This window comes from Pocillopora verrucosa, chromosome 1 (assembly GCF_036669915.1).
Source record: "Pocillopora verrucosa isolate sample1 chromosome 1, ASM3666991v2, whole genome shotgun sequence".
Lineage (NCBI taxonomy): Eukaryota > Metazoa > Cnidaria > Anthozoa > Scleractinia > Pocilloporidae > Pocillopora > Pocillopora verrucosa.
Genome location: NC_089312.1, coordinates 34,935,602 through 35,222,218, shown reverse-complemented (window position 1 = coordinate 35,222,218; position 286,617 = coordinate 34,935,602). Strand labels below are relative to the sequence as shown.

Here is a 286,617-nt window from a genome sequence, read left to right as displayed (position 1 = left end):
TGAAAAAAAAATGTTTATTTTATATTTTGTTAACTTGTTTATGAAAATGCTAGAAATATTTTCTGTGTAAACTTTGCTTAACATCAGGTATATTATTTGCTCAAAATAATTGGATTGATTGAAGGCAGCTGGTAAACTTTGAATCTCCTTTTATAAGTATTATTCAATCATTGCATCATATGTTGCATATTAGCAAATTCATGTATGTGAAGTTACGGCCTGTTTTTTTGCCTGGCCCAAGATGAAACAGTGAAAGCCAAAGGAAGTTTTGGAGTTCAATAAATATCTCAAAAAAAAAAAAAAAAAAAAAAATATGTTGTGGTTAAAATGTAATGCTGATCTTGTCACATAGTTAACTAAAATAGAGCTTTTGAGAGCTACACTGTCATGGCAGGTCTTACAAAATGACTCAAAGATTCGCTGAGATGAAAATATATTCATTTCCTTTGAAGAAAGATCACCAAAGGTTCGTTCCTCGAAAATCTGACCGAAGCATGCATTAGAATCCCTTGCCAAAAACGAGGGGCAATGTTGCTGTAAATATACCCAAATTGGTTTCCTTATTTCTCTCAACATTCTATCATTTCCTTGTGACTCAATGTATCTTTTACACGTGTTGAAAAGGAGTTCTGTGAATTCATTTCGCACAGTCAGTGTAGACAAATAGGGTAAAAATAGATGGGATGAGACTTCTAAAAAAGTGTCCACTGCACAGGAATACATATTAGGGACACTTAGAATAGAATTCATAAAATGTCCCCTCTTTGAGATTAATGGGTTTATTTCACAATCACCCAACTGAACTTCCTCTGTCATGTTGTTACTACTCATTGAACTACTGTATGCCATAGGATCTGCTTCTATGTTAAACATGCTCATGCTTTCATAAATTACAAAGAACCACTCTTTAGCAAAGTTTTTTTTCAGGGTAGCTAAACTACAAAATTCTTTAACACCTGCACAAAGATCATCAATATGGGTCCAGTTCTAAACTTGTTCCAACTGAGGAAACATGTGACACTCACCCACGTAATGATCAAACAGCGTTTTCGTACCTCTTGAACACGTCGATTGTAGTAAGTATCACTCTGAAAATAATCAAAATTCAAATCCCTAGTTACAACCAGTAATTTCCTTTCTTTGACTACTGTTTACTTTCAGTTGTGCTGCGAGTCCTTCGCGCCCAATAACAGACTTGCCGCTGACAAATCCAGAAATTGCCGAGTCTTTTGGCTTTGTGCAATAAGCTTGATTTGCGGCTGACAAATCGGAGTTAACCAAGTCTTTCGGTCAAAATGCTAAACTTACACCGTCTTCTGAGCATCGGTGAAATTATTTCTGTATTAACTTCGGTATAACACAAATGAGTCTGGACAGCTTTTAAGCACAAAACAGCACTCTCCGCGCTTTTCACCCGCTTTTCATACTTTGATGGTCGCGTGGACTCCGACCAAAGAAACACTAAAACTCTGAGAATGATCCAACATCAAAGCAAACGAGTTAGAAGCTCAACTTTTTCATGTATTTGATATCTGGTTATACTTAAATTATGCTGCAAGGTTTTTGCTTTTAGTTCTCACGTTAGCTGACTGAGCTGTGGACCCTCCGCCGCCTTCGATCGAGACTTCACAAAAATGTGTCTCTTTTGACGGATTTTGATCACCTTTGAAACTCAAAACTACCTTTAATTGTTAGAGATGCTATAAACACTTACCGTTGGACTTGGAAACGCTTCTCGACGCTTTTCAGGGACGCTTAACTAGAAATCTCAACAAGTACAAAACTCGTGTCAAAGACGCCGATCCCAAAAGTCCTCGCGCGCGTGTCTTTTTGCTGGCCGCCCATGACAATTTGCGGGAAAAACGTTGATACCTTACGGCCGTGCAAGCGATCAAATCGAGATTTTTTCTGGTCATGATCTACCGGAAATACCTACATTCTCTCTTCTCCAGTCTTCCTCTATACTAGTTATAGTTCTCACTAGAGCTGCCCCCACCCTACAGTACCATTTCCTTTTGTTCTTTTTTTTTGAGTTTTCCTTTTGTTCTTTTTTTTTTTGAGTTTTCCTTTTGTTCTTTTTTTTTGAGTTGGGCTTGTTGTTTACAGTTGTGTAATTTTTTTGTTATGCTGTTACGGAATTGCGGCTCAGTACTTTGGTTTTAGTAATTGTGGATCTCAAAATACTACAAGTGTACAAGATTTAGTTTTGGGAAGTGCTTGGGGTTTTTTTTTTGGCTCTGTGGTTTAACTTAGGATTTGTTTGTTCTTCACGATCAAGAAGAAGCAGAATGTAGGGACTTGGGTGAGTTTCAACATTGGAATGTTATAGGTGGCATTGGAGAACAATTTATAGACAGCATTGAAGAACAATTTATTATTATGTAGTTATTAGACACAAAATTATACCTTAAGAGGACAATTTTAAATAGAATTTGTTTGAAAGGCATTGAAAAATTGGTCTGTTGAATAGAACGTTCTATTATAATAAACTGTAAAAACGATAAGTGGATGAATTGTAACTGGAACCAACAATATATTTTTATGATAATTGATCTTTTTTGATTGATTAGAGCTTTTTGTCAATATAACTATTGTGATGTGGTATCAAAATGGAAAAAAATTAATAGAACTACATGTATGTACAATATATTTGGCTTATAAAAAGTGGAAAAAAGAGAAAAGCATGAAATTTGAACAAAACTATATATACAATATATTTTTCAAATATATTTTTCGAAAATGTCCTCGTTTAGGTAGACGCTGAGTGCGGCATGGTTTGCCACAACGTTGAATTGTTTCTCTTCCTTTTCCAGTTGAAAGGTTGTGCTCATGTCAACGTAACAGTTTTTAACGAGCATTGCTCTGTTGCAGGCTGTGCAATGAACCATAACTTTAGATTCTGCGTTTCCTGTGATTTTGCTCTTACATCCTTTGGTGTTGCACATTGCATTAGTGTCAATGATGACATTTTTTATTTCTGAGCAGCAGCTTTGAGGCTTGATAGCAGTTGCATCTGTATTTACATTGGTAATATTTTGCTTCTTGGCTGGCTTTATGAGGGTTTCTGTAGTGGTACTGATTTTCAACCCATAGTAGTACTTTACAGTGCAGTTGGAGATCTCAAAGAAATCCCCTTCCTTGATCAGAGAAATGTGGTCTGACCAAATCGAAATATCTATAGTTCCTGTTGAGTCTACTAATTTACCATCTCTTACTGGTCGTTTAGAGTTTTGTGATGCTGAAGCTTCACTGTCCCATCGAATTAAGCCTGAGACTGTGACCATATCCCCTTGCCTCTTAGTTTTTAAAACATCTGCTACAGATGTAATGGGTGGTGCTGCTGGTGGTACATATTTAAATGGAATGGCCATCGTGGAGACATCCTTAACAATGCTGTTCTGGTGCATAAACACCATGCCACTCTGAACAACCCTAAGGTTGGTTATGGTGATGGGCTGTTGTGCTTTTTGTTTGTCTTTGAAAAGCTGGCTTTTCGTGGTGTCATCCATCGAACTTATCATTATTCTTATCATCTGCGTTTGGTCTACTGCCGTCTGCAGAATGATGTCGAAGTAATATGTAAATCCTTGCTGGCTTTTTCGATTTCGGTCTACTCTTTATACATATCCAGTAAAGCCTGAAAAAAAAAATGTTTATTTTATATTAAACCTACATGCATATTTTCACACAAATTTATCAAATCCATAAGTTCCGGAGAGAATTCAATAAAGACAAATTTTGCCTGTGAACTATAGGTCAAAACTGGGTCATCTGTAGGGGTTTCACAATTAGGGCAATTCAACTTTCCTGGTTCAGTTTGAATAGCAGAGATAAAATGTGGCCAAGAATTGTGATCCAATTGACATTTTTGTAATGCAGATCTCGTCATATAGTTAAACAAAATAGAGCTTTTGAGAGCTACATTGTCATGGCAGGTCTTACAAAATGACTCAAAGATTCTCTGAGATGATAATATATTCATTTCCTCTGAAGAAAGATCACCAAAGGTTCATTCCTCGAAAATCTGACTGAAGCATGCATTAGAATCCCTTGCCAAAAACTAGGGGCAATGTTGCTGTAAATATACCCAAATTGGTTTCCTTATTTCTCTCAACATTCTATCATTTCCTTGTGACTCAATGTATCTTTTACACGTGTTGAAAAGGAGTTCTGTGAATTCATTTCGCACAGTCAGTGTAGACAAATAGGGTAAAAATAGATGGGATGAGACTTCTAAAAAAGTGTCCACTGCACAGGAATACATATTAGGGACACTTAGAATAGAATTCATAAAATGTCCCCTCTTTGAGATTAATGGGTTTATTTCACAATCACCCAACTGAACTTCCTCTGTCATGTTGTTACTATTCATTAACTACTGTATGCCATAGGATCTACTTCTATGTTAAACATGCTCATGCTTTCTTAAATTACAAAGAACCATCCTTTAGCAAAGTTTCTTTTCAGGGTAGCTAAACTACAAAATTCTTTAACACCTGCACAAAGATCATCAATGTGGGTCCAGTTCCCTTGAGTAAGAACTGCGCTGGTAAAATGTCCATTATAACAACGCACCATCCCCTTTAACTTATATTCACTCGAGCCTACATGCATATTTTCACACAAATTTATCAAATCCATAATTTCCGGAGAGAATTCAATAAAGACAAATTTTGCCTGTGAACTATAGGTTAAAACTGGGTCATCTGTAGGGGTTTTACAATTAGGACAATTCAACTTTCCTGGTTCAGTTTGAATAGCAGAGATAAAATGTGGCCAAGAATTGTGATCCAATTGACATTTTTGTAATGCAGATCTTGTCACATAGTTAACCAAAATAAAGCTTTTGAGAGCTACATTGTCATGGCAGGTCTTACAAAATGACTCAAAGATTCTCTGAGATGAAAATGTATTCATTTCCTCTGAAGAAAGATCACCAAAGGTTTGTTCCTCGAAAATCTGACTGAAGCACGCATTACAATCTCTTGACAAAAACGAGGGGCAATGTTGTTGTAAATATACCCAAAGCGGTTCCCTTAGTTCTCTCAACTATCTGTCATTTCCTTGTGACTCAATGTATCTTGCACAGGAGTTCTGTGAATTCATTTCGCGCAGTTAGTGTTGACAAATAGGGTAAAAATAAATGGGATGATATCTCAAGGAAACTATTCAACGCACAAGAATAAGTTCCAGGGGTACTTAACACTGAATTCATAAAGTGAATAAAAGTGGCTTTTTCGTTTCCACATGACTGAACGTTTCTTTGTTCCAACTGAGGAAACATGTGACACTCACCCACGTAATGATCAAACAGCGTTTTCGTACCTCTTGAGTTCTGTGAATTCATTTCGCGCAGTTAGTGTTGACAAATAGGGTAAAAATAAATGGGATGATATCTCAAGGAAACTATTCAACGCACAAGAATAAGTTCCAGGGGTACTTAACACTGAATTCATAAAGTGGCTTTTTCGTTTCCACATAACTGAACGTTTCTTTGTTCCAACTGAGGAAACATGTGACACTCACCCACGTAATGATCAAACAGCGTTTTCGTACCTCTTGAACACGTCGATTGTGGTAAGTATCAATCTGAAAATAATCAAAAGTCAAATCCCTAGTTACAACCAGTAATTTCCTTTCTTTGACTACTGTTTACTTTCAGTTGTTCGAAGTTGAGACTTGCCTCTGACAAATCCAGAAATTGCCGAGTCTTTCGGCTTTGTGCAATAAGCTTGATTTGCGGCTGACAAATCGGAGTGAAACGAGTCTTTCGGTCAAAATGTTAAACTTACACCGTCTTCTGAGCATCGGTGAAATTATTTCTGTATTAACTTCTGTATAACACAAATGAGTCAAGACAGCTTTTAAGCACAAAACAGCACTCTCCGCGCTTTTCACCCGCTTTTCACACTTTGATGGTCGCGTGGACTCCGACTGAAGAAACTCTAAAACTCTGAGAATAATCCAACATCAAAGCAAACGAGTTAGAAGCTCAACTTTTTCATGTATTTGATATCTGGTTATACTTTAATTATGCTGCAAGTTCTTTGTTCTCACGTTAGCTGACTGAGCTGTGGACCCTCCGCCGCCTTCGATCGAGACTTCACACAACTGTTTCTCTTTTGACGGATTTTGATCACCTTTTAAACTCAAAACTACCTTTAATTTTTAGAAAGATGCTATACACACTTACCGTTGGACTTGGAAACGCTTCTCGACGCTTTTCAGGGACGCTTAACTCGAAATCTCGAAATCTCATCTCGGGTAGATTTCCGATTACGAAATCCGAGCTCGCCCGATGTTGTCTTCGTGATAAAAGCCCTATTTAGCACATTAGACCCGCAAAACAGAGTAGAAACGAACACGTGCTTCGTTTTCGCTCATGACTTCGTATTAGCGTCAAGATATTTGCATTTTTTCCGTTGCTTACCTATATTACAGACTCCAAAAATTGTTGCGATGCCTCCTTTTCACGGATGGCCGATTACAACTACAACGTAGTAACACCTCCACGAAATCTGTCAAAAGGAGGATGTTAAAACACCAGAGGTCATCTCGGGTAGATTTCAGATGGCGAAATCCGAGCTCGCCCGATGTTGTCATGAAGGACCTATTTCGCATTTTAGAGCCGCAAAATAGAGTAGAAAGGAACACTTACTTCGTTTTCGCTCATGACTTTGTATTAGCGTTAAGATATTTGCATTTTTTTCCGTTGCTAACCTATAGGACAGATTCCACAAAATACATTTGAAGCCTCCTTTTCACGGATGGCCGATGACAACTACAACGTAATGACATCTTCACGAAATCTGTCAAAAGGAGGATTTTAAAACACCGGAAACCTTTGGATTTCTGATGAAATAAATTTAACGCAGTTACGTTCAGAGTTTAAGCGATATGTTGTTATTTCTAATATGGTAATTGATAAAAAAAAATTGTACATTACCTCGATTGGACGGATATTAAGTTTGACTATAATGTAGCAGGCGATATTACTTTTGCCGACAGGGATAATCCGTGACTTGTCTCACCTATTACATTTTCTCTATCTGCGTTGTGCCATGATCATCATTGAAAATATTCTACGATAATATTTTTACAATATTTAGATGAGGATTTTCAATTCTAAACGCAAGAGCGTACTTAGGGAAAGATCTACAAGAAACAGTTTCTCATGAGTACATTTTAAAAATTCTTTTAGCTGACTTCTACATAGATAAAAATTACTACATAGATATATTTCACTTCGACGATTATCTTAATAAACAATTAACGGGAAGTTCTGAGAATCAGTTTTTTTCAGTTTTGACAGATTTCGTGGAGGTGTTACTATGTTGTAGTTGTAATCGGCCATCCGTGAAAAGGAGGCATCGCAGAAATTTTGTGGAGTCTGTAATAAAGGTAAGCAACGAAAAAAAAAAGCAAATATCTTACGGCTAATACGAAGTCATGAGCGAAAACGAAGCACGTGTTCGTTTCTACTCTGTTTTGCGGGTCTAATATGCTAAATAGGGTCTTCATCACGAAGACAACATCGGGCGAGCTCGGATTTCGTAATCGGAAATCTACCCGAGATGACCTCCTTCTGACGGATGTCGGAGTACGCTTTCCACCGAAAATACCCACATTCTCTCTTCTCCAGTCTTCCTCTATATTACGCGAGGAGTCCTAAGGTGCCTCCTCGGGTTTTTGGCCCTCTGGGGCCAAAAACCCTGCGGGGGCAATTACGCGGGGAGTCCTAAGGTGCCTCCTCGGGTTTTGGGCCCTCTGGGGCCAAAAACCCTTCGGGGGCGAATAGCTGTGCTTGTGTCAATAAACACGCCTTTTTATAAGATAAACAGAATTCGGTTTTATACTGGGTTCTAATTAAAAATTAACATAAATGTTCTCAGTGTTGAGTTCTTAAGGTTTGCAAGGTTCAGTTCTGAAATTCGTGTTCCGTTTCATCATAATAAGAAGGACAAAGCTGCACAAAGCTTAATCGCCCTCCGCCAAACTCACGGATGGGTTTTGCCAGCTAAGGTTGAAATCTGTTTTCTTCTACAAGTACCTTCGTCGAAGTCCTCTGTGAGTATATTCGCTTTTCGCTATGGCGCAATCGAAATCTAAAACTGATCAATTTATGGAATGACTCACGCTGAGAGAGTGACCTAATGTAGAATATTGATCAATAAACGATTTTCCCTTAGTTTTAGGGTTGTAGGATTTTCCGCTGATGATTTATTCGCCAAAAATGTCTGTCATAAAATTAATTTATAGAACTTTAGTATGGGGACGCCATGCTGATACCTTTCCAAGGGGCACCAATATGGCGGCCGTGAGGGAACGGCCATTTGTTATCTTGTTTAGTCACTAAAGTGATAAGTTTAGCCACTGTGAATCTGCAGCATTAATATAAATACATTACCTGATGTTTCAAACGCTTAGGGAACAAAGTGTAGTATGATAGAATCATATTTTACATACTTTTCAGTTTTTGCCATGCTGTTGATCAGGTTAGCAGCGACCTTTGATGTTATCATCAAAGGTCGCTGCTCATGAAACAACTCTTCACTTTAGTTTCAGATTTTTCAGCTGTGTTTAGGTGTTCGGAAACTGCTAAGTCAGTGTCTACTCGGTGAGTACAAAATTTACTGTGCTTTTGTATTGTTATTAAAGAAGAAGTCTGAGACACACCAAACTAAAACATGAGGAGCTTTGGCCCCGAAAAAAATTCGCAGCATGAATTGTACGGAGGCGCTATATTTCTGTCATCAGTGTAGAGAATTACATCAACGTTTGCGGTCGGTAGGTGTCTATGCGGTTACTTAAACCTGTTGATTGTAAGTTAAAGGTTCACCTAATAACTAATACTTCATCTATGCTCGAATTTCAATTACGAAAACACAAGAAATCTGGCATTGAAATCACTTGGCGCGATCTTATCATGGAGGCCGAAGTCTTCGATCGATCGGCTGAGCTTTCTATAATTACGGGATCAAATCTCGACCCCAAAAAGTACTGGTATGTGCCAACGAAAAGTAAATGTGAAATCACGCCGAAAGCTTTTGCAAAGAACGAATTGTTTCGTCGATTCCGCGATGACTACAATACGTTCTGTCACGCCAGCAGGTCTCAAGCGCGCCAACAAAGGCTGTTCGTTCAACGCCAGGTAACCAAACAACATGCATTTTATATCTTCAATTGGTCTCTGTGCCGGACTAATTAGACAGGGAGAAATCCAGCAGATGGATCCGCGTGGTCTCAAAACATAATCTTGTTGTTGATGCTGTAAATCAAATCGCCCTCGATCGTACACTTTAGGCGGGAAATGCCTCCAGCCTCCAGTCGAAATATCATGGGAAATTGCAATGATGTCAGTCAAGAGTGGCCGAGCTTGACAAAGACATTCGGGAACTGATAAAGCATAATAATTATATAAGTTAATAGTGGATGCCTCAACTTTCAGTCAAAGGAAAGAGTCCAGACAAAGAGCGGTTTCCTCATATAAATTAGTGTGAACTTAATTTTTCGTGCCCTCTTGGGTAGTGTATACCTGAGGATTATCTTTTATCTCTTACATACCCTCTTGAGTAGTGTATACCTGAGGGTTATTTTAATCTCTTGCATACCCTCTTGGGTACTGTATACCCGAGGATTAATTTTTAATATCTTCTATACCCTCTTGGGTAGTGTATACCTGAGGGTTATTTTAATCTCTTCTATACCCTCTTAGGTAGTGTATACCTGAGGGTTATTTTTAATCTCTTCCAAGGCTGTGCTCTAACGGCGCCCGGTCGCCTCAGGCGACTAACATTTGGTCTCGGGCGACTGAAAAAGAAAAGCGGTCGCCCGCCCGGGCGCATAGATTTCGGCTTGTGTGAAAACTCGAAACGAAACCAGCAAACGTATAGAAACGGAACGGAACGAAACAAAAATAAACTCCATCGTGCTCCCTGGCTCCCGCTAGCCCGAAAAGCAGTTTCAACAGTGGAGCGCGTGTTTAATAAAACGAAACCGTCCTTGATGCAAATTTGTGTTTATTTAATTAGCTTCGTCCGTGGCATGCAAGATGTTTATCAGCACCATATTTGGCGACTTGTTCTCAAAATTTGACGAAAATGAAACTTTAATATAAGAACCCTTTTGTTTCGAAACCTATTTTAGTGATCTTCAAAGAAATTTTCTTAGCGGTTTTAACATGTATGTGGTTAATTTATAACAGGATTTTATGATATCACAAGTTCGCCAAAATAGAGTACGTGACTGCTAAATATAGTAACTCGCTCCGCCGCCCGTGCCCGGTGAAGTGAATATTGAACGAGAGAGATTAAAGATGAAACTGTTTGGCAATTCTGCGGATTCCCTGGAACTGTAAGAAGTATACAACGCTACTCGTCACGGATTAGTAAAGATTGTCATTCAGCAATGGTTTCCTCGGCCGGAAGTCGCACAAACTTGCAATCAAGTTTTAATTAAACATCCTATCAATGGTTTCGTCTACTTTCTGAAAATTTTAACTTTCTTGCAAATAGTAAGTTGCAATGACGAAGGCTTCCCGATTCACTGTAACTTTCTCTAATGAGAGCTAGATAAACTTTGAAGTCCATCCATGAATCAAAATCTTTGAATAAGGATTTTTTTATTGTTAATTATTAACCGATTCAACTATAAAATGGATTATTAATTAATTAATCAATTAATTATTAATTAATTAATTAATCAATTCGTGCGACCAACATGGAAGGCTGGGCGACCTACTTGTCATGGTTAGGCGCCCGAAGGGCGCCCTGAAAATTTTCCCAGAGCACAGCCTTGTCTTCTATACCCTCTTGGATAGTGTATGCCTGAGGGTTATTTTTAATCTCTTGCATACCCTCTTGTGTAGCGTATACCTGAGGGTTATTCTTAATCTCTTCTATACCCTCTAATTCCTCCTCCTAATTGCCTGTCTAATTCAGTTGCACGTATGTATGCCGACGATACTCACCTCACCTTTGCCAGTAACAACATAGAAATGATCAATGATGTTATGAATCACGACCTATCCAATGTTAACACATGGCTCACTGCAAACAAATTGACTCTAAATTCATCTAAAACTGAATTCATGTTAATTGGATCGCGGCAAAGGATAGGTACCCACGATACTTCCCCTAAACTAATCATAGGTGGTGACATAATTAAACAAGTTAGCTCAGTCAAATCTCTGGGTGTACATATTGACGAAAACCTTTCATGGAATATGCACATTGAAAAAATAGCCAAGAAAATCGCATCGGGCATTGGAGCAATTAAACGTTGTAGGCCTTTTGTTAATCGAACCACGCTTGAGTCCGTTTTCAATGTCTTAGTTCAACCGTACTTTAATTACTGCAGCGAGGTCTGGGGGCATTGTAACAAGGGTCTTTCGAATAAGCTCCAAAAGTTGCAAAACCGGGCTGCCCGTATTCTGACCTTCTCCAGTTATGACACAAGCGCTGATCCTCTTTTTGTGCAACTTAACTGGAGACGGTTAGATACTCAGCGACAAATACAAGTGGCCACCATGGTCTATAAATCTATACATGGTCTTGCGCCCGACTATCTTGGTTCTCTTTTCACTAAATATGATCCTCCATATAATCTAAGGAACTCTGAAAACAAACTAGCTGTTCCATTGCCTCGCACCAATTTCCTAAAAAATAGCTTTAGCTATAACGGTGCGGTTATATGGAATAGCTTGTCCCCTGAATTGCGGCAAGCAAAATCACTTCAATCCTTCCGAAATGGTTGTCGCAATTTCTTCCTCTGAATCGACAAAACACACACGGCATCTATGTAAAGCAGAATTTCCTTATTTTTTTTTTTCTATTTTACTTTTAAATTTTAGATCATGTTTATATAGATTAAAATAGATTGTAACTGTAATAATAGATTGTAATAATATTATTATTTTATCTGATAGATTTACCGTGTCTAAATAAAAATAAAGTTCTAAGTTCTAAGTTCTCTTGGGTAGTCTTTGCCTGAGGGTTATTTTTAATCTCTTCAATACCCTCTTTGGTAGTGTATACCTGAGGATTATTTTTAATCACTTCTATACTCTCTTGGGTAGTGTATGCCTGAGGGTTATTTTAATCTCTTGCATACCCTCCTGGGTAGTGTAAACCTGAGGGTTATTTTTAATCTTATGCATACCCTCTTAAGAAGTGTATACCTGAAGGTGATTTTTAATCTCTTCTATACCCTCTTAGGTAGTGTATACCTGACGGTTCTTTTTAATCACTTCTATACCCTCTTGGGTAGTGTATACCTGAGGGTTTTTTAATCTCTTGCATACCCTCTTGGGTAGTGTATACCTGAGGGTTATTTTTAATCTTATGCATACCCTCTCTGGTAGTGTATACCCGAGGGTTATTCTTCATCACTCCTATACCCTCTTGGGTAGTGTATACCTGAGGGTTATTTTTAATCACTTCTATACTCTCTTGGGTAGTGTATGCCTGAGGGTTTTTTAATCTCTTGCATAACCTCCTGGGTTGTGTATACCTAAGGGTCATTTTTATCTTATGCATACTCTCTTGGGTAGTGTATACCTGAGGGTTTTTTTAATCACTTCTATACCCTCTTGGGTAGTGTATACCTGAGGGTTATTCTTTGCCTCTGCTATCCCCTCTTGGGTAGTGTATACCTGAGGGTTTTTTTAATCACTTCTATACCCTCTTGGGTAGTGTATACCTGAGGGTTATTCTTTGCCTCTGCTGTACCCTCTTGGGTAGTGTATACCTGAGGGTTTTTTAACCTCATGCATACCCTCTCTAGTTGTGTATACCCGAGGGTTATTCTTCATCATTCCTATACCCTCTTGGGTAGTGTATACCTGAGGGTTATTTTTAATCACTTGCATAACCTCCTGGGAAGTGTATACCTAAGGGTTATTTTTTAATCTTATGCATACCCTCTTGGGTAGTGTTTACCTGAGGGTTATTTTTAATCTCTTCAATACCCTCTTGGGTAGTGTATACCTGAGGGTTATTTTTAATCACTTCTATGCCCTCTTGGGTAGTGTATACCTGAAGGTTAATTTTAATCTTATGCATACCCTCTTGGGTAGTGTATACCTGATGGTTATTTTAATCACTTCTATACCCTCTTGGGTAGTGTATACCTGACAGTTATTTTTAATCACTTCTATACCCTCTTGGGTAGTGTATACCTGAAGGTTATTATTAATCTTATGCATACCCTCTTGGGTAGTGTATATCTGAGGGTTTTTTAATCTCTTGCATACCCTCTTGGGTAGTATATACCTGAGGGTTATTGTTAGTCTCTTCTATACCCTGTTGGGTAGTGTATACCTGAAGGTTATTTTTAATCTTTTGCATACCCTCTTGGGTAGTGTATACCCGAGGGTTTGTTAATCTCTTCTATACCCTCTTGGGTAATGTATACATGAGAGTTTTTTAATCTCTTGCATACCCTCTTGGGTATTGTATACCTGAGGGTTATTGTTAGTCTCTTCTATACCCTGTTGGGTAGTGTATACCTGAAGGTTATTTTTAATCTTTTGCATACCCTCTTGGGTAGTGTATACCCGAGGGTTTGTTAATCTCTTCTATACCCTCTTGGGTAATGTATACATGAGAGTTTTTTAATCTCTTGCATACCCTCTTGGGTATTGTATACCTGAGGGTTGTTCTTAGTCTCTGCTATACCCTCTTGGGTAGTGTATATCTGAGGGTTTTTTTAATCTCATGCATACCCTCTCTAGAAGTGTATACCCAAGGGTTATTCTTCATCACTCCTATACCCTCTTGGGTAGTGTATGCTTGAGGGTTTTTTTTTAATCTTATGCATACCCTCATGGGTAGTGTATACCTGAGGGTTTTTTTAATCACTCTTATACCCTCTTGGGTAGTGTATACCTGACGGTTATTTTTAATCACTTCTATATCCTCTTGGGTAGTGTATACCTGAAGGTTATTTTTAATCTTATGCATACCCTCTTGGTTAGTGTACACCTGAGGGTTTTTTAATCTCTTCTATACCCTCTTGGGTAATGTATACCTGAGGGTTATTTTTAATCTCTTGCATACCCTCTTGTGTAGTATATACCTGAGGGTTTTTTTAATCTCATGCATACCCTCTCTAGTAGTGTATACCCGAGGGTTATTCTTCATTACTCCTGTACCCTCTTGGGTACTGTATATACTCGAGGGTTATTTTTAATATCTTGTATACTCTCTTGGGTAGTGTATACCTGAGGTTTATTCTTAATCTCTCGTATACCCTCTTGGGAAGTGTATACCCGAGGGTTATTTTTTATCTCTTCTATACCCTTTTGGTTAGTATATACCTGAGGGCTATTTTTAATCACTTCTATACTCTCTTGGGTAGTGTATGCCTAAGGGTTTTTTTAATCTCTTGCATACCCTCCTGGGTAGTGTATACCTAAGGGTTATTTTTAATCCTATGCATATCCTTTTGGGTATTGTATACCTGAGGGTTTTTTTAATCACTTCTATACCCTCTTAGGTAGTATATACCTGACGGTTATTTTTAATCACTTCTATACCCTCTTGGGTAGTGCATACCTGAGGGTTTTTTTAATCTCATGCATACCCTTTCTAGTAGTGTATACCCGAGGGTTATTCTTCATCACTCCTGTACCCTTTTGGGTAGTGTATATACTCGAGGGTTATTTTTAATATCTTGCATACTCTCTTGGGTAGTGTATACCTGAGGTTTATTCTTAATCTCTCGTATACCTTCTTGGGAAGTGTATACCCGAGGGTTATTTTTTATCTCTTCTATACCTTTTTGGGTAGTGTATACCTGAGGACTATTTTTAATCACTTCTATACTCTCTTGGGTAGTGTATGCCTAAGGGTTTTTTTAATCTTACGCATACCCTCCTGGGTAGTGTATACCTAAGGGTTATTTTTAATCCTATGCATATCCTTTTGGGTTGTGCATACCTAAGGGTTTTTTTTAATCACTTCTATACCCTCTTAGGTAGTATATACCTGACGGTTATTTTTAATCACTTCTATACCCTCTTGGGTAGTGTATACTTGAGGGTTATTTTTAATCTTACGCATACCCTCCTGGGTAGTGTATACCTAAGGGTTATTTTTAATCTTACGCATACCCTCTTGGGTAGTGTATACCTGAGGGTTTTTTTAATCACTTCTATACCCTCTTAGGTAGTATATACCTGACGGTTATTTTTAATCACTTCTATACCCTCTTGGGTAGTGTATACCTGAGGGTTATTTTTAATCTTATGCATACCCTCTTGGGTAGTGTATACCTGAGGGTTATTTTTAATCTCTTCTATACCCTCTTGGTTAGTGTATACTTGAGGGTTATTTTTAATCACTTCTATACTGTCTTGGGTAGTGTATGCCTGAGGGTTTTTTTAATCTCTTGCATACCCTCCTGGGTAGTGCATACCTAAGGGTTATTTTTAATCTTATGCATACTCTCTTGGGTAGTGTATACCTGAGGGTTTTTCTAATCACTTCTATACCCTCTTGGGTAGTGTATACCTGATGGTTATTTTTAATCACTTCTATACCCTCTTGGGTAGTGTATACCTGAAGGTTATTTTTAATCTTATGCATACCCTCTTGGGTAGTGTATACCTGAGGGTTATTTTTAATCTCTTCTATATCCTCTTTGGTGGTGTATACCTGAGGGTTATTTTTAATCACTTCTATACTCTCTTAGGTAGTGTATGCCTGAGGGTTTTTTTAATCTCTTGCATACCCTCCTGGGAAGTGTATACCTAAGGGTTATTTTTAATCCTATGCATATCCTTCTGGGTAGTGTATACCTGAGGGTTTTTTTAATCACTTCTATACCCTCTTAGGTAGTATATACCTGACGGTTATTTTTAATCACTTCTATACCCTCTTGGGTAGTGTATACCTGATGGTTATTTTTAATCTTACGCATACCCTCCTGGGTAGTGTATACCTAAGGGTTATTTTTTAATCTTATGCATACCCTCTTGGGTAGTGTATACCTGAGGGTTTTTTTAATTACTTCTATACCCTCTTAGGTAGTGTATACCTGACAGTTATTTTTAATCTCTTCTATACCCTCTTGGGTAGTGTATACCTGAGGGTTATTTTTAATCTTACGCATACCCTCCTGGGTAGTGTATACCTGAGGGTTATTTTTAATCTCTTCTATACCGTCTTGGGTAGTGTATATCTGAGGGTTATTTTTAATCACTTCTATACTGTCTTGGGTAGTGTATGCCTGAGGGTTTTTTTAATCTCTTGCATACCCTCCTGGGTAGTGTATACCTAAGGGTTATTTTTAATCTTATGCATACTCTCTTCGGTAGTGTATACCTGAGGGTTTTTCTAATCACTTCTATACCCTCTTGGGTAGTGAATACCTGATGGTTGTTTTTAATCACTTCTATACCCTCTTGGGTAGTGTATACCTGAAGGTTATTTTTAATCTTTTGCATACCCTCTTGGGTAGTGTATACCCGAGGGTTATTCTTAGTCTCTGCTATACCCTCTTGGGTAGTGTATACCTGAGAGTTTTTTTAATCTCTTGCATACCCTCTCTGGTAGTGTATACCCGAGGGTTATTCTTCATCACTCCTATACCCTTTTGGGTAGTGTATACCTGCGGGTTATTCTTAATGTCTCCTATACCCTCTTGGGTAGTGTATACCTGAGGGTTATTTTTAATCTCTTCTATGCCCTCTTGGGTAGTGTATACCTGAGGGTTATTTTTAACCTTTTCTTAACCCTCATAAATCGGCAGTCGCGTAAGACGATATTCATACGTGTGCATTTGTTCCCAATGACCTTACATGCAACCCTAACATGTAACCCTAACCCTAACCCTACCGTCTTGGGTAGTGTATACCTGAGGGTTATTTTTAATCTCTTGCATACCCTCTTGGGTAGCGTATACTTGAGGGTTATTCTTATTCTCTTCTATACCCTCTTGGGTAGTGTATACCTGAGGGTTTTTTTAATCTCTTGTATACCCTCTCGGGTAATGTATACCTGAGGGTTTTTTTTTAAGACACTTCCCATCTGACGGTATGTTATTTCTGTTGGAAATCCCTTTCTGTGCTGAATACATTAGATCAGGAACCATTCTTTATATAGCTTTATTCAACGAGAGTTTTATCGAGAAGAATTTAGGAATAGCCAGTATTTAAGACAATCGTGTAATTATGTAGGAATACAATATTCTGACTCTCTAAGGCAGAACTGAACTCTTAACCTAAACTCTCTCGTGACGCCAAAGAGATAAACAAATATTTGATAGCATTTGGTCGTGGGTGTTTGTGTTTCATTTATGGATGAAAAGTTTTAAAGAGAGGAGGTTAGATTATCAAAATGCAATTACTCGATGGAACGGTTGGTTAAGAAAGGACTCCTTGAGGAATCGCAATGATTAGATAACTTATTCAAATATCCAGCATATGACGCAATCTTAAATCGCATTTTATCCAGTATATGAAGCAATCTTAAATCGCATTTTATCTTACGAGAACCAAACCTCTTGTCACAAGAATAATTTGATTGCAGTTCAAGAAGATTGCATTATACTTGAATATCTTGAGAAGAATCTCTATTTTCGAAACTCTTGCCACAAGAATCGGGAATTCTTTTTCTCAAGAACGAGAGTTCTTGTTAGCAAGCAATGAAGTAATTGCAAATCCTATTAAAAGAATCGCAATTTCAGATTTCTTAAGACAAGAGGCAGAATCTTTGTCATAAGAATGAGAAACGTGGTCTGGAGGTTGGAATGGGTAATAAAAGAATTCAAATTGGCTGCTCCAGTATGCCAAAGTATGTGTTGCAGACGACATCTTATGGGTGAAATCGCTTCTTTTGTTACCGAAATTTTTATATTCACAGACAAATCAGCACTCAAAAGACTACAGTTAGATAGAAATCGACGGTAATTGAAGCGAAGTTTGTAATCATGATTATAACCAACCTCGAGCTGGAAAAAACAAACTTGCGATCTATAAAGATCGAAAAAAGTACATGAAACGGGCACAAAATGAAAGCAAATGTATCACTTAAGGATCTTTTTGTTGATATGTTTTGTTCTTCGTTAACTGTACGCTCTGGTTGTATGAGCGGCAGCCGGTCAATGTTTTCAAACAATTAAAGGCAGTCGGATATTTTTCTGAAAAATATTACAAATCTAAATAACCTAATCAATCTAAGCTATTATATGTCAACGAGGAAGCGATCTCGAGGGGATTAATAAAGCTCATTTGTTGCGCTCGTTTAACGCTCTCTCAGGATACGGAGCCACGGATGTTGACACTTGGAATTTGCGTGAGGTCGACTTCCGGTCACGGCTCTTAAATTACTAAATGACCGACAGTCGCAAATTTTTCTTTAAAAAATTTCAGAAACAGAGAGAACCTGTACAACCCAGAATATTAAAGGTCGATGGGGAACTGCTAAGCGATCTCGAAGAAATTTATAGATCTCATGTCTATTAGTCAGTTTTCTCTGGCTCAGAATACCAAGAAATTGCGTGAGGTCGACTGCCGCTCACGGTTCTCAAATAACTTAATGACTGTGAGTCGTTAATCTTTCAAAAATTTAAGAAATCGAAAGAACCTATACAATTCAAACTATTATATATCGAGGAGGAACTGATGAGCGATCCCGAGGAGATTTTCAAATCCCTTCTCTGATACTCGGTTTACGCTGGGCCTCTTTACATGTTAACCCTTTAAATTGTAAGAGTGAGTAGCATCTAATTTCTTCTTACAATAAGGAGAATTTCTCCTTCAATTCACACATTAAGGTCACAAATAGAAAGAAAATGATCACCAACTAATGAAGCTCTTGATTAGAGAGCAGTATGGAGAATATGCATACCGATGTTACGGTGTAAAGGGTTAAAGAGATACACGGAAGGAAACTGAGCAGTAGATGGTTGATACCAAAATATGAAGGTAGATTGGGGTCAAAATGTTGGACTCATCGTTTCGTTATGGCATTTCATCATTTCCGCACCGATACTTCTAATAGACTCGTTGTTTTCCGAGTTCGACATGTCGAATTGCCAGTTCGACTCGCCGTTTTAAGAATTCGTCGACTCATCTGTTTGGGAGTTTGTCTCGTCGTCTTGTCTGTTCGTTTCGTCGGCTGGCCTCTTCGACTCGTCGTTTTTACGAATTCGACTCATCACCGACCACATCTGTTTGTCATCGTTTGTCGTTTCACCGTTTCATTATGCCGTTTCGTCGTTTCGGCTCAATCACTCAGCAGGGCTATAATTTGACTTGTTTTTCATGAATCGTCACTTGATTCCATGCCCTCATTCATGACACATCCCTCCATAGTTCGCTCTCTGCCGACTGAAGATGGATCATTTGAAGAACTACCTACGCCACAGCATTGAATTCGTCTTGAATCAAGTGGATGAGCGTTTTCATGAAAGTGAAAATTGAATTAGATATCTAGTAACACACACTGACAGACTTTTGTATATTGTAGCACGTGCATCTTGGTCATTTAACATTCCCCATTAGCTGGAGTGTTTGTTAGAAAGAACTCATCAAATGTTTGTTGTTCTTGGTTCTTGGTGGTAATGACAACTCATTACAGAGGCGGTTGTTACGTCCCACCTTCGAAGGCCGCGTCGCGTGGCATGTGTTATTTGCGAACCTTTATGAGCTAAAATCTCGCATTTTATTTTGGAAGGAATACAACCCCTTTGAGCGAATTTATAGGGTATATGGATTTGACCGGTTTTCGTCAAATTTCGCCAAAACATTCCAGGAATAATGACAAACGAACTTATGTCGGGAAATTTTGATATTTGAAATATTTACGCAACACGCCTCACATATTTTTAGCTACTATAACTTTAGATGCCGATATCTAGACAACCAATCAGAATATCGAAAAAGCCTGACACATTTTTGTTGATTGATGCCTTGTGAATAAGACTGTGCAGCCATTTTGCACGTGCTGCGGCACCCGATACCCGATAAATTAAATAGAAGAATTTCGGTCGTTTCACGGCTTACCGGCTCCTGACACTTCTTTAAAGGAGAAGTCGCTTAAATTATATTTTTATTGTAATCTAAATTTATTAAGCTTTCTTCCGATGTATAGTATGCAAGGATTTTACTGAAACTAGCGCGCATACGAAAATTTTCCCGAAGGACACCCGCGAAGGCGGGAAGTAACCTTAACTTTACAGGATGCTGGGGTCTTCCTGGCATAGATATTCCTAGAGAACTTCTGGAACAGCACCCAAAGAACAATTACTCTTGAACAAATTGCTCGACTTTTCTGTGTGTCTTCCAAGACGATCCAACGACGCATTATCAAATATCAACTCCACTTTGAAAAACATAGTTCTCCAACCGACGCAGAATTAAATGATGTTATGTAAGTATGAATTCTTCCATTGTCCTATTTGGGATTCCTGAGCTTGCATTATCTTCATGTGTACACCGGTGAATATATATTGGTTTGTAAAAATTTATGGCTGAATGTTATTTCCAAGAGCTTACAAAGTGGTATGGTTCAACTAAGTGTTCATGACTTTGCTTGGGGGCCCGGGGCTTTCCTCAAGCCCGTAGGGGCTCCTCGTTCCCTCATTAAAGATGCCCAAACAGATTCACTTTATGGTTTGTCGGTGGTGTTGTGCGAGTGGATTGTGGCGGGAGGATAATGGAGGAAAACAACATAACCAATTTCAGATTTTAAAAACTCATAGAACTACAAATTAGCAATAATAACATCTTGAGCAGGTGTTATTTGTTATCCAAGGTTTTATCATGGATGTTTTAGTATAAATATTTACAGATTGACATTTCTGTAATTACATCTTTTAATAATGTATTTTCAGCCAATGCCACCGGCATAGATCTTAAATGAATGAAATAGTGGTGCGCAAATACTAAAAAAAAATCATCTTTTTAATTTTGTAAAAGGGGAAGAGATGAGGCTGTAAGTTTATGTCGGTTCCTATGGTGGCAAGGGGATAATGAAAAAACTTAATGTGACTGCACGATAAGACAGCTCCTGTATTTTCATCTTCTCATGGGGGAGAGGGGCAGTGCAATCCCCAAAACCCCTTCCCTGAAGCTGCCTCTGAAATATGTTTCTCATGTTTCGCTTATCTTTTCGACCGCATGGAATCTGAGGGGCTTTTGGACATTGACAAAGATCTCCACATGTTTGTTTTAAGATATGTGTTTGAAGCACGAATAAATTCCCACCTTCAAGAGTTTACAGAAGGGTGGAATCATCACCCTCTATCCACAAAGGAAAACATGTCTCCAATTCAATTATGGTTATGGGGTCTCAACTATCGTTATGTTGAAAGTAATGTACTGTTTCTTATCTATACTGTATGTTGGCACAGAACTAATTTCAAATAATTTTAGTTAGTCCAGGTCTGTTCGTTCTGAAATAGTTATTTTGTTCTGGCTTTTCTACTGAGTTTGAAATATTTAATTCATTACTTTTCAACAATATCAGCAGGACTTCATGTGCTATGTGAAAGCCCTATCACAAAAAGTTAACTTTCCTCGGTGGATTCTGTTTTCATTTACTTTTAATTTACTTGTATACAAGATGACCAGTTAGACAGAGGACTTGCACCTTGGCTGCTTGTTCGTTGGGCTGCTTGTTCCTTGGCTGCTTAGGCCTTTGTAGCTCAGGAAGCATGGACCACTCTGAACCTTTAAAAAGCCGTTGTTGAAGTTCTTGCGTCAAGATTTCAAAAGACTCAGCTTTAGTGGCACCTGCATCTAAACCATCCTATCCCTTGAAGAAAATGGTTAGATTTTTCCTTAATATGTTACTGTTAGTTAAGGCTTTCTTGTTAAATATCAGTGCTCCTCTCCAAACTTCATCTCTGTCAACAGTAAGGCTGTAATCATCTGTCTTAACATTTGCCATAGGCCTTTCAACCACACTTTCAGTAGATGCAAAAAAACAGTTTCTCATCTGCGCATGTTTCAGGAACACTTGTGAACGTGACTTTTTCTTGGAACTCACACATGATTTGCAGCTTGTTGAAGTGTTGCCGCACTCTGCCGCACTCTGAACAGCAATTTCGACCTGGTATTCGGGGAACCTGGAAAGGCTTCAGACAGTTGACCCACCCTTGTTTTTCTGTCTATGTTATATATCTGAGAAGAATAACCTGTCACTCCTTGGCTGCTTGTACCTCGGCTGCTTGTTCTTTGGCTGCTTGTTCCTTGGCTGCTTGTACCTCGGCTGCTTGTTCTTTGGCTACTTGTTCCTTGGCTGCTCGTCCCCCGGGCTGCTCGTCCCCTGGGCTGCTCGTCCTGCGAGCTGCTCGTCCCGCGGGCTGCTCGTTCCTTGGCTGCTTGATTGCTGTAACTGCTGCTTCCTCCACCACTTTCCCTTGGGCGTGTATCGAAGTGTTCTTTAATACCTTAAATGGGAAATTCTCTTTCGCAGTTAACGCACTGTGTTGACTTGGTCATTACACAGAGATGCATAAGCTTGTTTTTTTCAAGCCATGACAGCCTGAACATCAATGTGTGAAAGCTGCCCTGAAGAAAGCACAGGTTGAGATATAACTACTGATGCAACCAAGATGTTAACACTATAGTCACTCTTTCAGACTGCTCTATGCTTTTAATCAACACACTAGTAACAATAATGCACCTGTCAAAATCCCAACCCCACCCCACCCCTCTCCTGGGTGGGTCAAACCAAAATATTTCAGCTAGTGTCCATTGCTGAAGTTTTTAAATGCTTGCACCTTCAGCAATTGTTCTTTGCATTACTTAATAACATTGAAGTTTCTGGCTTTGCTCAAATACCTTGTTCCAGAAGATATCCAAACACCCCCACAGTGGGTTTTTCGGTTTCAGTTCCAATTCCAGTTTGGGTTCATACATTCTGTTAAAAATTTAAGTCTTAAAGACCCCCTTCCCTGCACCACCACCCAACCCTAGGAAATTATCCCAATGTTCATTCACAGGGAGGGTATCAATAATTTCTGGCACCTCACATTACATTAGTACCATTATAGCACAAAAAGAGACAAGGTTTACATTGCCAGATGTACGTGAAGAATACAACAACCAAAGGAGGCTACCTTAAAGCTTTGTTTGGCAAAAAAATGAAAATACACCTATATAAGCAGATTTTAGGGAGCTTAAACATGAACAAACGAAATGAGTGAAGACATTTGAATATTTATATGGGCGTGCTGTGACCACATAAACAGACATGCTAATAAGCCTGTGATAATGAAAGCTTGGCATTACGTTATAGTCGCCAGAAGACTCTGTCTAGAACTAAAACCGTACATTATATAGGGCTCTGAGGTACTAAATAATATTCTTTCAATCTGTGTCTTTTTTAAAACATCGACTATTTCCCTGCAACTACAAATATTTGCAAATGTATGAGCTGCTACTACTAAATGAGTTTACTTGAAGAACGCTTTAAAAACTTAAGTGTTGGATTATCATCTCACCTCCAATTGGCTTTTGCTCTTGAAATCTCTTTCTCTCTCTCTTCAAATCGGCTTTCCTTCATTTGAAGGAGACGATATGTCTTCGATTTTATTAATCGCGTTTTGTAAAATCCCCACAACTCCTCCATCTCCCCTCGACGACTCACACGTAAAGAACTAAAACTGCGAAAAGTATAAAACACCTCATGTAATTGAAGTTGAATTGTAGTCCCTCTGAGTGGACGAGTCGAAGCAATGAAACGCTATGACGAAACGACGAAACGGCAAAACAACAAACGACTACAAACCGATGTGGTCAGGGATGAGTCAAATCTGTAAAACGACGAGTCGAAGAGGCCAGCCATCCAATCGAACCGACAAGACGACGAGACGAACTCGCGAACAGATGAGTCGACTATTGTAATGAACAAGATCAAAAAATGGGCTCTGACTAATTACAAAACAAGCGAAGTCGAAAAGAAAAGGAATCTAAATACAATAAGCTGGAACTTACGTCTGATCCTGTCTTTACGGGCTTAGAGAAACTGCAACCTTACGTAACTGGAAGATTCTCTTGTAACAAGAAACTCTGATCTATCTCCGTCGATCTCCTAACTCCAACTGACTCGATACTGTAGGGGCGTACCACTATAAGGGTATAGTTCACGTCTACAATCGCAAACTGGTTGATCAGGAATGCTAGCCAAGTAAGTAGTTTAAACTGTGAACAATAGTGCAATAGGGAAATTGGGGCGGAAACTCGGCAAGGAAACAAAGCAGAACTTTTCCCTACTTTAAATCAAAATAAAACGATTACGTAATCAAAGTCTTTTTCGAATGTTCATTACAAGCTTGCTCTGTGACTCACAAACTCTTCGTGATTCTCGCTGCTTCTCGTTATGTTTAGCGCATGAACGACTCGAACACTCTTCCAATTTGGTCTTTAGGTTGATCATAGCACTAATCTGAAACATTTGAAGTCCACTTCAATTTAGTGAATGTCGAAACAGCCGTGTAAAGACAATAACCATCGATCGATGCAATCATATTGGCGCGAGGGCTTCGGATTTCTTTGGAAGGATAGATCTCGAGTTCAGAGCCGACTAATTACGACTAATTACGAAGAGTTCACGCCAATTTGCATATCCCAAAGCGCCCACAACAACTCGTCTGTACGCTATCGCGTATCCACGAATTAAAAATGACACTGTAAAGAATCATTCTTTTTAGATTTAATGATATTTTAACATAAGATCAATATAACATAGAATTATTATCCAACTGCACAAAGTAGAGTACAAATGACACGCGATTAGAGTACAAATATTCTGCGATACTGTACAGTTGGTAACTTTGAACTGTCTATCATACATTATTTTACACTAACAGGCTTGACCTTAGTGAATCTCACAATTACTAAGATTAAATCAAATTCAATAAGTTGCTGAATTGCATTTCCCTCTCAAATTTTTGGATGAATTTCATTCTGGCATTGACAACTTATTAATCCCATTCATTTCCGAGCAAAGATTTCTGAGCAGTTCTAAATAACATTTTTATTGGCCAGGACTAGAACCCGGGTAACCATGTTAAAAGTAGCACCTTGTACAATCGTGCGGTCGTACAACCAAATTTTTTCGGCTTGTTGGTTTATTCTATTTTTTGTATAATTATGGGACTACGCTCTGCGAGCTCTGCTATAATAGTAGGCGTAAATGTAAATGCCTCAAATAAATAAAAGAGTACAAATACGCGTGAATTCGGTTACGAGAGTATTTTACTAAAGGAACAACCATGTACAATAAGTAATCAAATTTCTCTCGTTCATTTATCTCTTACAGATAATGATCATTCCAGCCTACGTTTCATCTACTTTGATCCTCGGGAGGACGTTTGACAGGAAAACATTGAGCGCACGCGCCGACATCCCCTCATCAAGTAATGATATACCAGCTAAATTAATAAACATCAACAAATTCTCCTTTAAGTACCAAGTAGTAAAAAGCAGCCAAGATGTCAATAACTTACTGGACATATCTGGTAAGCTGTCCTTACAAATCAAAGCCAATCTACTGAAAGTGGAAGGGGCAGGGCAATATGTTAAAGAGAACAAAGTCCAAGAAGGAAGGACGAAACTTCTGGCAGTCATGAAATTTACTACGGTAATGTATGTTTTTTCCTTGAAATCCCTATGCCGACATTTTAAAATCTTCGGCTATGCCAAAGCTTTTAAAAATTGCAATGAATAAATATTTATAACCAAACCAACCTTGCCCTTGGTTAAGTCAATTTTAATCTCTTGGCTCACGGTCGCTGCATTAGTCCTATTGTGATATTGTCGATTAAATCTCTGTTACCAGCCAACATAAAATCTGTCATGGTTTGTTTCTGGTTTTTGCTAAGAAGGAGCGAAAAGTCCTTACAGAGGCCCTCGCCACATTACTAATACGAAAAAAAATTTTCCTAACGGCAAACCTACTTAATATATATAATAACGGAGAACGGTCTCAATTACAGAGAAGTGTATTTAAACACTGACGAGCCTCATGGGCGGGGAGAATGAAGACTAGATAATCATACATCTTTTTTTCAAGAAAACTAAACGTTTGGGTATAGGCTAAAGAAGAAGGGAGATCTGGAGTAAAATATCAAAGGATTGCATATTGAGACTAGTTCAAATATTGTTGATCAGACTTGAGAATTTATCAAATACTCGCAGATGTGCCAAATAGTGTGGAGAGAATGCATACTGATGTTAGGATCTAAAGGGCAAAGCTAATACTTTTCCCAGTTTGAAAATATTACTCCACAGTTATAATAAAGATGAGCTTTGGACATGAAATACTCGAAGATATGCCAAAATTAACGATGTTTATCATGTCAATCCCTCAGGTTGTTGAGACAATCGAAGGTTCATTGAAAGTTAGAGATAATGTTAGCAGCAGTGAATTTCGTCATTCACTTGGTACTCACTACGTAAGAAGTGTTACGTATGGAGCCGAAATGGTTGCCAGCCTGACATTCAAGTCATCATCAAAGTCATCAAGGTACGCCCAACAATTATATTTATCCTAAAGAACGAGCTATTTTTAGGATGAAAATGGTAACAAGTCCTCCTGTTTTCAGAGGCTGTTTTTGCCCGTATAGACACGAGTTCTCACCCAAAAATTTGAAGCTTCCGGCGGCAAGTTTGAATTTCATAATGAGAAAACTATCGTCCTAAGCAATCAATGTTTATTTTTTACTCATTCTTTCTCAAAAATAAATTACAACAGTGAAAACATTAAAAGTAAGAATTAGAGTACTGACTGCCTGGAATAACCATGGAGGTTAGCGGAGCCAGGCAGCCAGTTGACATCAGCATTAAATAAAATGAAACTACAGTTCAGCAAGGAAACTGAAGCACAAATGCACCCATAAAAAGAAATAGAAAAAAAAAGGGAAAAGAGGGAAAACGCTATTTCTACTGCATGAAGGAAGTCTAAAATAGCTAAATTTATAAATGAATACAAAACATCAATATAAGAACTTGTAAAGATGACAGAATTTAACAAAAGACTAATTTATAGCTAATTTGGGAAACAAAACAACTGCCAATAAGAATACAAATAACTAATAATCTTTGACAAAATTGCTTTTTACTGATTCCTTGAAGTTTGAAATAGAGGAGGGTTTTTAAATTTTCAGTAATTGAGTTCCATACTTTGGGGCCCTTAAATCTTATGTTAAATATTCCATAATTTGTTCTTACTTTAGGTAAAGTATAGAACATATTCGAGACACTTCTTGTATTATAATTATGTCTTTTATTGACTCGTGTGAAGAAAGCATCAAACACTGATGGTAGACGTCTATTGTGAAATTTATATATAAAGACTGCGATATTACGAAAGGCAAGGTCAGGCAGTTTAACAACACTTAAGCATTTGAAAATTGGACTGGAATGCTCGTGAAATTTAGAGAAAGTCACCACTCGTATTGCTCTCTTTTGTAAAATGAACAAAGGCTGGGTAGTTGAAGAATAGATGTTACCCAAGAAATTAAACCATAGGTTAAGAAGGGATATATTAAAGCATAATATAGTTTAACTAGAATATCTGAATTCACATAATAACGAAGTTTAGAAAGAATCCCAATATTTCGTTTAAGCATTTTAGCATTATAGCTTACTTGACTTTTCAAAGATAAATTAGAATCTATTGCAATACCTAGATATTTTATTGAGTACTCTTGGTTTAAGTTAATGCCATCTACAGAGAGTGTGACATGAAAGGGTAACTTTCTTTGTGGAGAGTAGAAAATGACAAAGTTCAACTTATCAATATTAAGTGAAAGTTTGCTAGCACTCAACCAAATATGAATATTTACTAGTTCATTGTTTACTTTGAATTCAAGGACTTTTTAAAAGATTTTTGTGTTTATAAAATAGATTGGCATCATCTGCAAATAAATGAAAATCTAGAATTTCAGAGCAGTTACTAAAATCATTGATATATACAAGAAATAATAGTGGGCCAAGAACTGAGTCTTGAGGAACACCACAAGAAACAGGTTCAGACTCAGTTTGCCTCAAGGACACATATTGATATCTGTTGGTAAGATAAGAGATGAACCAATCTTTGGTTACTCCACGAATGCCATAATAATCTAGTTTTCAATCAAGATATTATGATTTACAGTATCAAAGGCTTTACTGAAATCCAAGAATATACCGCAAGAAAATTCCTGGCAGTCAATTGCATGTTGAATTAAGTTAGCAAGACGATCAGAAATTGTACTTTTTCTGTATCTATATATATAGGAACGAAATAAAAGGAAGTGCTGAAGGAAAACTAGATTTTGGGGGAGGTACTGATGTAGGACTTAAGGCTACTTTAAACAAACTGTCGAAAGAATGCAACGATGTATCCGACATCTCCATCAGATATTACGCCACCGATGTACCAAACCGACTGCCAACCACAATAGATGAACTTATGTCACTGATTGAGAATTTCCCTTCCCGACTGGAGAGTATTAATGACGGTAAAGGAATTCCTATGCAGGTAGGATTTCCACATATAGATAGAGTTTACTGAACATATTTGGCATTTTATTTAACAGAGAAGCCTTCATTGTGCTCTGTTGTAAAGCCGCAGGAAGCGACTAGAGCACAAGAGAAGTGTAGGGGGAAACGCGAGACGTATTTTAATTACTGTACGTACTTAAGCTTATGACAATCCAACTGAACGTGAAAACCTTCAAACCTCCACCAGTCCATTCCGTTTTCTCTTTAGTGATTTTTGTCACCACACAAGTTATGATTTCATCACTTTTGGCTTGGCATGTTTACGAACCTTTGTTTAGTTCTTCTGTTACAACTTTCCCACTCGCCTTTTTCGAAATTTCACCATCTATATCCGTGTAATTTGATTTGTTACCTACAGGTTGCTTTGCATCAATTGGAGCCTAGAGCTCGTTTTCATATTCGTGTTACAGGTCATGCAAGACTTGTGGGTCGCTCAACGGAAAAAATGCTATAGAGAAGTTCGGGAAATGGTCGGACATATCTACAAATTAGAGTACGCGTTATATCCGAACTTCACCATAATAGACTTTCAATCAACAGTCCGGGCCATAGACAGTTTTGTCTATACCATTTCCGTTGATATTATTGGTCTATTGCTCTGTGTTGCACGTACACGTATTTACTAAAATTCTATCTGTTACCGGTGAGACACCTCGTGGAAGGTGCCGACTGATGAAATAACATGTTTACTTCAATCTCATCGGCAGTTTCCATATGAATGTTAAAGGAAATGTCTCGTACTATAGGTAGTTCTGTAAGAATTTAAGGGAACACACTTAGATTAGCCTTAGCCGCTAGTTGTTTATTTGCTTGATTTGAAGGGTGCCCTCCAGATTTTTCACACAAAGGCAGTCTTGTTCACGATGAAATATCCGCAAAAAAATCATGAGATTCTATCCCTTTCCGGCTAGATGTCTAAAAGACACCTCGTGGAGGGTAGCGACCGATGAAAAAACATACTTACCGAATACTCATCCGCAATATCCTGGGATGAATTTCCTCAGAGTCCTGATCGAAAGCTAAGTTTTGAATAAGCTTTTGCCAGACCATCTTACCTGACCATACTTTATCATAAACCCGATAGACTGTTCTTAGGGAGATATCATCATCCATGGGCTGAAACGAAAACAAAAGGACCAGAATACAGAGAAAATTGATAGCTGGCTGAAGCCATGACGCCATGACGGACTAAGACAACGAATCACAACAACAACGGCCGAGCACTCGGACTAAACAAACTTGCACTCGACTTCTGTTTTAATAAATGCGAAGCACATATATTGAGGTTTTCCGTGATATTTTTCTTGTTTCCAAAAAAATCGCACAAACCTCGAATTGACATGATACTGATGGCATGTGTGTCCTCAACCCTCCCAAATAAGTTATCGCAGCTCGACTTGAAATTGTGATTTCTCTCACACATTTCAACCGACGCCAGTTAAACTGCTACTGACGCGAAGCTCTTTCGGTGCAATATCAAGTGAAATGGGTCCCAAGGGCCATAGATATCCGAGACAAAAATGCGGGACTAAAATGTGAGACTTGCCTAAGTTTTTAAAAATTGGACAGTGACGCCATGTTTCATGACGTCATTGTACAGACAAAACTGTCTATGACCCGGACTGATCAATTATCATCATTTATTCTAAATTAAATTTGACATTTTTTCTAAATATGGGGTCGTAGAGTCTTCTATCGAGGTGATGAGATCAATGTAAGTATCTGAGCAAGTGCGCACCTACCCCTCCCTTAACAATAGCCATAGCTTGTTATTAGTTGACTGTTGTTGTGTTAGGGGAGGGGTAGGTGCACATTGCTCTGGTACTGACGTTAATCCATTTTTTTTGTAATATGCTTCTTCTAGACAATTTTGGAAATATATAAATTCTCTCAAATTTGTCTCTTTGAGAACATATTTGGAGCATTCTTTTGCACCGTAAGAGATTCTTAACAATCGAAAATAAGGTGGTGTTCTCGGGCATATGAGTCGTTACAGAGTTCTTTGCTTATTTGCAGTTTGAGCTTCAGCCGGTGAATAACGTTATTCCAGATGCGAAGGTGCACATACAAGAGCAGGCTTTGACCTGCGATATAGAGGATCTGGAAAACCGTTTTGATGATCTTCGAAACACCAAAGCCCTCGTTGAAGAATACCTCGAAGAAGAAGACGAAGACGAAGAAGATGAGGACGTAGAAAAATTTTGCAGCAAGGTTAACAAACTTCAACACAAGTTTAAAGAAGCAATTAAAACAATGGACAGCGAGGATGGGCCAGGCAAAATCAAAGAATGTATGGATGCATACACGGAGGCTCTTGGAGGACTCTATTTAGAGGGGAAATTTACCCGTGAATGGAAAAAGATACTTAAAAAGAAGGTGAGCAAGATGATAAATAATAACACTAATGATGACTATTAAGTCACAGAAGACGAGGAAGACCATAACACCGGTAGGCGACGGTGAAGACAGCGATGATGACGATGATGATGTCGATGACGATGACGATGATCATGATTGTGATCATTTACAATGACGAGGAAGGCGGCAACGCTGATGAAAATAACGATGGTGATTGTAGCTATAGAGGCAAAAGTGCAGAGGGGGCAATGTTTAAAGTCCGGTATTCCTCTCTTTCTATGCGTTTGTTATAAAAGCTCTTGAAAACCTAGCACCACATTAGATATGCTTTTACGGCCTTGAAAGGGAGTTAGAAGGCTTCAGGCTATGTCGTTTGGAATAAATAAATGGTACATCGGTTTTTCTCAATTTTGTTCTCCTGACTGGTATAATGAGAGATTGTCGCAGTGAGGCTACAACTTATCTTTATTCAATGTGTTTTCTTTCACAGGCACCAGTTGCCACAATCAAGGTGGGAATCATCGTCAAAACTATAGAGGCCACAATTACGGTCTCACAAAATCGATTCAAGGGGTGGTTTTGAGGGCGGTAAAGGGTGACAGGAGGGAGGTGAGGTATAAAGGAATCAGAAAGCAGCGTTTGAAGGGTTTGAACGTTACCTAAGTGTTTAAAGCTTAAAAGCAAAACCAAAACCCTAAGTAATTTTTTTTGTGTCTAACGTGCGAAGGAAGCTTTGCAAACATACAGGGTTAAAGAATGTATCACCAGAATTTTATGAATGTGGTTGTGTACGTGTCAAATAGAGACCTCTATACACTGATAACTTCTTCGCGTGAGTTAACTTACAGTCATTAAGTGACCGATTCAAATGAGAGATTGTCGTGGTGAGGCTACAACTTATCTTTATTCAATGTGTTTTCTTTCACAGGCACCAGTTGCCACAAGCAAGGTGAGAATCATCGTCAAAACTATAGAGGCCACAATTACGGTCTCACAAAATCGATTCAAGGGGTGGTTTTGAGGGCGGTAAAGGGTGACAGGAGGGAGGTGAGGTAGAAAGGAATCAGAAACCAGCGTTTGAAGGGTTTGAAATGTCATCTAAATTTTTTTAAACCCATTTAAACTAATTTTCAGATGAAATTTTAAAATATTTTCCTTTAGTATAAGTTAGTTGAAGACATTCGCATTATGACTCCATTCATATTATTTTAAAACCTAAATATTCAGTGAGAGTGAATTTCCAACTGGTTATGCGCACAAATATTTATCCTTTTTTAACACATCGAACAATTAGATGAGATTTCTCTGCAGCCGTAGATTTGGTGCACCATGTCTACAAAAGCTTCAGTTTACAATGTCCTCGACTCAGTTACCAGTTACTTATAGGTAGAATTGTTTCTCCCTATTCAATGCCAATAGGGATCCCTCTGTTAATTAAGTTGCCATTCAGGAGTGGTACTTGCTTGTCAGAGATCTAGGCACAGCTTATCTCTGTCTTTCTAATGTTCTTTTTATCGTTTAATACTTTTTTTAAAGCTGCCTTTAGGAGATCCTCTAACGATTGTTCTGTTTGGAAAGACTGGGAACGGAAAAAGCGCCACTGGAAACTCAATACTTGGATTTGAATGTTTCAAAGACAGCCCAAGTGGTTCGTCTGCGACGCGATTTTGTAATGCAAGCACGAGAAAAGCAGGAAGAGAGGTGACCGTGATAGACACCCCGGGAATCATGGATACGGCCCCAGTCTCAACCTTGAAAAATGTCATAGAAAAAGCCAAGAGCATGACTGGTCTTCACGTTGTGAGACAACAGGAAATTCTCCGAGAAATCGCCAAGGTTTTTGTCATGTCTCCCGACGGTCTTGATGCTATTTTACTCACCATTAAGTACGGTGGTAGATTTGGGCCCGAAGATGCCGAAGCTTTGAGATTGCTTAAAACGTTTTTTGGGACTGAAGCCTTACCTTACATGATTTTAATTCTAACACATGGCGACCAGGCTGCCTACCACGCAAAGAAAGAGAAGAAGAGCATTGAAGACCATTTGAAATGGTACATCAGTACCTTGCCAAATTTTGTCCAACAGTTTGTAAAGGAAATAGGAGAAAGGAGAATGCTGTTCAACAACAGGTTGGATCCCAACGAAAAGCCGAATGATTGTAATGATCAGGTGTCTAGGTTACTTCAGGTAAAAAGTCCATTTTGAGAGCAGAATCTGTAGGGCTCGTCGTTGTAGGTCAGCAGCTGCATAGGTGACCAGCCTGCTCGTTGCTTAGTATTGGGATAACGTTTTTAGGAATAAGAAAAAGGAGGCAGAGAATTAACTTGTCTTTAAAAAGGGACTTGAAACCTAGAGAAACTCGAGGGTCAGCTTTCGAATCGCCCCTCGGGTTTCCTAGAAAGGAGTGTTAAAAAACTCTGTATTTAGCTGCCACATCAAATGAGTAAAATTTCTTGCATCGTGATCGTTCAAAGAAAGCAGGTAATTTAGGGTTAACAACTGAGTTGAAAACGTAAATTCGCCATCGTAAAGGATAAAAAAGTTGACGTTTCGAGCGTTAGCCAATCGCTGACGAAGGGCTAACACTCGAAACTTCAGCTTTTTTACCCTTTACGGTGGCTAATTTACATTTTCAACTCAGTTGTTAACACTAAATTACCTGCTATACTCTCCCACCGACGCAGCACCACAGTTTCTTTAGAAACTTACCCCTTTGTTCAAAGAAGGCGGTTTGCACCTGTCACGAGAGTGTGACATTCAATTAGATAAAAATGATATTTACACAAGGAAAATAATATATTCCTAAAGTGGAACTTTGAATGCCTTTTCTGTACCTCGGATTCTTGATGGTTAACCGTTCTGGGGGTTAACTTTTAACACTTTTCTTTTTTTTCTCAAATTCATTTGGTTTTGTTATCCCTTTAACTCCTAAGACAGACTGGCCTCTAAAATCTCCTCTCAGTATCTTTCTTGAATCAAATGTGTAGGTCACGAGAATAAGGGAAAAGATCACCATTTTAGGAGGCTCCTGATTATCAAACAAATTCTCCTTGTCAGCACCATTGTGTATAAAGGGTTAAGAGGAATACAAAAACTTCCAGAGTTTTAGGCAGTTCATTTCATCATACATTTCCTTTCCGGAGAATAAATTTTTAAAGCTATATTTTTTTCCTCCTTTAATTTCTTTTGTGTTTCGTAGTCTCCAAAAATTTCATTGACATAGGGTGTTAAACCTAGGCAGTCACAGTCAAATTTTTCTGGACTTGATTGTTTGCAATATTTTCCCGAGCGTAGGAATTTTGAAAAGGGGAAATTTAATTCCTGAATCTCCGCTATTGAGATACCAAAAACACCTGTACGCCCTAGTGTAAGTAGTGGAAGGAAATTGAATGAAAAGTTTTAAGAAGTTGTTGTGAAAGGTAGTTGACTTCCTGCAGATAATCAATGTTCCGGTCAGTTCGACATGGCAGACGCGAATTTGTTTGATGAAGTATAATTTCAGACAATCAAATGTTCGAAGAGCGTTGCCTGATTTCCTCGATGTAATTTGTTTCCTTATTCGATAAAGAAAATGGCTGAATAAAGCAAATACGTTTTTAAGTTTCGTGGAATTTTTACAACTTAAAAAACTATTCACTCCCTTTCATCCTGTTAGCTTTGTGCTTCGATTTTTCTCTTTAGTGCATTTGTTTTTTCTTAGATTATTGACGAGGTGAGGAAGCAAGGGCCTTTAATACACCGCCTGACTAGCGCGTCCAGAGAAGTGCTTGACAAAGAAGTTAAAAAAGCCTTGGACAAGCAAGGAATAACACAGCAGGAGGAGGATCTTCGTCAAAAAGACGAAGAAATCAAAAGGCTACTTGAAGACAAAGACAAAAGTGATGAAAAGAAACGTGAGTTGGAAGAACGCCTCGCTGAACAGAAAGAGAAACACGCGGAGTTGGAAGCCGAAAGGAAAAAGCTGGCGGAAAAAGAAAAACTGTCACAATTTAACAAAGCTTTACTTCCGGAAGGAGGGGCACCAACCGCAAAAGTGATCTCAAAAAGTGGTGGATGTTATCCTGGCTCAGCCATTATCTATGATTCAAACTTCCGAGCAAGGCGAATAGAATCTTTGCAAGTTGGTGACAAAGTCCTAGTCATTTCAAGTAATAGCATCCAGTTCGATTCAGTTATCACCTTCATCCACCGTCAGCCAGAAATTGTGGAAGGATTTTTAAAAATTGTCACCAAAAAAGAAAAAATCCTCCTGATAACTGAAGACCATCTCCTGTTTGTGGAATTAATGGGCCAAGCAACAGCCATCCCTGCAAGAGATGTTAAGATCGGAGACACAGTGTACGTGAGGGGAAGCTATGGTTCAGAGAAGGATTTAGTTCAGAGCATCAGCACTGTCTACGAGAAAGGTGCATACGCCCCAGTAACCCTGAGCGGCACTATTCTGGTCAACGATGTTCACACCTCATGTTACTTTGATGTCCTGTCCCATGAGTGGTCCCACAGAGCCATGAGCATTGCTCGCGCCCTGCATTATGTGTCTCCATCGATGGTGTGTAGGATCAGTGCTATTGGAGAAAAGGATGGATTCCCAGGTTGGTGCAGACTGGCTCACATGATGTTGACATTGCTCGATTGATGAACTAGGAATTTAACTCTTGAAATGTTTAGAGAATCTTTTCACTATACATTCATTGTAAGTGTGATATGGAAAGTTAAACAAGTGGGAGGATAACAAAACCGTTTTCCATGTTTTAATTCTCACATTAAGTAGAATAGCAGTATTGGGGAATGCATGAATATCAATCAATAACAAGGTCGAACGTTACATAAGTGTTTAATGCTTAAAAGCAAAACCCAAACCGTAAGTAATTTTTTTTGTGTCTAATATGCGAAGGAAGCTTTTAAAAATATAGGTTTGAAGGATGTATTATCAGAATTTTATGAGTTTGGTTGTGTACGTGTCAAATAGAAACCTTTATACACTGATAACTTCTTCGCGTGAGTTGACTTACAGTCAATTAAGAGGGTTATCATGCGCGGAGCAATTAACTAAAAAAATAATAACAGACGAACTAAACGCGTGTCATTAGGTGTTTCGATAGAAAAAAATTAAAAAGTAAACTTAGGGTTTCAGTTTTTGAAAGGTTACGGACGTACGAATAATTATAACCTCTGATTGAGGAAGAGATTTAAGACTTAGATTGCTAGCCGGTTTACCAAATATAGGTGTTTCCTTGTTGGACCTAGAGGTATGAAATAGATGGATCGTACCAACGTTTTTCTTCAGTTGAGGACCAAAGATCGCTTCATTTTAAGGCAGATGTGCCAAAGAAGAGTTTTCGTGATTCATATATAATTTTATTGCCTGTTTTATTCTTTCCATGACTAAGCCATATTAATCATTTCTGTTATGTGATCCCAGGTTACCTTAGGTATTTTTAGAGTCAGCAATAAAGTGTGTTGTAAAAAATTAATTGTATTCTGTTATCTATTGTATCAGCCGAAGTGTCAATTTTTACACAATGCCATGACAAATATCTCAATTAACAGTCAGAGCGCAGCTTCGTTCATTTACGTCGTACAATTCTTGCCATGACCATCTCTGTCCATTCTTCTTCTTACTCAGCCTGTATCCACGAAATGTTTGACTGACATCAGTGACAGGTCTTAATCAGGTATTTTCACTGCCAATTATTTTTGCTTCATCTCCTTCATTGTTGCCCACATTTTTTACATTTTTTTTTTTTCGTAAGGGCGTTATCACTCAGTTTAGCAAGAGAAAATGTTCTTGTAGTTGAAAGTACATGAATTGTTATACGAGGACATACAGTTTGGAAATCCATCAGCGATAAAAGGCCAGACTGCTACCTTTTTTATCTTTTTACGAATGGGCCGAGATGAAACACCGTTTCAATTTTCACATGAAGTCTTTCTGTAACACAAGGGGGGAACAGAGCGGTCACGCGGCAAATGACTCAGACCTTGGTTTTGGTCATTTATGATATCGTGCTCAACCAATAGTTTATATATAACCTCGTGGCTCAACCTCGTCCAATAATTTCCTAAAATCACTCGGTTTTCGTGCAAATCGTTTACATACAGAGATTTACACTCTGGTAAGGCGCAAAAGACAGTTTCGTTCACAAGCTGATCGAAGAAACCGAGAGCCATCCAATTGGCGCGTATCGTATTTTCCACGCGCGAGGAAAACTATTCGTACTTTAAGAGCCATTTTCCGAGAAAATCGAAAATCGCAAGACACTCGTAAAAAAATTGAATTTTTTTTTCTTTTACCAAAACCTCCCTTTTAGTGACCTAATTCAAGAAAAAATAGTTTTGGGTTCAAGCGATTCATTGTACGGGAGAAATAACAAATAGTTTGAAAAATCGTTTTATTGCTGTCTTTTCGGGCTTAAAAACAACAGAATCCGACCGCAACTTCGAGAAAACGGTGAACACATAAGAAACAATCCCTAACATCGAAACTTCAGCCGAGTATTATTTCGTTCTTAATCTTTAAAATCCTAAAAGAAAATTTGAAGAAAGAAGTTTTTAACATTTACAATCGACAAGTTTAAAAAGGTCGTATTTGTGTCTCTTGAAATGTTAGAAAATGAAAGCGAACTTTAACCGTTGTAAAAGCCCTCTGGTATATGCCGCTTCCTAGTAAAACCCATATAGAATAAAGCCTTGGCTATTGAAGTAAATTACAGGAACGTTTTAGCTCTGGAAATTAAATACAGCCCTGACACTGGAGTAAGCAATTTGAGAATTTAAGTTAATAAACTTTATGCAAATTAGACGGCCCACTGAATGAATTCATACTAAATGCAAAGTTTAGTGTATAAGGACTACTTACTGTTGCTTGTAATATGTTTTTACAGTGAAAATGTTATTTCTAGCTTTCAGCTGTGTTGGTAAGAGCCGTAAATAACTTTTTATATGACGACTGAAAAACGTTTGTTTAGCTACTTTGCTACCAGCGAAATCATTGAGATCGCAACTTCGAACTGAAGCTGTCATCGCTTGACGAAACTCCGTTACCACAATTTTAAAATAGTATAGTAAAATATATATTTGTATTGGTCTGGACACATGCATATGCTGAGCGGCTGTGAAAGACATTCATCACAGTTTTTGATTCAGAGTGGTATAATATTTCCCAAAATATATCAAACACAAATGTTTCCTTATTAAGTTCGTTATTCCCGAATTTCCCACCTTGCAATAATCCCTGCAGCAAAAAAAGAAAAAAAAAGCATGAAAGTCAACTTTATAGCTTGCTTTAGTTTTGTTTTGGATTTTTTTTTATGATTTTTCCTCCGAAACCAGGAAACCCTAGCCAGGTAACTAGAAATTCTCAGTTTCATTTAGAGCTTGTCCACAACACAACTTCAAACTTGCGTGTGCTTATCGCATCCTTAAAACCTTCCAGACCTCTTCAAAATCGTTGAAAAGCCTATTGAGGCTAATAATAATCTTTGAGTTAACTATGACCAATTCACGCCGCGAGCGCGAGAAAAAGAGAACCACTCCGCAGGGCTGAATACGCGATGTGGAGTGTTATAAAATTCCACATTCTCGCGCGTAACGCTTTCTCTAGAGACCTCTAGGAGTGTTGTTTAGCGAAGATAAACAAAGTTATCTTTGGTTAACTCAAAGAACTTGCAGAAATACCTCCAGCCTGCATAAAAGGCGCTTTATGAGCCAAGCGAGGCGAAAGTGGCATTTTGCACGAAGCGCGAGAAGCGACGAGGGGAGGAGAAAAATAAAGCTTTATTTTTCTCCATCCCTCGTCTCGCGCTTCGCACTCGTTTCGTGCTTCGAGGAAATGCCGCGTTCGCCTCGCTTGGCTCATAAAGCGGCTGTTATGCAGGCTAAAATACCTCTTCACATTTATAAGATAAGGTATCATTGATTTGTCAGAGCGGGAAGAGACATTTATAACGTGCAAATAGTCACGAGCTGAAAGGTAACTGACTGATTTGTAACAAGGACTCACCCTGACAAACAAGAAATGATCTCACTTTCCGAAAAGGAACGCTCTTTTAAACATAAACAAACTTCAAAAATAAGTAAAGGAAGCAAACCAATGAACAAAATAGATTTTTTCTTGACTTAGTTATTCCGGCGAGAACAAATGGTGAATGATTCACTCCTGGAAGCAAGCCTCTGAGGAGAAGTGAGAACACCGTTTAGGCAAAACTCTACAATTTGCGAGTTCCGCCCTCTCTCACGAGCAATCGCTTATCTTGTGCGCGCATCAAATTCCCAAAACAGAAAAACGTCTGTGAGCAGGGTAGTACTTTCTGTTTCTACATATTTTTCCCACGGAGCTGGCAAGTGCAATTAATGACGGCTTTTTTCAGCAGGTCAACGTAGAGCGCTTTGCGGCGAACAGGCTTGGGAGGTACTTCTAATTCTAGTTGCTGACAAATGTTTTGAAGCATTCCAAGTTTAAGTCGCTCCAGAGATCCTCCCTTGGCCATGGCACAGATATCGTACTGATCGTAAGTGATGGGGTGCTGTAGCGTGATGGATAGGATTGTTTCTCTTGCCATGGCAAAGTTTTCCTCTTCTACTACAGCTTGGATTTCAGCATCGTCGGATGTTTGCCGTCGGACCTTCGCTGCAAGACGTGAGAAATATGAAGTGCACTGCTGCGGGGTAAGAAACTCGGATACTTTGAACAAACGAACACCATCAGGTCCTTGTGCACGTCTCATTTCACGTGATACGATATCACCGTCCAGTTTTCTGCCGCTGGTTTGACCAATTGTAAACTTCGCATTTAGATAATCCCTCTGGTTTTGGTTAAAGCGATATGCTTTTTTGCTCGGCTTTAGCGCCCATCCTTCTTTTACCTCTACTTCGCCGGATGTAGCCTCTCTTGTATCCCTAAAAGACGCAAACGAAATAACTTGACTGGTCGTGCCCTCCTCCAACCTGGACTTGTAGTCTAGTTTGGCAAGGTCTAACAAAGACCGTTTCTCTAAAGACTTGGTGCATTTCTCTAAAGATAGGTGTTTTTCGAGAGAAGACAGCCTTTGAAAGACCTTAACACACCCATCCTGAGGGCAGGTAAACACGGATGACGATTCATTTGTATTTTCAGTGGGATCATGAACCTGCTCCACTTCCGTCTCTTGCTTCTTCCTTGACTGAGTCGGTTTTGGGCTAAGGGGTTTAAAGTCTCCAGAAGAAAACTCAGATGAAAGCCAACCAATGCCATGCTCTGAAGTAGATAACACATAAAGAAACAAGATTTACATAAACAGCACTGTTAACCTACTTCAATACTTCACTCTGCACAGCCTGTGATCAGAGTGCCCCTTTGGTCCACTTTGCTGCGCGAACAGATGAAACGTTTGCTTTTTACATCTTATGACCGGACATGTTCTTCAGAACCGCCATATTCTGCAATGTTCGTTTTAAAAATTTTGTAGAACAAATCAAGGACTATAAATTTAAAAAGGGTCTAAGGGGCTTAAGTCTTTTACAAAGCAAAACCCCACGGGGTGGCAGACACCCGCTCCTCCTGCGTACCAGGATGGGAAATGGATGCCTTTCATGCGTCTGAAGGCTATAAAAACGATAAACGTACACCTTTTTACTCAAACTATAAAAAAATATATATTTGCGCGATGAAATAATTCTAAAAAAGGAAGAATTGTGAATTTTCATTAGGCTAACCTTCTGATGTTGTTTCCAATGGGATCTCTTTTCCCTTTCCCATAACATAAGCGCGCCAAGCTACGAGAATTTCGTCTTTAAACTCGAAATTGTTTAATTTGTTGATACCAGTAATCTTTCTGTTGTCATCTACTACTGCTTCCTCTTCAACACTTTGCATGACAGCAACTCGAACTCCTTCTATCCCCCCATGCGAAAGAAGAGCACTCTTCAGTTGTTCGGCATTGGTCACGTCATTTCCTTCGTTTATGAAAGTCCTGACGTGATTCTTGCAGGTTGCAGCGAGCCTGTCTGCGGCACCTTTTCCACCCTGTGGGTCAGAAAAGTCAATGCGCTTGATTTCGATGCCGGTGGAGGAGGATATCACTGGGCATGAGAGTACGGTGGACGACGAATGATAACATCCTGCGTTATCTTGGCGAAAGAACGCCTTGTTAATCTCACTGTGCTCCAGCTTGATGGTATTCAGGACATCCTGCATGATTTTAACTACTGCAGCACTGCCTTGATTGCACGACTGGACTATGTGCAGAAAGCCCTGCCACTGGAGTACCCCGCTCACACGACGGTAGACGACAGAAACGTGCCAGGAGATACCTCGCTTACCAAACCAGTCGGCTTGGGACTCTCTGTATTTTTGTGGCAGGAACTTCATGGCCCAGTCGTTAATTATCAAGACAGTGTTGTCGTCAAGTTTCTCCAGTGCATCTATTCTCGCTTGGTCTTGGTTAGCTGATCTAAGGATGTGGCATTTCCAGGACATTATGGCCAGCTGGGCTGTCTGGAATATAAATAGCGCTTCGTCTTTCGCGTCCTGAGTCGGAAAGGTCGTCTCGCCAAGGACCCGTTCAATCTTTGCCAGAGTTTCCTGAAGACTTTGACAACGGTCACAAAGATCAGTGTGTTGGTGACTGCATTGTTGCTGGTAATCTGCATCACTACTGTCGCTAAGAGCAAACAACACACAATGGTCTGCTACGTTAGAGGGGCTTGTGACATGAACCTGTTGATAAAACAAAACTGAGATTACTGTTTGTCTGTGCTTATACTTCAATATAATAGTTAATCAAATGATTTTTTAATCTAACATATATTATTAACGTAAGGGGGCGAATAACTTTTAACCTTAACCTTAGAAAAAAACTATCCTCGTGCGCACATTGTTAATCTCGAGAATTTATGTAAGCTAGTTACACGTGCACCATTTAGTGAAGAAAAAGAGTACAAAATATATATTTGTTTTACGGAATGATTTTGTTGACGAGGTAAAATAAGTACTTACTTTTAGTTTTATTCAAGCTGTCTTTCTGGAGTCAGAATTCACATTACCTTATAGTCCCCCTTCAAATACTGCTTGCTTGTCATAAGAGCTTGCACAACTGTAGTCTCCCACTCCTTGCCGGAACCTAATCCCCCTATTTGGCGTACGAGGGCCACGAGATCATCAAATGCGCGAGCGCCTTCAGCTGCAAAATAATCTAAGCCCTGCAGTGATTTTCTTACAGAGGCACTGCACTCAAAGAGTACCCGTCTCATAGTAGTTTCGCTAAATGGTTTGAAGTTGATCTCCAAACAGTACTGAGTGTACTGTTGTATCACTCGCTCAGGTATCATCATACGGATTACGTTAGGTACTTGAATAACCTCACCAGACGAAAGCTTGAGATGTTTTTGCCCAAATGGAAGGTCCTGAACAAGATGCGGGCTCGTGATGAAACCAAGAAAGTGGTCAAGCTGCCTCAAGTCTACTCGTATTCGTGTGGTAGGCTGTTGTGGAACTTGAGCGCCTCGGCCAAACTGTGATCGATGAAGATTAGCCATGGAGTATCGGTATCTTGTCAACCCCGGGATATAACGGGAAATGTCGTTGAAAGTTCCAACCCCTGCCATAATCGAAAGCACTTGTCTACGGGTATCCCAGCTGGTTGCATTCTGGTACGCTTCTGCTAGGGCCTCTAAATACAAATGCTCTGAATGTGACAACTCGCTTACACCTAGGGCCTTGTTCATAGCCGTAGAAGAGGCTAAACGTCGCCAGAGTTCACCAGCATTATCAGGGGTGACGCTCTTTAGCACAGTTGCTACTATTTCTGTGGCTCTCCTTGTTTGACGTTGTCTTGTTCGCTCAGAGGAATCACTCCAAGAAAGCCATGGCTTTCCAAGCGGTTCAAGTTTGCATGCTGCCAGGAACTCACTCAGCTTTTCGCGCGGCTCATGTAAGATCACAGGTGTGGGCTCGTCACTCTGAGTGGAAGCTGTGCTTATTGTGTCTGGTGACAGAAAGGTGTCATCAGCGATTGTTAGGCGTCCAAGGCTTTCTGCGAACTCTTCAACAGATTGACCGGTATCACTTTGTCCTGGAGATGAGTTTGAGCTGTTCTGTAACATACAAAAAAGACGTTTATACATCTATGTTACTTCAATATTTCTGTTTATTTTGTCACTGGGCATTAGTTTTTTTATTATAGTTCGAAACTTAAGTTATACATCATTTTAAAAAAAGAAAATATGAATTTACATGCATACCGCTATCATTATCAATACTCCCGCTCCAGCCAGACCGAAAGGAATTTAAAGAAACGAACAGTGACCTATTCGTCTTGAAATCATTTTCAGAGTCATTTTCAAAGTTTACAGTTATTCACAGTTACCCAGCCCTTTCGGAATTTTGGCATTTGTTATGTTGGAATAACTGTCTGTATCCAAGGTTACCGTTTACTTACTTACATTTGCTTCTGAAGTCTCTTGAGTTCTACGCATGGAGTAACTTCAATCATTGGTGCGGGTGTCACTTTCTGTTGTTGGTTTGTCTCCGTGAAATGTTGCTTGCACATTCTGCAAAGAGCTGTAGCAAAAATAAATGTTAACCTTGTTAAAAGGCCATCGCCGATTTCTTTACTATTCTTCAAAGCCATTTTCTTCTTTGGGGGGAGGGGAACAGGAGAATAAAGGGTATTGTAACGCTTGCGCATATGTTGCTTTACGCCCTCGCTCGTTTAAAATTAAAGCGTATACTTTAGCTACAAACGTGTTACGATAAACTTACGCGATCCAACTTGAATAAGTATTCCTTCAGTGTTTAAAATAAATGCAGAAAGAACGCTGTCCAAATGCCGATCGCCTTTGACCGAGGCTGTTTTGTGAGCAGCTATTTCTAGCGGAATGCTACACTTCACTTTTGAGGATCTCCAGCGCATACCAAATTCCGCTCTGTGGCGAGGGCATATTGTCAATGACAAGTGGGACTCTTCCACTACAAATACCCCTAAACAAAGGTAAAGGGAAAATTAGCCATTGCATACATCACGAGCGAGTTGAGAGGCTCGTGTGCTAGGAGATCTCGAGGTCCCCTTTTTCATAAAAAAGTCTTTAAAGTCTGTGTATCAGTGACAGGTGTGTGTGCGTGGGTGGCGGAGCGGGGGGGGGGGGGGGGGGGGGGGGGAATAAAGATCTTTTTTGCTACCGTAAGCGTTAATATTAGGTTTGCAAAATATTAACGCCGCGGATAAAAGCCTGCGATTTTTAAAGAGATGAGCTCGTTTGCTTATTGTTCTTGCAAGCAGGATACAAAAGAGCGGTACACAAGTACTGGGGACAATAATTTTGTCACATGGAAGGGGACATTTCGGTTCGACCGACCGAAATAACCTGACCGACCGAAATAACCTGACCGACCGAAATAACCTGACCAACCGAAATAACCTGACCGACCGAAATAACCTGACCGGTCAAAGTGGACCAGCTTCAAAGGTGTTCCCAAATATTCTGGTAGGACCGAACCGAAATGGTCCATTCCATTTGATTTCTAACCGAAATTTGCGGAATTTTGGGCTGAATGGAAAGCACCCGAAGATTTTCTTAGAATAACATGACCATCTAGAGGTCTGTGATAAAGAGATGATGGAAATGTACACCACTATTAGCCGCTACGTAAGACGGTAAGACAGTACATAAGATTTACCTGCTCTTGCTAACAGCAGTTTCCATTCAGTGTCAAGTGCTGTATCTGCTTTTAATCCATACAGCTCGCAGTGCCTCGAAATGTCCCTTGTACAATTTCTTAAAGCGAGAACTTCAACTTGGCCTGGATAATCGCTGCTTAAACCACAGGGTGTGGCGTCGTGTAATAAACCAGAAAAACTACATGAGTGAAACGTTGCCGAAGCCATGACAAAAAACAAAGCTCTCCCAACAAACGAGACAAACTCCACTAACGCTGTTTCGGTATTCGTAATACTAGACGGGAATAATTCAATTAAAAATAATATCGTAGAGGCACGTGCAATAGTAAGTGGCGAAACAGTTCGTGACAATATATAAATTTTATTCCAGGAGCATTTGACCTGGAAATGTTTTATTAATATTGTTCCTAGAGTCGAATAATTCTACACTGATGATCTATAAACAGACGTACAGTTGTACATTTTTTCATTGGGACAGCTGTAATTGCTTCTTTGTCTGTTTACATTGTGTACGAAGTATAGCACGTACCGTCATATGCGACAAGCTAGCGTGACCAATCTCTGCACGTTTGCTAAATTACACGTCATATGATCTTGTTATCCCGTCTAGTATCTGATTTGTTCGCTCAATAAGAATAATACTCACCTTGTTAACTGTGTGGTTTGAGCAGTGGTTAATTTTCATCATTGTATGTTATTTTCGGACCAAAACATAATCGGGTTTCATTATTATTAAAGCGTCTGATAATGCGTAATAAGCGCTGCGTGGGAAGTGTTTAGATAGCTCAAGCGCTGAAGTTGCTGGACACATTTTGGTCAAAATCAGGTATGGATGAGTTGCCACTTCACAGGACAAACAGATTGAGAGATGGATTTAACTTCTATCGCAACAAGCAATGGTAAGTTGTTCGTTCAACAAAACTTTGCGTTAAAAATATGAATTCATTCAGCGGGCCGTCTAATTTGCATAAATTTTATTTACTCAGATACTCAAATTGCTTACTTTAGTGCGAGGACTATATTGGATTTCCAGAGCTAAAACTTTCCAGTAATTTAGTTCAATAGCCAAGGTTTTATTCTATATGGGTTTTACTAGGAAGCGGCATATACCAGTGGCCTTTTACAACAGTTAAAGTTCGCCTTCATTTATTAACATTTCCAGGGATACAAATTTGACCTTTTTAAACTTGTCGATTGTAAATGTTAAAAACTTCTTTCTTCAAATTTCTTTCAGGAAATTAAAGAGTAAGTACGAAATAATACTTGGCTGAAGTTTCGACGTTAGGGATTGTTTCTTATGCGTTCACCGTTTTCTCGAAGTTGCGGTCGGATTTTGTTCTTTTGAGTACGAAAAACCAGCAAAAAATCGATTTTTCAAACTTTTTGTAATTTCTCCCGTACAATGAATCGCTTGAACCCAAAATTATTTTTTCTTCAATAAGGTTACTAAAAGGGATGTTTTGGCGAGAGGAAAAAAAATTCGTTTTTTTCACGAGTGTCATGCGATTTTCGATTTTCTCGGAAAATGGCTCTTAAGGAGCCGCGTATCATGGTGTTACCTGTGAACCGTATCAAGGCGATCTACATTCAATCTTTATTGGCAGTGTTTCGCTTTTCAGACCACTCGGAATATTATAATTAAAAATCCGCTCTCAGGGCATGGCTAAGATAAATTATGCCGGCATAATTTTGGGCCTACAGGTTTAATGTAATTTCAGAGAATCGAGCAAAAAGTGCTTGCATGATTACTAAAATTGTGGAGTATAAACGTGTTAAATTGAGTAATAAAATTTAAAATCATTAGCTTACTTTTTTGGGCACAGTGGTACTCAGGGTTGTTTAGTGTGTCAGATTACTTACGAGAGATGAGTGAGCAATGATTTTTCACTAATCAAACTTCTGTGGAGAATGATGTGGAAAGCATGGAGGAAAAAAGACAAAAGGAGATTTGAAATTTCTACAATAATTTTTTGGAGATGAGAACCACGAACGAAAAGAACACACCATAGCGCCTGATGAGTAAAACGTGTTTGCGAAGTCAATTCGCTATGTTCTGTGTAATGACGGAGAGATTGACACTCAAGCGTTGTTCTAAGTATTGGGAGGTATTTTTATATTTTACGTTTGCTTTTAGTAGTGTCATTATATCTATCGGGAGGGCAATTTGTATGATTTGCATCTTTCATGGTCGATTTTTGAACCTTCAGATTGAACATGTTTAACAATAAATTGTTCTTAAACAAGAAGTAAATATCCGTATGTCTATAATAATCATAATACCGCTCTCGTCGCTTTGTGTCAGAAATCTCACCGGTTCGATGCACTCACTCGTTCGAGTTTTTTTTGCCACCGACTCATGCGTAAATATACCATACGGACAGACTTTCCATGAAGTATTCTATATATCTTTGATCAAACACTCAGCTCTGATTTGCTGCACAGTCCTGTGATAGCAGCAGGTCTTATTTTGGGGTACACATAGAATCTGAAGGTGAAATGTCCAGTGAAATGCAGCCAAACTGTGGTTCATAAAAACACACAAGTTTTTTCACATGACAACCAAAAAAGAAAACTGCTCAAGGTTTGTGTTTTATGAATGAATGACAGCCGAGAAGATTACTCGGGAAGATAGCGCCATGAAAAATCGACTAGCGTGACCAATGAAATATCAGAGCATGCTCTCAGATGTTCACTCCGATGTAATTTCTGAGACTTGCTTCACTGCGATGACCGGAGAGCGCCTTGGTGAGCCAGCCAAGATGGACTTAAGCATGATTGCAGTCGCTCTGACACGTCACGATTTCTATGAATTTTAACAGTTATGTTAGTTTGGTTATATTTTTCATCGTACGTGTTTTGTTCTGTTTTGTTTTTAAACACAAAACTATGTGTACTATACGACTGTTAGCTGTGTTCGATTTTTACTACCGAACGTAAGCTTACCATCTAATGAGAGTGAACCTTTTTTAGAGTCGGATTGTCCATTTCGTTTTCTCTTCGAGGATTTTCGTCTCTGCTCACGTTATAATAATGTCAGTTACGGCGCCTGGCATGTTTTCAAACCTTTGTTTGGTTTTTCTGTTCCTACTTGTTCCGAAATTTCACTTTCAATTAACGAAACAAGGCTAGTATGTCTGACTATTTCCCGGAATTCTCTCTACTGATTGGCAGATGGCGTGACAGCTTAAGCTCAGCTCCGTGACTCTGAAAGAGCACGCTCTTTCAACCAAGGACAGCGCACGTTATATCCGAACTTAATTATGACAAATACTTGCCAATTACAAAGCTACCTAACGTTTATTCTGATATAATCATTTTTAATAGCGCTTGTGAGCGACAAAAGAAGCTTGACGGTAATTCTTGAAATATTTGAAAAATTAATCTTTCTCAAGTAAGAGGTTAAAATTTCGAGATAGAGGAAAACGGAAGTTCTGTTTTGAACTTAACAGGTTATTTACGAATTCTTCGTTGAAATAAATTGTTGCGAATGTTGCGTGCTCAATAAAGCGGAAAGAGCGATTTATTTTGCTTTCGACGGCTCATCGCTTTCAGTCGATGCTAACACGAGCATCAGTTACGGGTAAGATATGTACTTTTACATAGCGACTTTTCCCTTCAAGAGATTTCATACGATAAGACAATACAAACATATTTGCTTTGATAAGTTAGCTGAGAAGAAATTTGCCACCTGATCTTTCATTCTCCGTTGTGACAATTAAAATCTCCTCCAAACCAAGATTTACGCTCTCCACGATGAATTTTATACCCTTGTGAATAAATGGTTGTGTCGCTTTGTCGCTTACAAGTAATCCTTGTCTTACGTAAATTGAAAAATGAGAGAGAAAAAACCTCTCGTTATTTAGATGTCGTTTGATTACTCTGCAACTTCACCAAAGCTGTAGAAAACGCCTTCAACACTGAGACTGTGCCTTTGACAGCCACTTTCGATGAGTAATTATTGCTTAGCCTGTTTCTGTGATAACATTGACTGCATAGTGGAGTGGATGATTTATGTGAAGTTTCGATTTTCCAATTGTAAAGCAAGCTCATCTCGATCCATTGCTTAATATACTATTTTTTCCACAGAAGCGATGCAAAGGACTGGTAACGTTTGTAACCAGAATGCACTTCATAGTGCGGGTATTCTCATTAAAATCTACCTAACTGTCAAGTTTGCCATGTGCATTAGACTTTATTGAAAGAGTATGGTCATCTACTCGTCTTTCCACTCAAAAAAATGAAAAGTGGTTTGCAAAAATCGAATTTACTAGAAAGCAGCGCCAAAAGTTAGCATAGCTCACCACTTTAAATACATCGAGCCCCCGAGATATCCTTGAAAGGAACAAGCTCGAGAAATACCTCCGACTCGTTCAGTGCTTAATGACATGTGTCATTCAAAATTGCACTCGCCTTCCTTATTTGTGGTCTTTTTCATCCGGACTTCCTCCTTATCCAAGAAGTCTCGGCCACTAAGAATAAAACAGTCTCATGGATAGATTTTTTCAATCAAGGTTCTAATCTAATGTCTTTTTTATAGGGGCCTTCGGTATTAGTCCTCGGTAATTATTGGAAATTGTTGGTGAAAAGGGAAACGCAGAGACAATCAATTTTTGTTGCGAGATAAATCTAGCAATACCTTTTTTTCTCTTGTCGCCTTCAATAAAGCTGTAATTTCATCATGAGAATCGCAGTCGTTTGGATGTCAGAATAATTGGGCTTAAAATGCTGACAACCTCGTACTGAACGTTTCCAATAAGAAGAACTCGGTTTTCGTATGAAAATTTCAGATATGTTATCAAATATGTTTTCAAGGGCCCGACTGATTTGTTTTCCCACGAGAGTTAGCATTCACTTTGCCAAAGTAAAACAATGATATGTTTTCTTTTAACCAGTTCAGTAACTTACAGAACATACTGTGTTTTTTCCTGATGAAGAAGATCAGAGACCACCATGCGTTTTGTATCTAGGCAACTATCAATTGTTATAACATTCAATGAGAGAATTATAAAACTTACCTTTTACACTTACTTCTTACCCAGGATTTACGACTGATTACCTGAATAAATAGAAAAAATAGCTTAAATTGTGCTCTTTTCATACTTTTGAGTTAAATTACGCAGGGATTGCCTAATTGCTTATCATGATTTATTAACATCAGTAGGTATTTTGCTTCATTCATCAGTTTTTGTCCATTACTTGATTTCACAGCTACATTGGTTCTACCCAACTTTGTTCTCCAACATCTACGCTGGTTAAGAAATTATATCAAACTGGCCGTATTCCTCTGCAGATTAAGTCGTCTTTGCTTCGCTTTTGTCACTCAATAAAGTTACTTTATGTCAATTAGATAACTGTCATAAACTAACTAGATAACCGTCAATTAGACTTTGAAGTGACCTTTTTAGGGATAAGAGTATTCTGAATAAAATATATTATAGCTTAATTGACTTGTAAGCTATGCACAGAAATGGTTTAACATAGTGGTGGAATTGCTTAAGCATAGGCTGTCGTGTTACGTGCAGTGTGTGTTACGCGCCGCAAGCCCCGCCATTAATTAATTAAAAACATTACCAACCTTCCTGCTCAGGTACATTACGTCCGTCAAGGGAACCCTCATAGGTTTTCAAACAGGCCTTTACTTTGTCTGGCCCCTCTCGCTTGTTCATCGTCGATATTGCTTCAATGAATTCTTTGTAAATCTGATTGATCTGACTGAGAAAATCTTGTACATCATCGTGGGTTCCATTTTCACTCTGATATGCCTCAGCGAGACCTTTTGTGGTTCGCAGATCATCAAAACAGCTCTCCAAGTTATCAATATCATACGCCAATGCCCTCTGTTGCAGATAAACTTCTGCTGTTGAAATAATGCTCTTTGTGGGCTGGAGCTCAAACTGCAAAGACAAGAGGTCATCATGAAAAACGGTCAGTTGTAAATGACGTTCATACCTACTATGCAATAGTTCGTTGGAATCTATACCAACAATACAAATTTTGCGTGGGTTTTGCGAGCTAATTGACGGAAAATATCATTTGACCCTATAATTATTGATAAAAGAAAATAAAATCTTGTCATTTTGTGTAATTATGTATAAAACCACGGAAAGAGAAAGAGGAAAATATATACTGAACTAGAGGCAAATGTAATGTACATATCAGGAGAGAATCTTACACTTATTGGAATCCCTTTGCCATCATTTAAGTTCTTCAGTCTAGAGGGGAATCTCTCAATCAGTAACACCAGGTCCTCCATTGTGGTTGGCAGTTTGTCTGGTAGGTCTGTGGCGTAATATTTGATGGCGATATCTGATATATCGTTGCATTCTGCCGATAGTTTGTTTAACGAAGCTTTAAGTCCTGCATTGACAACTCCAACTTTTAGTTCTCCTTCAGCATTTCCTTTGATTTGTTCCCTAGAAATGACAAATTAATATTGAGAGTAATGCTTGCCTTGTTAGCTGGAGGAACTATGGCCTTGTTACAAAATAATTTTTTGTACAAGTTATACGAAAGGAAGTAAAACTCAAAATGTCGCCTTTTAATAATCCGCTTTTTTCCCCTTACTTGGGGGCACCCCACCCCCCAAGTAAGGGAAAAAGCCATGGGAACGAGGTTGCTATTCCTCGTTGGAGAGAGAGTGCGTTGCGTGACGGGAACAAATAACGATTGTTCAAGAGACTACACTCACTGCCGTACCTCTAACAATGAGAAAATCAAAATTATTCGTCTACAGTTAGTTGCCTCAAAAATATAATTCCGCCTAGTTTTATTATGAAAAGAAGAGTGGAACTCTGTGGCTTCTTCAATAGATATATTGCGATCTCGAATAAGTGAAGACACATTATACAAGAGAAGAGGATAAATTTTCAAAGAGGGTTCCTTGATCGGTTGTTGTCCAACTGGTCTTTGCCCTCTGAATATGAACTACGTCGTAAAATGCCGGTTGTTTACAAGGAATAAGCACGCGATAGGGTCAGAAGTCCAAGGTAACTAAGAGCGAATTTTATTCACCAACTGCCTTGAGTTTTGCATCAAGAATTTTTTGATCCACACGATCAAAACCTTTGCGGAAGTCAATGAAAATAACTCCAACCTTGTTACCAGTATCCAAAGCTCTTTTCCAAGTTTCGGTAAGATGCAAAAGAAGACATTCAGTTGAAAAACCCTCCCTAAAGCCCTATTGCCTGTTATTTAAGATATTATTAGATAGGGTGTGGTCATCTACAGATTTACAAATCACCCTCTCAAGCAATAACCCTCTCAAGCAATAACCCTGGGACACTTAGCAAAGATATAGGTCTGTAATTATTTTGATCTAATTTATTTCGTTTTTTGAAGATTGCTGTAACTTGTGATTGTTTCCATTGCTGAGGGAATTTACAGCTATCCTTACTCTTCTCAAAATCTCAAACAACCCTTGCACGAGGGATTCTTGGGATAGTTTCAGATCTTTAGGTGAAATCTTATCTGGGCCTAAAGCTTTATAAGGACTAAGGGTTTTAAGTATATCATCTTTAACTAGATCCCAATTAAAAGAAAAGGTATCTATAGTAGGGGTAACCCTATTGATAGAGGAGTTTGTATCTTAAGGGACTGGGTCCAAGTCTTCGGTAAGATTATTAGTAATATCTACAAGAAACATATTTAAAAAGTTTGCTTTCGATTCGGTTAGTACGAGATACATGCCCTAATGCGGCAATCTGATTGATGCAAGCAACATATTACTCTATACGCTGACATAGAGTTATTCTCCCTCTCCCTCTCTCTCTCTCTCTGCAGATTGAAAATAGGGCATTTTTGGTAACTTCAAGTCTCTTTCAGATATCTTGCGTAAATAACATGATCACATCGTCTGAGTAGTTCAAACGCTTTTATGCAGAATCTATAACACTCTGTTAGAATCTTGCGGTCAACCGTATCAAAAACAATTTTTTACAAATTTTTAAACATTTCAAAGGTTACGAAACTTCCCTACTCCGTGGAAAGTACTTTTTAATTGCATTTCAACTCAAATTTTCATTGATAAGATAGATATCCGACTCATTTAGCATATTTTGGGCATTCACTCACTTTCCACAACTAAATATTTTGGGAGCAATTCACAGCCCAAAAAAATTTAGTAAGATTGTATGTTTTGTCATAGACAAGAGCTCCCTTCGAAACCTTGCAACATTTTAAAACTTAACTTTGCTGCTCTAAAGTCAAATTCTCACCTAACTTGTAGCGATTGAGGTTTAAAACAGTTTATATGAAAACAACATTATTTTTCCTAATTGTGGCACACAAAAAAACTTAAAGAAAAATTTTTTTCGGGGAGATTTTGGAAGTTTGAAGGGAAGAGACTTTGCCGGGTGACATAAGTGCCCTATTGTACTAATTTTGAATGATAACAAATTCATGATTACCTAAAGCCCTTGAATAAACGTTATGTGTCTGAGTTATTTATTGAAAAAAAAGCTTTTATTCCACAGCACTTGCGTTACCAAATGTTTTTTCTGTTGGCGAGAAGGAGTGATGGATATTTGCAACGAGGATTAGGGCACTTTTGTAACGATCAACGTATGCCACATAAACTGTTGATAACTCTGCTGGTGGCTTTCCAACGAATAAAACAATTCATGTTATTTGTGTTTCTATAAAAAAACCCGTTTAACTCATGTGAATCATTGTTCTTTTATTTGATGACAGTCTTCATAGGGGTATAACCAAGTGAGGTGGGTGGGGGCGGTTGACATGACGGTCAGTCTATCAGTTGTACTAAAATGCGTAATAAGAGGTTACGCTTGATTCGCAGCCGCTATTTTCCGATCGGACTGAAAATCAGCACAAATTGAGTTCAATACTCTGTGAAAAGCCAACGGATTGGTACAAGACGGCAGTTTCCTCAAAAGTATGCTGATTAATGTTGTCTGGTATTTATCTGCTGTCGAAATGTCATTCAGCTGCCTATATATATTTATAACGTATTTGCATGGTATTGTCAACAATACTACAACCGGCCTACTGGCCGGCTTTTGGTCAGTGCTCCATTCCCGGGGAAGAATTCCATGTGAACTCTATGAAAGAGGTGGAGCCTAGAAATTCGTGGGTAAGTGTCAGAATAAAATTCCTAAAACAGCCCAATCTGGGCAGTTTCACCCCTTAAATAAGTCATTATAGCAGGAAGGAGCAAAAAGGAAAGCAAGCGCGAAAAATATAGAATGAGGCCGGTAGAAACTGGAACAGAAACTGGAATCATGTTTAGGTTAATAGGTAGTCCAGAAACAAAAAGAATTGTTGAAAAAACCCTTCAATTGGCATAGTATATTTTAAGAAATAGTTTTTTAGGTGCTTAAGGTTAAGGTTGACGTTTTCAAGTTAAATTTTGTCAGTGTCGCTTTTCGTTTTCTTGTTATGGCTAAGTAGTCCAGGAATGGGACGAATTGTTCAAGAGCCTTTTAGCTGGTTAAGGTTGACATTTGCAGTTTAAATGTTCAAAAAGTCTCTTTTCATTTTCTTGTGAAGGTTACTTAGTCAAGGAACGGAAGGAATTGTTCAAGAGCCTTTTAAAGAACAGAAGATATTTTAAAGAATGATTTTTCGTTGTAAACACGGACGTAATGTTACCTACATTAAAACAAAAATAAAGGATATTACAGTGCACAGCAGAGGTGAGCCCATGTTGACGAAGTAAGCTTATGAGAATCAGTTCACTGAAGAAGAATAAATGTATCCTCTGTCCGTGTTAAAGGTGTCCATAGTACGCGGGTTAAATGTAAAGACAATATGAGGACATTTCCCCGGGACAACAAAACCTGTCCCTTATAACGAGGGGGCGTCCGTGAAGAGGGGTGCGATGGTACAACTGTGATACTTTTTTTCGGAACCCGTCTAATTATAGGACAAAAATGCGTACAATTAAATAAGAATTTAAACTGGTTCCATAACCGGCTTGGGATCGGTCTGGAAATTGTCTTTGCCATAGATAAAACGCTGGCGACCATTGAGCTTCCGGCGCTCCTTCGTTTGAATGAGACTCGGATTAAAAAGTCGCATTTTTCTGTGACATATCACAAAACAAGAATTGAGTCAGAACTGTTTTGTGGTTGCATCCCACTGCTAACATTAATAGAGAGGTATCCCTGATGTCACCTATTGATGTTAACGTGCTAACCAGATGCTTGTTAGCTCTTGAAACGAGGTTCTTTTGCTTCCGTGGCTGGTACATTAAAATAACAAAAGGCTTGCTTGTAAACAGATATCTTTCCTATATTCTGCAGCAATTTTTGGTTAAATTAGTTGAAAATGGAATGTCTTTGTCCAGCTGTAAAATTTCATACAGCAATCCACTATTTTGAAAACCAAAACAACCTGTGTAACGTCGAAAAATTTAGATTTCGTCTGATAATAATCACGTTACAGAAGTGCCATATTTCACGTTACTAAATTGCCCTAAAGTTACCGAAGTGCCCTACACCACGTTACCAAAAGGCCCGAAAGTTACTAAAGTGCCCTACACCACGTTACGAAAGTGCCCTGAAGGTACCAAAGTGCCCTATTTTAGGTTACCAAAGTGCCCATCAATCTCTCTCTCTCTCTCTCCCTCTCTCCCTCCCTCTCTCTCTCTCTCTCTCTCTCATTTATATATATATATATATATATATATATATATATATAAGCGCTCGTTAGACAGAGCGTCTGTCTGACGAGCGCTTAGGTGCGAAACTTAGAGTAACAGAGAATCGATGCGTCCTCTTTGATTCTTTCATTTATATATACTCAGCTCTGCTACCACAGCATTGAGCACTTTATACCAAGGTAGACTCTATCCCCACATTTATGTATGTATATATATATATATATATATATATATATATATAACTTCATAAATGAATAGATATAAATTGTTTCTGTACATTTATATAGACATACTTGGTTGAATTAGATGAAGACTTAAATTTCAGGCTGGCTACCATCTCGACACCATACGTGATGCTCTTTACGTAGGGAATTCGAAGAATTCACCCCTGACGAAATCTTCTCTTGGCTCCACTGATCCGTCGATTGTGTCAACAACCTGGGCAGCGTGTGTTTTAAACTTCGTTAGTCTTCGTGCGTTAGGAGAACGGGGAAATGGACGAAACAAACTAATGGATGAGAAATGAAAGTACTCGATCGCGAAGAACAAGAAATCTTCGAAAACCCAAACGGGCTTTACTTTGATTAAGAATTGGTCCATAAATGTCCTAAGCTAGTGGAATTGTGTGCGCTGTTTAATCTTATGTGCAAAAATTAGGTGAGCTTTGATAGAGAATGTTTACCATTTTGAAACAAATGACAACTAAATAACGACCGCCGAATAAAAGTAATGTTTTTAAACAACCTGTTTAAGTTGATCTACATATGCAACTTGGTGACTCTACAGCAAAACATACGTACCGTGGTACATTTCATCACAGCTAGAAGACTAGTTGTTCCCTCTTCTAACTTGCTCTCATTTATATACTGCCCTACCCCTTCCACTTTCAGCAGATTGGCTTTGATTTTTAGTGATAATTCACCAGATACGTCCAGTAAGTCATTGATGTCTTTGCTGCTTTTAATCAATTGGTATTTGAAGGAAAACTTGTTGACATTCATAGACTTAATTGGTAAGCCACTGCTTGATGGGAAGACACCGCGCATGCTCTCGAAGTTTCCAAGTCAAATGTCCGACCGTGGCACAAAGTAGGTGATGTATAAACGGGATGTCCATTTTCTTCAGAAGAAAATAAAAGACAGAAACAACAGGAATGAGGAAGCTTATTATTATTATTATTATTATTATTATTATTTTGCTTCAGTAAAGCAGTCCTTTGCTATTTTACGAACCTTACTACGACAATATTTAAAAAAACCGGGTTGCTAAAGTTTAAAAAGGCAAAGTTGAAAAATATCAGTACAGCAATTGGCAACCAAATATACGAATGGTCCTTTGTGACATTTCATTTCAGACATTTATTTTCAGTGTCTAAGCGGTGGGTATTCAAATTGTAAACTTTCCATAAGTCGTTTTGCTTATTAAGTCACTCAAGCCACATCTAATTCACCCGGTGCCTGTAGAAAAATGAACTTAATAAACATCCTCCAACAAGCAGGGGTTACATATTTTATAGCTAGTAGGGGAGTCATTGTCAGAGTTGAGAGCCAAGCAAAGGATACATCGATTTCTCTGAAGACAACATGGAAAGTACAATTACCTTTCAGTGAGAAAAATCTTAAATTAAAAATTATCATTTAAGGTTTATTTTTAGCATCCAGCAGGACTGGGAATATCAAGATGACATGTTTAGGCAACTCTTAATGGTCCTTTTTTTCACTTTGTTGATGTAATTCACTTGATAATACAAATGGATCAATTAGATACAGTTAACGGCTTCATCAGACAACGCGATCAAAACGATCAGGTAAAATAACGTTCTGAACGAGAATGCAGTTCCTAACTTGGAGTGCAGCGAATTAGACGAATTAAAATACACTATTGCACGTGCGTTGCTACACGCTCCGAAGAGCGTGTAATTTACACCTATTACACGCGTTAGACGCACGTAAGGATTTGTAAAAGCGTCGAAATGCATGGTGCTCAACCGAGCAAAAAACTTTTTTCCTTAGACAAACAAAGAAATAAAATAGTGCGGAAGGGAAATTTGGAGTCATTATCACATTTTCTACAATACGCTGATTCTCAAGAACACTCAATCACTTTCTCATGTGAGCTTTCGTAAGTACAAATTTGAATAACTGAATTTATCTGGGATCACTGGGATACGTCAGTGAGTCCTGGATTAATCAATCGAGGAATCAAAACTTGATAATCGAACACCCCTCTAAAGAAACTTTCCATCCATATTTATCCCTTGTGGACGAACTCTTGTGATATAGCGCCGCAATGTACTTCTAGATGCGGAGTATAAGGCCCAGAAAACTTTTTCTCGCCAACACTTGCTATGATTGAGGCCACAATCAATAGCGAACTTCAAGAGTCAGTTGCCTTTTGTTAATTACGGTTTTATTTTGTTGTTGTGAATCTAGAACCAAGCATGGTAAGTCTCAGTTGTTTTTTTGTTTTTGTTTTTGTTTTTTTTTGAGAGGTTTTAGATCTTTAAATTAACCTATTAATTGCCGTTTTATGTATAGTGACAACCCAAAAAGGTCTCAGGCAACCAGCTGTGTCACGCATATGAAATTCAGACAAGTTAAACAAAAAACTGCAACAAACTTAGTTATGATGTTGGCAGAACAGTTGTAGAACTCCCTGCTTACTTTGTTATGGTATATTTGTTCCCTAATCATTCAGTTACGTTAGTTTGGCAAATACTTTTGGAGCCGTGTAACTCACTCAATTTTTATTCTCTAAACTAATTCAAGCTGCAGTAATCTTGAAAAGTTTCCAAACTGAGATGCCATCAATATTTGCTTGCCCCTCAGGCTGTATGAGAAAGTTCAAGAAAGCATTCTGCTGTTTCAGATAAACAGAATATTGTATTCCTCAGTATACTATTGCAGGATTGTTTTAAGGGCTGACTTGGTGTTGACTATTCTTAAAATCTTTGCGTGGAGGCTCTCGAAGAATAAAGCTATGAAGATTAAAAACAGAATTTCCTCCGAATCAATTCGCATTTCTTGAAGTTTACGTGTGAAATAGTTCGCTACACCTATCTGTTCAGTTTACACCGAATTCTACAGAAGAAAGACTTGTGAAGAGAGTGTTTCTCACGGAAAAGTACCAGTTCAAATTACATTTGATCAAAAGAATAATGCCTTTTTGGTTTCTGATCCAAGTTATCTCGCAGAGGAAGCCATCCCTTGTGGAAATAAATACCGTCGATGGGAAGTGCTTTAACACGAATGGGCCTAAATTCACAAAACGTGTATGAAAACCATGTCAAAGGAAAACAGCCAGCTTGGCATTTCAAATGGTCCAAAAAACACATTAAAACTCTTTTCTCAAGACGCTTTCTTTTTCGAGGCGAATCTAACCCGAAAAAAGGAGCAACAAGGTGATTATTGACTACTTTTTGATGTTTAAGTATGTCCTAGACTTCTCTTGAAACAAAAATACAAAAGCACAATAAAATTTGTACTCACCGATCGAGTGAAGAGTGACTTAAGAGTTTCCGAACAACCAGATACAGCTGAAAACTCTGAAACTAAAGTAAAACGTTGGTTAATAGGCAGAGATCATGGAAAATCGACTTGTGATGATAACCTGGTCAAAAGCATGACAATTTCATCAATGAACATTTGCCTATACTCACCGAGGACTAAGACAAAGGTGTTTATGTAGAAGACCATTGATTCGAACGTTTACGGGCAAAATCCAGGAGGGCAATTAAACTTGGCGCAACCTTCGAAACAAGGCGCGACCTATATTTAGCATTTATCCTTTCTCACTTCAATTATTGCAGTGAAACCTGGAATTTTTGCAGTAAAAGTGCTGCAGACAAATTGGAAAGGTTAAATGAGTGCGCGATCAGGTTTGTTTTCAGGGATAAGTACACAAGCTACTCGGAACTTCTCAACGCATTAGGCCTCTCATCTTTAAAACAACAAAGATTAATTAAAATCACACTGTCTATTTTTAATGCCGTCCACAATTCTTTAGCGCCCAAAAGTATACAAGACCTGATAGTTCATAGGAAGAACGTTAGCTACAATTTAAGAGGTGACTATATCCTCTCGCTACCCAAGCCAAAGTCTACTACATATGGCTTGAACTCAGTCCGTTATATTGGTCCGAAACTCTGGAATTCTATTCCGAACATGTTTAGAAATATAACGAATTTAAAGTCTTTTAAGAGATCCATTAGCCAAGTTGACCTAGTGCAATTTTTATAATTTCTACGCTTTTTTATTGAATTTAGTATTTATTTAGATATAAGATATACTTATTAAGATTTTATTGTTATAATTTTAAATTATAGAATATTCCATATCTGGCTTTTTTTTTTTTTTTTTTTTTTTTTTTAACTCTTAACTTTATTGTGTTTGTCGAATACCTGTAAATTAGCTGGCGTGCTTTCACAGACCCCGATTTCGGTTCCGTCTGTGAAAGCACACCATTATTGTAGCTATAAGTGTATTTTCACAATAAACTCTTGTTGTATTGTATATTGTATTGTATTTGTCATTTTTATTGACCTAACCTCGTGGGTAAGGGGCGGTCCGGATAACAGAGAGCACGAATCAAAAAAATGAGTGTAACTTTGAGTGGCATATGTAATGAAGCACTTGACGAGTAAGGAGGTCTTGCCTGTTCCTCTAAGTGGTTTATTTTTTTCCTGTTTCCCAGAGGAGGTCAATTTGCTTTGTTTAGGGTCATCTATTCTTTGATAGCCTCTGCACTCATCAAAATGTGATTTAATTTCATGTTCCGTTGGAATTTAGTTGTTTTATAGCAAGGTGAAATGAATTTTGTTGAAAAAACAAAGCAAAAAAGAGAGTTAAGGGAAAGATTGCGGCTTATGCTGAGACTGTTTGAAATAGGATGACTATAAAACTATACTTTTCATATAAAGAATCCATCTACCTTTCTTTCTACTGTTTAGGAGTCACGGCATTTTTCTTGTAGTGATATTGTTTCGTAAATCAGTGTTACGAGACAACGTATTATCGAAGTCTTTGGATTTTGTTGAGAGTGAACGAAAAAATATAGGAATGATAGTGATTCTTGAACAATTTTGATTATCCTGGAAGGCCTTTTAAAAAGATTACCTGAAATAAATTACTGACAGGAAACAATTCGATTCGTGCAACAGGTAATTTTTTTTTTCAACGAAAGATTATACCAAGTGTCCTATGCTTATTACTTTTTAAAATCTATAGATAACGAAAGTTTTTAACTAATGTAATATGACTCTCCGATTTTGGAAAATCTCTTTGAGAAAATTGACATAAACAGGAAGTTATAACCAATCGAACTTTATCCTCGATAATCGCGTGATCATCAATTGATGCCAGTTGTTGAATTGCCAATTTCGTTCCGCAGTTTCTGACCTGTTTTGATAAACATTGTTCCGTGGTACACAGTCACGGTCACAGCATTTATTCTTTGGTGATTTTGACCCCCCAATCTCACTTAGCAGGTGAGACTGATTTTTGCAGTCGTCCAGGACTAGAATTTTGGATTGAAATTTCTCATTTAGAGTTTTTAAAGATAAACCACCGAACTCGGTCGAGAGCTGTTCGCCCAGGACTTATACCCCATTCACACCAAAGCCTTGACATGTTTTAAAGTTGTTTGTTTGTTTGCCTGTTTTTTTGTTTTTTCGAGTTAAAGAATACTTGAATCCTTTGGAAAATTGATTTTTTTCAATTGTATTTTTCTGATTTTCACTCAAGGCCAGACACTCTTGATTCCCTGGCTTTTTAAGGCAGCTTTTTTACTGAAGGCGATCAGGGTTCAAACAAAACAAGAAATCCGTCATGCGCATGATAGACACAAGCGTACATAAATTTTACGCTTGATACATATGGCGTCATATCAATTGACTACGCACTAAAGTTCTTGACAACAGCTCTCGGCAATAAAGCGCGCAAGAATTTCTAGTATGAAGGTAATTTTTCGTTTTCTTTTCGTAATCGTCTTTGCAGAGGCCCTAGCATTATTTCTGAATAAAAAAAAAAAAGAATTGCTAAGCGACACAATTTAATTGCGGGGAAACAGTCTCAGTAACAGAGAATTGTAATTAAACTCGAGCCTCATCAATTTCTTCCACTACCACCGACACAACTAAAACACAATTTGATTTCATAGAACTTTAATTTTATGCATAAGAAATAATAAAAAGTTTCAAACAATGGTCTTCAAGCAACAATCACACTCTTCTTTGGATCTATTTCCCCTATGGACAGTTTTTGATCCTTAGAAATGTTGTTGTATTTCTCTGAATCTTTCTAAATCCTACCACGAGCAGTCTTTTGTCGTCAAGTTTTGTAATTGGGTTAATAAACCTTTCAGCCCAATTGTCACAATTGTCAACTTGTCCTCCGTTTTCTTTTTCTGTCTACGACGAAATAAATCATGCATTACATAATTGAAATATTTCATGCTCATAACAAAAGTTTCTCTTGGGTGGCAAGTGACGGGGGTAGGAATTAAGCTACGATGGGGAGAACATAGCAGGAAGGAGTCACGGAATTGCAACTGGCTGTTCTTGCTATGTTGCGGAAATTATTGGAATATATCTTTATTGAAAATTGGAAACGAGACGTGGGACAATTAAAAACTTTCGTTATCTTTAATTTCGAAAAAGTGGTAAGCAAAGTACACTTGGTATAATCTTTCGTTGAAAAAAAATAATAATGATCACCTGTTGCTCGAATCGACTTGTTTCCTGTCAGTAATTTATTTCAGTTAATCTATTTATCCTTCCAGGATAATTGAAATCGATGAAGAACCACTATCATTTCTTTAATTTTTCGTTCACTCTTGGCAAAATCCAAGACTTGAATATAACGTTGTCTCGTAACAGTAATTTACGAAACAATATAATTATTGGAAAAATGCAGGGACCGTGAACTGAGTATCATGGACGAACATTTAAACAATCGACGAAATTATTTGATGATCACTTGACCAATGGAAAGGTTAGTTTGGTTATAGTGTCCTGTCTTTTATTTTTCATATTAATTCTTTGCAATTTCGAATAGTCTCGATAGGCCCTCATACATCAAGACATAAATTTCGTTAGGAAATTTTAAACAGTTGGATTGCATACTGACCGGTAATCGATAGTGAACCAATATCACAAAAGCATAATTACGGAAAAAGCAAATCGTAGAATACAGTACGAATTTAAAGAGTCAATATCAATTATGATCATCTTTTTATCATACGATAGAGAAAATATTTAACTTATGACTTCCTGTTTTTGTAGATTGAAATATTTAGTCATTTCGAAAAACCTTAAGAGGATCTTATTACCTGACAAATATGGAGTTTAAAAATTTTGTGCTCATTAGCTGCACTAAGTGAAGACGTAAACAACATGTAAACAGAACCTTCAAAAGATAGAGATACCACATCAAAGAAAACTGTAATTTAGACAATATTAGCACTCAGTCATGAACAGAATGTGATACGGACAATACCATGATTGAACTCCAAATTTGCATGTAGTTAATATTGTTCCCTTTTCATTAGGCGCCATTTTTGTGAATTATTTGTTCGAAGCAATATCAGAGGTGCTATTCATTGACCGTTACTAAATATCGAATGATTTCGTTGAGATGTTAAGTCTGAAAATTTAGTTGGAAAATCCGATGAAACAGGAATGATGTTGTGCAACGAAGCTACACTACAAGATAAAATCAAAAAATTTACAAAATTCATAGACTCTCCCTTGTGTTGTTATTCCTCTGAAAGTCACATAAACAAAGAATTCAAGAATTATTTGTTGAATGTAGCTGTTAAAGGCACTGTATCTGTTCTGATGGGGCTAGCCTCTGCCTCGGCAGAATACCAGAGAAGCGAAACGACAGCCTCTGAAAAGGAAATTATTTCTCTGTCCTCCTCAGTTTATGCACGAAAAGGTTTTCTTGTCAGTGATTCAGAGAGACCAACTTACTCTGATGGAGGAATGAGATTTGACGTCGAAGGAATAGAGCTTGGATTGGAAGAGATTTTAATTGTGTCGATGGAAGTTGAGAGGTGAGAAAACTAAATGACTGTTTGATTATATTGAAGAGGGTTTTAAAGCCTTTCTTGATTACGATGATAAGCTGTAAGTATAGTTAAAAGTGAACTTTCAAAACATAATCGATCGTCTTTTCTCACTTTGTAAATCACATAGGAAGGGGTAGGAGTTGTGAACAGAGCTTATTATTATAATATTTTCCTGAAGTCGACGTCTTACGAACTCTTACAGCACTAAAAAAATCTAGAGTACCACATCTCGTTTCCAATTTAAGTGATGATACTCTTGACTATAAATTGACTTCAATAAAGAAATATTCCAGTAATTTCCACATCATAACAAGAACAGCCAGTTGCAATTCCGTGACTCCTTCCTGCTATGCTCTCCCATCGTAGCTTAATTCCTGCCCTCGTCACTTTCTACCCATGAGACATTTTTGTTATGAGAATGAAATATTTTTATTATGTTATGTATGATTTATTTTGTTGTAGACAGAAAAAGAAAACGGAGAACAAGTTGACAATTAGCGTCAAGGTACTGTTCTTTGAGATCTCGGCAAAGATGAAGAGTATTTGTGCAAATTCCAGCCAGACTGGTTTTGTTCTGATCGACCATTACTCTTCCAAGTCAGGAGAATGGAGACATGTCCAGTTTGATACCACTCAGTATCAGGAGGCTTTTGCAGAGGTGCAAAAAATCGAGAAAGCCATGTCCTTTATCACGGCTGAAGTTAAAAAGAAATCCTATGACGAGCTCTCGCACTTGCGTTTAGTAGCCAAACCGTGCCCAGAAGGAAATCAGAACAACGCTCTTTTTTATGAAGTGTGGAATGAAATAAAATCTCTCAAGATAGAAATAGTAGAGTCGGAGGCTTTACAAATGAGTGAGAAAACTAAAGGGCTGAAAGATTTATTAACCCAATTACAAAACTTGACAACAAAAGACTGCTCGTGGCAGGATTTGGAAAAGATTCAAAGAAATATAACAACATTTCTAAGGATCAAAAACTGTCCATAGTAGAGCAAGGGTTGATTCTTTACACGAGAAACATAAAATAATTGAATATATAATTCAAATAATCTTCACATTGGCCGGAATATTTCCCTGATCTATATTTTTATAACATCTATTTCAACTCGCTATATACAAACTGAGTTCCGACGGAACATGAAATAAAACACGAGACTAAAGCTACTGATTTCCTGATTGATTTCCAAAATTACATAAGTTATTCGGTTGAACATAGCCCGCCTTATATTCTATCCAGATTACTGACGGATTTTTCTCTAGAAAACGAGTCGCAGTTAACGCAGAACAATACGATAGGCCATCTTTTCAATCAGCAAAAATATCCCGCAGATCAATTCAAAGTCTAACATCACTGAGTGTGAGACTCACCATAGAAGAGTGTGACTGTAGTTTAAAGACTGTTGTTCGAAACTTTTGATTACTTCTTATGTAGAACAAATTAAAGCTCTATGAGATCTTTTGTGTTTTAGTTGTGTCCGTGGCAGTGGGAGAAATTAATGAGGCCCGAATTTAATTATATTTCTCTATTGCCGAGACCGTTTCTCCGCAATTAAATTGTGTCGCTTAGCAATTCTTTTTTATATTCAGAAATAATGTTAGGGCCTCTGCAAAGACGATTACGAAAAGAAAACGAAAAATTACGTTAATGCTAGAAATTCTTACGCGCTTTATTGCCCAGAGCTGTTGAAATGAACTTGAGAGTGTAGACAAATGACGCCATATCATGATCAAGTGCAAAATTTGTGTGCCCTTGTATCGATCGTGCAGACCTTCAGGGTTCAAGTAATCGCTAACTAAAAAAAAAAAACAACAACAAGAAACGAACAAACAACTTTAATACATGTTAAAGCTTTGGTGTAAATGGGGTATATTAAGTCTTTGGCGAACAGCTCTCGACCGAGTTCAGTGGTTTATATTTAAAAGCTGAATGATAAATTATAAACCACATTTCTCGGCTCGGACAACTACAAATTCTGTGACCGTGGTTATGTACCACAGAACAGCTTTGCGTATCAAAACAGCTTAGCGACTGCGGAACGAAATACGAAATTTCAACACCAACTGATATCAATTGAAGATCACGTGATTATCATGTGATCGAGGATAAAGTTCGATTAGTTATAACTTCCTGTTATTGTCGATGTCCTCAAAGACATTTCCAAAAGTCATCGGAGAGTCTTACTCTATTAATTGAAAATTTGGGTATCTTTAGTTTCGAAAAAGTGGTAAGCATAGGACACTTGGTATAACCTTTCACTGAAAAAGAATAATAACGATCACCTGTTGCTCGAATCGACTTGTTTCCTGTCAGTAATTTATTTCAGTTAATTTATTAAAGAGGCCTTCCAGGACAATTGAAATTGACAAAGAATCACTATCATTCCTGTAATTTTTCGTTTGCTCTTAGCAAAATACAAATACTTGGATATTACTTAAACAATCGACGTACTGATTATTTCATGATCACCGATCGGTAATCGATGGTGAACCAATATCACAAAAGCATACTTGCGGAAGAAGCAAACTGAGGAATAAAGTAGGAGTTTAAAGAGTCTATTTCAGTTATGATCATCTGTTCATCGATCATATGGTAAAGGAAAAAATCCAGTGGTTATAACTTCCTGTTTTTGTAGATTGAAATATTTAGTCATTACAAGAGGCCTTCACAGGATCTTACTACCTGACAAAAAGGAATATTAAACTATTTCTATGATTTTATAACTGTCCATAGTAGAAAGAAAGGTAGATGGATTCTTTATATGAGAAATATAATTTACAGTCATCTAAACAATCTCCGCATTTTCAAACAATCTCCGCTGCAACAAAAATTTATTTCACCTTGCTACACAACAACTAAGTTCAAACGGAACATGAAGTAAAAAAAGTCACACTCATTTTTTTGATTCGTGCTCTCTGTTATCCGGACCGCCCCTTACCCACGAGGTTAGGTCAATAAAAAATAACAAAGTTGCGCCAAGTTTAGTTGCCCTCCTAGATTTTGCCAGCAAACGTTAGAATTATTGGTCTTATACATAAACGCCTTCGTCTGAGTCTTCGGTGAGTATAGGTAGTATACCTTTTGACCAGGTTGTCATCAAAAGTCGATTTCCCATGATCTCTGACTATTAACCAACCTTTTACTTTAGTTTTAGATTTTTCAGCTGTTTCTAGCTGTTCGGAAACTCCTAACTCACTCTTCGCTCGGTGAGTACAAATTTTATTGTGCTTTTGTATTTTTATTTAAGGAAAAGTCTAAGACATACTTTACTGAAAAAAAAGTAGTCAATAATCACCGAGTTGCTTCTTTTTCCGGGTTAGATTCGCCCCGAAAAATAAAGCGTCTTTAAAAAGGAATTTTTATATGTTTTATGGACTATTCCAATTGCCAAGCTGGGTGTTTTATTACAACATGGTTTTCATACACGTTTTGTGAATTTAGGCCTATCCGTATTAAAGCGCTTACCATCGACAGTATTCATTTCCATCGGGAATTGCTTCCTCTACTAAATAGGTGTAGTGGACTATTTCACACTTAAACTTCAAGAAATGCGAAATTCTACATATAGCCATTATGCTACAAGAGTTTTTACGCAAAGGATTTAAGTCCACACCAAGCCAGCACTTAAAACAATCCTGCAATAGCATACTGAGGAATATAATATTCAGTTTATCTGAAACAGCAGAATGCAGTCTTGAACTCTTTCATACAGCCTGAGGGGCAAACAAATATTGATGGCATCTCAGTATAGGTTTTTCAGTTTTGAAGAAACTTTTAAAGATTACTGCAGTTTGAATAAGTTTAGAGGATAACAACTGAGTGAGTTGCGCAGCTCCAAAAGCATTTGCCAAACTAACGTAACTGAATGAATAGGGAAATATACCATAACAAAGTAAGCAGAGAGTTCCACAGCTTTCTTTGTGGCTAACATCATAACTAAGTTTGTCGCAGTTTTTTTGACGTTTAACTTGTCTGAATTTCATTTTCGTGACAAAGCTGGTAGCCTGAGACCATTTTGGGTAATCACTATGCATAAAACGGCAATTAATAGATAAATTAAAGCTAATGATCCAAAACCACTCAAACTAGCTGCCTAGTTTAAAAAAACAACCGAGACCTACCACACTTGGTTCTAAATTAAGAAAAATAAAACAAAAATAAACAAAACAATTAGGAAAGGCAACTGACTCTTCAAGTTGTGGCCTCGATCATAACAAGTATTGGCAAGAAAAAGTTTTCTGGGCCTTTCCACATCTAGGCAATACATTGCGGCGTTACATCACAAGAGCCCACCCATAAGGGATAAATATGGATGAAAAGTTTTTTTAGAGGAATTATTAGATTATCAAGAAGCAGTTTTGATTCCTCGACGTAATAATCAAGGACTCACTGAAGTATCGCAGTGATTAAGATAAATTCAGTTATTCAAATTTGTACTTACGAGAGCTCACATGAGAAAGTGATTGAGTGCTCTTGAGAATCAGCGTATGTTAGAAAATATGATACTGACACCAGATTTCCCTTTCGCACTATTTTATTTCTTTGTTTGTCTTAGAAAAAAAGCCTTTGGCTCGGTCGCATGTACTGCAGCACCCCATACGCGCGTCTAACGCGTGTAGTAGGTGTAAACTACGCGCTCTTCGGAGCGTGTAGCAACACACGTGCAGTAGACAAATTACACGCATGTGTGTATTCTAATTCGTCTTTTATTATTCACTGAACACCAATTATTATTCACAACACACCAAGTTAGGAATTGCGCTCTCGTTCAGAAAGTCCTTTTACCTGATCGTTTTGATCGCGTGGTCTGATCAAGGCATTGACTGTATCTACTTGGTTCATTTGTATTACCAAGTGAAATTACATCAACAAGATGAAAAAACGACCATCCAGAGTTGCCTGAACATGTCATCTTGGTACTCCCGGTCCTGCTGGATGCTAAAAATAAACCCTAAAGGACAATTTTTAATTTACACAAGATTTTCAACAGTTCATACTGAAATATGATCTCAAATTTCCATGTTGGTTTTAAAGAAATCGACATAGCTCAAAGATGTCTTTTTCTAGGCTCTCAACTCTGAAATGACTCCCCTGCTAGCTGTTAAAAAGTTAGTCAAAATTCCTCTTCAAGACTTCTGTCACCTAGACGATCGGGCTACACGATCAGAAAATACCCCTGTATTCAAACTATTTACAGCGGGATGTGATTCAATATAAAAACAGAATAGGCCACTTCCGAGTTCTCGCGGTTCAGTGATCTGGTACCGAAATTACGGCGTGAGGACGAGGCTTAGTGCGAAGGCGCTTTCATCGGTATTAAGAGTAAAGTGCTGTGGTAGAGAAAACCAACGAAAATTTCTCGAATTTTAAAGTGGGTGAGTAATAAAAATTATTCGCGAGAGAGGCTTTAAGTGAAGTGATAGCGGCAAAGGAAAAAAATGCAGAACTGTTTGATTCATGCAAAAAAGCTGCAGCAATGAAGCAGATCAAAATTGCCTCTTTTGCCAGAGACCGCAAAAAACTGTTGGAGGAGAAATTACAAACAAGCGAAGGCAAATTTCCAGTACCAAAGATTTTTAATGCTTGGACGTACCGATTTTCTAACATTCCAGAGCCTCGCGTCTCACTTGTTTTGATGTCATTACTTAACAGTAGTTCAACTTCTTGCAGAATCATAGCGAGGGCTTACTGTAGTTTGCAAAACGAAATTTAAACATGTAGATTGTTAAATGAATTCAAACTCTACAATTTTCGAAATGGACATCTGTAATTTGCGAAATGGAAAATGTGTAGATTTGTAATCTACATCAATAAAATTGCGGAAAACTTAAGGCCACCAATCGCAAGGATGAATCGGTCAGTTCACTACCAGCGTAGGTTACATACATAACCTTGAAATAATAACAACTTGGGAAAGAACGAAAGGAAAATCTTCGTGGTATACTTTGCAAAATATTCACTTGAGCGTTTACGATGAATAATTCGAATGCGTGACAACGACATTTTACTTGAACTAGAAATGTCACGCATTCTTCCTCTGCAGGAAAAAATATTCAAAGATGGAATGAAATCAGTAAATTGTTCAGTTAAGGTTTCAAATGTTATCTATAGTTAATATCATATGCTAAGTTGCGTTTGCAATCTACGCTAGTGACGAACTGACCGATTTATCCTTCTGGCCGGTGGAGTTTACCGCATGGATTCTCGTTTCGTAAATTACAGATTTTCATTTCGCAATTTTGCTAATTACAGATCTTGAGCTCATTCCGCAAGAAAAGGATTTCGAATTCGTATCGTTCAGATCGTTTCGCAAACTACAGTGAGCCCTAGCTACGAATCAGAAAGAAAAAAAACAAAGATTAAATGATGACATTAAGAAAATGAGGCCAGGATTGGCCAAGCTGCACGTGGACGCTGAACGAAAACATAGGAAAGTTACAGAGGTTGTGCATTCAAACGTCTAAAATTTTAGGAATTAGAAATTTGCTCTGACTTGTTTTTAATTTCTTCTCCAACAGCTTTTGCGGTCTTTAGCAGAGGCAGCTAGTTGGATCTGCTTCATAACTGCAGCTTTCTTGCATAAATCGAACAGTTATACTTTTTTCTTTCCTTTGCCGCCGTCACTTAGCTGAATGCCTCTCTCCCACAAAAAATTTTTCATCCTCCCACACTGAATTTCGAGAAATTTTCTTTCATTTTAACCACCACGGCACTTTGCAATTTATCCCAAAGAGAACGACTTCCCACTTAGCCTCGTCCTCACGCCGTAATTTCGGTACTAGATCACTGAAACGCGAGAACTCGGAAGTGGCCTATTCACAGATGATAAACATATTTTTAGAAAGTACATGTAGAATGTTTCGTTTTAATTTAAAGGCCCGACTCACAGATTCTTCAATTAGAAGGAGGCTGGTGCTCTAGGTAGCTGTCTCTCTAGGACTATAACGAAAGCAAGCGGTGCCTGTATTGCAGCCTATTGCCTTCAAGTAAGTTGCAAAGCAGCTACAATTTATTTTTACATTACGATCTATTAATAATATTTTTAATCGTTGGATTAACTGAAGAGGTGACATTGACAGGGTGCTGTCCGATCTGCTTTCTCTCCCCTCGCTGCTTTCCTCGAGTAACAGTAGGTTTTATGATATAGTCTCCTGTCAAATGTTGCTTCAGTATCCATCTCATAGATCACTGAAAATTGTTTGTACAAAATTTGCTTTGTTGTTCAAGTTTTGCTTTGTTGTACAAGTTGTGCTTTGCTCTAAAGCTCTAGAGTTAACCCTCAAAAGTGAAGATGACGCCAGGGAAGTCAATTCTTTTGTATCTGAGAATACCGAGATAAATTTTTATTTTATATAACCAATCGCTATGAATTAAGTGATTTTACTCGGTGGCTTTGTCTGAGCGTGAGTCGCCTTTAGGCAGAACGCATTGATGAAATTTTTAAAAAGATATTACGAAGCGGAAATATCCAGTTTCCCAAAATTTGAGGAACCCACGCTGAGGCCTTTTGAAGTCTGAGGCAAGGTATCTCAGGTGAATTGACAAGATATACGCTCTCTGTCGGTTTTAATTTAAGCATACAGGCCAATCTCAGAAGTATGTTTTCTAAGATGATATAGTGGCTACTAATATGAGTTAGAATTGAATTACCTCACTAAAGTTAGCTAGCTTTGTCTGACCCGTGGGTGTGTAAAACCAGCGGCTCCTTTTGCAGTGACGAAATTGCTTGGCGACTCTCTTCGCTTCGTTAAATATATCTGCATGCGCGTCGGTTGTCCTCTCTGCGAGGCTAACTCCATAGAGACTCTGACGAAAGAACACTCGAAACGTCAGCTGTTAATTATGAACTCTTTATGGTGGCCATTTTACTTCATCAACTCAGTTGATAATACTAAATTACCCTTTTATACTTTCTCACCGACGCAGCACCACAGTTTCTTTAGGAACGTAACCCCGTTATCCGTAGAGACTGGCTCCTTCGAGACTTAGGCTCCTTCGAATAATTCAGCTCGCAATTTTTCTTTATATCCCTGATGGTACTTCATTACCTGCGTTGGACAGAAGCGGGAATGTGTGGCATGTTTTGGAGCATCACAGGCTTCTGGCTTCAGATGACCTGGAGATCTCTAACTTTAAGCGAAATTGAATGGCACACGGCCGAAATCTTTTAGATGAACACAATTTCAGCGTGTTGCGTCATTTCCCTGGCTTGAAAATTGCACATAATCTTATCTGAATAAACTATCTGGAGCTTCGATTTGAAGCTTTCCAAAATCATCATCATATTTTTTATTTGCCTTATTTACATAATACAAAAAAAAAATTTATTTCCAGTGGTTATAGCTAGAAAGCGAGGAGACCCAGGAAGCCACCAGGCTTATGGGAGAGCCACCTCACTTACATTAATAAATAAAGTAAAGAAAAAGTGCTGCGAATGTGTGGCTAGGCCAATTCAAGGATTATTTAAGTAAAAACTCTTGCATTTTCGTCTTAAAACTAAGAAGGTTTGACGAACGAGTGACTGAAACAGGAAGAGAGTTCCAAATTTTACGACCTTGGTAAAGAATTGTAAATAGCTTGAGATTTGTACGGCACAAATGCGTTCGATAATTACTGGCTGTTCTGGTACCATAGTTGTGAATTTGGCTATTCGTATCAAAAAGATTGAGAAGCAATGGAGGCAATAAGTTATTTCTATAATAAAACATGAATTTGGCGATTTCAAACGTATTGACTTGGAAAATATCTAAAATTCCTAGTTTGGAGAATAAAGGAGCGGAATGGGCTTAATAGTCTGAGTTGGTGATAGCCCACACAGCTCGCTTTTGCAAGTAGTAAATTCTATTTAAGTTAGATACGTATGTGGACGACCAGGCACAGTTACAATAGACGATATAAGGATAAATTAAGGTGTAGTACAAAGTGAGCTTGGTTGTAGAGGATAAGAAAAAGCGAGACCTGAATATAATACCTATTGATTTAGCGATTTGTTTACATACATAGCTGATATGGTGTTTCCAAGTGAGATGATCATCAATATAGACCCCAAGGAATTTAGTTACGTTAGATTGTTGTAGGGGTTTACCTCCAAAGGAGAGAAATTGTTGTGCAATTTGTAATGCAAATGTGCCGGAGTATTTCAATTTTCGGAAAACAGGAAACCACCGAAGTTTACACTGGAAACACCCCTTGATCTTGTGACTATCACACACCGCCTGAATAAAAACGGTCGGAGTATGCTTAACAGAATAATTTGCATAATTCTGCTGTTACGCTAGCAAAATTACCAAAAGTTTGAAGTCACTAAGGCAAAGGAAATCAATAAGTGCAAGATGTTTTTACATTTCTATGCTTTCGAACATGTTAGAAGAAATCAACCGGAGATTTTCAATGGTCTGGTCTGGACTTGAGAAATATCACCCAAGAAAAAAAGAGTACTTTTCACCAATTTCAGAACGCTGTCTAACGGGTGTTTCTGGCGAACCTCTGAATGAACACATATCAAAATTGAAATGCTTTCCAAACCCCTTATATAACACACAATTTAGGAATACAAACGATTTCTTGCTACTTGTAGTTTGTTACAAGGAGAGAGCTTGTTAACTTTTGAAATTTTCGATGTCGCAAGAGGTCAAAAAGGGCCTTTTGCGGCTTTGATTATTAAGAGCTCTCCAAATTTTTTTTAGCGTATTTCCAGGAATCAATGTGATGTTATTTACTTACTACCAAAGATAGTTTAATGGGCAAAGTTTGAGGCAAAGCTTTTTTCCGATGTGAAACGCCTTGGACCGCTCTTACAGAGATAGATGGGCTCTATCACTGTGTCCGCAGTTTACGCAATGAGTACTTCCAGCTTGATATGTGTCAGATTGCTGTTGGTCCCCACTTTTTCAAGAAAAGTCAAAGCGTGTGGCTTCGGTCGCGCTGTTGCGTATGATGCGAGGTAATTATAATTCAATCTAGAGGCAATTTTCGCTCCGATCGCGGTTTCCTGCGAATTTCAGTAAATTGCAGGGTACTCCCTGTCGACCCAAATACAATCTGAAGGTTATATTCTGCATTTCTAGAGGAAGAAGTAAGAATAAAAACTATCACTAACACGCGTTAACGGCAAATAGGCTTGGCAAAAACATGTCAGGTTTCCATGGAACTCAGCTCCTCGAGGATTCCTGCGTATCTGTGTAATGTAAATATATATTTGTAAAGGAACAAAGCCTCTTCACACAAGTTGTTTCTGCCTCCTTTTGCTATACGCAAGGAAAAACGTATTGTAGGCAGCTAAGATTCTCATTCATTCGCACCATTAGTTGAAGACTTGAAGACACAAAATTGAAACATTGATGTATCCTCACACCATCCACTCCAAAGCATCACTTAGTGGCGATCTCTAGCTTTACATTCTCTAATCGCAATGACATTTTCAGCGATGTTTTACCAGGAGGAAAATGCCTACCATCCATAATGTGAACTTTATATTGGCATTCTGTAATAGTTTAATTGTAGGGACTAATCTATCTCCTTTTATCTCATATGCACAGCCAGTGGCTATTCAGTTCTTCGCAATCAACCTTAGCACCTCGCGTATGAATAACAAATTGATATGAACGATATCTTAAACTCGAACAAGCTTATTAGCAACTCCGCAGAGAACATGTTACTAAGTTAGTGCAAACATTAATAGAACCTCTCTTTAAACAACTAGTCTTGTATTTGAATACAGAAGTGACTTCGTAAAACTACTTCCTATCCAGTCTCTCCAACTACTTTTCTAGCTGCAGAAAACTATGATTGAAGTGAGGGGTAAGTTTCTAAAGAAACTGTGGTGCTGCGTCGAGCGTTAGCCCTTCGATCGCTCTGACGAAGGGCTAACGCTCGAAACGTCAGCTTTTTTACTCTTTACGGTGGCTAATTTACGTTTTCAACCCAGTTGTTAACACTAAATTACCTGCTATGACTGAAGTGGAGTGGATAAGGTCAATTGGGAAGGGTTGAACCCTTATGACATTGCGTAACCAATAGCAACCTAAGGAAACTTAAGGCGACTTAAGGTGACTTTAGGCGACTTAAGGCGACTTAAAGTGACTTAAGGCGACTTAAGGTAACTTAAGGTCTCAGAGTAGGCCTCTGGCTTACCTGGCGTGTTGCCGTGTGCAGTGTAGAGTTATTCATTGGTCAAGTGACTCCTTTCACGGCTCACATTCAACTGTCCTTCATTCAATGATCAAGATAGTAGATTTACCATACAACACCCGCGATAAGTTAATTTGCTTTCACTTATGAAAGTGGATTTACAACACAATTGAGTAGACGATAGTAACGCTGTGTAACGCAAGAATAGGACTTTTCTCAGCCATAATCGGTCTCAAACACCAGCACTTAAAATGCGAGAAACGCATGCACCTTTGGAGAGCGTTTGAGAGCGTTTGGTCAGTGCTGTTAAAGAAGAATCAAAGTGGCCATCCAAATCTTTGAAAGGCTCCAAACGACGACGTACATCAAATTTGACCTTCTCGAATTCCGGTCTCAAATTACATACTAAAAACAGTGATTGCGTTTGTCCTAGAGAACCATAGAACTCGTGACAAATATGTACAAAAAATGTTTTTACACATTCAGAATAAATTATTTCATGTACCTATGGTGAAGGGAAAAAGGAAAAGCCTAACTTTTACGGAATGTTTGGTCAAAATGTGCCGAATTCTGTCGCTTTCACCGCCATATTGAAAAAGAATCTACCACAATGCAACGCAATCGGAGTGCGCACACCGCCTGGTTTTTATTGGTAGCTTGAAAAATCTTAGATTTTAGCCATTTTAAAGAGAAAGATAGCAGGGCAGAGCTTTTAGAACTAGCTGATTGATTCTCAACATTTTAAACGGCTAAATTCTGGCAAATGATTCTGTCTCGTGAGGAGAAAGGTGAAAAAATGTATCGAATATCATAATGATTAGCGTTCGGTCAACGCGTTAATGAGAAACTTTTTGAAAAAAATTGGTTTCTGTTCTTTAATATTCGATTTTTTAGCGCTTAAACTATTGAAACCTGTATAAAAACTTAAGAACCAAATTACAAGATTTTATTTAGTATAACCGGGGATAACAGCATTACGTCTTCGAGCAGGTCGAAAAAAATAAATGAAGAACAAATTTATGTTGGTGTCTGAATGCAAGAGCTCCCGGAGGTGCGCTAACATCTCTTTTTAGCTCTTAATTTTTTTTTTGACTCGCGCGACGAGCTTCACCTTAAAAGAGGGACTGCACGTAATCAGGAGCCCTCCTGACGTAACCTATAACAGCACATACCGAAATTCACCGTGACCAGTGACTCAGTTACGTAATTCAGTTGTGAATTTTTTCCATCTAAATAAAGCAGCGATAATGTGATTTTTTGCTCGGAACTCTAGCCTTAGGGAAACTGTTGTAGGTCATCGTGGTTCCATCAAATAAATGGACATTTTAAAATCGTTTGTCTCACGATGTAGAGTCAAGCATCAACTGTGTTGACGTTGCGACTGCTATCATTTAAAAGTTCCTCAGGTGACGAGGTCGAAAGGTTATATGTCGCTATTTATAGTGCGTGGGTTTTCTGTTATTGGTGTGTTTTGGCGCGCAGTCATTAGTGGATTAAGTTGATGTCTTTTTTTTCAATTTTAATGCCAGAAATTACAGCCAAATAATGTGACCTTATGGACTTTCGCAGACTAAATCGTAGCGATTTAGTGATATGTCAGTTTTGCCGCTGTCCGTTCATTTCAGTGAAGGATTTGATTTGTGAGCATATAATTTAACCATAAGCACGCTTCCAAATTCTTTGAGTTGAATTTTAAACATTTTTTTTAATAATCAACTAACGAACAATTCAAACTTGAACGAACATTCAGAATCAGTCACTGCACTTGATATTCATGAGTTATTGCTGATTTATAAGAGTTTTTGAGGGCCCCTCTTGATATAAGCCATAGGGTTTGTTCAGGCTTCCTTACCTCTTTGTGTTTTAACTGACTGTTCTACGTCAAGTTTATGGTGGTGTATAAAATCTGACTTAGACTGGGAGGTGGCTCGAAAAATACTTCAAAACGTACATGAAAAACGAAATTTTTTAAATAAAAAAATTAAAATTCTTTGGTGGATATTTGTAACCCCTTCATAGGGTTTCTTTCATAAGAGAAGCAGTGTTCGTGATACATATGTAATAGAGGTGTGTTCATCAAAACAAAAAAGGTTTTTTACATTTCCTGATTTCTGTCATTCCTTATCTTTAAGAGAAAATGAACGTCCCAGCTTATACATCACCCACTTTGTGCCTTGGTCGGACATTTGACTTGGAAACTTCGAGAGCATGGGAGGATGTCTTCACATCGAGCAGTGACTTACCAATTAAGTCTATGAATTTCAACAAGTTTTCCTTCAAATACCAAGTGGTTAAAAGCAGCAAAGACGTCAATGACTTACTGGATGTATCTGGTGAATTATCACTTAAAATCAAAGCCAATCTGCTGAAAGTGGAAGGGGCAGGGCAGTATATAAATGAGAGCAAGTTAGAAGAGGGAACAACTAGTCTTCTGGCTGTGATGAAATGTACTACGGTACGTATTTTTGCTGAAGAATCACAAAGGGCGGCATTTGTCAACCAAATTAAAGTAATGAGGCAAAAATTAACTAATAAGGTTCCTTGTTATATGGGCAACATCTCCATAAAAATTGGTGGAAAATAACAAATCTGGGATGTGGTAATTACACATATTTAGTCAACACTGATTGAAGTACGGACTAATAAGTCTTATCTTAACATCATGCCCAAGCCCAAATTTACTCATCCCTCTTGCAGCATCTTTCTCATTGTAAATGTTGAAGTATACAGTGCAACCATTGGAACTATACTTCTTTGTTTGACTTCTGAAATTTTGCCTTGAAACAAGGGCAAATGAGATAATCAACCTCAAAATACATAAAGCGCAACATATATCAAAAGCCTTTCACTTGCAATGTACCACCAGTATTTTTCAAGAGTAAAACAATTTAGAAGTGAAAACCAAAAGTGTCACTTTATATCATTCCACTCACTTTTGAGCATAATTTGTTTGTTTTGTGAATTTTCGGCATGTAACAAGTAGAACCACATCTAAAAAACATACATAACATATAAGATAATGTACAGGTCGATATATATACAACTATCGTTTTAAAAATAAAAGATTTTATTTGATTTAGTTCGGACGCACACTGCGTCATGCGATCTGTGATCGGCTGATAATTTAGGCAGTTGCGTTCTAAAATTCCATTGAACATTATTTACTCTGTCGCTTCAACATCATGTTTGATCACAATATATACCGCTTTCCATTCACAAATATACATTTACAGGTTTGTCTCAAGGCAAAAAACAAGGATTCGTGCGCGAAAAGTAACAGTAAATGTAATTTTACAGTGTTTCAACACCATACGCGTCACGCATTTAAATATCGCGTTTACAGATTACTTTCCTCGATTCCTCGCTAGGATTTTCCAGTTTTCTGTCTAATTCGGATTCCTCACCAATAAACATACCTCCATGTTCACTTCTATCCTCAAAAATCATCTCTAAAGCCTTAGCTACGCTGTATCTCTCTCGCCATTGTTACAGATTGAAATCGTACGCAAATGATTTTCGAAAGGGGCTCTCGAGGTCACGTTTGATAGTTCGGAGCTAAAACTCGCAATGTGATTGGCTTAGAATGTCTACATGCTATAGTCGGAATTTCAGAACGATCAGATGTTATACGAGCATTTCCGAAAAGGCCAACGTCATCGTGCAATTTTGCACGATCGGCCCAAGGGGTTGACTACGTAGTTAAACCGCCGACTCGAACTTCCAAGGGAAACGAAATGGGTGTTGAATTTCAATTATCCTGTTAACAATTAGTAAGGAATCATGTTTTTACCATTCTTACACAATCAACAGTTATTTCCGTACATTTAATTTGGACTTATAAGAGCTTTTTTGATAAAAAAAAACGTTTAGTTTAGGAAGTTTATTTCAATTTACCACGTGTTCATAAATTTTATCACGTTCTTATCTTCGACCGGCGTTTTTGTTTAAAGCTCTAGTTATTAGGATAAGTTTTAGCCAAGGGAAAGTAAAATTAGTCCGAGTTAATGGCGAGTTCGAGTTAACGGACTTCGAGGCACCTGATAGTAAATTACTGGATAAGTGCAGTCAAATATAAAGGAAATCAGTTCTTTGTCGAGTTAGCGGGAGGTTGGAGTTAAACCGAGCCGTCAAGCAGCGAATTAAAGAGTCACCGCTAGCCACAGACACTGCAATGAATGGTTGTTTTAGTATATAATAAAACTGTGAGTTAACATAGCGCAAAGAGTAAATTTCAACTCATTTATTCCCGCAACGATTAAAATATTTTTGGGCACAAATCGCGCGCCAGTTGCTCGGAAGTGAATAGCAAAGGATATTCTGAGTTTGAGTAGCCAGTCAGACAGAGTGCATTAGTTTGTTTTTTCCATTTTCCCGTTCTCCTATTTTCGATCAGCTATAATATTTAATTTAAACAAAAGTTTCTCGACAACTAACAACGTTCAACACATCCATTCCCAAGGTTGTTGACACAATCGACGGATCAGTGAAACCAACAGAACATCTCGCTGAAGGTAAATTTCTTGACGCACTTGGTTCTCACTACGTAAGGAGCGTCACGTATGGTGTCGAGATGGTAGCCAGCCTGAAATTTAAGTCTTCATCCAAGTCAACCAAGTATGTCTCGCAGTTATGTTACATATAGATTCATAGAAGCAATTTTTTTTATTTATTTCAAGCATGACAAAGATTTTAGAGATATTTCCAGAGACTTCCTATTTATGGCTACTTTCCATATCTTGTCTTTGGCCTGCTTATTAAAAATTCAGAAATTGAAAAATTCTAACAGCTCCTATCCTCTTGCAACGTCAGTTTTGGCGCGTACAGAAAGGGATTCTGTTTTTGAATTTTGCAGTTTCTTGCAGACTAACATGTTTTTCATCATGAAAATAACTCGTCTCAGAAATGTTCCCCGATGATGAGCATCTTTTCAATATGTCGATGTTAGTGAAAGATGATGTATCCAGTGAAAGACAGAAGCAGGCATACTTGGAAAAAAGGAACTCCGAGTGCTCCCAATAGCAGTCGAACGTACGACCTTCCGAATAGTTCAACGGATGCTTTACCACTGAACGATATGAGACTCCTGGCGGAGTAGGCCGTTTAACTAGGTCCAAAGTGACAAGCTTCCCGTATACTGCTAGGATAGAAATGTCGAAAGTGATCCTTTTTCGCAATGATAGATCAAGATGGTCAATGTTAAGTCCAGTGTTTTAGTATAAGATAATGTGTCCAGTGAATGTCACCAGCATTTTCGTAGGAAAAGAACGTCTATTTTATCTTTTCACCGATTGCGACGAAATTACAATGAAAAAGTTAACAAAAGGATAACTGATAATTCGCTGGTTTTCAACGATGAGTTGGCAAAGGTAGGGAAAGTGCCGTAACGGATTTTTTAACGGCGACGTGTTCAGCTTTACCTCCTTCGTTTAACTTATACATAAGTTGAGGAGGTCAAATTTAACCTCTTCATGGTGGAGTTATGTCAATTATTTTTCTTAACGTAGGCAGCTTTATCCTTTATCCGTATTTAGCATTATTTGTATCTACATGTAAGCCGTTTTTCCTCAGGCTAAAAAGGCAAGAGTTATTCTCAAAAATTTATTTTTCATATCTAGGGAACAAATCAAAGGAAGTGCTGAAGGACAACTAAACATTGGAGTCATCAATGCAGGGCTTAAAGCTTCATTAGACAAGCTATCAGCAGAATGCAAAAATGTATCAGATATCGCCATCAAATATTACGCCACAGACCTACCAGACAAACTGCCAACCACAATGGAGGACCTGGTATTACTGATTGAGAAATTCCCTTCTAGACTGAAGAACTTAAATGGTGGCAAAGGGATTCCAATAAGTGTAAGATTCTCTCCTGAAAATTTACATAATACACATAATGAAATCCGAGATTTTTTCCGCATTTTTCTCCCGTTTATTTATTTTTCTTGGTTAATAATATCAAAGTAACAGGCCAAAAAAATTATTTTTCCTATTATTACATTGTTGAAATATTATTTTCACAAAACCTGGACGACATGTTATCGATAATGTAGTCTGACGTTCTGGGTGAGAGTATTCTTGGAAGATAACAGTGATCGGCGCTTCGATAACCTTAGCTGAAGTCATCATCAGAGTCGAGCGAGGACTTATTTTAAGTAGAGGGTTATAAGTCCAGTTCATGTAAACTCATTGGTCAGTTTCGCTTTTATGGTACTGGCTGTAAGATTAAGTAGCTTATGTCAGTTATGATTGGTCAGTTTCGATCTGTCGATCTGTCTTTCGACCATTATGTTGTGTTTAGTTCGTTTGTGGTTTTGTTGGTGAAACAACCCTCTCAGTCTTTGAAAGAACCAAGTGCAGTTGTTTAAGGGTTTTGCAGATTCTCAGTTAGTAATGTCACGTGCTTTAGTCGATGATGTTCAGCAATGTGATTTTTTTTTGTTGCCACCAACGTTTCTTGTGGCTCATTTCTGTTAAATCACTCTTGTTTTGAGGTTCCTATCATTTCCTATTTTTCGTCTAGCTAGTCGAGAAAAAGAAATTTTTCCATGTACTTCGACTTACTTGGTGAACCGAAGGTTGAAGTTTTGTTCGTTGAGGTGGTGATAGAATGAATATCGTCTTGGTGTTAGGAGGTTAACATAGCGTAGCCAGAGCATTATCTTTTGTTGTATAGTTGAACAAAAATTTTATCGTAGGAATAAAATGCAAACGAGTTATTGAACGGTCAATTACAACTTACGGTTTGTGTAACAAGACCCTTTGTCTTTCCAGTTCGAACTTGTGCCCATAAAGAGCATTTTTCCAACAGCGAAAGTTTACCTGCAACAGCAGGCATCAGCATATGAAATAGAGAACTTGGAGAGCTGTTTTAATGATCTGCAAACCACAAAAGGCCTTGTTAGTAACTTGATGAGAAGGAACCAGCGACTGGTTGTGCTGTTATTCCTTACATTCAAGGTGTTACGGAACCCATCAAGATAATTTTGAATAGCTACAACGTTAAAGTTCCTCAAAAACCTTTTCAGACTTTAGGGTTTATTTTTGCCAAACCTAAGGATCCTGTTACGTGGCTATTTATTCTATTCCGTGCAATGATTGTGATCACGACATATGTCGGACAGGCCAAACGAACACGTTTGAAAGAGCATCAGAAAGCGGTCTTCTCCAGCTTTGTCGGAGCACGCATGCCTAACCAACCATGCAATTGAGTGGGATAAGTCTACAATTATTACCACTAATCGACGTTACTACTGGCGCCTTTGTTTGGAAACCCGGCATATCATCTCCGCAAAAAAAAATTATCAAATTCTATCCCTTTCCGGTTAGATGTCTAAAGGACACCTCGTGAAGAGTAGCGACCGACGAAAAAACATATTTACGTCAATCTCATCAGAAATTTCCAGATGAATTTTAAAGAAAATTCTCGTACTATAAGTAGTTCTGCAAAAAATTTCAGGGAACACACTTTGACCAGCTTTCGCCGCCGATTGTTTGTCTGCTTGAATTGAAGGGCTCTCTCTAGCTTTTTCACACAAGGGCAGTCTTGTTCACGATGAAATCTCTGCAGAAAAAAAAAACAACAACAAATTCGATCCCTTTCCGACGAGATGTCTAAAAGACACCTCGTGGAAGGGAGCGACTGATGAAGTAACATATTTACTTCAGTCTCATCTGCAACTTCCTGGGATGAATTTCCTTAGAGTCCTGGTCGATATTATTTTAGATTAAACCGAAAGCTTAGTTTTGAATAAGCTTTTGCCAGACCGTCTTATTCAACAGTCTTTTATCATAAAGGCGATAGACTGTTCCTAAAAAGGAGATATGATCATCCATGAGCTGAAACGAAAAACAAAAGGACCTTTAGGGATATTGAGAAAATCGATAGCTGGTTGAAGCCATGACGTCTTGACAAACTAAGACAACAAGCCACTAAACCAACGTGCACCTGACTTTTGTTTCATAAATGCGAAGCACAAGTATCGAGGTTTATGACAACTGCGCACCTACCCCTCCCCTAACCCAACATTAGCCATAGCTTGTTGTTGGTTGACTGTTGTTGGGTTAGGGGAGGGGTAGGTGCATAGTTGCTCTGATACTGATATTGATCCATTTTTTTATAATATGCTTCTTCTTGACAATTTTAGTAATATATAAATTCTCAAATTTGTCTCTTGGAAAACATTTGTGGAGTATTCTATTGCACCATAAGAGATTCTTAATAAAAGTAAATGAAGTGGTGTACAAGTTCTTTGCTTATTTGCAGTTTGAGCTTCAACCGGTGAATAACATTATTCCAAGTGAAAAAGTGCACATAAAGCGGCAGACTTTGGTCAGTGAGATAGAGGATCTGGAGAGCTGTTTTGATGATCTTCGAAACACCCAAGCTCTCGCTATGGCATACCTCGAAAAAAAAGAAGATGACGACGTTGAAGAATTTTGCAGTGAGGTTAACAAACTTCTACATAAGTTTAAAGATGCAATTAAAACAATAAACAGCGTGGATGGGCCTGACAAAATCAAAGAATGTACGGAGGCATACACGAAGTCTCTTGGAGGACGCGATGTAAAGGGGAAATTTACCCGTGAATGGAGGAAGATACTGAAAAAAAAGGTGAGCATGATGATAAATAATGACACTTATGATGACAACTAAGTTGCCGAGGACGAAGACGACTATGACACCAGTAGGCGACGGTGAAGACAGGGGTGATGACGATGACGATTATGATGAAAATGATGATGATCGTGATTGAAATAATTGTGATCATTTGTAATGACGACGAAGGCGGCCACGCTGATGAAAATAACGATGGCGATAGAGGCAAAAGTGCGGAGCGAGCGACGTTTAAAGTCTGGTATTCCTTTCTTTCTATGAGTTTGTTATGAAAGCTCTTGAAAATCCAGCACTGCATCAGATATCCTTTTACGGCCTTAAAAGGGAGTGAGAAGGCTTCGGGCTATGTCATATGGAATAAATAAATGGTTCACTTTTCATTTGCAAAATCATAGGAAAATGACTGAGGTCAGGACGTTTGGTTTCCTTTTTTCCAGCTTTGATTTGCATCGCCTATGAGTGTAAAATTTGTCTTGTAGGTTTTTTCGTCACCTTTAAAATTTTGATGTCCATTATTTTGAAACTGTAGTATTCTTAACTATATTTACTTCTATTTGAATTCTAACGGGTCGTTCAGTGGGACGCGGTTAGCTAAACCTACAAATCATATAAAGGATGTTTTCTCAATGCATTTTTGCCTTAACTGGTAAAGAGATGGTCGTGGTGAGGTTACAACTCATTTTTATTCAATGTGATTTCTTTCACAGGAACCAGTTGCTACAATCAAGGTGAGGATCGTCGTCAAAACTATAGAAGCTACAATTACGGTCTCACAAAATCGATTTAATTAACCGATTAGTGGTTTTTAGAGGGTGGATCATGCAATCTTAAGGGCGGTAAAAGGTGACGGGAGAAGAAGAGGTAGAAAAGAATCAGTATTTGAAGTGTTTGAAATGTCATCCAAATTTTTTAAAACCTATTTGAAATAATTTTCGCGACAAAATTTCAAAATATTTTCCAAGAGTACAAGTTGTTTGAAGACATTCGCATTATGACTTCAATCATATTATTCGAAAACCCAAATATTCAATGAGAGTGAATTTCTAGACTTAAACAGACCACTTGGTTATGCGCACAGATATTTGTCCTTTTTAACACATTTGAAAATTAGATTAGATTTCTTAGCAGCAGTAGATTTGGTACACCCTGTCTCCAAAAAAACTTCGGTTTACAATTTCCTAAACTCAGCTGTTTTTTGGTAGAATTGTTACTCCCTATTCAATGCCAATAGGGATCCCTCTGTTAAGATCCCATCCAGGAGCGGTACATGCTTGACAGAGATCTGGGCAAAGCTTATCTCTGTCTTCCTAATGTTCTTTTTATCGTTTAATGTTTCTTAAAAGCTGCCTTCAGGAGATCCTCTGACAACTGTTCTTTTTGGAAAGACTGGGACCGGAAAAAGCGCCACTGGAAACTCAATCATTGGATTTGAATGTTTCGAAGACAGCCCAGATGGTTCGTCTGTGACGAAATTTTGCAAATCGTTCAAGAGAACAGATGAAAGAGAGGTGACCGTGATAGACACCCCGGGAATCATGGATACGGCCCCAGTCTCAGTCCTGGAAAAAGTCAAAGAAAAAGTGACTGGTCTTTACAGTGAGAAACAACGGGAAATTCTTCGAGAACTCTACAAAGTTTTTGTCATGTCCCCCGACGGTCTTGATGCTGTTATCATCACTATTAAGTACGGTGGCAGATTTGGGCTCGAAGATGCCGAAGCTTTGAAAATGCTTAAAACTTTTTTGGGGACTGAAGCCCAACCTTACATGATTTTAATTCTAACACATGGCGACCAGGCTGTCCGCGACGCAAAGAGAAAGAAGAGGAGCATTGAAGACCATTTGACATGGTACATCTCTACCTTGCCAGATTGGGTCCAACAGTTTGTGAAGGAGATAGGAGAAAGAAGAATGCTGTTCGACAACAGTTTGGATCCTACAGAAAATCCTGATGATTGTAAGAGGCAGGTCTCTAAGTTACTTCAGGTAAAAGTCCATTTTGAAAGCAAAATCTGTAGGTTTAAAATTTCTTGTATAGTGATCGTTCGAAGAAAGCGGTTTGCACCTGTCACAGGAGTGTGACATTGAAAAAGATAAAAAAGATATTTACACAAGGAAAGTGATATATTTTTAAGGTGGAACTTTGAAAGTCTTTTGATGGTTAACCCGTCTTCGGGTTAACTTTTATCACTTTTCTTTTCTTTCCTTTTTTCTCAAATTCATTTGGTTTTAGGATTAGCCATTTTTATCCCTTTAACTCCTAAGAGAGACTGGCTTCTAAAATCTCCTCTCAGTATCTTTCTTGAATCAAATGTGTAGGTCACGAGAATAAGGGAAAAGATCACCGTTTTAAGAGGCTCCTGATTACCAAACAAATTCTCCTTGTCAGTGCCATAGTGTATAAAGGGTTAAGAGGAACATAAAAACTCACAGCCTGAGTTTTGGACACTTCGTCAGACATTTCCTTTCGAGAGACTAAATTCTCAAAGCCTTATTTTTGTCCTCCTTTGATTTCTTTTGTATGTCGTAGTCTCCAAAAATATTCATCTGACTCAGGGCATTAAACCTAAGAGGTCACTGCCAAATTCTTATAGGTTGCAGTATTTCCCTAAGTGTGGAAATTTCGCAAAACCGAAATTAAAATCCTGGAGCTCCGCTAGTGAGATACCAAATACACCTATACGCCCTAGTGTAAGCAGTCGAAGGAAATTGAATAATAAATATCAGCATGTTGTTTTTAAAGGTAATTGATTACCTTCGGTAATTGCAGATAATCATTGTTGTGGTCAGCTCGACATGGCACACGCGAATTTGTTTGATGAAGTATAATTTCAGACAGTCAAATGTTCTAAATACGTTGCCAGATTTCCTCGATGTCATTTGTTTCTTTATTCGTTGAAGAAAATGGCAGAATAAAGCAAATGCGTTTTACAGTTTCTTGGAGTTTACACAACTTAGAAAACTATTAACACCCTTAAATCCCTTTGTGCTTCGATTTTTTTCTCTTAAGTTTATTTGTTTTTCTTAGATCATTGACGAGGTGAGGAAGCAAAGAGGGCCTTTAATACACCGCCTGACCAAGGCGTCCAAACAAGTGCTTGACGAAAAAATAAAAAAAGCCATGGACGAGCAAGGAATAACGAAGCAGGCAAAAGCTCTTCGTAAAAACGAGGAAGAAATCAAAAAGCTACTTGAAGACAAAAAAAAAAGTGAGGAAGAGAAACGTGACTTGGAAAAACGCCTCGCTGAACAGAAAGAGGAACAGGCGGAGTTGGACGCTGCAGCGAGAAAGCTGGCTGATGAGAAAAAACAGTCACAATTAGACGATGCTAAAAGTCCAGAAGGAGGGAAATCAACTGAAGAAGTGGCCAAAAAAGATGAAGGTGGTAGTAGTGGTGGATGTTATCCTGGCTCAGCCATTATCTATGATTCAAACTTCCGAGCAAAGCGAATAGAATCTTTGCAAGTTGGTGACGAAGTCCTAGTCATTACAAAGAATGGCATCCAGTCCGATCCAGTTATCACCTTCATTCACCGTCAGCCAGAAGTTGTGGAAGGATTTTTAAAAATTGTCACCAGAAAAGAGAAAATCCTCCTGATAACTGCTGACCATCTCCTTTTTGTGGAATTAACAGGCCAAGCAACAGCCATCCCTGCTAGAGATGTTAAGGTCGGAGACACAGTGTACGTGAGGGGAAGTCATGGTTTAGAGAAGGATTTAGTTCGGAGCATCAGCACTGTCTACGAGAAAGGTGCATACGCCCCAGTAACCCTGAGCGGCACTATTCTGGTCAACGATGTTCACACCTCATGTTACTTTGATGTTCTGTCCCATGAGTGGTCCCACAGAGCCATGAGCATTGCTCGCGCTCTGCATTATGTGTCTCCATCGATGGAGCGTAAGATCAGTGCTGTTGGAGAAAAGGATGGATTCCCAGGTTGGTGCAGACTGGCTCACACGATGTTGACATTGCTCGACTGATGAACTAAGAATTTAACTCTTGTCATGTCTAGAGACTCTTTTCACTATATATTCTTTGTAAGTGTGATATGGAAAGTTAAACAAGTTAGAGGATAACAAAACCGTCTTCCATTTTAATTTCTCACATTAAGTAGAGTAGCAGTATTGGGCGATACATGAATATTAATCAATAACAAAGTCGAACGTTACGTAAGTGTTTAAAGCTTTAAAGAAAAACCAAAACCCTAAGTATTTTTTTTTGTGTCCAACGTGCGATGGAAGCTTTGCAAACATACAGGTTTAAAGAATGTTTTATCAGAATTTTGTGAATGTAGTTGTGTACGCGTCAAATAGAGACCTCTATACACTGATAACTTCTTCGCGTGAGTTAACTTACAGTAATTAAGTGATCGATTCGAAACAATAGCTAACTGAACCCAAAGCGGAGTAAAGCTGATCGCGGTTGACAGTGTTTCCAGTGCATTGAATTAAACCAAAAAGGTTATCATGCGTTGAACCATTAACTAAAAAAAAAAAAAAAAAAAACGGGTTGTCTAAAGGTTCTTCGATAAACAAATTGTTTTGAACGTAAACCTAGGGTTTTAGTCTTTAAAACGCAACGAACGTAGCGTTTAATTAGGACCTCTAACTGAGGGAGAGATTTGAGACTTGCCGGTTTCCTTATAAATATAGGTGTTCCCTCGATGGAATAAAAAGTACTTTTTCTTCAGTTGAGTACCAAAGATTGCTTCACTTAAAGGCAGATAAACACAATTTTGTTGCCTGTTTTGTTGTTTTAGTGACTACGCCTTATTAACCATTTTTTTAATGTAATCCCAGGTTTCCTTAGATATTTTTAGACTCAACAATAAAGTGTATCATAAGTAATTCAGTATTTTGATCCCTTTTAACGACTACCGATGTGCCGATTTTTACACAACGCCATAACAGATATTTCAATTAATGGTCAGTGCCGCTTTCTTTATTTACGCCGTCCAATTCTTACTTATTTTTCTCTTTCAATCTTTCATTATTGCCCACAGTATTTACATTTATTTCTTTGTTGGGGCGTTACCACTCAGTTTAGCGAGAGAAAATGTTCTTTTGGTCTAAGGTGCATAATTTTAATTGAGGACATGAATTAAGGGAACCATAAGCGATAGAGAGACAGACTGCTAACATCTTGAACTTTGCGAACAGGCCACCTACCATTTTCAATATTCACAAAAGTCTTTCAACAAAAAAAGGTTAAAAAGCTTTCTTACTGCGTCAGAGGACTCGTAATTGACAACAATCGCTTTTTTAGATGATTTGAGATCCAGATGACAGAAAATTTGGACTACCTTGAGGAACTTGTAGTTTTAGGATCAGTCATAATTTTAAGGGGGGGGGGAATGGAGGATGTTTGGTCTCAGGTGGATCGGAGAGGGGATCAGTTGTTGCCAACAGAGTTAAAAATGGGGACTATGAAGAATATACTGCCAATGAACTATATTTCTGAATTGAGCGACTTTATTACTGCACTAATTTCCATTCCAGTGACAAAATCTACTGTACAACAGCTTGATTTCAGTAGGACAGAAAGTGAGAGCAGCATTAATGTCACATGTGTGCTACTTTTCAGAAGAATGAATATGACTTTAATCACTTTTTCCATGAAGCCAATATCCTTTTTAAAATACTTTGGATTGAAATCTGAATCTTCCTTTATTTGGAAAGCAACAAACAAAAAAGAGCCTACAATTTTAGTAAGAACAGATTTTAAAAGATACCCAAAAACTAGATTCACTTGGTTTCAGTAGCACAGAAACTTGAGTCACAGGCACCTCACATCTGAGTTATGATGTGTGAAATATGAGCTGCTGTCCTTTTAAGTATCTTAAATTAAGGTTCTCCACTTTTTAGAATTCATTGACGTTATCTTTTTACGCATAATTTAAAGCATATTACTGCGTTTTAAATTCTATGTCATCGCAGGTGACTCTGTGAGCTTAACTTTCAGCCAACTACACTGCATCAGTTGTAACAAGAAAGTAAATGCACAAAGTCGAATCCTTTCCTTAATTTTGTCATTAGTTTGATAGGCCATGGAGACATTTTGTGTTTTACGGGTTGAAAACTTCAGGCTTGTGGTACAGCGTGCTCAGGTGTGATTAGCGGGGTGCCCACAACAGGTCCATCTGTCTTGTATTTCCACATCAATTGTCCGTCATCAGCTCTCAGGGCATACAAATAATTATATATTCCTCCTATGAACAACAGTCCATTCTTATCCAGGCGCGGTGACGACCATATGGCGGATTTCGCTTTTAAACTCCACATGAGTGAGCCATCAGTCTGACGAAGAGCTAAAATCTCACCTTCACCTGAGCCGATGTAGACATTTCCATTTGGAGCGACAAACGGCGAAGAGAATAGCTCACTCTTTCCTGATTCAATCAATAAACAAATAGATATGTCGATAAATGAAAATGCATTTATTTTTAAAGTGACCGTAAATATATGAGAATCATATATGTGACCTGCGCATAAAGAAATGAATGTGGAAGTGATCTTCGCACTAATGAACACTACTTAAGCAGTAGTGATATTTTCACCACTGCTTAAGTAGTGTTCATTACTGCGGAGATCACTTCCATATTCATTTCATTTATATCATGTCGCGAATCCCTTTCGTGTATGGTAGCAAAGACGCCCTCTTTCTTATCTTGAATAAAATTTTCCAACACAGCAATAGAGTATAAAACAGAAATTACGCCTTTGTCACGACATTGTGACTAGACTTTAAAGTCAAATTCTGAAAGTAAAAATGCCACGACAATGCAAGTATTTTACATTCACAACCTTCTTTAAACCTGGAAAAGAAAATGCATCACATGTAGATGATCTTCAGTTTAAGTATAAACTTAGCGTAGAATTAAAGGAAATGAACTTGGAAGAGAGAGGTAACTCTTCTTTGACACTCCTCCTAAACAAACACCAATGTTCTCTCACTCACTCATTTGTTCCGAGGCACACGCCAAAGAAAATGTAACCGCTTAACAAGTTTAACTTCACAACTGTTTTAAACAATTAGACTGGAAAATTCGAAATGTTCTGAATCCCTACTTGAGAAAAATAGAATATTGATAACAAACCTTCCCTAATCCACTTGAGTTTTCCAGTAACGGAATCCAGTGCATAAATGTTTCCCTCCGTGGATCCAATGAAGAGAGTCCCGTCCAGTTTACTGACAACAGGTGACGACTGAAACGCCGAGTCGGCCTCAAACACCCAGCGCACGTGACCATTCTCAGTATTAAACGCGTAACAGTTTGCATCGTAGGAACAGAAAAATACGGTCTTGTTATCGTGGTTAACAGAAGGAGAGGAGAAAACGGGTTCAGCTGTTTTGTACTTCCAAATGATTTCGCCGGTTTCACTGTCAAGAGCGAACACGTTTGCCCAGTCTTCAGCCATGGAGCCGATGAACACAGCTTTGCCGCCTTCTAGAAGAGCAGGCGATGACCAGATTTCGGCCGCTAAATCCGTCTTCCATTTGAGGGAGCCGTCTGGATTAAGGGCCATCTAGACACCCGAAATAGAGACTGCCGTCTGCGCCAACTCGGGTCGAGGAAGTAACCGCCCCTTCTGTCGAAAACTTCCAAATAAGATTACCGTTGACAGCGCTGAGCGCCCGAAGTGATTTGTCGTCGGTTCCGCAGTACACGACAGTTCCATTAGAGTTGAACTCGCATTTTGATCCACCTTCATCAGCAGTTCCGTATTTCCATTTCACCTCGCCTGAGGCGGAGTCGAACGCGTAAATCCAATGATCATCAGAACTTAAATACAGCGTGGAATCTTTTGCATCAACCTCTCCCAATAAAACCAATTTCTCACTGATGTCTTCACTTTCGTTCCGAGCGCTTTCGTCTGCGGTCTTTTCCTCTTCCGTCGTCTCTTTATCGGAAACACTCGGCTTTGATCGGGAATCGAAGGGGGGACCATTGTCGGGCACGATTTTCTTACCATCAAGACTCTCGAGGTACTCTCGGTCGTCTTCGTTGAACATTACGTGAGTAAACTGAAGGTTTGTTTTAATATGGTTCGGATTCCGCGAGCGGGGAATCACAATAACATCTTTCTCTAAAGACAACTTGAGAACCATCTTAGGAATGGAAGCATCGAACTTAGTGGCGATTTTCCGAAGACCTTGGTCAGATAGAACTGGATTTACAGGCAGGCCCTCTCTTTTCCACGAATCACCTAACGTGCTGTGATTGAAGATAAAACAAAAGCTACTTACAAAATCTCACGTAACTGACTGTTTGAGAGTTAGGATAACCCCAAAATCTTTGGTAGCTAAGAATAGAGAGTAAAGATTAATTACATGTAGTCCATGTGGCCTGCATAGCTAACATTAACAAATATTACTTTGTTTGCTTGATTGTTTGCGGTTTGTTTTGAGTGAGTGTGTCTGTAAATAATATTTCCTTCTCTTCTCATTTACGGTAGTCTCCTTCACAACCCTTTTTTTGGGGGGGTGGGAGGGGGGGGTGACACAACAACGATCTTGCGATTTAACGCTCACAAAGTAAGCTACACTTCTTGTTAAGCCACAGTACATAATTTTGATTATTCATTACCTATGACCCATGTATCGAATCCCATTTTTCTCACAGAATTCTCGGTTGACGCGATCTTGGTTGAAGGGATCAAATGAATTCTGTACAACTGATGGCCGAACTTTTGAGATCTCAAGTAAACGCTTTAAGTTGTCAACATCGAAGTTACTGACGCCAATACTTCGGATTTTCCCTGCAAAGAAACACAAACGACTTCCTTTAGTTTGATTTCTATAGGCTCAAAATTGTTCTGAAAGGAGTTCAGATTCATTATCTTTACGTTCACTCTACCAGCGATACAAAAAGAGATCATACCGTCACATGATGTGATAGAAAATAAACCAACTTGCCTTTGTTTAAAAGTGATTCCAGCGCTTTCCAAGAGTCTTCCCATGTTCCCTTAGGCTCCCCTTGTTGACAAATCAAGTGGGCACCAGGTCCTTCGTCACAGTCCATTGAGTGAATCAACATGAGATCAATGTAATCAACCTGCAGAAATATGTACAAACAAACAACTTACTGACTGAGGCCATACTGCAACAAGACTGTGGCAAGAAAGTTTGTATACATAATAATACCATTTTCTATGAACCTTTAACTCCTAAGAGTGATGAGCATCTAATTTCTCCCCACAATATCATCCCACAATCAAACAATAAGGGCATGAGTATAGGGGAAATGATCACCAACCAGAGAAGCTCTTGATTGTTAAACAAATTCTCCTTTCCAAAACCAAAGGAAAAGTATAGAAAAGAGTGTGGAGAATATGGAAACTGAAGAATATTCATCCATGTTTTTCTTTTGATTGATCTCACATGGCTTAGACATTATTTTTGTTCTACTCAAGAAAATTTCAGGCTGAAAAGTAAAAGAGCTGAGAGCTGACACTTAATTACCTTAAGCTTGGTAAGTGACTCTTCCACAGACTTGAGGGTTTCATCTTAACCAAGAAAACGTGGATGAACTTTGGAGACAATGAAAACCTCCTCCCTTGGTATCCCACTTTCTTGTACAGCCTCTCCCACCTGTTCCTCATCATACGCTTGGGCAGAACCAATCATTCTGATAAAGAAAACAAACATCAGATACTGAGCGGGATATGGAGAGTCCCTTTGGTTCACTAAATGGCGTTCAGACCCCTTTTTTAAGCCCAGGCTAGAATCATTGCTCAGCATTGCAATCGTGAGCAGAAAACTTTATTTCCTCAATCACTTTAACTCCTTGAAGAATATAGGGTTAACTGGTAATAGGTTGATAAATCTTCCTCAAATGGGTACTGACAAACTGCCAAGAACTAGGAGATACTTGACAAATTAGAGGAGTAAGGGAGGGGGGGGAGGGGGCTTTTGTCACTTACATGTACATATAGCTGTCTATTGAAGGCTAGCAAAATACTACTAAACACTTCAATGTATGAAAATTAAGATGAGCTTTGATGGAGTAATTGACATAGGCTTTGTGCACTGAAAAGCTTTCACTTTGTTGCAAACTTCTTGAATCACTTATTTTAAATCATTTAGCAAGAATTGACAGCTCACCGTTTCATTGTTTTAAGTGTCCCATGCAGCAGCACATCATTTAAAAGAATACATATGCTGAACATAAACTTAACGAAGAAAAAGTTGTTGTAAAGAAGCATGTTCAGCTTCCCCCCCCCCCAAAACCATAATTATTGTGACATCACTGTGAATTATTTGTGTATCAAATGAAATAGTTTACCTTGTTGTGAAGCACATTGACATTCTTTAATATCTAACTACTGATCACATTTTAAAATCAAGTACCTGTATCCTGAAGTTGAAGCTTCGATGGGAAGACGAGAACAGCGTGAGTGTTGTACATGAAAAGAAAGTCGTTGGCGCCGTGGAGTTAAAAGAAGGGACAGCAGTTGACATATTGACTGGTACAAACAAGGGTAAATCATAAATCTTTGTCGTGATATTGCTGTTTGTCCATAACCACAACACAATTACCCTCGTCAGCAGATAATACGAGCCTGTCCGGATCCTTTTTGAGAGTTATAAGCGCATTGAAAACATCCTTTTGAATGTTTTTGGGAGGAGGTTTAGCACGCCTGAGTACGCTACTTCTGCTCTTACCAAATGCCTACGATCGTCGTCGAGTTGAGAGATACTCTCCTCAACAGCGGCGACAATTTCGGCGGTCGGTATTTTGCGAGGAGCAATAGCAAACTTTAGACCCTTCTCTAAACCACTCCGTTCCAGCGCTGTGTTGTGGTTATGGACAAACAGCAATATCACGACAAAGCTTTGTCTCTGCTCAATGACAAGAGTACGTATGCTGTCTTAAACTCTGATCCTACCAGTAAAACTCAAAGAAAGTTAAACAAAATGTTGCTTGATTTGAAAAAAGCTGGCAGAATTAGTGACTCTACGTACAAAATGTTATACAGTAGTGACGGCTTATGTCCACGTTTTTATGGCTTACCTAAAATTCATAAACCGGGAATTCCTTTGAGACCCATTGTCTCTTTTGTTAATTCTCCGACTTATGCAATTTCTGGTTATCTTGCGAGAATTTTGTCGCCTGTTGTTGGGAATACTGATTACACTGTCAAAAATTCCTGCGAATTTACGGATTTCATAGGAGATAAAACTCTTGACGCTTGTGAAGAATTAGTATCTTTCGACGTTGTTTCGCTCTTCACTAAAATCCCAGTTGATCTTGCCGTTAAGGTTGCGGAGGAAAGACTCAGAGAAGATGCTTCCCTAGGACAAAGAACTTCTTTGCCTGTGGAGGATATTATTCATCTGCTGTCTTTTTGCCTCAAAACCACGCAATTTACATATAACGGCACATACTATCAACAAGTTTTTGGTACAGCTATGGGTTCGCCTGTTTCTGCTGTCATTGCTAACATGGTAATGGAAGACGCGGAACAAAGGGCCTTAGCCACTTCACCGGTTAAACCCTTTTTCTGGAAACGATATGTCGATGATGTTATTTCTGCGGTATCCGGAAATGAAGCGGAGCGCCTCTTGTCGCATTTGAATTCAGTAGAGCCGTCGATCCAATTCACCCTTGAACGTGAAAAGGATAGACATTTGCCCTTTCTTGATTTAAATGTGTCTAGAGGGGTTCAGGGTAATTTAGAGACAAGTGTCTACCGTAAACCCACCCACACCGACAAATACCTCGCTTTCGATTCTCACCATCCTATTTGCCATAAAAAGTCTGTAGCCAAAACTTTACTTAGGAGGGCTGATTGTCTACCATCATCACTCGATTCGAAGGCTGAGGAGAGGAAATATGTTTCCAATGTCCTAAAGGCAAATGGCTATACAAAAACTTTTCTCCGTAACTGCCAAAAACCAGTTACAAATAGTAACGCTCTTGATGAAAGGGAACCAGCGACTGGTTTTGCTGTTATTCCTTACATACAGGGTGTTACTGAACCCATCAAGAGAATTTTGAATAGCCACAACGTTAAAGTTGCTCAAAAACCTTTTCAGACTTTGGGGCATATTTTCGCCAAACCTAAGGATCTTGTCACGAAAGAACAACGAACCGACGCCATTTATTCTATTCCTTGCAATGACTGTGATAACGAATACATCGGACAGACCAAACGCCAGTTTGGTACACGGTTAAAAGAGCACCAAAAAGCGGTTTTTCTTTGCAAAAAGGAAAATTCAGCTTTATCGGAGCATACTTGCCTAACCAACCATACAATTGGGTGGGATAATTCTAAAATTATCACCACTAATCGGCGTTACCACCAGCGCCTTTGTTTGGAGGCTTGGCACATTAACTCCGCCCACGCTCCTTTAAATCGTGACGATGGCGGTCTGCTTCCTGACGCCTATTTACACCTCGTCAGAAAAAAGGCCGCTAATTAGTGATCATATAAAAGGACCTCTTGTTGCAGCGTTTAGATCATCCCTGATGAAGGCACTAGACAGGAGTGTCGAAACGTTGGGTCTATGAATTGTAACTTCTTCGGTTACATTCATTAAATCTGCAAACCAGTGTAGCTTCAAACTATGTCTGATTGTCCACCTGGTTGCCGTGTGAACTTTAATATATTAGATACCAAGCTGTTATGTTAAATAATGTCTTGTTACAACTTCCTATTCTAAAAACCTGGATATATCTGTATAATCTGCATAATATGTTTTGATTATCCAGGCAGATGTATACTCATTGCACCAAATCAAAGTGAATACTGATGAGATTCACAAGTGGCAAAGAATGATTTATCAGAATGATGGTGATGGTCCATTTTCACCAGCCTCCTGCCAGTAAGCGTGAATTCAAAAGAGGGCAGTTCTAACATGGTAGTTACTAAAACAAGGAAAGACCTAAAATGACCTAAACTGACTTTGAGTAATTTCTGAAATGACCTTAAATAACCTAATGTGACCTTGAGTGATGTGGACAATGTGGTGTCGACAAAACCTGGATCAGACCGGACTGGACCGGATTGTTCATTTTGGTTTGCTGATTTTACATGGTTCAGTATTTGGTTTTTGGTTTTCCAAATTTTTCCGGTTTGTCTTCGATCTGGATGGTACTTAAGCGGTCATGATTCTTGAATAGCACCCGAGACTTTGACCTTGAAATGTAGAGCACTTAGGTTGATCAGTTTGTGAACTATGTCTTTCAGCGTACCTCATGTGCCAGCAATGGAAGAAGCTCAAGGACCCTAAGCAACTATGGATTGTGTCGTATTTTTCTTAACTTGAAGATGAAATAATACATACCTCTTGCCTGGATTTATCCATGGTGGCACTTTACACAACACTCCTTGACACAGCCATGAAAGAGACTACACTGGGTTTTTAGGAGAAAAAAACTCCCAGAGGGGCCTGCACTCTATTTTGTCCCGCAGACTTTATTTAGGCTTGTCACGCAAAATTTCTAACTTTAGTTTACATGATCTGCTCCGTGATCCGATCTGGTCTGATCCAGTCCAATCCAGATTTTGTTGGTGCCACAAACTCAAGGTCATTTTAGGTCATTCTAGTACATTTTAGAGATCACTCAAGGTTAGTTTAGGTCGTTTTAGGTCATTTTAGAAATTATTCAAGGTCATTTTAGAAATCATTCAAGGTCATTTTAGAAATCATTCAAGGTCATTTTAATTCGTTTTAGGTCGTTTTAAGTCATTCCTTGTTTTAGTAACTACCATACTGACACAGGGGTATTAGCTGTGACACATACTAAATTATGAGTATTTGACATAGAAAGGGAGGCTTATCAATTTACTAAAAAATTTATGGTAACAGCAGGCTACTTATTGTTTCCAACAGGGAAACAAAAAGAGGGAGCAGGAGATTGCATTGCAGAAGGCATTAGAGGATGGAAAGAAGAAATTGGTAAATATCATTTCTCAAAGATTTATATTACAAAAATAATGCCCATATCAATGATATCAATCATGGCATGATTGTCTGTTACAAAAGGAAATCAAAGGGCTCTTGGAGCCAGCTCATTCATGCTATGGCTTAAGTTTGCATTGATTTCTTGAATTGAGTTGAATTTGGTTTATGTGTACTTTCAAGACTTTTGGAATATTTTTTTTTATGTTTGGGCAGTTGTGTGATAAGAAAACTTGTGCATTTGACATGCTTAGAGATAATACCAGTAAGATGAAGTTGAGACAAAGGTGAGGACTCAGCAATGTTCCTCAATAAAAAGAAAACAAATTTCACAGGAAGTTGCCTTTAAATGCCAAAAATCAACAGTGATCATATATCATATATCAACAGATGAAGATCCAAACACAAGAAAGAGAAATGAGGTAAGGGAAGCAGTGCAGATTAAAATGCCATGAAAAATTATTAGAAGTATGCTTTATTACTAAAACCCTACAAATAGCATGTTGCACTGTCATGTTCTATAGATAATAATTCCTGGCAGAAAAAATGACTTTGACTTGAATCACACATATCCCTTTAGGACAGAAAGACAGGTCCTAGGACCCAAGGCGCTTGGTGAGCATCAACACTAAAAGCAGACTAACAGACAGGTCCCTTGGGACGAGGTTCTTCATGAGCCGTGACACTTGGGGTAGACTGATGGGCCCTTGGGATGAGGTTCTTTGTGAGCTGTGGCACTTGGGGCAGACTGATTGGTCCCTTGGAATGAGGTTCTTGGTGAGCTGTGACACTTTTGGCAGACTAATGGGTCCCTTGGGATAAGGTTCTTCCTGAGCCTTGACACTTAGGGTAGACTGACAGGTCCCTTGGGACGAGGTTCTTCAAGAACCGCAACACTCTTTGCAATTAGATTAGTTCATGTATGTTTCATTTGTATCTATCTTTTTTATATTTAATTTTATCATACTATCTCTTTATTATAATGATCATGTTATTAAGGGAAGTGGGAGCTAGAACCAGTTGTCTTTAACTTTTGGTGATCTTTAACATAAGCTTTGGTTAAGTTGCTAGTTGTTAAAAGTAAGTTACATGTGACTCCTGTGGGTGGAATACTTCCCTTTTCTTTCTATTTCATTTCAGGAATCACTGCCAGGTACATCTGGAATTGTTCTTGCACAAGCAGGTAAGAAGTATTTAACCTACCAGTAAGGATCTTGATTGTAGCATTGGTAAACATGGCCATCCCTGACAGTAGTTGATTCACTGGCATTCTACTGCATTCTATGGGATTATGTCATTATTATACATCGTCAGAGCTCTTGTGGTTATTACAAGGCAATGGCAGTCTTTCATCACAAAATTCATTATGCTGAAAGAAATTAATCAGGTTATACAGAATGAACGTACTCTACTAAAAAAAATGTGCCACTGGATGTTATCGCCCCAAAGACGATGGCTTATGGACATTTCCTACAGGTCCTTTTTGCTTAGGCCCCCATTTAAACTGGCAATATATAAAACACTTTCTTCCTAACTGAAAATTTGACATTGACAAAGAGGAAAGGAAGAAGAAGAAGAAGAAAGTTAATGTTGCACATGCAATATCGAAGACTTCTAAAAGAGAGCGAAAATTTAAGCTTGTATGAAACTCTACACTTTGCTCGTCGCCATGTTTACTTTACTTAAAGGTGTGGAAGAAGCGTCCATGGGTGAGAGCGCGGTAATTAAATAGAGTAGGGACCTTTTGGCTTAATTCTCGTCTTGCACTTAACATTAAGCAAAGTTAGAAGTACCTATAAGTATAAAAACTTAACCTCTTTGTATCTGCGATGTACACTCCATTTTCGACGGGTAATACTCTTGGAAACCAAGAAACTAAAATTAACCTCTGTGCTTTCTCGCATTCCATCTATTCATCTCCCGTTCACGACTTGTTCGCGGTTCCTTTGGGCATGAAAGCACAGAAGCACCCAGAGCAACTGTTTTTCCCTCGATTTTGTTCAATCGCTGACCAACTGATGTGCCTGCACTCATTTTCTCAGTGGATTCTTCCCACACCGAAAAACCCTTCCGGGACCCTGAGCCCTCTGGAAGAAGTAAATTACGCCCCTATGCGTTTACTGCCTGGCGCAATCCTTCCTTCCTTCCTTTCTATCTTTTTTCCTTTTTGTATGCCTGCTTACCTTTCTTCCGTTCTTTCCTTCCTCGATACTTTCTTCCGTTCTTTCCTTCCTCGATACCTAGAGCCTCAATTAAAGAAACGAGCCTCAAAGTGATTCCATGACATGTGCCATATAGAGTTTCTGATTGGTGCTCTCTGTGATCCGGACCGCCCCCTTGTCCAAGAGATTTTATGTCAGTAAGAATGAAAAAGCTGCGCAAAGCTTAATCGCCCCCCCGTCAAATTCACGGATGGATTTTGCCAGCGAAGGTTGAAATCTGTGGTCCTAATATATAAGTAACTTCGTCGAAGTCCCCGGTGAGTACCTTTGCTTCTCAAAACTAGTGAATGCTTTACACCAAGGTAACGTACTATTGAATGCCTTACGCCAAAGTAAAATACTAGAGTAAGTGCTAAAGTAAAATATTATTGATAAACGATTCGCCTAAGTTTTAGGGCTGTAGGGTTTTCCGCTGATGAGTTATTCGCCAAAAAGTCCGTCATAAATGTAATTTAAAGCGCTTAGTATGGGGACACCATGTTGCTGCCTTTCCAAGGGGCACCAACGTGGCGGCCACGAGGGAACGGCTACCGGTTATCATGTTTAGCCACTAAAGAGATAAGTTATCCACTGTGAACTTACAAACATTCGTATAAATACATTATCCGATGTTTCAAACGCTTCGGGAACAAAATATCACACGATAGAATCATATTTTATATACGTTTCAGTTTTCCGGGCCGCCAATGTCGAGTTACAAAAAATTACCAAATTAGAGATAGCTTTATTTTTTCAAAATGGAGAACCCCACGGCGCTTAAACCTTTCCAAAGGTGTTGATTTCAGTTCGAATCGGTATACGGTTGACATCATACGATTCACTACTAAGCTGAAAGCACCACAGGCGGCCCAAGCTCACGTCTCGAGAAAAAGCCAACGATAAATTCATGAACGCTTCACGCGTTGTGTGACTCGGTGTTGAGTTACGGGAGGAACCGTTGAAAATTTGAACACGTTATAAGAAATAGTATGGGGAACGAAATAGCTTAGATGCTCACAGCAAACCCCGCAGAACATTCAAATTTTGTCCGTTGTTTATCTGTTTTTGTTTCGACTCGCTGTCTGATTGGTTGATTAAAACAATAGGTTAAGGCGAGGTGTCTCTGTGGGGATGGGGTTAGTATTGTACATTAATCGACCGTACCACTCGCGGTAGAGAGAAAATTGACCTCGTACCCAAGTCTCTTTCGCGGCCGTGTCCAGTCTGCGTGTTCAAAGCATAACCAGAAAGAATCTACCTTGGAAATTCAGGTAGAAAACGCTCGTTTCCAGCGAAAAGCGCCTGAAGTTTTAGTATTGAGACATGTCCCAGGGTGCAATGATCTTAGATCGTAAAGTGTGGCTGAGAAAAATGCCGATCGGGAGGATTTTCGGGGCGCAAACCACCTGCGCGTGGACCACGGTTGAAATCGGAGTGTGCAGCCTTGACTTCGTCTTTTGACATGGATAACAGTGATGGTAAAGCAAGCTTTAAACGGCAGAAATCGCTAGAAACTATGACGGATACACAGGGCATGAGTAAGTTTTATTGATTTTACGTGTAAAATATTCATATTTCGAAATATTTATCGTTGTAAATCGACCATATTTCGTTCCCCATACTATTCCTTATAACGTGTTCAAATTTTCAACGGTTCCTCCCGTAACTTAACACCGAGTCAAACAACGCGTGACGCGTTCATGAATTTATCGTTGGCTTTTTCTCGAGACGTGAGCTTGGGCCGCCTGTGCTGAGTTAAATAAGTATTTGATGGCATCTCGGTGTGAATGTTTGTGTAGTTTCATTTTTGAGGAAACTATTCAGGAAAGAATACCCCAGTTTCTATTGGTTTAGAGAGTGAAAATTGAGTTATTGGTTAGTAGTACTGCTCCAGAAACATGGCTCCAAACTAACGTAGGTGAATGAATAGGGAAATTATACCATAACTAAGTATGCAGAGACTATCACAACTTGCTTCGTAGGCAACATCATAACTTAGATTGTTACAGGTTCTTTTAAATACTCTGAATGTCATTTAAATGGCAGAACTGATTGCCCGTGACCGTACACAAGTCGGCAAACGTATGACGTTAACCTCGATCGATCAAAGGCAAGGAAAAGGTTAACATGTGGGCTGTAGGTAAATGCTACACGATCAACGTCACAAATTAAGAGAATGGACATTTAATATTTTTGCCAGATAGACGTGTATTCCGATGTAAAGACGTGAATCGACTGAAAATAAATAACAAAATATCTAACTAGAAATTAGAGTGAATTCGTATAATTCGTTTGTTATTTGCTGATGAGTTTGTCACTAAATGCTAACAAGAAGAACAATTAAGAACGGTTTATGCAAATTCACTCTCACGATCAGATAATACCGGAAAGTATAGCGTCAAAGTTCCGTTGCCCACAGGCGGCCCAAGCTCCAGCTGTGAGATGATCATCTTACGCAATAACGGTCATGGCGGAATTATAAGAGTTTGTATGGGAATATTTACGAGCGCTCTAAGGAATAAAAAAATACGTCAAATTCTCAAAAAAAAAATACCTCACCTCGCTTCCACAGCGTATTGCTTGTTGTCTGACCGCTTACTTTGATGAAAAGCGCCCATTTGAGCGAGTGGTTCATTTCGAGGTTTTCAACGCACATAAGAAAAGCCCAAGGCTGAACACTCCATTTCCGAACGCCTGATCCGAGAAGCGAAAAATCCAAGCTCAAAATGACCGGGCGGCCACAAATCCAACGCAGAAACCAAGCACATATACTGTAGTTTCATTTCAATTCACTACAAACTCAATCTTCCCCGTGCAACCGACGCTAAGCCGCAGTTTGCTTCAAAAATTTCCAGCTTAGAGGTTTCTAACAGCCCGCGACCACATCAACCTTGACACACGACCGTTGAAACCCTACCTCCTTTTCAAACTGAGCCTCGCCGGAGACCACACCGTTAGTTATTATCAATAAATTGTTTTAGAACCACGGGTCCCCTCCGGTAGGTAGGGTTACCAAGCTGGTTTTCAAAGGTCGTGTGTCAAGGTTGATGTGGCCGCGGGCTGTTAGAAACCTTTAAACTAGAAATTTTTGAAGCAAACTGCGGCATAGTGTCGGTTGTACGAGGAAGATTGAGTTTTTAGTGAATTAAAATGAAACTACAGTATATGTGCTCGGATTCTGCGTTGGATTTGTGGCTGCCCGGTCATTTTTCGCTTGGATTTTTCGCTTCTCGGATCAGGCGTTCGGAAATGGAGTGTTCAGCCTTGGGCTAGTTCCTGTGGCACCAGTGTTGAGCATCGTTGTGGTTGGCCAGCTTTGTCAGAGTCTTGCACTTTGCGGATATTCTAGCATGCTAACTTGAGACTTGTTGTGTTCGGTCTTTGTTTCTTTTCCTGTTTCTTACCGCTGGTGTGGGATACCCGTTGGTTGCAACTAGTCGGTAAGATGTGAGGCAAGCTGGGTTTGAGCCACCTTTTCTAGGCCCCTCTCCGTGTGGAGCAAGTAGCGCTATCCCTAAAAAGAGCTGCTTGGTTGCTCAGGGTGCTGCCAGATGCTGGTGTTGCCTCCTCAAGAAGAAAGCGACCAATATCCTTAGCCGCCTACCTGAAGAGTTGGAGCCGTGCCCAATGCGTATGTCCAATGTTTATCGTTTCGCCCTCTCTCCATCGCTGTAGGTCTTTTGTTCCTCCGTGCGCTCAGGAGGTTTAAAGTGGAGGTCAGGACTCGCAGGCTAACCCCCATCTTTAGGCCAAGGGACACTCCACGGACGCTCAGCGGACTGAGACGGCTGTGGCGACCACAGGGCTTTAGGTTTTACATCAAAGGGTCCCTCTCCTAGCCTCTGGAGGCACAGGTGTCGCTCTCTTCCTCCTAACCCTTCTAACCCTTCGCAGCCGTTGGGAAATTGCGTCTTCATCCGCCTGTTCTGCCGTTGGAGCTTGGTTGCCGAACTCTTGGTAGGTCTTTACACGTCAAGCCTGACCAGCACACCAGGATATAGACACTACACGCCTGGAATTTTTATCGAGGTTGACTCCTCTAATTTTCAATTTTTATAGGGGTGGGTTAACAGTCTAAAACCATTCCCTAACCTGGAGCACCAGGGGATCACCCTTTGTCTGGTCTCTACCCTTTGACCTGTTCGGTATGGGTGACCTTAATAGGAGTTCAAGACTCCAACCGACATAGCTCTAGGGGTAACTGTAACACACAAACCATCCCATCGCGATAAGGTGGTAACCCTAGGAACAGATTTGTTTTATAAATTGATTGTAAAGACCCTTGTTCTTCCTCTGAGATTGAATTTACTTTCATGAAGACTCACATTCATTCATTCAAAAGGATTCTTGCTGAAAATATCTTTGTGCTCTTCTGAAGACTTAATATTTTATTGAATCGGTTTATTTGGTTAACATACGATCAACATAACATAAGTTGTGGTTACACTAGCCCTTTTACCCATGGGTAACTAGCGTTTGTCCACGGGCAAGGACGTTTTTGTGTGTAAGCGCTTTCCCCAGACCGAAACTGCCCCAGGGTTATTTCCATGGATACATCAAAAAGAACAAAACAACTTCCCATGACAGTTCCTGAACTGAAAAGTACGATTTATCTGCTCCCTGAGGTGGCTTGGCCAATCATAAAGTAGAATGAAGCTAATACAGCAAATCGTCTACAGTGTTTTGAGGTGACCTCCGATGCGCTTGGACAATTTCGCGCCTTCTTCGGTGTCTTCTCGCAAAAAACTGCTGGACTGTTATATTTATGGAGGACTGTCGTATAATAAGCAGGAGAATCATTGGAATTAAGCTTAATAGATCTCGATTCGTAACATCCATATTGCTCTGTACTTTTCCTAATTATATTTTGCCCTTAGGGGGAGTCTTTTACTGTGTAACCGCATCCCCAAGGGTAATATGGAACCTGAGCTTAACCAAACCCAAGCCATTAACCCTCCGTAAGGCCCCAAACCCTAGGTGTGTGTAACCACTACTATTTAATTACTATCCAACTGCACAAAGTAGTGTACAAATACAAATACAAATACAAATACAAATATCTTACGATATTTTATTGTTATTGTACAGTTGGTTTTGAACTATAAACAGAACCTGTCTATCATACATTATTTTACACTGACAGGCTTGTCAACCTCACAATAACTCAGACCAAATCAAATTCAATAAGTTGCTGAATTGCATTTCCTTCTCAAATTTTTTGGATGACTTACATTTTGGCATTGACTTCTTTTTAATCCCATAAATTTCCGAGCAAAGATTTCTAAGCAGTTCTAAATAACAGTTTTACTTTTGGTTCGGCTGAGACTTTAGAATTTAAGGAACCAACGCTGAGGCCTTTTGAAGTCTGAGGCAAGGTATCTCAGGTGAATTGACAAGATATACGCTCTCTGTCGGTTTTTTTAATTTAAGCATACAGGCCAATCTCAGAACTACGTTTTCTAAGATGACATAGTTCAAGTAGTTGCTACTAATATGAGTTAGAATTGAATTACCTCACTAAAGTTAGCTGGCTTTGTCTGACCCGTGGGTGTGTAAAACCAGCGGCTCCCTTTGCAATGACGAAATTGCTTGGCGACTCTCTTCGCTTCGTTAAATATATCTGCATGCGCGTCGGTAATCCTCTCTGCGAGGCTAACTCCGTAGAGACTCTGACGAAAGAACGCTTGAAACGTCAGCTGTTAATTATGAACTCTTTATGGTGGCCATTTTACTTCATCAACTCAGTTGATAATACTAAATTACCCTTTTATACTCTCTCACCGACGCAGCAGCACAGTTTCTTTAGGAACGTAACCCCGTTATCCGTAGACTGGCTCCTTCGATTAACTCAGGTCACAATTTTGCTTTATATCCCTGATGGTACTATGTTGCCTGCGTTGGCCAGAAGCGGGAATGCGTGGCATGTTCGGCTGCATTGCAGGCTTCTGGCTCCAGATAACCTGGAGATCACTAACTTAAAGTAAAATTGAAATTACACACAGCCGAAATCTTTATAATGGACACAATTTCGGGTCGCGTCATTTCCCTGGCTTGAAAATTGCACACAATCTGATCTGAATAAACTAACTGGAGCTTCGATTGGAAGCTTTCCAAAATCTATTTGTTGTGCGATCTGTAATGCAAATGTAGCTGAGTAATTAAATTCTCGGAAAACAGGAAACCACCGAAGTTTACACTGGAACCGCCCCTTGATGTTGTGACTATCAAGTGATACGATTATATGACCATCTCACATGGTTATCAAGTGATAAAATGTTCCCCGAAATCCCAAAATATCTCTGCTCTTTGGCCTCGTCACGCTTCGCTCCTCCTGCAACGTCAGATCAACAATATCGCTTCGAAAACATCGTTTTCTCGTCAATATACCATGGTGAAAATATAGGGCTCTCTAATTAACAAATAGAGAAGCCTTGACTGTGCTCTGTTCTGTTGTAAAGCACGCAGGAAGCGGCTAGAGCACGAAAGAAGTGTAGGGGGAAACACGAGACGTAGTCGAGTGTTTCTCCCTACTTCTTGAGTGCTCTAGCCGCTTCCTAAGTGCGTTACAACAGAACAGAGCACAGTCAAGGCTTCTCTATTTGTTTTATAATAAAGAATCCGTTAAATTCCCCAAGAATTACTTTCAATTTTCAAAACAAATCTTATTTCCAAAGCGAACAGCAGTGTCGTCAGCATGCTCTATACTCTCATAAAGCACGCTACAATAAGCCAATCAGAATTCCTGTTAGAATGGTTCAAATAATCTGATTGGCTGTACAAGACTAAAGCTGTCAAAAATGTCAAACCATCAAAGTTCATAAACCATCAAAGTTCATATTCTGCAATAGTTTACAAACTAAAATAGCTCGGCATGTCGAATTTAACACTTTTGCCTGAAGTTTTTTAGTTTCTAATACAGGATCTGAAAGTGAAATGTTCAGTGAAATTCGGCCCAATCGTGGCTCACAAAAATAAGCAAGTTATTTCACATTACAAGTAGAAAACAAACTGTTCAAGGTGAGTGTATTATGAATGAACAACAGCCGAATTCACCAAGACAAAAAGATCGCTCGGAATGACAGCGCCGTAAAACTCGGTTGCAGTGACTGATCTGGCCTTCCACTCAACGCATCGGAAAGGTAATCAGGACAAGCTCTTATTTTTTCACTCGAAGGGTAGTCGATTTAGTTCCTGAGGCTTGCTCCACTGCGATGACCGAAGATCGCCATGATTAGCTAGCCGCGATAGACCTTAAGTCTTTGACACCGTCATGATTAGTATGAATTTTAACAGTTATGCCAGGTTATATTTTTCACAATTCCTGTTTTTTTCTAGTTGAAATCGAAACTTTATATACTATACAAGTGTTAGCTGTGTTTGATTTTTATTACCGTACGTAAACTCGCAATCTAACTGAGCGTGAAAACCGTTAAAAAAACTCGGACTGTCTATCTTGTTTTATCTTTGAGGATTTTTGTCTCTGCTCACATTACAGTTACGTAAATTACTGCGCCTGGCATTTTTGCAAACCTTTGCTTGCTTGTTCCGAAATTTCACTTTTATTAACGAAAGAAAAGCTAGAAAGAAGTCCCGGAAAAGGTCGGACATAGTACGATTTGGCAGATGGCGTGACAGCTTTAGCTCAGTTCTATGCTCTATACTCTCATAGAGCACGCTCTTTCAACCAATGATAGTACTTGTTATATCCGAGCTTTATTATAATATAAAATAAAACCCAACAAATAAAGCTTTCTTATTCCTTTATCATCAAACGAGCTTCGTCATGGTTAAAATGGGCTAGATAACTGTGTCCACAGTTTACGCAATTCCAGCCTGATATGTATCAGATTGCTATTGGTCCCCACTTTATCATGCAAAAGCAAAGCATGTGGCTTCGGTCGCGCTGTTGCGTATGAAGCGAGGTAATTATACTTCAATCTACAGGAAAATCTCGCTCCGGTCGCGGTTTCCTGCGAATTTCATTAAATTGCAGGGTACTTCCTGTCGACCCAAATACAATCTAAAGGTTATATTCTGCATTCTTAGAGGAAGAAGTAAGAATGAAAGCTATCACTAACACGCGTTAACGGCAAATCGGCTTATCAAAAACATGTCAGGTTTCCATGAAGGCAGCTCCTCGAGGATTGCTGCGTATCGGTGGATTAGTAAATATATATTTATAAAGGAACAAAGCCTCTTCACACAAGTTGTTTCTGCCTCCTTTTGCTATAAGCAAGTAAAAACGTATAGTAAGATTCTTATTCACCCTTTCATGCTCGCACAATGAGTCGAAGACTTGGAGACACAAAATCGAAACATCGATGTATCCTCACACCATTCATTCCATAGCAATACGTAAGTGGCGATCTCTGTAAGAGCGGTCCAAGGCGTTTCACATCAGAAAAAATTTCTGCCTCAAACTTCGCTCGTTGAACTATCTTTGGTAGTACGTAAATAACATCACATTGGTTCCAGGAAATGCGTTTAAAAAATTTTGAGAGCTCTCAATAATCAAAGCCGCAAAAGGCCCTTTTTGACCACTCGCTACATCGAAAATTTCAAAAGTTGACAAGCTCGCTCCTCGTAACAAACTACAAGTAGTAAGCAATCGTTTGTATTCCTAAATTATGTGTTATATAAGGGGTTTGGAAAGCATTTCAATTTCGATATGTGTTCATTCAGAGGTTCGCCAAAAACACCCGTTAGAGAGCTTTCTGAAATTGGTCAAAAGTACTCTTTCTTTCTTGGGTGATATTTCTCAAGTCCAGACCAGACCATTGAAAATCTCCGGTTGATTTCTTCTAACAAGATGTTCGAAAGCATAGAAAAGTAAACATCTTGCACTTATTGATTTCCTTTGCCTTAGTGACTTCAAACTTTTGGTGATTTTGCTAGCGTGACAGCAGAATTATGCAAATTAGTCTGTTGAGCATACTCCGACCGTTTTTATTGAGGCGGTGTGCGCACTCTGATTGCGTTGCATCATGGTCGTAAAACGAAAAGTGAGTCATTTGCATCCTGTCACGGTCGAGTGAACATCTCTGGTGGCAGCAAGATAGCCTGAATAAACGTGGAATGTGATGGGAATTCACTGTCTTTTGCCGTTCCTTCGAAAGCTTAAAAGTGTTTGCGGGCCTGTGCAACTCCTGTTATTCCTTCGTGACAAATTCGTTGCTAGGAGGCGACTTAAGAGATTCAGAAAGAATCGAAACTGCAGCCATGCCCGAGAATCTATTCACTTGGTAGCAGTTACAGCCACAGCTAATAGCCATGTGAATAATATCAAATTCGCGAGTTATTTAACAGGGAATTGACCCTTGACATGCAAACGCATTACAAAGAGGCAGCGAACTTCTTATACACGAACTATTTTTCATGTCGTACACTTAAAGGCGGAAACACGGGATTTGCGAAAGGAGAAGCCTTACGCCTCCTAAGACCAAATTTGTCACGCTCAACGTTTAATGAAAAACGTACAGAGTTTCAAATATGCTTAAAGAATACCTAGAATAGGGTTTTGAGAAACGTGTCTCTGGAACTATTTTCTGCAGGAGAGACTGATACTTGAAAACAAAAACAAAAAAATAGCGCGCACACATGAAAATATTACCTTTTGTAACACAATCTCATCCGGCTTTGCCAAACCTCAAGAACATACAGATAAGGAAATGACACCTTAAAAGTAACCCTTAATATCATATGGCGAACGAAAGTCATTAAAGGATACCCTAATAATAGTTGAGCTTTCAGGTCAGAAGATTTAAAGCGCAAGCGAATGGTAGGAGTTACACAAGCCTATCAACACCTTTTAACGATCGCTTGCCTTTTGCTTTCTGCCTTACCCGGCGTGTTGCCGTGTGTTGTGTAGAGTTATTCATTGGTCAAGTGACTCCTTTCATGGCTCACATTCAACTGTCCTTCATTCAATGATCAAGATAGTAGATTAACCATACAACACTCGCGATAAGTTAATTTGCTTTTACTTATGAAAGTGGATTTACAACACAATTGAGTATACGATAGTAACGCCGTGTAACGCAACAATAGGCCTTTTCTCGGCCATAATCGGTCTCAACATCAGCACTTAAAATGCGAGAAACACATGCACCGTTGGAGAGCATTTGAGAGCGTTTGGTCAGTGCTGTTAAAGGATCGAAGTGGCCATCCAAATCTTTGAAAGGCTCCAAACTACGACGTACATCAAATTTGAAATCCGGTCTCAAATTACATACTAAAAACCAGTGATTGCGTTTGTCCTTGAGAACCATAGAATACGTGACAAATATGTACAAAAAATACTTTTATACATTCAGATTAAATAATTTCGTGTACCTATGGTGAAAGGAAAAAGGAGCAGCCTAACTTTTACTGAATGTTCAGTCAAAATGTGCCGAATTCTGTCGCTTTCACCGCCATATTGAAAATGAATCCACAACGCAACGTAATCGGAGTGCGCACGCCGCCTGGTTTTTATTGGTAGCTTGAAAAATCTTAGATTTTAGCCATTTCAAAAAGAAATATAGCAGGGCAGAGCTTTTAGAACTAACTGATTGATTCTCTAAACATTTTAAACGGCTATTCTGTCTTGTGAGGAGAAAGGTGAACAAAATCGGCAGAAATATTGGACAAGATGGCGGCCGCGCTTGCGCATTTCGTCCATAATGGCGTCCAAATAATATAAGAAACTGTGTGGAAATTTGTAAAATTTCTAAAATATAACAATCAGGAGCTCATGGTCTCGTCTGCTCTCGATCGAGACATATTCAGCACTGATTCTGCTATTCATCAAACTTCACAGGGACTCGATAAATAAAAACCACTTACTTCCCGAGTTAGTTCTTTTGTCATTGATTATTGACCTAGGTCGCCATACAGTTCTTCAAAATCCGTCGTTCTCCATCCCAAACACTCGCCTATTACAGGAAAGTGCATCAGTAAAGTCAACCGCTCTCGATCGAATTGACTGCTACAGAGTTCGAAGCGTCCAAATATCCTGTAAAATTGCCATTTCCTACCATCAAAAAAGTTCCCAACGCGCCAGAATATCCCTTATTTTCCATGTTGAGTAAGTGACGAGACGCCATGTTGAAAACTATGACTGAAATAGTTAAACACGAGTAACGCTGATCTTCGAATCGTCGGCCATATTTGTTTATGTTCTTGCAGGGAAATAAATTAGTTCTCGGTCCTTTTGGAATAAAAATATGCCAGGCATTGAATGCAAATTCAGTAGTCTTAGCGGGAAAATTAAATTAAAGCAAATCAAAATTCTGACATCATGTCATCGCTCTGCCTCGAAAAATCCCAAAGATTTACTTGCAGGTCTTCTTTTCTTTTTCTTTTCATCAAATAGAAGATCTGCGGTGCTCAAATTGTATAAGTCATGATACGAAATACTCTTCTTTGCAGGTCGAGCCGTGATCGCCGGCATATTGAATTCTCTTGATATTCTTTTGTTCCTGAGTGTAATACGATATACCGCTGATAATTGTTAGCGGACTCGAAATGTCCTTGATTTCTGGCGATGAAAATATATCGAATATCATAATGATTAGCCTTCGGTCAACGTGTTAATGAGAAACTTTTTGAAAAAAATTGGTTTCTGTTCTTTAATATTTGATTTAGAGAACTTGAGCTATTGAAACCTGTATAAAAACTTAAGAACCAAATTACAAGATTTTATTTAGTGTAACCGAGGATAACAGCATTACGTCTTCGGGTAGGTCGAAAAAAATAAATGAAGAACAAATTTATGTTGGTGTCTGATTGCAAGAGCTCCCGGCGGTGCGCTAACATCTCTTTTTAGCTCTTAATTTCTTTTTGACTTGCGCAACGGGCACGTAATCAGGAGCCCTCCTGACGTAACCTATAACAGCACATACCGAAATTCACCGTGACCAGTGACTCAGTCACGTAATTCAGTTGCGAACTTTTTCCATCTAAATAAGGCAGCGATAACGTGATTTTTTGCTCGGAACTCTAGCCTTAGGGAAACTGTTGTAGGTCATCGTGGTTCCATCAAATAAATGGACATTTTAAAATCGTTTGTCTCACGATGTAGAGTCAAGCATCAACTGTGTTGACGTTGCGACTGCTATCATTTAAAAGTTCCTCAGGTGACGAGGTCGAAAGGTTATATGTCGCTATTTATAGTGCGTGGGTTATCTGTTATTGGTGTGTTTTGGCGCGCAGTCATTAGTGGATTAAGTTGATGTCTTTTTTTTTTTTTTTAATTTTAATGCCAGAAATTACAGCCAAATAATGTGACCTTATGGAATTTCGTAGACTAAATCGTAGCGATTTAGTGATCTGTCAGTTTTGCCGATGTCCGTTGATTTCAGTGCAGGATTTGATTTGTGAGCATTTAATTTAACCATAAGCACGCTTCCAAATTCTTTGAGTTGAATTTGAAACATTTTTTTTTAAATAATCAACCAACGAACAATTCAAACTTGAATGAACAATCAGAATCAGTCACGGCACTTGATATTCATGAGTTATTGCTGATTTATACGAGTTATTGAGGGCACCTCTTGATATAAGCCATAGGGTTTGTTCAGGCTTTCTTACCTCTTTGTGTTTTAACTGACTGTTCTACGTCAAGTTTATGGTGGTGTATAAAATCGGACTTAGACTTAGGGGGTGGCTCGAAAAATACTTCAAAACGTACATGAAAAACGAAATTTTTGAAATAAAAGAGTTAAAATTCTTTGGTGGATATTTGTAACCCCTTTATAGGGTTTCTTTCATTAGAGAAGCAATGTTCGTGATACATATGTAGCAGAGGTGTGTTCATCAAAACAAAAAAGGTTTTTTACATTTCCTGATTTCTGTCATTTCTTATCTTTAAGAGAAAATGAACGTCCCAGCTTATACATCACCCACTTTGTGCCTTGGTCGGACATTTGACTTGGAAACTTCGAGAGCATGCGCGGATGTCTTCCCATCGAGCAGTGACTTACCAATTAAGCCTATGAATTTCAACAAGTTTTCCTTCAAATACCAAGTGGTTAAAAGCAGCAAAGACGTCAATGACTTACTGGACGTATCTGGTGAATTATCACTTAAAATCAAAGCCAATCTGCTGAAAGTGGAAGGGGCAGGGCAGTATATAAATGAGAGCAAGTTAGAAGAGGGAACAACTAGTCTTCTGGCTGTGATGAAATGTACTACGGTACGTATTTTTGCTGAAGAATCACAAAGGGCGGCATTTGTCAAACAAATTAAAGTAATGAGGCAAAAATTGACTAAAAAGGTTCCTTGTCATATGGGCAACATCTCCATAAAAATTGGTTGGAAAATAACAAATCTGAGATGTGGTAATTCCGTCAACACTGATCGAAGTACGGACTTATAAGTCTTACCTTAACATCATGCCTAAGCCCAAATTTACTCATCCCTTTTGCAGCATCTTTCCCATTGTAAATGTTGAAGTATACAGTGCAACCATTGGAACTATATTTCATTGTTTGACTTCTGAAAGTTTGCCTTAAAACAAGGGCAAATGAGATAATCAACCTCAAAATGCATAAAGTGCAACATATATCAAAAGCCTTTCACTTGCAATGTACCACTAGTATTTTTCAAGAGTAAAACAATTCAGAAGTGAAATTCGAAAGTGTCACTTTATATCATTCCACTCATTTTTGAGCATAATTTGTTTGTTTTGTGAATTTTCGGCATGTAACATGTAGAACCACATCTAAAAAACATACAAAACATATAAGATAATGTACAGGTTGATATATATACAACTATCGTTTTAAAAATAAAAGATTTTATTTGATTTAGTTCGGACGCACACTGCGTCATGCGATCTGTGATCGGCTGATAATTTAGGCAGTTGCGTTCTAAAATTCCATTGAACATTATTTACTCTGTCGCTTCAACATCATGTTTGATCACAATATATACCGCTTTCCATTCACAAATATACATTTACAGGTTTGTCTCAAGGCAAAAAACAAGGATTCATGCGCGAAAAGTAAAAGTAAATGTAATTTTACACTGTTTCAACACCACATGCGTCACGCATTTAAATATCGCGTTTACAGATTACTTTCTTCGATTCCTCGCTAGGATTTTCCAGTTTTCTGTCTAATTCGGATTCCTCACCACTAGACATACCTCCATGCTCACTTCCATCGTCAAAAATCATCTCTAAAGCCTTAGCTATGCTGTATCTCTAGCGTTTAGCATCGGACGCCATTGTCACAGATTGAAATCGTACGCAAATGATTTCCGAAAGGGGCTCCCGAGTTTTGGAATATAGTAGAACCCCGCCGACTCGAACTTCCAAGTGAAACGAAGTGGGTGTTGAATTTCAATTATCCTGTTAACAATTAGTAAGGAATCATGTTTTTACCATTCTTACACAATCAACAGTTACTTTCGTACATTTAATTTGGACTTATAAGAACGTTTTTGATAAAAAAACGTTTTGTTTAGGAAGTTTATTTCAATTGACCACGTTTTCATAAATTTTATCACGTTCTTATCTTCGACTGGAGTTTTTGTTTAAAGCTCAAGTTATTAGGATAAGTTTTAGCCAAGGGAAAGTAAAATTAGTTCGAGTTAATGGCGAGTTCGAATTAACGGACTTCGAGGGAGCTGATAGTAAATTACTGGATAGGTGCAGTCAAATACAAAGGAAATCAGATCTTTGTCGAGTTAGCGGGAGATTGGAGTTAAACCGAGCCGCCAAGCAGCGAATTAAAGAGTCACCGCTAGCCACAGACACTGCGATGAATGGTTGTTTTAGTATATAATAAAACTGTGAGTTAATATAGCGCAAAGAGTAAATTTCAACTCATTTATTCCCGCAACGATTAAATATTTTTGGGCACAAATCTCGCGCGAGTTGCTCGGAAGTGAATAGCAAAGGATATTCTGAGTTTGAGTAGCCAATCAGACAGAGTGCATTAGTTTGTTTTTTCCATTTCCCCGTTCTCCTATTTTCGATCAGCTATAATATTTAATTTAAACAAAAGTTTCTCGACAACTAACAACGTTCAACACATCCATTCCCAAGGTTGTTGACACAATCGGCGGATCAGTGAAACCAAGGGAAGATCTCGCTAAGGGTGAATTTCTTGACTCACTTGGTTCTCACTACGTAAGGAGCGTCACGTATGGTGTCGAGATGGTAGCAAGCCTGAAATTTAAGTCTTCATCCAAGTCAACCAAGTATGTCTCGCAGTTATGTTACATATAGATTCATAGAAGCAATTTTTATTGATTTATTTCAAGCAGACTTCCTATTTATGGCTACTTTCCATATCTTGTCCTTAGCCTGCGTATTAAAAATGCAGAAATTGAAAAATTCTAACAGCTCCTATCCTCTTGCAACGTCAGTTTTGGCGCGTACAGAAAGGGATTCTGTTTATGAATTTTGCAGTTTCTTGCAGACTAACATGTTTTTCATCATGAAACTATCTCGTCTCAGAAATGTTCCCCGATGATGAGCATCTTTTCAATATGTCGATGTTAGTGAAAGATGATGTATCCAGTGAAAGACAGAAGCAGGCATACTTGGAAAAAAGGAACTCCGAGTGCTCCCAATAGCAGTCGAACGTACGACCTTCCGAATAGTTCAACGGATGCTTTACCACTGAACGATATGAGACTCCTGGCTGAGTAGGCCGTTTAACTAGGTCCAAAGTGACAAACTTCCCGTATACTGCTAGGATAGAAATGTCGAAAGTGATCCTTTTTCGCAATGATAAATCAAGATGGTCAATGTTAAGTCCAGTGTTTTAGTATAAGGTAATGTGTCCAGTGAATGTCACCAGCATTTTCGTAGGAAAAGAACGTCAATTTTAGCTTTTCACCGATTGCGACGACATTACAATGAAAAAGTTAACAAAAGGATAACTGATAATTCGCTGGTTTTCAACGATGAGTTGGCAAAGATAGGGAAAGTGCCGCAACGCATATTTTTTAACGGCGACGTGTTCAGTTTTACCTCCTTCGTTTAACTTATACATAAGTTGAGGAGGTCAAATTTAACCTCTTCATGGTGGAGTTATGTCAATTATTTTTCTTAACGTAGGTAGGTTTATCCTTTATCCGTATTTAGCATTATTTGTATCTACATGTAAGCCGTTTTTCCTCAAGCTAAAAAGGCAAGAGTTATTCTCAAAAATTTATTTTTCATATCTAGGGAACAAATCAAAGGAAGTGCTGAAGGACAACTAAAAATTGGAGCCGTCAATGCAGGGCTTAAAGCTTCATTAGACAAGCTATCAGCAGAATGCAACGATGTATCAGATATCGCCATCAAATATTACGCCACAGACTTACCAGACAAACTGCCAACTACAATGGAGGACCTGGTATTACTGATTGAGAAATTCCCTTCTAGACTGAAGAACTTAAATGATGGCAAAGGGATTCCAATAAGTGTAAGATTCTCTCCTGAAAATTTACATAATACACATAATGAAATCCGAGATGTTTTCCGCATTTTATTCCCGTTTATTTATTTTTCTTGGTTAATAATATCAAAGTATCAGGCCAAAAAAATTATTTTTCTTAATATTACATTGTTGAAATATTATTTTCACAAAACCTGGACGACATGTTATCGATAATGTAGTCTGACGTTCTGTGTGAGAGTATTCTTGGAAGATAACAGTGATCGGCGTTTCGATAACCTTAGCTGAAGTCATCATCAGAGTCGAGTGAGGACTTATTTTAAGTAGAGGGTTATAAGTCCAGTTCATGTAAACTCATTGGTCAGTTTCGCTTTTATGGTGCTGGCTGTAAGATTAAGTAGCTTATGTCAGTTATGATTGGTCAGTTTCGATCTGTCGATCTGTCTTTCGACCATTATGTTGTGTTTAGTTCGTTTGTGGTTTTGTTGGTGAAACAACCTTCTCAGTCTTTGAAAGAACCAAGTGCAGTTGTTTAAGGGTTTTGCGGATTCTCAGTTAATAATGTCACGTGCTTTAGTCGATGATGTTCAGCAATGTGACTTTTTTTTGTTGCCACCAACGTTTCTTGTGGCTCATTTCTGTTAAATCACTCTTGTTTTGAGGTTCCTATCATTTCCTATTTTTCGTCTAGTATTCTTCGGTCATTATGCGTCGGTTGTGAGTTCTCGTCAATGTTACCTAGTTAGTCGAGAAAAAGAAATTTTTCCATGTACTTCGACTTACTTGGTGAACCGAAGGTTGAAGTTTTGTTCGTTGAGGTGGTGATAGAATGAATATCGTCTTGGTGTTAGGAGGTTAACATAGCGTAGCCAGAGCATTATCTTTTGTTGTATAGTTGAACAAAAATTTTATCGTAGGAATAAAATTCAAACGAGTTATTGAACGGTCAATTGCAACTTACGGTTTGTGTAACAAGACCCTTTGTCTATCCAGTTCGAACTTGTGCCCATAAAGAGCATTTTTCCAACAGCGAAAGTTTACCTGCAACAGCAGGCATCAGCATATGAAATAGAGAACTTGGAGAGCTGTTTTAATGATCTGCAAACCACAAAAGGCCTTGTTAGTAACTTGATGAGAAGGAACCAGCGACTGGTTGTGCTGTTATTCCTTACATTCAAGGTGTTACGGAACCCATCAAGATAATTTTGAATAGCTACAACGTTAAAGTTCCTCAAAAACCTTTTCAGACTTTAGGGTTTATTTTTGCCAAACCTAAGAATCCTGTTACGTGGCTATTTATTCTATTCCGTGCAATGATTGTGATCACGACATGTATCGGACAGGCCAAACGAACACGTTTGAAAGAGCATCAGAAAGCGGTCTTCTTTTGCTAAAAAGAAAATCCAGCTTTGTTGGAGCACGCATGCCTAACCAACCATGCAATTGAGTGGGATAAGTCTACAATTATTACCACTAATCGACGTTACTACTGACGCCTTTGTTTGGAAACCCGGCATATCATCTCCGCAAAAAAAAATTATCAACTTCTATCCCTTTCCGGTTAGATGTCTAAAGGACACCTCGTGAAGAGTAGCGACCGACGAAATAACATATATACGTCAATCTCATCAGAAATTTCCAGATGAATTTTAAAGAAAATTCTCGTACTATGAGTAGTTCTGCAAAAATTTCAGGGAACACACTTTGACCAGCTTTCGCCGCCGATTGTTTGTCTGCTTGAATTGAAGGGCTCTCTCTAGTTTTTTCACACAAGGGCAGTCTTGTTCACTATGAAATCTCTGCGGAAAAAAAAACAACAACAAATTCGATCCCTTACCGACGAGATGTCTAAAAGACACCTCGTGGAAGGGAGCGACTGATGAAGTAACATATTTACTTCAGTCTCATCTGCAACTTCCTGGGATGAATTTCCTTAGAGTCCTGGTCGATATTATTTTAGATTAAACCGAAAGCTTAGTTTTGAATAAGCTTTTGCCAGACCGTCTTACTCAACAGTCTTTTATCATAAAGGCGATAGACTGTTCCTAAGAAGGAGATATGATCATCCATGAGCTGAAACGAAAAACAAAAGGACCTTTAGGAATATTGAGAAAATCGATAGCTGGTTGAAGCCATGACGTCTTGACAGACTAAGACAACAAGCCACTAAACCAACGTGCACCCGACTTTTGTTTCATAAATGCGAAGCAAAAGTATCGAGGTTTATGACAACTGCGCACCTACCCCTCCCCTAACCCAACATTAGCCATAGCTTGTTGTTGGTTGACTGTTGTTGGGTTAGGGGAGGGGTAGGTGCATAGTTGCTCTGATACTGATATTGATCCATTTTTTTATAATATGCTTCTTCTTGACAATTTTAGTAATATATAAATTCTCAAATTTGTCTCTTGGAAAACATTTGTGGAGCATTCTATTGCACCATAAGAGATTCTTAATAAAAGTAAATGAAGTGGTGTACTCGGGGTGTAGTTACAAAGTTCTTTGCTTATTTGCAGTTTGAGCTTCAACCGGTGAATAGCATTATTCCAAGTGCAAAAGTGCACATACAGCAGCAGGCTTTGGCCAGTGAGATAGAGGATCTGGAGAGCTGTTTTGATGATCTTCGAAACACCCAAGCTCTCGCTATGGCATACCTCGAAAACAAAGAAGATGACGACGTTGAAGAATTTTGCAGTAAGGTTAACAAACTCCAACGCAAGTTTAAAAGGGCAATTAAAACAATAAACAGCGTAGATGGGCCTGACAAAATCAAAGAATGTACGGAGGCATACACGAAGGCTCTTGGAGGACGCGATATAAAGTGGAAATTTACCCGTGAATGGAGGAGGATACTAAAAGACAAGGTGAGCATGATGATAAATAATGACACTAATGATGACAACTAAGTCGCTGAGGACGAAGACGACTATGACACCAGTAGGCGACGGTGAAGACAGGAGTGATGACGATGACGATTATGATGAAAATGACGATGATCGTGATTGAAATAATTGTGATCATTTGTAATGACGACGAAGGCGGCCACGCTGATGAAAATAACGATGGCGATAGAGGCAAAAGTGCGGAGCGAGCGATGTTTAAAGTCTGGTATTCCTTTCTTTCTATGAGTTTGTTAGGAAAGCTCTTGAAAATCCAGCACTACATCAGATATCCTTTAACAGCCTTAAAAGGGAGTGAGAAGGCTTCGGGCTATGTCATATGGAATAAATAAATGGTTCACTTTTCATTTGCAAAATCATTGGAAAATGACTGAGGTCAGGACGTTTGGTTTCCTTTTTTCCAGCTTTGATTTGCATCGCCTATGAGTGTAAAATTTATCTCGTAGGTTTTTTCGTCACCTTTAAAATTTTGATTTCCATTGTTTTGAAACTGTAGTATTCTTAACTATATTTACTTCTATTTGAATTCTAACGGGTCGTTCAGTGGGGCGCGGTTAGCTAAACCGACCAATCATATAAAGGATGTTTTCTTAACGTATTTTTGCCTTAACTGGTAAAGAGATGGTCGTGGTGAGGTTACAACTCATTTTTATTCAATGTGATTTCTTTCACAGGAACCAGCTGCTACAATCAAGGTGAGAATCGTCGTCAAAACTATAGAAGCTACAATTACGGTCTCACAAAATCGATTCAATTAACCGATTAGTGTAGTGGTTTTGAGAGGGTGGATCATGCAATCTTAGGGGCGGTAAAAGTTGACGGGAGAGGTAGAGGCAGAAAAGAATCAGTATTTGAAGTGTTTGAAATGTCATCCAAATTTTTTAAAACTTATTCGAAATAATTTTCGCGACAAAATTTCAAAATATTTTCCAAGAGTACAAGTTGTTTGAAGACATTCGCATTATCACTTCAATCATATTATTTGAAAACCCAAGTATTCAATGAGAGTGAATTTCCAGACTTAAACAGACCACTTGGGTTATGCGCACAGATACTTGTCCTTTTTAACACATTTGAAAATTAGATTAGATTTCTTAGCAGCAGTAGATTTGGTACACCCTGTCTCCAAAAAACTTCAGTTTACAATTTCCTAAACTCAGCTGTTTATTGGTAGAATTGTTACTCCCTATTCAATGCCAATAGGGATCCCTCTGTTAAGATCCCATCCAGGAGCGGTACATGCTCTGTCTTCCTAATGTTCTTTTTATCGTTTGATGTTTTTTAAAAGCTGCCTTCAGGAGATCCTCTGACAATTGTTCTTTTTGGAAAGACTAAGAATGGAAAAAGCGCCACTGGAAACTCAATCGTTGGATTTGAATGTTTCGAAGACAGCCCAAGTGGTTCGTCTGTGACGCAATTTTGCAAATCATTCACGAGAACAGATGAAAGAGAGGTGACCGTGATAGATACCCCGGGAATCATGGATACGGCCCCAGTCTCAGTCATGGAAAAAGTCAAAGAAAAGGCTAAGAGCGTGACTGGTTTTTACAATGAGAAACAACGGGAAATTCTTCGAGAACTCTACAAAGTTTTTGTCATGTCCCCCGACGGTCTTGATGCTTTTATCATCACTATTAAGTACGGTGGCAGATTTGGGCTCGACGATGACGAAGCTTTGAAAATACTTAAAAGGTTTTTTGGGACTGAAGCCCAACCTCACATACTTTTAATTCTAACATATGGCGACCAGGCTGCCCGCGACGCAAAGAGAAAGAATAGGAGCATTGAAGACCATTTGAAATGGTACATCTCTACCTTGCCAGATTGGGTCCAACGGTTTATGAAGGAGATAGGAGAAAGGAGAATGCTGTTCGACAACAGTTTGGATCCTACAGAAAATCCTGATGATTGTAAGAAGCAGGTTTCTAAGTTACTTCAGGTAAAAGTCCATTTTGAGAGCAAAATCTGTAGGTTTGGTCATTGTAGGTCAGCAGTTGTATAGGTGACTAGCCTTTTCGTTGATTAGTAATGGTGTAACTTGTCTCTACAAAAAAGACAAAAGCTAAGCCATATCAAATGAGTAAAATTTCTTGTATAGTGATCGTTCGAAGAAAGCGGTTTGCACCTGTCACCTGTCAATCACATTGACATTGAATAAGATAAAAAAGATATTTACACAAGGAAAGTGATATATTTTAAGGTGGAACTTTGAAAGTCTTTTGATGGTTAACCCTTCTTCGGGTTAACTTTTATCACTTTTCTTTTCTTTCCTTTTTTCTCAAATTCATTTGGTTTTAGGATTAGCCATTTTTATCCCTTTAACTCCTAAGACAGACTGGCTTCTAAAATCTCCTCTCAGTATCTTTCTTGAATCAAATGTGTAGGTCACGAGAATAAGAGAAAAGATCACCATTTTAAGAGGCTCCTGATTACCAAACAAATTCTCCTTGTCAGCGCCATAGTGTATAAAGGATTAAGAGGAACATAAAAACTCACAGCCTGAGTTTTGGACACTTCGTCAGACATTTCCTTTCGAGAGACTAAATTCTCAAAGCTTTATTTTTGTCCTCCTTTGATTTCTTTTGTATGTCGTAGTCTCCAAAAATATTCATCTTACTTAGGGCATTAAACCTAAGAGGTCACTGCCAAATTCTTATAGGTTGCAGTATTTCCCTAAGTGTGGAAATTTCGCAAAACCGAAATTCAAATCCTGGAGCTCCGCTAGTGAGATACCAAATACACCTATACGCCCTTGTGTAAGCAGTCGAAGGAAATTGAATAAAAAATATCAGCATGTTGTTTTTAAAGGTAATTGATTACCTTCGGTAATTGCAGATAATCATTGTTGTGGTCAGTTCGACATGGCACACGCGAATTTGTTTGATGAAGTATAATTTCAGACAGTCAAATGTTCTAAATACGTTGCCAGATTTCCTCGATGTCATTTGTTTCTTTATTCGTTGAAGAAAATGGCAGAATGAAGCAAATGCGTTTCGCAGTTTCTTGGAGTTTACACAACTTAGAAAACTATTAACACCCTTAAATCCCTTTGTGCTTCGATTTTTTTCTCTTAAGTTTATTTGTTTTTCTTAGATTATTGACGAGGTGAGGATGCCTTTAATACGGAGAGGGCCTTTAATACACCGCCTGACCAAGGCGTCCAAACAAGTGCTTGAAGAAGAAATAAAAAAAGCCATGGACGAGCAAGGAATAACGGAGCAGGCAGAAGTTCTTCGTAAAGACCAGGAAGAAATCAAAAAGCTACTTGAAGACGAAAAAACAAGTGAGGGAGAGAAACGTGCCTTGGAAAAACGCTTCGCTGAACAGGACGAGAAACTGGCGGAGTTGGACGCTGCAGCGAGAAAGCTGGCTGATGAGAAAAAACAGTCACAATTAGACGATGCTAAAAGTCCAGAAGGAGGAAAATCAACCAAAGAAGTGGCCAAAAAAGATGAAGGTGGTGGATGTTATCCTGGCTCAGCCATTATCTATGATTCAAACTTCCGAGCAAGGCGAATAGAATCTTTGCAAGTTGGTGACGAAGTCCTAGTCATTACAAAGAATGGCATCCAGTCCGATCCAGTTATCACCTTCATTCACCGTCAGCCAGAAGTTGTGGAAGGATTTTTAAAAATTGTCACTACAAAAGAGAAAATCCTCCTGATAACCGCTGACCATCTCCTGTTTGTGGAATTAACGGGCCAAGCAACAGCCATCCCTGCAAGAGATGTTAAGGTCGGAGACACAGTGTACGTGAGGGGAAGTCATGGTTCAGAGAAGGATTTAGTTCGGAGCATCAGCACTGTCTACGAGAAAGGTGCATACGCCCCAGTAACCCTGAGCGGCACTATTCTGGTCAACGATGTTCACACCTCATGTTACTTTGATGTTCTGTCCCATGAGTGGTCCCACAGAGCCATGAGCATTGCTCGCGCTCTGCATTATGTGTCTCCATCGATGGAGCGTAAGATCAGTGCTGTAGGAGAAAAGGATGGATTCCCTGGTTGGTGCAGACTGGCTCACACGATGTTGACATTGCTCGACTGATGAACTAAGAATTTAACTCTTGTCATGTCTAAAGACTCTTTTCACTATATATTCTTTGTAAGTGTGATATGGAAAGTTAAACAAGTTAGAGGATAACAAAACCGTCTTCCATTTTAATTTCTCACATTAAGTAGAGTAGCAGTATTGGGCGATACATGAATATTAATCAATAACAAAGTCGAACGTTACGTAAGTGTTTAAAGCTTTAAAGCAAAACCAAAACCCTAAGTAATTTTTTTTTGTGTCTAACGTGCGATGGAAGCTTTGCAAACATACAGGTTTAAAGAATGTTTTACCAGAATTTTGTGAATGTGGTTGTGTACGCGTCAAATAGAGACCTCTATACACTGATAACTTCTTCGCGTGAGTTAACTTACAGTCATTAAGTGATCGATTCGAAACAATAGCTAACTGAACCCAAAGCGGAGTAAAGCTGATCGCGGTTGACAGTGTTTCCAGTGCATTGAATTAAACCAAAAAGGTTATCATGCGTTGAACCAATAACTAAAAAAAAAAAAAAAGGGTTGTCAAAAGGTTCTTCGATAAACAAATTGTTTTGAACGTAAACTTAGGGTTTTAGTCTTTAAAACGCAACGAACGTAGCGTTTAAATAGGACCTCTAACTGAGGGAGAGATTTGAGACTTGCCGGTTTCCTAGTAGGTGTTCCCTCGATGGAATAACGAGTATCAAATAGATAGATTATACCAGCTTTTTCTTTAGTTGAGTACCAGAGATTGCTTCACTTAAAGGCAGATAAACACAAGTTTGTTGCCTGTTTTGTTGTTTTAGTGACTACGCCTTATTAACCATTTTTTTTATTGTAATCCCAGGTTTCCTTAGATATTTTTAGACTCAACAATAAAGTGTATCATAAGTAATTCAGTATTTTGGTCCCTTTTAACGACTACCGATGTGCCGAGTTTTACACAACGCCATAACAGATATTTCAATTAATGGTCAGTGCCGCTTTCTTTATTTACGCCGTCCAATTCTTATTTTTCTCTTTCAATCTTTCATTATTGCCCACAGTGTTTACATTTATTTCTTTGTTGGGGCGTTACCACTCAGTTTAGCGAGAGAAAATGTTCTTTTGGTCTAAGGTGCATAATTTTAATTGAGGACGTGAATTAAGGGAATCCATAAGCGATAGAGAGACAGACTGCTAACATCTTGAACTTTGCGAACAGGCCACCTACTATTTTCAATATTCACAAAAGTCTTTCAACAAAAAAAGGTTAAAAAGCTTTCTTACTGCGTCAGAGGACTCGTAATTGATAACAATCGCTTTTTTAGATGATTTGAGATCCAGACGACAGAAAATCTGGACTACCTTGAGGAACTTGTAGTTTTAGGACCAGTCATAATTTTAAGGGGGGGGGGGGGGGGGAATGGAGGATGTTTGGTCTCAGGTGGATCGCAGAGGGGATCAGTCGTTGCCAACAGGGTTAAAAATGGGGACTATGAAGAATAAACTGCCAATGAACTATATTTCTGAATTGAGCGACTTTATTACTGAACTAATTTCCATTCCAGTGACAAAATCTACTGTACAACAGCTTGATTTCAGTAGGACAGAAAGAGAGAGCAGCATTAATGTCACATGTGTGCTACTTTTCAGAAGAATGAATATGACTTTAATCACTTTCTCCAAGAAGCCAATATCCTTTTTTAAAATATTTTGGATTGAAATCTGAATCTTCCTTTATTTGGAAAGCAACAAACAAAAAAGAGCCTACAATTTTAGTAAGTACAGATTTTAAAAGATACCCTATAACTAGATTCACTTGATTTCAGTAGCACAGAAACTTGAGTCACAGGCACCCCACATCTGAGTTATAACGTATGAAATATGAGCTGCTGTCCTTCTAAGTATCTTAAATTAAGGTTCTCCACTTTTTAGGATTCATTGACGTTATCTTTTTACGCATAATTTAAAGCATATTACTGCGTTTTAAATTCTATGTCATCGTAAGTGACTCTGAGATTAACTTTCAGCCAACGTTCACTAAAGCCAATTACACTGCATCAGTTGTAACAAGAAAGTAAATGCACAAAGTCGAATCCTTTCCTTAATTTTGTCTTTAGTTTGATAGGCTATGGAGACATTTTGTGTTTTACGGGTTGAAAACTTTAGGCTTGTGGTACAGCGTGCTCACGTGTGATCAGCGGGGTGCCCACAACAGGTCCATCTGTCTTGTATTTCCACACCAATTGTCCGTCATCAGCTCTCAGGGCATACAAATAATTATCTATTCCTCCTATGAACAACAGTCCATTCTTATCCAGGCGCGGTGACGACCATATGGCGGAGTCCGTTTTTAAACTCCACACGAGTGAGCCATCAGTCTGACGAAGAGCTAAAATCTCACCTTCACCTGAGCCGATGTAGACATTTCCATTTGGAGCGACAAACGGCGAAGAGAATAGCTCACCCTTTCCTGATTCAATCAATAAACAAATAAATATGTCGATGAATGAAAATGCATTTATTTTGAAAGTGACTGTAAATATATGAAAATCATATATGTGACCTGCAGATAAAGAAATGAATGTGGAAGTGATCTTCGCAGTAATGAACACTACTTAAGCAGTAGTGATGTTTTCATCACTGCTTAAATAGTGTTCCTTACTGCGAAGATCGCTTCCATAGTCATTTCATTTATACCATGTCGCGAATCCCTTTCGTGTATGGTAGCAAAGACGCCCTCTTTCTTATCTTGAATAAAATTTTCCAACACAGCAATAGAGTATAAAACAGAAGTTACGCCTTTGTCACGACATTGTGACTAGACTTTGAAGTCAAATTCTGAAAGTAAAAATGCCACGACAATGCAAGTATTTTACATTCACAACCTTCTTTGAACCTGGAAAAGAAAATGCATCACATGTAGATGATCTTCAGTTTAAGTATAAACTTAGCGTAGAATTAAAGGAAATGAACTTGGAAGAGAGAGGTAACTCTTCTTTGACACTCCTCCTAAACAAACACCAATGTTCTCTCACTCACTCATTTGTTCCGAGGCTTGGCACACGCCAAAGAAAATGTAACCGCTTAACAAGTATAACTTCACAACTGTTTCAAACCATTAGACTGGAAAATTCGAAATGTTCTGAATCCCTACTTGAGAAAAATAGAATATTGATGACAAACCTTCCCTAATCCACTTGAGTTTTCCAGTAGCGGAATCCAGTGCATAAATGTTTCCCTCCGTGGATCCAACAAAGAGAGTCCCGTCCAGTTTACTGACAACAGGTGACGACTGAAACGCCGAGTCGGCCTCAAACACCCAGTGCACGCGACCATTCTCAGTATTAAACGCGTAACAGTTTGCATCGTACGAACAGAAAAATACGGTCTTGTTATCATGGTTAACGGAAGGAGAGGAGAAAACGGGTTCAGCTGTTTTATACTTCCAAATGATTTCGCCGGTTTCACCGTCAAGAGCGAACACGTTTGCCCAGTCTTCAGCCATGGAGCCGATGAACACAGCTTTGCCGCCTTCTAGAAGAGCAGGCGATGACCAGATTTCGGCCGCTAAATCCGTCTTCCATTTGAGGGAGCCGTCTGGATTAAGGGCATAAAAATAGCCATCTAGACACCCGAAATAGAGACTGCCGTCTGCGCCAACTCGGGTCGAGGAAGTAACCGCCCCTTCTGTCGAAAACTTCCAAATAAGGTTACCGTTGACAGCGCTGAGCGCCCGAAGTGATTTGTCATCGGTTCCGCAGTACACGACAGTTCCATCAGAGTTGAACTCGCATTTTGATCCACCTTCATCAGCAGTTCCGTATTTCCATTTCACCTCGCCTGAGGCGGAGTCGAACGCGTAAATCCAATGATCATCAGAACTTAAATACAGCGTGGAATCTTTTGCATCAACCTCTCCCAATAAAACCAATTTCTTACTGATGTCTTCACTTTCGTTCCGAGCTCTTTCGTCTGCGGTCTTTTCCTCTTCCGTCGTCTCTTGATCGGAAACACTCGGCTTTGATCGGGAATCGAAGGGAGGACCATCGTCGGGCACGATTATCTTACCATCAAGACTCTCGAGATACTCTCGGTCGTCTTCGTTGAGCATTACGTGAGTAAACTGAAGGTTTGTTTTAATATGGTTCGGGTTCCGCGAGCGGGGAATCACAATAACATCTTTCTCTAAAGACCACTTAAGAACCAACTGAGGAATGGAAGCATCGAACTTAGTGGCGATTTTCCGAAGACCTTGGTCAGATAGAACTGGATTTACAGGCAGGCCCTCTCTTTTCCACGAATCACCTAACGTGCTGTGATTGAAGATAAAACAAAAGCTACTTACAAAATCTCACGTAACTGACTGTTTGAGAGTTAGGATAACCTCAAAATCTCTGGCAGCTAATAGTAGAGAGTAAAGATTAATTACATGTAGTCCATGCATAGCTAACATTAACAAATATCACTTTGTTTGCTTGATTGTTTGCGGTTTGTTTTGAGTGAGTGTGTCTGTAAGTAATATTTCCTTCTCTTCTCAACCCTTTTTTGGGGGGGGGCGGGGAGGGGGGTGACACAACAACGATCTTGCGATTTAACGCTCACAAAGTAAGCTACACTTCTTGTTAAGCCACAGTACATAATTTTGATTATTCATTACCTATGACCCATGTATCGAATCCCATTTTTCTCACAGAATTCTCGGGTTACGCGATCTTGGTTGAAGGGATCAAAGGAATTCTGTACAACTGATGGCTGAACTTTTGAGATCTCAAGTAAACGCTTTAAGTTGTCAACTTCGAAGTTACTGACACCAATACTTCGGATTTTCCCTGCAAAGAAACACAAACGACTTCCTTTAGTTTGAATTCTATAGGCTCAAAATTGTATTGAAAGGAGTTAAGATTCTTTACGTTCATTCTACTAGCGATAAAAATAGATCATACCGTTACATGATGTGATAGAAAATAAACCAACTTGCCTTTGTTTAAAAGTGATTCCACCGCTTTCCAAGAGTCTTCCCATGTTCCCTTAGGCTCCCCTTGTTGACAAATCAAGTGGGCACCAGGTCCCTCGTCACAGTCCATTGAGTGAATCAACATGAGATCAATGTAATCAACCTGCAGAAATATGTACAAACAAAAACCTTACTGACTGAGGCCATCATGCAACAAGACTGTGGCAAGAAAGTTTGTATACATAATAATACCCTTTTCTATGAACCCTTTAACTCCTAAGAGTGACGAGCATCTAATTTCTCCCCACAATATCATCCCACAATCAAACAATAAGGGCATGAGTATAGGGGAAATGATCACCAACCAGAGAAGCTCTTGATTGTTAAACAAATTCTCCTTTTCAATGCCAAAGGAAAAGTATAGAGAAGAGAATGGAGAATATGGATACTGAAGAATATTCATCCATGTTTTTCTTTTGATTGATCTCACATGGCTTAGACATTATTTTTTGTTCTACTCAAGAAAATTTCAGGCTGAAAAGTAAAAGAGCTGAGAGCTGACACTTAATTACCTTAAGCTTGGTAAGTGACTCTTCCACAGACTTGAGGGTTTCATCATAACCAAGAAAACGTGGATGAACTTTGGAGACAATGAAAACCTCCTCCCTTGGTATCCCACTTTCTTGTACAGCCTCTCCCACCTGTTCCTCATCATACGCCTGGGCAGAATCAATCATTCTGATAAAGAAAACAAACATCAGATACTGAGTGGGATATGGAGAGTCCCTTTGGTTCACTAAATGGCAATCAGACCCCTTTTTTAAAGCCCAGGCTAGAATTGTTGCTCAGTATTGCAATCATAAGCAGCCAACTTTTACTTCCTCAAGTGCTTTTTACACCTTGGAGAGTAGAAGTCAAGTCTTAAAGTCGCCAGTGGCCCGTAACTGCCAGTACTCATTCCTGGTTTCAATATCACTAAGTAACTAGGACTACATGTGCTCCTCCAAGATGAGAGTTTAGTCTTTTAGCAATTCCCAGCCACAATTTTGGAAAAAGGTACTAAGCAAGTAAAGTGTCTTGCTCAGCAACACAACTCTATGCCTGGTTTGGCCTGAACATGGATCTTTCAGTTGGAATGAATCCAGAATATTGATGTGGGTAAACAAAAATATCAATTGCAGGATAATTAGATGATCCAATACTAAATTCTCTGAACCAACATTGCATGAACTGTATGGTTGACAGTAAGGAGAATTACACATTTGTCTGGGAGTTAAAAGGTTAAATTCTTTAATATCTAATTACTAATAACACTTTTGAATCAAGTACCTGTATCCTGAAGTCAAAGCCACTAGAACAGAATCCTTGGTGTCTTTAAATAAACCTGCTGTACCAAACCCTACTCTGGGCACTGAAAATAGAATTTACACGTGTATTGAATTATACTTGTAGTCTGTATTGAATTTATTAAAAACTAAAAGATTCTTTCTCGACTTAAATAATCATGATAAATTCACTTTTAATCATTTATTTCAATACCAGTCTATTTCAAATTATTTAGAAATGGTTTAAGAATTGAAATTATAATGAGGTCTTGTATACATGTATTATGGCTAAAAAAAAAAATTACTTTTCAAACTACTTAAGTTTGTTTCAGCTCCTGATTATAAAATGAAGTAAAAATTGAACTGGTTTATAAAATTCATATATCAATCCATTTATATATGAAAAGAAGATAATTCTGTTTTAAGTTACAGTATAAGACTGAAAGATCCAAATTCAGTTCAGTGACAACTACCACACCTGAGGCAAACTAGAGTATTCATAAACAGATAATACATTGTTTATAAATGAATCATATAAAAAAAACAACTTCCTTACTTTTATATCCGCTGGCCAAAGTAATGACTTGTTCCTCTGCAAGGATTTCTCTTGGTGTATCCCAAGAATCAGAGCTTGGATGGAAGGCCTTTGTGATTGGTTTGTTTTGTGCTTCACATTTGATTGTTTCTGGGTAAGTTTCCACAAGTTTGTTAAAGGCTTTTGTTGCCAACACCATGTCTTCAAACACATTTTGCTGAAAGTAAGAATAGCCAGTAAAATGAAAAGTATCAATAAAAAATAATATGCACAGTAAGGATAGTTTAGAAGAGAGACATATAATGGCAGTGACAGTGAAGAAATGTTTCAAAAATCTGAGCAGAAACCATCATTAGGGTCACATGTGATTAAAAGTTCCCTTTAGCATTGCCCTTATCAGACTAAACTATCATTTGTTTTCCAGCTATATACTGGTATGCAACAAAAAATAAATACAAAACAGAATTAAAATACCATTTAACCTTTAAGTTGATGATTTTCAAAAATGATGAAATGACTGAGATTTTTGGTAAGGCTTAAAAATATGTCACATCAACAGGTAAGGGGTTGCTATGCTACACTTACAATGTACACATGAAATGTCAACTTAAGACTCAAGTTTAATCATAGATGCTTTACTTAAGTTTGTTATCAGACCTGAAGTTTCAAACTGATCTTACTGAATGTTGCAAATACAAAAACAGGCTTAACATAGATCCTAAAATAAATGCAAAATTTATAATCATAAATTATATATATATATATTACATTTTGAAAAATTATGCCAAGCTCCTGAAATAAATGCTGGGTCTACAAACTCAACAGAAGTTGTAATAAAAACATCTCTACAAGATCATCACGAAACACATAAATGATTCCTGACAGTAAGTTTAATAAAATGAGGAAATTATTTTTATCCATAGACTAATTTTGATGTCTTACCTCCTCTTCCTCATCAAGAGAAACTTCTTCTTTTTCTGCAAATGGATGAAACCACAAAGAAATGGCAATGTTTGGACATTCAAATGATCTTACATGATGCCACCAGTGTTGTGGAATGTACAGGATGTCACCAGCATTTAGAACAACCTAAGATAATAAAAAAAAAACATTTTTAGTCATCAAGTTACCAGTCTCTGAAAAATTAATGCTAGAAGCCTATTGAAGGTTTGGGTTTTCTTTGCATTTATTTTTCTTGAAATTTCTAAGATGCATGGAGAAATTTTAAAAAATACAGTCATCTAAAACAGAAAAATAGACATTCATTCATGAATCAATTAGGAGGAAATTTGGTAAATTTTGTTGTATCTCTTATTTAATGTCTTGTTTCATGTGTGCTGAATCAAAAAATAAAATAGCAAAAAAGTGTACAACAGCTGATCAAACTTTACAGTGTATCAGCATCTCAAGATCTGCTTAAAGAAACCAAAAGCCAACCAAGTGATAAAGTGTATAATAGTCAGACTGAAAGCCAGAAAAGCAAATGGGCAACAATGCAAACCCCAACAGCTTATAATATCTATGCTAATTTACCCATTAACTCCCAAGATCTGATTGTTGATTCTTCCTTCTGACTGCTTGTAAATTAGTGAAAAGGATTTGGTGTCAGATCAAGATGACACCTTCTAAGTTTGTAAGTTGGAGTAATCTCATAACCTGTTTGGTTCATAATGTAGGAATATTATAGGGAGAAGTTATATGATCATCACCTCTAGCAGTCAAAATCATTATAAATAAATTCATAATAAATTCATAAGGAGGTGCCAAGAAATCAAATTAGAAAAAAAAATGAGCAAAACCATGCAACTCTCTTTGATTTTCATCTGCCACTAAGACATCAAGGAGATTATTTTTTAAAATAAGAAACCTTTTCAGCATGAGCCCACAGGTATGTTGTTGGAAAAACATATTTGAGTCACTTGAAGTCTTTTATAATAAGGTCAAAATTCAATTTAGATCATAAAATACCAGCTTCTACACGCAAGTCATCTTATAGAAATTCCCATTCCTCACCTTATGAAAAACTACATCTGATACTAATGGAAACGTTTTGAGATCTACTGACTCAGGGTTCACTGGTGATAAACCAGGCACTGTGGAATAATTATTGGCATACAAGTGTTCTCCGTAGGTGCTATTTGCTATAAGAACTTCCTTTACTCCAGAAATTAGAGTCAGAAGATTCTCATATCCATCTTGATGGAGACTAGAACTGGTGTTACCACTACTATACAACAAATGAATGCTTGTAATAGAAGACATCAATTCCTCACACTGTAGACAGTATGGAACCATGATATCTGCAGTCATGTCAGATTGCGGAAAGGGGCAGTCCAAATAAACTTGTTTATTTTTGTAAATATCCAGATATTCACTCATGTTCATGGTTTTCTTAATTGGATGCATTCTCTCGTAATGTTTAGTAAACTCAACATCAAATACAACATGGCCATATTTTTGTCTCATGTATGTTTCATTTGCCCAATGTTTCACAGCAGACCAGTCTGAAGCAGCACCTCGCATCACAAGTGGCCTTCTTTTCCGCATAAAATGTGTATAGAAATCCTTCCCATTTGGAATATAATCAATGTCTTCTATTTTACCAGTAATAATTTGAGATCCATGGTCTCCCAATTTTTTCAAATGACCTACAAGCTTCTCAGCTTCTCTTTTAGTGACTTCATCCCCTGACTGGTTTTGTTCCTTACTTTTACACTGATCGTCAAGCATTAGGTCTGCTTTTTCGTATTTTTCCACATCGTTAACAGCTGCAAATGTATTTTCTTTCGTATCAGTGTCGTCCACCGTTTTGCCAATCCCATCTCTCTTGCATTCTGTTTGTCTTTTACTAACATCATTTTCACCGTTTTTCGGCTGATGTTTTAAAAATTCATCTTCATCAGCGAAAACATGTTGTTGTACGAGGAAAACACAGACAGTTAATCGTGTTACCACGCGAAGAAAACCACTCGAGATCTTGGTCATTTCTGAATTGAGACTATGTAAACAACTTCCATTAACAATTCGTAAAAGAAAATTCTGAATCGAACGTGAATACGACGGAAACTTTGCTGTCTAAACAAGTAGCTGACTCAAAAAAGACGATAGCACCCGGGCTTGATTTGCTTACGCCTTCCAGAGACAAGAAGTACCCTAGGAGCGTTTTTTCTTCGAAGAAGATCGCTTTAGAAATTAGCATGCGAGTCTTTTGTCTTCCTCATCAACGTTTCACTGAGGCCTAACGAGCCCATTGGAGGAAAAACCTTCTGCTCGCGTGTAATCGTTTCTAAAACACAAGGCAGACCAACACGGAATACATCTGCTTCAAAATATTCCAGGCGTTACAAATCGTTACAAATCTCCCTAGGGGGTACATAAGAGTAAGCCTGAATTTTTCTAATGGTAGGGGGTAGAGAAATATTTTTGTCTGGTTTTTTTTTTAATATAATTTTTTTTTTCTACATCACATTCCTGTCAAAATTATCATAATGTCTGACTTCAAAAGTGAAGACATTTATTAGACGGAAGAACGATGAAATGAGAGAGAGAGACGAAGAAGAAAACTATTTCCCCTTCCATCCCACTATGGGGGAGCTACATGATTTGGTCTCAGCCATGGTAGACACATCCTTACACTGGCAAGACCCTGGGAATATGTTGTGGCGTGGCGCAAAACTTAAGATAATACCGTCGAACCTGCCTTAAGCGGTCATCAAAGGGGAATGACGAGGAGACCGCTTGATACAGGTTGACGGGCTTGTACAGGTTTCACAGAATAGGAGTATTATAAAAAAAAATAAAAAAAAAGACGCCATCTTTTGTCAATGTTGACAAGTTAATTTACAAACACTCGCTCAAAAATACTACTTACTCATATTTTAGGGGATAAAATAAGATTCAGGTTGCCAAGTTACGTTATCAACTTTGTTGATAATATTAAATTACCCTTTTCTCAATTTTATTTGAACAGTTAAGCTTCAAGTGACCGTTCTATACAGGTGGAGAACAATACAAACAGACCGTTGGGACTAAGTTTAGGGTGAAGTAATGGGCTTCTAGTGACCGCTAAACAGAGGTGAAAATTGCCGTAATTATGGGAAGACAAACACGCGACTTTGACAACCGACTGCTTAATACAGGTAACCGCTTAATGCGTTGCTGCTTAAAAACAAAGGTTTGACTTTTACTTGTATTTTGGATTGCGCGACGTTTTACATAATTTTGGTCTTTCGCGCAATTTGTGATAAGCTGGTATAAGGAATGCGTTCCGTTGAACGCATTGAATTAATTTTGGAATCGTTTCAGACTTAACAATAAAAGTAAAAAGAAAGAAGACAGGTTTATTTTCTTTGTATCTAGCATTTCGTCTTGAATTTCATCAATATCTGCGATCACCCGTTCCTTTTATTTTCAGTGCAAAAAACCGTAAGGATCCCAACTAGTATCGGAGGGGGAATAATGTTAAGTGTTTTTTAATGTCATAAGCTTTTTACTGATGAGGTTTTCAAGGCATCTGCTCCCCATTCATTTCGACTTAACATCCCTAATGACGATTAAAAGACAACTTGACACCAAAAATTCCGTCTAAAGATCTTCAATTTACATAAAACCATGACGAAAACCAAAATATGAACAAAGGAAAGAAAACACACGAATTAAGAAAAATAATAAATAAAAAAATAAGTGGAAATAAAAAATATTGCTGTGGAAACGTTTTGTGTAGAACTTTTTTCGTAAAGGTAATAACATGATTTCCAGTGCAATTTGATGTTAATAGGCACGTGTAAAGTTTGAAAGGACAACAAAATTGCACGAGCCCTTAGGTAAAGTAGTTTGTACTCGTGTTACAACGTTGCACTCGTGTTACATGAGATGGCACTCGTTTTCAGCCAATCAGAAGCGCGTAATTTCGTCATGCACATTATTATCATGAAAATTAAAATGAGTGAAGATATAAACAGCTTACCTTATGAAAAGGTACTTGGGCCAGTTTGGGAAACTTCTCCAAATTCACTGCCTCTGGATCAATGGGCGATTCAATGTTCACTGTAGTGTGGTTCCGAGGATAGAAATATTCTACATACTTCGGACTAGCCACTAAGACTTCCTTCTTTCCAGCGATGAGACTTAGAAGGTTTTCATATCCATCCATATGGCAACTAGAGCTTGTATTTCCACTACTAAAAAGTAAATGAGTGCTAGCAATAGTTGGCATCACTTCTTCGCATTGCAAGCAATACGGAACGAAAATGTCTTTAATCATATCACTGTGGGGAAAAGGACAGTCTAAATAAACTTGCTTGCTTTTGTAAATCGTAAGGAACTCGTTAAGGTTCATTGTCTTCTTCGCTGGAAATTCTCCCTCGTATTTTTTTGTAAGTTGAACGTCAAACACGACTTCGCCATATTTTTCGCGGAGGTAACTTTCGTTCGCCCAGTTCTGTACGGCAGGCCAATTCTTTATTGCTCCGCGCATAATCAGAGGTCTCCGTTTACGTAAAAAATGTTCGTAAAAATCTTTCCCGTTTGGTACAAAATTTAGCTCCTCGATTTCTCCATGCATTATAATGGAGCCATGTTCTCCTAATTTCTTCATATGACCTGTTAAAATCTCGTTGTTTTGTTCTTCGTTCGCTTTTTTCCCTTTGCAATGTTTATTTCCATTTTCCATTTGTTGTTCTTTTATTGAGGTTGTGGCACCATCTTGCGCGAAACATTCGCTTTCTCCGTTATTTTGTTTTGATCTCACTTCCTTAGTATTTCTTGATGAATCATCAATAGCACATGGTACATCTGGCAAGCTTGAATCTGTCTGACCTTTACAAGCATTTTCTGAGGGAGCAGTTCTCTGTAGATGATCAGTTTTTTCGTTACGAGCTTGGTCACCTTTTTGGAGCAAAACACTCCATAGACAGTTCAAATCTATTCTTTCCTTCTGAATAAACACAATTGCGGCCAAACATCCAACAAAGACAGCCATCATTAAATAGCTTGTTTTGCCCATGACCGCAATATTGGACATGTAAACTTGAGTCAGAATCGCACGCGTGAAACTGATTCAGAAATCGGCAAATGATCAGAGTTCGAGAAAATACGTGTGGTGGTCGATCGACTGAAGAACAAGTAAATTTATACCGGGGGGCTCAGATAATATACACCAAACACATCAGCACCTGGCGTGAGTCCTTTTGATGTATGGTAATTAAGTCATATATTGATCTGAAAGTTTCGTTTGTGTTTAGCTCCCAAAAGGATTTTAAACTGAACTAAGCGTCATTTAGAGATTAAATTGTATTTTTTTAAAGTAAATAGTATCATGCCCTTAAACCATAAACTAAAAAATAAATTTTAAATTTATAAAACAACACAAGCGGTCAAGCTTGCATTTTATAACTGAAACAGCTGTTTTTAAGTAATATCATGAGAGGACATGAATAAATGCGGCGACTTCTTAAGGTATAATGAATAAAAACACTAAAGTGCGCGTCTCGACTTTTTAATATGCTAACATTGACGCACATACATGAATACTGTTACCAACTATTTTATTGGGACTTCCCCAACGTCCTTCATTTTATGATTTTATGTTTTTATGACTCGGGTTTGTCAATATTATATCTCTTCCATCTCTTAATTATCGCCAGCTCTGTTTCGATTAAAAATTGCTTTTGTCGGTGTCAAAGCAAACACTTCTTAGTGTAGTCTGTTTGAACCATTTTTTCGAAGATCTACTCGTTGTCCGTGGTTATTACAAATTCGTCTTGAAGTAATGCAGATTCAGTGACGTATTGGTTCTTCCGCTCACTTTTGTGGGTATTTACGAACCGCGCACCACCATGAATGTTTTTTTTTTCAATTGATCCGTTTGATCGTTAGACATTAATATCTTTGGAAACGAATATTGTTTTAGATGACTGAAATATGACCGAATACATATATGCAAAAGCTCATAGCTTTATGATGTATTCCTTCGAAGAATTTAATTTGTTTTTGAAGCAATGTGCTACGCAATTTATCTTGCAAATGATAAGATGCTTTTGGAAAATCGAATTTTTTCCTTTTTTCAAATTTTGCCGAGTGAGTTTTTAACCTTTGACAGTTCCGATTTAGTTCCATGATATATTCCACAGAGATGGGCAGTCATTATTATCTTTTGTCATTTGAGGAAAATCTCTCTCATGAACACGTAATTAGCGCTATATACCATTATATAGGTTGGTGTCGAGTTACTCCACAAAGACACCCACGATGATCCTGTATCACTCGGAGAAAGCTTATTTCGCAAACATGCGAGAATAAATAATTTAACTATGCGTTTCCCTTAGAGAAGTTTATCATTCGTTAAATGCCGCTGATGACTTCTCCTTACTGCACCGAGGTTAACGAAGTCTTGAATTATTTCCTGTTTTAACTCGCTTGTTTCCGATTTCACTTCGCCTTCAATTCAAGACGGATTATAGGTAGTTTTCCCTCTCCATCTTAGAATATTGAATCTAGATGAATTTTTTCCGTTTATCTGATGCACTCCTCGCATGGTTTCTCAATTCATTCTTTCTAACCTTTTCCAAGCTTTCAGTCGGTAAAGAGAATCGCGATGGTAAACAGCGCGTTAATAGCAGCGGAGAGAAAAAGCTGTTCATTGCCTGATTCAACCCAAAGCCTCCTCGATTTTCCGCTCCGCCGCTACTACCGCGCCGTTGACAATCGCGCTCTGGTTTTACCAAAAGGACACCAGGAACGGATTACTTCTTTCAAACTACTTTGGGCTTAAAAGCGATAACTACGGTCGGTTCCCGTTCCAGGCCTTTTTTTCTTGTCCACACAGGAAAACTTATCAACAAACCTTTAGGAACTCTTAATATGTTCTGAGCCCAACTGGTTTGGATAAGCAAATACAATTTTAGTAGATCGATTTATACGCCAATATCGTGTTAACTAATGCTTAAGACAAAATCACACCCCATAAACCTTAACCCAGTGCCTAAGACAATCAGCTTCAAACCGAGGGTTTTAAATTAAAATCGCTAATTATTTAACTCGGGAATTGGTTGAATTTATTCAGTCACATGTTAATTAAGCCTAGACAATGAAAAATTGGAAGTGTATACCATTTCTCACCACAGTCATTTTTTATTTTGGTTGCACCTCTGTAGGAGAGTTTATTCCGATAAAAAACTGAGGAAAACTTTTATCACTGTGTCCCAGATAATGTTCCACCAAACAACAAGTGAATATCGTAGAAAAACACTGTATGATACAGTCGGTTAACCTTTTAATTACCAAGATCAGATTATTAATTCTCCCTCCTAGCTGCTACACATTTCCTGGTAAATTAGTTACAAGAATTTGGTGTTAGATCAAGATATATAATAGGAGAAGTTACATCCTAATCACTTATAGGAGTTAAAGCATTAACCCATGAAACTCTGGTTTAAGTTATGACATACAAATACAAATCAACAATTTAGTTCTTCCCACAAACAGATTAAACCCTATTCACTCCCAATACATTAATGAAAATTCTCCTTACTGTCTGCCATAGATTTCTTTTAGAGTTTGCTTGGGGAATCATATTTTTAGAGATAAAGAAAGAAACTTACAGACAATTGACCTAGATACCGTGCGTTAAGGAAATGTAAGTGCTCAATGTATTGAATAATGCTTGTATAATGCTTGTCACATCTCACTCACTATGTATTTCATCCTGGCTTTGTAACTGTTCATAATATTCTTGTTAAATATTTCACATCATCCTATTAGACCAATTTTGCCTTGTTAATTTGTTTCACTATAAAAATACTTCAATTATTAATCCCTAAGAAAAATTCATGGACTTAATGATGAAAAAATATATTAAAAATGTTTCTCCAGGAAGTGACAACCACTCCTAATAATTACTTAACATTCAATTACCGTAACTTTTTATAGAACTGAATTTTCTTTCCATTTTATACATGGTTTAGCAGCTAAGAATCCAGTTTCACTTTCCATGTTAAACAGAGTCAAGATCAATTGTGGTTGAAGGGATGGAATATTCACTCAGACAATGACAAACTTCCTTCCTACCAGTAGCATTCATGTATAACATAAATGGAACTCAAAGTTTCCTGTCTCCATTGTTAGCTCTACAACTATGGTAAAATCTGAATAGAAAATTACTTCCTGGCCAGACAAAGTAAATTTCAGTCATTTCAAAATTTTCATCTCCTCTGAACCCTCACTAAGGAGTAAAAATCTCTACATGAATTCTTTTTAAATCTATACCTGTCACTCTATCTCGTGCAATTAACCCTTCAAATCCTAGGATCTGCTTGTTAATTCTTGCTTCTGGCTGCTACACATTTCATTGTAATTTAGTTGCAACAATTTGGTGTTGGATCAAGAAAACTACTTGTACTTAACAGGTTTGAATATTCTCATTACCTATTTGCTAGATGATGTACGGATATAAGAGGGAGAAGTTATGTGTTAATCACTTCTGAGAGTTCAAGTGATAAAGGTGTGTTTGAGCTGACAGATTGTTATTGATTTCTGGTAAAGATGCCTGAGAAAATGCTGGCAACTGTGTGAACAGCAGATGAGTAGGGTGAGGGATTAGTTCAATGCAAAATTGAACTAGTGACTAAAAGCATATTAGTCTGACTAAAAAAAAAAGAAATATCTCAATTGAATTACCTCCTTTCCTCTGGGGCCAAAGTTTCACTGCTTTTAGCTCCAATTAAAAACCAATTTGTGCTTCTGAGAAACTAAGACCACTTAACCCCAAAGAGTGACCAGTTTCTAATTTCTCTTTACAATATCACCCCAGAATCAAACATTAAGGTCATGAGAATCAAGGAAATGATCACCAACTTATAAAGCTCTTGATTTTTAAACAAATTCTCCTTGTCAGCACATCAGGAAATGTATAGAGAACAGTATGGAGAATATGCATACTGATGTTAGAGTGTAAAGGGTTAAAGACATCTGTTATTCAAAGGACTACGATTGGTATCTGGATAGCTATGTATGCTGTGAATGGACACATTTCCAACAAGCCTTTGAAGAATCTGCAGCTTAAACATTTTTGTTTTCCCTATCATTGATTTGAATTACACAGTATAAATTTACAGATGTAAATGTTTGTTGTAGATATTTGTGTCTTGTCAAATTAAATAAACTGGAGTCATGACTTTGTATGCACGATGGTCAATTCAAATCATAAAATGCAAAATTAAAATGATATCTGTTTTAGATCCTATGTCAAAGCTCAAAGAACTGATCATCGGCATCCTGGACAGCAGTTTTCTCCTTTCTTACATGCCTTTTAGATGCAAGTACTTGTCCTCTTTGTCGCCTTGAAGATCCAGCTTCAAGTGGTCGAAACAAATCATCTTCAGATGTGAGACTGCTGGCATGTGCTCTTTCTAAATCTGCAATAACTTTAGGTCCTGAAACAGTTCTGTGCACAAAAAAGTGTTTCATTGAGTAAATGACATATGTTGAATTCTCAAAATGAATTAATAAAAAAATAATACCGTTTTGTTCTCAGAGATACTCATTTAACTGGTAAATTTATGGCTCTTTATTCTGATCAATAGGTATAAAATGTATTTTTAGTCAATAAACATTTCAGACATTTCCGTTTTGGTGACCAGTTAGTTTGTAATTTCATTCAGATCTTTTGGTGTTAGTTATTACTATGGATGGTGGAGTATGGTTACTATTCATGTTGTTTTTCAGTCCTGTCGGTTTTATGAAATCCTTTGGGTATCGATACAAAGCTAGAATGTTTAAGCTTTTCAACAGCAACTTGAACTGGCTGATACACATGGCCTAGTTCTTATGCACTGGTGGGTAAGTGAAGTCTCACACCTTGACTGGCTCTGTTCTAAATTCCATGGAGAGATTTGTTGATGAATTACACACATTAAATTAAAAGAAATGAGTAAATACAAATCAGTACTGCATGCCACACCATCATTTGAGGTTTGTAGGTTTCATCATACAATGGAGTTTGTTAGGCCAAAATAAAAACATCTGTTTCTTAAATAGATCAAATGCACTTTACTTATACTTGATTACAACTAGTTGCACGACTACAGTACATAGAGATATCATGATTGCTGTTTTTGAGTTGTACAACCCATTATTTCAGTTTCCTTCTCATTATTATTATTATCTCATTATTAGACCTTACCTAAGTTTCTCAGATTCCTTTTTAGAGCTTTTTATCCTTGCATCAAGTTGCTCCAGAAAACTGGAAGCTGTGTTTTGTTGTTGTCTCTCCCCTTCTGTTTCTCTGGATTCCTCAAGAGATCCATCACACATGTGACCACTTTTATTTCCTTTGTCAACTCTTGCTTCAGAATTGATTGTGCCTCTGTCTTCATTTATACCACTATCATCTGTCCCTGATTCATCTTCAGAAAATTCAGAGTCTTCTATGTAGTGTTTTGAGTCCTTCCTAACTGGAATTTTTAGGATTTTAAACAAGTGTATATTGTCATTTGCCCAAATTTTGTTTGCTCTTTTTAACTGTTCAACCTAAAAAAGATATAATATGGATATCAACTTCTTACCTCATTGAGGAAAAAATTTGTTTGCTGTAACTATAATGTTTGATTAGTAAATGAAACAGCTTTCCTCATGGAATGTATTTTCTAACAAATTTAATAAATCATACTACTTTACCTAATACTTAAGTCCACAAAAAAAAATCAATTTTCATTTGACATTATCATGGTTGGAGTAATTTTCAATTGAGTGTTGTAAATAATCCAGGATTTTTTTTCCTTTACTTTACCCAGTGGTTGCTCAAAAAACTTATGCCACTCTCTCAAACAATCAGATGCAAAACTAAAACCAATCACCATTTGGCCGCTTGCATCTTACAGCACTTTGGGCAATTTGGTCTGTTTTACTTTCAGTTCTCATTGGCTCATAAAGGTAATTTCCTTTCTCCTGATTGGCTTTTGTAATATCTTTGGTTTAGGTTTAACGGCACTTAATCAGAAAGCACTCTTCTCCTATCCAGGAATTGCCAACAATCTTGTATGGAAAACAATAATAAAATTTTTCATTCTGATGCCAAAGAATGAACACATAGTTCACAGGCCTAGAGTTTAGGTCTTAATTCGCAAGAAAGAAATACAAGCCATGTTTACTGTTCCATTCCGAAATGGAAAAATGAGACCCTAGAGATACTAAGCAAAATTAGCTTGAAATTGTCAGATTCCATTCATCTCAGGAGATGATGTTGTACTGAGCATTACGATCTTAAGTTGAACGACTGGTACACTTCCTGGAGTGGCTGTACAGACCGCTCTGCACAATACCGTATCATAACTTTCATATTACAGCTAATGAGGATAGCAAGTGTTGTGCAATGAACGCAAAGAAATTAACCAACGTCAATATTCGAAAGCAAAAAAAAGGAAAGAAAACAAAAGATCAATCCAGAGCAGTGGTAGGAGAAAGTTCTATCAATTAAAACACGTGAGCTGTCCAGCCGGAAAAAGTAAGCAATGTGTACGAAAAATATCACATGTGGCTTAGATTTCCAGTCACCACTTTCATTTCAACAATCGTGGAGTGTTACGTAAATGTAAGCTTCCGCTTTTGCACGGTGATCGTGAACCAAATTCTAAGGAATATATTCTGACAGCACATGACAAAGTTCTTGTAAGTTTGCTTCAATATTCATACTCTAATGCAAAGCCAAATTCAAGAACGAAAAAGAAAAGCCATAAACAACATAGTAATTCGAGAATCACATGGGAGGAGCATTACCGAACACAGTAGGTCTGCAAACACGTTACCGGCATGGCGACTATTGTTCTTCGATAACATATCGAGTTTAGGCCGCATTATTGTAATGCTTTCAATTTCTTTTGATCCTTCCTTCCTATAAAATGCATCTACTGTAAAAGAAAATTCTGAGCTTGATTCTCACCGTCACCCCATATTTTATAGCAAGTCCTTGCAATGTGTCGGTAGGTTCCACAACATGACCTATCAACTTCACGTCGCATTGCGGTTGCAGTGGATTCCGAGTGGCCCCATAAGATTTTGGTGCCTCAATGCTCTCTGACAAAGAACTTCTCTCTGAGGCTTCATTTTTCTTGAATGAATTGAGTAGGGGATTTGATTTATAGTTTCGCTGTCCACGATCGGAAAATAAATTCTGCCTTTCTCCTTCCGCCATCTTCCATTTTGTTGGCACCTTTTAGATACCAGCCTCGCGCAGACTTTCACGTGATTTCGCTTTCTCTTCCTGGTGGGGTAGGGTAGGGTGGTTCACCCTACGCTGAAAAATTTATACGCTATACGAACACCTGAAAACGTGAAAACGATACAGAAAAAAGAAAACCAGACGAGCAAACAGACAAAAAGGCAAAGCTAAAGCATTACTTGCGATGAAGGAATGATGAAAAACACGTTTTTATGTGAGTTAATGGCAATATCATGAACACGAGTAGGAAAACCGCAGTGAAATTTATCTAAAGGAGGAGGAACATTAGGAGTTTTGGCTATTTTTTAGATCGGTTTTTAAGTTTTTTGGCCAAAAAAATTCGGTGTTTCGGTTTTCCATTGCACTAAGTTTCACAAAGTTTAAAACTCGCAGCTGCATAAAATGGGTCAATGAAGGATCTGTGTATCGATATTTAGTCGTTTTAGATCAGAGAAGAATCTTTTGTTTTGTCAGCTGAACGTTCTTTGTCGGATGTGGTTCGAGAGCTAATCTTGCCGATAATCAAGATTTCATGGGATGTTGGAAATATTTCTTTCTAAATCAAGTAGTCATCAAAACCTGCCAGTTTTCCGAGCCTGGGCAAAGCTCTTGTCGGAGGAGTCAGAAATACAAATATGCACACCTCACTTCTGAAACGACGTATCTTTCTCCACCGAAGAATTATCTCTATTTATAACGAAAGGTTCAAAGCCTCTCAGAAAATCTGTTAGGAATCTAAAAATAGTAGAAATGATGAACTAGTCACGTCTACTCTAAGTTAACACATGACGTGCATGGATGATTAAATACAAGCATCACGTTTTCCGGCCTTATTACTTCACGCTTCACGTACTTACTTTTGCCTTAGGCACGCGTAATTAACCCTTTGCTTTCACTGACAATTAAGTTGAACTGGTTACTTCTCTTTACCACCGTAAACTTTACTGGAGTATATTCGCGATTCTTAAGCAGCAAGTTTTTTAATTTCAAGCTTTCCTATCCAGGTAACTTTTGGCTGTGAACATGCAAATTTGGCAGAGACTTGAATTAATGCCCTTATAATTATGCGCAAAGGCAAAATATGTATGCGACGGACGAATAATAAATGTTTCTCCGTTCTCCGACTTATTTTTTCAGATCAACTAAACGAACAGATTTAACCTTGAATTCATCTCGATCATATATTCCTACTGAGCTTTGAAAATAGGTCGGTAATAAGACACTTATTAAGTTAGGCATTTAGGCGCTTATCACCTATCGCTTTTACCGAACCTTGAACTCAACAGACTTATTCGCGCTATTTTTTCCTTTTTCTTTACCCAAAAAGTCAATGTTTAGGCAACTAGAACACATAGAATGTATTAGCTCTCTATGTGTTTTCATTTCCCATCTAAAGAGGGGTCAAAAATTACGTTAAGTTGGCACTTTGCGACATCAACAATATCATGAGCAATATTAGTTCGCTGCAGCCATCGTAAGTGGTAAAACGACATAATTAATAATTTAAACTGATTGAACTACGTACTGGATTCTGTGAATGGGGATACGTATAAAAATTAAATTTATGCAAAAAAAGAAACAACACATCGATATTAATGGGAATATTGTTCTTGTCCTGTCTTTGTTTAGCTTTGTGCGAATGAGGCTGGGGCACAATAAGGATGTACGTCAAACTGACACGTTCCGAACGCTGTATTTAAATCGAGTCACCAGCTAGGTTCCAAGTCAGTGAAAGGATTTCTCAAGTTTACCACTATACAAGCATTTGCTGAAACTTGCATCTTCAGATGGCAATTTCTGTGACAGGGGAAATAATCCTCTGCGTCGGATATGCAGTCATTTTTATCGCAAACATCGTGGGGAATTCATTCGTGTGCGCGGTCGTTGTTCAAAACAAGAAACTTTACAACTTTACATCTATTTTGATAGTGAACATGGCGATCAGCGACCTGACGCTTGGTGCGTCTGGTATGATACATATCGTTTTAGAAATTTTGTTTCTCATGGCGGGGAGTAGCAAGAAAAGCCTAATGTGCGGCAGACTTAACGTAGTGACCCTGTTTAGTGCGTCAGTGTCCATCTACACCATGTGCGTACTGGCATTCGATCGATACTTATCCATTGTGAAACCAGTGCTGCGACGAACGACGCTAACAAAACGAAAACTGAAATTAATTCTTCCCGCCATTTGGATTGTATCGCTGGCATTATTCGCATTGAGTTTGTACTTCAACGAACACCACGAATTGGAGAACGAGAAATATATCTGCTGGGAGACCTTACCGCTGAAGGGGCTACCACGATCTTACCGAATTACCATTTTCGTCACCATGTATTTGATACCCATGTGTATAATTGTGTACTTTTTGGGAAAAGTCTTTGTTCATCTCTGGTTTCACGAAAGAAAAAACCCTTCAACGAGCTTGGTACTTTTGAAGTCACGTCTACACTTAACACAGATTCTTAGCAGTGTTATCTTGCTGTTTAACATTTGTTGGCTTCCGTGGTTCATCTTAGAGCTGGGCTCAGGTTTCGGCAGTTCCTTGGTATTAAGATCGGGTCTGGCTTTACTGGCAGTGGCACAATCGAGTTTAAATCCTTTTCTGTACTCGTTTCAGAGTCAGAACTTTCGACAGCACCTACGGAAAATAGCAAAGAGAAGGAAAAGTAATCCAGTAGTGATTGGCATGAGTGTAACAAAAAGAACTGGAAAGCTTTTTGGTTAAGTACAGTAAGACGAAAATCAAGGTTTTCTTAAGTGACAGTCAGCCCGGAACCAAGCTAAATATGGCCAAACAAGAACTCAAAGTAAAAACAAACAAACCTGAAACGCTTTAGGAAACGTTTTGGGAAACGCTTCGACCAATCAAAATGCATGAAACGGCAAAACCAGTGGATCCTGGATTATTTAATCCAATTCGACAGCTTGTCAACCATCTCGACTAACTGGCAATTATAGGTCTGTAATGCATACAAACAAGTGTACCTGTTGTGCAAAGTGGACAACCATGCTCCGACAAATATTCCCCAATACGTTTTCTTTAAAACTTGAAATAAGCAGGCATACGAAAAAATACGGCAAAGTAAAATGTTTCAGTCATTTATTAAGTGATAAATGCATGCAGCGTCCCAATAACACTTGGAATATTTCGAATTCTTGGCCTCTCCTGAAATGTATATGCAAATGTATCACCGCCTTACAAATTTCCTATTATAAATTTTTGTTTATCTGAAGTAAATTCTAAAGTTCTAGAACTTGTGATGAATCTTTGGATACCATAGTGCGATCATGAAAAAAGGTTCTTTTTTTTTTATTTAATCATGTGATGACTACATTATCATAAGAAATTCTAAGATACATTCAAAACTAATCTTTGGACGATACAACGAAGCGAGCCGTTTTTTTTAGGATTGGCTACCGTGTGGACAAGATGGCCAACATTTTCTGCTCGGGACTATCCGCTTTGAACACGAAAAAAAGACCAAACCAAATTTGTTCAATCAGATTGGCTGGATATTGGTCCCGTTATTCTTTGTTTTTACCTTGAATGCAACAAAAACGGCAAAAAGAGAACTGAAACAATATCCAGCTATGTTGACCTCAAAACAGAACATCAACACACTTCATAATTTTACCACACACTTAGTCGATAACGCACTTCCTGAGATATATGATAAATGGGCTCGGAATACTACCAAGTTATCCCCCAATATTTCAAGTATTTCAATGATGTGTCAAAAAGAGCTTTTCCTGTTTTGCTGTTGGAATCTTTTCGAGGCGAAGATGCTTTTTTTTGGTTGTATTTCCGCGGTGATATTCAAATCGCATTCCTCCCTGCGAAAATTCTTTGCACACGTGGGAGTAACCCTGAATAGCATTAATGGAATAACAATGATGTCTTCCGAGATATGTCGATGAAATATCGGATGCGCGCAGTCTGTTTTATCGTTGACTGTGGTTTGTAGTGACACCGGCCATGTCCAGAATCGCTCTGTCTGGGTTTTCATCCCACCTCCCGGGTCGCTTTACCTGTAGCAGGAAAAAAAGCGTCACTCTTAGTTCATGGAACAACCCACGGATTTAATTGCGCATGGCCTACTTTCTTATAATGATACCATGCATGCGTTAATTCCCGTATCAAAGACCTCCTTTGTGATCCGTGTGTATCCCTAAAGTTATGGCGGTTCACTATTCCTGATCTAAAACAACTCCTCTCTTCGTCAAACTAAAGTTACTTGGAACCTGGATTTCCAGAGAAACTCTGCTATCAGATAAATATTTTCAAAGTAATCTCCGCTTTTTCAAACCTTTTGAAGTTTCTCTGCTTGTTTTCGTTCCCATTGTTGTTGTTTTTGCTGTTTTGCTTTCAATTCCTGTCCACCACATCCCCAAACCTGAAATCGAAAACACAACGAAGAAGCAAAATGTTTGATTCAAAGCGAAGACGTAGCGTGTATCAAGAACAAATAAGCACCGTACTGTGAATTTGGATCAATGTCAGCAACTTCGCACCTACCCCTCCCCTAACCCCAAAGTTTGGGTTAATTTTACGTTAAGGGAGGAAAAAGTGCGCAGTTGCTAATATTGACATTGATCTGAGAATCTCAAGAATATCTAAGCGGTTGCAGTGATGTTTGTACCTCTATTTTGTTGATGGTCTGTGGCGTCAAATCCATCTGATAATGAAGTTTAGCAGCAGTTAAATCAGCATCCAGTGTGACACAAGGCCTTGAAGTCTGACCCAGAACTATCCCTGATGGCAAACCTCTCGCCCTCTCGTTAAAGAAGATCAAGTTTGGACCAGCTATTGAACAAAAACGAAAAGATTGTAACCCTCGTTCCTAGTGTGCAACTTTTTCTTACAGTGTCATACACGATTGTCTGCCGACAATGTATTGACGTTCCCTTGAAACAAGCTTAGCTAACCTTAGCTTCGCAAATCAGCCAGTAGACTATTTTTAGGGTTGATCTGGCTGATGATTTACTAATATCCTTTGAACTTTTGCATGGAGCAGACAAAGACAACAAATGAATGCTAGAGCTTCCTCTCTCCTACACGCGCACACATAGCCCGAAAGTCATCTTGCCCTCTAGTTTAGGGCGACATAACTTCGGGCGAGATGACTTCCAGTCGACTTGATCGGTTACCCCGTGTATGCATCAAACTGTAAGCGCCCATATTTCTCACCTCTTAACACCCGAAACTTGGGTCTCACTTGAATAATCCTACATCCAGAATTTCCCCAGCTTGATGATGATTCCCTGAAGGACAAAGGATGGAACATTACAGTCATAACTCTGAGTAACTACCTTGGTCAACTGGTTTTTAAACTTTTCACTTCAGAAAACGATCGACAAGCAGTTTTATTTCATTATGATAACTAAAAACGAGAATTGCTTATAGTCTTACTTATGTTTTACAATACCTTTACAATCTGGTATGACAAACAACTGACTACAAAACACGATACCAATAACATTCACACAAACCCCTGAGGGGGGGGGGGTTAGTCTGTAAAGCATCAAGACCAACACACAGTCAAATGCATGTGGCTTAAAAATGACAACTTTTTATATAGAAAAGAATTTACGAACTGACACAGTGACAAGATAGGGTTTATAATGACGCTTACGCGGGCTTGTCGGAGTGGATCCTGTATTCTGATTGGCTACCCCAATTGCTCGCTCAAGATTTCCCATTATGATCATACAGGAAAAAAACAATCCTCGTAGCTGAGTTCACAAAACTTAACAATTCTCACAAATTTTTTTCAATGCAAAAAAATAACAGCTGGCGAATGCCAAAATCATCTTTAAATTTCTCTTGGCTTGGAAAATAGGGCATGTGTACTGTTTCATATATACATTCGATCCCTTACCTCCATTCGACATCAATAGCTGCAATGAGTAATCCTTCCTTTCCAACCTTTAACAGAGCGACAGTAGGTCCACGGTAATCCATGCAGTGATGCTTGAACCTAAATCAAAACAAAATACCATCGGTGACTTATACCGAAACCAAACAATTCTAACAATAAGTCAGCGGTTTTTTTAAAAGCTGGTTACTGGTGGCGGTCTACCGCTGCCTATAAGATCTCTTACCGCCGTCTCTTTAACCAGCAGGCTCACGTGCTTGTATTTCGCCTTATGGCTCCTTTCCCGGACACAGCTGCATATTATAAGATCGGCAGCTGCTTATGGAAAATTCTGTTAAAACCCCCTGTAAGTTGTTACTTTTCTCTACACCCCAAGCTGTAAAGGCTGATTTAATTTCCTGAAAACTGTACAGTATGAGCGAGAGATGTCCTTTGCCTATTCACAAAGTTAGGAACCATGAGTTCCCACGGGGAATCAAACTTCAGACCTTTTGGTGCTTTACCAAACATAGCCTGTCAGTAGACCTTCATTTCCAGCGCTTGAGCAGCGCGAATCGATAAGAGATCTACAAGGCGTCTTACACTATTGCCGCCAGAACCTAGGATAAACCTCTCCCCGACTCGTCTCAAAATTTCCCACGGGCGGAGAAACACGCGTCCTGAAGCGCTTATAAAAGAGGGCCTACTCGCAGGCTGTACAACTGAACTACAAAGAACTCTATAATGAGTCAGGTACTTATGGGGTGACACGCGTCCTGCATACTGTTACAGTTGACGTCTGCTAATTGTCTCTGACCCGCACTCATACCATATGCTCAACAACTCCCTCTATCCCTTCAGAAATGTTCAGCAAATCACTCACCTGTTTAAACTCTGACCATGTTCACGACTATCATAGAGTAAGGTCCATTCTTTACACTGGAAAGATTCAGAAAACAGTGAGAAAGTGGATAAAACATCAACATAGCACTGCAAACTTCATCACTGTTTTACAGAGCTTCCCCACTTAATATTTCAAAGCACACACAAAACCGCTAGCCAGCTACACCGGCTAAAACCTCTCTGCTCATACTTTTCAGATCATGCTGTCTTAGAATTAGGTCTTGCTTTTTTTCTTTTGCATGATTCCTTAACAACAATCGAGAATTACATTTCACCATTTTCTCTCTCTCAGTTACATATTGTGCGCTATGTTTGATCAATTTAGCGAGACGTATTTCACTGTGCGGGCCCCTAAATTCAGAGGTTTGTTTGAATTGAAATATTTCCCCTCTAACTAAACCCAGAGATATCATAAATATCTTACAAAACTTTTTCTTTCCGGTCCGTACTGTAAGTTACGGAACCTTGCTCTTTCCGCTAGAATTTAAGGCTAGCGCGCTCAGCGCTTCGCTTTAGCAGGCGAAAAAAGCTCGGTTCGTAACTTACACTATGGACCTTGAAGTTGGTTAGCAAGGGGTATTGAAAGTGTTACAAGACGAAATTAGCTTACTCTCTCTACAGGGTTTGCAATTCTTTCTTCTAAGACTTCTGACTGGAGACTGCCTGTGTTGAATGTTAAAGGGGTACCTCTTATGAAGCAATGTGGCAGGATGGTAGAGAGAATCCACAGGGTTTCTGTATTCAGTAAGGAATGGCTGTGTATTGGATCTAAGACGCGTGGTATTGCTGGAAATCCCTGTAACATAAACATGCAGTTACCCTAAACATTAAAGAGTCATTCAAGTGACAATTACTTTACTACAAACAGGCTTAACTTATCTGGAAATTACCTAAATTAGTCATTGTCCTTATACATTCTTCTGAATCAATTATTGTATTTTCTAAAATGGCTTGATGATGTGTGCCAGAACAACTGCAAGACTAGTGCGTCCTACTCTCACTAGCTTGGATTGCTGCTAGGGCTAAAAATATCTTATTGTGTTTGTAAAACAAAAGGAGGTGAAATAATACAAAATTACTAGTGGTGGTCCTTTAACTTCATGGAATTTTGTATGTGTGTTTGTATACTCAATTTACCACTCTCCCAATGGGGCCCTCCAGTCTTTCAAGGGCCAATACAAATGAATGAAACAGTAAATAAACAGAGTGTTTAAAAATAGCAACTGGCAGAAGGCAGATCAGTTGGCTTTACACAAAGAGCAGCCAAAGAGTTGAACTCAGGGCAACCAAGAACAAATGCGAGGAATGGCAAGATGGAGGGTTTGAACCTAGGACCATGTGATTTCAAGAACATTACCCCAACCACTCCCACCATGCTGCCTCCTCCCAGCAGATAACAGTAGATAACAGTAGCTACCTCTGGAGTGGCTGCTGCAGCTGAATTTCCTCTTTGCAGGAGCATTTTCCTCATCCAGCAGTGAATTCCATCAAACACTCTTGGGCAGTTTTGTTTGGCCCAGCTACAAAATGTTTGACAGTCTACCTGAGTGTTTTCATCGTCACCAATCTTTAAAAAAGGAAAGGCAACAAAAATTGAGGTGTAATAAAAATTTAACAAATAGATTCCAAGTTGCCATGCATCTGTTCAGTAATAGATCACAGAGGACGTCAGAATGTGGTAAGAACATAAAAGTGGCACATGAGGCGTAGCTGAGTGTGTCACTGAATCTATTTGTTTTATATAATAAAGAATTAAAAAAAGTTTTAATGATGATGTCATCTATTTGTCTGTCCTCCAGTAGATCATAAGTGAGAACCAATCAGAATGTGTACATAACTGAGCTTATTATATAAAACACAGTTAGTTAACTGTGTGCTCTATAAACTATTTAACCCTTTAACTCCCAGAAGTGACTAACATGTAACTTCTCCCTGTGATATTTTTACATTTTCTAGCAAACAGTTCATGAGAATAATCAAACTTATTGGGTAGAAGTTTTTATCTTGATCTTACATCAAATTCTCACAACTAATTTACAAGGAATTGTGTGGCAGAGAGAGGAGAGAATTAACAATCAGATCTTGGGAGTGACAGGGTTAAGAGGGTAAATTTCTAAAGAAACTGTGGTGCTGTGTCGGTGGGAGAGTATAACAGGGGAATTTAGTATTATCAACTGAGTTGATAACATAATTTGGCCTCCATAAAGAGTTTAAAAGGTGAGCAAATACAAAGCTCTGACGAAGGGCTAACACTCAAAGGATCAGCTTTTAAACTCTTTATGGTGGCCAACTTATGTCATCAACTCAGCTGATAATACTACATTCATTACCTTGTGTACTCTACCTTATCTCACATCAGTTGCAGAAAGGTGACCAAAAATAGGTTAAATTACTAGTGATGTGCAAATTAAGCTTCATTTGTCGTGAATTTATCTCATTCACCAAATGAAGTTTGACATTCACCACAATCAAGGAAATAATTTAATTCAAAAAAATTAAAATCATTGCAGCTTAAATTATAGCATGCACTCAATGTTCAGAACTCATGTGCATACACTCTACATCCTCAAATAATTTACTAGAAGAGGAATTTTAAGAAATTTAGGCCTCACCAATCATTTCCAGAGCCATACTTAAGTTTGTTCAAATTTAAGGTAACTAAATTACAAATCAGGGTATTCCTGTTGATTCAAACACAATTAATTAAAAGTAACTCAGCTGTGCCATAGCTGTTCCTACCATTTTCAGTGATATCAGGAAAAATATGCACATTATATGAAACATCATTAGTGCATTACACGTGAGATGACTTCAGCCTTGGCAGACTTTTAAGCCTTCGAAAAATTTTTGACAAATAATAGTTGGCATCAACAAGAAAACTTTCAACTTACAATTGACCTTGCCCACACATCTGCTATTGTCTGTGATTCAGGCTTAGGACTCTGAAGGGCAGTACCAGCCACAACAACAGCAAGAGATCGTGAGATATGGAACATCTCCACCAGATCTGTTTTATTGGTTAAGAAAAAATGATGTTTTAGGAATCAATCCATCATAACATTTGGAAATATACTGACAACATTAACAGTAGGACCACAAACCATTTGCCAAGATCTGCCCTCACAACAAGACTGAATGCAAGCATTAACAGGGTGGAATGGAGCATGTGTTTTTCATATTTCTTGGCCATTTAATTCTTTCCTTTGTACAACTCCTTTGCAGCCTAGCTGGAGTCAAACTCCAGACTCTAGACTCTGTGGTATATTCCTAAATAAAATAAACCTTGCCAGTTGATAATTTACCTGTAAATGACATGGTTGATTGTCCATCACTAAACAGTGCAAAGTATAATTCTAATCTTCCTGCAGATGTTGCTCCTATGGAAATGAAATAACCACACCACACATATAAGAGGGCATAACATTCTGCTCTTGGACATCTTCCATAGGAAAATCTAGCTTCAGATGTTAATAAAGAGCATCAGTAAATTATCATTCCTACTCAGAAGGAAAAATAGTTAACAACTCATCATTCACAAAGTGACTTATAAAATGTGGTTACTAAATACAGGTGTGACGTGAGTCACACTTGAACATTTTGCTAGTTAATGTTTGACAGTTGTAATTCAAGCATTCGCCAAAAACTGATTTTGTGATGTAATCATTTACAGCAGAAGAACACATAGAGGGTACAAATCAATCTGGAAAATTAACCTCAGTGGAACAACCTCTATTTTACTCTCTTAGGAGTTGGGCAACGTAATTTATCACTTTGCTTCATGTTATTTTGTTTTCTCACATCTTTGGTACAGGCATTTTTGTTTAATTGGTCCTTGACTTTCATTTTTTAGTTTTTCCACCTCATGCCATGTGATTTAGAGCATATTCAATAAAGCTGGCTAAAAGTAACTACTCTAGCATGGTATATTGGTTTCAGTGGTATCGCCTCAATTGACTCACAATTGCAGTCAAGAATGTAACAACAGGCTAGAGTGCTAGGAGGGGGAAAAGTACTGTCTGCTGCACTTTAGTTGGAGAACCAACTAACTAAGTTGATCAACATAAGTGAAAAGAGAAGTACTCAAGAATGCTCTGTAAAATGATATCACTTTGTAAAAGATAAGTCAGTTTTGTAAATTCTAGATGGCAGCTTCTGCGCTGGCATCAATTCCATTTCAGTGGTGGCTAAGAGCAACTTTTTTGGAGGGGGAGGGGCGTTTCCTTTAAAGTAACACCTTAGGCTAAAAAAAGATCAGACTGAGGGAGTAGTGGCTATCAAACCTATAGAATCCTTAGTAGAACAATGTAAAGGGATACACCAAGTAATGTATTTCAGAGTCAACACCTTTTTCTAAGAAAACATCAAATCCATTGACAAACTCATCACATCCTAGTTGCACCGCATTCCTGTCACATCCTCCACTTAATGCTATAAGTGAGAAGAGTGGCTCATCAAATTCATTTACTTCAGATCTGAAGTAGTTCTGAAATGAAATAAACATAAACTGCAAATTAAAAGTCATTTACAAAAATCAATCTTTTAAATGGTCTACAAAAACCTCTACACCCTGTGTTTCTTATATGGTATTACTGAAAAAAAGGGGAAAGAAAAATCAAAACGCCACAAAACAAGGGTTCTGTCATAACCAGAAAACAAAAGTCTGCTTTACCTGAAATACTTCTTTTCTTATGGATGATATTCCATCTGTAACTTCAGCAAGTTCCTGTTATTTAATTATACCAGATAAAATAATTCCATCTCTTGCACCAATTTAACTTACTTTTCATTCCAAAATAAGTGAAAGGACTATGGGACCCTGAGGTTGCCAACAGGCTTATATCATATTCTATGCCTGTCCCCAGGCTTCCACTCTTTCAAGTGGAGCTACCGTAAAAAACATGCAAGCTGTTACAATTCTTAAAATTAGTTACATAAGAAGGAAATATAAACAGCAAAATAACAACGTTCACCAAAATCTACATAAGCTTTGATATTCTAGATAAACTGCAGGTCTACCATGACTATGGTGGATGAGGGCTGCCACTCAAAATTTACAGTTTTTTTAGGACTGAATAAAAAATAAAAGAAAAAATAATTCAAAGCTAAAAGTAAAATGGAACATGACTGCACACAAAGGAAAAAGAACAATTGAAAGTAAAATAAAGTAGAAATCATTGCATTGTCAAAGTAAAAATCATTATAAAATAATAAAACCAAAATCCAAGGGCAATTCACATTGAAATGAAAAATAAATTCAACATCAAATCAAAACAAAAGTCAAAGTGAATATTGCTGAGGGCTGCCACTACCATGATACTGTGCGGGCATGATTGTATGTCTCATCATACATTGTATCCTTTGACTCAAGTGATAAAGTTGTTTTGGTCTTGAGTGACTTTAGAAGAGTTTTTTAGTATTTTGATGTCAGATTTCAGAGAAGCCTTATGGAAAAATAATGCCGATCCTGAAGAGGCTTGGCTGAAATATATCAGGCAAGGATCACAAAGACAAGAGATGATAAATTTCCTCACTAATGACTTTCCACTTTGTGCATGGAGTCTAAGAATGCTTGATAGAAGGCTTATCATTTTGACAAATTTTTCAATGATGGTACTGTTAAGTAGATCAAGTGATGAAGGCACAATGCACAAAAAAATTAAGGCATTGAAATACTAAAAAACTCTTCTAAAATCACTCAAGACCAAAACAACTTCACAACTTCTGTAAAGGGACACAATGCATACAATCATGCCTGCACAGTATCATGGTAGTGGCAGCCCTCGGCCACAGTGATATTCACTTTAACTTTTGGTTTGATTTGATGTTGAATTTATTTTTTATTTCCACATGAATTGCCCTTGGATTTCAGATTTATTTTGAAATGATTTCTCTTTGACAATGCTATTACTTTTGCTTTTAAATTTGATTTTTACTCCATTTTTCTTTCAGTTGTTCTTTTTCCTTTGTTTTGCAGTCACGTTCCATTTCATTTTCAGTTTTGGTTTATTTTTATCTTTTATTTTTTATTCAATCCTAGAAAAACTGTAAAATTTTGAGTGGCAGCCCTCGGCCACCATACATGACCTTCAGTGTGGGAATTCTGATATACTCTACCCAGAATTTTCTGCTTTAATTGTAATTTCAACACAATTTTAAATTTAAGAAAAAGATTAATAAAACCCTATACTTTTCTATGAAAAAGCTGGACACCTTATCCCGAAGGCGATTTTATAACCCTATGCTATTTTAGGAAAAAGCTGGGTAAAATTTCCGCACAACCCCATACTACATTATGCATTCAGTTCTTGACTAGAGAAAACAATGAAAAAAACAATACATTTCCATTGGGAAAACAGATTTGTTTTGACAATAGTATGGGGCTGTGCTGAAACTTTACCCCTACGCTATTCTATGAAAAGGCTGGACACCTTGTTCCGAAGGCAATTTATTGTTTTCGCCCTTGATTTCCCCATCCAAGAACTGTATGCCTAATGAAGTATGAGCTGTGCGGAAATTTTGCCGAAAAACTACCGGTCTTTGTTTTTAGAAACAAACACTCATAAATACAGCATACAGCGAGTATAATAAATGGCTAGCTCGAGCTGAAAGATGTTTCAGAAATATTAAAATTCACAACGTATAATAGTTTCTACAATCCCCAGACGGAAACGCTCGAGATACCTTAAATAATTTCGAAAGGCTTTCGTTGTGTGGTGATAGCTTGATTGGCTCTAGCTGGGAGGTCTGCTTGTTCCCCATAGTCTTTACGTTTAATGTCCATGCAGAGGCGTGTGAAAATATAGCAACTTCAGTGAATTTCAAGCCACGGCCACATGATAAACATTAGCACTCACCTGAATGCAGGCTCGCGTTTAACCTGATTGTCAGCGGATTACTGTTGAAGAATTCGTGGCACTCTTCAGAAGCTCAACTACAGAATAAAATGCAGCTTTTTACAACTTTTCTATAGCTCGAGTTTCTACTCAAAATGGGGGCTAAACCCTCATCTATAAGCGATTTGCAACACAACCCTGTCCTCCAAACATTTACTGGAGACACAGCGATTGGGGAAGAAGACGAGTTTTGGCAAGATATCTTGGCGTTCTCGTTTCAAGCTCCCTACAACAGGTTAGCTAAAGCCAAATTAATTTAGTCCTATATTTGCGCATTCATTTTTCTTTAAATCTGAGAGATGATTTTGAAAGAGCCAGGTAGGACTGAAGTGTGAGCTTCTCTATTTGACGCTTTCTGCGCGGAGGGATAGTATTTCTTTTAAGACCTAACTACATGTCAAATATAGGTACAACGATCGATAGTTTGCTTGTAAACATTGGCTGAGTTATTAAGTTTATGATTTCTTTTGTGAAAGCAATCTGTGGCTTGTGCTTTGATTCTGGCGCACTTTCGTACAGAGGGAAATACGCATAGAATGGTTTTGGAAATTTCGTCAGGAATTATTTGTTTTGATGAAAAAGTTAGCATGTTATTCACTTGATTTACCACAGTCTGGTGATTTAATTGGCAATCACGAGATGGTTATGGAATGGTAAGGGGGCTCCTTAAATTTCGTTTTCGAAGCTTTGAAAGTGTTGTTCGTTGATTCATATGGTTTATCACTCGGTCATATTTAGTTTGCCCATACTGGCTAAAGTAAAAATGATGACCAGGCCACTCAAGTGAGAACTAAAGTAACTCGCCTAGATGAAGAATTCCGATCCACTATCAACAGACTGTTGGAAAAATTTCGTGACTACATGCATTTAGAGTAACTGGACTGAGATTAGCTTGGCACTTGATTATTAAAAAGGCTGAACTTTGGAAATCCATTGTTTTCCCAACAAAAGGGTTAATACAACAACTTTTCAAAAGTTATTACTGGGTGGCTTCTTATTACATCTGCCTTTGACTTGACTTGGACATCAGTTGTAGAACTACCTATTTCACTTGCCTTCTGTTATTATACAGCCAGCAACGTAACAGTTTCTTTTCAAAGGAAATAACTGTGAGACTATTTCATCATTATGACATGGCCAGTCAACTGCTTTTGTTAATTTTCTTAAACATTGCTGACTGCCTGTAGAACTTTCAACTGTTTATAATGACCTGTACTTTCATTCAAAGATACAGCAAGGCTTTCAAAATTCAAGAGCAAGCTCTAGACATGTGTTGGAGCTAAAATTATGTGCCACAAACCAATGAAGGGACAGAACCAGTGGTTGCAAACTTCCTTAGCTGCCTACCACTATATGCCCAAAATTTATGCCGGTCACATGAGGGATTCCCATACACTTTTGAAAACAACACTAATGATCACTGAATTTAACCTGCCTAGAGTGTATCTTATATACTAAATTGATTTAATTTACTATCTACGAGGCTTATGCAGAGCATGTCCAAATGAACCATTGATAAATTTTAAAGTTCAAAATGTCAACAATCATGCCAAATAAAGGATGTAATTGAAGTCATAAGCCCAAATGTTATAATAGTGGAATATTTAGAGCTGGGAAAGAAATTTTTAGACTTGGTTTTCGTGCAAATCAAAGAGAGTAAGAATAGTGCACTTCAGTCTGTACCCACAATGCTTAAAATTTTTCTTACAATATTTAGGAAAAAGAAGTTATCACTCTCTCTGCTATATCTTTTTATAGGATTTTTTCAGTTTACATTTCCTTTTTTGTTAGACAAAACTGTACTTCCACATTTACAAATAGAATTGAAATCAACATAGTTTTCCTATTCTTTCAGTGCTGATGCCAGATTGTTGGAGGAAGCTACAGAACCAATTTGTCAAAGGCTAGGTACATGTTCAAATTTGAAACTTGTTCCAAGCAAGCATCAATTGATATTAGACTATTTTGATTTATAAAATCCTTCTTAGGACTTAATCTACACTAGATTAATTTATCATAAAGTTAGTTAATTATTATTTCACCTTTTCAGTTGGAAACAATTTAACAACAAGAAATTTTGTCACCCTTATAAAAGTGTTTTTGAAAAGAATACCAGATTTGAAAGACAGTACAAAATGTGACAAGTAAGTATTCATAGCTTTGTTAATTGGTTTTACTCAATTCTGTTAAAAGTTCCTTTCATGCAGTTAATATTAAGAGGTAACTGGACTGTCAGGTATACAATTTAGGAATTGATTGGCAAGTTGAGTACCATGTGTCTGTGTGTCTGTTTTTTTTATATTTTTAAAAACATACTTGGAGCATTTATTCTCAGAGCATGTATGTGTATACTCATCTAAAGCTTGTTTGGTTGTTTGGAGAGTTCAGCTGTGGTTTGTAGCCATTTTTGTTGCAGTTTGATTAAAATTTTAGCTAAAGAAATTTCTTCATATGTTACTCCTCAATTTCCTTTGTTCAATTGTGGACAAACTGGAAATTAAGACTCAACCAGAGTCCAGCTGTAAATCAAATTACAACACAGTGATAACCCTTTAACTCCCAAGATCTGATGAGCAGTTCTCCCCTCTTGCTTCTACACATTTTCTTGTAATTAGTTACTAGAATTTGGTGTTAGATCAAGATAACAACTTCTACTTAAGTTTGAGTTTCAAACTTCTAGATAAGTTTGAGTTTGTGATCACCTGTTTGCTCAGTAATATTTGGATTTTTCAGGGAGAAGTGACTTGCATGTTACTTCTGGTAGATAAAGGCTTTAAGTTGATAAAACCCACATGTATGTTGATTGAACAAGGCCTCAGTTTGAGATTTTCCTTTCATTTGATAAATACAATGCCAGTCCTTCAAAATGTAAGCATACCAGTTAGAGTGCTTTAGTTGAATTATTTTTCTGCCTGACTGATATCACATCAATTTTTTTTGCTTTTCACAGCAGTGACTTCACATCGGAGAGCTACAATGCCATCCTTCTTGTTCGTAGTTTTTCAAAATATTTTATAGAGATGTTACCCAATGAAGAGGTTATCAGGCATTTAGGAGGCTCTGTAGTGAAATCTCAAAGTGACCAGGATGTGTCTGGCTTCTCTGGACAAGTGTTGCACTGCACAGGTGATGATTGATGCATAACATACATATACTGTTATAGGTGATAAAGGTGATAAATTGTTGAACTTTCTATGAGCAACTCCTCCTCAGTTGGTATTAATACCACTTGTTGGCCTGCCTCTGCTGGACCCTTTTGACCAAATTCCATTTTAATTTTGTGGGATGTATGAAAAAAAACATAGCAAGTTAGCAACAGGCTTAGTTCATCTATAAACTGTTGATCAAATCAGCTGCAGGACCCAGTTGTTCAAAGGATGGATAATGCCATCAACTGAATAAATAACCGTCTGATAGATCAATGTTGACAAAACACACAGACTTGTCCACTAGTAAAGATCTACCCAGTGAATGGTATTAGTTACCAACAACTGGGCCCAGGCCCCTGTTGTTTGAATGGTGGATAATGCCATCCAATAGATACATTTCTACCACCTTCTGAAAAACTGCAGTGAAAAGGAACCCAATAAGAATATGAGATGTAAGCTAGCCCCCAAAATTGACAAATAATTTCACCATAATGATTGAAATATTTCTTAATTTCAGATACTCTGTTTATTTGTCAATTTCCATTCTTTCAGGACATTAAAAAATGAATAATAATTACTATTTTGTTGACCTTGATATATAAAAGTTGGTACCATTTTTATAATTTATTATCAGTATTTAACATGTAATGATTACTTGTTGCACTGCTACTGTCCTTGCCTACATAAAAACTGACACCCACATCTGTGAATAACTGCCATGCATGCAGTTATAGAATTGTATTCATTTAATGTTCATGATCTTTTATTGTCTGCTTTTGTAGACTGTGGAATTATAGAGGATCTTATTTGTGGTCTTATTGATGTCATTGTCAATGTGCCTGTCAGGTATCATAAAATAAGATTTTTTTTCTTCTAATTTTAGAATTATTGAATTTAATTTAATTTATTAATTTTCTATTATGACTTGAATAGCATTTTTACCTGATATTGTCAGCACAGAAGTTTAGATACGTATAAAGTAATTATTTGATTATTGTTAAGCAATTCTTCTTTGCTATATGTAATGCACAGGTATCAGGATTACGTGAAGTAAAATGATTTATGATTGTTGACAAACTTCTGCTAATACAATGTATATCTGTTAATGGATAAATGAACTTATGGAATCATCTTGCTTAGCTTTTTATTGAACAATTTAAACATACATTCTTAAGTCTCAATATTCTCTAGCTTTTCTTTTCTTGCATATTATTTTTCCTGATACATAAGCTAAATGATACCTGTACTAGCATACAGTTCAATTGACTTTTACTGGGACCAGAGGTTGATTTTTTTTCCCTTGTTTGTTTCAACAGTGAAGTGACATATCCCATTCATGTTGAAGCTATAAACACTCTGTTGGTCATGTTATCAGTTCAGATGTTTGACTCTGGTGCATCTCACAGTAGTATCTTCTATCAGGTTATCATGAAGGGAAAATGGTAAGAAAAACATAATAAGTATTTCTTATTATAGTGATTGTTTGGATATGAAAATTTAGCTTGTTTTTGTTTCTTCATAGGAAACTGTATGTCAATGTCTGTCAGAGTACTTATATCTATATACTTTGACAAAGGGCTAACACTCAATAAGTCACTTTTAAAACTCTTTACGGTGGCCAATTTATGTTATCAACTTAGTTGATAATACTGAATTACCCTACTTATATGTATATTTGGTTCTGATATAAAACTACTCACATAACTCATAGAAATTATATAGTTTTCAATCAGATGCCTAATCAGCAATTATGCTCTTTGTTCATTATATAGCACTATATATAACTCTACTACTTGTGCTATCCATTATTCATTTGTCTTGTCTAGTAAGTGGTTGTGAATAAAATTAGTTACTCCAGACATACATGTTGTATTTTTGGCATTCCACTACAAAAAATTTGCTACATATGTTTACTTTACAGTTACGTTAGGCATCCATGACTGCATGTGATATTTTCTATTACATATAGCAATTCAAGTGCAAATGACCTTGTCAGAGTTCTTTTAAAGAACTTCATCAAAAGTGAGAAAACGCCAGCAGAGCTTACAAGAGTTACCAATGGAGGCTGGTTTTGTAAGTATTTGTCGGCTGTCCAGGAATTTTCCTTTATCTTTATAGAACAAGTACAGTATACTGAGGGTTGATGGTACTTTACAGTGTACAAGTGAATATTAGGAGGAAATTGAAAAGTAAAGATTGTATTTCACAAATACTGAAGAGGTACTAGTGGTATATAGAATTGCTCTTTCAAATTACCCACATCTTTAAGCTTGGTTATTGGACAATTTTTTTTAATTGTTTGATCAAAGTCTACTTTATTTTTGTTTATTCACCTTGTCATGGAAGCCTGAGGATGATGAAAAGTCAGGGTGGGGGAGGGGGAAGGTGGAACCTGCAATGGACAGGAATCCTATGTAGGGAGGGCCTCAGAATAGCAACACACCTTGATATTTAACTGGGATGAGTTCTTGAAGGATGGGCAACATGCCTTGTATTCAGATTATACTGACCACCCTGTTATTGCATTAAAACTGCCATTAACATGACAGTGGTAGAATTAATGGCATCTCTCATTTTCTTTTCACTTTTTTTAGCTGGTGTATGGTCATGGTTTGGCTCTCAAGGCACAGGTGAAGGTGACTCCTCCCTTATGGCAAATCAGAGCTTATTGTTGCTGCTTGTTCTTGTTAATCACTGCACGCAGGACAAGAAAAAAATAAATCCTTACAGACATGCACTGTTTTACTTCACAAATAGGAAACTCAAAGGTATTTGAAATTTTTTAATCTTCCTACATGTACTTACAATAGCCAGATTGCTCTAAAAATGGAATTTTTCTGTAACTGTTCTTGTGTATTGGTTTTTATTTTGCAATCGGAAAGATTTTTTGACAAAAATGCATACAATCTCTGAAGATTGTACTATAAGATGTTTGGATGCCTCCTTTCACATATTCAATACTATTTTTATATAGAAAACATGATGGACCAAGACAATTTGGATAAAGAGGGTGATCCTCCCTTTACGCTCCACATTGGGATGCTGTTCTCAGCAATCTGCAGGTTGGCATTAGTGTTTTGTTTATCTGGTGGGAGGTCTAGGTTTGGGTAAAAAACTGTGTCTAAGTCTTGCATTTTTTCACTTAGGATTAACCTAGAACAATAAATACCTTCATTTTGTTTTCTTGACTTTGGTTTCCTTTTTCCACTTTGCTCCAAATGGCACAGAAAAACAATGTCAGACTCTGGCCTGTGTTGTCAAAGCTGGCCTGTTATTAGGGCATGATTAGCCGATCAGATGAAGACTCTGTCTCGCTGAGATGTTTCTGCAAAAAAAATATTATGAAGTACTGGTAACACCTTTGATGTACTCAATCTGGCAGTTCTATTATAAGACGTGAAAACTTGTTTAAGGACCTTATTACAGAGAAGACTGAAAAGAATAATACTTGACTGTTTTGCTACTTGTGTACTTATATGTAATGTAGGTGCACTGAATGATTGTTGCAGTCATTCAGTTATTGTGTTAGATAATGATCATGGCTGTAGCAAGGCCTTTTCTGAATCATATTCTACTATGGTCATTCATTATGTCTGAGACTTAAAGGTAATTGTTGATGGATGTTGTTGGTTACCAACAGAGATCTACATAAAGATCAAACAACACTTCTGTTGTATTTATTACTGCATCGCAATTCCAGTGTGGCATCTTTTATCCTGTCGAGGACAGATATTGATAACTTGGTAAGGGCTATATTTTTGTATTTGTGAGCAAGTCCCAATTTTATTTGCAAATGTCACACCCTTGTAAAACTCTCTTGAAGAAGTATACTCAAAGTGCCTACTACCAAAAGTCAAACTCAGAACAAATTCGTATCCATGGTGCCTTATACTAGTGGGGCATGTTCACTTTTTTATAGTACGAAGCTACAAAGAGCATTGTTCGTTCTCTTACATGATTAAGTCCATTTTAGGTTTCCCCCCCCCCCCCCCCCCGAGAAGTAATCTGTACCTATATATGCTTCTTGGTGGAGAGGCACAGCCAAAGTCAAGTGTTTTGTCCAACAACGCAGTGCAACGACAGCGGTTATTGATAACTCTTGCCATAAGCGGCTGCCGATGTTGTTATAGACGGCTGTGCCCGGACAGGGGTCGAAAGGCAAGACCTAAACACAAAACCCTGTTTACATGCTAAACAGAAGGTAGTCAGTAAGAGGTTTAATAGGCAGCGGTGGACTGCCAGTAACTGGGTTTTAACGAATCCACTTCATGACCTGCTTGAGGCTCGAACGTGGACTTAGTGATCCTACCTCTAAAGCAAAACCCATCAGGCCACTGAATACAGTACACATGCAATAATGAATGTGAACTTGATATATAAAATGCCTTTAGCTTTTCAGCTGCTGGTCTTTATATTTGTTTCTTTCTGTCTTTCCAGGTGATGCCGATTCTAAAATTACTTTATAACGCTGATAATCACAATGCACATCATATTTATATGTCACTTATTATCCTGTTAATTCTGAGCCAGGACGAAAACTTCAACAAGTCAGTTCATGAGCTGGTAAGATTTGCACTTTGAGATATTTTTTCTTCTCACACGGGGATTTTGTAAACTTCGAGTCATTCCTGAGTATTCTAACTTCAGCCTTAAACGAACAGTATCTCGATGTTTTGTGCAATTTTAGGAGAAGGAAACTGTTAGTTTAAATGGAACAGATATACTGAAAATAATTGTTTTCTCGGAAAGACGAAAACCTCAAAATCAAGATTAAGCGACAAAGATGTATAATTTATTTGGCGTAAACGGCTTTGTGTCGCCAAACTGTGTTTAGGGCTGAGGATGTATGATGATGATTGTTCCGTCTTTGTGTGTAAGGTTTATCTTAAAAATTTTCACTTTAATTATTTATTAATTGGCTGCCGCTTGACCAGCAAGTACTAGATATTTTATTTTCTGGGTTTTCTTGCAGGTTATTCCCACAATACCGTGGTATACAGAACGAGTTATTACAAATATTACCCTGGGGGGTCTACTAGTGTTAGTTGTGCTCAGAACGATACAATATAACATGACCAAAATGAGGGTGAGTATTAACTGTAGATATCATCATCATCGTGAGGCAATTTGACAATCAAGAAATAACCAAAATTTTTGTTTGACAATTGTACAAATACACAATACATTCCTATGAATTAAGCAAAGATAAACTTTTTTTTTAATGTGAAAACTTATGTATTGTTCCTAGGTTCCAGGAAAACTACTTAACTATCATCTTAAATGAACGGTTGGAGCTCCGTTAAACCGTCATTTTTATTTAGAAGTACTTTTAATTAGTTTGTGCAATTTTTCTCAAGTAAAGTTATGATTCTCGCAGTTGAGCGACCATTTAAGTAATTGCAGAAAACCCATGGCTCCCAGATACTAACTGGGCGCTACTAACAACTGCGCTACGAGGCCACACGTTGGAACTGGGGCAATTTAAAGTTAGAGGGTTTTTCTTTCCCAAATTTTTGTTATATAATCGCAGTTCACTTGTGAGAATCAATTCATCGGGCACTGATATATTTGCAAACTAAAACAGTTTATATTTACTCCAGGACAAATATCTGCATACTAACTGCCTGGCTACACTAGCCAATATGTCGTCACAGTTCCACGCGCTTCACCCATATGTTACACAAAGAATTGTCAGGTAATGGTTTTTATACCCACATTTATAGAGTAATTTTTAAAATAAAGGGTCGATAAAAAATTTAAAAAACCCCCTCCAGAAGTAGTGTTAGTAAACTGGACGCAATAAAGAAGCGCAGAACGAAAAAGTGAGGACCTTTCCAAATCTTCTCTCCTTTTTCCCGCTTTGAACAACCATCACGCGCTGTTCAATGCACGTTCAAAACAGACTAAAGTCATCCTGGGTTACTTCAGTTTTATTTCGGTACGCTTTGTGACTGTTCCAAAAAAAAATACTCGCTTAGACTTAACCAAACAGTTGTTGTTCAGGTTCCTTTCTGTTCAACTTCAACCAGTATCCTCGAGTTTGCTCTTAGTTCTCTCTGGTTCCTTTCAGTATTTTCGTTCCCCTCATCAGCAGTTGTGCTCACACAGCCGGTGAACGACGGTCTGCCGCCACCTTTAAAACCTCGTTGTGTTGTCTGTTGAACATGCAAGCCAGCTGTCGTGATTGGGTTTCACCTGAAACCACGGCTGCCCATTACACCATCGGCGGATGCTGATGGGAAATGGTACTGAAACCCCTGCTTTTACAAAACTCCGTCGTAAAGCCTCTCTCCCAACAAACATGAAAAATATTCGAAATTCCAATTCGACTTGAAAACAATGAACGGAAGATCCACCTCGTGGAATGTCCACCGTTACTGCCCATCGTTATTATTATTATTATTATTATTATTATTATTATTATTATTGTTATTTTTACTTATTTCGATAGATCGCAACAATGACATTTTTGTCAGAGCATGTCGTCTGTAAAACGTCGTACCGCTTAGACAGCTCCTTAGACGGTGCATTTAAGGTCGTGAATACAAATAGTCACAAACCGCAATTACAAGGCGTGTTTTACATGTAATACTAAAATGAGACTTTAACTTTCATCACTTATCATGTGGCCATTTTTTTTTAGCAATGCTGTTGATTGAACGACAGGTTGTAACACAGTAAGCTCCTTCCACATGTCCGACACAATCGAAATGATTTATAGCAGAGTTTGACCTTTTTTAGGCTGTAAGGATCTTAATTTGAATTATATCGTCCCAAGCGATTTTTAGCGACCTACTAAGCCGCTAATTACGAAAGTAAAGTTCCTAACGTGCGACTGTGCAGCATGATAATTTTACTTCAGTAGGCCCGGTTTTGCAGATTAAAAGAATTTTCGTTTACCGCTGGAGCACGCCTTTTGTGGTTTAAGATGAATGAAATTCTGCTGAGAGCTAGTTCTTTTGATTTTGCATTTAGAGGCAGAACATTAACAAGAAGAGAAAAGCAATATTTTCAAATATTCTTCCTTGTCATTTTATACCGAAAAAGACTGCATAGTAGAGTGAGTCCGATTGCGAATCGACACTTGATATGCATACGAAGTTTTCTGTTGATTGAAGGTAGTTAACTTTTGCGGGATTCTTTCATCTACAAGAGCACAAAATGTGGATCATTAAAAGGAGAAAACCAGCCCCCAAATTTTTTTTTCGACATTCTAAAGAATTAGCCGAAATTTGTTCAAAGGTTTTCATTCAGAATCTGTGTTGATCATCAATCCCCAACCCTAAACATCACGTTCTTTCTCTCTTTTCCTCTTCTTTGATCTTTAAGTAGCCTCCCACTTGAATGTATCGTATCGGATGCTCCAATTTGACAAGGGTTTTTTTTACGGCGCAAGAAACAAAGCGAAATGTGTGACGGAGCTGCTCAAATTGTGCTTGAATGTTCTTAGATCAATCCCGATGGATATTTACGCTCTTGGTTTCTTCACTGTCATTTGGGCGATCACCTCATCAGTTGTGATTTCATACTCCTCTTCCTTTCATGGGGGTAACCTTGACTTTGGAGAGTTTGGGATCCAAAAGGCTTTCCACAGTGGTCGCCTTTTAACAAGAGAGCTATCAACGAATTTAATAGGGTTCCTTCTGATCTGTCTCTGTTAATCATTTGATTTTGTGTTTATTCAACTCTAGTTTGTACGCTCTACTGTCAAAGAAGCACGCTAAGGTGACAGAGCTGCTGAAACAAGCTGAAAGTGGCAACCAACAGCAAAATGCAAACGAAGCTCACAACAGCGACCACGTGAGTATCTCGGATTTTTGTCTTGTAGATAAATGTTAAATGTCGGTGGTTCTAATCGCTGATGTTCGACACACTGCACACTAAAGACTTTAAATACTCTGATCGAAGCGATCGGCAAAATCCGCCATTTGATACTCCACCGCGAATTATGGGTGATTTTCAATGATTGCCGTGATCGGTGTAAAGACAGAAACTCCGGCTGTGTAGGACGGAATAACAATTTTTTTTTAATCAACCTCGCCCTACTGCTTAACTCTCTCAGTAATAAAACGGGCTACAGAAAACGAGGAAGCCAAGCTTGGACTTTAGTGTTATATTCGTTTGCACGACGGCGATGAACACAAAATGTTAAGTTAGTCTCACTTACATTGGAAACTTAGATCAGATTTTCAAATATCGCATTCTCTTTATATGATTGTGCTTTACTTTGTTCGTTTGTTTGTGTTCTATTTTGCTTGATTTTTTTTTTTTTCGGAAGAAGTGTTCCGCAGTACTGAAAATAGCCCGCGCAACTGGAGGGAGTTTTGGAGTAAAAGCCATATGGCCCTGGGGCCATAATAAAATTAAATAAACCGCAGAGAGAATAAGAGAAAAACTTACTTATCCACACGTATGACACCAACATTTATCTCACACTTCCTGCTGCGCCGGCTTCATCAGAAACGTGCAAATATTCTCTTCTAGAAAATATTTGCGGAAAAAAGGAGACAGGTTATCACCCAAAGCCTGTGAGATGGAAAGCAGATTAAGATTTATGACCCTCCTACTGCGTTTGGCAGCTCAATCAAGATATCTTAGACGCAAAAATTAAATCAATTACATTTAGCTACGAAATAGACGGTCTTTCTTAAGTGCGTGGGGTACTTGTGTCTGTCTTCTACTAATTAATAAGTTTCTGGTTTTTTTAAATGAAAAAAAAAGACTGGCCCTTAACCTGTATCTGTAGAACCAAACAGAATTCTTCATAAAAAATGAAACACATTTGGTTTTACTTAAAGGGTTAACTGTTTGACTTAGAAGTGGGGTGTCGGTGATTCTAACGAGCGGCCTACTGCTACGAGAAAAACAAATTCAAGAACAATTCAGTGACAAAGTTCAGAGAAATTTTCAGTTGATCGTCGAAGGTAGTCTTCATTGCCTTGGTTTGCATTACTTCACTTCAAGATTGGCCTCGAAAAATCTCGTCAGATTTACAACAAGACAGCATTAACTAATACCATTTGTGACTGGTTTAGTCGCGTCTTAAAGCAAGGGTTTCATTAACCTTTTTCATTATTGTCTGCGGAAAGGCGGCTTTGCCCGGAAAAGGCTCCTTCCCTCTGGGGATGTCTTGGGGCAGGCTAAACAGAAGACACTAAGAGGTCTTGTACACGGCGGTCCACTGGTCACTGGTTTTTATTGGCACGCCTGTGAAAGATCTTTCACATTTATTTGCTCTGAGTAGTCGTCGGTTCCTTTGTTTTGATTAGCGTTTGTGACTACTTCGGTATTGTTTTTTTACGACATTTGTTGTTACGCACTTTGTAGTATATACAGTAACAGTAACAACTGTACTCCTCTCGCCTTCCTGAACCTCTCTTATGATTTGTGTCCAATTTCCTTCCCCAGCTGGCAGACCTTGCAATTCTTGAAGAAGTGATCCGTATGGTGTTGGAAATCATCAATTCGTGTGTTACCAACACACTTCATCATAATCCAAACCTGGTGTACACCTTACTCCACAGAAGAGAACTATTCGCTCAGTTTAGGACGCACCCAACCTTCCAAGATATTATACAGAATATAGACACGGTGAGTGAATCCTTTATGTAACCCTCTAACTGTGAGCAGGTGAGATGCGAGTGATACATAACTTTTCCTCGTTATATCAGTACCAACAGGTGAATAGATACAATGCCAAATTCTCCCAATGAATTCTCCATAGATTTTGTAACAATCTGAAGGGAGAATTATTCATCACATCTTAGGAGTTTAGCAGTTTCAAGAAAGCGTAGAATTTTTTAGAGATGGTACAATATGCACCGAAATGGAATCTTCAAATTTAAACTTTAATTTTAATTGGTAGTTTCGATTCCTTCGACGTGTGTGTCAGATTTTGAACTGTGGTTGGAGACCACAATCAGCTACCACACCCTGTAGTGAGAGCTGTAAAACAGTTTAGGCGTGACTGTTTGTTTTATCTATTGAGAAGGAAATCGTGTAGCCTACAAACAGCTTTATTTTTCTCTCTGTTGAGTTATTTTGGGCACAATGACCTCCTATATGGCGGTTGTTGCTAATCACTTAAAATGGTTATCTTTTAATGGTGAATGCGCAACAGTGGACAGTGATTCTTATCGATTGTTCAAAATGAGATGACTAATGCGTATTTTTTTAAGGTGTTGGCATTCTTCAGTGCCCGCCTGGAGCAGCACCCAGAGCAGACGCTGTCTGTTGGAGTGGTGCTCGATGTCATTAAACAAGGAACACTTCAGTGGCCTAGAGATAGACTCAAGGTAACGAGAGTACTTATGATGATGTACGTGTGACGTACACTTTCATTCCAACAACATTCTTTTTCCGTGCTAGCTTTGCATTCAGACAAGCCCAGAGAGCACCTTTTGTAAGAACCCCTACACCTCACTACCACAAGTTTGGATCTATTGAGACTGATCTCCTTTCTTTAAGATGATAACGTTGATAACGGTTGTTACCCTATCGTCCTTACTGAGACAGTAATCATTATTCTGCTAAACTTACTGATGCCGCTCCTGCACTTTCAAGGCTGTCATTGAGGCACTAAAAAAGCTGTCATTTCTCTTTTTAAACAAAATGCAGCGTCATTGGTGAAGTAGTAATTGGTTTTTTAATTTTTTTTTCAAACTCCTGCTTTCTGAAGAAATTTCCTGAGCTTAAGTTCAAATACGTGGAGGAAGAACAACCAGAGGAGTTTTTCATCCCATATGTCTGGTCCTTAGTTTACAAATCATCGACACTTTACTGGAACCCAGATCACATTCAACTCTTCCATCCTGAGTCTGACGAGTCTGGATCGTAGAGAGCAACTCCAAATATGGTGCGGCGGGAACGTATCCGGGATGTTGCAGGATGTATCAAAGGTTTCGATAGACAGTGGACTTGTGCAGTAAAGATGTAACATTAGAAGCATCCTATTTTTATCCAATAATGCAGCTTTGTCCCACTGATGTCGTAAAGTATTTTGACACGTTCGTTCTTGAGCATCATTTTCAAGGGTCCAAATCTAGTTGGCCCTGTTGATTTTTGAAAACGGGGAAAATATGTTAGTGCACAAAAAATTGTAACTTTTATGCCACCTTTGATCCCAAACGTATCCTCTTAATGAGTGTTTTTAAAGCGTACGTGCTCGTTGAGCGCAAATCGATGGTGAACCAACAATTGACTACACACATTGATGAGATTAGAGTGTCTAATCAATATTTTGTTTACGTCTCGCGACCGTGGAGCTCAGGAAATTTGGTTATGCTCTGTGTCTGTGAATCCATTGTAAATTAAGTACAGAAACTTATTTTCCATTCGGCATAGAGATAGGAGTGTTTAGATAGTGAGTTACGAACTTATAGGCGTTTTCCTCAAGCTTGCTCGTGTTTGTTTGATGTGGTCGTGCAGATTTCGGTTAAAGCATCAAGTTACAGCAGTAACGCCCTCATGCGAATTGCGATAGTGTGAAACGAAAACAGAAACTGGAATAATCTGAGAAGTATGTTGAAATCCTCTAGTTAGCAGACGAAAGCTTGCGCCGAATTTCACTTAACCTCGGAAGGTTTCTGAGCGTTTCAATATCTCAAACATCCTAGTTATCCTATTAAGGATGTATGCTCTAAAGTAGAGATGGGGAAAAAATTGAGTTATAATCGAATTAGGAACGTAAATGAAGCTAGGAATGATACAAGGAAGTCAATTCACACCGAGATTAACTGCAAATCCTCAGAAATTACAAGATTAAAGGGAATTAAAGATGTATTAGTCTGGGAAATATTGCAGACAAATCTCTTATATATCCAATTCATGGAATATTTCAGTGGAAATTTTGTTTACTTGAAAAGCCAAGTGGGATCGCTTAAGAGATATTTAAGGCCAATGTCGTGGTCCCTGCCTGTTAAAAATTTTGGCTTCAGTATTTCAAGTTCGCAATCTGTCTTAATCTTCTCCATCTTTTGCAATCCTTTTTATTTCTTGATATCTCATCACCCCTTTTGTGTTTATATATTTTTCCGAACTGAAATTTTAATTCGCAGTTTCCATCGTGGTAAAAGTTGCTTTGCACAGCGTAAGAGGTAGATTAAATATTTGGACTTAGCTCTTCAAAGTGGCTGCAAAGGCGGCATTTTGTACAACTATGTAATTTAGACATACGCATATTTCCTTTGGAATGAGAGAGGTTTCTTTTAGAGGTCGATATGTCAGTCCTTTTGTTATTCGAGTAGATAAGTTATTGTAACAAGAAATACTCTTCGCGTTTGGTGAAAGCCTTGTAAGATTTCTTACAGCCCAACAGACAGCTGAGAACAATTAACGAGCAAATATGATAATTTTAACAATCTAATCATTTAAGGGGGTATGATCCGACACAGGTTGTTTGGATCCTAATTTATATATCAACAGTTATAGATAAATTTTCATAGCACAGTTTCATATGCAGATGGGAAATATAATACGATATATTTAACATAGTTTAATAATGATATAAACTAAATTAAATCTGGGAATACTAAATATGTATATCAGCCGTTATAAGGGAATTTAAAGAAATTGGTGTCAGTATTTGTTTAACTTCCTTGGTCTTGATCAAGAAACATTGTTTGAAGAAGAATGCTTCAAAATTTTAGGATTAGATTTGGAGAGGTTGTTTTGCAGTCGTATGCTTTTCTCCAAATATTTACGATGTTTTTTTGTAACATTTTATAACAGTTTTGGAAAGTGCTGTGCTTGACAATGCTTTTTCACTCTACTTGACAATTTTAATACGCATTTTAGTATATCGACATTTCTTCACCGCGGTGTTTTTTCGTTTGTATGGCGATGGTGCATTGACAAGCGATAGTCAATTGAGTGTCGAAAGTAATCCCAGACTGCATTGGTGGCTCGTGTTTTCTGCTCTTCAACCCTAAGCTAATTTTTTATTTTAATTTAAATTTTGATTGGTTAAGCTGATGTTTTTCTTTTGTTCTGACGGGCTGAATTTACTACTTTGTTTGTGGTTTCGTGACACTCGACTGAATAGCCCTCTCAGCTAGAAAATGCGGCATTGCGGTTGTTCAGAACCTTTTATCAGGCTTACTTCGCGAAGTAAAGTCAGATTTGTTAAGTTTAACTGTTCTCAAATCATCTTAACCTCGTAATATATTTTGTTCCACATCGCTCTTAAAGGTGCGAGCACAATTATCAGTGAAACAGCACTTTGATATGTATTTCTTTATATGCTATATACCATTAAACGTTAAAAATATAATGGGGTTTCTGTTGTTGTTTTAGCCAGCTGTATTTTAATTAATTAAGCTTATACTTTTTACAATCACATAACTGAGAAATATCTATTTAGTTGTCTGCATTCTGTTTTACCGAGCCAGCCAAAATTAAGAAAATTCCAATGATATATTTCCTTCAGAGTGAACAGTGTTGATTAGTGAAAGGGTTCAGTTCTACCTGAGTGCGGCGGTATTACAGCGATTTTTGTGCCAGCCGTGGTTCATTAACGTCAGGAATTCTCAGCACCCCGGCTGACATCTCAATTTTATGGGTTCGTTGTTCAGTTTAAGGACTCGGTTTTGACTTTATGCTTTATGCCGGCAAACTGGCACGATAAAGTGATTGAAACGTGAAACAAACTGCATTTTTTCACGAATCCGACAGGGACGTTCTTTGAGCTCGCAGTAATTATAGACTAATCGCAAGAAATCCTGGATATAAATAAACTAATCCACAGCTGAGCTATTTACTCCGTTAAAACAGATGTTTACCTAAGTGTAATCAATTTGCTTCTTATACTACGCGCGGTGGGAATTTGGTTTGACTGCAGCCTGTTCATTTTTGCAATCATGGTTTATACTAAGTTGCTAATTCATGATTTAGTATTAGCTTTGTATTTATTGTATGATCTTATGAAATGGGGGGAACAGTAAAGTCATTTGCCGACCAATCTCGTGGTTGAGATCGTGATCAATTTACAGGAGTTTTCATTTTGCAAGACTTTTTCATTTTGATATATTATTTCGAGACGGGATCGAAAAGATACTTTCATTGATGGCCTTCGTACGCCTATCTACGAGACAGCAAGGGAATTTTAAACTCTATGCTTGCTTTTTTCCTCTGAATTCTTTCCTTTTTATTGCCGCCAAGCACCCAAGCTCTCCCACGAACCTTAACTGCCCCAAGGTCGATGCAGCTGTTTCGAATAACTTCCTAAACGTTTGTCGATTATAGTTTGTATAAGCTCTCTAGATTTCGTCACGTTATTGGATCAACTCATGTTTCCAAGTTCCACTTGATTCTTATTTTCAAATGAAAGACCGCCTAGTTTGAAGGGCCCATAGGAAATGGCCGGCCTTTTTTAAAACTGCTGTTCTCAATTTAAGTTTTACTGTTGGAAAATAGTTCAGAGACTTCAGTGTGTTTTTGCACTCTCTGAAATTACACATATTCATTGTATGTCACTGAGAGTCCCCCACGGTAAATATTTTATTGTTTCTTGGTCTCGAGGGAGGCTCTTTGAAGTGTTTCGAGTTGAATCGACCGGCATATTCACAGACTATTTCCTGTATTATATCCAGCTAAGAGTATTGAAGTGTCCAGCCCGTTTATATTGACTGCGCATGATCCTATTAAGCTCACCAGCTTTCTTAATAGGTGGGTAGCAACAAGAGATCAGTTAATGAGTTTAAAATGGAAGGTGTGCCAGAAGAAGACATTCTGGACAAAAAAATTCATTGAATTGTTACAATGCATGTATGTACTTTCAGTTTGAAAGCACTGGCAAGAACTGGCAAGTTTGACAAATCAGTCACATTTTTGTCCCCATCCCCTCTGCTCTCTGAATAAAATGTTCCAATTTTTTAAATGTACTACATTTAACTTTGTGCAGCTGCAAATACGGATAAACGATAAAGCCGTGCTCTGCACTAATTAATTTCAAAACGGAAAGATGTGTCGTCAGCGCTGGGGCTGGAGAATAGTGTCTTCGATCAACGATTCGAATGAACACGAAAGAAATTTTGACAATCAAACCTTCGTCGAAGCTTCTGAGTTCTGGCCCCCAATGTTCCTTAAAGGCAACCGCACCTCTTCATAGAGCTACACTGTTAAAGACTGCTTTTGGGTTTTACCGTTCTATCATGATGAATAAGTCCGAAATGTTACCGGCAAGAGCTGATTATTTCATCGCCGATTTTTGAATGAAACATCATGTTATTAAATGAAAAATATAATCCTTAATCTTGGCGCTCAGACTGTTTCCAACACAAAAATTTTTTATGGCGATATGTTGCAGCTATAGCAGCCAAAACTTAAAATGTCGTGTCTGAAATCGTCCCTTGTAACATTCCGTACCCAACTGTTGCCTAAACTAAGTTGCACTAAGGTCAATTGTTTCTGTGAAAAGGATCGGAGATTGGATCGTGAAACCATTCTCTCAGCAATCACCGAAGCCAGATGTATTCTTGCGTGCACGCTGATCCCATGGCGCTTAAGACCTTCTGCCTATGTTTTTGTTTTACGTAACAAGTGAAAGCCATCAATCACTGATCTGTCTGATCAATATGCGCCTCTAGACTGAAATATCTCTCAGACAGAAAATGGCGAGATGTAAGAGAAAATGTAGGCATGAGCAACAATTTTCCGTTTACAGAACGGAATGATAGTTGAAGACAGACATGAAGTGACATAATTAAACAGATATTTAAACTATTGATGGTACTGACGCAACTGCCTTTCATTAGCGGGCCGTGATCCACACAAAATTCCAGGTTTGTTACACGTGGACAGCGTTAGTAATATTCAGACACTCTCAGGCAGCACTTAAGCTTTCAACTTCCAACTTTCAACTTCCTTGCACAATGATAATATCTGACAATCGATATCAATAACTTTATGAATTCAATTCAAATTGGCCAACGGGATTAACGCAACATCGTGCAGTACTTCAGCGAAATCCTAAGTTCAGAATTTCCGCCCTTAAATAAAAATGTCTCATAACTTGACCCTTTTGCGCAATATTTTTCAGATGTCCGTCATAAGTATTATAATCTGCCGTCAAACATGAGCGGTACCTGTCCTCAGAGAGCCATCTTTCGTGATAATCCTTTCGCAAACCGGAGACAACTAACATTCCGAGACGAGTAATAAAGACTGACCCTCGGCCGATCTAACATCATTAGAGAGATATTGACAAGGACCCTTTTTTTACAGTTTCTTTTCAACAAGTGTCATAATTTTTTTAAGGCTGACAAGGTCAGCGTGAGCGCAAAAAGTTCCTACGAAAAAAATATCACAAACATGTCTCGAGCACGGCCGATTTTGATTGAATAAAACAGTTGACTAGTAAGAGACTCCATGACAGACACGCCCATTCATACGCATTAAGTGCGAAAGCCGTTTTCTGTACACGGTGACATATTGGTCAGCTCATGCCAGGATACGAAATTGTTTTCGTGTTATGTATCAGCGCAAGCTTTACTGGGACACTTCTACTTGTTGATCAACGACTATTGAAATTCGCCGCAACGAAAGGAAAGAAAAATAACGGGGTAGGCGATATTTTTCGAATCCTTGGCCTTTAAGGATTATGCTTTGTTGATTGTTTGTTGTCGTTGAATAAACAGTTGGACTCCTTTTTTTTTTTTAAACTATCGACAACAATACGGTCTTCTTCTCGCCGGAATATTTCTTTCACACGGCCGAGAGGACCAACTTTGTTTAAACAGTTACCTGCAAAACTGGTGCTCGCCTTGTTTTTAAGACGTTTCTAATATCATTATGCCTTGAAAACAGCGCAAAGAAACATCTCCTAGCCCTCTAACGGTCATGCAATTAAGTACGACGGGAAACCATACAATTTGTTGGGATTATTCGGCCTTAATCTAAAGTTTCTTTTAAAAGTACCGATGGGGCAATTATATTTTTAAATGCAATTACCAAACAGCGTCGATGCTATTCTTGATAGCATGTAATCATGCACTGCAGGTGTCGTATAGTTAGAGATGCTATGAAAGAGAATAGAAGAATAAAGAAGAATATTAAAAATGGCTGTAAACTTCAATAAGACGAGCGGCACCTCCGTTAGCGTAGATTATGGCAAACTAGGAGTTTTTGTAAGTTTAATGATTTAGCGGCGACACTTTCGAGGATACAGATCCGTTGCGGATGTGGCAAGAATGACGGGCCTTTTATTTTCTTCTTTTCTTTCAGTCGTATTTTAATTTCGAAAATTATGTACAAAAAATAATTTTGAGAGAGACATTGTTCACTGGTTGGTGGAGTAGAGAAAACTTGTCATATGGTGTAAGGTCATACGCTACGCTAATAGCAGCAGTTTTTGCCAGTGCAGTTAATGGTCCTCTATGTTAAAATACCCAGACAGTAGTTAGGTTGCGCAGGAATAAATACAAACTAATCGCTGTCGGATCATGTCAAAAAAAAACGGTATCGAAATCTAGTCTCTCTTAGCGCTCCCTCCTTTTGTTCATGCCAAGTATAAGTTGTTTCTAAAACTGAAAGGTTTTCCAGGGGTAACCTAAAATTGTCACCCTTTATTTCGGTTTTTTTGTTTGTTTCATTCCGTTTTGTTTCGAGGCGTGCTTACAGGCATGTGGCAAATTGTCAAGATTTTTTTTTTGAATGACTAGACTCAGCTGTTCGTAATTTGAATAAGAATAGACCAGGTATTGTAAGCACCCTGAGACTGACCCTATGCTGAAATTGAAGTCTGAATTTTTTTAACTCTTCAGTCTGTTAAAACCTTTGAAACTGAAAAAAAAATTAAAATTAGCCGAAAACTCTACCTGTTCTAACAATTAACTTTTTTGTCTATGTTCTGAGTGAAACGTCCCCCACTGAGTTCAAAACGCGATTGCGGGGCGCCTACAGAACAATTTCAATGCTGTCTTTGAAAGGAAAAAAAACTTCAGCTCTCTCTGTTCAGCGCGTGTGTAACCGATGTGTTCCAAATTTGACCGTAAACATGGATCCCGACACACTTGAAAGCTTCCATTGTCTGTACAATGAGAGACACAGGAAGACGGCAGTTAGACCCCTCTGATGTTCCATTCAATGAAAACGTTTATTATTTCGTCTCGAAAACGGTTTCACAGGATTATATCTTATAGTCAAATTTCCTTGAGCGGTGAAACCAACATTTCAGCTTTCTCGAAGGCATTTCATTATCAACACGCAACATTTTTTCCAAATTTGTACATTATGTAATGTCTGGGGCGTATTTAAATTATCCTAAGTGACTTCCGTTCAAATTTATTTGTCGTATATTACAACCAAAACATGAAATTTAACATTGGATTTTTCTTAATCATGCCTTTGATCAGATAATTCTATGAGAAATTTCGCCGAAGGTGTTCCTTAGCCTCGGGTTTGTTTTGAGACAAAGTTTATCAAACGTTCTCGCTGCTTACTTTTTTCATCACACTAGGTGATTAAATTATTGCTTTTTTGAGACATTTTCTCACCACCATGCAATTTCTGAATGAATTCATTGAGCTTTGGATTAAAGGAGCGAATAATTCTCTGAAATCAAGCCTTAAGAAATTAAAACTCAACCAAAAGAAAGCTTCGAGACACTCTTAATTACATATAACAGTTTTTTTAGTCAGGTTTATTTGGTACGTCAAGAAGCAGATGGTCTTGAGGACAGTTCAGTTCCGTTTTGGAGGCCAGAGTTGAAAAGCTACGTGTGAAGTCTTTAAAATGTTGTCGAATAAAATTTTTCACACCGAAGAATCAACCCCGTTGCTTTCCTGAGAAGCAAACAACAGCTGCCAAGTCTTCCTTTCTCTTTCAATATCTACATCATGGATCTAATTTTGTGATGTCTGAAAATTATTCTCCCACAACGCCGCCCATGTCTAAGGAAAGCCACCTTGAAAACCTCATTTGCATGCAATCCCGACATCACCTAACAACAGATCACAAAAACTGAGAAATTGTTTTAAGTGTCGATAGAAAGTGCGTGCAAACATCGGCGTTATATTCGTATTTTCATGCATACAATCGGGGGTTGCAGACATATCAATGTGCAAAACAATTCCACATTAGCATATTACGCGCTCTGAGCTGTTACAATTCTGTTGCCCGATGAGTGATCTTTCGAAATTTCAGTCTGTGCGCCGACTTTGGATCATATATCTGACATGAAAGCGGCGCACATTCTGAAGAAGAGAGCGCAAAACACGTGCATGCTTTCTTGTGCTCCATTAGCCAAAGAGAGCTCAATATCACGCCAAAAGATTAGCGAGGTTTATGGAGCGCGAATAACTCGGATAGTGCAGAAAATATTAGATTTGTTCATTGCCCCGAGGCGACGACATCACATTGGTCGCGCGCGTGCCTGCTTCAAGTCTTTCACCATAAATAGGTTTTACTCAGTCAACATCGAATGAATTATCACGCGTAATGTATACAAAGTGGTTTCGGCCCGATAACTATGAATATATAGCTTAGTTGTGTCAAAAGATAGTACTAAACATTAATCTTTATGATAAGCTACCTGTCTGAAAGATTTTCAGCGCTTCATTTAACCCATAAACAGGTTTTAAGAACAGCATATTGCATTCGTAGCAAAGAATTACAGAGTAATACCGAAACAAGGCTATTCTTAAGACAAATGAAACGGAAGGTCTATTCGAATGTCTGGTCAACCGCATGCGACGGATTAGGGTTGAATGACATCAGAGCAATTTCAGGGCGCAAAATGCACTCAACACCTACACCGAAGCTGCCGAAATACTTTCGTTTTTCAAGGAAACTTAATCACAACAAGAGCCGTGATTGAAAATATAATATATTCATTCTTAGTGTGTTTTTTCACTCGCGTAACAACATTAAACAACAATACGCTGTACAATTAGAGAATCTGTTTCTCTCCTATGGAGACATGTCTACTTCATCGCTGTCCAAATTTAGCTCGTTCACGGACTAGGTCCTTAAATTATATTTTCGGCCAGTCAATATTCTATATACAATATACATAATATACTCTATGAAGGTATCATACTCATGTTTCTATAACTCTGTGAAATGCTAGACGATCCGATCGAAAGGAAGCCGCCACATAAACAAATCGCCTTTTACATGGATCTTATCTTGGTCTCGCTCGTACACGCGTGTTACCGCGCAACCGACAGATGTACCTCGATCCAACACGGACAACATGTTACGAGTGGTTGACGGTATTCAGAAGTTGATGTAACTCCCCAACCTTTCTTAAAACTTACTCGCACTGTCTCGGGGTGATAACACCTCACTCCAGCGCTGTCCACTGCCCGGCATACTTGTGGGCTTAATTTATAATCGTACACCTTGAGCGAATATCCGGGTGGAATTTTATGCACCAGAATATTATGTCTAACTTTTCCGCCAGCCATGCTTTCGTTCGAGTAAGTCAGTGTTGGACCATTTGCAAATAGCGAACAGTCACTTCGATTATAAATCCAAACTCCATCAACTTCGCGTGTCAACTGTAGTCCATAACCGATCTGTTCTCGCACTCTTTTAGTTCGCTCAGGTACATCACTTCGCCGATCGAGTGCAGCTAAACAGAACCCACTGGGCTCGGGTAGACTTTCGAATACGTTGATAACATCAGCAGTCCCTTCAAACGACGGTCCAATTCTTTCACTTTGTTCCCAATAAGCGATCGAACACCACGGCCTAGACCAACTTTTATCCGTCGCATTGCAGTAATCTGCCCCTGCAATTGCATCCAAAAATTAAGTTAATTCGCGTTCAAACACGAGATCGCCTTGTAAAAGAGCCTAAAAAAGATGAACTCCATAAATAATTGACACTCCGATGGAGTGGGTTACTCACTCACAACTCGTGAAACAGTTTGATAGTAGAGGCTTCACATTCGATCGAAAGAAAGAGTAAATATTCGACACAACACCGCAAAGGTCACAGCAAGGTATGTAAAATTTTATACCTATATTCCGCAGAGCAGACTCCGTGTACGAGGTTTGGCTGTCCATGGGGCAAGTTGTCGATTGAGTATGGTTACTGAAAAACCCTGCAAAGTAAAAAGGAAAATCAGTGAGCGAAACCGACGGGTTGAACGTCTGGAACGGATACACGCACGAAACTCTATTAACACCGAACTTTCCAAAGCACATACCAGAAGACTCGTCGTTTTTAACCTCCATTGCTTTCGGTAGGGCTGTGTAAATCCCACTAGATGGTCCTATGAAATAAAAACGAACGAAATGATCGACAACAGCGAAACGACAAAGCGAGAAAGAAAGATCTGTCTCGTATGCAAATGAGATGCTAAAAATGTTATAAAATCTGGTACACAAACAGTGCCACAAGAGTCGCTACGAACAAAATTTCGAATTTGATGGATTAAAACCTACCACTGTTCACGACTGTACTGTAGTGGAAAGGGTTGATACACACTTTCTTGTCGAAGCCATTTCGTGTCGAGCAGCATGGACTACGCTTAAGTTCCGAGGAGCTTCGAACTTGCGGGAGTCGAAATACTCGGTACAAAACAACTTGCGGTTCGACAACTACGCGCTTGCCCAGTCTTTCGTGCGTTGGAAAGAAAATACAACTCGTCTGAAGGCCGCCTTTCGATTCCAGCGCCGTTTGCAGAGCTGTGAATTCGCTGTCGTTGAGTCGCTTTAAGATGGAATGAGTTATTGACTTCAGTTCGGCACTTTCCTCAGGCGAAAAATCCTTACGGGCTGTGAGAACGAAGTAACTCTCGAGTAGGGACAGTTTGTTCACCAGTCTCAACAACTTGAACATATAAGCTGAACATTTGTTCTTGGCGATCACATCCAGCCGATCTGAAAGATTTGCGTGGCCTAAAATGCGAAAGGAAGATCTAAGTTCCTTGATCACGTCGCAAACTTACACGTCTAGACAGCATGTAAAGAGCTGGCAGATTCACATCAACTAATTCGTCTCACAACCATAGCGCACAACGGTAACACTTGCCGACGTGCAGCAAAGATTAAAACCATTCTTATTGGCTGAAATATTGTCACGTGCATGTCTAGACGCATTGGCGCGTCTATAGTTGTCTGATGTGGTGTTACGCAAATAACAATTTCAATAAACTTTACTGCTAGATGATTGGTGGACACTTTGATCGACGGAAATCACTCTTGACTTCCCCCAAAGATCGAATTCACAATGAGCTTATTTCACTTTGTTTGTTCGAAAGATGTCTGGTTCCTTTGTAGATTGGGGGTATTTTGTGTAAACCATGTGGTGTGCTGTTAAAGAAAAATCCTGTGGGCAGCTCCAGATGTTTTGCGACTCTTTTCTTATATTCGCTTTGGATCGATGACCGTTCTCGAACTTGAAGCGACCCATTTTTATAAAGGCATTGTCAACTTTTTTAAGTCTAGAAAACCAATTCACTTCAATACCAAGTTCTAGAATGAAAATCCACTGCGGGTTTTAATTAAGGTTTCGGTTATTGCCCGCTTAAGTCACGGAGTTATTCTAAGATCTAACAAGATTAATTTAAGTTCGTTTTCCTTTAGATTTCATTATTTTCGCGATCCATATGATCAGATTTTGTATAGTAAAACCCACAACGAATTATTTTTTAGTGCCTGTTACCACCTCAATGAAAATCGAAAGCCGCTGTTCGCCGCTTTAAAAGCCGCCATCGAGCCAAATATTAGTTTTAATAATTTGTGCCAATTAACTTGTGTTTAGGTCAGGGGATTAATTTTCAACAAAGCCAACATATGCCCATATCATGGCGTTTTGTCAGCAAGAGTGGAAATTGTGTCTGAGATGGTCTGCCATGAAATTGAACATAAGTTTCCTGAGGAGACAAAATGGAAATGAAAATAGCGAATCGAAACGCTATTGAAACTCATACCATCGAGTCAAAAACTGTGGTGAAAGGTGAATGTTTGGTTCATATCCCATGCGAAGGAGGGATACATTTCCCTCACTTATTTTTTGTTCCTGCCAAAATATAAAACAATCTGATTAAGGGTGTCGCGTGAATAATGGTAGACGCATGAATATGATTTAGCATCGTTTCTAATAGTGTTATCTACATAACTGTCTATTTGAATATTTTCACTGTAAATACTCCAACACATCTCAGACACGAAAGGGTTCAATTTGTCCCTGAGGATGACAGTATCCCGCTGTGCTAAGCCCTTGAGCAAGAAATATCTATTATTGATGTATTATGTAAAAGAATGAAAAGCTAGATGCTTGAAATATATTCGTTTGTCATTGACCCACTGACCCTCCCCACCCATGTGTAAGCGGTTGTTGACAAGTGCTCACGATTTGGGGCGGGCCTTTCTTGGATTACTTTAGATCTCAGGTAATCCAAGAATGTGTTGCCTTCTTAAACCCACTCGTCTTCAGAGCCACTCATTGTCATCTTAAAGAAACGAGGATCCTGCGAACAAGTATCATAGTAGTCCGGCCTTTTGAGGTGTGCAGCCTAAACCGTTAGCTATTCGGTATAAATCTCCCCACGTCATCTGTCATCTTTAGGGGCTCTGGGTAAGCGCTGATTATCAGTGGATACAATGGCATAGTTGACACCCCCCCCCCCCACTCCCCTGCACCTTCTAGCTCTGATTTAAAGCGCGCGTTTAACTCCTTGCTACTTGCTGTACTCTTCATTCAGAAAACCGTATCGAATACAATTTATTGACAAAGCTATAAAGAAGAATAACGATAATATGATAAAAATTGCCAACCTTTGCAACTCGGTATTAGCGGGAAAAAAAAGAAAAAAAAAGTTCATGAAATTAATTGAATTTGACTGTACTGAAATAACAAACGGATTTGATTCAATAACCCTACACAAAGCCCTCCGAGGTATTGGGTTGCAAAATGGCACGGGACATTAAACCAAATTTTACTTTTATTTTAACTCCGAAGTCATTGCACGAATCTTTTCCCATCCTACACTCATTAGTAAGTAATTCCTGGTAAATGAAAAAAACCTTCAAACTGACCTGTCTACTCGCTGTATTGCAATTCGAACTCGAATTTCGTGTTTAATCAAACGTCGCTATTTTTCCATGTGAAGTAACAGACCGAATTAATGATACTAATCTTAATAATAATTATAAATAATGATAAGTATGATGCTAATGGTGATACTAATCATAGTAATGATCACGAGGATGACAACAATCATCATAAATTTAATTATCAATTTAATGAGTAAATTTCATATCAAAGTTATCCTAACACTAATGTATTCGTTTCCAGTTTATCAGCGTCAGCAAATTCTTTTTGCACGAAAAGATTGATGGTTTTCTTTAATCAAAAAGTTAAGTTTTCCTTTGTTGAATTGAAACTTTCCTTCCGAGCAACAAACCTTATGCGAGAAGATTCAAGATTTTTCGCCTACCACGTACACAAGAGTAACTACAAGTTCGCAGCCGGAATCATGGATTTGGGACGGCTAACCCAGTCACTCTCATGGAGTTCTTATCAGCGGTGTTTTGAAGCTCACACCTGATAGGGAACTGAAAAGCGAGAGACTGGGAACCCAGTCTCACTCCCAGCTTACCAGCAAGCAATTTGATCTTGCTGGGTGCGCAATTTTCCCAGAAATTATGACTTGTCAATTTATTCAGAAAATGTTTAATTTCTCAAATATAAAGGAGCAGGAGCCCATCACTCAAGTAATGGGCTTCTGAAAGGGGATAATTTAAACAGCAAAATTGTGCAATTAAAAAATATAGGCCGTGCTCGTTCAAGAGCTAATCATAATTTTACCTCCTTTACCTTTACCTGGTCCATTGATTGAGAAACAATCCCATGTTCTCGGAATGCACGCGCGCTTATTCGCCTGTTTATGTGATTTATTTATTATGTGATTCAGTATACAAGAAGCGTAGTGCAATACTGCAGAATTGCTTTGAATCTTTGTAAATTTTTGGACAGGACAGGCGGTGAACGTAGAGCAACAGAAAACATATACAGTGACTTGCAGAGTGAAGAACTTGGATCAGAAGCCACAGCACTGCATGTGGTTATGGTTCATAACTTTCATCCTTGTTGTTGCTAACGGCGCCGTCGTAACGGCAGATCGAGGGAAAACGAGAGAGGCTTGGGTCGGGTCGCATTGCATGATCCGACCCACACCTCGCTCGGTTTTTCCACTCTTTCGCCAATAAACGCGTTAACAACGTTTACCAATTCGCTCCCTTTTATCGTCAGGCTACTTTTATCTACGATGAATTGAAAATGTGCACATGAGCGCATGTTTTCAAATTCAAGAGAAGATGATACGGAGATGCCATATCGAGTGAGGCAGAGTCCCGCAGATTTTATCATTTGGAAAAATTTTTCCTGGAGTTGGGAAAAAAAAAAACGCACTGTAGATTTTTAGAAGAATGTAAAATGTTCTGAGTCCGTCATAACAATTTATAGTTCAGATCAACTCAATTATCTTGTACTCCTTTATATCAAGGGGTACAAACGCTCCTTTATATAAAGGAGCGTTTTTGAAACTTCTGAATGATACAGTCCTCTTTTTCTTCCTGATTGGTACACAGGCGGCCCAAGCTCCAGCTGTGAGATGATCATCCTGCGAAGTAAGAGTCATGGCGAAATTATATCAGTTTGTATGGGAATATTTACGACCACTTTTAGGAATAAAACAAACACAGTCAAATTCTCACTATACCTCACTATACCTCACCTTACTTCCACATTGCATCGCTTGTTATCTGACCACTTACGATGTTGAAAGGAACCCATTTAAGCAAGTTATCCATTTGTAGGTTTATTACGTACATAGGAGAAGCGCTTCTCTCATGATGACTCTTACTTCTCACAGCTGGAGCTTGGGCCGCCTGTGGTCTGGCGACAGTTCCGTTGCCGATGATAGTCAACTGATGACTAAGAGCACAACGTGAGATTAGGGACAATCATCAGTCAGATCACCGGTATTTCAAAGAGAGAAGCAATAGTCTGAACCACTGCATTATCAACAAAAACAGCAACATCAACAACAATTAAACACTTGTCGTACCACGCGCGGCTTAATCAATAAGTTCACGAAATCTCGGCTCAATAAGGTAAACCAAGAGAACGGACGTAGTTCTCGCAAATAACCTCCGGCTCGGCTAACGAAAACTCACCACGGTCACCGATACTACTCTATGACTGTGAATATATGAAAATCATATACGTGAGCTGCGGATAAAGACGTGAATATGAAAGCGATCTTCGCAATAATGTACACTACTTGAGCAGGTAGTGAAAATAAGGCCTGAAAAAAATTCAGGCCTGTACGGGATTTGAACCCATGATCTTTGCGATACCGGTGCAGTGCTTTTACCAACTGAGCTAAAAAGCCAACTGGGAGCTTGTCAGTATGTTGGTTCTAACTGACTAAACCCGTAAAGTAATGGATAAATGTTAGTGAATATATGAAAGTCATATATGTGAACTGCGGATAAAGGCGTGAATATGGAGGCGATCTTCGCTGTAATGAACATTACTTGAGCAGTCGGTGAAAATAAAGTCATTTGTTCATTACTTCCCAGGTTTATTTGGAACCAGTCATTTACTCATTACTTCACGGGTTCATTTGGAACCAAAACGATGACCAGTTCCCAGTTGGCTTGTAGATAGCTCAGTTGGTAGAGCACTGTACCGGTATCCGGCAGAGGTCATGGGTTCAAATCCCACGCAGGTCTGATTTTTTTTCAGGCCTTATTTTCACTACTGCTCAAATAGTGTTCATTACTGCGAAGATCACTTTTATATTCACAATACTACTCCAAGTTCAATGGTCCGACGATAAGTTCAGCACATGATGTCGGGGATTTTATCATAGTTGAGTGACATTTTAATGAATGCGTCTCTCCGTAGCTTACTTAAGTTCAAATTTTTAATGTCAGAGTTCAGATGTATCAGTGAAACACTTACTGCAACCGGTAAGTTTAAGATGTATTTTTGATTTCATCGTCTCTGACCTGTCTCTATATTACCAAGGAAGATGGTATCCCAAGGGAGATCGGAATAATTGATAATACTTCTATTCGTTTCAGTTTATGTTATGGAAACCGGGATAAGCTCTGTTTGGCTGATTTACTTGGATCGAGTTGAAACTTCACCTACCTGTTACGGTATTTATTGGTAAACCTAGAAGCTATGGGATAATGAAGTTTATAGTCATCTATTGAGTAAAATACACAATCAAAAATTATTGTTAATATATAGATTTAGCCAAGCCTAAAAGCGGAGCTCGCATTTTTTTTCCCCCCGGACGTCTCAAGGGTACAACGCCTTGCCTCAGCCAGGACTAGAACCCAGGTCGTCCGACTCGGAGCCCAGTGCACTGACCACTGGACGACTGGGCAAAGCCGTGGCGTTGGCGTGCCCGCGGTACAGTTGACCACGCATGTTAAAAGTAGCATCTTGTACAGTCGTACGGTCGTACAACCAAATTTTTTCGGCTTGCTGGGTTACTACTATTTTGTATAATTATGGGGCTACGCCATAATCTGACATCATTATTAAAATATTATAATAATTATGAAAAAAGAACCAAATAATGAACAATTGATTCAAATACGTAATCTAAAATTTTGAAATATTATAAAATATATGAATGCATGTATATATATATATATGTATATATATATATATATATATATATATATATATGTATATATATATATATATATGTATATATATATAGAGAGAGAGAGAGAGAGAGAGAGAGAGAGAGAGAGAGCGCACAGTCAAGGCTTCTCTATTTGTTTTTTAATAAAGAAGCCGTTTAATTCCCCATGAAATAATCTGATTGGTTGTGCAAGACTAAAGCTGTCAAAAGAGGTCAAACTATCAAAGTTTACATTCTGTAATAGTTTGCAAACTCGAGAGCTCGGCAGGTCGAATTGAGCACTTTTACCTTAAGTTTTTGTAGTCTCTAAGAGCCGTCCGCTAACAGACAAAATTGCTATTTTCCGTGATTCCGTAATTGCTATTGTCCGTGACAAAATCCTTTGACAAATTTTGTCGTGACGATTGTCCCGTTTGCTGTATCCGCATTGACTGTGGTTAAAGTCGTCTAATTCTGTAAACACTTTCAATATCGTATTTCATTATAATATTCTCAATTTTTTTTCAGCAATCTCTTCTACTTCGTCGGAAGGAAAACGTGACAGTGACTGGAATATTGCTCCGCTCTCGTAAATTCTCTCGGTTGCATATTGATGACCAAACTGGTCGTCGAAAGGTGGGACGTTCCAGCTTCTTACAGAGTTGGGCTGTTCATGAGGATGACGGGCATAGTGTGCCATTGGATTTAAGTTCCAATCATAGGGATTTATTTTGTTTGTTGTGAAAATTTTAAATGAAATTTCGCAACACGCGCGAGAAACAACCGAGATGCTAAATTTATACCGCTAAAAGTTGTTTTGACAAATGATTGACAAGATAACCACAATTTTGTTAATCTGAACGACTTTTTCCACTTTCTACCTGGGACAAATTTTGTCGGCGGTGCGTTCGAAGATTTGTCCGCTTCGGCTAAAATTTGTCGAGTCGCAACAAATCATCCGCACTTGTTGTACTTCGGTGATGACAGAAAATTTGTTTAAATTAACAACTTATCGGCCCTTACACAGAATCTGTAAGTGAAATATTCAGTGAAATCCGGCCGAATTGTGGCTTATAAAAACACGAAAGTTTTTCATATGATAATTGGAAAACAAACTCTTCTAAGCGTGTGTTTTATGAATGAACGACAGCCGAATTCACCGGAACGTGAAGATTGCTCGGGATAACAGCACCGTAAAACTCTGCTGCAGTTACTGATGTGGTCTTCCACTCAACACATCGGAAAGGATATCGGAGCAAACTCTTAGTTGCTCACTCGGAGGGCGGCCGATGTTATTTCAGAGGCTTGCTTCACTGCGATGGCCAGAGATCGCCATGATGAGCTAGCCGCGTTGGACCTCAGCATGATCGCAGTCGTTTTGACACCGTCATGATTAGTATGAATTTTAACAGTTATGCCGGCTTGGCTATATCTTTCATCATTCCTGTTTTGTTTCTGATCTCGAAACTTTATACACTACACAAGTGTTAGTTGTGTTTGATTTTTATTATCGCACGCAAGCTTGCAATCTAACCTTCAAAACTCGTAGTAGTTCGTGTCCATTTCGTTTTCTCATTCTCTGTTCACTTTATAATAACGTAAATTACGGCGCCTGGCACGTTTACGAACCTTTGCTTGGTTCTTTTGTTTCTACTTGCCGGCTCGCTTGCTCCAAAATTTCACTTTCAATTAACGAAAAAGGCTAGAGAGAGGTCCCGGAAAAGGTCGGACATAGTCGGCAGACGGCGTGACAACTTTAGCTTAGCTTTCAACCAATGACAGCGGGCGTTATGTTCGAACTTTTTATGATATATATATATATATATATATATATATATATATATATATATATATATATATACACCCGTTGTCCAAAACGTTGCAATCTGAATTAAAAAATATATGAAATATATACACGTTAAGTTTTCTCATTAACAAGTGGCTCTTTTTGATGAGAAAAGAAAAGATACATTTATTTCATGAACATTTTCAAATTGAAAAACGGGTGTGTATACAGTGTATGTAAACGGTATGCTTCTTGAAGAGATAATGAACTTGATAATCTCTCCAATCCAACAGAAACAAAATGACATTATTTTATCGACTAATTCTTAGATGTAAGCAAGTCGATCAATTCATTCTCCAAAATTCTTATCTTCTTTACCTAAATTGTTTCCGTTACATCACCGCTGAGATCATTGCTTAACAAGTGACAGGTCGAAGGCTGAAATAGGGTTCCGCTCGCATTTTGTTTAAAATTCCCTTTGAGAAATTATCCTACCTCAAAGGAATTTCCGTCAACGGAAAGGGACAGCGGCCACCGGGATATTACGAGATGACGTAACTGAGGTAGGACTCTTAGGACTCTCACCAACGCTAGTTTGTCGTGGGTTACCCAAGTAATTTATCGCAGTGTAGCAGGTTTCATTTCGGTGATTATGTACGATGTTCAATTATTATTAAAAGGATATAAAGGGGTAAGTTTCTAAAGAAACTGTGGTGCTGCGTCGGTGAGAGAGTATAGCAGGTAATTTAGTGTTAACAACTGGGTTGAAAACGTAAATTAGCCACCGTAAAGGGTAAAAAAAGCTGACGTTTCGAGCGTTAGCCCTTCGTCAGAGCGAAGGACGAAGGGCTAACGCTCGAAACGTGAGCTTTTTTACCCTTTACGGTGGCTAATTTACGTTTTCAACCCAATTGTTAACACTAAATTACCTATTATTAAAAGGAGTCACTAATTGGGCACGCCAATTTCTGGGCATTATCAAAATTTAGGGCTGCATTACGTGAAAAAAAAGAGCCGGTGGGTGACAATCTCGTTTCATTTCGCCTTGTTATCGTTAGTTCCAAATTATAGGTCTAAAAGACTCTGTTGTAATAGAAATATGATGCAGTATCATTAATGGCACTTTGCTGGTGAAAAAAATCTCATTTTAGCTCACATCCACTACACGATCAACTGGTATTGAGCGCCTGAAATTGGGAGCGCCAAATGTCAGAATGGGAACTCAAACTTTGATATCCAAAATAGTTGTTCGATAGGTGTTAATTTTTCTTAACGAAAGTACCTTGCAAGGTGATCGTCGGAAACAGAGAAATAAATACAACTTCTGATGACACCCAAACAGTTCCATTAGAACGTAAAATCATGCTCATGAGAAGATTAAAGTAAATAGACTAGTTCAAAATTAGATGAAAAGTGGGTTTCTCGGGAGAAACGTTTCCGCCTTAGAGCGCGAGAGTCACCAAAGGTCATTAAAAGTTGCCTAGGAATTGCACCCTTAATGTCATCATAGGTGTCAATTCTCTGTAAACAGAATAATTCTAAACAAATAAACTTAACATCAACGTGACTGACTGATTCTCACGAACCATATTTGACTCGGGCGGCACCTCAGTCGTCTACTGCCTTTTTACAAAAATAACTTTGTGGTTATACGCGCAATCAATTTTGAACTATTAGTAGAGGTCAGGGAAAAACTTTCATTAAATTCTTGTCACATTGTTGAAAACTGGTTTGATCGTTTTCATTGTAGATTTACCGAGAGACGAAAACCTTATGAAATAGAAATAGCAGAAGTTTTCGTTTTCATTGTGGAATGAGAAAAACGATTTTTAGTCACGTGACGACACCTATTTTCTGATCAACCACAGCTTTGTGTCAATGTCAGGAGAACTATGACGTCAATATTACGAGAGCTGTGATTGGTTAGTGGTTCGCGTACCTCCCACGTAAAACTGATGAGAATGCCTCACCTGTCAGTCAAGAAATGGACTCGATCCTATGCAAAGAAAGGATAAGCGAGAATTGGGAATCGATTCACGTTTGCTTCCAAGACTAAGGGGTTAACGCTGGCGTGTTACAGAACTAGAGAGATCTGGATTAGCCAGAGTGTTTTGGTAATATGACTTCGCTTCTTCCTTTTACGCCGCCCATTGTTAAGAGATTGCTGGGCTGGAAGCGAAGTACGGACGACGATGATAAATGGGCCGAGAAAGCAGTGAAGAGTTTGGTAAAGAAATTGAAGAAAACTGGAGGCCTTGAGGAGCTGGAAAGAGCGATCACGAACCCGGGTATTCCTACTAAATGTGTGACAATACCTCGCAGTTTAGACGGCCGTTTGCAAGTTTCGCATCGCAAAGGTCTGCCTCATGTGATTTACTGTCGACTATGGCGTTGGCCGGACTTGCAAAGCCATCACGAATTGCGACCTATTGAGTCGTGTGAATACGCTTTTAGCTTGAAGAAAGATGAAGTTTGTGTGAATCCTTTCCACTATCAGCGAGTAGAAACACCAGGTAATTTTACAATCAATGTTGTGCACAATTCCTTACGCAAAGAATGCTCTACGGGGTCGTAGAAATATCTCGTTTGTGTTCTTTCGGCGTCCCAATTAGTCTATCTAGTTTTGTTTTGATCTCAGCGCGCGTGTTCCATTACTTTGTACACTGCTCGAGTGTCTCCTGCGATCGTTCTGGATGGCAGGAAATCTGAATGTTTTACTTAAGTATAAAATTATAATTTACCTTTTCGAAAGCAGCAGGGATGACAAGCGAACATGCCATTAAAACATCCTTGTAATGCCTAAGTCGCGAAGAAAATGAGTATGTTTCTTCCTTGATAATTACGCTTTCGTCCATGTGTTCGATAATTGCTGGATATGTTAGCAAGAAAAAGTGCATTTTTGACTGCAGAAATGCAATCCTCTCGAGTAAAAGATTCTAGACGAATGGCCACTTCAAATTTCGCCTTTTCACTGATGGTTTGTCAACCAACATAGCGTTAATCGGCCGTTGTATCTCGTACTATTGAATGAACGAACATGTGTTCAAAAAACCTGCAAAATGTGCTCATAGGTTGTGCACGTTCTAGATTAATTTTTCTTCGCCTTTTGCTATCAGCTGTTTTTGACGTCCAATATTGAATTGCTGCTTTGTAGATAGAGTCTTTGATCGGATCTGATCGGTTAATTTCCATTTTCAAAACAGATGCCTTGATTTTGCGGAGGTCATGTTGGATGGTAAAATTGTGTAGTACAACGTAAAACTAGGACACTGGCTGGTGTTGTAGGACTTTTTTTGTGCGATTTTTGCGGACTGGTTGTTAGGCTCGGTGTTTTTATTCCCGACAGTCGCTGCCAAGGCTTTTTCTCAACCTTGATCAATTTCTTTACGATCAGTTGCCGATTTATTCCAAGCGCGTTATGGACGCTAAAGGAAATATGCCGCTATCATACAGATTTTCATTTCATTCCGTTTTTTCGTGGGTTTGGTTTGAATCCTCTCTGCTGCTTCTCAAAGGCCTCTAAACTAACTCGATTAAATGTTACTTTAGATATTGTTGTTTGAATCGTTGAATTTTGGGAAAGATGTTCGACCAAATGAATAGTTATTCGACGGTATGTGTGCGACAAACGTACGTGTGTTTGTGTTCGCGCCGAGAAAAAATTCGATCTTCTCGCTATAAGGCAAACTTTCAAGTACTTTCAGCGGTAGTTTGACAGTGCTCAATGACACATTGTCCCACTTAAGTTTTATATTTATTTGAAAGTCGTAGGATATTTTTTACGGACTTCATTTGTGATGTGTTTCATTATCAAACGGCCAGTTGTTTGTCGTTTGACCAAGCAATGAAATAGCCCAGAACCGCGTCAAATATTTTTAAAATGTTTCCAAATTGAAGTTCATAAGCTGTGTCCTACACATTAAAGCTCTTAGGTCGTGAATGATTGTTGACTTAAGAATTTTATTTCTCTGTATACATTTGTAATTCGCCACGCTAGTGCCTCGGTCTGTTTCCGTCAATTTAAATTAATGAGGAGAAATTATCAACCATTTTTCGTTGACGAATACGAAACTTTGGTCGATGATGCGTAGTAATGCAAAGTCAAACAGCGAGAGTGTATATACAAGTTTTGTTTTGCATTGTTCTGGAGGCAATTTGTACGAGAAATCAAATAAAGAAAATTGGGCTTGTCTCCGGAAGGGAGTCTCCATACGTTCTCTTGTTATCTGATATAGAGCCAATGATCAACTGCAGATTTTTCACCTTTATCATTTTTTACGATTGTCAAACGAATGAGTTGTTCGTGGAGATGCAAGTATTTTAGAATTTACCTTTTTCACTGTTTCCATTGCATTATTGTTCATGGTTTCGTTCGAATCATTTCACAATGGTGATGTTGTTACGTGATATCATGAAAATGCTAATCGCCATGCGTTGTTTCATAAACTTGGTTTTCCTTTTTGCCAGTGAAACCTAACCTATTGTAAAATACTAACTTCTACATTTTCTCCGTTGGAATTTTATTTTTATTATTTGATCAGTCAAATACTATTAATAAATAAGATATATGGTTTCTTTGTTTTCTCTTGTAAGGAGTGTGCAGTTCTTGTTGTTGTTAAAGCTTTGTGTCTGTCCAAATAGTTTATTTTTCCTCTTATATTTTGAAGCACACATTGGTGTAATGTTTAACATGCTTATGTGTCTTAAACACTGATATCAGCATATCAGTGATTTACATTGGTCAAGGGTGTGACTTGGTTTTCTGTGTGTGTGTGTGTGGCTTTTATCAGCAGAACATGTTTATCAAAGCTAACACTTCATAATACTGTTTATTGGGCTTAGGTGTGCACTATTTGCTGTGTTTGGTGCATTCTGTAACAGTAGCAACACTTTAATCTTGTAACATTGAGCATTACCCAGTACTTTGCTGCAGTTCAAACTGTAGTGAACATTGGAATGGTTGAGTTTCATTAAATTTTCCTGTTAAATCACAGTCGACATTATCATTTAATAAGGAAGTAACACTATGTGACTTTGATCAATCTGAAGTGCCAAATAAATTCCTCAAAGTTTACTTAATATTCATTTTATTGTTCAAATACACCTGTAAAACAGTTCAACAGTTAAAAATATATTTTTTATGGACAGAAAACTTTGAAACTTTGGAAAGTTGTTTTGCAGAGTTCAAACAAATCTATGAATGATATTATCTGTTCTAGTGGGTGGACAATGGGAATAAACAACCTCCTTATGGGTCATGACCTGGTCAGATCTGTTAAGTTCCAGATCAGAGACAAGGGTTTCTTTGATTTTGAGAGTATCCAATCCTTTTCTATGATCCAGTCACAGCTCTGATTAACACTATCTTCAAATGTTGATAGTGTGAAAAAAATAATGATTTTTTTTGTATTAACAATCCCTTATATGATATATCTGAATACTTGCTATCAAAACCATAGTATGGATAAAGCCAATAGGTAGTAACATGTATTTGCAGTCGAATATCTGGTAACTAAATACATTCTGACTGCAAGAAGTTTGATATTAAGCAGAAATTAGATCTAAGATTTGAGAATAAAGTCAGATTTTAAATCTTTTTATTTTTCTTTAAAATGAAAATCAATATTTTGGGAAAATGTCTGTGGGTAATGCCTTTTTATGATGCTTTCATTCAATTGTTTTATGATTTTGTGTTCATTGTGCTGCGTCATAATAGTACTAGGTATAAATGACATGTTGAACAATTTATCCAGGCGAGTTAAATCTGTATTATATATGTACCTTTTGGTGTTCTTCTCTTTAAGGCCAAGAACCAGGGGTAACTTTTGCCAAAGAACATTGGTTGTTCAATCGTTAAGTGTCACCATATTTTAATGGGTAGCTTATAACTTATTTGACTGCTTTTGTTTTTTTAGTTCTTCCACCTGTTCTTGTTCCACGTCAAACAACTGAAGTTCCCAGGGAACGTCCAGCACTCCCAGAATACACCAGACCAGAAAATACTTCATTTCCTACCCAAGAGCCCACTAACTCCCCATTCCAGTTGCCTGGTAGGTACAATTTGGGAGTCGCACAACAGTTTGTTTGCATTTGTTCATTCGATAATTTGACCAAGGATCAATAAATTTTTCATTTTTTGCTTTCCTCCCCCCACCCCCCCCCCCTTTTTTTTCATTTTTTTTTTTATTTGTAATCTGTTGGTTGCCAATTTGCAACTTTTGTTGAAATTCTAGTCGTCAAATATGTTTTTCACTCACCATGGTGAGTGAAAAACATGGGAGCACTGGCATAACATCATTATCCTGATGTTTAGGTTGCTTGGGTTTAATCTCTTCTCTATGAGAATGAACAGACAAGGAGTATACAAAACTGTAGCTACTGCTCCAGCTAGGAACACACATTGACCTTAAGAAAGAAAAACGAAAAACAAACCTTCAATTTCCCACAATGTGTGGAAAGAGGCAGTACAAAAGTGAAGTATTGTACCAAAGAATACAAATAAGAGACCACTGAATGGGTGTGTAGAAGGAGTCCTGGCTGTGAACCATTTGGCTTGCTTTGGTATTTCTTAACCCTTTACACCCTAATGTCAGTATGCATATTCTCTACACTGCTTCTTTACATTTCTTGAAGTGCTGACAATGAGAATTTGTTTAAAAATCAAGAGCTTTATTAGGTGGTGATCATTTCCTCAATTCTCATAACTGTAATGTTTGCTTCTGGGCTGATATTGTAGGGAGAAGTTAGAAGCTGGTTACTCTAAGGGGTTAAAGGGCTGAAAAAATGAATTGAGACTCAAAATGGAGGGCAAAATAATTTTTTTCCAGGTCATTTAGTTACACATCAACATCAGTATTCATATTCTCCATACTGTTCTCTGTACATTACTAATGTGCTGTGTACTGATTTGTCAAACAATTAAGAGTTTCTTTAGTTGGTGATCATTTCCTTTATTCTCATGACATTAATGTGTTATTCAGGGGTGATATTGTAAGGAGAAATTAAATGCTAGTCACTCCTAGGCAGTCAAAGGGTTAAGGTTTCTCCAAACCCTTGATGGTGTCTTCCTTGCTTGTAACTGGACATTATAATAGGACAGTTTACATGTCTTGCCTGTGTCATTGGACAGTTGTGTCGTTTGCATCCTGTTTTCATGATTTTACTGTTGCTTTGCCTGATAAGTATAACCAATACTAGATTATTTCTCAAATTTTGTCATTGTTTGATTAACTGGTAACAGGACTTTGAGGTGTCCAAAGCAATCTATTATTATACTTGAAATTAACAGATTGCACTCCTGCTTTACATTTGTCTGATTTTGTTGATCACTTCTACAATTACAAAACAAATTGGATTCCACTGAATCCTCTTACCATTACTGGTATTAAAAGAGATGGTATTTTGTCAAAATCATAGTGGAAGGTTTGGTCTTTTGAAGGTTGAGAAGCATGTCACACCCTCTCATAAGATTTATATTGACACTTGGCTCACACTAAGAACTGCTGGCCAATTATTTAGGAGTACCCCTAACAATCACAGCAAGCAAAATGTCAATTTACAGGGAAATGGTATTGTTTCAGTCATGTTTTGCAAAAGTAATCACATGGGCCTGAGGGCTAATAAGGATTAATTTCACTTCTATTTTCAAAGTTTTCCTTGTTAAGTTTGGGAAAACTTTAGAAATAGAAGTGAAATTAATCCTTTATTGCACATAGGAACTTGTGATTACTTGTTTATAACATAAAGGGTGAAATGTTTTGAGGGAATTGTATACGTGCATGATGTCCACACGTCACAAATGTCAAAACAAACACGACAAACAAACTGAGTAACAACACCAGGAAAGAATGTTGTTAGTTAGGCAAACCACAAGCCCCTGTCACTTTCTCTGAGATGTTTTCTATTGTCTGAACATGAAATTCACAAATTTGTTGTTTTTGGGTAAATCATGCTGTCAAGGACTTGTATCATGCAAAAAGATGGTCTGATGTCATGGTGATTAACTTGTATGTTTCTGTTGCCTGTGCAGATACTCCAGGTTATATGTCAGAGGATCAGTGCTCAGTGTCAGGAGATCAACCACAGAGCATGCAGACAGGTAAGACTGCAAGTAGTTTTTTTACAGCTTAATTCATGTCACGATAAAGGAGCGATTTTACACTATTTTGATTTGCTTTTGGTATGAACAAGGAAAATCCTTTGGGTAGTTTCAGTAAATTAAGTGAATAACTTAAACAATCTGCACACCCATTCTCTTTTCATTAGTTTTCCCCTCTGACTGGTGTACAAAAAATGTAGCCTGTAAACCACATTCTAAATTGAAATTCACTAGTCAGCCTCCCAAACATTCTTTACAGTCAGAGTTCAGTGGCAACTATTTTTCTGGTTTCCTTGCAGATCCAGGTCCTCTATCTCCAGATCCATCCCTTGCAGGTAAAAACAAGATTTCATTGTTACCTTTCACCATGTGATGGCTACTGCTAAGCTTTAACGTAAACCCTTTTTTATTGTGTCATTATTCATTATATGAACAATACATTTATAAACATGTGTGCAACAAGAGCTTAATTGTAATAAGGAAATGGTTAGTGTGCAGTGAGTTATGGATGTACTTGGGAGTCAGCTAAGCACAAGAGAAGAGTAAGAGTGGCACAAGGTGGTAGCAGGGAGTGACTCTAGCTTCTTAAGTGCTTTCATAACTCAATGGTTGCATGCTGCATGTTAACCATTTCTTTTATAACATTGATACTGTCAAACATCTTTTGTTTCCTGAAGGAAAAAAAGGAAAACAATCTGAAGTTAGCTTGCAACCCACAGGCAAATGGATCAAGTGTATTTTGTGAAGCTATGTTCTAATCGTTGTTCTGTTGTCTTCCAGATGCACAGCCTGTCCAGTACACTGAACCAGCATACTGGTGCCAGATTTCATATTATGAGATGAACACAAGAGTGGGAGAAATTTTTCATGCAGCTCGACCAAGTCTTACTGTTGATGGCTTTACTGATCCCTCTAGTTGTGACAGATTCTGTTTGGGATTGTTGTCTAATATTAACCGCAACCCTCAAATAGAGATGACACGTAAACACATTGGGAAGGGAGGTCCGCCTCTATTACATTGGTGGTGAAGTGTTTGCTGAGTGTTTAAGTGACAGTAGTATATTTGTACAGAGCCCCAACTGTAATCAACGGTATGGCTGGCACCCAGCCACTGTGTGTAAGATTCCACCGGGATGCAACCTAAAGATCTTTAATAATCAAGAATTTGCTCAGTTATTGTCACAGTCTGTCAATCAAGGTTTTGAGGCAGTGTATGCATTAACTCGTATGTGTACCATCAGAATGTCGTTTGTAAAAGGCTGGGGTGCTGAGTATCGCAGACAAACTGTAACAAGTACACCATGTTGGATTGAGCTTCACCTCAATGGCCCCCTTCAATGGCTTGATAAAGTTCTTACACAGATGGGTTCTCCTTCTGCTCACTGTTCATCAATGTCCTGATGAGTTTCATAGAATGTGTTATTTCATGTGTGAATGTTTATTGAATACTTAAAGATGTAAGTTAGGCTTAAAGCTTATTAAATGCTCAAAACCTATTACTGGGTTTTGTGTATGCTGTACCGTATGCAAAAATGCTGTATACTCACTTTTTAGTTGAATCTTTATCAAAAAGGCAATATGCTACTAACTATATTTTATATAATTATGAAAATCAATGATTGCATACAAATGTGCCTTTGATGTCCAAATAGAGGGAGAAATGTACATAAAACAGCCATACTCAGTTGCAAGTTGCCAGACAGTGTTATTTTATATTTTCTTTTTAGTTCCATTGGAAATCTTGACAGTTATAATTGCAGATTGTTTGGGATATCTATAGGAACATGGTACTCTATACCAGGACCAAACCAAGTGTCCATTCGCAACTTATTTGAAAGGCTAGCAACTGATAAAAAAGACAAGTGTACATTATTTAGGTCAGAACAAGAATGGAAATTATATGTGTAGGGCTATATTGGGGTTAGTATGTTAAGAGGCTGCTTTCAGGAAATTGCAATTATGCGAGCAACACATTGAAAATGAATTACATTCAACCAAAAAATTGAACATTTGATGAAACACTGGTTGAGATCACATCATCAAACTACACCCCATGTGGTTGCAACTTCTCAGAGTGTTCAAGGAGAAACAAGAATTTTAGTTCATCTATTGGTTGTATCTAATATTTAAAAGTCCTTTCATTTTTCACAGAGGAAAATTATGTAGGAATTTGCAACCATGCGTAGAGAGGGAGAAATTGTGAAAGTAAACATCAAGAGGTGACAAACTTAAAGTTTTTGGGGAAGACCATCAGACCTGTAGATGTCTTTTGAACTGACATTGGAAATAGGTGCATCTTTTGCAGTTATGAGTCACATAAAATTTACTTATGTTTTGTGCTACATAGGTTTTCTAGAATTAATATTTGTCATGTTAGTGTTGTGAATGTCTATGGAATTCAATCCTTTTAACTGCAAACCAAAAATAAATATGAATAAGTAACTCGTAACTTATAAAATTTAACAGCAAATTTTGAAGTAATATGGTACAGTTTCTATCGATGTATTTGTGGAATTGTGAAATTAGCTGATCAACTGCACACATCAGGGAAGCGTTTTGCCTAGCTAGGGGGAAATGGTAAATGTATGTGTTGATTGTAGTGTACATACAGCTGTGTCACTAGTTTTGTGCAAAGTATTTCAAATTAAGTTACACATTAATGCTCATTTTGATTTAGTGAATTTTTCCTTTTGTACTTGTGATTTTAGTGATGGATAAGCAGTATTGTGTGTGCAACCAGTTAAAACTGGTCTTAGTATGTTATAGTTTGGTGGAAAATGGCAAAGTCTGGGTGAGGCTGATAAAGTTTCCAACCCTGGAGTTTGCATTATTGATTGTAGAATAGCATGCAGACTGTTATGCCACAGCCCATCATATTCTGGTAATTCTGGAAGTAGTGTCATTCCTTTTATTTTAAGTGCGGAAAGGAAATACTCATAACAGTCTAAAATGATATTAAAACTAAGATTTTAGCCTTCATAGTAATTATGAAATTTAACAACACTAATTGATTTGCACTTGGCATATACTCGGATTGCAACTGGCATGTAAAAAGTTAAGGGGAGACTTTGCACATCAAAGGCATCTAACAACGAGCATTGCAAAAATATTACAGGATAATAGGATGTGCAGGATTACAAACCTTGTTTTAGGAGGGAAGTTTTTGTGAAACTGATTTGTCAAAACATGGACTCTGTATGCATGCACATTGCCCTCTTCTCCTTTCCATGAATTTCTCAAAAAATTCTAATCATTTTTTGTTTGTTTGTTTGTTTATTATGTTGTTGTGAAAATGGTACCTGCATTTCCTATTAGGCTTATCTTGTAGAATAACATTGTAGCATCAGTCTTTAAAAAGCAATTTTGTATAAGTATTTGAGGGTTATGAGAAAGGTGACGTTTTAACTATAATTAGAATTTTTAGATGGTTATTTTAGATTGTAAATAGTAATTAGAAATATGATGGCACCTACTGAGGCCAACTATACCATTTAATAGAGCCTAATTGCATTGCGCAGCAATTTATGTTTACTTCTAGCGCATATTTCAATTTTTACTTTTAACAGCTCTAAAGCTTCGATTTCTTACCTGTATAGTGCATAAGCAAGCTGGTAAACATAAAGAATGGTCCTATTTTAATTTGTAAATGTTGTATCTCTGTCTCTTGACACCACTCAAGCATCACCTGCGTCAGTGAGGTAAGGGAAGTCCCCTTCCCCCCCCCCACCCCACCCCCCCTGTAGCTGAAGGATGCATTCTTTGAGGACCACTTTAAATAGCACGTGAGAGTGAAATTGAAATAATTGGTTGAACAGAAACATGGGAAGACCTCATCAAATAACTCCCTGCGACTACTTCGTTGTGCTCATTTTTAGTTGATTTACCGACTTCGTGGAAAAACTATACTTGTTATGAATGTATGGCAATGTACTCATTCCCAGATACCCTCAGACCTGTTGGCAGAGTCGCCAACGCGGTAGACTATCCCTGGGAGGTTCGATTGAATTTCTCGCTTGTCTATTTGGGTTATTCAACTATTTTGCTTGATTTGATTGTCATGGTATGTGTGCAAGCGAACTTACTTTCCAGCCTCAAACATAACATTTTTATTCACCCCTCGCGATTGTCGGAAAAACGGAGACCCAATTTACTGAGAGCAGATGAAAGCTAAATTATGCCGTGGGCTACGAAAAGTGAGGATGACTTTTAATTGTAGCGCTTAGCGTAGGGAAAGAGAATGGAGATGTCATGCAATGAGAGGAACCTGGGATCCAGACATCTGAAAAGCGAAAGTACGACAACTTCCGGCCTACATGTTTAATCTACAGACAGTTGACGAGAGTAAGGGAAACAATCAGTCCTGTTTAGAAAGTTACCAAATCTTAAGAGGAAGAAACTTATGGGGAGCGGGAGTTTTGGAAGCGTTTACAAAGCTGAATGGAACGGTGGACCAGTAGCAGTTAAAATTCTTCATGAAAAGCTCTTCACATGTCCTCGCAAAGAATATTTGGCGCAGTTTGAAGCGGAATGCAAAATTCTACAAAACCTCCAGCATAAAAACGTGGTTACGTTGTTGGAATTTATCATTTCACATACTTCACCGCCAATGCTGGTAACTGAACTCTTGGATTGTGATTTAGGGAAGTACATTGCTAATTGTCATCCAGGGAGGATTCCATATTCAGAAATTGTCTCGATTATGTTAGACGTGGCGGAAGGTCTCGCGTATCTTCATCAGCAAAATCCACCGATAGTTCACCGAGACTTGGCCAGCAAAAACATACTTCTGACCAAGGAAAGGCAGGCAAAGATTACTGATGTCGGTCTTGCCGAAGTGCTTCCAAAAGGCGAACAAAATTATTGTTCTCCTGTACCCGGAACGCCAGTTTATGCTGCACCAGAAACGTTTCACCCCGACTATTATCCAATTTTTCCCGTTTCAAGGGGCCGATCGCGTGTCGAATATGACAATAAGATTGACATCTTTTCACTCGGAATCACTTTGATGGAAGTTATAAACGGACGGCTGCCCTCCCCAAAACCATGGACACCTTTTACGAAAGGTACGTATCGCACTTTTGTAAACAATACATGCAACTGAACATATTTTAAAGAAAATACAGGTCCGCAATGCATGCGCGTGTGGCTCATGCACGAACTCTTCACGCTACTGACATTGAAGTTCTTGAGAGAAAGTAAAACCTTAAAATAGGTGGCAATGGTCATAAATCAAGTGTAAGTATTATTTTAGTATAATGTCAAAAAAAAAAAACAACAACAACAACAGAAACGTAGCGGGGTCTTTTGGTGGCAACGAATGGAAGAAGAGAGCCATGAATTGGAGTTATGCAGACCTCGATCGTAAAAAGTCATAATTTTTAGCAAAATTCGTTGGAAAAATTTGCCTTTTTTTTTCATTTTTACGTTTTTTTCAAGGGTAGGCAGGTCGAAGGGGGTGGGAGATCTCGGAGCTTGAGCTTGGTATACGTCTTTAGCCAACCAACGAGTTCCCTGTGGCTCAGTGCTACAGCGTGGTATCTTGAAATTGAATCTTACCCAGGAATATGCAACTTGGCAGTCATATTTTACTCAGTTCTAGTACCCACGTTGGCAAGCTCTAGAACTGCGACTTATCAAGCTTTTGTTGCAGTAAATTATACCTTTTTTCCCTCTTTATTGAGCAGATGGTCGACAAATACCAGAAAGGGAACGCCGTCAGAGTGACATCGAGATGATGGGTGAGCATAAGCTGAAAGATATCGTCTTCTGCTGTATCAAGGATTCCCCTAAGAAGAGACCTAGCGCCAAGGAGCTCGCTGAGCTGTTTCAATGTGAATCTGAGAAGGTACAACAGAAGGAAAGAATTGTTATGGGGGGGAAAACTCCAAAGATTGAAGTTGCCGTTCTCGGAGAGTCCGGTGTAGGAAAGTCATCTCTAATTTTACGGTATTCGGACCACATCTTCTTTCAGGAAATTGTTCCTACGTTTGGCATGGACTTTAAGAATTCTACGATCCGTCTGCACGACCGAGAGTTTACTTTGAGAATTGTTGATACGGCAGGCCAAGAAAAATGCCAATCTATGGTTCCACAGCTCATACGAAACGTTCAAGGCATAGCTATTGTGTATGATGTAACAAATAAGTCTTCTTTCACTAAGGGAGTTCCCAGAATGCACCAGTTTATTAAGAACTGTGCACCAGATAATGTGAGTTTAATTTTAGTGGGTAATAAAACGGAGGAGAGAAGACGCGTCATCACTAGAAAGAGAGGGGAAAATTGTGCCAAACAGCTCGGCATTAGTTACATCGAGACGAGTGCAAAAACTGGCCTAAACGTTGAAGAAATGTTTAGAACGATTGCAAACGAGATCTATGGCAACTTAGATTTGTCTGATTTTGACGTATACATATCTAGTAGAGAAAGAGAAAGTAACCTCGATACTGAATCAAGTTGCAACTGCTAAATTATCACAAGATTAAGGTGGCACTGATCTTTCATTAATGGGAAACGGGTATCACCCATCCCATTCTAAGGTACAGGTACACAAAGCCAAAAGAATGAGTACTTCTAAAAAGCTGCAGTGGTGCTATTGTGACATTGTATGTGAAAAGAACGAAACATTCCAAAAATTAGGTGTTCTATCTCACTTGCGAGGAGACAAATATAAAAACGCAGTGTATTTTCAATCAATTAGTCTAAGAATAGTCGTTTCAGAATGACGAAGCCATTTTTATCAACCCTAAGTACAGTAGCTGTAAACATGATTAAGATAAGAGATGTGAGATACGTTTTGACCGTTGGAATAGCCTACAATACTTAAGGTAAAGATGTTATTTTTATATTGTGGTGAAAATGTAGCTTGGATTAAGTTTGTAGGGGTGACGTATTGATGAAAAGAGTTGCTTTCCAATTTTCCTTTCCCACCAAAATCAATGTTCCTTACGACCCTTTATTATTGTTTATTTGCATAGTCTTCGAAAAACGTTTTTGAAAAGTTAGAGATTTTCGAAGTTGCAGTAACATTGTATTGTTATTTTTCAAGTGAGATGTCAATAAAGAAATCTTTGTGTCAGGTTGATAATGCAGTTCTTTTGTAAACTCATTTACTTCAGGTTTTATGTAGGAATTTTAAAATTATTTTTTCCATATCAATGTTATAATTGTAGCCTTGGTCCAGGAGTAGAATTCAGAATTTAGATCGCCGAGCTTGAGTGATGAAGTACCTTCTGTTAGCTTGTACCGCAAACATAAATTAGGTAATCATTACAGATGAATGAAGGGGGGAAGTTTCTCATGAAACTGGTGCTGCGTCTGTGGGAAAGTTAAACAGGGTAATTTAGTATTATCAATTGAGTTGATAACGTAAATTGGCCACCGCAAAGAGTTTAATAGCTAAACTCTTTACGGTGGCCAATTTACGTTATCAGCTCAGTTGATAATACTAAATTACCTAATTATTACAGAGGCTTCAGCATCATTTAAAAAAAGGGCTATTCTCACAATTTCATGCATTAAATCAGTCATAGCTTTGTATAATTGAAGTGTGCAGATAGGACATTACAGACCACGCTTAAAAAGAATACTTAGACCTTTGACGCTGAAAACCCTTCGTTACCCATATTTGACTCTACTAATGGACAAGCAAGCCTTAGGAGACCAAAGTTAGATCAATGAATACCATTTAATTTAATTAATAGATCATTTCATCGGTGTAGATATGATCAATTGTGGTTTAGAATTTACTTCAACGCTTTTAATGGGTGCATGCTCTCAGAAATATTTTTGCAATATTTTACCATCAGCTCAAACCAACAATCTTCAATCAACGATTCTCAATCAACGATCCTTTGATGACTTCTTCAATAATCAACTACGTATAGAATAACTACGAAATCTACCAATTCTACGAAATCACACCATCTGAGCTATCCTATCCACACTTCCTAGAAGAGCCATAGAGTCATTGAGTCTCATCGTTCATGGATTATGCTCTTTAGGCGCCATTTTTTTGCAACTGAGTCTATACTGAAACAACTAATACAAGCTTTTCTCATTATTTTTTGGATTTTGTGCTTACATGATGCTGTCAGGGTCTTGTATTTGGCAAATAAGATGGTTCAATATCATGGTGATTTACTTGTATTGTCAGGCTGTTGCTTGCGCAGATAGTACAGGTTATATGTCGGAAAATTAGGAAATGGTCAGTGTGCAGCCTGCAACCATCGAGTTATGAATGCACGTGGGAGGCTGCTAAGCACGAAAGAAGCGCAAGAGTTGCACCAAGTGATAGGTAAGACTCTAGCTTTGTGAGTGCTTAGCAAACCTCCCAAGTGCATCCATAACTCGATGGTTGCACGCTAACCATTTCTTTTATAACATTGAGCCTTTTAAACATCTTTCGTTCCCTGGAGTCGGGAAAACAGACCCCCAATATGGAGATTTCATTATATGAGAAGAACCTGGGAACAAGACATTCATGAAGCGAAAAGTTTTGATAACTTCCGGCTTTGATGTACTACTTAATGCCTGACTTAATACAAGCTGCTGGTGATGGCATCAACAAAGCTCGACCTTTCAAGAATGTTGCCAAACCTTGAGCGGAAGGAACTTATCGGAAGCGGGAGTTTTGGGATTGTTTACAGAGCGGAATGGGATGGTAAACCAGCAGCAGTGAAAATCCTTCATGAACGCTACTTCAGAGAACCCCACAGCAACAACGAATGTTTGAAGAAGTTCGAAGAGGAGTGCAAAATTCTTCGAGAACTCCAGCATGAAAACGTGGTTAAGTTGTTAAATTTTATCATTTCACATAAATCACCGCCAATGCTGATAACTGAACTCTTGGATTGTGACTTAGGAAAGCATATTCGTAATTGTCATCCCGGGAAGATTCCATTTTCAGAAACTGTCTCGATTATGTTAGACGTGGCGAAAGGTCTCGCGTATCTTCATCATGAGCATAATCCACCGATAGTTCACCGAGACGTGGCCAGCAAAAACATACTTCTTACCAAAGAAAGGCAGGCAAAGATTGCTGACGTCGGTCTTGCCAAAGTGCTTCCAAAAGGCGAACAAAATTATTGTTCTCCTGTGCCCGGAACGCCAGCTTATGCTGCACCAGAAACGTTTCACCCCGACTATGATCCAAGGTTTTTTATGTCAAGGAAAGGCCGATCGCCTGTCGAATATGGCACTAAGATTGACATCTTTTCACTCGGAATCACTTTGATGGAAGTTATAACTGGAAAGCTACCTAATCCTCAGCCAGGTGCTAGTCCATTTACGAGCGGTACGTGTCAAATTTTATAAGTTGTATAAAACAATGTCTGAATGCAATTTACAGTTTATCCAAGTGTACATATAGAAGTATTATCGAAGCTGAATTTTGAGAACGCACCCTGAATTGATTTTTAAATATTAATTTTAGTGATCACTCTTTCTTCAGGAGGAACTTTTCTTGTGTTTCAATTTTTGGGCTCAGCTGTCCTGTTTAAAATAACATCAGTGTCAGTCTCGTTCTCCGGCTCCTCTCTTTATTTAGTCATTAGTACTGTCACGGCAGGAGCAAGGCAGATAAATGAATTATGCATACCGTATTTCCTTGAATAAGCACCCTCCCCTGAATAAGCACCCTACAGCCTGAATCTAAATGTTAAATAAGCACCCCCCTCAAAAAGGTGTCCCCTTCTTGCTCCTCCTCTGTTTTCTCAAATTAGTTGGGATGTAGATAAAAACAGTTTCTACAAGGATTGTTAGTTCAATCGGAATGCGCCCAATAATTTGTCTGCACCATACACATGCGTCACATTTTCAGTTCCAACTGCATTAACATTGTACTGCTTGGCTTAGTCCCTGTCGTCTTTTCGAGGAAATGAATGTTTCCCAAGTGTTTGAACAAAAAAAAAAAATTGAAGTATTTACTTTAAGCGGATAATGCTGTAGTTTTTGTTTAACGATTTAGCCAATAAAGTTTTCAAGCACCTACTAGATTAAGCACTTTCCTTTGAATAAACACCCCCCCAACCCTCCCTTTCTTTACTCAAATTTTAAAGAAATGTTTTTAAGGAAATTAATGTTTCCCAAATTTTAAACAAGAAATATTGACTTTACGTGGATAATGCTGTAGTTTTTGTTTAACGATTCAACCAATAAAGTTACAATTCTTTGAAAGTAAAACTTAATAGGCGCCCACTAGATTAAGCACCCTCCTTTGAAGAAGCACCCCCCTCCCCACCCCCCCCTTCTTATAGCCAAATTTTAAACAAGTGTCTGGGCACTCATTCAAGGAAATAAGGTATCAATGAATTTTTCCCCTACCCAACCATACAAAACTTTGACAATGGTGTGAGTGGTATCTTACTCTTCTCTTGTCCCTACATTGTTGTGTCGATTTACAATTTGATTTTATTTAGTGTGAAACTTAAGAAAATTCTACATTCTCTTCTCTGTTTAAAGATGGTGTACAGATCCCAGAAAAGGATCGTCGTAAAGGTGACATCGAGAGGATGGGTGAGCATAAGCTAAAGGAAATTGTGTTTCTTTGTATCGAGGAATCCAGCAACAGGAGACCTAGTGCGGAGGAACTCACTAAAATGCTTCAACGAGAATGTTCAAAAATCGAGCAGAAGAAAATTATTGCAAACAGAGCTAGAGGGGAAATCCCAACCATTGAAGTCACAGTTCTCGGGCAATCAAATGTGGGAAAGACATGTCTCATTTCAAGATTTGTTAACCACGAGTTCCCTGTGATAGAAGCTCCCACATATGGTTGTGATCACAAACACTTTTCCATCAAAATCCATAGTAAAGACTTTACATTGAGAGTTGTAGATACTGCTGGACAGGAAAGATTTCGCCGTTCCATCACTCCATTGTTAATTCGGCGGTCTCAGGGAATCCTCCTCGTATATGACGTGAACAACCCTTCTTCTCTCTGGGAAGGTGTTCTTGAAATGTTGCATTTTATCACCGAGCAAAGACCGGACATTCCGAGTTTGCTTTTAGTGGGCAATAAGGCAGATTTGACCGAAAGCAAGCTGAGTGAACTCGTTGTTTCTAAGGAGGAAGGCAAACGTTTTGCTCAAAATCATGGAATTCCCTTCGTCGAAACTAGTGCAGAAACTGGAGAAAATGTTGAAAAAGTGTTTGAAATGATTGCAGAGAATATCTATGATTATTTGGATTTGTCTGATATTGATACTTTTATCTCAAGTGGCAGAGGAGATGCAATCACTGTCACAAATGATCCTCCACGTGAACAAGGTTTCCTTGAGAAGATTGGTGACTGCTTTAGGTCTGGGTGGAACTGGTTCAAAGAAATTTTCAATAGTGGCAGAGACGATTGACAAGATGGAAATAACCACTCACAAGGTGACTCGTAAAACCATAGTTTACTAGAAATTTAGATTAGTCTGATATTGATATGTACACATGTAGCAGAGAATTAGAAAGTATCTTTAAAAAAAAGCGTCAAATTGGTGGTCACAGTGTTAGATTGTTGCAAGATTAAGGTGGTGCTGAACCTTCACTACAGTAGTGAAAAAACTTTACAGAAAATTGAATCTTGGTGTTTGCCATTTGCACACATGGTAAAAATTAACTTTTATTTTGCCAATATTCATGTGTCACTGCTGAAGTGAGCTTATACACAAACAGGCTTCTCTGATCAATCTCATAATCAGTTAAACTGAATTAAATTCATCAACTGCAATAGGTGCATTACCCAATAAAAATATTTGCATGACTTGCTTTTTGGCAGCAACAACTATAACTGTTCTTAGCTGAATCCCATGTTTTTCCTAGCAAAGATTTCTCATCTAACAGTTCTACACCGACACTTTTGAACTTTGGTTCGGCTAAAAATTAAGAATTTGCGGCCTGCTACCAGAAACATAGTTTGCCTCAATCCCTTTTTTCATAGATAGTCTTCACTTGTGGAGATTCAATGAATTAAAAGAGGAAGTGTTATCATTCAAAACTCTGAACTCTTTCAAGCTCTGATATCAACTTCTTTAACCTCATTACCAGTGTAAATGAAAAATATCTCTTAATTTTTTTAACATTTTCCTTTGAAAAAGAATGCTCCATCCTCAAGCAAACTCAGGGATTGAGTTTCCTTTGGTCAAAGTTAGGAATTTGGGAACAATATTTGACTATTCAATTAGTATGGAAACTCATATAAATCAAGTTTGTAAGACCACTTTTTACCATATTTACAATATTCGTAGAATTTCTTAATACCTTTCACAGGAATCCCTTAAAACATTAGTTCATACTCTCGTTACGTCCAGACTCAACTATTATTAATAATAGCCTACTTTACAGCCTCCCCAAATATCATATAAGTAAACTACAACATGTACAGAATGCTGTAGCCAGATTAATAATGAACATTAGATAGTATGATCATATCACATCAGCTTTATATAACTGTCACTGGTTACCTGTGTTTTACTATATTTATTTTAAAATTTTAATAATTACATTTAAGGCTATATATAATATGTCACTTAGCTACATTAGTAACGTAGTGTCCATTAAGTTGTGCTCTGTTTATTCCCTTAGATTGAATTCTTCATTATCTTTGGACCGTCCCAAGGGGCGCATGTTCTCTACAATAGGAGCTTATGCTGTACCATATGCAAAAATGCTGTATACTCACTTTTTAGTTGAATCTTTATCAAAAAGGCAATATGCTACTAACTATGTTTTATATAATTATGAAAATCAATGATTGCATACAAATGTGCCTTTGATGTCCAAATAGAGGGAGAAATGTACATAAAACAGCCATACTCAGTTGCAAGTTGCCAGACAGTGTTCTTTTATATTTTCTTTTTAGTTCCATTGGAAATCTTGACAATTATAATTGCAGATTGTTTGGGATATCTATAGGAACATGGTACTCTCTACCAGGACCAAACCAAGTGTCCATTCGCAACTTATTTGAAAGGCTAGCAACTGATAAAAAAGACAAGTGTACATTATTTAGGTCAGAACAAGAATGGAAATTATATGTGTAGGGCTATATTGGGGTTAGTATGTTAAGAGGCTGCTTTCAGGAAATTGCAACTATGCGAGCAACACATTGAAAATGAATTACATTCAACCAAAAAATTGAACATTTGATGAAACACTGGTTGAGATCACATCATCAAACTACACCCCATGTGGTTGCAACTTCTCAGAGTGTTCAAGGAGAAACAAGAATTTAAGTTCATCTATTGGTTGTATCTAATATTTAAAAGTCCTTTCATTTTTCACAGAGGCAAATTATGTAGGAATTTGCAACCATGCGTAGAGAGGGAGAAATTGTGAAAGTAAACCTCAAGAGGTGACAAACTTAAAGTTTTTGGGGAAGACCATCAGACCTGTAGATGTCTTTTGAACTGACATTGGAAATAGGTGCATCTTTTGCAGTTATGAGTCACATAAAATTTACTTATGTTTTGTGCTACATAGGTTTTCTAGAATTAATATTTGTCATGTTAGTGTTGTGAATGTCTATGGAATTCAATCCTTTTAACTGCAAACCAAAAATAAATATGAATAAGTAACTAGTAACTTATAAAATTTAACAGCAAATTTTGAAGTAATATGGTACAGTTTTCTATCGATGTATTTGTGGAATTGTGAAATTAGCTGATCAACTGCACACATCAGGGAAGAGTTTTGCCTGGCTAGGGGGAAATGGTAGATGTATGTGTTGATTGTAGTGTACATACAGCTGTGTCACTAGTTTTGTGCAAAGTATTTCAAATTAAGTTACACATTAATGCTCATTTTGATTTAGTGAATTTTCCTTTTGTACTTGTGATTTTAGTGATGGATAAGCAGTATTGTGTGTGCAACCAGTTAAAACTGGTCTTAGTATGTTATAGTTTGGTGGAAAATGGCAAAGTCTGGGTGAGGCTGATAAAGTTTCCAACCCTGGAGTTTGCATTATTGATTGTAGAATAGCATGCAGACTGTTATGCCACAGCCCATCATATTCTGGTAATTCTGGAAGTAGTGTCATTCCTTTTATTTTAAGTGTGAAAGGAAATACTCATAACAGTCTAAAATGATATTAAAACTAAGATTTTAGCCTTCATTTTTGGCATATACTCGGATTGCAACTGGTATGTACAAAGTTAAGGGGAGACTTTGCACATCAAAGGCATCTAACAACGAGCATTGCAAAAATATTACAGGATAATAGGATGTGCAGGATTACAAACCTTGTTTTAGGAGGGAAGTTTTTGTGAAACTGATTTGTCAAAACATGGACTCTGTATGCATGCACATTGCCCTCTTTCTCCTTTCCATGAATTTCTCAAAAAATTCTAATCACTTTTTGTTTGTTTGTTTGTTTGTTTATTATGTTGTTGTGAAAATGGTAACTGCATTTCCTATTAGGCTTATCTTGTAGAATAACATTGTAGCATCAGTCTTTAAAAAGCAATTTTGTATAAGTATTTGAGGGTTATGAGAAAGGTGACGTTTTAACTATAATTAGAATTTTTAGATGGTTATTTTAGATTGTAAATAGTAATTAGAAATATGATGGCACCTACTGAGGCAACTATACCATTTTAATAGAGCCTAATTGCATTGCGCAGCAATTTATGTTTACTTCTAGCGCATATTTCAATTTTTACTTTTACAGCTCTAAAGCTTCGATTTCTTACCTGTATAGTGCATAAGCAAGCTGGTAAATATAAAGAATGGTCCTATTTTAATTTTGCAAATGTTGTCTCTCTGTCTCTTGACACCACTCAAGCATCACCTGCGTCAGTGAGGTAAGGGCAGCCCCCTCCCCCCCCCCACCCCACCCCACCCCCCCTGTAGCTGAAGGATGCATTCTTTGAGGACCACTTTAAATAGCACGTGAGAGTGAAATTGAAATAATCGGTTGAACAGAAACATGGGAAGACCTCATCAAATACTCCCTGCGACTACTTCGTGTGCTCATTTTTAGTTGATTTACCGACTTCGTGGAAAAACTATACTTGTTATGAATGTATGGCAATGTACTCATTCCCAGATACCCTCAGACCTGTTGGCAGAGTCGCCGACGCGGTAGACTATCCCTGGGAGGTTCGATTTGAATTTCTCGCTTGTCTATTTGGGTTATTCAACTATTTTGCTTGATTTGATTGTCATGGTATGTGTGCAAGCGAACTTACTTTCCAGCCTCAAACATAACATTTTTATTTCACCCCTCGCGATTGTCGGAAAAACGGAGACCCAATTTACTGAGAGCAGATGAAAGCTAAATTATGCCGTGGGCTACGAAAAGTGAGGATGACTTTTAATTGTAGCGCTTAGCGTAGGGAAAGAGAATGGAGATGTCATGCAATGAGAGGAACCTGGGATCAAGACATCTGAAAAACGAACGTACGACAACTTCCGGCCTACATGTTTATTCTACAGACAGTTGACGAGAGTAAGGGAAAAAATCGGTCCTGTTTAGAATGTTACCAAATCTTAAGAGGAAGAAACTTATGGGGAGCGGGAGTTTTGGAAGCGTTTACAAAGCTGAATGGAACGGTGGACCAGTAGCAGTTAAAATTCTTCATGAAAAGCTCTTCACATCTCGCAACGAATATTTGGCGCAGTTTGAAGCGGAATGCAAAATTCTACAAAACCTCCAGCATAAAAACGTGGTTACGTTATTGGAATTTATCATTTCACATACTTCACCGCCAATGCTGATAACTGAACTCTTGGATTGTGATTTAGGGAAGTACATTGCTAATTGTCATCCAGGGAGGATTCCATATTCAGAAACTGTCTCGATTATGTTAGACGTGGCGGAAGGTCTCGCGTATCTTCATCAGCAAAATCCACCGATAGTTCACCGAGACTTGGCCAGCAAAAACATACTTCTGACCAAGGAAAGGCAGGCAAAGATTGCTGATGTCGGTCTTGCCAAAGTGCTTCCAAAAGGCGAACAAAATTATTGTTCTCCTGTACCCGGAACGCCAGTTTATGCTGCACCAGAAACGTTTCACCCCGACTATGATCCAATTTTTCCCGTTTCAAGGGGCCGATCGCGTGTCGAATATGACAATAAGATTGACATCTTTTCACTCGGAATCACTTTGCTGGAAGTTATAAACGGACGGCTGCCCTCCCCAAAACCATGGACACCTTTTACGAGCGGTACGTATCGTACTTTTGTAAACAATACATGCAACTGAACATATTTTAAAGAAAATACAGGTCCGCAATGCATGCGCGTGTGGCTCATGCACGAACTCTTCACGCTACTGACATTGAAGTTCTTGAGAGAAAGTAAAACCTTAAAATAGGTGGCAATGGTCATAAATCAAGTGTAAGTATTATTTTAGTATAACGTAAAAAAAAAAAAACAACAACAACAACAGAAACGTAGCGGGGTCTTTCGGTGGCAACGAATGGAAGAAGAGAGCCATGAATTGGAGTTATGCAGACCTCGATCGTAAAAAGTCATAATTTTTAGCAAAATTCGTTGGAAAAATTTGCCTTTTTTTTTCATTTTTACGTTTTTTTCAAGGGTAGGCAGGTCGAAGGGGGTGGGAGATCTCGGAGCTTGAGCTTGGTATACGTCTTTAGCCAACCAACGAGTTCCCTGTAGCTCAGTGCTACAGCGTGGTATCTTGAAATTGAATCTTACCCAGGAACATGCAACTTGGCATTCATATTTTACTCAGTTCTAGTACCCACGTTGGCAAGCTCTAGAACTGCGACTTATCAAGCTTTTGTTGCAGTAAATTATACCTTTTTTCCCTCTTTATTGAGCAGATGGTCGACAAATACCAGAAAGGGAACGCCGTCAGAGTGACATCGAGATGATGGGTGAGCATAAGCTGAAAGATATCGTCTTCTACTGTATCAAGGATTCCCCTAAGAAGAGACCTAGCGCCAAGGAGCTCGCTGAACTGTTTCAATGTGAATCTGAGAAGGTACAACAGAAGGAAAGAATTGTTATGGGGGGGAAAACTCCAAAGATTGAAGTTGCCGTTCTCGGAGAGTCCGGTGTAGGAAAGTCATCTCTAATTTTACGGTATTCTGACCACATCTTCTTTCAGGAAATTGTTCCTACGTTAGGCATGGACTTTAAGAATTCTACGATCCGTCTGCACGACCGAGAGTTTACTTTGAGAATTGTTGATACGGCAGGCCAAGAAAAATGCCAATCTATGGTTCCACAGCTCATACGAAACGTTCAAGGCATAGCTATTGTGTATGATGTAACAAATAAGTCTTCTTTCACTAAGGGAGTTCCCAGAATGCACCAGTTTATTAAGAACTGTGCACCAGATAATGTGAGTTTAATTTTAGTGGGTAATAAAACGGAGGAGAGAGGACGCGTCATTACTAAAAAGAGAGGGGAAAATTGTGCCAAACAGCTCGGCATTAGTTACATCGAGACGAGTGCAAAAACTGGCCTAAACGTTGAAGAAATGTTTAGAATTATTGCAAACGAGATCTATGGCAACTTAGATTTGTCTGATATTGACGTATACATATCTAGTAGAGAAAGAGAAAGTAACCTCGATACTAAATCAAGTTGCAACTGCTAAATTATCACAAGATTAAGGTAGCACTGATCTTTCATTAATGGGAAACGGGTATCACCCATCCCATTCTAAGGTACAGGTACACAAAACCAAAAGAATGAGTACTTCTAAAAAGCTGCAGTGGTGCTATGGTGACATTGTATGTGAAAAGAACGAAACATTCCAAAAATTAGGTGTTCTATCTCACTTGCGAGGAGACAAATATAAAAACGCAGTGTATTTTCAATCAATTAGTCTAAGAATAGTCGTTTCAGAATGACGAAGCCATTTTTATCAACCCTAAGTACAGTAAATGTAAACATGTTTAAGATAAGAGATGTGAGATACGTTTTGACCGTTGGAATAGCCTACAATACTTAAGGTAAAGATGTTATTTTTATATTGTGGTGAAAATGTAGGTAAATGTAGCTTGGATTAAGTTTGTAGGGGTGACGTATTGGTGAAAGGATTTGTCTTCCAATTTTCCTTTCCCACTAAAATCAATGTTCCTTACGACCCTTTATTATTGTTTATTTGCATAGTCTTCGAAAAACGTTTTTGAAAAGTTAGAGATTTTCGAAGTTGCAGTAACATTGTATTGTTATTTTTCAAGTGAGATGTAAATAAAGAAATCTTTGTGTCAGGTTGATAATGCAGTTCTTTTGTAAACTCATTTACTTCAGGTTTTATGTAGGAATTTTAAAATTATTTTTTCCATATTAATGTTATAATTGTAGCCTTGGTCCAGGAGTAGAATTCAGAATTCAGATCGCCGAGCTTGAGTGATGAAGTACCTTCTGTTAGCTTGTACCGCAAACATAAATTAGGTAATCATTACAGATGAATGAAGGGGGGAAGTTTCTCATGAAACTGGTGCTGCGTCTGTGGGAAAGTTAAACAGGGTAATTTAGTATTATCAATTGAGTTGATAACGTAAATTGACCACCGCAAAGAGTTTGATAGCTAAACTCTTTACGGTGGCCAATTTACGTTATCAGCTCAGTTGATAATACTAAATTACCTAATTATTACAGAGGCTTCAGCATCATTTAAAAAAAGGGCTATTCTCACAATTTCATGCATTAAATCAGTCATAGCTTTGTATAATTTAAGTGTGCAGATAGAACATTACAGACCACGCTTAAAAAGAATACTTAGACCTTTGACGCTGAAAACCCTTCGTTACCCATATTTGACTCTACTAATGGACAAGCAAGCCTTAGGAGACCAAAGTTAGATCAATGAATACCATTTAATTTAATTAATAGATCATTTCATCGGTGTAGATATGATCAATTGTGGTTTAGAATTTACTTCAACGCTTTTAATAGGTGCATGCTCTCAGAAATATTTTTGCAATATTTTACCATCAGCTCAAACCAACAATCTTCAATCAACGATTCACAATCAACGATCCTTTGATGACTTCTTCAATAATCAACTACGTATAGAATAACTACGAAATCTACCAATTCTACGAAATCACACCATCTGAGCTATCCTATCCACACTTCCTAGAAGAGCCATAGAGTCATTGAGTCTCATCGTTCATGGATTATGCTCTTTAGGCGCCATTTTTTTGCAACTGAGTCTATACTGAAACAACTAATACAAGCTTTTCTCATTATTTTTTGGATTGTGCGCTTACATGATGCTGTCAGGGTCTTGTATTTGGCAAATAAGATGGTTCAATATCATGGTGATTGACTTGTATTGTCAGGCTGTTGCTTGCGCAGATAGTTCAGGTTATATGTCGGAAAATTAGGAAATGGTCAGCGTGCAGCGTGCAACCATCGAGTTATGAATGCACGTGGGAGGCTGCTAAGCACGAAAGAAGCGCAAGAGTTGCACCAAGTGATAGGTAAGTGTGACTCTAGCTTCGTGAGTGCTTAGCAAACCTCCCAAGTGCATCCATAACTCAATGGTTGCACGCTGCACGCTGCACGCTGCACGCTGCACGCTGCACGCTGCACGCTAACCATTTCTTTTATTACATTGAGCCTTTTAAACATCTTTCGTTCCCTGGAGTCGGGAAAACAGACCCCCAATATGGAGATTTCATTATATGAGAAGAACCTGGGAACAAGACATTCATGAAGCGAAAAGTTTTGATAACTTCCGGCTTTGATGTACTACTTAATGCCTGACTTAATACAAGCTGCTGGTGATGGCATCAACAAAGCTCTACCTGTCAAGAATGTTGCCAAACCTTGAGCGGAAGGAACTTATCGGAAGCGGGAGTTTTGGGAACGTTTACAGAGCGGAATTGGATGGTAAACCAGTAGCAGTGAAAATCCTTCATGAACACTACTTCAGAGAACCCCACAGCAACAACGAATGTTTGAAGAAGTTCGAAGCGGAGTGCAAAATTCTTCAAGAACTCCAGCATGAAAACGTGGTTACGTTGTTAGATTTTATCATTTCACATAAATCACCGCCAATGCTGATAACTGAACTCTTGGATTGTGACTTAGGAAAGCATATTCGTAATTGTCATCCCGGGAAAATTCCATTTTCAGAAACTGTCTCGATTATGTTAGACGTGGCGAAAGGTCTCGCGTATCTTCATCAGCAAAATCCACCGATAGTTCACCGAGACGTGGCCAGCAAAAACATACTTCTTACCAAGGAAAGGCAGGCAAAGATTGCTGACGTCGGTCTTGCCAAAGTGCTTCCAAAAGGCGAACAAAATTATTGTTCTCCTGTGCCCGGAACGCCAGTTTATGCTGCACCAGAAACGTTTCACCCCGACTATGATCCAAGGTTTTCCATGTCAAGGAAAGGCCGATCGCCTGTCGAATATGACACTAAGATTGACATCTTTTCACTCGGAATCACTTTGATGGAAGTTATAACTGGAAAGCTACCTAATCCTCAGCCAGGTGCTAGTCCATTTACGAGCGGTACGTGTCGAATTTTATAAGTTGTATAAAACAATGTGTGAATGCAATTTACAGTTTATCCAAGTGTACATATAGAAGTATTATCGAAGCTGAATTTTGAGAACGCACCCTGAATTGATTTTTAAATATTAATTTTAGTGATCACTCTTTCTTCAGGAGGAACTTTTCTTGTGTTTCAATTTTTGGGCTCAACTGTCCTGTTTAAAATAACATCAGTGTCAGTCTCTCTCTTTATTTAGTCATTAGTACTGTCACGGCAGGAGCAAGGCAGATAAATGAATTATGCATACCGTATTTCCTTGAATAAGCACCCTCCCCTGAATAAGCACCCTACAGCCTGGATCTAAATGTTAAATAAGCACCCCCCTCAAAAAGGTGTCCCCCTCTTGCTCCTCCTCTGTTTTCTCAAATTAGTTGGGATGTAGATAAAAACAGTTTCTACAAGGATTGCTAGTTCAATCGGAATGCGCCCAATAATTTGTCAGCACCATACACATGCGTCACATTTTCAGTTCCAACTGCATTAACATTGTACTGCTTGGCTTAGTCCCTGTCGTCTTTTTGAGGAAATGAATGTTTCCCAAGTGTTTGAACAAAAAGAAATATTGAAGTATTTACTTTAAGTGGATAATGCTGTAGTTTTTGTTTAACGATTTAGCCAATAAAGTTTTCAAGCACCTACTAGATTAAGCACTTTCCTTTGAATAAACACCCCCCCCAACCCTCCCTTCCTTTACTCAAATTTTAAATAAATGTTTTTAAGGAAATTAATGTTTCCCAAATTTTTAAACAAGAAATATTGACTTTACGTGGATAATGCTGTAGTTTTTGTTTAACGATTCAACCAATAAAGTTACAATTCTTTGAAAGTAAAACTTAATAGGCGCCCACTAGATTAAGCACCCTCCTTTGAATAAGCACCCCCCCACCCCCCCCCCTTCTTATAGCCAAATTTTAAACAAGTGTCTGGGCACTCATTCAAGGAAATAAGGTATCAATGAATTTTTCCCCTACCCAACCATACAAAACTTTGACAATGGTGTGAGTGGTATCTTACTCTTCTCTTGTCCCTACATTGTTGTGTCGATTTACAATTTGATTTTATTTAGTGTGAAACTTAAGCAAATTCTACATTCTCTTCTCTGTTTAAAGATGGTGTACAGATCCCAGAAAAGGATCGTCGTAAAGGTGACATCGAGAGGATGGGTGAGCATAAGCTAAAGGAAGTTGTGTTTCTTTGTATCGAGGAATCCAGCGACAGGAGACCTAGTGCGGAGGAACTCACTAAAATGCTTCAACGAGAATGTTCAAAAATCGAGCAGAAGAAAATTATTGCTGGAGGGAAAATCCCAACAATTGAAGTCACAGTTCTTGGGCTATGGAATGTGGGAAAGACATCTCTCATTTCAAGATTTGTTAACCACAAGTTCGATGAGAGAGTAGCTCCCACATATGGTTGTGATCACGAACACGTTTCCATTAAAATCCATAGTAAAGACTTTACATTGAGAGTTGTAGATACTGCTGGACAGGAAAGATTTCGCCATTCCATCATTCCAACACTAATTCGGCGGTCTCAGGGAATCCTCCTCGTATATGACGTGAACAACCCTTCTTCTCTCTGGGAAGGTGTTCCTGAAATGTTGCAGTTTATTGATAAGAACAGACCGGACATTCCGAGTTTGCTTTTAGTGGGCAATAAGGCAGATTTGACCGAAAGCAAGCTGAGTGAACTCGTTGTTTCTAAGGAGGAAGGCGAACGTTTTGCTCAAAATTGTGGAATTCCCTTCGTCGAAACTAGTGCAAAAAGTGGAGAAAATGTTGAAAAAGTGTTTGAAATGATTGCAAAGAATATCTATGATTATTTGGATTTGTCTGATATTGATACTTTTATCTCAAGTGGCAGAGGAGATGCAATCACTGTCACAAATGATCCTCCACGTGAACGAGGTTTCCTTGAGAAGATTGGTGACTGCTTTAGGTCTGGGTGGAACTGGTTCAAAGAAATTTTCAATAGTGGCAGAGACGATTGACAAGATGGAAATAACCACTCACAAGGTGACTCATAAAACCATAGTTTACTAGAAATTTAGATTAGTCTGATATTGATATGTACACATGTAGCAGAGAATTAGAAAGTATCTTTAAAAAAAAGCGTCAAATTGGTGGTCACAGTGTTAGATTATTGCAAGATTAAGGTGGTGCTGACCTTCACTACAGTAGTGAAAAAACTTTACAGAAAATTGAATCTTGGTGTTTGCCATTTGCACACATGGTAAAAATTAACTTTTATTTTGCCAATATTCATGTGTCACTGCTGAAGTGAGCTTATACACAAACAGGCTTCTCTGATCAATCTCATAATCAGTTAAACTGAATTAAATTCATCAACTGCAATAGGTGCATTACCCAATAAAAATATTTGCATGACTTGCTTTTTGGCAGCAACAACTATAACTGTTCTTAGTTGAATCCCATGTATTTCCTAGCAAAGATTTCTCATCTAACAGTTCTACACCAACACTTTTGAACTTTGGTTCGGCTAAAAATTAAGAATTTGTGGCCTGCTACCAGAAACATAGTTTGCCTCAATCCCTTTTTTCATAGATAGTCTTCACTTGTGGAGATTCAATGAATTAAAATAGGAAGTGTTATCATTCAAAACTCTGAACTCCTTCAAGCTCTGATATCAACTTCTTTAACCTCATTACCACTGTAAATGAAAAATATCTCTTAATTTTTTTAACATTTTCCTTTGAAAAAGAATGCTCCATCCTCAAGCAAACTCAGGGATTGAGTTTCTTTTGGTCAAAGTTAGGAATTTGGGAACAATATTTGACTATTCAATTAGTATGGAAACTCATATAAATCAAGTTTGTAAGACCACTTTCTATCATATTCACAATATTCGTAGAATTTCTTAATACCTTTCACAGGAATCCCTTAAAACATTAGTTCATACTCTCGTTACATCCAGACTCAATTATTATAATAGCCTACTTTACAGCCTCCCCAAATATCATATAAGTAAACTACAATGTGCACAGAATGCTGTAGCCAGATTAATAATGAACATTAGATAGTATGATCATATCACATCAGCTTTATATAACTGTCACTGGTTACCTGTGTTTTACTATATTTATTTTAAAATTTTAATAATTACATTTAAGGCTATATATAATATGTCACTTAGCTACATTAGTAACATATTGTCCATTAAGTTGTGCTCTGTTTATTCCCTTAGATTGAATTCTTCATTATTTTTGGACCGTCCCAAGGGGCGCATGTTCTCTACAATAGGAGCTCGTTCATTTTATGCCCCCACACTGTGGAACAGCCTTCCAGCAAATATTCAGGAAACAACATCACTCAGCATTTTTAAGAAAAAGCTTAAGACACATCTTTTTAATTAAGCTTACAACAAGTAACTTTTCTTGGGGGTGGTCAATTGTGTATTTTTAGTATTAGGTTTTAAAGATATTTCTTATAATTCATTGTAGTTGCTGTATTTTTACATATATTTTTAAATTTATGTAAAGTGCTTTTGATCATTTTAATGTTAAAAGACGCAATATTAAGTGAATAAATTTTCATTAAAATAATTTAATTACCATTATCGTTTAATACAATCCTGGATTTCATGAAATGGATAAGAACATCTCATTCACAATTTGTAGCACTAATCAACAGTTAACTCAGAACATGTTCATACCAAAAGCAATATATATTTCAGCTAAATTGGACATTTTTCAAACAAAATTTTTTATCGTCAATTAAAACCTTCTCTACTACACAGACTGTGTCATCATTCACAGTTGTAATTTATCGATATTATACAGCCTCTGCAACTGAAAATTTTCGGCCCTACAATCAGTATGAAGAGTGTTCAATCAGTTGCCTTGGCGCACTCCATTCTAACATCTTTGTTACAGCATCTTTCTAATGAAGGCAAAGTTGAATCAAGCAGCATTCATTCAGTTTCTTGGACATGTGAGTTACTGATGCAACAGCTTCCTTCGGTTGACACTCGAATATGGTAACAAGAAGAACCCACCTGACACTCCAAGTAATCACTCAATATTGAACCTATATATCAATGCCCTCCTAATGTACAAGTTAACTTTAGTGCTGAGGGCAGGACTGCCCGCTGAAATCTCGCTCATTATTTGAGATTGACAAGAAGCAGTTTCTTTCCAGACCAATTGTTTTCGGTAGTTGTCAAAAACGTTGAGCCCGCGCAACCATAGTTCGGAGATAGAGTGGTTACCAAGCGCTGCATATCAACTAAGCTTCGCGAGCTATACAAGAGGATGGACTTGTGACGCAGAAATTTTTAAAATTCGGGAACAGCTCATACCTCCAGATAAGTCTTTCGCTCCCAGAGTTATCTATTTTGCTGTTTTGATTTTTTGTACGAATTGTTAATGTAAGTTATCGTGGCTATGAGATCGTTTTTCGTTTTCTTAAGGAATAATTCATGTATATACTCCACCGGTGTAATGTGTGATGTGGCAAAGCTTAACAGACTATATCAGATATTTAGTAGGATAAATCAAAGTTACTGGGACAAAGCGTTTACTTCATAACATGTTCCTGGGTCCCACTAGTTTCTTACACGAATTATGCAAGATGGAACGCGATATGAAGTGAATTTAGATATGTACACTGCAAAAGAAACTGAAACGTCTCATTTTACTCCTACAGTCTGCACACGTTTCAGTTTTACGTTCTTTAAGGTAAAGAGAGCTATACATTGCTGTAAGCTTGTGTGTTCACAAAAATAAAAGTGCGAAAATTTGAAAAAAGAAAACTTTGGGATAGCTTTGTAGAATTTCTTTGAGTGTGACTGTTAACGTTGTTACATCACGGTCTGACTCGTTATTCAGGTTAGTTGGGAAAAAGTGATTTTTATTGTATTCTTTTGATGAAATAAAGGTTCCAAATCAATTAAAATCATGTAAGTGTCTTAAATTTAGAAGTTACTCAGAATTTGATCTTTTTCTGACTCATTGAGTAAGAAGGAAAAACAAGAGTAACGACTCTGTGATTACCATTGTCATCAGTGCTACGCAGAATTTGTATGAATTATAAAGAATGAAATATCAGGTATATTCATAGATAGAATAGTTTCTATACTCAGTATATCAAAAGACGACCGACCATATCCTATAACTTTGCTTAAAGAAGTATTTTGTTACCTGGTGATGTTGAGGTAAACCCAGGTCCTATAGCAGTAATGTGTGGAGGGTCTGATAACCTGTTGAACTCTAGACTGCATAAGGCATGGTTTGAGTCCTCTAGATGTTGGTGAAGGTGGTGATTACCTGAATTTTGTATCATATCAGTTATATAGTAATGCGTAGAAGCAAGGGCTGCTGGTGTTCAATGTTTAAGAGAGCATCCAGAGATGTTCTTTGAAGGTATTGTGAATAGGTCATGTTGTCAATTCTTCTTCAAAGGTAGACTTATTTTTTATCACTGATGGTATTCAATAAAATCCAATCCCTTTGCCCCTGTCACTTTTTCACTATTTGCTTGGGAACCATTATCACGGATAGCAACCATTGTCAAGACAAGACATGGCTGCAAACCAAGAATAGGCTGCATGTTGATCTGGAAGACACAGGAGGAAAAACAGCTTATGTCGAGTATGGCATGTTTGCTTACAGGTACCATCTGAGCCTTGGGTCTTATTCAGGTTTGCCTGATAAAGAAATTTTATCATTTGTCAGTCTCTAGATCTATTTCAGTGTGGAGCTGAATTATAAATGCATTTGACTGAATCTTACTATGATCTAGTTGAGAACAGACATACAGATGACATGAGTATCAATAACTTTTCCGTACATTTTACACTTCAAACAGTTAGTGGGTGTAACAGACCATAGAAGGCATCAAAATAGGAACTTCAGGGACAAAATTGGCTGCACCTTGTGCACCACTTTTTTTGTCCTTACCCATTTTTTATGTTTTCTATGATCTATTGCCTGTCCAGTACACTGAATTGAAATTCACTGGTCAGCCTCCCAAAGAGTATTGACAGTTAGAGTTCAGTGGCAACTATGTTTTGGTTTCCTTGCAGATCCAGGTCCTCTATCTCCAGATCCATCCCTTGCAGATAAAAACAAGTATTTCATTTGTTATCTTTCACCATGTAATTGCTGCTGTTAAGCTGTAATGTGCACCCTTTTTTATTTGTTTCATTATGTGTTATTTGAACAATTCATATATGAACATGTGTGTAACAATAGGCATAATTGTAATTAAAAAATGGTTAGTGTGCAGTGAGTTATGGATGTGTGGGAGGCAGCTAAGCAAGAGAGAAGCATAAGAGTCACAAGAGGTGATAGCAAAGTGTGACTCTAGCTTCTTAAGTGTTTTCATAACTCAATGGTTGCATGCTGCATGTTAACCATTTCTTTTATATTTTTATTTTGTTTGTTTGTTTGTTTATTATGTTGTTGTGAAAGTGGTAACTGCATTTCCTATTAGGCTTATGTCGTAGAATAACGTATCATCAGTCTTCAAAAAGCAATTTTGTATAAGTATTTGAGGGTTATGAGAAAGGTGACGTTTTACTGTAATTTGAATTTTGGATGGTTATTCTAGATTATGAATGTTAATTAGAAAAATAATGGCACCTACTGAGGCAACTATACCATTTTAATAGAGCCTAATTGCCTTGTGCAGCAGTTTATATTTACTTCTAGTACAAATTTCAATTTTTACTTTCACAGCCCTAAAACTTCGATTTCTTACCTGTATAGTGCATAAGCAAGCTGGTAAATATAAAGAATGATCCTATTTTAATTTTGCAAATGTTGTCTCTCTGTCTCTTGACACGACTTAAGCATCACCAGCGTCAGTGAGGTAAGGGTACCCTCCTCCCCCTCCTACCCCCCTGTAGCTTAAGGATGCATTCCTTGAGGACCACTTTAAATAGCACTTGAGAGTGAAATTGAAATATTCGGTTGAATAGGAACATGGGCAGACCTCAACAAATACTCCTTGCGTCTATTTAGTGCACAGTGAACATGTGCTCGTTATTTGTTGATTTACCAACTTCGTGGAAAAAACAACTATTCTTGATACAAAAGTATGGCAATGTACTCTTTCCCAGATACCTTCTGACCTGCTGGCTGAGTCGCCAACGCGGTAGAATATTCCTGAGAAGTTCGATTTTAATTTCTCGCTTGTCCATTTGGTCATCATTGGTCATATTGGTCATTTTGCTTGATTTGATTGTCATGGTATGTGTGCAAGCGAACTGAACTTCCACCCTCAAAGTTGACATTTTTATTTCACCCCTTGTGATTGTCGGAAAAACGGAGACCCAATTTACTGTGAGCAGATAAAAGCTGAGGATGACTTTTAATAGTAGCGCTTAGTGTAGGGAAAGAGAATGGAGATTCCATCCAATGAGAGAAACCTGGGAATAAGACATGTAAGTGGCGAAAGTATCGACGACTTCCGGCTTTGATGTTTATTCTACAGACAGTTGACGATAGTAAGGGAAAAATTCGGTCCTGTTTAGAATGTTACCAAATCTTAAGAGGAAGAAACTTCTTGGAAGCGGGACTTTTGGAAGCGTTTACATAGCCGAATGGAATGGTGGACCAGTAGCAGTGAAAATCCTTCATGAACGCTACTTCAGAGAACCTCACAGCCACAACAAGCATTTCTCTCAGTTTGAAGCAGGATGCAAAATTTCTTCAAAACCTCCAGCACAAAAACGTGTTTACGTTATTGGAATTTATCATTTCACATACTTCACCACCAATGCTGAGAACTGAACTCTTGGATTGTGACCTAAGGGAAGGTACGTTTTTTATCGGGGAGGGGGTGATTAATAAAGTTTTTACAAATTGGGAGGGGTCAAACCTGTTTTATCCGCAACCGGTGGTGGGTCACAATTTTTTTTGACAAGGAAAAAAATTTCTCCATGTCGCTTAGTTGACTCATTTGTTAACAAACACGCGAAGTGTATAGAAACCTAAAACTTGTATATACAAGCAAAGCTACCAGTGAAGATTAATCTAAATTATTCAATACGCCGTCCGTTTGAATTGAACAGCGCATTATCATCTTCGGTCACTTTCGCATTCAGCTCATCGATTTTGATCTTCAGCTTCGAAAGGTCATCAATGTTGTCCTTAATCGTGGTAGCGTCATGGTGTTTTTGCGCTAAAAATTTTCCTCCGTGAATCTCACGGCAGCCGCTGGATTATCAGAAGTCACAAAAGCCAACTTGTAATTTATTGCTTTCAAAGCCTCGCGAACTTTCCATTAGCGCTTTCTTTCGGTCACAAACAGCGGCGAAAGTGTTCCTTGTAGGGACAAGTGGTCCCAAAGGACAGGTAGAATTTTTGGCAGAGTACAATTTGAGAACTCAGTGTATTCGCCCTTTGGGTTCGGGAACCACCCCAGGTCTTCATCTTTCCACTTCTCTGCACTTGCACTTTCACTTGTTCCCTCACCCGATGTGCCACCAACAGAGTCAGATGTGCCACCAACAGAGTTAGATGTGCCACCAACAGAGTCAGATGTGCCACCAACAGAGTCAGGAGTAGCGGGCATCCTTTTTAGAATGGCGAGTCGGCAAACAGCCACAGTAGCCACAAGTTGCTCCATCTGACCTCATGAAATCCTCGCATTCACCACAAGCGCATTTCCCTCTTTCTATTCCTCGTACATCCTCGCCCATTTTCATTTTTTCACCGTACAATCACATGCCACGCAATTAACTGCTTTGTGGGCAGACGCGGTAATGTGAGTAACACTTCCGGTTATTCTTGTCTTCTATGGAGGAGGAGGGGGGAGGGTCAGATGTTTTTGTGTAGGTGTTTGTGAAGGGTCGTGCTTTAATCCATTCTGAGAAGTGGGAGGGCCACGACTTTTTTCGCAAAAAGTTTCTAACATACCCCGACCCATCCCCCCCCCAGTAAAAAAGGTACCTTCCCTAAGAGAGCGTATTCGTGATGTCATCCAGGGAGGATTCCATATTCAGAAACTGTCTCGATTGTGTTAGACGTGGCGGAAGGTCTCGCGTATCTTCATCAGCAAAATCTACCGATAGTTCACTGAGACTTGGCCAGCAAAAACATACTTCTTACAAAGGAAAAGCAGGAGAAGATTGCTGATGTCGGTCTTGCTAAAGTGCCTCCAAAAGGCGACCAAAATTATTGTTCTCCTGTACCTGGAACGCCAGTTTATGCTGCACCGGATACGTTTCACCTCGACTATGATCCAAATTTTCCCATTTCAAGGGGTCGACGCGGGTTGAATATGACACCAAGCTTGACATCTTTTCACTTGGAATCACTTTGATGGAAGTTATAAATGGACGGCTGCCCTCCCCACAACCATGGATACCTTTTACGAGCGGTATACGCGTGTGGCTATTGCACGAACTCTTCACGCTAGTGACATCGAAGTTCTTAAGAGAGAGCAAGGGTAGGCGGGTCGTAAGGGGTGGGAGCTCTCGGAGCTTGAGCTTGGTATACGTCTTTAGCCAACCAACGAGTTCTCTGTAGCTCAGTGCTGCAGTGTGGTATCTTGAAACCTAACTTAAACCCATGGAACATGCACCCACACTGGCAAGCTCTAGAATTGCAACTTATCAAGCCTGTGATGCAATTATACTTTTTTTTCTGTGTATTGAGCAGATGGTCTACAAATACCAGAAAGGGAACGTCGTAAGAGTGACATCGAGATGATGGGTGAGCATAAGCTGAAAGATATCGTCTTCTGCTGTATCAAGTTCGGTGTAGGAAAATCATCCCTAATTTAACGATATTCTAACCACATCTTCTTTGAGGATATTGTTCCTGCGGGTGGCTTGAACTTTAAGAATTCTACAATCCGTCTGCTCGACCGAGAGTTTATTTTGAAAATTGTTGATACAGCAGGCTAAGAAAAATGCAAATCCATGGTTCCATAGCTCATACGAAACGTTCAAGGCATTGCTATTGTGTACGATGTAACAATTAAGTCTTCTTTCACTAAAGGAGTTCCCAGAATGCATCAGTTCATTAAGAACTGTGCACCAGATAATGCGAGTATAATTTTAGTGAGTAATAAAACAGAGGAGGACAGGTCATCACTAGAAAGAGAGGGGAAAATTGTGCCAAACAGCTCGGCACTAGCCACATCGAGACGATTACAAAAACTGGCCTAAACGTTGAAGAAATATTTAGAATGATTGCAAAAGAGATCTATGGCAACTTAGATTTGTCTGATATTGACGCAGAGAAAGAGAGAGTAACCTCGATACTGAATCAAGTTGTAACTGTTAAATTATCACAAGACTGAGGTGGCAATGATCTTTCATTAATGAAAAACGGGTATCATCCATCTCATTTTAAGGTACAGGTACACAAAACCTAAAGAATGAGTATTTCTAAAAAGCTGCGGTGGTGCTGTAGTGACATTGCACGTGAAAAGAACGAAGTATTCCAAAAATTAGGTGTTCTATTTCACTTGCAAGGAGACCAACAAAAACGCAGTGTATTTTCAATCAGCTAGTTTAAGAATAGTTGTTTCAGGTTGACAAAGCCATTTTATCAACTTTAAGTACAGTAACTGTGAACATGATGAAGATAAGATTGTGAGATACGTTTTGACCGTTTGAATAGCTTACAGCACTTAAGGTAAAGATGCTATTTTTACAATGTGGTGAAAATGTAGGTAAATGTAGTTTGGATTAAGCTTGTAAGGGTGACACTTTGGTGAAAGGATTTTCCCCCCAATTTTCCTTTTCCCACAAAAATCAATGTTCCTTACGACCCTTTATTATTGTTTATTTGCCTAGCCTTCGAAAAACGTTTTTGAAAAGTTAGAGATTTTCGAAGTTGCAGTAATATTGTATTGTTATTTTTCAAGTGAGATGTCAATAAAGAAATCTTTGTTTCAGTTAATAATGCAGTTCTTTTGTAAACTCATTTACTTAAGGTTTTATGTAAGGAATTTTTTAGTCATTTTTTCCATATCAATGTTGTATTTGTAGCATTGGTCCACTATTAGAATTTAGAATTTAGATCACCGAGCTTGAGTGATGAAGTACCTTCTGTTAGCCTGTACCGAAAACATAAATTAGTTAATCATCACAAATGAATAAAGAGGGTAAGTTTCTAGAGAAACTTGTGCTGCGTCGACTCGGTGGGAGAGTATCACAGGGTAACTGAGTTGATAACGTCAATTGGCCACCGTGGATAATTTAAAAGCTAAACTCTTTGCGGTGGCCAATTTACGTTATCAACTCAGTTGATAATACTATAATACTTAATTACCTACTTATTACAGAGGCTTCAGCATTAATTAAAAAACAATAGAATACTTAGACCTTTGACGCTGAAAACCCTACGTTACCCCTATTTGACTCTACCAATGGAATAAGCAAGCCTTAGAATTTATTTCAACGCTTTTAATAGGTGCATGCTCTCAGAAATAGTTTTACGATATTTTATCATCAGCTCAAACCAACAATCTTCAATCAACGATTCACAATCAACGATCCTTTGATGACTTTTTCAATAATCAACTACATAAAGGATAACTACGAAATCCACCAAATCTACGAAATCACACCATCTGAGCTATCCTATCCACACTTCCTGGAAGAGCCATACAGTCATCGGGTCTCGTCGTTCATGGATCATGCTTAGTTGTAGGTGTCATTTTTTTGGAACTGAGTGTCTACTGAAGTTATATATGAAACAACTAATAGAAGCTTTCCTCGTTATTTTTCGGATTTTGGAGTTATATAATGCTCCCAGGGTCTTGTATTTGGCCATGTTGGCAAATATCATGGTGACTGACTTGTATTGTCAGGCTGTTGCCTGCGCAGATACTCCAGTTTACCTGTCGGAAAAGTAAGAAATGGTCAGCGTGCAGCGTGCAACCATCGAGGTATGGATGCACGTGGGAGGCTTCTAAGCACGAAAGAAGCGTAAGAGTCGCACGAGGTGATAGGTAAGTGTGACTCTAGCTTCGTGAGTGCTTAGTAAACCTCCTAAGCGCATCCATAACTCAGTGGTTGCACGCTGCACGCCAACTATTTCTTCTATAACATTAAGAATTTCAAGCATCTTTCGTTTCTTGGCGTAGGGAAAGAGAAGCAGACCTCTAATGTAAAGACTTCATTGTATGAGAGGAACCTGGGAACAAGACATTTAAGAAGCGAAAGTTTTGATAATTTTGGGCCTTGATGTTTGTACTAAACACAGGCTGTTAGTGATAGCATAAACAGACCTCAATCCTACTGAGAATGTTGCCAAACCTTAAGCACAAGAAACTCATCGGAAGCGGGAGTTTCGGGAACGTTTACAGAGCCAAATTGGATGGCAAACCAGTTGCAGTGAAAATCCTTCATGAACGCTTCTTCAGAGAACCTCACAGCCACAACAAATATTTCTCTCAGTTTGAAGCGGAATGCAAAATTCTTCAAAACCTCCAGCACAAAAACGTGGTTACGTTATTGGAATTTATCATTTCACATACATCACCGCCAATGTTGATAACTGAACTCTTGGATTGTGACTTAAGAGGGCATATTCGTGATTGTCATCCAAGGAGGATTCCATATTCAGAAACTGTCTCGATTATGTTGGACGTGGCGGAAGGTCTCGCGTATCTTCATCAGCAAAATCCACCGATAGTTCACCGAGACTTGGCCAGCAAAAACATACTTCTGACCAAGGAAAAGCAGGCGAAGATTGCTGATGTCGGTCTTGCCAAAGTGCTTCTAAAAGGCGAACAAAATTATTGTTCTCCTGTACCCGGAACGCCAGTTTATGCTGCACCAGAGACGTTTCACCTCGACTATGATCCAAATTTTCCCATTCCAAGGGGCCGATCGCTTGTCGAATATGACACTAAGATTGACATCTTTTCGCTTGGAATCACTTTGATGGAAGTTATAAATGGACGGCTGCCCTCCCCACAACCATGGATACCTTTTACGAGCGGTACGTATCGTACTTTTGTAAACAATGTTATTAACTTAACACAGTTATGGTAATTTGTTAAGGTGAGGTAAGACAAAGAAAATACAGGTCCGCAATACGTGTTTGGCCCACAAATTCCTCACGCTACTGACACTGAAGTTTCCTAGAGAATGTAAAACCTTAAAATAAGAGATGGTCATAAACCGTGTGTAAACTTTATCGTAGTATAATGTTGAAAAAAAACAACAGACCAAAAAAATCAGAACGTCTTTGGGGCAGTAAATGGAAGAAAAGAGGGTATTAATTAAAGTTATGTAGACCCCGACCGTGAAAAGTCATAATTTTTGAAAAATCCATCAGTCAAATTTGTTTGTTTTTCGCTTTACATTTTGACTTACGGCAAGCGGGTGGTAGGGGCTGGGGGTGAGGGGTGATATCTGGGAGCTTGAGCCCACCAACGAAGTCTTTGTAGCTCTGTGGTAGAGTATATAATTAGTATCTTGAAATCTTACTGAACCCTGTAAAATACTCGGGAAGTTGGCTGTCAAATGCTAATCTGTTCTTGTAGCCACGCTGGCAAGCATTATAATTGCGACTTATTAAGGTTGTGGTGCAGCAAGCTATACTTTTTTCTCTCTTTATTGCGCAGATGGTCAACAAATACCAGAAAGGGAACGTCGCAAACATGACATCGAGATGATGGGTGAGCATAAACTGAAAGATATCGTCTTTTACTGTATTAAGGACTCCCATAAGATGAGGCCTTGCGCCGAGAGGCTCACTAAGTTGTTTCGATGCGAATCTGAAAAGATACAACAGAAAGAACGCATTGTTGAGGGGGGTGAAACTGCAAATATTGAAGTTGCTGTTCTTGGAGAGTCTGGTGTAGGAAAGTCGTCTCTACTTTTACGGTATTCTGACCAAATCTTCATGGAGAAAGTCCCTTCTACGTGTGGCTTGGACTTTAAGAATTCTAAAATCCGTCTGCACGACCGAGAGTTTACTTTGAAAATTGTTGATACGGCAGGACAAGAAGTATTTCAAGCGATGACACCACAACTCATACGAAAAGTTCAAGGCATTGCTATTGTGTATGACGTAACTGAGGAGTCCTCCCTTACTGAAGGCGTTCCCAGAATGTACCAGTTGATTAAGGATTATGCACCAGACAATGTGAGTTTAATTTTAGTGGGTAATAAAGCAGGGGAGGGAGAACGCGTCATCACCAGAGAGGAAGGGGAAAACTTTGCCAAAAAGCTTGGCATTAGTCACATCGAGACAAGTGCAAAAACTGGCCTAAATGTTGAAGAAATGTTCTCAATAATTGCAAACGAGATCTATGACAATTTAGATTTGTCTGATATTGATATGTACTTCTCAGATGGAAGAGATGTAATCAAGGTCAGAAACGATGATCCTCCTCGTGAGAGAGGTTTCCTCGAAAAGATTAGTGACTGCTTTAAGCCAGGGTGGAACTGGCTTAGAGGCAGAAACGATTCACAAAGAGACCAAGCACGTACTCAATGGTACTGCTAAGAAACTCTATCACAGTGAAATAACTGCATTGGAGCTTTCCATTGACAACACAAGACTTGAGGAATCAGTGGGAGAAAAACTTCTTGGTGTCATAATTGATCTTCATCTTTCTTGTAACTTACATATCGACAATCTAATAAAAAGGCTGAACTCTAGAATATGTCTTCTTAAGAGAGCTAAAGTCCATTTAACCATTCAATGCAGAAAAATGTTATTTAATGCTCTCATTAAGCCTATTCTTAATTATTGTTGTACTGTTTGGGGTAAATGTTCTGTTGAAAACCTTCAAAGGCTGTTAAAAGTACAAAAACAATGTGCAAGATCAATATTGGATGCCACCATTAATGACAGCTACGTAGAACTTTTTGATAAATTAGGCTGGCTACCTATAGATGACATTGTGCACATTAGAAAACTCTTTATGTTACACAAAGTTAGCCAGGGTCATTGTCCTGAATATTTCACCTCATATTTTAAACATGCTAGGTCTACACATGGTTATCGAACTAGATCTCCTATCTGTAATGACGTTTTGACATCATCATGTCAAAGAAACTTAGGGCTCAGGACTTTCCACTCAAGTGCATTTCATCTATGGAATAATCTAGGTAACACATACAGAAACATAATTTCTCTCTCAAATTGCAGAAAATGCTACAGAATAATTTTATCAAAGAAAACTCTTTACTAGAACATTTCAAGATTAGTAAGACTTTTTGATTTTTATAATAAATAATAATAATTTAGTTGGAAGTGTAATAATTAGTAGAATCAGTATAATTTTTGTTTTTGTTTTTGTTGAGGGCCATCATGTAAACTACCAGGCTACTGGTAATGTATTTCACCCTCAATAAATAAAGTATTTGTTTGTTTATTTGATTCACAAGATGAAAATAACCATAAATATTTGCATGACTCACATTTTGGCAGTAACAACTATAACTGCTCTTAGTTGACTCCCAGGTATTTCCTAACAAAGATTTCTCAGATAACAGTTCTAAATTTACACTTTTGAACTTTGGTTTGGCTGAAAATTTAGAATTTGCGGCCTGCTACCAAAACAGTTTGACTCAATCTCTTTTTCCATAGATATTTTTCACTTGTGGAGATTCGATGAATTTAAAAAAGAAGCGTTATTGATCAAAAGTCAGCCACTCTTTCAAGTTCTGATGATGTCAACTTCTTTAACTTCATTACCAGTGTATATGGAACATTTTTCTTAATTTTTTTACATTCTCTCTTGAAAAAAATTAATCCTCAAGTACACTCAGGGATTAATACAATCAGATTTTCATGAAAAGGATGAAAACATCTCATTCACAATTTGTAGCACTAATCAACAATCAATTCAGAACATGTCCATACCAAAAGCAATATAAATTTTAGCTAAATTGTACATTTTTCAAACAGAATTCTTAATCATCAATTAAGACCTTCTCTATTATACAGACTGTGCCATCATTCACAGTTGTAATTTATCGATAATATACAGCCTCAGCAATTGAACGTTTTTTGCCCTACAGTCAGTATGAAGGGTGTTCAATCAATTGCCTAGGTGCACTCCATTCTAACATCTTTGTTAAAGCATCTTTCCAATGAAGGCAAAGTTGAATCCAGCAGCATTCATTCAGTTTCTTGGACATGTGAGTTACTGATGCAACTATCAGCTTCCTTCGGTCTTCCTTCGGTTGACACTCAAATATTATAATAAGAAGAACCCACATGACACTCCAAGTATACCTAAGTAATCACTCAATATTGAACCCAGATATCAATGCCCTCCTAACGCACAACTTTAATTTAGTGCTGAGGGCAGGACTGGCCGCTGAAATTATTTAAGATTGAAACAACGCAATGTCTTTCTAGTCCAGGGTCCAGTTGTTCAAAGGCTGATTAGCCCTAACCCAGGGTTAAATTTTAATTCAAGTTTTCTTTATTTTTTTGTCCAAAAGTCTTTTAGGGAAAATTTTTACTATTCTTTTTAGAACATCCCATGATCAAATTGTAAGCAAAAAGATTTGAACTGAATTTCCTCTTGAAGCTTTCAGACCTGAATTCAAATTTCACACTAACCCTGGGTTACCTTAACCCAGCTTTGAACAACCCAGGCCAGTTGTTTTCGGAAGTTGTCAAATACGTTGAGCCCGCGCAACCATAGTTCGGAGACTGGGTGGTTACCAAGCGCTGCACATCGACCAAGCTTCGTGAGCTATATAACAGGATGGACTCGTGATACAGAAATTATTAAAATTCGGGAACAGCTCATACCTCCAGATAAGTCTTTCGCTCCCAGAGTTAACTATCTTGCTGTTTTGAGTTTTTGTACGAATTGTTAATGTAAGTTATCGTGGCTATGAGATCGTTTTTCGTTTTCCCAAGGAATCATTCATGTACATACTCCACCGGTATAATGTGTAATATGGTATAGGTTAACAGACTACATCAGATATTTAGTTATACAAATCAAAGTTACTGGGACAAAGTGTTTACTTCATAACATGCTCCTGGGTCCCACTAGTTTCTTGTACGAATTATGCAAGATGGAACGCGATGTGAAGTGAATGTAGATATGTACACTGCAAATTCAAAGATGAGCAAAAAGAAACTGAAACGTCTCATTTTACCCCCTACAATTTACACATGTTTCAGTTCTACGTTCTTAAAGGTAAAGTGAGTTGTACATTGCTGCAAGCTCATGTGTTCATAGGCATAAAAGTGCGAAAATTAAGAAAAAAAGAAAACTTAGGGATGGCTGTGGAATTTCTGAGTGTGACACTGTTTAAGTTGTTACATCACGGTTTTACTCGTTATTCAGGTCAGTTAGGAAAAAGTGATTCTTATTGTATTCTTTTTGACGAAATAAAGGTTCCAAATCAATCAAAATCATGTAAGTGTCCTAAATTTAGAAGTCACTCAGAATTTGATCTTTTTCTGACTCACTGAGTAAGAAGGAAAAACAAGGGTAATGACTCTGTCATCACCATTATCATCAGTGCTACACAGAATTTGTATGAATTACAAAGAATGAAATATCAGTTATATTCACAGACAGGATAATTTCTATACTCAGTATATCAGAAGAAGACCAACCATATCCTGTAACTTTGCTCAAAGAAATATTTTGTTATCTGGAGATGTTGAGTTAAACCCAGGTCCTGGAGCAGTAGTGTGGTGGGTCTGATAACCTGTTGAACTCTAGACTGCATAAGGCATGGTTTGAGTCCTCTAGATGTTAGTGGAGGTGGTGATTACTTTAAGTCTGTATCATATCAGTAGTACAGTAATGTGTCGAAAAAAGGGCTGCTGGCGTTAAATGGTTAAGAGAGCATCCAGAGATGTTCATAGTAGGTATTGTGAATAGGTCATGTAGTCAATTCTTCTTCAAAGGCAGACTTGTTTTTATCACTGATGGTATTCAATAACATCCAATCCCTTTGCCCCTGTCACTTTTGCTGCCACAGCCAAAAACTACACAAAGAACCATTTTATACTTCTCACTTTTAACTAACCACAAGCACATTTGTAACTATTTGCTTGGACACCAACATTGCAGATAGCAGCTGTCGTCAAGACAAAAGTCATGTGGATGAAAACCAAGAATAGGCTGCATGTTGATCTGGAAGACACAGAAGGAAAAACAGCTTATGTCGAGTATGACATGTTTGCTAATAAGTACCATCTGAGCCTTAGGTCTTATTCAGGTTTGTCTGATAGAGAAATGCTATCATTTGTCAGTCTTTAGATTTGTTTCAGCATTGACCTGAATTATATATGCATTTGACTGGATCTTACTATGATCTAGTAGAGAACATACACATAGATGACATGAGCATCAAGAACTTTTCCTTACATTTTTCACTTTGAACAGTTAGTGAGTGTCTGCAACAGACCACAGAGGGCATCAAAATATGTTTGGAACTTCAGGGGAAAAATCAGCTGTGCCTTGTGCACCACTTTTTTGTCCTTACCCATTTTTTATGTTTTCTATGATCTATTGCTGTACAGATGCACAAAAAGTGTAATCACTTTGCTAACTAATGACAATTGCAAAAACTTTTGTTGGTTTTTTGTCAAATAGAGCTTCTTTGTTTGTTTTGTAACCCTTTTACGCATGAAAACTTAGAAGCTTGTCATTATGTTGTTTATTTCATCCAATTCAACCAATGAAAGATATGCATACATGGACTCTTGATTTGTCTGGAGTGGTATTCAGTTGAATCAGGGACAAGGCATTATTTTTCGCATAGCTGGGAGGAGAGGGCGGAGAATTTTTTGCAGGGAGTGAAGAGAGAGAAGTCATTGCTAACAGAGTAAAAAAGGGTGACTATAAAAAGTTGACTGCCAATCACCTCCTAATGAGAAGTTGATGTAAATTTTACCACAACGCTACTGAAATCCCCTGAATTTCTTTCTCGAGGATACTTCATGTTTTTTTTAACTGGCTTGCCGAGCAGGCGTAATTTTGGCGAGCGAGTGCTCAATATTTTCTTACCCTTTAACCCTTAAGAGTGACTAGCATCTAATTTCTCCTCACAATACCACCCCTGAATCACACATTAAGGTCATGCGAATAAAGGAAATGATCACTAAGGAAAGAAGTTTTTGATTGGTAAACAAATTCTCCTTGTCAGCACCTTAGGAAATGTATAAAGAACAGTAAGGAGAAAGAGAAAGTTGGCGAACTCTGATTGTGAAGTTATTAGTTTCGATTCCGCTCTCGAGGAGGCCTTCAATATGTCTCATGCGTTAAAATCGGAACAAAAAGAAGCAATTTCGACACTGGTTTCTGGAAGGATTTACTGGCCGTGTTGCCAACTGGCTTTTGGAAAAGCCTGATATTTCAGGTGTTGGTTCTTATGAAAAAAATAATGACGGGAAAGCTTCGCTGTCGTTTGTCCACGTATTGTTTATGATCAAATGGAATAAACATTTTCGATCGGATTAACGGTGGCTACGCTTGCGGATTGACATTTGGAGGACATAGAGTGCGGCAAATATCAACTTGTATTTACGTCAACAGAGAACGTTTTAGTCAAGCCATTTTTTTCGTTGATGAAAAAAACGACCACAATGTTCCATCAGAGAATGTCGGTTTACATCATACAAATTATGGCCTAGTTATTTGTAGTTACTTATTTTTAGGATAAGTACTGCATCTGTTCAAAATGACCGCAATATATCTCTAGGTGCCATATATATTTGGGGATACGAGGAAAAAACAGCGACTTTATAAAAATACACTTTAATAAGGAAAATCGTGATCATCATTGAAATAAAGACGACATTGAAGGCATCCTTGCTGCAAAGGTAATGTGTCTCTAAGTACTTGTTAAAAAACCAAACAAACAAACTGTTTCCCATTCCCTACGGCTGCTACGCGGACGTTTGCTTCTCGTAAGGGTTTGGAACTATCTCTCAAGCCATTGGCTCCAGAGGATTGTACGCTATCAGATACTGTAACCGTAATCTTACGGGCTTCGTGTCTTGTAGAGTTGAAGACGCCACATTGAGCAATTTTGATGGCTTTGTAGATTCGTGTTCTACCTTCTCGCTTTCGGTCCTTTACATGACGAAGTGTTTCAGTGAAGTTATACTGCCCAAACGTAGCTTTCACACCGGCAAACTGATCGAACACAACGATTGCTTCACGAGATGAACTTGTTTTCTTTCTTAAACTCGTAACCAAACTCCGCACGAGCTTCTTCGAATTCTCGAGTTCTTTTTTAATACTTCCTGAGTAATCCATGATAAATGCCACATCTACGAGACATCGTATGTATTAAATCCAGCAAGAAAACAATGGACAACTGGGCTTTTGTCGAAACTGAGTTCTTTCCCCTCAACAGACCGCAACAAGTATTTTTCCGGCGTTGTTCGTTATTACAACACGATTCCACGAAGTAGCATAACTTTTCACAAATTCTTATCAGGAGACCATAGTTTCCTGCAAAATGTCACGTTTTCTCGCTAGTTCAAATTTTAAATCTTAGCTTCTAATCAGTCATGACAACCTTTGTCGTGCTAAGGTTAATAATGTTTTTAGTTGGACTGCAAACTTGAAAAAGTTTCACGTTGAATTTCAAAATGTCTTTGACAAGAGATTAAAAGCCTGAAACAGACTTATGTTTGGTACCAAGAGAATATAAAAAATTTACAATCTCTTGTTTGCACCCGAGTCTTACTCCTCAGAACAGTTGACAAATGATGATCTCATTATTTCGGCCTCATATATCTTCACTTATTTTATTTAATTCTAGTTTAGCCTAAATTGTGATAAGCAGGGGCGAATGACTTAAACTATTGCTTTTCCTAGCCAAGCACAGGAGGGAGCATTATTAGTTACTTCTCTTAATGTATTTAAAGAAAGCGACAACACTTTTGAGTTTGTAAGACATGTTTCGACAAAAACGTCTGTCATCTTCGGTTAATTACTGTACAAAGCGTTGAAAGTTGAATTATATAGTAAGTAGAACAATGCTAATTAAGATGAATAGTGACAATTATTATTTATTTCCGCTGAATGTGGTTATTAAAATGACAGAAACAGAAATTTCATGCCTAAAACTACGTATGTCGTGTGCAAGTTGAGCGTGCGTATACAGGAAGCATAACCGACGGTCCAAATCTGTCACGGATGACGTGCAGAAGGCAGGAATTTCCAGAACAAAAATAAAGAAGATAAATTTATCTAAATCTTACAGAAAATGAATTTGATAAGACCGAAAAATAAGTTCGATATTGTTGGAATTCGCGTAATTCATTTCATGCATTTCTCGGCTTTTGATGGCCCTGTAAAGAAATTAAGATCCCATTATCACATATAGGGAGTTGTCAATTGAGTAGACATTTTAAAACAAAATGAGCATGGTATTACCTTTTTTCATCACTTAGAATTATCTCCACCCATACTACAGTGCTGTAACAACACAAATCTCAAAAACCATTCAGATAGCTTAGGTGAAAAATTCAGAACAGATCGCTTAAATTGCAATTGAACTCACATTTCCAAGTTGGCAGTTGTTTGCTGTGTACTGATGTGTTCTGTGGGCAGTTTCCTCTACGAATTTCTCCTCATGCACCATACACCTCACATATTTCATCAAGAAAGACATAGTAAATTCTAGACGAGCTCGAAATAGATTTCCCTTCTCTTCCTAGTGAGCGAAGAATGATTGAAATGGAAGTCAGTATGAACAGTATAGCTACCTTTGTCTTTACCGCCAGCCTGCAAAGACTGCCTTGTGTTGTTTAGCGATTATTGAAGCTGATCTCCATTAAAGTTAGCTATAGCGGATTTTCAATATGTACACTCGCCTTCGTCCGCAATGGCAGCAATAGCTAAGGATAACACACATGAACGAGAGTATAAAGGTAGCCTCATCCAGCAAATTATCGAAGAACTGAGAAGACAAAAACACGCTCTAGATTCTGCTTTAACAAAATAGCGTACGTTCGATGAAAATCATCCGCAGATGGTAAAGATAAGGAGCGACAGAACTCCGTTACGAGTTTCGACGACGAAACTTGAAAAATTGTTCGATCATGATTCCTTTGTTTTTGAACAGGCAAACATAGTTAGTTGAGAAGCAAGTGAATTTTACTCCCCTATATTTTACTGAAGGGTGTAAACTGGAGACAGTTTACTTGGTACCTAAAGCTGTTGATTTGCCTGTATGTCTGGACTGTATGAACGAGGGCATGGTACAATTAGTAAAAGCAAGGGAAATTGATTGGACGTTTCGATATATTTTACAAATTTCGAAACGTTCCGAACATTTCCGACGGGTTTCTATTATCTATCCGAAGATATTTCTTCAAATACTGAGAACGCTTTTTACTGTTTGACGTTAGTTTAAAAGATCGGAACCTAAAACGGTGATTAAAGTCCCTTTCCACTGGACTCCTCGTAAACCTCTCGCCGGCTCGACACTACAAGTCAGAGTGAAAAACTTGTTCAGGAGCACCAAGCTAATTAAAATTTACTTTCAAACCAACAACATCCGTTTGGAGATATATTGTGCAGGAGCATGGCGCCAATAGAACTTAATATGAATATACTAATGTTGACTAGATATGCAGTTCATGTGTTGTTGGAGATATAAACATGGCGATTTATCTTATTATTAGAAAAAAACCAACTTGTTAGTCATCGAAAGTGTTATCGGTTACCGCTACCAATCAGATGGCGCCGGATTTGTTACTCGCACCAACCATATTGCGCTTGCTGTTTCAATTGCAACAATCGCACCAATCAGACTTGTTAGAGTATGTTGCTCGCGTGCTTTAGACTGGTAAGAGTATGTTGCTTGCACCAATCGAGTAACACTTGACAGTTTTATTGCTCGCACCATTTAGATGGCGGCATTAGCTTTTGACACATTTTTAGAATAAAAAAATATTTTTTTGGCAAGAGTATTAAATTAATTAAGATGTTGCATTTCCTGTTATGTGTCTGGGTAGAATATAATTTAAATTTCCGTAGGATGACGTACAACTCTGTCCTTTTTTTGTTGTACAGATGGCCAAAAAATTCCAGAAAAGGAGCGTCGTAAACATGATATTGACATGATGGGGAAAAATAAGTTGAAGGATATTGTTTTCCGCTGTATTGAGGACAAGAGTTTCAAGAGACCTCGTGCCGAGGAGCTTATTCGAATGCTTCGATTACAATCCTCAAAGATAAGACAGAAAGAAATGATTGCGAATCATTGTGGAATACCAACAATTCAACTTTTAGTTCTTGGGTCGGTAAGTGTTGGAAAGTCATCCCTTATTGCGCGATATTTTGACGGTGAATTCAACGATCGAATCTTTGTAACCATGAGCCGGGACATCAGGGTAACTAAGATCTGTCTACATGACCGACGCTTTAATTTAAAGGTTGTTGACACCGCAGGTCTAGAAAAATATATATCTGCTCTCATTACATCAGAGTTTCGGAAAAGTCAAGGGATCGTTATAACGTATGATGTGACAGATCCTCGTTCCCTTCACGATGGTGTTAAGAGAATTTATTAGCTTATCAAAGACAATGCAGCGGACGATGTGAGTTTGATTTTAGTGGGAAACAAAACAGAAGAGCCGCGGCTTCTCAGTGAAGAAGACGGACAAAGACATGCAAAAAACTTTAAAATTCCTTATATCGAGACGAGTGCAAAAACTGGAAAAAATGTCAAAGAAATGTTTGAAATGATCATAAAAGAGATCGATGAAAGCTTGGATTTGTCTGATATTGATTCGTACGTCACAAGCCACGAAATAGTACAACTGCCGCGAGCACCACCTACAGGGGCAGGAAAACCCAAAGAGGGAGCAAAAAGTACAGGTTCATGTTGTTTATGGGGGTAACTGTAACTGTAAATGTATGAATTGCTTTCTGTTTGGGTAATGAAAACTCATGTTCTGTTGTAAAGCACGCAGGAAGCGGCTAAAGCACGAAAGAAGTGAAGGGAGAAATACGAGACGTAGTCGAGTATTCCTCCCTATCTCTTGCGTACTTTAGCCGCCACACAGTCGAGGCTTTTAATTTGTTTTATAATACATAATCCGTTAAATTCTCCTTGCATTAGCTACTATGTTTAAAACAAACTCCATTTATATCATACTCTCATAAAGCACGCTAAATAAGCCAAACAGAATATGCGTCAGAATGGTTCGAATAAATTGATTGGTTGAATAATACTAAAGCTGTCAAAATGTCAAACCATCAAAGTTCTCAATCTGCATTAGTTCACAAACTGAAAAAAAAGATCGGTCGAATTCCACACTTTTACTTGCAATTTTTTTTCAGTCTTAAACAGGATCGGAACTGAGTGAAATGCTCAGTGAAATCCGGTCAAACTGTGGCTCACGAAATGACGTGACAATAAAAAAACAAAACAGTGGGCATGCCAGGGTTTGACTAATACCTTGGACGTATCAATTCCTTTTTTAGTAAGGAGAGAGGGTCACATGTACCAATGGAACATCAAATAGTTGTTACCTTATCCTCATACATGCAAATAGTGGACTAGAAAGTGGGAGAATTTAAAGTTACTTTAGAGATTTTAAAGTTATTTTAGAGATTTTAAAGTTATTTCAGAGATTTTAGAATTATTTTAGAGATTTTAAAGTTATTTTAGAGATTTTAAAGTACAGGTATTTAAATGGCTCGTAGGGTGAAAGTTGTCAAGAGAAATGTTTGTTGACGTCGCAACTAACCAGTCTTATGAAATTTTGGCTTAATGGAACTTTAGATAACGATTGAAACTTTCTGTCAGTTCAGTTATTTGATTGATAATTATAGTTTTCCTGAACTGTAGCAAGAGCTCGTAAAAACGAATGTGTCTTCTAGTCTACTTTAGACAATTTTACATAATTATTACATTAACTAGAGTTGTTACTGAAGTTATTTCTAGGTTTATAAATAATTTTTGCATATTTTTACCTGTATACCATGTTTGCCGGGTAGAATATATAGTTTTTTGTGTGGATAGGTACCGTCAAATAGGATTTGATATATTTCCCTCATTCCGTTTTAAGCTAATCTGACTGTAAATAAAGTTTATTATAGTGATTTTGATACCTGTTTTAGTTCATGTGCAATCGTGTCTTTAGTCCAAAATGGTAGAGTATTATCTACTCCTCCAAAGCAAAGTGTTAAAGAACTGTTTAAAAATTTTACTGTTACGGACTCTTGTATTTAGGATTTTGCTGGTTAATAAATTATACGTTTCATGTGATAGATGTACTTAACGTATGACTAATTTGTGACTGAGAAACCCAAGGTTTGAGCTTTGATTAATTGCAATAAGGTATGAATTTAAAACCAAAGAAGGGATTTTATTTCTTAAAGTTCATTCCTAAATCGTAAACACAGAGTTTAACGGGAAAACTTGAATGTTGAAAGTAAATCTTGAAGTTAAAATTAGAGCATGAGAGTCCCCGAGAGATTGAACATGTGACTTAGCTACATCGTTGAGTTATTGAAACATGGTTTTGTTCAATGTTCGATCTGTAAAGTCAAAGATTCGTTTCGTAGTTCAACGAGTTTGGTCAGTAGAAGTATAGCAAATACATGTTGAATTTTTAAAACTTTTTAAAATTTTCACCAGGAGCATATGTGTCCTATCACAATTACGATTAATTTTTGGCATTTCTTTCTTTTTAATGCCTCCAAAGCGTAAAAGTTCACATTCTTTTTATGTATTCCTTTTGAGTCATCATACATCTCAAGCATCGATCCAGCGAATATCCCGTAGCCACACATTTCACTCCCCATGCCTATCTGATGAGGGTGGCAACAGCTTTGGATGTATCATCCGTCCTCGCAACTCAATTTCTTATATCTTTAGAAGATGTCTGAGTCATGGAACAAAAGGCTCTTGTCAGGTGTTGATAGAGGATATGATGGTGGTGCGAATCTTTAAAATTAGAATTTTAACGGAAAAGGATCAGAAGTATTTCAAGTCACCCCTGTTTGTTAAAGAATATGCAGAAGAAAATTGATAAGATAAAGTTGGCCGTCAATGCCCAGTCAGCACCAAGTCATGAAAAATAACCAAAAGCTTTTAAAGAGCCTGTGTAAAGCTGCCCCGCAAAAAAAAAAAAAAAAAAAAATAAAAAAATCAATCAATTATCATGAAAGGGATATTCTAGAACAGGATCAACGACGGCGCCACACAAATGTCCCTACCCAATTTATTTTAATTTAGTAGCGGCTGTATGCAGGCTATTTGTAAAAAATAAGCAAATTCTAAGCAATTTTAAGTGATACGCATATATGTTGCTACCGGGGGTTAATATATAGATTTAGCCAAGCCTAAAAGCGGAGCTCGCATTTTTTTTTTCCCCGCACGTACCTGTGAGAGTTTGAACTGACGTAGTTGTAAAAAAAAAATAATGTTAACTAGTAGGTTTCACTGAAAAGTACATTGTTACCTATCTGGACAGCTGACAGTCTTTACTGCGTCAAATAGCGAAACTTGACCGCATCCCACAAGTGCAAACGCTTATATGCCAACAAATACACCTGTTTGGGCATTTAAAATAGCAGTAGTAGTCACAGTTAAAGGCAAACGTACTATTGTAATAGAGATTTAAAATCAATTGACTTCATGCAGGAAAAATTGTTAACGAATTGATGATGTTGGGCGACACGCTGGACGGTGTTTTATGTTACATCTTCACCACCTTCAATTACCAAGTGGGTTTGAATCGCCTTGAGTACCAATAATCTTTGTGGAGCCCTCGCAGCAGCCGACAATTCTCAGTTTTTTCGAATTCTGCTCCCCTCACACATCACCGGTACATGAGCCTATACAAAAGGTTCTGTCACTATAAGCGATAAATTATCGTCGAAACTGCAATTAAATGGCAGGCACAAAAAATTGATTTTACCAGGTACAAAAGGCGTACAATATCAGAAAGGTGAAACAGCGAAAAAGCCACCGTATATATGAAGGCAAAATTCTCATCAAGGCAAAATATTTCCAAAATGAATAAAGGGGGCAAGTTTCTAAAGAAACTGTGGTGCTGCGTCGTTGGGAGAGCATATTTATCTTATTAGACGTTTTGGTATGTAGTATCGCTGAGTATTTTTACGAGTTGTGCCGTATTTTGACGAGCCTGTAGGGCTAGTAAAAATACTCGGTAATGCCACACACCAAAACGTCTACTAAGTTATTTATTATCCAACTACTTTGTTTTTTCTGCTGAGTCTTTCTGCTCATTGCTCATAAGGCGGGAAAAAAAAGGGGATAGAGAAGCGTAGCGCGCGCAGCCGACTGGTTAAACAGGTTTTTTTACACTACAAAAAACCAATTGTCCAAATAACCGTACAATATCGCAGGATATTTGTACTCTATTCGCGCGTTATTTGTACAGTTGGATAATAACACAAGGTAATTTGTTACTATCAACTAACTTTATAACATATATTGGTCACCGTAAAGGCTTCAAAGCTGACTTTTCCAACGTTAGCCTATCGTCATTTACTTTGACGAAAGGCTGAAGCTCGAAGCGTCAGCTTTGAAACTCTTTACAGCGGCCAATTTACGTCATCAACTCCGTTGATAATACCAAATTACCTTGTTATTTCCAAAATGAACGCGCAGCACACGTTTGCGCAAATTGAGTGAGAATATTTTTAGAAAAAAAAATAACTCCGACCTACCTGTATCGATTCATGGTAATTACACTCAAAGATCCAACCTGTCTACGACCTCGCTAAAAAAGATCTTACACAACTAATCTTCTGCTTTCCCTGGTTAAACATCGCTATTTTTGACGCTTCTGGAGGCGAGGGTAATTGAAGAACAACAGGCGACGCTTCGTTCTGATTAGCTCAAGTCGGCAAACTGCACATAGCAACAAAAATATGTCTCCCCTGTACCGCTTTACGTTAAGACGTGGTTTTATTATGAAAGACCCATTCAAACTGACTAACCTACCTACTTACTTACTTGTCTACTTCCTATACTACTTACTTATCTACTTACTTACTTACCTATCTACCTACTTACTTTGGAACGATCGTGTCCGGTGTGGGAACAGGCCCCTTGATAAGCTTTCTTTTTAGCTGAATTCATCGGCCACCCTCCCCTGATTTGATAAGTGGTATGCGTTCGTAACAGCTGTCTTCGAAGCGGACGGGGCATAGCCCCACCGGGCCGACGACTTTGAGCGGGTAAAATCTCCTCGATGTCGACGATCGAAACGCGTATATTTTGGCCACACAGCTTCATCCTTTAGAAAGAAGTATATAGAAATACCCGGTCTATGTGTATTATTCTTGTAGCTAACATCATTTAGCGCTTCGGCCACGCAATGTGTTCTCCTTCTCTTCATGATTTCTCCCTTCTCCGCCATAGTTGCTGACGTGTCAGCACAGTTTGCTACGTCACAGTTATCTGACATTATCGTTTTGCCGCGCATTAAATGGAGACATTTTTCCGCCACCAAATCGTAATTTCAATGCGCAATCACGAAGAACAAATCAAATTTTAGATAGAAATATCAACCAGAAAACGCAAAAAGAAAGAATCGTATCATAGGAACTTTAGAGCTTTTTCTCGCGTTCATTCGACATTCTGCTTAGCTTTGTCACTTTCATGTGCTGACATAAAATTTAAAGTATTTCACTGAGAGTGGATGAAGCGTTAACTTCTCTTGATTTCATGTATTTCAAAGGCACTGAACAACAGTGGTGGTTGAACAGTTATTGCTGTCTGTGCTGTTTTGTAGCATAACGCGGTTCCTAACATCATGAAAGGTTTGTGGAACTTATTTGTTTAAACTTGTAGTGTAATTAGTAAAAACTGATGTTTTTGTGTTTGTCTATTTGGGTGCTATTTGTTATGTTTATAAAAGCAGTGCAAGAATTTTTTGGACTTAAAGACTGATCTCATGAAGGATTATGTCTTCAATAAGTTATACAATTCATTTGAACGCTCCTTTCTTAATAAAGCAACATTTTAAAAGAAGTACGGGATCACCAATTTTCAGAATAATATTCATTATTTGAGTGGACAAAAAAGGAGTAAAAAACAGGGAGCGCTCGCTGTTAACATCTATCATAAACGTAAAGTCATCAAAGGTGTTATATGCATGGCGAACTCATTAAAAAAGATCTAGGAAGAGCTTACTTTACTGGATAATTCCCAATATGTTGATTTCGTGACCAAAAGTTAAGGAGCATTCCGGCCTTTGAAAAAACTCAAGATCGAACGGAATTAGAACTTAATGACTGCAAATAAATGAAAATCGTATGTATGTGAATAAAAGTTTAATAGTATTCATAACTAGGAGGATCGCTTTCATATTCGTTTCTTCAACCGCAGTTCACATTTATATGATTTTCATATATTTGCAGTCATTTGTCCACCACTTGGAGGGTTTATTTAGAACCAACATAATGACCAGCTCCCACTTGACTTGTTCGCTCAGTTGGTAGAGTACTACACCGGTTCAAATCCCGTACGGGCCTGAATTTTTTTCCGGCCTTATTTTCACCACTTATTAAGTAGGGTTAGAATTTATTCAGTGTCAAACAACAAAGATATACTCAATTTTGCCAAATTTCATCACCTTTTATCATTTGAAGTTTGTTTCTGCAGAGATATTCTGCCATCGTTCTGTCTATTACGATTGTACATTAGAGCGAGTAACTGTGTACGACTGAAACTTTGCTGGTTTCTCGCATACGAATCTTAAGTTTCTGCACCTTGTTGAACTTGTTATTTTACCACCCATCTGAGAGCTCCGAAGATTACGATGGCACGAAAGTGGCGAAGGTAATTCTAGGGAAGCACTCAACGCACTCTTAGCATGTTGGGATGTCAGCCCTGTACGTTATCATCATGGGATTCAACAGCAGAACACAACGCTACCACATTTGTAAACTAAGACGAGTCATGATAGCAGCCCTAGATGATATTGCACGTGGGAACGCTGAGCCCTCTTGAATAAATTAGTGAAATCAAATGACGTCAAACAGAGTGAGGACGAAGTTGACCTAATACTCGTTGACATCTTAGCAGAATGTTGCGAGAATGCGAGCCACTGAAGCACACCAAGGCAAATTGTATCCATCACTGCTGACAAAGTCAGCTATCAAACGTCACAGAGTTGGATTCCTGGAATAACACGATATAGATGTAATGTAACTAGGCAACACGCTCCTATGTATGGACAGATGATATTCTCTTGGTATGAAGGAGATGCTGAAGTTGAAAATCGTAGTGTGCTGAAAATGTATGTCTCGGTCTCACAGCTGGACCAGTAACTTAACTTTTCCACAAGTGAACACAGAGATGTAATAAACACTCATTTACAATCTGGCTGAGGTTAACCCGCTCCATCCACAGCAAAGACCTGGTGCCGACTCGCGGACCTGATGTCATATGGGTTTAGTTTTTATTACATGGGATGCCTGTGGCAGACCTCGTTAAAAATCGCCGAGGGTCGTCATGGTCAGATAAAGAAATTAGTCACGCGCTGGTCATGAAACTGAGAATTGTCTCGTCGTACATTTGACATGCATGACGTCTTTATTTTCGAGCGAAAGGTAATCGGAAAAGTTCACGCGGACTTACAAACACAAAAATCACTTCCCTTCTTCGAATAACTGCGTTCTCAGAATGAATTTGCAGAAGGAAGCACTCAAGTGACCTAATCTAAGGCTTCCGTAAAAACGACTTTGTCAATCAAGCACGATCGAATAGCAATGGAAGTGAGAATATTACGCCTCTTGCCTTAATTTCCAGTTTTAACGGTAAGTAATATCAAGTTACCTCGGCAACTAAAACTGCTCTTGTTGAATGTGAGCACATAACTTGATAAGCTATGAATGAGCCCTTTATTTCACAAACGACAGCATCCTAAGAATTTAATTAACATTTTAATATTTTCTACATAAATAGCTAAACCATTTCTTTCCCAAGTTCTTTACAAAACTAATCAATAATAATAATGATAAAAAAGACTTTCTACCGTCGCATATCACGGCTTCAGCCCACATAAAAATCGTAAAGAATAAGGCGTGCCAAATAAAAGACAAAAATTTGCTGTCTGGTCACAACGACACTCAGCTCGATTCAAATAACAAAGCAAAAAATGGGTTTACCAAATAGTGAAATTACATCAATAACGTTACAAAGCAGTCACTATAAAACTATATTCCAGCTGGTAAAAATAAAGAATCTAGAAAATGATATTGCACGTTTCAGAAATAGATTGGATAGATGGATTGGGCCGTCGTTTTTCTCTCTGATTTAACAGATGAAATTTAAAAAAAAAATTAAAAAGTTGTTATTACTGGCTTTCCAATTCTAGAGGAGCAGACTCTTTGGCATTCTAGGTAGACGTTAGTCATGAGCAGCTTTGCTAGCTTACAAACTACACGCCCACCGTAATAAATGTATTTCTAGAGCCTTCTTGAAACCATTATCATTTCCTATTTTCCTGCTGATCGCTAAAGATAAGATAGACCACTGAAGCACACTAAGTTCCGAAACCGCAAGCCACTGAAATTGTTACGCTGTTCGCAGAACCACATAAGAATACAGTCGAAAGCGAAAACTCAAACCCCTTATTTACAGAGATTCCAACGATAATCCACAATGTTCCAATGATCGAACGGAGTAAACATCCAATTTGGACAGTAGAGTAGTTTTCTACGAACAGAAAATTACACCTTAGAGAGCGAAATTACAATGCACATGAAATACGTTAAAACTTACCGACTGTTTCGAGTTTAGAGTGACCAACAACAACGACAATTTTAGGTAACAAAATATGCCAATACAAACAAGACCATTTCTTCTTCGACGAAAGAACTTTAGAACTTGCTGCGCAAATGGATTTGAAAGATTAATTTCCACTTCAATGGTAGAATAGGTAATATTACTTGTAAAGTATAAGATTCGTGTGAGACAGTGATTTTGAGCAGGCAAGGTCTCTTCTTTCAGAAAAAGTAAATGAATGAATTGATGACAATTAACTGATAACAACGTCAATTTAAGAGAAACAAATATGGTAATTTTCGGTAATATCGTATGTATAAGTCACTCTTCCTGTTGCCTTTGATGTTTCCACGAAAACATGCATTTTTTTGGAAGGATATTAATAATATTTTAGGTAACCTGTATTCAAAAGTGTTCAAAACACAGATCACGTTTTCTTCGTTGTATTTCTGCGTTTGTCTCCAACAGCAGTTAGAATTTTTTTAAAATTAAAATTAAGAAGGTACCCCTAAGCCTTACAAAATGCATTCCACACCCTAAGCAGTGTCAGATCAAATACCTTAGGTTTTGCGTTTGTTTGCCAACGATGTTTGGATAATACTGGTTGAAAATAACAATCTTAACCGAGTTAGAAAGCCATACCTAAATATCTCTCGCAACAAACGGTTAAAATTAAAATAAACGGTTTTAGTATAATGATATTTGAAATATTCATCAAATGTTTGTTTTATTTATCAGACTTTTTGAAAGCATTCGCGCAGAACTGAAATAAGCCTCATTCAAACAATGCAATAGCTGCACCATACATTCTTTCCTTTCAAAAAAAAATTTTAAAGTAAGTGCGTCGAACTTTTTTATGACTGAGTCTAGAAACTTCTTTTCACCACATTTACTGATGGGAGAGATAAAATATTTTGGTTGATTTCCCTCAGGGCTTAGAGACACGCTGAATATCGAAGGGTCATTCTTGGACATGGCGCTAGCTATCCTTCCTTACAGGAAAGTTTCTTTGCTTTTCTAAAGTGTTCAGGGGAGTTAAAATTGCGAAAAAAAGCTTGGTTGGCTTATGCCAAACTTAGGACTATTAAGTAAGTTCGGAAACCTTTCAGTATCACTATCAGTCACTTTTCAATCGAACCCGTAATTATTATTCATATTCATATGGTCAAAAGACCGTGACATACGATATTTTCCCGCCACAATTAAGCATCGTTAGTAAGATCCTTAATAAATTAACTGAACTGAGCGCAATCAATCATAAATGCAACGGTCGACTCTGGTGTGAGAGTTAACTGTTCCACTGTTCGCATTGCTGCTTCACTGGGAAATCTTACAAAATGAAAGCAACTCTTCTGTTGTTCGTGTTATCAGTCTATATTCCAGTTTGCATTGGGAGAAATGTTAAAGCCTTACACGCGTATGATTATGTACACAAACCTCGTATGTGTTAACTGTTGTACTTTTAAGTAGTTTAGTTTGTATTCTTGATTTCAAGCTTTCTTTATTCGGCTTGATATGTTTTCACAGCTTAAAATTATTGAATGGTGTCTCATTGCAGGTCTGTCGATAAGAGGTAGCGAATTTTCGGACGAAGGTAATCATTGTTGGGAAGAATTCAATCTGAAATGCTTTTTTTCTAACCAGATATCAACAAAACAGTACTTGAAGCACCCGAGGTACCGTTGTTTTCGAAGTTTAATGTGGAATGGGCTTTCAGAGTTAATTGGTATTTTGTATTCTGTCACTTTCCCGCCAAGACAAATTTTGAGTGCTCCGGAAATTTTTAGACAAGTAAGGTTTTGTGTAATAAATACGCTAAGACGTTTGAACAAAGAGTCCATGGAAATTTCACAATTTCATCTCAAACTGATATTTTTGTCTTAATCATTTTAGGCTCTATTATTCATCATTAAATGAAGCGCGAAGTAAATTAATTATGCTTTGCCGTGTAAAGTCAGGCGATTGAACTAAAAAATCTAAGTTTAACTTTAATCTCAACCGTAGTAACTGCCTAACTTCTGGTCACGGGCTATAAGTGTGAAATGATATTTAAACGATACACTTAACTGTGCGAATCACTTTTTTCTAAAAAAAATGCACCTCGCATAATCATTGTCACAGGACTTTCCCGCGCAAATTTACTTTAACATTTAATTAGCTCTCACAATGACGACTTATTAGGCTAATTATAGCAATTTCGATCTTATAACAGAATGAGGCGAGAAAAGTCACGAAAATTTGCTTTTTAATTTTGTAATAGGTTGTGAAGATTTGCCAAAGTGGAAGAATAATTGCCCAAAATGGGCAACTGACGAATATTGCAAATCGAAATTTATGCAGCATTACTGTAGAGGAACCTGCAAAGTTTGCGGCGAAACAGGTAAATTATATAATTACATGTCACAAAACATCTATCATTTTAAGTCAACGTAGCTTTCTACCAGTGGAAAAATTTTAAATGCAGATAAGAACGAATCCGGAATCGCATTGGTTTTGTTCCTCTTCATTCTATCGATGGTTTAGCAAACTCGTAACACCTTCTCGAACAATCAGGTGCGAAGCTAAAAACAGTTGCGCCATGTTTACTCACATTTCACCCCACCCTCCCCATCTTCTCCCTACATGCAGTTTATTTGTTTTCACTTGACTCCTCACGATATTTCCCACAATTCTTTTTAAATACACTCATCTTGATGGGATGAACTTCAGGTAATCTAAAATATGTGCTCTTAATTTTGTTATATATATACTTTTTCTGATCTTACAGTGCCGCCTCCAGGGCCCATCGAAAAAAAGCCACCAGCGCCTCCTGCAGGTAATTTTGTGCGAAGTGAATAAGGAAAAAAAGGATTAAAAACAGTAGCTTTACATCGTAGTAACCATTATCTTTCCTCCTATTCGCTCTCCGAATAGAAGGAAGGATAATAACATAGAGTCCATTTCGATGTTGATCATTTATTAGAAATGAATTCAGTTTTGTTTTAAATCGTAGCCAGACATAATCGCCTTTGATGAAAAGGCACTAGGAAATTAGAGAAAACACAAACGCTGCTACGAATAAAGCTGAACCAGAAGTTTCTAAAGTTATTTTTCCAAATTGTTGAAAAACATGTATGGTATAAAAGTGCATATTGATCCAGTTAGCTTCCTTGAAAAATGCGCTTTTTCGAATGGTGGCGCAAATTCGAGGTTTTGTAGCACTTCAAAGTTAGACTTCTGCTGTAGAATGGAAACCAAGTCGGTGTGGAGAAAATAATACAAAAGGATAAATGCACAAGTTTTAGTTTATCATCTCTTACAACCAATAGAGCTGATTAAGTTACTAGTGAATCTGATATTTTTTTGTATTGTTCACATATTAGCTTTCTGTCAAGACTATGACAAAAGGTGTGGATTCTTTAAGGATGTTGGACTGTGCGAAAGTCCTGAACAAAGGGAACACATGGCAATTTACTGTGGAGTGACTTGTGAAATGTGTAAGCAAAAGCCTGTTGCTGTTTAAAGATAAACTGCAGCGTAGAACTTACCAAAAGGCTTTTGGATATGAGGTGACAACATAAAGCATAGGATGACAATTTTTCTTTCCATTTTCCAAACACCGCTGTAGCACGACAAGGATAAAAGTTGTCCTAAATCCTTTTTACTAGCTGTTATTATTGTTGAATGTTACCAAGAAAAACGGGACTAACCAAAAAAATAAATAAATAAAAATGAACATGTACGGAATCAAACGATTTGTACCCTTCATAGTACATTATACGCATACAATATACTATTTGCAATAATAATTTATGACATCGTTGACCAAGGTCAGATAACCAAGCAATCATTAAACTAACAGAAAAATGAAACACCACAAAACAGAAACCTAACAAACCTAACGAAGCGTAACAGTTTTAGTAAATCTTATCTGAAAAAGAAATCTAAGAGAATCATTTGTTTTCTTTTTATTTTTTTTGCATTTTTTTTCAGGCCAGGCACCCACCCCAGAGGGTAAGTCAAAGAACAGTCTGTAACATTTATGATAATGCGCACCAGTTAACTTCGATAAAAAGAACTTTAAGACCTTATCTGTTTTCCACTTTCTCCTGAAGCAAAGGAGAAACTCGAATGATATGAATTCTCCTGATTTTCTTGAAAAAAAAAATCTGGGTAGAGTAACAAAGAACTCCATTTTAAGAAATCATTGTCGAATTAGTGATATAACCATAAAATTGAAAGTTTCCTTTTGCATCAATTTACAGTATCTACTAGACTGATTATATATAAGCTTGCACTATTTAGTGGCTGGTTTTTTTTCCCTTTTTTTGACAGAATGTTACGACAAATTTGATCATTGTAAAGAATTGAAGGAAGCCGGAGACTGTTCCTCTTCTGACCCCAAAAAGGTTTATGAAGTGAAAACAAATTGTCTGGTTACGTGCGAGTTCTGTGGTAAGGGATCATGGGAAAAAATGTTTATAGTATGATAACTGACGCGTCCGCCAAATTGAACAAATGTGTGTTCAGAAAGTTTTACTTTTAAAAACGTATAAGAAAACATTTCATAAGATGAGAATCTTTATTTAAGTGCCAAGGTATTTCAACTTACAGGATTAACTGAGGGCACTGAAAAAGAATTTAAGATGAAGTAATTTTTTAATTTTATAATTAATATAATTTTAATCGAGATTACGGAAATACCTTTGATGCTTTTTGCGTTTAAACCTTAAGAACTGTGTAACATTTACGTAAAAATCAGCAGATATGGGGTAGTGGGAAATATACAGCGATATGCCGTTATGCTTTTCTCATTTATTCTTGTTTTTTCTTTCCTCACTTAGCTCCTGACTCAGCTCCTTAGCCTCTGAGCTACAGTTCAAACTCTGAAGAAAAGACGGCCAGTTTGACCTCTTTCAAAACACAGTTACCCGCTGCCTGAAGTAATGTAAACAGCTGAAATAGGCTAACTAAAAAAACCTATACGTAAGCTTATCTTCAGTTAATGCTAAATTTTTGCTTGTTGAAAACTTAAAATTTTAATACATTTACCGTCAAAGCTGAAGATACAATAAAATACTAGTAAGGTGATGATGTTGTTGGTCAGTGGTGTTAGTCGAGCCCGTTGGAAAATGTTACTAATCTCTCTGCGAGGGCAGTTCTTTTAGATGTCACGCAACGCTCTTCCAATTACGCGATAAACCAACGAACGGCTGAGGAGTCGAACCCAGCTCAGGTGCTAACTAGCATTCCCGCGCGGGGCGCCTCGCCCTGAAAAGCACTACCTTGCATAATTTACTGCCTCAATATTCTCCCGCTCAAATTGATTTGAATTAATAATTTTTTGTTCAAGGATTGTATCGTTAATATCAATTGTAAAGTACATGACCCGTGTGAGAAAGTGATTTAACTAGGCAAGGGCTCTTCTTTGAGAAAAATAAATGCAGTATTTAATAACAGTTACCTGCATTTGGGAGAAACAAATGGAAAGGTTCGGTAGCAAAGTACATTTGTATAAGTTGCTCTTCCTGTTGCCTTTCGTGTTTCAGCGAAATCCTACATGTTTTCTAGCAGAATATTACTAGCATTTTGGTATTCAAAATTCAGTTATTTGGGAAATAGAATCAATGAGAAAGCTTCTTAAATTACTATTTGTGCTTGTTCTTACAAAATGCACCTTACACCTCAGCAATGTCAGATCAGTTGCCTAGGGTAAAGCGTTGTATGCCAAGGATGTCAGTTGATGTGGTTCAAAGTCGAATTTTCAACCGTTAAATTCATATCTGTCCCCCAAAAAAACGTTGAAATTAAATTACTCGACTTCAATCCAATTCGCAATATTCATCACATTTTTGAAAGCGTTTACGTAGAACTGAAATAAGACTTATTCAAACACTTCATACCACCATTTTATATTTCCTCATTCATGCATTCTTTCCTCTTGATACATTTTACAATCAGTGCATCTAGCTATCATGAGTGAGTCTGCCACATTCATTTCAATAAATTTCCTGTCTAAAAAATTATGTCAGTTGATGTTCCCTCGGGGCTTACAGACACTCTGAATATCGAAGACACACTGATTGTCAGTCATTCTTGAAAACAACGTAAGCTAACTATATTTTCCGCCAAAATCATGCATCGTTAGTTTTCCACGCCTTTCAGCACACTAAGATTCTCAATAAATTAATATTTTCTGAGCGCCAACTCTCATAAGTGCAACCGTGTGGACTCTGATGCGAAAGACAGCTGTTCTACTGTCCACATCGCTGCCTCGTTGAAAAATCTAGCAAAATGAAAGGAATAATTTTTGCTTTCGTGTTTTCTGTCAACATTCCAATTTGCATTGGGAGAAATGTTCAGGCCTTGCACGCGTATGATTATGTACACAAACCTGGTAAGTGTAAACAGTTATGTCCTAAGGTCTTTTTAGTTAATCATTGTTTGCAAGCTTTAAATAATTTGTTCATGCTTAGCGTGCGCATATCGAAATATAGATGTACGAGCCTGAGAGAAGCGTAATAGTCGCCGAGCCGCAACCAAGAGCAACTCTGGCTTGTCGAGTGCTCTCTAAACTTCCCGCGTACATCCATAACTCGATAGACGCACAGCTAAAGCATGAAATAATTCTGCTATAACATACTGGTAAATTTACCCTGTTTTAATTTTTCTTTTACTAGAATTTACGATCAGAAAATTGCGTAGCTTTGTGTGGAAAATTCTGAAAATTATACGATTTCAAAATATTGAACAGCACTTTTAGGACATATCGACACTTCAAAATAATATTTGCCGTTTAATGAAGACTACCTAACGTCGCAAAACCTTAGTTATTGTCAGAAAGCTTAGCTTTGTTTTCAGCCATAATTCGCGTCGCGTTTGAGAGTGAAGAAATGTAAAATGGTTTCCGTGTTTACATAGCGTGATGTAAACACGCGGGAGGTTGGGAGAACACTCGATAGGCTGGAAACCACTCCGCTTCGCGTCGTGGTTTCCTACGCTTATCTCGTGTTGTCCCAACCTCCCAAGTGTTTACATCAGGCTATGTAAACACGGAAACCATTTACATTTCTTTTATAAAATAACTAATGAAAGAGGAACGAAAACCGTCTTTACATACGCTTGTGTAAAATGGTTTTATGGCCAATCAGAGCGCGCGTACTATTTGAATTATTTTATAATATATTTTGACAGCTTTGAATTACTGTCATGTCTCATTGCAGGTCTTTCAAGCAGAGAACTCAAATTGGCGGACGAAGGTAAAACTGCGACGCCGACAAAATCTGGATCGGATTACGGATTGAAAAAAAAGAGTTTTGAAAAATGAAAAAGTAATAAAATAGTTTACAAATTAATAATGCAAAATATAAGAGTAAAAAAAAAGACCTAAAACATGTTGATTAAAATTAGAAATGTTGTGTGACAGGCCAAAATAAAGTCTGCGTGACATAATGAAGCGCAGGCCCCACTTGAAGTTTTTTTGCCCCAAAACCTCATGTAGTAACTTTAACGGCTGTGTCGAGCAATGCCGCCATGGACGAAGGCAAGCAAGAGGTACGCATCATTTTATCAGTTGGTTATCGTTTCTCTTTTTTTTTAATATCATCAAGGTGCAAGACTGTTTTAGATATAACTTATAAAGTGCACTTAAGCGATTCATTTAGTTCATTACGTCACGCAGACTATATTTTGGCTTGTCAAGCAACATTTCTAATTTCAATCAACCTAGTTTGGCTTTTTTACTGCTATTTTCTAATTATTATGATTTTATAAACGATTTGAATTTTTCATTTTTCAAAACTTTTTGTTTTGATCCGTAATCCAATCCGTGTTCCGATCCGGTCCGATCCAGATTTTGTCGACGCCGGTAAAATTATTAGATAGAATGCAATGGGAAAGTTTCCTATTGTAACTAGATATCATTAAGCCCTTATTAAAGTGAAAATTGCTTTCTTTTCAAAGCCTTTGATCTCTGCCTTCGATTGAGTCCGAGTTTTTGCAATAATTCACGTCAATTACAACATATTGCCCCCGATGTTTCTCAGCTTGTGCCCTGCAAATAGACAAGAACACGGTTATGATTTAAGAATATCCAATTGCTATCGACCATATAACTGTCGTACTAATCTTAAACAGTTTCCAATACTCTACCAAGGTCGTAAAATTTGGAATTCTCTCTCAATATCGATCACTGGTTTGACTAGCTTTTTCACTTTTAAAAGAAACATGATTGATTTTTGAATGAATTGAACGAGTTGGCCAAGCTACATATCCACATCCACATCCACAACTTAATTGCAAACATATTGACAACCGAGGTGGCCACCCCTGTATGTCTGGTGGTTTCTTGAAGGTCTCCTCGCCCTACCATACTGTTAAACCTGTATAAATATGATATCTCAAGTGGCTAATAAATAAATAATGATGATGACGATATCAGAGCACAAAGAAAACTTACATAACGCAACTTAAAGTCGAACACACTTTAAATCTGTTAATGATTCGATAAAATCTCATTTACCATGGGCCTTCCTCATAGTGCTTGTGCTTTGCTTACCCATGGGATACTGGCTTTCAAGCCGATTTTGGGCGACTGATTTGCTCCTAAGAAGGCGAGAGTTTGCTTGTGCAAATGTAACAAAATTAGAATTCATTTATGGAATACTACATCCAATCAATCATCATTACAATCATCAATTATTTTCGCCAGGACCGCGCGATTGGTTTAAACGCGTCATGTGACCGAGGATAGTCCTAAACCTTGTCTTTCACGCGAGCGCTCCATAAATATTTAGTTGATAATCAACACGAAAGCCTTCAGTTTGTTTTGGGATTATGCTCGTGTATTCATCCTCGCCGGTAAATCTGTTTCTCGAAGGTCACAGGTTTTATCTAGCTTGCTTCTTGGAAAACTCTTCGTTTATCGGACACAGTTAAAGTCCACGGAAAAATATTGCTGCTATTGTTTATTGATTAAAGAATTATGTACGTGAAACAAAGAAACAAAAGTCCTCTAAAAGTACGTGTAGTCACCGGTAAAATCTTCTTTTCCCTTGTAATGTGGTACATGATAGGACAAAATCAATTGTTTTTTCAATTCTGATTTGTAAACTAAGGTAAAGTCGACCAAGAGAATTCTAATGGATTTCGATACGTATGCGGTCTCACTCTGGTGAGATCTAGAATGATGGTAACCACCCAACCCCGTAGAAAACTAAACGCGTTCCACAGGCAGTCGATGCCTGTGATAATATCCTGTGTGTATCAAATTTTCGAATGCAAATGTGCCCACAGTTAGAGGCCGCGATCCAAATCTAACCCCAACTGACCAAGCCAAATTCGATTGTTTACCATTAACACATCACGTTTTGTCTCACAATTGCTTGTAACGCAGTGATAATTGTGTACATGATTTTCTCCTGCTTTCAACTGGAAACAAATCTCTCCATCTCATGCCTCGAAACGTTCAACTTTTTATGATCAGAATTTTTTTAGTGGGCGAAATAAAATATTTGCTGCAGTGAGTTCCTTTACTAATGCACTTAGCGGCCAATATTTACATAAAATCCAATCAAATTAAATAAAACAGCCAAAGGATTTTAATTAAAACTCTTCTCACGGCTCATGTTTCAAATCAAATCGTAAACAATCGTCGAGTTGCTGATTGCTTCACAGAAAATCACGAGAAATCACTTGTTTATTTACAACATGAAGGCAATGTGATCACTGGTTAGCCAGCAACCACAACAATAAGCCAGTAAGAATGAAAAGCCACCATCGGCTAGTTATCATTTCATAGCGAGAGCGCCGATCAATAGCAAAAAAAGAAAAAAAATAGATAAATAATAATAATAAAAAAATAATAAAAAATAAGAATGCTGCTTGTTTGATTTTCAACCCACTCAGAGCAACTCTTTCAATACGAGTGCGAGCGTTTTAGCAGGGTTTCCAAACACGTGAAAACAGATGAACGCTTTTATTGTTCTCAAGTGCTTGCAATCTCTGATGAAACACAATGCACGAGTTTTTTGAAATTGCTTCTTAATTGGGCCTCGGGAATAAAGTATTCACGAGTTTTTTTTCACATTTTGTCGGCAAGTTTCTTTTAAGCATTCAAATCGTGTTACTGATATTCAAATTAAGAAATCTGATGCTTTATCTAAAGGATTGCTTTTGGACAAAACTCATGACTAACGCCTCATTCTGAAACAATAATGGTGCTCACTCAAATTAAAAATAATCCCATAGCAAAAAATTTTGTAACGACATTCGGCTATATTATGTTTTATTCATTTATATTCTCATTTGGCCAAAAAATTCACCAAGCAAGTTTCAGTTATCAAGTCTTTCGTGGAAAATGGATATGATACAATGATCACCGCAATGCTAAAATCACATTGCAGATGATGTCAGTTCTGCTACGTGACAACGAAACCAGTTAAAGTAAAGTCACATCGAAACACTTAATTGCTATACAACGTTAAGTTCAATATCATTTCCTTAAAATGTTTACTTAGTTAGGTAAATTTTGATGCCAAAAGCTGATGTGAGGACATTCATTTCGAGTCGATGCTGCTGAAGCTGCCATGAAAGCCTTTCCCTTATTTTCAGTGTTTTTCGTCGGTCTTTCATGTAATTATCGTGGTTGTGAAGGTAAGATGCATCTTTTTTATATCATCGAACTTCTTTTCAGTTGACTATTTTTTCTGAGACCTTCTTGCTTGAAACGAGTTTTCTTCTGAGTCACCTGCATGTACAGGTCTGTTAACACCTCTCGATCGCTTTCTTCGAAACTTTTAATTGTACTTTTGGCTTACAAAAGAAACCAAGTTTTTGTCATTCTCTTCATGCACAACACAGACGTGGGTGATTTTATTTGCTTCAGTTGCCTCATTTTTTTCCCATGAAATCAGTTTAATCTCAGGAGTCGGTTTCAAAAGCGTTAGTTTTAACAACTGTTGAAGGTTTTCTCTTGGGATGGTTTTAAGTTGCATAAAATCGAAAAAGCTGAAAACGATTTCCAACTTACTTGTCAGTTAAAAAAAAAATGGCATATTCTCGATGGCAATTTTGTTCCAAGGAATTTGTGTTTCCGATACAATGCGGGGTTAATTCTTTAATTGTTGTAGTAAAATAAAATACGAAGTCAATCATTCTACTCCTTCCTTCGTCATTGCCATCCTTGTGTTCTCTTTCCTTACTTAATGTAGAACCATTCATGAATGAATACAAACAAACTGCACCGCCACAAGCACCACATTTATTACTTCTGAAGAAATACATCTATATAAGGATGTTCGGTTAGCATATTTATCGTAAAGTAATTTCAAGCCAATGCTAAGTGGTAACCCTTCCTAAACAATCAAATAAATAGGTGAGTGTTCGTGGTGTTTACATTGTCATTTTATCCCAGTTGATCTGTCAGTTTGTAGTTCTTTCTCCTGCAACCTTTCAATACGTCGTTACATTTTATGCTGATATTTATTAATTACGCGTCAAACTTTATTTGGCGACTGTAGAAAGTTTAAGAAAACCGGAACCAAAGCATCAACTTTTCCTCCACAGCAAGCAGATTTTTTACAAATTAAATTTGAATAAACAAATATTAATTTTGTCACCATTAAACCAAATTTCTAGCAAATATGGGTGTTTCATCAAAATTTGATATCAGTTGCAGTCGTTTTATTCGTAATCAATGCAAATTAAGTTAAATCAATTGTTTCAAACATCGAACTATTTTACAAAAGCACAGTTACTTAATTTGAGTTCCAGTGAAGATGTGTGGCCTCAACAAAGCAATAATTACACACTGCATGCGTAGCACAAAATTAGTTGCCTTGGTAATGATGACCCCACCAAAGATGATTGACTGGTAATTATCGATCCAATTTGACATGAACTCCTAAAGAGAAAATTCATATTTACAATTTACATAATCACTTAAGTCGTCCTAAAGCGACCATACTCTAATATTTTCATAATAATTATACTCCAGTTTCTATACTTTCCGACAACCTAGCAAGGAAATTCCAAATTCTTAACATTCTGATATTGAAATAAAATAACAAAAAAAGCTAGAGTTGCTGAAGGCGCAAACTTCCAGGTTTCCTTTTGAGTGGACTTCTACAATTTTAGTATAGAAAAAATTCTAAGTTGAAATAGAAGGAAAAAAAAGACAACATAAAAAAGGTGCAAATAAAATTGTGAAAGCGCAAACTAGAATTGCATCTGTACCACACTCGCCCGCGCCCGATGTCTTTGTTCTTTACCTCATTTACTTCACTCCATAGATTTCAGTTGCATAACATTAATCTCCAAAGCTCGCCTTTGAGAAATCAGACAGTTGGAAAAAATTAAGTAGAGTATCGTGCTTCACTCAAATTGACAATATTTGAGACTTTCCGCCCAAATTTGTAGCTAACTTTAAAGTACATCCCGCAGAAAACCGTTTCGTGTGTTGATAGTCAACGTACAGTAATCCTTTGACACATTAAGAGAAGAGAGCAAGTTGAAGACAGTCAACATCGCCAGCATAAGTCACATTAAGGTAACATTCTTCTCTATTTCAGGGAGACCAAGTGAAACGACCCAGTTACCTGTTGGTAAGTGTGTGTCTTCCCTGTCAATAGAAAAAAAAATTACTACAAGAGAGCAATTAATACGTCAACCTTCTATTTCATATCATTTTGCTTCTTCGCAAAAGACTCTGGTATATCATAAAAATTTTTTCAAAATAACCTTCTCTAGAATTGTAAGATGGAAGAAATAGAACCAATCTAAATTTACTTCACTTTACGTGCTTTTTCTATCAGTTCCAAGGATCCTTTAAATGTGGAAGGAGGACGCATTTTCCTTGATTTGGTTATTCCTATGAATTATTTAATTGTCATTGATCGACATTATACCCAACAATAAATCGGTGGCTCATTGTTTATTGACAGTGTGTGAAGATGATCCAAACTATGCAGATGGCTGCCCTCGGAAAGCTGCCGTTACAAACTATTGCACAGAACAAGAGGAGTTTATGAGGAGGCATTGCGCAAAGTCGTGCAAATTTTGTTCGGAGGCGTGTAAGTTAAAGGTGTTTTTGTTTCATCAGCTGATATTGTAAATTGTTCATTTGAATTTAGGATAATAAAAGGATTTAATAGAAGAAAAATGTACGCCAATTTTATCAACGTTCTACAAGAGATTAAACTTTTGCGTTTTAGTGAAGTATACACACTGAAGGTCCAATTGTTATCGGGTTGCTACCCTTGTTAAATATTTCAAGTGATTAAAATCTCCTGATCTGCTGGGATGACCTTCATGCCATGATTAATAGTTGTAATTGACGTGGGCATGATGTTTTTCTCTTTATTGACATTTAAGTTATTTTTTTCCAGCGACTGCACAACCCACAACTGGTAAGTTGGCCAATTAAATTGCAAAATTTTATTCGCGGTTGTTAAGGATAGGTGCTGTTTTTATACTCTAATGTTTTCGCCTGTCAGGTCATATAGCTTGAACAAGACAATGTTGAAGTGAATCTCAAAAAATGCAATTGTATTTGACTTGATGTCCAGAGAGTTTCCGTTTCATTTACTTGATGCCAGCAAAATACAAACAAGTATTAAACTTTAACTACTAAGTTAAACGAGAGTTGCATTTAATAGAGTATGCGTGTATGTTATGGATAAAAGTTTCTATCAGGGACTTACAAGCAATCAATTGGATATGATTAAATTATAATACAGAATCTTTATTTACTTTAGAGGCGATAAAGCCACCAGCACCAGCGGGTAAGTTGTTTTTGGCCGTTTTTATATTTATTGTTTCAATAATAAGCGTTACCAGCGCTGTCCTTATTCAACGCGATATCAATTAATATTTGAACTCACTACATAACTAGCAAAATAACAATATTTTTGTATAATCGATCACCATTATTATTTTCATTAATTTCTTTTCAAAACGCAAATTGAATTTGCAATCATTTTTAAAATATTTATCAACTCCCTAATTTCAGTATTCAAACTGAACATGTTTCTAGTTGTCGGCGAGCTCTAACTTCTTAAGCGATTTATGATCGTCCGGATTGGGCGAATTCGAGACAGATACAATTTACTCGATAGTTACACTTCGTTTACGCTGATATTTCAGTTTGGCGATTAGCACAGGCTTTGTCGAACACCGTATTATTTCCATTTCTAGTATTTTGGCTTCTGGTTTTCAAAATAGGGCCTTATCTGGGCGTTTTATCGATCGATTGAGTCGCACAAAACCAACGTAAGCGAAACCATGAAGTTGTTCTTTGTAAACATCAAAAAAATTTTCTGCGCTTAAAGGCTCTTGCCTTAAAAGTTTAAGCAGATAATTTAGTGTTAATAACTGAGTTGAAAACGTAAAATGGCCTCCGTAAGGAGTTAAAATACTGACGTTTCGAGTGTTAGCCCTTCGTCAGGAAGATGTTCGATAAGTCTTGCAGACAGGCTCCATGATGAATGGTCGGTAGAATTGTTTTAGCATGTGTTTTTTCGATTCATTGACTTTAAATTGTTCTATTTTGTTTTATGCAGCAACTACTGGACACACTGGTAAGTTTATTCATCCTGACTTTTAAGTTAGATGGAGCGAATGGTCTTTATTTTGATCAAAGATTGAAGATCTCCATTGATCAACTTTTAAAGTTTCTTCCTGAACCAGGTTGGAAATTGTGAGATGCTGTCGGTATTTTTGAGGCCATGCTTTACAACTGCAATTTTTCTGTCTGGTTATTATTATTTACACATTTGTTATTATTGATATTCAGTTTCAGAGAGAATTTGATCAATCATCTCGTTAATTCTGGAACGGTAAAACGCATAAAAATGACCTTCTCAGATTGCCTTTTGAAACGTTTCTTCAAGAATGTAAAAATCCTTAGAATTTGTTTTGAATAGCTATCTTTTTTCACTTTTTTGTTTTTAACAATTTTTATAGCATTAGGCGGAAAAAGAGATAAATCCTGTCATTCAGTATTGTACTTAACATCATACTAGTGATGGTTAGTACTGATGGCCGACGATGTGAATTGATGAATTTGTGACTGTACGTTACTCACTTTTCTTTATGTTGTTGATGTTTTATTTCAGAGAAGCCACTTAAACCTGGAGAAGTTGGTAAGGTCTCCACAAAACAACTGCCACTCTATTTGATTTATCCTTCAAACATTATCCACACCATCTTCATAACTAATCGCTAGGTTTATCCTTCACTGGTAATCATGAAATGACATATCGTGTTTTCCATTTCCATTTTTTCCTTTGATTTCATTCGTAAAATGGCTACAAAAGCGAAGGAACATCTCAGAAAAAAATGGTAGATTTATCGTCTGGTCCATAAGGCGAACGAAAGGTTGCCTCAGAGCCCTCCCCTAAACTTAAAGAGGTCTCTATGTTGATGTAATGTTTTGTACTTAACACGTCTTTAGAGTAGCATGTTAATCTTTATAAAAGTAAGTGATTCAAATCAGCCAACTTTACTATTTCATTAAGTTTTGTAGAAGAGTGCTGCAATATTGACTGTCGAGAGTTCGAAAAAACTTTACATGGACGACTTCTACACGATGGTTTAAATCAGCTTTTTGATGTCGCAAACCTCCTTAATTATTGACAGAGGCATCTAACAACGAGCCAAAATCACTTGCTATTCTTCCCATACAAAATTATCATTGCAATCTTGCTTGTGAGTGAAACAGAACTGTGTAAGTAAAACAGTCATAGAAAATCATTTGATCTCTTTTTATATCACACCAATAAGGATGCGCAGACAATCCAAAGTTCAAAGATCCATGCGCAGACATTGCTTCGACACCAGGCTTATGTCAAGAGCAGGAAGACTTCACGAGAAAGAATTGCAAATCGTCATGTGGATGGTGTGGTAAGTAATTCCAATCATTTACATTAATCAGAACTCGGCTTAATCTACTTTTTGGTTTGGTTTGGTAATATGTTTGATGTTTGTTCTTGCCGAAAGACGTTTGTTACCGGCTCCCTTTCTGGAGAGGTTGCGAGTTGAAGGTAATCGCGTGATCGAGTATTTGCTAAGAGAGGGTTGACCAGGTGTGTCAATAAAAGCCGCTACAAGCGAGCGGTATACCGCTGCCCATAAGACCTACTGAGCTCTTACTGTCGTCTGTTAAGTCTGCGTGCACGCTGTCGTATTTGGATTTTGCCTTACGCCTCCCATTCCTGACTCAGTTGCCTTTTACAACATAAGAAGCTGCTTATGGAAAACGTTATTGAAACTCCTGGAGTTGAACGCACAGAGTGCCCGCCCGGTAGGCAGATTCCTGTTGCTTAGCTGTTGCCAACTTCATTTTGTTGCCTTTATGCGCAATGTGTCTCACAAATTACGTACAATCCACAACGGAATTAGTTTACAAAACATCCACCTCGCCACTTTTACGGAATCATTCAGAGCGGACTTTAAATTGACTTGTGGTGAAAAGAAAAAGTCAAATAGAGTATCGTGCATTACTTGAATTGAAAACATTTGAGACTTTCTGCTTAAATTTGAGGCTAACTTTAAAGTACATCCCGCCGAAAATTGTTTCATGGTTTGGAAGGCAACATACAGTAATCCTTTGGCACATTAAGAGATGAGAGCAAGTTGAAGATAGCCAATATCGCCAGCATAGGTGACATTAAGGTAACATTCTTCTTTATTTTAGGGAGGGAGAGTGAAAAGCCCACGTCACCTGTTGGTAAGTGTGTGTTTTCCCTAACAATCGAAAAAAATGACTTCAAGAGAACAATTAATAGGTGAACCTTTTAATTCACATTGTCTCTTCATAAAACTTTTTCTTAAAATTACCTTCTATAGAATTTGGAAGAAATAGAACCATTCTAAATTTACTTCGCTTTACGTAGTTTTCCTACCAGCTCCAAAGCTACTCAATTTTTTATGTATAGTTTGGTTATTCCTATGAATTATTAATTGATCGACATTATATCCTACGATAAATCAGCGGCTCGTTGTTTATTGACAGTGTGTGAAGATGATCCAAACTATGCAGATGGCTGCCCTCTGAAAGCTGCCGTTACAAACTATTGCAGAGACCAAGAGGAGTTTATGAGGAGGCATTGCGCAAAGTCGTGCAAATTTTGCAAGGGAGCATGTAAGTTGAAGATGTTTTTGTTTCATTAGTTAATAATGCAAATTGTGCTTCTGAATTTAAAATGAGAGAATAATTAAATATAAGGAACATGTACGCCAATTTTATCAATGTTTTACAAGAGATTATACTCTTGTGTTTTATTAAAGTATACAGACTGACGGTATCTCGGTCTATCTCCCTGGTAGATAGACCGAGATACCTTCAATGGCATTGTCATCGGGATTGCTACCCTTGTTAAATATATCAAGGAATTAAAATCATATTTGAACAGGTCCCTGATCTGCTGGGATGACCTTCATGCCATGATTAATCGTTGTAACTGACGTGGGTATGATGTTTGTCTCTTTATTTACATTTATGTTATTTTCCTTTCCAGCGACTGCACAACCCACAACTGGTAAGTTGGCCAATTAAATTGCAAAACTGCGAAATTTTATTCGCGGTTGTGAAAAATAGGTGCTATTTTTATACTCTAATGAAAAATACTCTAATACTCTCACCTGAACAAGACAATGTTGAAGTGAATCTCCAAAATATAATTGTATTTGACTTGATGTGCAGAGAGTTCTCCATTTCATTTACCTGATGCTTGCAAAATACAAGCAAGTATCAAAACAAATTACTATCATGTGATGATACTCAGTTACACGAGCATTGCAGATAATAGAGCATGCGTATATGTTATGGATAAAACTTACAGTCAGTCAGTTTTACATTTAATGAGCTAATTTTAATAACAAATCTCTTTTTACTTCAGAGGCGATAAAGCCACCGGCACCAGTGGGTAAGTTTTTTTTTGTCCGTTTTTATATTTTTTGCTTCAATAAGAAGCGTTTACAGCGCTGTCCTTATTTAACGCGATATCAATTAATATTTGAACTTACTACATAACCAGCAAAATAATAATATTTTTTTATAAATTTCTTTTCAAAAGGCAAATTGAATTTGCAATCATTTTTTGAAATATTTATCAACTCTCTAATTTCAGTGTTCAAACTGAACAAGTTTCTAGTTGTCGGCGAGCTCTAACTTCTTAAGCGATTTATGTTCGTCCGGAATGGGCGAAGTCGAGTTTTGTGGGCTTACAGCTTCCGCTATTTGTTGCAGGTGCCATATTATTCGTCATTTCATTGATCTTCAATTTTTCTTTTTTCAGCTACTGCTCAACCCGCAATTGGTAACTAAGCATAGAATGTTTACCTCATGCGAGGAAAAGTACGGGCAACTAAGTAAAAATCAATCTGGCGAGCAGTTCCTTCCCAATGAATCTCATTATATCACACTTATACATTGATTTACAGTTTGTGAAGATGATCCAAACTACGCTGATCGCTGTCCTGAGAAAGCCGCCGTAATTAACTATTGCAATGACCAAAAGAAGTTTATGAGGAAACACTGCGCTAAGTCGTGCAACTTTTGCGGAGAGGCGTGTAAGTGTGAGGTGTAGTTTTTTAGTGATGAAAACAGATACAATGTACTCGATAGTTGTACTTTGTTTACGCGGACATTTCAGTTTGCGATTAGCGCAGGCTTTGTCGAGCCACGAATGAGCGGCGAGGAAAATGAGAGAAATTTCTAGTATTTTGGCTTCTAGTTTTCAAAATAAATCCTAAGACCTTATCTGAGCATCCTATCGATCGATTAAGTCGCCCAAAACCAACGTAAGGGAAACCATGGACTTGTTCTTTTTAACTACTAGAAGTTTGTTGCCTTAAAAGTTTAATAAGCCTTACTGTGAAAAAGAAGCAGTAGCAAAAACATAAACAAAGTTTGGATCGTTTAATGCGGCCATTTTGTCCATCTTGCATTTCCGCCCTGTTGTATACATTGTAATAGCTTGTAATACCGTGGCATATTTTGGACATTCCGTCTCCCTAATATCTTTATGGACATATTAGAGGAACTCAATGAAACAACAGTTTCCGTTGAGATCTGCATGAAGAGGTTTTGAGTTCATATGCACTGAAGAGGTCTGCATACTTGACCTGAAAAACCAACACAACATTTAGCTGTTATAAATTCTACGGCGACACGTTTGCCTCAGTGGAAAGAGTTAAATTTTAAAGGAGTGTAAACCTCAGAAAACCTTCCGTGTGAAGAAACTGTGAAAGATATTTGATGGGGTTTCGTTTTGCAGACAGGCTCCATGATGAATGGTCGCTAGAATTGTTTCAGCATGTGTTTTTTCAATTCACTTACTTTAAATCGTTCTATTTTGTTTTGTACAGCAACTACTCGACCCACTGGTAAGTTTATTCATCCTGACTTTTAAGTTAAATGTAACGAATGTTATTTATTTTAATCAAAGATCTAAGATCTCCATCGTTCAACTTTTAAGTTTCTTCCTGAACCAGGTTGGAAATTGTGAGATGCTGGCGGTATTTGTGAGGCCATGCTTTACAGTTGCAATTTTTCTGTCTGGTTGTTATTATCTACACATTTGTTATTATTGATATTCAGTTTCAGGGAGAATTTGATCAATCAACTCATTAATTCTGGAACGGTAAAACGCCATAAAAATGACCTTCACAGCTTGCCTTTTGAAACGTTTCTTCAAGAATGTAAAAAATCCTTAGAATTTTTTTGAATAGGTACCTATTTTCACTTTTTTTTGTTTTTAACAATTTTTTATAGAAATCAGGCAAAATAAGGGATAAATCCTATCATTCAGTATTGTACTTAAAATCATATTAGTGATGGTTAGTACTGATGACCGACGATGTCGATGTTATCGATGGATTTTGGTGAATTTGTGACTGTACGTTATTCACTTTTCTTTATATTGTTGATATTTCATTTCAGAGAAGCCACTTAAACCTGGAGAAATTGGTAAGGTCTCCACAAAACAACTGCCACTGTATTTGATTTATCCTTCATGCATTATCCACACTACCTTTGCGTCTAATCGCTAGGTTTATCATTCACTGGTAATCACGGAATGGCATATCGTGTTTTCATTTCCGGTTTCTCTTGTGATTTCATTCGCAAAATAGGTGCGAAAGCGAAAGCACATTTCAGCATGAAAAGGTAGATTTACTGTTCCACGGAGCCCTCCCCTAAACTTTAAGGAGATCACCATGTTGATCTAATGTTTTTTACTTTACATGTCTTTACAGTGGTTGTTAATCTTTATGTAACGATTCAAATCAGTCAACCTTGCTATTTCATTAAGTTTTGAAGAAGATTGTTGTCATATCGACTGTCGAGAGTTTGAAAAAAACTCACGTGGACGACGTCTCAACAATGGTTAAAATCAGCTTTTTCCTCTCATTGGTTGACTGTCACCTTCCTTCTTCTACTTACGATTCTTGTTGCCGCAGTCCTCCGCTCAATCTTCACGTGTTTCGCCATCATATGCTGGCCCCTTCTCCTTAAAACGTCTGCCAATCAGGCTTTGCAGATGTATTTTAGCCAACCCTTGGTCTTCATCTATTACGAATAGAAAGATAATATGTGTTCCTTTTACTTTTTTTAAGTTGATTAAGCTACAAATAGATGACGGAAGCAATTCAATTCGTCTTTAATTTTTGACAGATGCAACTAAAACAGTTAACATTTGATTTCTTTTTGTATCATACCAAAAAGGATGCGCAGACAATCCACAGTTCAAAGACCAATGCGCGGACATTGCTTTGACACCAGGCCTTTGTCAAGAGCAGGAAGACTTCACGAGAAAGAATTGCAAATCGTCATGTGGATGGTGCGGTGAGTAAATCCAGTCATAATCAGAACTCGGCTAAAATAGCTTTTTGGTTTGATTTGTTAAGATGCTTGATGTTAGTTCTTATCAAAAGGCGTTTGTTGCCGGCTACATTTTTAGAAAGGTTTCGACAACAAGGTAGTCCGGTGATCGAGTATTTGCTAAGAGAGAATTGAACAGGGGTCTCAAGAAAGGCCGCTACGAGCAGTCTACCGCCCCTTATAAGACTTAGCTCTTGCTGCCGTCTGTTAGGGTTCCGCCTTACGCCTTCCGTTCCTGACATAGTCGTCTTTTACACCATAAGCAGCTGCTAATGAAAAACATCATTGAAACTCCTGGAGTTGACCGCACGGAGTACCCGCTCGGTAGCCAGATTCCTGTTGCTTAGCTGTTGCCAACTTCAATTTGCTGCGTTCATGGGCAACGTGTCTTACAACTTACGTACAATCCACAATTAAATTAGTTACAAAACATCCACCTTGCCACTTTTACGGAAACGGAATTTAAATCGACCTCTTTCTTTGAAATAGAAGAGAAATACTTCTTAATAATACGATGACAGTGCCAACATTGGCATCTGAGGAGAAATACTTAAACTGACAATCCCAGCCAAGGCCCCTCATTGCCCCTTGGATCACTGAATTAACTGCGTAAGTTCTAATGTTTCTGATATTGCTCGTCTTGTTTTCTTTGTTTTTGTTTTTTTAGGTTCACCAGCAACAAAGCCTCCTATTCAGGAAAGTATGTGCAACTTTACTTAAACAAGCACAGTAAACGAACACTGAGGAACAAACGCACGCACGAAAAGATATCCCCAGATACTCACATAACAGAGCAATGAACATTGGTTGATCCTCCATTTAACAACTATTAAGAGAAGGCGTAACTTAAATAACGAGTTTTTTCCGCTTTTAAGTAATGGTCTAAGCGGGTAATGCTGATGGTTATGGGCCGAAAAATTTATCAATAACGGCACGCGAATAATCTGAGATGCAATCATGAAGAAGATTATAATGATGATAATGATAATAATGATTATCACGATAATTGTAATAATTGTAGGAGAAACTGGCAGATGCTTTAAAACCCGAAGAAAGGAACATCAACGAAATCTTAAAAACTATACGAGTGGCTCGAACATTGCCAACCATGCGTGGGAAAACAATCACGCGATTGACTTTGAGGGCGCTACCTTGATAGACAAAGGCAATTACCGCGTTCGAAAAACACTAGAATCTTGGCATACCGCAAAAACTGTCGGCGCAGACAATAACTCTAAACCGTTACCAAGACAATATTCTATCGTATTGTAATTAGATTTTGTTCTATTGTCCATTTTTTAGCTTTTCACACTTCTATTGTATTTTTTATTTTTTTATTTTTTTTTCACACCCTCCCCTGTATATATTTCCACTCACGCGCTTATATTTTTTACATTCGTTAAAGGCTATAGTATAATAGCCGAAAGCTCATATTTTAAAACCTTTTTAACCAGAGAACGTTTTTTCACCTTTTTCATAATGATAATGATGCTAATAACACTTGTTTTGCTTCTAAATTTGTAATAGTCTGTGACGAGGATGCACCAAAGTGGAGACACAAATGCCCAATATGGGCCGCGATGGGGGAATGTGAAATTCGGAAGAAGTTTAGATTCTATGAACATTACTGCCCAAAGTCTTGCAAATTTCCATGCAAAAAAGGTATTTGTCTCTACATGACTGACGCAGAAACTATAATGTGAAGCAACATGGGTTTTCGTTCCACCTCTGTTTTCATCTCTAAATTTTTAGTCTGGTATAGTTTTCTAGTGCATTGGTTTTTCTTTACATAGGAGGGTACAGAAAGGTGTTGGACAGAAACTAAGACATTTCGGATGCAAATATGACATTTAAATATTACATTTAAGGTCGAGCTGGCAATAAGACCAAGAATAAACTCGCCTATTGATTTGATTGCACGTACAGCTGTAGATGGTCTCAAATTGAATATAACCTCTCCATCTTTGGCACCATTAGCTTAGCGCTGTTGTAAAGGTTCCTTTTGGATGTCATACAGGATCGTAAGTTGCAAATTGACCGCCCATATCACGGTTGTGCGTGTAGGATTTTTCAGAGGTGAAACTCCATGAAAATCACTCCGATTGTGATAAGAGTATAAAGAAAAACAGGATATCTGAATTTGTGATCCGGAAACGTTAAAGTTGAAAAGGGAAGAGTTCTTTGAGTGCTCGTCAAATCTAAAGTTTTACATTTGTCTCCATACTTAACTTACAGAGCCAACTGTGAATCCCAACGCGACAAAGCCGCCTTCACCTCCAGGTTAAATCTATTTGCCATTTAGGTTAAATATAATTTGTATTTATCATTAAAAAGTAAGGATAATTTTTAAAATGACAGGACAAGGTTACACACTGATCGTAAACAACATTTTTGTTAATTAATGAACAAAGATGTATTTTTCCGTCTCACCACGAGTGCGGGGCCAAGAAAAACATTCTGCGTCCTCATGAGAAATCGAACCTCAGACTTCAAATTCCTACCAAAGAAAAGAGCTGACCTTCGCCCACCAAAACATAAATGCATCTCGGCAGGCACAACAATATAAATTTCAAATCACAATTCTGCAAGAACTAATTCATCTATAGTATACAGTATGCAGATAATTATCCATTGCAAAAAAAAAAAAAAATTGATCATACATATCACACTTTTTTTTTTTCCAATTTCAGCTTTCTGTCGCGACCGAGACAGAAATTGCGAGTGGTGGAAGTCATTTGGAATGTGTGAAAATCCTGGAAGAAATTCCTCCATGGCCGTTTACTGTGGAGTGACCTGCGGCTTTTGTAAGTATAAATGCAAACTGTTTCAGTTAGATTTTTTTCTTTTATAGCCATAAATAAAAGGTTAAAGGAAGAGGCCGTTAAGAGAAGTAGTCGTTGCGAAGAGGTAGCGATCTGTGGATACCTGCCTAGAGGGCGGCAAATTGCACCCGAAATTTTTGGCAATATTCTATAAAGGTGCTTTCTTTGGGAAGTAACACGTCAAATAATTAGGATGGATTATTAAAAAAAAAACCCAAAATAATTGAAAAATGAATCGTTAATGTGTTCTGTTGTTCATGTATCTACTTCTTTAATTATAACTTAATTTGTGTTGATATTTTTTTTCCTTCCTTCAGGCAAAGCACCTACCCCAGAGGGTAAGATTAAACGGAACAACATCAGTATCTGGGCAACTGCCCACCTACCCCTCCCCTAACCCAAAATTAACCCTAACTTGTTATCAATTGACTTTTGTTGAGTTAGGGGAAGGGCAGGTGGGCAGTTGCCCAGATACTGATATTGATCCGATTAAGGATGAGGTCGAAATAGCCTTAAGAAGCTGATATTTTATGAAACAATCTTCCAGCTTATGGGGAGACTGCAATATTATTCTATTTTTCTTTTTAACGATAAAAAATTGCGATAAAAAAATTTCGTAAAAGCATATTAAAAATATGTCGACGACGTTTCGACGTTGGGCTAACTTTATTATCAAGTCAAAGAGCGAAAGATAAAAATTGTTTGAATACTAAAAAGATAATATGTAATGGAATGTTCTTTTAAACAAAGAGTTTTGCGCGAATGGAATCGGTCTGCGTGTTGAGACAAGGATTGGGCTGCTTGATGAAAGGCATCTCATAGACAAGACAGTAAAGTTTTCCTTGGCACTTTTTCAGAAAGCGGAATTGGCTTTCTTTGAGGAGGCTTGTATCCCCATGGGCTGTCGAAAAGTGCTTACCGATCGCAGAGTTTTTATGTTGAACAATACGTTGACGGAGGTGTCGAGCTGTAACGCCGACATTATCTGAATCACACAGATCACATGTAAAAGAGTAAACAACGCATTGTTGATTTACGATTGGAGGCTTGATTTCTCTGGGCTTGAGGTCTTGTTCCACGCTTTAAACCGTCTTCTTTCTCTTTCAGAATGTTATGACAAGGGAAACAATTGTCAGGAGTTGAAGAATGCCGGACTCTGTAGCTCCACTCGAGCTGATATGGAGTATGAAGTCAAGACAAACTGTTTGCAAACATGCGAGTTCTGTGGTAAGGGATTGTAAAAAGAAAAATTATTTATATTATAACATACTGTCGTTATGCTAAGGACAAAAACAAAACAGCCCTGGAATAAATGAAAATGATATTTTCCATTCATATTGTATCATAAAAAACGAATACTTTACAATTTTAACCATGAAAACCAGATTTAACAAAATCTCAGATTTTGAACAATGGAGTGAGGTCGAGTAGTGAGTTTGAGAGAGCTTGAGCCATCATGCAATTAAAAGAGCAACTACTAAGACTTTGTGCATGCATTAAAGGAGCCCCTCGTGTACTGCTGTAACCTTCAGGTGCGTTTGGCCAAACAGAAAAGGACCAAAAGTGTTCCATCAAAAACGGAATGGATCTTTTATCATATATACCCGTAGCTCTCTCGTTGTATCATTACTTATCGTTTTTGTTTCACCTTGTCTTGTTCAGTTCCTAATGGTGGTCCTTGAGGAGTGACGCAGATCCCAAAGAAACTCAGGAATTCTAAGCGTTTTTCATACACAACACGTTATTCCCTCCGCGCTGCAAAAGCTGTAGAATGTTAACATTTCAGAACTAGACGGTAGACTACGAAACGCTGCTGCAATAATGTAACGAAAAGCCACAATAAAATGCTGATAAAAAGACAAAAAAAGACCGTGAGATATGTGTCCAGCGTTGATTCATCGAGTTAAAAAAAAAGATAGGTCGGTGCTTGTGATGATGCATTAGCTATGATTCAATGTAAAAGAACAAAAATTTGAAACCCTTAGATTCCCTCTTTTATGAGTCAACATAAAGCAGGGATTTTCTTCCACGAACCTCAGAGAAAAGAAGAAAAAAACTTTCTTTTTCGTTTTAGATGCATGTGAATCACCAGGAAACGTTCAACCGGTGATTTAGTGCTAAACCATTCCGGGATTCTATCTCTTTCGTAACTGATAATCAATTAAAAGACAAAACAAGAAACAAATAAAAACGAAGCAATATGAACTGAGAGACAACGCTGTCGAGCCATCAGAAGAGGCGTTGCGTTGTCCCTTTTTCCTTCTCTCAATATGTTTTTCCTAATTTTAAGAATAGTCTTAATAAACCTTTAAACGAGCGATGTTCACAAAATGTTTCACCTTATCCTTTTTTAAACTTTTACCTTTTGTAATCGAATTTCCAAGAACGATGATTGCTCAGCTACTCCCCTCAGTCATCAGAAATCTCTGTTGTTCATATTAAAAACAAAAAGCTTTGCGTTAATGAACTCATCCAACAGTTACACAGCCGCTTGTCTTAAAAGCCAAAGCAAACACTTTCCTTTAGTCATTCAATTATGTTTTTGACTCAGTATTTACGCACCACAGGTTATCTTTTCGCTTTTTTTTTCACTTTCTTTGTATAATGTGGTTTCTTTTGAAAAAAATGCTCTTTTTTATTAAGAATTCTGTTCCTAAGTTGAGACCACCTGCTGATGTTTAAATTTTGACATAAGAGCCTTGTTCGACTGTCCTGAAAGTTCCACTGGCGTAACTGGAGGGTATTTCACAGGAAAAAATACCCAATTTAAGAATATGTTTGGCGACCTATCTATGACCGTGCATGATAGAATAGCTAGTTTGTGGCTTTAAAGATTTCCAGTTTAACTGACATGGAATATGTACAAGTTCGAACAGTTTGTAATCAAAGTATAGGCAAACATTTATAAGGCGAACAGCCTTTCCCAGAAAAACCACTCCACTAACTATTAGTACAATTATTCCATATCTTATCGTTTTCCTTTTTCTTTCTTTCTTTCTCTCTTTTTTTCCTTTTTTTCTTTATGATTTTTCTATCACGCTGCAAATTGTTTTAGGAGTTTACCTTAGAGACTTCGAGCATTACATAAAATCTGTAATTTCAGGTTACTCTTCAAATTTTATTTTTTTCTCAAAAATGCTTGTTGATTTACAAGGAGGATTACGTTGGGATTTGGAGTGTTTTTGTCAGTTGATTGTGTTAGTGTAAAATACAGCTGTTATCTAAGAAAATTTAATTCATTTTTGCTTTATAAAAACAGACGTGTCAACTTTTAGTGATCACTTTGCATGATTATCTCAATGAGTAAATCGAGCATTCTTGTTGAGTTCAGAAATTAACTCAAAGCAACTGCATTGATTAAATATTGACTTAGGACAGCTTACTTATTAAAGTCTTGATTGCCCAATAGCTGAAACTTTTGAGATCTAAAATTAACGATAGGAATTAAAGTCCCTGCTCGATCAGCTTCTGGACTCACAGCCATCATAACATCAATATAGAAACCGAAATATATAATAGCGGCTCTAGGTGTGAAAATTGAAAGTTCTAAAGAACTTAAAATTGTTGAAAGTAGGCAGTGTCAATCAGTTAGCTCTAAAACGTACTCGGTAATTTGATCATAGGTTATGTCAGCTGTATATACTTTAAGAATGATGTTATTAAGTTTGTTGTGACTTAAGTTCTTTACAACTCGCTGAAGCTGACCATCACTTTAAGTCAACCCATTGTCTAGTGGCGTACTTCTGAAACGATTAATTAGTATTATTGAATAGTTTTTCCATTCTTCCACAATTTTGTCCAACAGCAGAGTTTTCTATACTTTCTCGGGAAAAGTTTCACGCTTGTACCTGACTTGTTGCCTAAAAGATTTGAAGACTTATTGTTGAAGTGAAGCCTGAAAATTTATCGGTTAAAAACTCAGAAATATAACAGCAAATCGCAATTCATTCTCGAAAGCTATTGTTTACAGTGTTGCTCTTTTCGTCCATAATTGCTGATTTTTAAAATCTCTATCATTTTTTAAAAGAGATACCTTCTTCTTTTTAGTCAGCAGAGTAAGCAAAGTAAATAAGGAAATTCGTTTCCTCAGAGGTACTACAGGATAGAAAAATTAAATCAAGCCTCAAAGACAAAGATGAAAGATTCAAAATACAGATCCATCGGCGTCTGTATACAAACACTGTCTAGAATGTATAGCTCAGACCAAGCTAAAAACTTTTGATTGTATTTATCAATTAATCTCAGTCTTGGAACAGCTATGCACAGATTGATAAAAGAGAAACTGTCTTTTCTTCTGTTTTAAATCAAAGATCATATCAATACATTTACGTTAATGCTATAATGGCGATTTTTTTCTGTTTGGCCAGATAAGTGACTCGGTTCTGTGTTTCAATTTTTTAAGGGCTCCACATTTAAAGTGAACAGTTTCGTTTGTAGAGAAATTATTAAGCAAATAGTGCCTTTATTCATCATTTCTTTAAACCTTTTTACATTTCATTTTCCACGACAAGTATGTTGATTCACAGGTAGAAAGATGGAGTTGGGTTTTGTCGTAAGTTGAGTGTGTTTGTATGGAATACAGATGCATGATAGAATTGAATTGATTGTCTTTACTACTTTATTGAAACAGGCGATTCAAATCCTAAACCTTCTCCAGCAGGGACAATTCCGAGAGCAGATCTTTTGTTCTTGTTTCAGTTCTGCACTTAATCAAAAGTAATCAATTTGATAAGGTATGGAGCAAGTCATTGGTCTAATAAAAGCTTTTACCATTTTGAATTGCGCAATAGGAAAAGCAACATTTTGAAATTGTTATCGGACGATGGTAATCAACGATCTTTGTTGTTTATACACGGCTGGAGATTATACGGCAAACGTTATCGATCAAGATTTAAAAGTACACTGATCAAAAGTATAATGGACATCAGCAGTTTTAATCCATATTATTCTTTTCATTTATTCAATGAGTTTTATATTTGACCATGCATTATGTCGTCTGTATTAATTTTAAAAATGATTTTGATCAAGTTCATTTTGATTCAACCATGACTGATGTCTCTAATTGCTGATAAAGTGTTGAGCAACACATGATATTTATTCACTATCCAGTTGTACACATCTTAAACGACTGTTGAAAAGCTTTTCTCTTCATCCGTAATTAATTAATTAATAAATTAATTAATGTAGCAGAATTTTTATGGAAATTGATGGCCACCAGCTGTGGATAGTCCCTTGGGTTAATTTTTTCTCCTTTATTGGATTTGCAGAATGGAGAATTTAAAATCTTAATGTCGAAGAAAAACTTGAAAATAAGATATGCGAAATGTTATAATAAAAACAAAAGACTCGACTATTTCCTAGTCCGTACTTGTTTTTTTCTAATCACAGTCGTTAATTTTTAATGTCTAACTTTTTAAAAGTAATTTTCGTCAATCGTTTTGTTGTTTATAGCAGTTAAGATAACATTAGGTATTGAAAAATTCAAAAAGTAAGCAAGAGGACAAAATATGCTTGGAGGCGTTTGCAAATAACCTTTGACTTGAAATATAGCTTAACCCAAGCTTAATAACGTGTTATCTCAATTATCAATTTACGTAAAATGTGGAACGGCCATGCAAAACTAAACCAATCAAGAATTTTTTTTTTTCAGTCTATATCAATGCTTTCAGATTAAATGCAATTATACCGAAAGTAGGAAATCCTTTTGTGGTTAGATGGACTTCAAGTGGCTTTTAGTTCTCACAAAAGTCGCATTAAACTAATGCTTTAACTTTTCAAGTTAAGAACATCCCAAAAGCAAGCAAAGTTTGCTTTAGTTTCTCTTGTGGGCAGTAAAAATGTTTATACACCATGGCAAAATTTGAGCAATCTTCCATTTGCCAATAAAAATGTTTGTTGATAAACAAAGTTGTGATTGGCATGTATGAGTATAAATAAATCCCTGAAGGGGAAACTTTTTGCAGTCATCTTTGATACAGAGAAGATGATTTTTCTGGTGTTACTGCTTTTGGGATTCACGGCTAAGGGTAAGAACATCCTTCAAACACAACTTTGTCCCTTAAGTTTTTTTTTTTATTTCTTATTCTGGTGCAAGCTGTTTGGGTGAAGCTTCCTAAACTGTAACAACGTCTTAGAAGTTACTAAAACTTAGCGTATTATTTACAGCACTGCTCGAGGGAATTTCATCTCTTGGTTTCTGTTAATTATAATGAAAAAGAGTTATCACCATTTGCATGAAATCTTATGTACTTTTATTTTTTCTCCAGCACACGGTATTTCAAACGTTGACACACTTCAGTTTCACCCTCATCGTCACGTCTGAATTGTTTTTCTCGTTCTTTCAGCACTCGTTATTTTCTTTTTTTTTTCGTTAAAAAGCCATGCTCCTTTCATCATTAGGTAATGTCCTCGTAAGTAGAATTAGGATGTTCAATCTTGAGCTCAGTCGTAAAACAAAGAGGGAATTTCTTCATATTTCGTGCGTGTGAGGCCAACGACTTACTACTAAGTTACAGACCCATATACCAATTTCACATATCACATGCGTCCTGCAAATTATTCACATCAACACTATCGAAAGTTTCACTTATATTGATCTGCGAGTCGATCTTATTTAGGAGCTCTTATTTTTTCCTTTTCATACCCTTGTGACCATCAAAGAACAGTAGGATTAGGTCATCAATCCTGTGTCCAGCTATTTACTTCACTGGATGAGTCAGGTGCAGCTTGTTTGTGTGTTTTTCTTTGCAGGGCAGCAGCTGCCATGTGGCAGTACGCCTATTCCTCAGTCACGAGTTATAGGAGGACAAGATGCCAAACCTGGGGCTTGGCCATGGCAGGTAAGTCCAGTGGTGGCACGGATACGTCTTTGCTTTTCAGTGAATGCCTGATTTATTCTACTTGCTAGCATAGAAAAAAGGTCATAAAATTAAATGATTGATCTCCTAACGCACGTCGCGCCCTTCGTATAAATACGTCCTGAAAATATTGAAGCCTTCCCACCTAAGCTTTGTACTCCTAAAGTAGAGAAACGTAAAACCGTTTTCATATCATCTTTCCTCTAACAGATAGCTCTGAAACGAAATGGAGGGTTTACCTGCGGAGGATCACTGATTTCTGATTCGTGGGTCATTACAGCCGCCCACTGCGTGGCAAGGAGTTCGTAAGTACCCACTTGCAGTTTTCATGAACATGTTACCGATAATTCAAAAATCCATATTCAGAGCTATTTACCTGGCTTGACTTGAGAGTAATGTTTTTTTTCCTCTTCCATTTCTTTATGATTTAACATTACTACAAAATCCCAGAGTTAACACCTAATACACGTTCCTTACAATAGCAATTGGCCTGCATGTAGAATAGAAGTTTAATAGGATCGGAAGGTGTTTTTCTTACCCTCGTGAAAGTTTCACTTGCATCAAGCGAAATAACAACTAACACTAATGCATCTTTGTAATTTTCTTTGTTTTGTGTCATTAGAAATCCTGCCTCATACAAAATTGTTGTTGGCGATCATAATCGAAACACAAACGAGGGAACCGAGGAAGAGGTTGGGGCTCAAAGAATCATTAGCCATCCATCATACAACAGACCCAGCCCCATCAACAATGACATAGCCTTGATTAAACTGTCCAGACCAGTAAAGCTTTCTCAAAGGGTGAATCCCATATGTTTGCCATCATACGACTCAGATGTACCTACTGGATCAAAATGTTACATAACGGGTCAGTCAAACTTTCCCCGTGATATACAGATTTAGCTTAGCCTAAAAGCGAAATTCCAAGTTTGTTTTCCTTCGAGATTCAAATCGGTGTGTTAAGACATAATTAGACGGGACCAGTGCTAGGATAGGTGACTTTCAAAATTTTCTGTAATGTGTAGTTTTGGTTTTATTTATTTATTTTTTTTCAAATTTAGCATCATTAAGATTTGAGGTACATTATTGATTAAAATAAATGATAATCAAAGATCTTTAGCTTCTCAAATAACGCTTAAAAAGTCACATTTCGCTACGTCTGCATAGTAAATTTAACTAACTTCAGAACATGTTGGCCATAGGAAAGGGGGATCAATATCAGTACCTGGGCCACTGTCCACCTACCCCTCCACTAACCCAACATTAACCCTAACTTGTTATCAATTGACTGTTGTTGAGTTAGGGGAGGGGTAGGTGAACAGTTGCCCAGATATGGATATTGATCCGGAAAGGATTCGCACATACCATCGGTTTGTTTGCAAACGGAATGGAAAGCTCTACAAATTAAAGATGACAGCATAGATTATAAATCAGCGTACACACCATGTAAACGTATTTCTTAAATATAGCAAATTGACTTAAATTTCAGCCACGGCTTAAGGCAAGAGAAAATAATGTCCCATTATATCTTGCTTAAGGTCATTCTAAGAACACTAAATGCATCAGTATGCAGTTCGAAAATTCTATTTCACTTTCAACTTTCTAGCATCCAACCGCTATCTAGCTTTCAACGGCAGAACGCGGACCTATTCATCTGACTAAAGATATTTTAGAAACAAACTAAGGTCCAGGTTTTATCCTTGGCCTAGGAGACAAACATCACGTTGATTATCGACAGTAGAAGAGTAGAAAATTTCCTTTGAGAAAACCGCAATGTTGGACGACGAAATTACAAAAAAGGATCATAAAACTATAATGCTGATGTAAAAAATTTATCAGTTCTGGCTTGTTTTTGAAAGAAGAAAGGAGTCCTGCAAGCTTTTTTATCTCATTACTCTACAAATTGTACCAGTGGTTGCCATGGTAATACTTCAATTGCTTCGTCGGTCGATCGCTTCAAGTGCTGAGTATTTTTTGTCAGAGTAATTTGAAATTATCAACGTACTGAGTTTTTAACGTAAATTGGCCACCGTTTAGAGTTTCAAAGCTTACGTTTCGAGCGTAAGCCCTTCGTCAGCGCCCTTTGCCCTTTCGCTCTGATGAATGGCTAAAGCTCTAAACTCTCAACGGTGGCGAATTTACGTTATCAACTCAGTTGATAGAACTAAGTTAATTTGGTATCTTCTCCCACTGATGCAGCACCATAGTCTCTTCAGAAACTTACCCCCTTTATTAATTTGTTGATAGGTTGGGGAAAAATAAAACATCCGGGAAGTTCGTATCACATCTTACAACAGGCCATGATGCCACCGATCGACAACAATAAATGCAAACAAAAGATCAGCCAGGCAGGAGGTACTTTGTTGAAATTAACATAAGGTAGAAAAGTTTTAATCAAAAGATGAAAGATCTTTGCAGTTAGATACACAAATTGTATAACAAGGGAAAAACTCATAAAAATGTATGTTTAGCCGGGATTTGTGTGGATTTGAGTCCGCATGTCCCTCCCGCCATATCGGTATCGATGTATTTCACCTCTCAAAACTGCCATTCCGCAGTTAAAAATATATTATCACTATTATTATCATTATTACTACTATTTTAGGCTTTTATAAATCGATAAGTTTTTATTGATCTCTGTTACGATATCTGTTAACCGACAGAAAGAACTATACTCCTGCAAACTCAACTACTTTATTAAACATCATGCCATGAGCTAATTCTTACAAAGAAGCGACTCCTATAACCAATACCAACAATAACGTACCTCGAAAACCTTACTTAAGTCCATTACAGACAATAACTTAGTTTAGCACCGACGCGAATTCCCTGTTATCTCTAAATCTCCTTGAATTGAACAATCCTTGAGTATCCATGTCACCATGACTTAGCATTTTAGAAATTTCCCTCTCCATAAACATATCTCGTTACCTACCTATGAGATTATACTAGAGAAATGGTTTGACGTTCTCAAAGCTCTCTAAGTCAACAAGAAGATGTATTGTCATGGTAACAATATGCAGAAAAACAAAAATTGATTACTTTTTTTTCATTTTGAACCTCACTTAAGTGTCAATACCCTTTACTCGCGAGATGCTTTGTGCGGGCGTGGAGAATACCATTCTGAGTGGTTGTCATGGTGACAGTGGAGGTCCTTATGTGTGTCTGAACTCAGACAAGAAAACTTACACCTTGCATGGCGCTGTCAGTTGGGGGTCTGGACAGTGTAATGCCAAGATGATTTTCACCGTATTTGCCCGAGTGACAAGATTCCGAGCTTGGATCAAACAGTACACTAATTTGGATGGAGGAGGAGGAGGTTTGTAACAATTGTAAAATCATTTTATTCTTTTAAACAATTTCAAACGATGTTTGATTCCATTATCATTATCGTTATTGTCATCATTATCCTCATCATCATCATTTTTATTCTCATCGTCATCATTATGATCATTACCATTGCTATTATTATAATCATTAACATAATCATTATTGTATCATTCATTATTATTATTATCATTATTTTTGTCATTCATACAAAAATGCCTGCTGATGGGACTAGTATATGGCAAGTGAGAAATAGCTCACCTAGGATTACACTAAAAAATGCGAATGTGGAAGCGATCTTCGCAGTGCAGAACAGTACTTAAGCAGTAGTGAAAACAGAGCCTGAAAAAAAATTAGGCCTGTATGGGATTTGAACTACTGCTTGGGTAGTGTTCATTACTGCGAAGATCGCTTCCATATTTATTGTATGACTTTCATATATTTACATTCACTAAAAGATATATTAGAATTCTTCTCACATTTCCTATCTTAAAAAAGAGTTCTGTTATTGTAGCAACCCGGTGCGAAAGGATTTTAAATGTACCATGCTCACCAAAGTTAGTGATTTGTTTGATGGCACATTTTCGTAATTGGCTAACCCTGATCAATAGTAAAGCTCAATTAAATCAAAATTGTTATAAAACTATTTAAGTCACTTTGATGATAGATATAAAGATGAGGCAATATCAACCTTGGGTGTGTTTGCATTGATAGGAGGAACACCACCGACACCACCGGTGCCAACAACCGCTGGGAACGCTGGTAAGGGCGATGAATTTGTTGGAATTAACAGTTAGCTGAGCTTCAGGAGAGGGTCTCAATGAGATTGGACGATAGCCGTAAAACGTCCTAAAAACTTAACCGCTAGGTGTCAAAATTGGCAAATTTGAACCTTAAGTCGTTGAAAAAGGTAACTGTAAGTAGAAATTTCCGGTGACAACAATGAATGGTGTAAACCGTTAGCCATAAAATGGCTAAAATTTTAACCTTTAGCCATAAAAACCCATTACCCTATTGAGACCCTCTTAGTGCAGCCAAGAAAATCGACACAGCAAAATTAAACAGCCTCAGTTTGTTATCATATCAGAGCATTTTTGGAACATTTTCACGACTTCAAAAAATCATGAGAGGAAATGTACATTCTATATGTAGCAGTGGGTCTCGTAGGAAACCACGGTACACAGATTCAATCGGATTTCAGAGCCTTTATTCCACAGATGAGCGCGTGTTGGCTCCGCTAACTCCTCAGCTTCGTACAACAGTTGCTTTTGAAAAACACTGTCGACCAAAACCACAAGGCTTTTTATGCCATTAGGGGGCACAATTATGATATGATAACACCGTCCCTTAAAAGCTTGTCCTTTGGTGACGCTCACGTAGCGCTGGTAACTAGCATAACGAGACTCCACTACATTAACAAAATTTTAGCCTTTGTTGCCTTTGTAAGGATGAGGCGATATTTTATGGTCCATCTCATTTTTATTGTTATCTTTATTCATTTTATGGTAGTGTAAAGTTTTTTCACCATTGTGGTTTGTCTCCAACAGTGTTCTCGTGCGACTTTGATCAAAATTTGTGTGGATTTGTTCAATCAAAAAATGACAAGTTTGACTGGACTGTTAGATCAGGAAGTACACCTTCTTCTTCTACTGGGCCAAGTGCAGATGCCTCTGGAAATGGTAAATAACTTTATTTGAAATACTTTTATGTTTGTGCATTTTCAACTTTCGATAAGACAACACTGCTCCCTCTTCAATCAGACAAAGGTTCTCTTCAACATATGTGTCGCTCATTTACATAATGACACAATTTGAATGGGTCTGAGGAATCTCGGCAATGCTATTGAATATTACGAGTTTTAACCGAAAAGTGAGCCATTGCCTTCAATCATCATGGTACAATGCAAATTTTGCTGCATTGAAAATATTTCGTTACTAGATCACGATCCATACCAGCCTTACTGCGAGCTCTATAAATACGTCTTTCGGAAAATGAATTATCAATCTTCATTGCCCTGCTCATTTTAATCAATCTCTACAGGAAAATATGCATATATCGAGACTTCTTCTCCAAGAGTACAAGGGGACAATGCTAAGCTTGTAAAAGACGGTTTGTCCTTCAAAACGAAGAAATGTTTGTCATTCTACTATCACATGAACGGAAATACCATGGGAACATTAAACGTGTTTGTGGGGCAAAGGAAAATATTTTCTAAGTCAGGAAATCAAGGAGATCAGTGGAAAAAAGCATCAATCGATGTGACTGACGCTGGAGCATCAGAGGTGGGGTCGAAATAAAAAAAATTGTCTTCTCACTTGTTTGTAAAACACCTAACATTTTAATAAAGTAAAATTAAGCGGGTTAAAAAATTCTAAGAAGCTGATACAGAAAGTTTTAGTCTTTCAATAATTTGTTCATTCATCGGTCATGCAATGGTGTGGGAAGGGAGGCTAATGTCAAGGGGAATTCATAGGTCAGGAATAGACAAACTACTTTTAAACGAGCATAGATGGAGCTTTCAGAGTGTGGAGAAACTTCGACGTTTTTATATAACCTTTCAGCTCACCTCAACCGATAGAAATTACTAAAATAAAGGGCGTAGCTTCTTGTATCACCATGTAACATATTTTAGTGACGCGATCAAACGCCGCGGAGTAAGTAAAACTTTCAGTGTTGTCGAAACGGCGTTTATTCATGGGCGGCGCTAATTTCAATATCACAATTCTTGAGGAAGCAAAAAACGGGTTTCACGTCGCGCCAAATGTTTCGGATTATAAAATTAGGAAATTTCTCAGCACGGTTTGTTTGTGTGATTACACAACTATACGTTGGGCTTTATTATTGGAACAAGGCATTGATCGTGAAGTATCTGATGTACCAGGCTCCGTCGCACATTTTTTTGACGCAAGTATGAGTATAAATTTCACATCATGAAAGACAATGGGAAAAGTATGCAAGAAAATCAGTAATAAGGGCAAAGCATTTTTGAAACTAAAATCTGCACTTTGACTGAGACTAAAGCCGCACTTAGAGCTCAGATGAAGAGCAAAATAACTCAGTCACAATTCAAGTTTGATGAACACCTTGATATACAGATACCTTTCTTTTCAGTTGATATTCGAGGGCATTCGTGGAAGTAGTTATAGAGGAGATGCAGCCATCGACAACGTGGTGCTGATGGAATGTGGCAGTGGCGGTGGCGGCGGCGGCGGAGGAGGAGGAGGAGGAGGAGGTGGTGGCTGTGGTGAGTCAGTTACAGAAGAAGTATTATACAGAAACCATACAACCTCGAGATTCTCATCCCGTGATAGTTGATGAAGGTGAAACCCAATCGACCATCACGCATAGAAATTGAGAACCATTTCTTTTGAAACATAAATCTACTAGTCGATCAAAACTTAACAACAAGAAAAGTCATGTTTTCAGTTTATTTTGTTAACAATCGAGAACTGTCAGGCCACTCACTCGACGAGTCGATGTCGAGTACCTTAGTTTATCAGGTTGCAGCATTGGTGATAGAACACTCGCGTTAACGTGTTTGAAAATTATGTTCAAATTTTCTTAAAATTTGATGACGCTGCCATTTTGATTCTTTCTTAGCAGCCTAATTACTTGCCTGAGACGCAGCCAAAGCTCACCATTCCTTTTTCCATCTCTTGGCCATCAGTTTGGCTAGACCCGAAGAATTGACAAGCAAATTGTTTCCTTGCAATCCCTAATTTTTGGCTTTAATTTCTGGCATTATTTCGTTATCAATTCATTCATTTCATTTCTCTCAGGATCTTCACCCCCTCCAATAACAGCTGCGCCCCCTCCCGCACTTGGTAAGTGTTTTTTTCTCATATTAGTAAAAACATTTGGGAAGACACCAAAACACCCAACACTTCTTCCGTACAGTTTTTTTTCTCGATGCATTAAGATCTTAGTTTTTGCATTGACAGTAACCGTTTCTCCGTAAC

At 38.0% G+C, this 286,617-nt stretch overlaps 21 protein-coding genes, 1 long non-coding RNA gene and 1 pseudogene across 34 annotated transcripts in view; 15 read left to right on the top strand and 8 right to left on the bottom strand.

Moving 5' to 3' along the window:
- Positions 1-5,354: 5,354 nt before the first annotated feature.
- On the top strand, positions 5,355-36,309 carry LOC136277928 (uncharacterized). Of its 4 annotated transcripts, none has more exons than XM_066160836.1 (10): positions 5,355-5,577; positions 8,560-8,617; positions 25,275-25,595; positions 26,326-26,480; positions 28,235-28,478; positions 30,518-30,877; positions 31,350-31,370; positions 31,788-31,808; positions 32,396-33,046; positions 34,560-36,309. In XM_066160836.1, the coding sequence occupies exons 3-10, from the start codon at positions 25,278-25,280 to the stop codon at positions 35,493-35,495; spliced, it is 2,706 nt and encodes a 901-aa protein (XP_066016933.1). In that variant the 5' UTR covers positions 5,355-5,577; positions 8,560-8,617; positions 25,275-25,277; the 3' UTR covers positions 35,496-36,309. The 4 variants fall into 4 exon arrangements, with proteins under 4 accessions (XP_066016933.1, XP_066016942.1, XP_066016928.1 ...); XM_066160845.1 differs by lacking the exon at positions 5,355-5,577 and adding an exon at positions 7,872-8,067 and having other exon boundaries at positions 28,358-28,478; XM_066160831.1 differs by lacking the exon at positions 5,355-5,577 and adding an exon at positions 7,872-8,067.
- Positions 36,310-40,622: 4,313 nt separating this feature from the next.
- On the bottom strand, positions 40,623-42,812 carry LOC136279345 (uncharacterized; the record flags this gene model as incomplete). The annotated part of the gene is made up of 2 exons (XM_066162985.1): positions 41,882-42,812; positions 40,623-41,555 (listed from the first exon to the last, which is right to left on the bottom strand). Coding segments are annotated over exons 1-2 (1,614 nt in total), but the record flags the coding sequence as incomplete, so codon positions are not given.
- Positions 42,813-50,081: 7,269 nt separating this feature from the next.
- Positions 50,082-58,827, bottom strand: LOC131769379 (neoverrucotoxin subunit alpha-like). Its single transcript, XM_066162980.1, is given in 7 exon segments — positions 50,082-50,408; positions 50,642-50,927; positions 55,426-55,504; positions 55,507-55,570; positions 55,933-56,171; positions 56,174-56,251; positions 58,791-58,827. Coding segments are annotated over 7 exon segments (1,110 nt in total).
- Positions 58,828-62,807: 3,980 nt separating this feature from the next.
- LOC136279339 (uncharacterized) lies at positions 62,808-64,187 on the top strand. The gene is made up of 2 exons (XM_066162974.1): positions 62,808-63,184; positions 63,662-64,187. Exons 1-2 carry the CDS (start codon positions 62,808-62,810, stop codon positions 64,185-64,187), a joined length of 903 nt encoding a protein of 300 aa, XP_066019071.1.
- Positions 64,188-76,465: 12,278 nt separating this feature from the next.
- On the top strand, positions 76,466-87,592 carry LOC131796976 (uncharacterized). The gene is made up of 7 exons (XM_066160856.1): positions 76,466-76,783; positions 78,788-78,942; positions 79,944-80,184; positions 82,592-82,939; positions 83,650-83,670; positions 84,286-84,927; positions 85,970-87,592. The coding sequence occupies exons 1-7, from the start codon at positions 76,466-76,468 to the stop codon at positions 86,921-86,923; spliced, it is 2,679 nt and encodes an 892-aa protein (XP_066016953.1). The 3' UTR covers positions 86,924-87,592.
- Positions 87,593-88,412: 820 nt separating this feature from the next.
- Positions 88,413-91,822, bottom strand: LOC136279335 (uncharacterized protein YxaL-like). Its single transcript, XM_066162967.1, is given in 5 exon segments — positions 88,413-89,331; positions 90,040-90,464; positions 90,466-91,158; positions 91,531-91,702; positions 91,801-91,822. Coding segments are annotated over 5 exon segments (1,620 nt in total). The 3' UTR covers positions 88,413-89,023.
- A 6,199-nt stretch (positions 91,823-98,021) lies between these two features.
- On the top strand, positions 98,022-123,101 carry LOC131796970 (uncharacterized). 3 transcript variants are annotated; one of them, XM_066160853.1, is made up of 8 exons: positions 98,022-98,034; positions 111,904-112,226; positions 114,084-114,238; positions 115,215-115,455; positions 117,945-118,292; positions 119,003-119,023; positions 119,617-120,267; positions 121,422-123,101. In XM_066160853.1, exons 2-8 carry the CDS (start codon positions 111,909-111,911, stop codon positions 122,373-122,375), a joined length of 2,688 nt encoding a protein of 895 aa, XP_066016950.1. In that variant the 5' UTR covers positions 98,022-98,034; positions 111,904-111,908; the 3' UTR covers positions 122,376-123,101. The 3 variants fall into 3 exon arrangements, with proteins under 3 accessions (XP_066016950.1, XP_066016947.1, XP_066016949.1); XM_066160850.1 differs by lacking the exon at positions 98,022-98,034 and adding an exon at positions 99,269-99,330; XM_066160852.1 differs by lacking the exon at positions 98,022-98,034 and adding an exon at positions 106,069-106,191.
- Positions 123,102-123,875: 774 nt separating this feature from the next.
- LOC136282295 (uncharacterized) lies at positions 123,876-135,292 on the bottom strand. 2 transcript variants are annotated; one of them, XM_066169752.1, is made up of 9 exons: positions 131,172-132,469; positions 130,101-130,247; positions 129,180-129,375; positions 128,628-128,709; positions 127,871-128,036; positions 127,323-127,461; positions 127,002-127,173; positions 125,528-126,657; positions 123,876-124,814 (listed from the first exon to the last, which is right to left on the bottom strand). In XM_066169752.1, exons 1-9 carry the CDS (start codon positions 132,141-132,143, stop codon positions 124,507-124,509), a joined length of 3,312 nt encoding a protein of 1,103 aa, XP_066025849.1. In that variant the 5' UTR covers positions 132,144-132,469; the 3' UTR covers positions 123,876-124,506. The 2 variants fall into 2 exon arrangements, with proteins under 2 accessions (XP_066025849.1, XP_066025844.1); XM_066169747.1 differs by lacking the exon at positions 131,172-132,469 and adding an exon at positions 134,125-135,292 and having other exon boundaries at positions 123,877-124,814.
- Positions 135,293-137,390: 2,098 nt separating this feature from the next.
- Positions 137,391-142,376, bottom strand: LOC136277927 (lysM and putative peptidoglycan-binding domain-containing protein 2-like). The gene is made up of 3 exons (XM_066160824.1): positions 142,093-142,376; positions 140,338-140,684; positions 137,391-139,599 (listed from the first exon to the last, which is right to left on the bottom strand). Exons 1-3 carry the CDS (start codon positions 142,342-142,344, stop codon positions 139,401-139,403), a joined length of 798 nt encoding a protein of 265 aa, XP_066016921.1. The 5' UTR covers positions 142,345-142,376; the 3' UTR covers positions 137,391-139,400.
- A 3,079-nt stretch (positions 142,377-145,455) lies between these two features.
- On the bottom strand, positions 145,456-155,988 carry LOC136277291 (uncharacterized). Of its 2 annotated transcripts, XM_066159158.1 has the most exons (13): positions 155,812-155,988; positions 153,800-153,853; positions 153,475-153,613; positions 152,433-152,507; positions 152,022-152,137; positions 150,548-150,697; positions 149,741-149,926; positions 149,111-149,166; positions 148,252-148,350; positions 147,561-147,634; positions 147,013-147,176; positions 146,680-146,766; positions 145,456-146,401 (listed from the first exon to the last, which is right to left on the bottom strand). In XM_066159158.1, exons 1-13 carry the CDS (start codon positions 155,887-155,889, stop codon positions 146,315-146,317), a joined length of 1,365 nt encoding a protein of 454 aa, XP_066015255.1. In that variant the 5' UTR covers positions 155,890-155,988; the 3' UTR covers positions 145,456-146,314. The 2 variants fall into 2 exon arrangements, with proteins under 2 accessions (XP_066015255.1, XP_066015262.1); XM_066159165.1 differs by lacking the exon at positions 153,800-153,853.
- A 63-nt stretch (positions 155,989-156,051) lies between these two features.
- Positions 156,052-172,442, top strand: LOC131796963 (dymeclin-like). The gene is made up of 17 exons (XM_059114581.2): positions 156,052-156,258; positions 157,879-157,931; positions 158,074-158,167; positions 158,974-159,149; positions 159,955-160,018; positions 160,489-160,614; positions 161,142-161,245; positions 161,767-161,940; positions 162,147-162,234; positions 162,813-162,915; positions 163,610-163,735; positions 164,145-164,258; positions 164,773-164,867; positions 166,864-166,972; positions 168,581-168,763; positions 169,351-169,467; positions 169,851-172,442. The coding sequence occupies exons 1-17, from the start codon at positions 156,119-156,121 to the stop codon at positions 170,007-170,009; spliced, it is 2,025 nt and encodes a 674-aa protein (XP_058970564.2). The 5' UTR covers positions 156,052-156,118; the 3' UTR covers positions 170,010-172,442.
- On the bottom strand, positions 160,031-167,684 carry LOC136281134 (uncharacterized). The gene is made up of 4 exons (XR_010717565.1): positions 167,573-167,684; positions 162,342-162,497; positions 161,616-161,866; positions 160,031-160,587 (listed from the first exon to the last, which is right to left on the bottom strand). It is a non-coding gene; the product is annotated as an uncharacterized lncRNA (long non-coding RNA).
- Positions 172,443-178,553: 6,111 nt separating the features above from the next.
- LOC131796972 (mothers against decapentaplegic homolog 6) lies at positions 178,554-181,150 on the bottom strand. The gene is made up of 4 exons (XM_059114588.2): positions 180,562-181,150; positions 180,324-180,389; positions 180,135-180,218; positions 178,554-179,903 (listed from the first exon to the last, which is right to left on the bottom strand). Exons 1-4 carry the CDS (start codon positions 180,956-180,958, stop codon positions 179,320-179,322), a joined length of 1,131 nt encoding a protein of 376 aa, XP_058970571.1. The 5' UTR covers positions 180,959-181,150; the 3' UTR covers positions 178,554-179,319.
- A 9,374-nt stretch (positions 181,151-190,524) lies between these two features.
- LOC131784238 (mothers against decapentaplegic homolog 3) lies at positions 190,525-200,130 on the top strand. Its single transcript, XM_059101035.2, is given in 6 exon segments — positions 190,525-191,072; positions 194,475-194,609; positions 196,589-196,657; positions 196,957-196,992; positions 197,438-197,658; positions 197,660-200,130. Coding segments are annotated over 6 exon segments (1,254 nt in total). The 5' UTR covers positions 190,525-190,678; the 3' UTR covers positions 198,059-200,130.
- Positions 200,131-200,978: 848 nt separating this feature from the next.
- On the top strand, positions 200,979-203,732 carry LOC131784239 (uncharacterized). The gene is made up of 2 exons (XM_059101036.2): positions 200,979-201,720; positions 202,342-203,732. Exons 1-2 carry the CDS (start codon positions 201,057-201,059, stop codon positions 203,121-203,123), a joined length of 1,446 nt encoding a protein of 481 aa, XP_058957019.2. The 5' UTR covers positions 200,979-201,056; the 3' UTR covers positions 203,124-203,732.
- Positions 203,733-205,082: 1,350 nt separating this feature from the next.
- LOC136281616 (uncharacterized) lies at positions 205,083-211,389 on the top strand. 2 transcript variants are annotated; one of them, XM_066168276.1, is made up of 3 exons: positions 205,083-205,949; positions 207,116-208,030; positions 209,225-211,389. In XM_066168276.1, the coding sequence occupies exons 1-2, from the start codon at positions 205,211-205,213 to the stop codon at positions 208,003-208,005; spliced, it is 1,629 nt and encodes a 542-aa protein (XP_066024373.1). In that variant the 5' UTR covers positions 205,083-205,210; the 3' UTR covers positions 208,006-208,030; positions 209,225-211,389. The 2 variants fall into 2 exon arrangements, with proteins under 2 accessions (XP_066024373.1, XP_066024372.1); XM_066168275.1 differs by having other exon boundaries at positions 205,084-205,949; positions 207,116-211,389.
- Positions 211,390-212,016: 627 nt separating this feature from the next.
- Positions 212,017-214,841, top strand: LOC136277981 (uncharacterized). Of its 2 annotated transcripts, XM_066161007.1 has the most exons (3): positions 212,017-212,806; positions 213,428-213,588; positions 213,715-214,841. In XM_066161007.1, exons 1-3 carry the CDS (start codon positions 212,116-212,118, stop codon positions 214,207-214,209), a joined length of 1,347 nt encoding a protein of 448 aa, XP_066017104.1. In that variant the 5' UTR covers positions 212,017-212,115; the 3' UTR covers positions 214,210-214,841. The 2 variants fall into 2 exon arrangements, with proteins under 2 accessions (XP_066017104.1, XP_066017102.1); XM_066161005.1 differs by having other exon boundaries at positions 212,023-212,806; positions 213,428-214,841.
- A 1,319-nt stretch (positions 214,842-216,160) lies between these two features.
- Positions 216,161-220,475, top strand: LOC131784244 (uncharacterized). 2 transcript variants are annotated; one of them, XM_066163546.1, is made up of 3 exons: positions 216,161-217,088; positions 218,241-219,146; positions 220,336-220,474. In XM_066163546.1, the coding sequence occupies exons 1-2, from the start codon at positions 216,353-216,355 to the stop codon at positions 219,119-219,121; spliced, it is 1,617 nt and encodes a 538-aa protein (XP_066019643.1). In that variant the 5' UTR covers positions 216,161-216,352; the 3' UTR covers positions 219,122-219,146; positions 220,336-220,474. The 2 variants fall into 2 exon arrangements, with proteins under 2 accessions (XP_066019643.1, XP_058957023.2); XM_059101040.2 differs by having other exon boundaries at positions 218,241-220,475.
- Positions 220,476-224,626: 4,151 nt separating this feature from the next.
- Positions 224,627-227,004, top strand: LOC131784225 (uncharacterized; annotated as a pseudogene).
- Positions 227,005-229,172: 2,168 nt separating this feature from the next.
- LOC131784247 (uncharacterized) lies at positions 229,173-232,466 on the top strand. Its single transcript, XM_059101047.2, has 2 exons — positions 229,173-230,056; positions 230,685-232,466. Exons 1-2 carry the CDS (start codon positions 229,357-229,359, stop codon positions 231,569-231,571), a joined length of 1,587 nt encoding a protein of 528 aa, XP_058957030.2. The 5' UTR covers positions 229,173-229,356; the 3' UTR covers positions 231,572-232,466.
- A 17,577-nt stretch (positions 232,467-250,043) lies between these two features.
- LOC136282676 (uncharacterized) lies at positions 250,044-253,866 on the top strand. Its single transcript, XM_066170372.1, has 8 exons — positions 250,044-250,233; positions 250,352-250,387; positions 251,054-251,173; positions 251,561-251,608; positions 252,156-252,269; positions 252,766-252,786; positions 253,108-253,227; positions 253,617-253,866. The coding sequence occupies exons 1-8, from the start codon at positions 250,131-250,133 to the stop codon at positions 253,634-253,636; spliced, it is 582 nt and encodes a 193-aa protein (XP_066026469.1). The 5' UTR covers positions 250,044-250,130; the 3' UTR covers positions 253,637-253,866.
- A 1,103-nt stretch (positions 253,867-254,969) lies between these two features.
- LOC131784245 (uncharacterized) lies at positions 254,970-274,786 on the top strand. 3 transcript variants are annotated; one of them, XM_059101041.2, is made up of 24 exons: positions 254,970-255,169; positions 255,996-256,031; positions 261,342-261,374; positions 261,714-261,842; positions 262,158-262,178; positions 262,527-262,553; positions 263,331-263,348; positions 263,886-263,912; positions 264,553-264,672; positions 265,466-265,498; positions 265,784-265,912; positions 266,289-266,309; positions 266,670-266,696; positions 267,214-267,342; positions 268,141-268,158; positions 268,715-268,741; positions 269,498-269,617; positions 270,321-270,353; positions 271,181-271,315; positions 271,889-271,933; positions 272,344-272,457; positions 272,793-272,813; positions 273,583-273,702; positions 274,138-274,786. In XM_059101041.2, the coding sequence occupies exons 1-24, from the start codon at positions 255,067-255,069 to the stop codon at positions 274,155-274,157; spliced, it is 1,506 nt and encodes a 501-aa protein (XP_058957024.2). In that variant the 5' UTR covers positions 254,970-255,066; the 3' UTR covers positions 274,158-274,786. The 3 variants fall into 3 exon arrangements, 2 of the variants coding, with proteins under 2 accessions (XP_058957024.2, XP_058957025.2); XR_010718673.1 differs by lacking the exon at positions 274,138-274,786 and having other exon boundaries at positions 271,181-271,314; positions 271,887-271,933; XM_059101042.2 differs by lacking the exons at positions 254,970-255,169; positions 255,996-256,031 and adding an exon at positions 259,293-259,425.
- A 3,641-nt stretch (positions 274,787-278,427) lies between these two features.
- LOC131784235 (transmembrane protease serine 9) overlaps positions 278,428-286,617 on the top strand; it is a 10,981-nt gene continuing 2,791 nt past the window's right edge. The window contains exons 1-11 of the mRNA XM_066167462.1: positions 278,428-278,501; positions 279,226-279,314; positions 279,543-279,637; positions 279,955-280,199; positions 281,579-281,686; positions 282,402-282,650; positions 283,373-283,420; positions 284,206-284,337; positions 284,699-284,940; positions 285,770-285,902; positions 286,438-286,482. Of these exons, the coding sequence (XP_066023559.1) occupies positions 278,459-278,501; positions 279,226-279,314; positions 279,543-279,637; positions 279,955-280,199; positions 281,579-281,686; positions 282,402-282,650; positions 283,373-283,420; positions 284,206-284,337; positions 284,699-284,940; positions 285,770-285,902; positions 286,438-286,482 (1,429 nt within the window). The 5' untranslated portion in view covers positions 278,428-278,458. The remainder of the gene's footprint in view (positions 278,502-279,225; positions 279,315-279,542; positions 279,638-279,954; positions 280,200-281,578; positions 281,687-282,401; positions 282,651-283,372; positions 283,421-284,205; positions 284,338-284,698; positions 284,941-285,769; positions 285,903-286,437; positions 286,483-286,617) is intronic.

Excerpts from the sequence above, each read along its gene's own strand:
- LOC136282676 (XM_066170372.1), top strand. The coding sequence starts at position 250,131 with ATGAAAGCAACTCTTCTGTTGTTCGTGTTATCAGTCTATATTCCAGTT. Across the intron at positions 252,270-252,765 it reads TGGAGTGACTTGTGAAATGT|GCCAGGCACCCACCCCAGAG; the intron begins GTAAGCAAAAGC and ends ATTTTTTTTCAG. Across the intron at positions 252,787-253,107 it reads CCAGGCACCCACCCCAGAGG|AATGTTACGACAAATTTGAT; the intron begins GTAAGTCAAAGA and ends TTTTTTTGACAG.
- LOC136277927 (XM_066160824.1), bottom strand. The coding sequence starts at position 142,344 with ATGGCGGAAGGAGAAAGGCAGAATTTATTTTCCGATCGTGGACAGCGA. Across the intron at positions 140,685-142,092 it reads CTATAAAATATGGGGTGACG|GTTGAACAGTTAAAAAGAGC; the intron begins GTGAGAATCAAG and ends TATCTTTTTTAG. Across the intron at positions 139,600-140,337 it reads AAGGAATCTGAGAAACTTAG|AACTGTTTCAGGACCTAAAG; the intron begins GTAAGGTCTAAT and ends TTTTGTGCACAG.
- LOC136277291 (XM_066159158.1), bottom strand. The coding sequence starts at position 155,889 with ATGGGGAACAAGCAGACCTCCCAGCTAGAGCCAATCAAGCTATCACCA. Across the intron at positions 150,698-152,021 it reads ATGTGTGGGCAAGGTCAATT|ATTGGTGACGATGAAAACAC; the intron begins GTAAGTTGAAAG and ends CCTTTTTTAAAG. Across the intron at positions 146,402-146,679 it reads AAGCAGAGAAACTTCAAAAG|GTAAAGCGACCCGGGAGGTG; the intron begins GTTTGAAAAAGC and ends TTCCTGCTACAG.
- LOC136279339 (XM_066162974.1), top strand. The coding sequence starts at position 62,808 with ATGATGTTGTGCAACGAAGCTACACTACAAGATAAAATCAAAAAATTT. Across the intron at positions 63,185-63,661 it reads GTGTCGATGGAAGTTGAGAG|ACAGAAAAAGAAAACGGAGA; the intron begins GTGAGAAAACTA and ends ATTTTGTTGTAG.
- LOC131796970 (XM_066160853.1), top strand. The coding sequence starts at position 111,909 with ATGAACGTCCCAGCTTATACATCACCCACTTTGTGCCTTGGTCGGACA. Across the intron at positions 115,456-117,944 it reads GCAAAGGGATTCCAATAAGT|TTTGAGCTTCAACCGGTGAA; the intron begins GTAAGATTCTCT and ends GCTTATTTGCAG. Across the intron at positions 119,024-119,616 it reads AACCAGCTGCTACAATCAAG|CTGCCTTCAGGAGATCCTCT; the intron begins GTGAGAATCGTC and ends GTTTTTTAAAAG.
- LOC131796963 (XM_059114581.2), top strand. The coding sequence starts at position 156,119 with ATGGGGGCTAAACCCTCATCTATAAGCGATTTGCAACACAACCCTGTC. Across the intron at positions 161,941-162,146 it reads CACAAATAGGAAACTCAAAG|AAAACATGATGGACCAAGAC; the intron begins GTATTTGAAATT and ends ATTTTTATATAG. Across the intron at positions 169,468-169,850 it reads GGCCTAGAGATAGACTCAAG|AAATTTCCTGAGCTTAAGTT; the intron begins GTAACGAGAGTA and ends TGCTTTCTGAAG.
- LOC136277981 (XM_066161005.1), top strand. The coding sequence starts at position 212,116 with ATGTTACCAAATCTTAAGAGGAAGAAACTTATGGGGAGCGGGAGTTTT. Across the intron at positions 212,807-213,427 it reads ATGGACACCTTTTACGAGCG|ATGGTCGACAAATACCAGAA; the intron begins GTACGTATCGTA and ends TTTATTGAGCAG.
- LOC131784239 (XM_059101036.2), top strand. The coding sequence starts at position 201,057 with ATGGGGAGCGGGAGTTTTGGAAGCGTTTACAAAGCTGAATGGAACGGT. Across the intron at positions 201,721-202,341 it reads ATGGACACCTTTTACGAAAG|ATGGTCGACAAATACCAGAA; the intron begins GTACGTATCGCA and ends TTTATTGAGCAG.
- LOC136282295 (XM_066169747.1), bottom strand. The coding sequence starts at position 135,180 with ATGTCCAATATTGCGGTCATGGGCAAAACAAGCTATTTAATGATGGCT. Across the intron at positions 129,376-130,100 it reads CTCTTGATGAGGAAGAGGAG|CAAAATGTGTTTGAAGACAT; the intron begins GTAAGACATCAA and ends TCTTACTTTCAG. Across the intron at positions 127,462-127,870 it reads AGTCACTTACCAAGCTTAAG|GTTGATTACATTGATCTCAT; the intron begins GTAATTAAGTGT and ends ATATTTCTGCAG.
- LOC136277928 (XM_066160836.1), top strand. The coding sequence starts at position 25,278 with ATGATCATTCCAGCCTACGTTTCATCTACTTTGATCCTCGGGAGGACG. Across the intron at positions 31,371-31,787 it reads CACCAGTTGCCACAATCAAG|GCACCAGTTGCCACAAGCAA; the intron begins GTGGGAATCATC and ends TTTCTTTCACAG. Across the intron at positions 31,809-32,395 it reads CACCAGTTGCCACAAGCAAG|CTGCCTTTAGGAGATCCTCT; the intron begins GTGAGAATCATC and ends CTTTTTTTAAAG.
- LOC131784244 (XM_059101040.2), top strand. The coding sequence starts at position 216,353 with ATGGCATCAACAAAGCTCTACCTGTCAAGAATGTTGCCAAACCTTGAG. Across the intron at positions 217,089-218,240 it reads TGCTAGTCCATTTACGAGCG|ATGGTGTACAGATCCCAGAA; the intron begins GTACGTGTCGAA and ends CTCTGTTTAAAG.
- LOC131784247 (XM_059101047.2), top strand. The coding sequence starts at position 229,357 with ATGTTGCCAAACCTTAAGCACAAGAAACTCATCGGAAGCGGGAGTTTC. Across the intron at positions 230,057-230,684 it reads ATGGATACCTTTTACGAGCG|ATGGTCAACAAATACCAGAA; the intron begins GTACGTATCGTA and ends TTTATTGCGCAG.
- LOC131784245 (XM_059101041.2), top strand. The coding sequence starts at position 255,067 with ATGAAAGGAATAATTTTTGCTTTCGTGTTTTCTGTCAACATTCCAATT. Across the intron at positions 261,843-262,157 it reads CAAATTTTGTTCGGAGGCGT|CGACTGCACAACCCACAACT; the intron begins GTAAGTTAAAGG and ends ATTTTTTTCCAG. Across the intron at positions 265,499-265,783 it reads AAAGCCCACGTCACCTGTTG|TGTGTGAAGATGATCCAAAC; the intron begins GTAAGTGTGTGT and ends GTTTATTGACAG.
- LOC131796976 (XM_066160856.1), top strand. The coding sequence starts at position 76,466 with ATGAACGTCCCAGCTTATACATCACCCACTTTGTGCCTTGGTCGGACA. Across the intron at positions 78,943-79,943 it reads TCTTCATCCAAGTCAACCAA|GGAACAAATCAAAGGAAGTG; the intron begins GTATGTCTCGCA and ends TTTCATATCTAG. Across the intron at positions 82,940-83,649 it reads GGAAGATACTGAAAAAAAAG|GAACCAGTTGCTACAATCAA; the intron begins GTGAGCATGATG and ends TTTCTTTCACAG.
- LOC131796972 (XM_059114588.2), bottom strand. The coding sequence starts at position 180,958 with ATGTTCAAGTTGTTGAGACTGGTGAACAAACTGTCCCTACTCGAGAGT. Across the intron at positions 180,390-180,561 it reads CAGTACAGTCGTGAACAGTG|GACCATCTAGTGGGATTTAC; the intron begins GTAGGTTTTAAT and ends TTTATTTCATAG. Across the intron at positions 180,219-180,323 it reads TAAAAACGACGAGTCTTCTG|GGTTTTTCAGTAACCATACT; the intron begins GTATGTGCTTTG and ends TTTACTTTGCAG.
- LOC136281616 (XM_066168276.1), top strand. The coding sequence starts at position 205,211 with ATGGCATCAACAAAGCTCGACCTTTCAAGAATGTTGCCAAACCTTGAG. Across the intron at positions 205,950-207,115 it reads TGCTAGTCCATTTACGAGCG|ATGGTGTACAGATCCCAGAA; the intron begins GTACGTGTCAAA and ends CTCTGTTTAAAG.